A 288,358-nucleotide genomic window follows, 5' to 3' on the forward strand; every position below is an offset into this window, starting at 1 on the left:
CAAATTTCTTTTCTTTTTTTTTTTCTTTCAAACTTTTATTTAATGAATATACATTTCCAAAGTACAGCTTATGGATTACAATGGCTCCCCCCCCATAACGTCCCTTCCACCCGCAACCCTCCCCTTTCCCACTCCCTCTCCCCTTCCATTCACATCGATTCATTTTCGTTTCTCTTTATATACAGAAGATCAGTTTAGCATACATTAAGTAAAGATTTCAAGTTTGCTCCCATACAGAAACATAAAGTGAAAAATACTGTTTGAGTACTAGTTATAGCATTAAATCTCAATGTCCAGCACACTAAGGACAAATTTCTTATTTTAATCCTTCAGTTTCCTCATCTGCAAAATGAGGAGTGACAAGGTAAGTTAATATCTTTAGAGAACTTAGAATGGTACTGATTACATAAAACTATGCCTAGTTAATACTACATAGTAAGTGATAAATAGAATAGTATAAGGGGATCCATCCAAATTGATTTTTTGAGGGCAGAATTTCCAAATGCACTGTAAGAAAATAGCATATTAATATCTGATGAGTACAAATATAAAAATCCTCAAAATTCTAGAAACTTAAATTTATCAGAACATATAAAAGTTTTGTTCTATGACCATGTGGAATTCATCCTTAGGATGCAAGTTTGGTACAAATCAATGTCATATACTATTATGGTAATATCAATAGATACAGAAAATAACATTTATTAAGAAAAATTTGAATTTTGCCAAAACTCTCAAATAAGAATAGAAGAAAATTTATGTACACAATAAAGGCCATTTATGAAAAAAGCTCATGGTTGACACTATAATCAGTGGGGAAAAATCTGAAAGCTTTTCCTCTAAGGTCCAGTACAAAGCAAGGATACCCACTATTGCTATTTCTATTTAATACAGTATTAAAAGTGCTAAGAAGATACAGATAAGATAAATAAAAGATTTCCAAATCAGAAAAATGAATTAAGGTCCAGGTATTGAGGCACAGTGGGTTAAGATGTCACTTGGGATGGCTGGTTTCAGTCTTGGCTGCTCTGCTTCTGATCTAGCTTCCTACTAACAGGCATCCTAAGATGCAATGTGTGATAGCTCAAGTACATGAGTGCCTACCAATCATGTGACAGACTCAAAATAAGTTCTCTGCTCCCAGCTTCAGACTGGGCCAGCCGTGATTAGGGAGTAAACCAATGGGTGAAAGATTTTCTGTCTCCATCTCTTTCTTCAATAAAAACAAAACATTTTAAAAGGAAAAATTACAATTTCCCTGTTTGAAAATGACTCAATTGTATATGCTGAAAACCTTAAAGACTTCATCAAAAATCTATTAGAAATACCAAACCAGGAGCTGGTGTTGTGTTATAGCAGGTAAAGCTGACACCTGCAGCACCAGTGTCATATGGGCACTGGATTCTGTCCTGGCTGCTCTGCTTAAGCTCCCTGCTAATGGTCTAGGAAAAGCAGTGGAAAATGGCCCAAGTACTTGGGCCCCAAACTCCCATGTGGAAGACCCAGATGAAGCTCCTGACTCCTGGCTTTGATCTGGCACAACCCTTACCATTATTAGTGGCCATTTTGGGAGCAAACCAGAAGATGGAAGCTCGCTTGCTCACTCTCTCTGCATCTCCCTTTCTTTCTTTAATCTTGACTTTCAAATAAATAAATCTTAAAAAATACCAAAGCAGTTGTGTTTCTCAATCCCCCCTGCCCTTGAAAATCCCGCCATTTATTGCCTTATATTTTGTACAAAAAAAAGTTTAAAAAGTGTAGTACTGTATACATTTATGGGATACAATGTGATATTTTGATAAACATATGTTGTTGGATGACTCAATTAGGCTATATAATATACCCCTCCCAAAAGGAAATCAATCCCATTTATAATAGCATTGATAGAATAAAATATTTAAGACTAAATTTAACCAAGAGGTGAGAAATACATATACTAAAAACTACAAAACATTGAAAGAAATTGAAGACATAAATAAATGGAAAGATATCCTGTGTTCCTGAACTGGTAGAATTAATATTATTAAATATCCATATAACCCAAAGTAATATATAGATTCAACACAATCTATGACAATTCCCATTGCATTTTTTCAAAGAAATGGCAAAAGACAGTGCTAAAATGCATAGGAAATCATAAAAGACTACAAGAAATCAAAGCTATCCTGAGAAAGAGACAAAGTGGAAGGCATTATACTTCCCGATTTCAATTATGTGGGCTTTACAATGCTGTAGAACTCAAACCAGCATGTTTCTGGAATATAAACAGATATGTAGACCAACGGAATAGAATTGAGAGCCCAGAAATAAGCTAATGAATGTAGACTCAACTAATTTTTGGCCAGAGCACTGGAATATATAATGAGGAAAAGACAATCTGTTTCATAAATGTTGTTAGGAAAACTGGATAGCCACATACAAAAGTGATTTTTAGATACTCATCTTACACCAGACACAAAATGATCAACTTAACATGGAATGAAGACTGCAATGGAAAACAAACCATAGAATTAGAAGAGAGCTTAGGGGAAAGCTTCTGGACCCCTGTCTGGATGATTATTTTTCAGGCTCTACACCCAAAGCCCAGACAACTAAAGCGATAATAAATACGTAGAATTACGTCAAACTAAAGAGCTTCTGTGCAGAAAAGGAAACAAAGAACAAAACAAAAGGTGACCAGGCCTGGTAGAAGTATTGGCAAAGCATCTGTAATGCACATTATCTTTTCATTCCATTTTCCATTGATGCTTTGAAGCCCCTTCCTGTGGGATACAGTGTTAATATATGAATACATAAAGAAGCTATACAGCTCAATAGCAAAAAAAAGGACTCTCCATAGCTAAGACTCACAGAAACGCAAAGCTTAATCCATGTCAGTCAATCAGCAAAAAGACAAGAAATAAGTGTTGGTGAGTGTGGAGAAAACAATCCCTTATATACTATTGCTAAAATTTGAATATGGAAAATGAAAATTTTTTATACAGGAAACAGTATGGGGCTTTCTCAAATTTTTTTAGAATTAAAATTAAGATGATCACATAATCTAGTACCTGGTTATATATCAAGAAAAAATTAAATCCGTACCTCACAGATGTATCTGCATTTTCCTACTCATTGTGGCATTATTCACTGAAGTCACTATAAGGAAACAAACCGAGTGTAGACAGGTACTTGGATAAAGAAATTGTGATCTACACACAAAAAGGGAATAGTATTCAGCCTTTAAAAATTCTTTGGTGCTTCTTTAATGATAAAACTTGTTTTCAAAGAAAAAATTAAAACTTATTATTGCCAAAAGAAAAATAAGAAGGAAATAGGAGGAAGAGGGAGGGAAGGAATATATGGAGGGGAGAGTTATTATGTTCTTAAAACTGTATGTATGAGACACATGAAATTTGTTCCATTTATATAAATAAAAAATTTAGAAAAAATGAGAAAACCTGGGGTCAACACTGTGGCGCAGAACATTAAGTCTCCACCTGCAGTGCTGACGTTCCATATGGGTCCAGTTCTAGTCCCAGTTACTCCACTTCCTATCCAGCTCCCTGGTATTGCACCTGGGAAAGCAGTGGAAGATGGCCCAATTGCTTGGGGCCCTGCACCCATGTGGGAGGCCCAGAAGTAGTGCCTGGTGCTGTCTTTGGCCTGGCTCAGCCTTGGGCCATTGCTGCCATTTGGGGAATGAACCAGTGGATGGATGATCTCTCTCAATTTCTACCTTTCAAGTTATTAAATCTTTTTAAAAAATAAAGAAATTTGCCATTTGCAACATTACACATGAACCTGAAAGATATCAAGCTAATAGCCAAAATTAGAAAAAAAACTAAGTCACTAATCTCACTTATATGTGAAATCTAAAAAGTTGAATGCAAGAGGCAGAGAGTAGAATGGTTTTTACCAGGGCAAAAGAAACAAAGATATTGATCAAAAAAGGGTGCAAAATTACAGTTACATAGGATGAATAAGTAGAGAAATTGAATGCATAACCTGATTATATTTTAAAAAAAAAAAAAAAAAGCGTGGGCCAGCGTCACGGCTCAATAGGCTAATCCTCCGCCTGTGGCGCCAGCACACTGGGTTCTAGTCCTGGTTGGGGAGCCGGATTCTGTCCCGGTTGCCCCTCTTCCAGTCCAGCGCTCTGCTGTGGCCTGGGAAAGGCAGTGGAGGATGGCCCAAGTGCTTGGGCCCTGCACCTGCATGGCAGACCAGGAGAAGCACCTGGCTCCTGGCTTCGGATCAGCGCGGTGCGCCGGCCGCAGTGCGCCAGCCACAGCGGCCATTGGGGAGCTAACCAATGGTAAAAGGAAGACCTTTCTCTCTGTCTCTCTCTCACTGTCCACTTGTCAAAAAAAAAAAAAAAAAAAAACAGTGTGAAATTAATCTTAAATAATTATTTAATATTTATTTGAAAGGTAGAGTTACAGAGAGGCAGAGGCAGAAAGAGCAATCTTCCATCCTCTGGTTCACTCCACAGATGGCCACAATGGCCACAGCTGCACCAATCTGAAGCCAAGAACCGGAAGCCTCTTCCAGGTCTCCCACATGAGTGGAGGGGCCCAAGGACCTGGGCCATCTTCTACTGCTTTCCTACGCCATAGTAGGGAGCTGGATTAGAAGTGGAGCATCCAGGACTCTATTGGGCACCCATATGGGATGATGGCACTGTAGGCAGTGCTTTCCCCTCTATGCCACACCATCGACCCCAACCTGGTTTACTTAATACTTTGTAATGCACTGAAAATTTGTTATGATTTTAGGTGTTCTCATAGCAACAGAAAGGTAAACACAGGAAAGAATGGATGTGTTAACTTGCTTAATTGAAATGCTGATTTTGTTATGCGTATGTGTAACAAAACATTATATTCTATGCTTTTTATGAATAAAGATTTTAAAACTTAAAAATCTGTTAAAGTATTTATTCTATCAGGCTAAAAAACAAATATGGTCTTTATGATTTTCCTTTCTAATTATAGATAGTTAAATAATGTATTACCACGAGCAATATTTCGAATATGAAGTAGAACATACCAGTTGCAGGGTTCCTAATGTGTATTTTTGAAGTACATTTCTGAATAAATGCGACAGAAAAAGAGGATCGGTCCCAAGTGGTGAAGTTCAGTGTTGGGGACTCTGAGAGGCTCCTCACCTGCTGTGTCACCAAATAAAGACTGTGCTGCTTGTTAAAAACAACAACAACAAAAAAAATCTGTTAAAGTGAAACACTTCAGAATGCCCACTGGCTTAAGTCACACCCAGGTTGCACTTTACTGAGGATAAACTCCTTTAGGGCAGAGTTTTTTCCACATCAGTATCTTCTGTGTTGTCTGCCCTGTTTGTCCACATAAAGTGATTTCTCAATAAGGCTTTCTTGATTTTAATTTGCTCCATAAGAACCAAAGGCTGCATAACATTGGAAAATTGGAACCAGGGAGTTTTCTAACTGCAAGCCAAAAGAAGGTGTTGCAAGAATCCAACTTTAATAACAGCACCATATGCAAACAGTGGTCATTGCTAATCCTGGCTATGCCTTTCATGCTAATAGCAAGCATTTGCAAACACTGAAGTGTGATAAATGCTGCTGTCATGGGTTATAAATGTATATTTATTATGACCAAGCCATTCTGGTTTACAATTGAATTCTCCCTGTGATCTCACTGTCTACATCTTGTGTGCATAATTCAACTCAGCTTGGACCTTCAGAGCCCCCAGGGACACACCACACATGCCTCCTTGTCAGGCACACCCACCTGAATCCTTTCTCCCTGACTCACGCAACCCTGCTAATGTCTTCATTATCTTCTTGAGCCGTTACTCCCCAGTGGAGTTGCATCTGGCTTAAGGATTTGGAGAATTGGGCAGCAGGAATGGAATTCCTGAATATCTCTTATTGCCAATTGGGATTAACATTTGGTTGAACTAGACATGCATTCAGCTTCTACGAACTGCAGAGCAGAGTGACCTGGAATATGGGTCCAGCAGGACTGCTGACCAAGCCTTGAGTCCCCAAGGTGCCTCCTGCTCACAGCCAGGATTTAGAATTCATACTGTTATCCTTCATTGTGTCGCAAGAACGGACTTTCATTTTGTTCTTTATTCTATCCGTTGCTCAGTGAGGATACTACTATTAAACGGAACTCACAAACTTTATCTTATCAGAGGATTAAAAAGTGAGGTAAAAGACTTTTAAAGCAATAAAGAAGCTTTCTAACTTGGCAAGGTCTATTTTTCTCTGGACGTGGTTGAATTTTAAATTGTCAAAAGCAATGTTCCCCAACACGCGATCTTGGAATGCTGTTTCTAAAGAATGTTAATGGTATTTATTCTAAGGAGAAAAATGGAAGAGGGTTGCAGTCTCCAAGAATGACTGGGCAAAGCAGCATGGAATCCACACAATTAAGCAGGTTGCTGCTCTGCTGAAAGTCCCAGACCTGGACAAACAACAGTGCCGTGTGCTTACCGCAGGTGGCAGGGGTTCAGAGTGCTGCCATTTCTGATGGGAGCTCCATGGTGTTCATGGGTAAGAATATCCCTCTAAGGCCATCGCCACTGATAGGCTCAAATACATCACGCATATGCATGAGCTATCAAGTTGCTGATCATTTTGATTCGCCTTAGTGCCAAGATGGGGGAGGACTATTACCTGCATTCTTCTGTGATGCTCTTGTGGCCTTGGTACAATAGAGTAACCAAGGAACTGAGTGACTGGATTAGGGCATGGGTCAATCAGCTCAACATGCTCACATCAATTTCACCTGGCAACTTTTCTGTGTCATAATCAAAAATCAAGCAAAGCTAACAATCTCCTTGGCCCTATCTATAGCTAATCAGCATTACACTTAGGAGTGAACAAAAAAAGGAAATTTGACAAAGAAAGGCGTAAGCAGATGTAATTTTCTTTTAGAAATAAAATTGAAAAGCTGCTATTGTTCACCTAGGAACCAGATTTTCTCTGTATTTCCAGAATCAACTGGTATTTCAAAAAAAGTTGAAAGCACAAATTGATATCATGGTGATTTCTCATTCCAGTGACAGTAGAAAATGATTTATCTTTGGGAGCCATAAAAGGAGAAAACATTCTACTGTCATGCTTGTGGTAAGGAAGGGGGTGAGGGCAGGGGCAAGAAGCCAAGACAGAAAAATACTCATCTTGTCTCCCAGTGCTGGGTGTGTCCTGAAACAGTATCAGGTTCTCTCATTCATATGTGAGAAGGTTTTTAATTCATACAAATAAGAATATCACATTAGCCTTCAGGGTCTCACAACAGTCCTAAAAGATGGTAAAAGTGGTTACTCATCTTGTGTTTGAGGGATAGTGCTGTCTCAGCACCTATGGGCATTACTATATCGGGATCTGTTTTCCTGGTACTAAGGAGTTGGCACAAACAAAGCAGTTTCTATTTAATAGAATGTGCCTTGAAATGGCAACTAGGGTTATGGATTGGCAAGGGCCCTAGTAATACCTTCAAGGACAGCAACCAAGGAGTCAAAATCTCATCCAAGTTCAGGGCTCACACTATCAGAGACAGGAACTGAAAGCTCACAGACTGAGAGATTACTGATGGTGGTTTCCTCCTCCAGACAACTGTTGGGAACAGGAACAGGAGTGCTACCACACTGAATGCTCACCTACTGACCAAAATCTCATATATCATATGCTCATACTTATCACAAACCATGTAGAAGTCTAACAGACTACACAGAAGGCATAGGATACAAAATAAAATATGGTGGCCAGCGCTGTGGCATAGTGGGTAAAACTGCCGCCTGCAATGCTGGTATCCCATATGGGCACTGGTTCGAGTTCTGGCTGCTCCAATTCCAATCCAACTCTCTGCTATGGCCTGGGAAAGCAGTAGAAGATGGCCCAAGCCTTTGGCCCCTGTGCCTGTATGGGAGACCCAGAGGAAGTTCCTGGCTTTGGATTGGCGCAGCTTCGGCCTTTGCGACCAATTGGGGAGTGAACCAGCAGATGAAAGACCTCTCTCTCTCTCTGCCTCTCCTCTCTCTGTGTAACTCAAATAAATAAATATTTCAAAAAAAGAAAATGATTAGGTAGACTAAGTTTTAAGCATGCTTTATAATGCAAATGTGCATAAAATGAAGTTAACTAATGCAATGTAATACATGAACCTTTAATAAATTACTAATAATGAAAGTAAAATATTATTTGATTATTGTAAAGAAGTTCAGTCTCTGGGGCCAGTACTGTGGTTTAGTAGGTTAAGCATCAACTTGCAGCACTGGAGTCCCATAAGGGCATTGGTTCGAGCCTCTGCGGCTGCTTCACTTCCAATCCAGCTCCCTGCTGATGGCCTGGGAAAGCAGTGGAAGAAGACCAAAGTGCTTGGGCCGCTGCATCCATGTGGGAGACCCAGAAGAAGCTCCTGGATTCGGATTGATGCAGCTCCTGCCGTTGCAGCTATTTGGGGAGTGAACCAGCAAATGAAGTCCTCTCTGTCTGTAACCATGCCTTTCAAGTAAATATATCTTTAGAAAAAAAAAAGTTCAGTCTATCTCCGCATTTGTATGCATACATTTCTTTATAACTAAAAGGTAGAAACTAGTCAAATTTCTGTGAACTGATAAATGGATAAACTAAAGGTGATATGTCCATCTATTATTGAGAAGTAAAAGAGGAATGAAATATTCTTACACGCTACAACACGTATGAACACTGGAAACACCACACCAAGTGTTAGGAATTGATAAGTGACCTCATAGTGTATGATTCCACTTCTCTAACATGTCTTGGATGACAAAACCCATAAGGGCAGACCATAAATTAGTGGCTCCTGATGCTATGTATTAGCTCATTTTTCATTTCTATGACAAAATTTCTAAAGCTGGGCCTTGTGAAGCCATGAGGTATATTTAGCTCATAGTTCTAGAGGTGGAAAGTCAAAGATGAGATGGCTCCATTAGCTCAGGCTCTAGTGATTGCCAAATGGCCGATAGCATCATAACAGGAGCACATGTGTAAGCATAGAGGGACTGAGGTTCTCAAGGCCCCCCGGGGGTGCCCCTTCAGTGACCTAAAGATGTCCTAGCAGGCCCCACCTGCAAGAGTCTCCTCATCACCTCTCAAAATCCCCACACCACAAGCCAAGTCTCCAACACACAAGCCCTTATGGGATGCACCCAAACCACATCTAAACCACAGCATGTTGGAAGAGGCGGGAGACGATGAGGGATGACTGTTACTGGGCACAGCGTTTCTTTTGGGGATGGTAAGATGCATGAGATGTGGTAACAATTGCACAACTCTGAATGTGCAAAAGCTATTGAAGTGTACAATTCAGTGGGTGAATCGGGCAGAATTTAAAATATACCTCAATAAAGCCATATATGCTCTCCCTACAGCATGCTCTTCAGTGATCATATTCCTCTATGCTGGTTAAAGTTCTCTATGTGTGTTTCTCTACTTCTTTAATCTTCAAATAATTCCCACTCTCCTGTGATAAATTGGGTTAAGCCATGCTATTATTTTTGAACAAGAGCTGCAATTTTTTATTGGCAGGGGCTATATTTTGTTTCAAAGTACACCTTCCAGTTTGTCATCCTCTTTTCTGGTCCAGGAACAGTCTGATGCAGCACTGACTACAATGGTTTCTGTTTGTGTTGAAATCTTGCTGACTTGGGGAGTCTAAAGTCTAAATTAGAAGATTAGTTTTTTTCATTTCCTTGTATTGCAAATAAGTCAATATGACAGCAGACTATGAACCATGCAAGCACAGAGCTGCCTGTGACTGCATGCTATCAGTGGCTTGGGGTCAGGGAAGGAAAAATGGCATACAGAGACCCATGGCTGTTGAATTCAAGGCCTCTGTGATTTGAGGTTCGAAATTACTTGCTATCACAATAAAATTATCTGTAGTTCAGAAATAGGAAATTGTTTAAAAAATAATTCAAAGTAACTTCAAAAGGACAATTTGAGTTATGGCAATCAACAGTCCTGCTGTGACTACAGTGGTATCTGGGTGCTATTCAGGTGAGGGTCACTATGGATGACATTGCCCAAGTGTGGGTTAATCTGCCCATATCAGAGGGCTGGTGTGACTCCCAGTTACTGTTCCTTCTGATTCAGGTCTCTGTTACTGCAACTGGGAAGGCAGCTGAAAGCGGTCAAGTTCTTGGAACCCTCGTACCCAGGTAGGAGCCCCAGATGGAGTTCCTGGCTCCTGGTTTTAGTCTTGTCCAGACCTGACCATTGCAACCATTTAGGAAGCAAAGCAGTATATGGAGGATCTGTGTGTGTGTGTGTGTGTGTGTGTGTGTCCTTCTCTGTCACTCTGCCTTTCAAATAAATACAATTCAGAAATCCTTAAAAAAATCAGCAGCCTCTGTTGACGACATGCCTAGTGCAGTCCAGGTCTTTGAGATCCATGGTCATCTCCTGTCAGGTGTCAGCCTTCCCCTCCAAGGCCAAGGGCTCCATGGTGAGGAGACATCCCTACTTATATATCCTCAGACTGCACATTACCTCGTTTCCCTCTACTGCTCCCTTATGACCCCCTCAAAGATTTCAGGCACTAGGAAATTTAAATCCTGGAGCCAACTTCTCCAAGGCAATTCATTTTTTAATCCAGCTAAGCACATATCTTCATGAGCAAGAGAACACCTTGACCTGGAATACAGTAAGAGCAAAATGATCTCTAATTTATTCTGTCATAGCTGGACTCACTCTCTAACAGTACACTCCCAATACTTCTGTAGTTGTGTAACACAAACTGTGTCATCCAATTTGCCATGGACTGACCTTTCACATTCCCGTGACACACATTAGTCAGCACTGATGATTGCTCAACACTGCTCACTCTGCTCCCTTGCTGCATCTCAGTCATTCCATTAGCATGACCCGCTGTACCTCGTGCCAGTGTACTGTGTGCCCCTTTCCCTCCGGCCTCTGCATTATGCTGTCATCTCCAGCCTCGTCTGTACCAGAAGGGCTTCTCTGGTCAAGCTTTCACTCCAGGTCACGGATGTCCCCATGTGTGAATTCCTCTGTGCATTTCCTCCTTTTTTTTGTAGCTTTTGCTCTCCTAGGTTATTCTTATTTCCTTATTTTCCAGACTTCATAATTCTTTTTTATCCAACAGGTAGAGTTATAGACAGTGAGAGAGAACAGAGAGAAAGGTCTTCCTTCTGTTGGTTCACTCCCCAAATGGCCACCACGGCCGGTGCTGCGCTGATCCTAAGCCAGGAGCCAGGTGCTTCCTCCTGGTCTCCCACGCGGGTGCAGGGCCCAAGTACCTGGGCCATCCTCCACTGCACTCCCGGGCCACAGCAGAGAGCTGGACTGGAAGAGGAGTAACTGGGACTAGAACCAGCTCCCATATGGGATGCCAGCGCCACAAGGCAGAGGATTAACCAAGTGAGCCATGGCGCCAGCCCCCATAATTCTTAATAATTAGGATTATAGTACAGTCTTGTAACTCTAACATGGAATTTCTACTATTCATCTTTTGTGGCTGCCACACAAATTCTGGACATATCAGACTGAAGCTTGGATTAATAAATGCTTACGATTTCAACTGACCTTCCCCACCACCCAGTGGATTTTTTACTCATTTTTATATTCCAGTAGTTAAGTGTGTTTGTGTGTTTGTCTATACTCTGTGTGTGTGTGCACACGTGTGTTGGAAGCAAAGACTAAATAAAAGATCTGAGTCACCTTCTTATACCGGAAGGGGAATTAAATCCCTAGAACTGTCAAGTGGATACCTCAAAATGTTAAAAAGTCTAAAATAAATAATACTTGCATTGGGACTGCCATTGTGGTGCAGTGGGCTATGCCACCACTTGTGATGCTGGCATCCCATATCAGACTGCTGATTTGAGATCTGGCTACCCCATTTCTTATTGAGCTCCCTGCTAATGCGCCCAGAAAAGCAGCACAAAGTGGCTCAAATACCACCTATGTGACAGACTCAGATGGAATTCTAGTCTCCTGGATGAATCTAGACCCACCCCTACTGCTGTGGCCATTTGGTGAGTGAACAAGCACATGGACAGTCACTACTGGTCCCTCCCTCTGTCTCGTTCTTTTAAATAAATATTTTTAAAAAAATAAATACAGTAACTCATCTTGCAGGCAACTGGGCATTCTAATCCCTGCTCTATTCAGATTGTATAGGTAAGTCTATTTTAGGGATTTTTGTTCTTTCTCCTCCTAAGCTAGTTGTAAGCAACCATTTTATCAGCTAGACACACATTTTCAACCAAAGCTACTGACTTAAAAGTTGCAGGCAGAAAATGAACATGTTCATCAGATAACCTAGCCTCACACTAGGTAATATCAAAGATTGAAAATAGCCTGGGGCCGGCGCTGTGGCTCACTTGGTTAATCCTCTGCCTGCAGCGCTGGCATCCCATATGGGCACCGGGTTCTAGTCTTTTTTGCTCCTCTTCCAGTCCAGCACTCTGCTGTGGCCTGGGAGGGCAGTAGAGGATTGCCCAGGTCCCTGGTCCCCTGCATCCAAATGGGAGACCAGGAGGAAGCACCTGGCTCCTGGCTTCGGATCTGTACAGCACCGGCCGTGGTGGCCATTTGGGGAGTGACCCAATGGAAGAAAGACCTTTCTCTCTGTCTCCCTCTCACTGTCTGTCTAACTCTACCAGTCAAAAAAAAAAAAAAAAAAAAAAGTAAAGAAAAAAGAAAAAAAATAGCTTGATATCTTTGACTCTGCATAAATACATGACAATCAAATTAAGTATATCACAATAAACCCAGAATATCACAAGGTCATACATTTTTCAGATGGATGCTATCGACAATTGAAACTTAAATTGAAACTTACGAGAAGCCAGAAAAATTGAAGTTAGTCAGTTGATGAACTCTTAGGGCTAGAATCATGAGACGTTTTTATGGACAGGTGGTAACACAGTGGAAGAGTGGGAGAGAACATAGGGAAAAGGTAGGGAAAGAAGCAGATGTGAGAGAGTGCAAAGTGCATAAATGGGATGGAGGAGGGGGGAGAAGAGAGAAAGGAAGGGAGGTAGAGAGGGAGAGACATCAGTAAGGGCCATGTAACACCTGTACTGCACACCCTCTGGAATGGAGTGGCCCTGGAGGCTTCAATGGAAATCAAATTCCTGAGAATACCTCACTTCATTTCCCTTGAGCCCATTCTTCTTTTCTGTAAAGGAAGGGAAAGTTTGACCCCAAGGTCACCAAAGTTCCTTTATAACAGAAAATTTGAAAATTCTAGGAAAGGTCACACTATAAGCCAAATGACACCTGGGCACCAACAGCATGTATTTACATTCCAAACACATTCCAGGACCCCCTCCCCCCAGGGCATTTGAAAAGGCCTTTGATTGTGTCAAAAAAAAAAAAAAAAAAAAGACTTAAATATGAGCTTCTCTTTGGACTTGGTTAAAGTGTTCTTTTCTTCCTTGGTAAAGGGCCTCTCTCTGAAAAAGCCATCTGGGAAATGTTCACCTGGAGTTTCCATGCAGGGTAGAAATGCACACTAACTGCCTCGAAAGAGTACAAATCTACCCCTGGTCACTGGCTGCCATCTAAACCCTAAATCACTGTCAGCTGCAAGGAGACATATGTGTTGGGATGGGTCCCATTCAATTAGTGTTTCTCAGTTGAACTCCAGAGCGAATGAGTGCCTAAGCCAACTCTTAATAAACACACCAGATTTTAGCATCTGGAAGGAAGGTGATCCAAAACAAATGATATGATCCACATCGCATGTGCTCTGGTGTAGTTATCCGATTCCTGAGCAGTGACCAAGCTCTCAATGTGGAGGACGAACTTTTAACCTAACAAATGACAACTCAGCAAGCAACAGCTGCATCATCCTATCGCCAATGGAACTACAAAAACTCTAATAAAATGAATTGTGTTTACAGTGGTATTAGCACTTCAAAAATGGCCATTTCATTTAGCAGGCAGAAAACAAGAAGGCCTGCTGCAATCCCAGGGCTCAGCTCCTCTTTGGGAGATAAACCCTGCGTTGGCAAGGCAGTTAAGCCTAATGTCATCCCTTCTGCTCAGCTGGCTACTTGCTTCTGTCTTTAGCTTTATTTTGAATCTTTGCTAAGGAAGGAAGACTTGGTCTGAGAGGGTTAATGGTGTGGCACATGCCCTGTTTTCAACTCATTCAAATGGAACTGACATTGCTTGATGGTGTCACAAGTTTACATGCTCCCCTGTGGACATCCCCAATCCTGCAGTGCTAGGCACTTTCAGGTAGTTATTGACTGACTCTGCAGATTCAGTTATGCCAATGATATTATGTGGTCCATCTCTTGATTACTTAATGCAGTCTCCGGGGTCATGACAATATGTACATTAAAATAGGTGGTATAAATGCAGCTGGAGGTAATTTTTGTAAAAGCTGCTGTACCCAAATGGGAGGTGTCTCAAATTCAGTTAAACAAAGTGTTCCAGTGAAAATGATGCATTATCCTAAAAGCTATTTGGATGATGATTTCTGTTATGGACAAAATGACCAAATGAAAACAGTAAATTGATAACTAATCCATTAATGTCTATATGCAGGGGTCTGAATGGACATATTTTCTTTACAGAAAGTCTCCTTTTCAAGCTAGAATAGGGAAAATCTTGATATCTAATCAGTAAGCAGAATTCAAAAAGAATTTTTCTCTTAAATATCAAAGGCATAGCTAAATGCTTGATATGGACAATGACTGGAGTAACCCACATGGTGGGAGATGAATTTAACTACATCCTCTGTCAGTTTCTTTCTAGTTTTTATTAGTTCATTATTCTCTGAAATCAATCCACTTTTTATTTAAAAAATTTTTCATTTTATTTGAAAGGTAGAGACAGACCAACTTCCAACCATTGGTTCACTACTGAAATGCTCACAATAGCTAGGGCTGAACACCCAGAACTCATTCTGAGCCTCCCATGTGGGTGACAAGGACCCAGTTATGTAAGCCATCATCTGTCCTATAGGGTATATGTTAGCAGGGTGCAGGATCAGAATCAGTATAGCTGGGACTCAAACTGGGCTCTGATATGAGATGTAGGCATTCCAAGTGGCGATTTAACCACTATGCTGAGCACCTGCCCCATGGCTTGTTATTTTTTATTCACTTTTTTGTTTTTTTTGGAACCAGTCAAATGAATTTTTACTCCTCATCACCAACCTTTTCTTCTTAAAAAATTTAACCCTCCTATTTGGCCTAAAAACATTGACCAAAAAGCCAATGAAGATTTGGGAGAAACTTCAAAGCTCAGATAGTGGGAAGAGAGGTCTCTGGTTCTGAGAGATTCTAGGGACTAAGATTGTTAAATATTCCTGGAGCAATTTAAGGCTGTACATCTTTTCTTATGGATTCACCCTTTGTTACATACACTAACACTAGGACTTGCACACATTTCCATTAGGTCTTTGGGCAGTTAATGTGTCCTGTATTTCTTAAAGTGCTGAGACTCACAGCCCAGAATCAGAACACTTCTAGGTGCCATTCAGTGTCTCGTCCCTATATGTTATTTTTTTAAGTTATTAATTTGAAAGGCACAGTGATGGAGAAGGACAGGGAGAAAGAGAAGTCCTCCATTTGCTCGATAACTTCCCAAATTCCTGAAGCCAGGAGCTCCATTTAGATCTCCTACATGGGTATAAGGGACTCAGGTACTTGAGCCATCATTTGCTGTCTCCCAGGCACATTAGCAGGAAGCTGGATCTAAAGTAGAAGAGCCAGGACTTGATCCAAGATGCTACAATAAGGGACATGGGCATATCAAGCTGTGGCTTAGCCAACTGAGCCATGATGCCTGCCCCATTTCTTTAATTAATGTATAAAAAGTATCTGAAACTGCAAAAACAGATCCAGATTTTTTAAATTAAAGGATAATTATTCCCAGACTACATTATAGTTGCTTTCATGGTCTTGCTAACCTAACTCTTAGAGAGCAAAGTATATTCTGGTATCATAGTCGTATATCCTATTGATTCTGTAGTAAATGAGAGGCATAAAAGAAGGGGTGTATCAACCAGAAGAGTAAGGTAATTACCTCTCCAGGAAACTAACCCAATTAGTCAGAATGGAAAAAAATACCAAAGGAACTGGTTTTTGATTAGGAATTGATCCAGGACAAATATCCAGCCAGCATGATTTCACAGGCCAAGGTTTTTGAGTCAAAGACTGGTTGTGAAACATCTAGGCTGTTGTTAAACCCCAAAAGCTCCACGCTCTTTTCCATCTATTCACCAGTCTCATGAACTCAGATCATGGGACTCTAACATTTCTTTAAAAATAAAAGAACTTGAGCAATTCTCCTGTGGTCTATGCAAACCACAACTCTTGTGCCAGTTGAATGTTACTGTTGAGTGGTTTCATCTTCAATAGCAGTGATGGACAAGTTCCTCTTTGCTGACCCCACTGCCATCTGTCATTCCAGATTCCACCTACAGTGCATTGTCTGAGCCACACTGAACAGGTTTCACCCCGGTCAAGGTCAGTGCCCAACCAACCAGAATTGACGGGGTCATTGCAAATATCCAAATTACTTCCAAATGGAGGTGCTGACAGACACAGTTAATGAGCACTGTTTTGTCAGACTTGTTGATGACCTTTGACAGCATCTTTCTTCCAGACTGCCAAGATTAGTCTAATTTTTCTCCCTCTGACATTAGGTGGTATCTGATACTTAAATGCACATTTGAAGGTAATCTGAATAGTGTCTGAAGATGCATTTACAGAAGTTGTGAAATGGATGGTGTCGTTACCCATCCATTAGTTAAGAAAATATTTCATTTGTTTATCTTAAGAAGGATCTAAGCCTGTACCTCTGTTAAGTGTTAATGGAGACACAATGTGAGATACATGAACCTGAATGCGTGTAAGTACAGACCAATGAGGAAAGCAAATACTCTTACTTCTAAGTATTATCATGCACCTTCCTTTTCTACCTGGGCCCCGCCTATGCTGGCCAGTAAGTTGCAGTATATAAAAGAATAGATCATTCAAAGCTTTAATTTATTATTCTAAAACAACACCCCACTTATCTGGTGCTTGGATATTGTGACAGAACTATCAGGCATATCACCAAATAGATGCTTTAGATCACAACATTATCCTTTCACAATTCCAATTACCCTCTGCGATCAATCAGCGAGAGCTAAACAATCTTAGGAAGATATGGAGAATGATCGGTAATTAGAGGATGAGGGATAATTGGCAAGTCCACAGTTCAACACAAAATAGAAAAGTTTCAGATATATTCTAGTTAACTTAAAATTATTCTACCCAGAAGCTTTCTATTTATCTCCCTTATCTGTGCACAATTGCCTGAGTGTTACCACAAACCACTAAGTTGTTCAAAATTTCTCCTATAAAAACAATTGACTTGTTTTAATTGTCCACAAAATTAAATTGCATCAAGAGAAATCAACACAACTATCTCCTTAGCCTCCAAAGGAAGTTCTGTGCTCTCCCCTTACTCTGCTTCCTTGCCTCAGTTTTAACCTCTGTTCATTAACAGATTCTTACTAGTAGATGCCTCTCAGATTCTATTGTTCATCTTTCTTCTCTCCTGAATCTCAAAGTCTACTTTACAAGTACTTTAGATGAGATCAACTTAGAGGAATTTGCTTAGAATATCACTTATGACAGATTGCATTTTCTTACAAAAAAGATGGCCTTCATAGATATTTACTCAATTCGTCCTCTTATTTTTAAATAAACTCACTGTTGTACTGTCTTCTCCCTCAAAAGGCAGTCTAACTGAAGTCAGATTTATGCTCCTCTTTCAACTCATTACCTATTTTTACTTCTATGAGATTTTTGACTTGAGAGGTAGAGTTATAGAGAGAAAGTTCTTTCATCCACTGGTTCACTCCCCAAATGGCTGAAACTGCTGGGCTGATCTGAAGCCAGAAGCTTCTTCCAGGTCTCCCAAGCAGGTACAGGGGCCCAAGCACTTGGGCCATGTTCCACCGCTTTCCAAAGCCATAGCAGAGAGCTGGATTGGAAGAAGAGTAGCTGGGACTTGAACCAGCACCCATATGGGATTCCAGTGCCTCAAGCAAAGGCTTAGCCCACTATGCCACAGTGCTGTCCCCTCAATACCCATTTTTAAAAATCACTGCAAGGCCGGCGCCACGGCTCAATAGGCTAATCCTCCACCTAGCGGCGCCAGCACACCAGGTTCTAGTCCCGGTCAGGGCACTTTTGGATTCTGTCCCGGTTGCCCCTCTTCCAGGCCAGCTCTCTGCTGTGGCCCGGGAAGGCAGTGGAGGATGGCCCAAGTGCTTGGGCCCTGCACCCCATGGAAGACCAGGATAAGCACCTGGCTCCTGCCTTCGGATCAGCGTGGTGCGCCGGCCGCAGCGCACCAGCCGTGGTGGCCATTGGAGGGTGAACCAACGGCAAAAGGAAGACCTTTCTCTCTGTCTCTCTCTCTCACTATCCACTCTGCCTGTCAAAAAAAAAAAAAAAATCACTACAAAGCTAAGTTCAGACTTTGAGAACAGAATTATCTAATATGTAGGGAACAAATTCAAAGTTAACCGAGACAATGAGCAATGAAATAGAAGCCTTAGTATAGAGGTAAAGTTTTGGACGATGACAGAATCCTTCAAATTCTTCTTTGTAATATCCTTGTGTTACCATTCTTCCTTGTAGCATGAACTGTCTCTGTGGAGAATATCTGCTACTCCTGTACTCTGAAGGCCAATTGTGTCAATCTTTTCTTGGCCTGGCATTCAGTGACATCCTGTTAGGTAGCCTGAACTTGGCTATGGAAATAGGCAGGTGCTGCATATCCAGGCTTTGTTTCTCCTTCCTTCTTCTGGGAAGACAATTGTGACAGGATTAAGAGTTCATCATTGGCCTTAACTTTGTCCTCATCCCGTTCATGTTAAGTCTTGGGGAAAATAATTTTGCCTTATTTTTGTCTTTAAGATGGCCATATGGGGTGAGCATTTGGCCTAGCAGTTGGACTGCCAGCGTCCTATATCAGAAAACATGGGTTTACTACTTAGCACTGGCTCCTTACTCCAGCTTCCTGCTAATGCAGACCCTAAGAGGTAGCAGTGATGGCTCAAGTAATTAGATTCCTGCCACTCATGTGAGAGACCTGGATTAAATCTTCTAAATGTTTCTTAAATAAAAAATCTAGCAATTTCATCATGGTGCTCGGTTCATAATGTGAGCTCAATAAACATTCATTTAAAAAAAGAAAAAGAAAAAGAAAAATCATATTAGTTTAGTGAAACTTATGAGCAATAAACAGATCTTGGGTTTTTGGAGAAATTTTCTCTATTACCAGAAAATAAAAGACATTGTACACTAAGATAAATTGCATATTCTTCATCTATTTCACCTGTCCAAATTGAAGATAATTTTTTAAAAATTGTACTTACTTCTTATTTGTGAAGCAGAGGGAGCATCTGTCTATCAGTTCACTCTCCACATGCCTGCAATGCCCCCTAGCTGGGGCCAAACCTGGGTGTCAGGAACTCAATCCAGATCTCCTGAGTGGTAGGAGATCTCTCACTTGAGCTACTACCATGGTGCTCAGTGTGTACGTTAGCAGGAAGCTGGAACCAGGAGCTGAACTGAGAAGTGAATCTGGCTACTCCAATATGAGATGTGGATGTCTTAACTACTAGAGCAAACTCCTGCCCCTCTAGATACTTGCTTGCAGATGAAACAGTTTGACTGTGAAAGAAGGGTAGGAAAAAAAGTTAATTCTCTTTCCCCTTCCTCCAAAATCTACCTTCATCTTCTGCATCATGATGTAAAAAGTAGGGCACCTGCCAGGAGCTTGTTAGAAATTTAGAACCTTCCAGATGAACCCAGACCCATGGCATGAGAAGCTACTTTTTAACAAGGCTCAGAGGGGATTCATACACACACTCAAACACTCGAATCGAGCAGACAGACACAAGGGACAGATGGAGGGATGGCAGGATTGGGGGTGGGGTGGTAATATGGTGCTGCGTTACGTCGGAGGCACAGTATTTCAGTTATCAGGCCCCACTATGCTAGCTCCTCTGCAAAGAGTAGTCACAGAAGATGGACTTGAGCTTTTGAAATGTCTTTTTTATCCTCTATACCTGTGGCTACTTGTCTTACTCCTGGCACCTGTTTTAATAGAATGTGATGCTAACGAGGTAGTAATTCTCAACTACTGCTGAGACATTCGGAGATGATAGTTGTTGTCACCCTAAAGATAAAACTCCTCTTTTTTTCACCATGTAAAATAATGAAGATTGGGGAAAACTATGTTCTTTCATTTTGGCTCAGTTTCTCATTGGGGCCACATGTAGCTGAGCAAAGCCAAATGAGACTGACCCCAAAAACATGGTCTAGCTAGACAACAACAGAATAACAGTCAGGCTGGGACCAGAATTCCAGAAATTCTAGCTCGGACTTATGTGATGCTGACAGCTAAAAAGTCAATTTTTTTTTGGTCTTGTGGCACATTTCCGCACTACATAACCAGATTTCTGGGTCACTTTCATACATGGAAAAAACACTGCATTGTGACGTGGGCAATCCAGCTTTGTTCCAAAATGTGTGCCCCTTTCATGCTTCAGTTTCAACGTCTTACAAAGAGCCATGTGTGACAGCTTTCGAGACCACCCTGGTCCTTCTACCTGCTCTCCTGCTTCCCCCCCCAGAGTGTTCAGATATGTAACAGTGAGCTAAGCAAAAACAAAGTGTTCTGTGACTGCAGCTGTTCCAGTATGTGGGTCCTCACAGTGCATTCCTCTTGCCCTAGATTTGGTGGATTCTTAAGCCTTACATTTAATAACTTTCTGATAAAAGATTTTTGTTGTTGTTCAACTAAAACAAGGACATTGTGAATACTTCTCTAAATGAACAATCTATTTTATCTCAATTATGGATTTCTGCTGTGATAAAAGTCAGGTTCTGGGGCCGGTGTTGCGGCTTAGCTGGTTAAGCCACCGCCTGCAGCACCAGCATCCCATATGAGCTCTGGTTCCATTCCCTGCTACTCTACTTCCAATCCAGCTCCCTGCTGATACACCTGGGAAAAACAGCAGGGGATGGCCCAAGTGCTTGGGTTCCCCCACTCACATGAGAAACCCAGAAGAAGCTCCTGGCTTCAGATTGGCCCAGTTCCAGCCATGTGGCCATTTGAGGAGTGAACCAGTGGATGGAAGACCTTTCTGTCTCTCCCTCTGTCTGTAACTCTACCTTTCAAATAAAATAGCTTTTAAAAATGTCATATTCTGAGAGAATTCAGTCATTGTGTCAATTTGGTGGTAAATAGATATTGAGATCATGCAATGAAATCATCTGCATAGGTAACCATCTACATGTAGGAAGACTAGCTGAAGTCTTGACTATTTCACAAAACATACACATACACACACACGATACAGATAACATATTCCTCTAATATCTTCCATCACATATTATCTCTGATATTAAGGATGACTTGAGACTCAATGAAGTCACAAATGACTCCTTTTAACATAATAGCTAACAATGTTCTCCTTACTCCTAGTAATAGCAAGTTTCTTTATAAATTGGGTCTCAGTTGCCTTGTCTGAGACACAACAGCTTAATATACACGTATTTCCTATATTTGAACATGTGAATTAAACAAGGTAGTACACATAAAACACAATACCTGGCAATTGGAAAGTATGCTATTAATATTACCTTTGCTATCATTATTATCTTTAACTTCTCAGACTGTAATGCTGGTGATATTCAAGTGCCTTCAACAATTAATGAATGATTAAATGTATAAACATTTATATATCAAGCTCTACTTATGAAGGGGCTACTAGCATTTTGACACATACATAAAAATAGCCACAACTCAGTGCTTCCACTCAATTTCTGAGAACACAAAGAACTCATGGCTGTAACGAGTTCCTTTGTCGTTGTTTCTTTCTGATTCAGTCTTGAGGTCTTTCTCTGCAGAGTAACCACAAACCAAAAAGACAGTCATGCTTTAGGAGAGCCCTCACTGGGGAAAGCTACATTTGAATTCAATTAAGAAATGATGAGAAAGTAAAACCAAATGCACGACTCACAGGACTCGGAGAGGTTAGCGTTGCCAACTGCTGCCTGCAGGAAGTCTGGAGGCCATGAGGAACTCAACTACAGGTGGGGAGTGAGAGGAAGCAGACCCTCACATCTAGCCTTTCTTAAAGACCATGGCTGGGGCAGGCATTTTGCTCAGCTGTTAACAGTTACACTTGGAATGCCCGTATCCCAAACCAGAGGGCCTGGCTTGAGTCTCAGCTGTTCCTCCTTATCCAGCCTCCTGCTAAAGTGCACCCTGGGAGGCAGCAGTGCTGGTCCAAGTCCTTGGGTTCCTGCTTCCCATGTGGGAGACTCAGTTGGGGTTCTGGGTTCCTGACTTCAGCCTGGCCCAGCCCTGGCTCTTGCAGACATTTCGGAAGTGAACCAGTGGATGAGAGCTCACTTTTCAACTGTCTCTCTCCCCTGGAAGTGAAAGGAAGATAAATAGATAGTTATTTAGACAGAGAAGGCCCATGGGCATTATGCTTTAGGGAAACTACAGGGACTGTGAATTTTCTGACTTAAAACAGGCATGAAGAGAGTCTTATTTATATGACTCTGGTGTTGACCACTAACTTCCACCACCATCAGCAACTGTGGGCACACTGACTTCTCAGGAGTGAGATGAGCAACAAGTAAGCTATCTCTCAAAGGAGGACAAGAATTGACTGGATGAAAGGTGATAGGAAACAACTGGGATATAAAAATATTAAACAATACTTTAAAATGCATTTGAAGGCAGGAACTATACTGAACTAATTTATGACAATTATCCTTGTAGTATGTTAACCTGATTGACTCCTAATTTAATTCTCATCTCGGTGTCTTGGCAATTAGCCAAGGCCCCAACCAATCAATCACAGTAAATTTTTTTTTTTCATTTTCTCTTAAATATATCTAAATCCTCAAGGTTTCCATATTGGTCAGACCCCTGAAAAACCAACAGCAGAGGCCCAGCAGCTTGAGCAGCAGGAAGGGCAGCAGCAGCAGCCAGACAACCCAGCATCCCAAAGGCTCTCCTTGCGCTTCAGCCCACAGGTGCCCTCCCAGCTGCACAAGATGCCCAGGAGGAAGATCAACTTGGCTGAAGGGGAAGGGGTGGAAGAATTCAATGAGAAATTAGCAAGACTGTTGGGTAAACCTGCTCCCATTTAATTAGAAATGAAACCAAATAGGCAGCATGGAAGATATCCCATAAGGGTGTTGGTTCATGTCCTGGCTGCTCCACTTCTGATTGTAGTCATGCTAATGGGTTGAGGAAAAGCAGCAGAAGAGGGCCCAAGTGCTTGGGGCTCCACCACTCTCAGGGGAGATCTGGAGGAAGCTCCTGGCTCCTGGTTTGGCCTGGCATAGCCATCTGGGGAGTGAATCACTAGATGGAAGATCTCTTTCTCTCCTTCCCTCTCTGTAACTCAGACTTTCAAATAAATGAATCTTAAAGATAATCACAATACATGGTTTTTCAGATTTTCAGCATCTGCACTGGAAATGATCTACTGTGGGGAGCAACTGAGACTAGACTAAGTTACTGGAATTAAGACTTATTCTATGCATCTGCTCTCCCACAATACGGCGCTGGGGAGGAGTAAACTTCTACGCAGCTGCCTCTCGCCAATTTGACTGATAAGCTGCAGGAGCTGATCCTGCTCCTGATTGGAGGAGAGCAGCATGCTCGGCGTGTGGGCAGCAGAGTTGGGATTGGTGGAAGAGGACTATAAAGGAGGAGAGAGAGACAACATGCACCAGGAACATCTGAAGGAACACCTGAGTAGCTCCCGAGAGAGCCGGCCGGCGGTGTGCCGCTCCTCTGCGGAAGCAGGGAAAGTGGCAGGGGGAGCCGCCCCTCCACGGAGGTGGAGGGGTCGGCAGCCAACCCGGGAAGGACCAGCAGTAAACCCGGGAAGGACTGAGCAGACAAAAGAACAGCGCAGGGTCCTGTGTCATTTCTCCGCGAATGGGGGAGCGACAATCTACCAATTGAAACACCTGGGCACTGATTCTCAACACCAGTGAAATCTCAATTTTTAAAAAAAGCAGATTGCATTCATTTATTATTTACTCCACTCACACGCACAAGTATCCAACTTGATTTCTGCTGTTCTGACTTCACCTCTCAGAATCCACTAGTGGGTCCTTTTTTGCATATTCCTACTCAAGCGTTTCCCACCCCTAATCCTATAGAAATAGAAAAGTCCTTCTTCCTTCACATTAGCATATCTGAATTCAAAACCACTGCAGTGCACTTCAAGCTCCTCTTGCAGCATGAGGACTACAGTGAAGTCTGCATTCATTCAGATCTTACTACCTGTAAGGGTAAAAACTTAACTTTTGTTTTGCCAAACAAAAACCATGTGGCTTGGCAATCTTTATCCAGTGGCTTGCTGCCTGTCAAAACTCTGAACCTATTTACCCATTCATGAAATTCATTTAATAAGGTCTACCCAAATAAGTGTCACTGTGGGAAGTAAATGAGATAATGAATAAATAGGACTTAAATAGCACTTTTGTAAAATAAATATTTTCATGTTTTGTTGCCCTTGTGATATAAATTATTGTTTAAACATTTTGCTTTATTAAAAATTTTATATAGGTCTTAGCTTCCTCTTGAGCATCAGAGATGATATCATTCATTTCTTATATTGGGGTACATGGCAGAATTTTAATCGTTTGCTTGAAGAATCTAAGTGCTCTATTTACCATAAATAAAAGTATAGGTTTTTTTTCCAAACCAATGATTCGTCTTCTGAAATCTACATTATAATGTATTAATGAAGCCCTGCTCATCTGATACTAGTTTCTCTAAGGATTCAATGTCTACTGTCAAGAAAAGAAGACCTCCAAATCAATTGCACATGTGTTTATAAAGCAATTAGGTACCCATTACATAGCTGTCACTGTCCTAGATACTAGGAATAAACAGTGATTGAGATGTGAAGCTTATGCTCCAGCCGGTAAGAAATAAACATCATCTATATGGAAGAAAAGATTTTGAGGTAGCCTGAAAAAGGTTTTATTGGCTAATCCCGACCAATCAAAAAGAACAAGTGCTGAAGATGGCAGAATGTGTTGCACACGCCCCCTGCTGTTCACTGGCTGGGGAGACTTTTTGCTTGCTCCAAGTGTATGATATTCATGGAGGCAGCAGTATGAACAGTGGAGGGTAAAGCTATTCTAAGAGAAGTAAAGATGTGGTTCAGACTTTTCTACCCTTTTTCTTTGCCCAGATTCAGCTTCTATCCACAAACACCCATAACCATGCCATTGGTAAGGAGAGAAGTGGATTCCAAAGCTGAGTGCCTGCTTCTGACGGGAGCCACTTGGCTGGGAACAGAGGAGAGCAGGGATCAGGAGGGGAGGAGGGGCCTCTTGTGAGGAGTGGGAACAGTCCTGGAGCCAGTTTCAGTGCTGACCCCGCAGTCCCAACTGAAGATCGTGCTCAAACTCACACTAAAGTGTGGCTTTCTCTCCTCTGAAACAAGGAAGTGTCACCAGGAACTCCACTCTCAGTCTCCTCTCTCATGTAGACAATTTGTAAATGGAGTGAAGTGTGCCATTCCTAGTAAACAAATCAGGATACAGTCACAGGGCCAATAAGGCTGCTGGCCTCGGCAAACAGTGGGTCTCCTGGTCGTGTCCCCTTGCATCCTTGGTAAGGCTCTTCATCGGGGCCTCTCGTCCATATACAGGGTCTGCAACCTCCATGGCTCAGGCCGCTCTCCATGTGCCCTCAGCCTGTGTTCAAGCAGCCGTGCAGCAGTGTCTGTAACCTTCCTTGGGTTTTCATCCATGACTGTTTGGATTCCTGATATGGAAATCCAAGCCATTTCTTCTTCTGGATGTTGCTGGGTCACACATGTGATGGTTTCTGCCTATTGTAGCTCCAGGACCACCTCCTGGGCTCTCCTCAAGCCCCCTTTTGATCTGTTTTGGTGCCTCCTTTCCCTCTATGGGAACCCCACCGCACCAATCCATCCTCCACCTCCAGAGATGAGCATTAATTCACTCCCCTCTTGCTTGTCTGCCACAAGTACACTCCAGGTGAGTCTACTAAAAGTTGCTTATATCTCCATGCAAGTGAAAATACTTAAATCAACAAGACCCATGTTCTCTTTTAAAAATATACTGTGGATTCCTAGATGGTCTTGCTCCTAGTTTGTTTCCTTTGTGTCCATTCTTTCTGTCAAAGGCTTCTAAAATACAATCAAACATATGCTGTGTTGAATGTAAACCACTCCTGTCACATCGTTCCTGTAGAATCAAAGCCCAACTTCTCACCATGGTCACCAGGACCAAGTGTCTTGGTTTCTCTGCATTAGGATTTGTCTCCTCAGGGTCTTCTGCTCTCTCACTTAGATCCAGCCACACAGCTTTGTTTTGCCTCTCCTCTAATCTGCCACAATCATTTTCATGTGGGCTTTTGCCTTTGCCTAGAATGCCAGTCTCCTGAGTTTTGCTTGATTCCACAACCTTCCTTTAACTTTTCCTATAGCTCTTATCTCAACTTCACCCGTTCCATGATTATTTACCTTTTTTTAATTTTCTTCCCATCTAGAAAGTTGGCTTCATACACAGAGAGACCTTCCTTTGACCCCTCCTGTGACTTCAGTGCCTAAAATACTACTAGGCATACAATAAATGCTCAATATATATTTGGGGATATAATTAATCAATGGTAACTCCTGGGTGAGAAACATAGCAATAAATAGTAGTATTCATTGGTCTGATATGCATGTTACACCAGGTACATCCTATGAATTTTACATGCATTATCAGTTAATCTCACCAGTAGCTCCATGAGATTGGTCTTATGAGAGTTTCCCATCTGTGAAGAGAAACACTGGGTATTCTGACCTCACGGCCTAAACTAGATGATACATAGATTACATTGTACAGGCCATTATATATAAAATCTGTCCAAATTGTCTTGTTCCTTGATGGATGTTTCTGATATGCTACATATTGAAGTTTGGAAGGTGCTTACTGTTTGGAGCCAGATCTTTGTTTTCCACACGTTTTGGCCATTAGGATGCTATTTAACTCTGGGCAAGTCTCTAAATGCATTTGCCCTTTGGTTTTTCCATTGACAAAAAGATGAGCAGTTTGGGCTCCAGAAATTGCTGTGAAGGGGGTAGGAGGTAATTACGCATAGTGTGTAGCTTCAGGTAGCAATGTTCACAGAAGGTGCTTCATAAATGGTGGTTGGTGTGTGGAGGGGGATGTTGGAAGTGCCGACAGTGCTGTAACTGCTGCTGATGCAAGGTGCTTAGCACAGGGTGTAGCTTCTCTACCTGCATGAGTTCAGACATAAATGGCAAGGCTTGGTGAGCTGCCAGGACAGGGCAGACAGGAGGCTATAGAATAGGGCATAGAGGAGTCTTATGAAAAGTCAAACACCTAACACAGGATGACAGCTACCACTGAGGATGAATGAATCCCAACTCCCAAGGAACCAACCTCCTCTGGTAGCTCTTAGGTGGCCAGGTGAATGGAGCGAGATTTCAGTTTGGGGAAAGAATGAGTCAAGAGCCTGCTCTTGTTTTGGAGAAAGAAAACAGAAAATGAAGACTCACAAGGTGCATGACATGATAATGGTGATCAGATTTGTCTGCTGGCCAGAATGGGATGTTGAGGATAGAGGAAAAGGAATGCAAGTAATAATAATAAATAAATAAAATAGACTTGCCACTGGAGTTGCAGAAAGAAGCTGAGGAATCGTGCAATAAGAGTACTAAGTAAGTTAATGATGGTGCCCTAATCATGTGGCAGGAACATTAAATGTACTTATCCATAGACAAGATTGTGCTTGCAACAACCCTACAAAGTGACTCATTTATAAAAGTATCCCCACAGTTCAGATGGGAAGCCCACAAACACAAAATCCATGAGTAATGCAAGGTCATTCCATTTGCAAGTAGTCACCATGAGACTCCATTAAGTATGGAAATCTAAGATTATCCTGAAAAAATCATGGAGAAGACGCTGTGGAGCAGGGAGCCCATCAAAGGCCCAACAGGAAGCATTGGCGAGGTGTCATGAAGGATGGGGACGTCTAAATCTTTTGTTTTAAATAAAATTTTAAGAGAAACCAATCACATTGACAGCTCATTCATTAAAATAAAATTTGATGGTGATGCTATTCTTCAAAGCATATTTACATATTTGAGCAGCAGCAGTATCATGAAACGCCACTATCTGAGCACAGGCGCTCGCTGTATTCACAACCACAGATGTTAGAGCACTTTGCTTGAACTTTGTCTTATTCTCTCCAATAAGTCTCATCCATGGGGTCGGTGCTGTGGCCAGCAGGTAAAGCTGCTGCCTGCAGTGCCAGCATCCCATATGGGCACCGGTTCGAATCCCAGCTGCTCCGTTTCTGATCCAGCTCTCTGCTATGGCCTGGGAAACAGAAGATGGCCCAAGTGCTTGGGCTCCTGCATCTGCGTGGGAGACCTGGAGAAGCTCCTGGCACCTGGCGTTGGATTGGGCCAGCTCCAGCCATTGAGGCCAACTGGGAAGTGAGCCAGTGAATGGAAGACCTCTCTCTCTGCCTCTCCTTCTCTCTCTAACTCTGACTTTCAAATAATTACATAAATTATTTTTTAAAAAAAAGGCTCATCCTTTTTTTTTTAAATTTTTTTTGTTATTTTTTGACAGGCAGAGTGGACAGTGAGAGAGAAAGAGAGAAAGGTCTTCCTTTTTGCCATTGGTTCACCCTCCAATGGCTGCTGCGGCCGGCACACTGCGGCTGGCGCACCGCACTGATCGGAAGCCAGGAGCCAGGTACTTATCCTGGTCTCCCATGGGGTGCAGGGCCCAAGGACTTGGGCCATCCTCCACTGCAATTCCGGGCCATAGCAGAGAGCTGGCCTGGAAGGGGGGCAACCGGGACAGAATCCGGTGCCCGACCGGGACTAGAACCCGGTGTGCCGGCGCCGCTAGGTGGAGGATTAGCCTATTGAGCCGCAGCGAGCAACTTAATGTTATCCCTCTTAATATTTTTTTTGTTTGTTTGTTCTACTTAATACTTTGGTTGAATACTGTAATCAATACACAGTTATTCTTAAGTGCTGAAACTTAACTGAAAAGTGATCGCTGTTACATATAAGAGTGGGAATAAGAGAGGGAAGAGATGTGCAATTCGGGACATGCTCAAGCTGACTTACCTCAAACGGTAGAGTTAGAAACATACCAGGGGATTCCAATTCAATCCCATCAAGGTGGCATGTACCAATGCCATCTCACTAGTCGCAGTGATCAATTTCTGTTCACAATTGATAATAATGATAGGTCTAAGAGTCAAAGGGATCACATAAACAAGAATAGTGTCTGCAAATACTAGCTGATAGAATCAAAAAGGGAGAGAATGATCCAACACGGGAAGTGAGATACACAGCAGACCCATAGAATGGCAGATGTCCTAAACAGCACTCTGGCCTCAGAATCAGCCCTTTAGGCATGTGGATCTGGCTGAAAAGCCCATGAGAGTATTTCAGGCATGGGGAAAAAAAAAAGACCTAAATGAAAGATCTCCGCGGGTGAGATCCCAGTGGAAAGAACAGGTCATCAAAGAAGGAGGTACCTTTCTCTGAAGGGAGGAGAGAACTTCCACTTTGACCATGGCCTTGTCTAAATATGATCAGAGTCGGTGAACTCAGGGGGCTTCCATAGCCTTGGCAGCTCATGACAAGAGCCTAGGGTGATTACTGATGCCATAAACAAGAGTGTCAATTTGCTAAGTCAACAACAGGAGTCACTGTGCACTTACTCCTCATGTAGGATTTCTGTCCTTAGTGTGCTGTACATTGAGATTTAATGCTATAACTAGTACTCAAACAGTATTTTTCACTTTGTGTTTCTGTGTGGGTGCAAACTGTTGAAATCTTTACTTAATGTATGCTAAACTGATCTTCTGCATATAAAGAGAATCAAAAATGAATCTTGATGTGAATGGAAGAGGAGAGGGAGTGGGAAAGGGGAGGGTTACGGGTGGGAGGGATGTTATGGGGGGTAAGCCATTGTAATCTATAAGCTGTACTTTGGAAATTTATATTCATTAAATAAAAGTTTTAAAAAAAAAGGCTCATCCACGGATAATATAACAGAAACTGCATCTATCTCATTATACGTATTTTCATTTAAGATTATTTTATTTTTATGTTCAATGATTTTCAAAATTTGAAATTGTGGCAATATATAATTGTAATTTAATCTGAAAGAAAAAAATGTTAATGCTTAGAGCCTTATGTTCATAGAATATATTAAATAAGAATACATTAAACAAGAATTCATTAAATATATTAAATACAAATATTTTTGTAGAGGTTATGATAGTAATCAGTAAAATATTTTATAATACTAGCTTTTTGGAGCAAGTAGAATAGAAATATGAATGAGAAAAAATAAAATTATGACTGCTAACAAAAAAGAGCTTAAGGGCTGGCATTGTGGCACAGTGGGTTAATGCCAGCATCCCATATTGGAGTTCAAGTTTAAGTCCCAGTTGCACCTTTTGAAAGCAGCATCAGATGGCCCAACTGCTTGGATCACTACCCCAAAGTGGGAGACCTGGATGGAGTTCCTGGTTCCTGGCTTCAGCCTTGACCCCACCCTAGCTATTGAAACCGTCTGAGGAGTGAACTGGTCTCTCAGTCTTTCCGAGTTTTTTTCTGCCTTTCAAATAAATAAATAAATCTTTAAAAATAAAAATAGCAAATACTATAACTACACAAATGATTTAATTCTCACAATTAGTATGAGATAGAATTATAATTTCAATTTTGGAAAAAAGTAACAATTTGTCAAGAGGGATTAATTAATGTTTCCAGGCTGTATCACTTCTAAGTGGAGAAGCTGGGGTGGTTACTTGAAGTAGAGCTTGAGATTCATTCCAGAATAAAAACAAATTGCATGTAGCTGGTTTGCAGACTTGTGAGTGCATAACCCAAGGACACACAGGCATACATTCATGCACATAAAAACATCACTGGGTCCCACTAAATGTGCCAGGGACCACTTGGGCAGCATCTCCTTCTTATTTTTTTTTTTCCTGAGGCGTATTTTTCCTCCCCAGGAGACAAACTATCAATCAATATCAAATCACAGCATTCAACAACTGCTGGTTCACATCAACTCAGAAGGTACTTTAAATATCTATTTTCTCTGACTCACTGTGAGGTAGCAGAGAGGTGGAGGTGAATACAAATTACCCTACCAAAGTCAGGATAAATAAAAATTAAGACCTGTAACTTTTGATTCCTGTGTGGAGTTACAGGAATAACATGAGAAGAAGACCTAAGAAAGTAGCAAATTCCTTTCATCTCCTGGGCCCAGGGTCATATGAAAATTGAAGGACTTTTAGAGAAACAATACGGATGACTTTTATTTTATCAAACTCATACATCTATTTTTGCCTTGTTCCAATCATTCCGATTTCATCAAATTTGGTTCACATTTCTTTTATGAATAATTCAATGGAAAAGAAGCCACTTAAGGAATAGAAACTCACCCTGTTTTTGTACTTGGGGGTTGAGAGGTAACCTATCACAGAATAAACAGTCTCCATGTGTTTGTTGGAATCTCATTCGTTAATAGCACTTCATGTAAGTAACACTCAGGCATGGAACATAATCACCCTGGGAAATACACAACTGAAGCTATGTGGAAAGTAGTATTTTATGAGGTGAATAGACAAGGACATTCAAGTCAATAGAAGGAAGACAGTAGTTTTCTTTAAATCTTGGAGCCAGTGTCTCCAATGCTCCACACCTGTGCACTATTAAGGTACTATCATTATAAACCACGCAAACCAGAGGTCCTCAGGAAAAACAATTCATTGACCATGATGTTCAGCAATGGGCAAGCATGTAGAATTTGTTGTGATTTGATTTTGCAAAGGGGCTGGTATCCTTCTCAAAGTTAGGCAGGGACAATTCCTAAGAACAAAACCATTTTCAATAGTGATCTACAGCTATGTCATCCTGCACAGAATTCAGTGAGTATCAATACACCTCTGGTGAAATAAACATTTGTCTGCTTATCTCCTTGTCTGCACATAAGCTCTCAAACAGGCTCAACTAGGCTGCAAAGGAACGCAGAACGTCTCTGTTGACCTCACCCAGCAGAAAGATGCGGGAAACTCATCCTTTACATAAAAAATTTCACTTAGGTTGGAACTGTGGTGTAGTGGGTTAAACCCCTGCCTCTGGCACCAACATTCCCATATGGGTGACAGTTTGAGTCCCACCTGTTCCACTTTGGTCCAGCTCTTTCCTGAAGTACCGGAAAATGCAGTGGAAGATGGCTCAGGTGCTTGGGTCCCTGCACCGATGCGGGAGACCTGGAGAAAGCTCCTGGCTCCTGGCTTCAGATCAACACAGCTCCGGCCACTGTGGCCATCTGCGGAGTGAACCAGCGGATGGAAGACCTTTCTCTGTCTGTTCTTCTAACTCTGTATCTCACATAAATAAATAAATCTTTAAAAAAAAATTTCACTTATAAGAAACGAAAGCATCAGAAATACATCAAAATTATAAGAAATATACAAAATTATTTTAGAACAAAAGTTAAATTGAAATATAAGCAAAGAGGACACTGAGAAGTAATAAGGTAATTAGGAGTAGAGAATCCTCAGGCTGGGAGAGCTATTGAGATCATTTCTAAGTTTTGTTCTTTCTTTAGTCTCTACTCACAATATTACAGATTGAAAGCCCAGAGGTAGAAAAAAGCTGCAATAGCCCTGTCATCCAAATGTGTTAACATAATTATGAGCTAACCTGTGGCTTCCTTCCCCTCACTTTTACAAAGGTATTACCTTGGTAAGTTATTACCTGTTCTGCTGATGGTAGGTGCCTCACCTGGATCACTGGCATTGAACCTGATGTAGAATACTGCTAAAAGACCCCTTTCAGTTCTAGAGAGATATCACAGTCTAGAAAATGGAGACATGAACTTATGGAACACTCCTCAGAAGATGCATTCTCCCTCAACACTTTACAGGGACTTATATAGAGAACTAAGGCACAGAGCAATTTAAAAATTTTCTCAAAATAGGACAGTGCATGTGGATTTAAATCCAGGAAGTGTGGATTCAAATCTAGAAAGTGTGGCTCCAGAGCTTATACAGCCCTAAACTATAACTTCTCCTCAGTGCAGACACAACATACTCTGCATGGATTGATATGCAATACTAGGAAGAAAACATATGTCTTTGCTTGCATACATAAAAAATATCTTGAAAATATACACAGAAAACTGATGACATTGGCTGTCTCAAAGGTTGAGACTGGATGAATGAGGGCTACTGGTTCTTGAAGGAGAATTTTACGAGAGTGCTTCAAAAAATTCATGGAAAAGAGAATTGAAATATTGGCACTGGGCATTTGGTATAGCTGTTAAGAAATTATATTGAATGTCTGGGTTTTAGTCCCGGCTCCACTTCTGATGCCAACTTCCTGCTAATCTGTACCCTGGGTAGCAGCAGGTGATAGCTTAAGTACTTGGGTCCCTGCTGCCTATGTTGGAAACTCAGATTGAGTTTCTGCATCCTGGCTTCAGTCTGGCTCAGCCCCAACTGTTACGGACATTTGGGAAGTTAATCAGTAGATGAAAAATCTGTCTGTTTCTATCCCATTTCTGTCTCTCTTTCAAGTACAACAAATATGAAAAACATTTTTTGTGCAAATAATTTTGAAATCCATGGGTAGTTTTCTTCACAATATTCAATTTCCAACAATTTTTTGAAAACCACTTATACATGTGAATCCTTCTGGAATTTTAAAATTTTGAAATAACTAGATAGGTACTTTTTACAAAAATAGATAAAGCTTATGATAGTAGAATTCAGCAGATTCTATCATGTAGACAAGGAATTCAACTCTACATTAAAGAGAAAAACCAAAGACATTCTTAGGGGAATTCAACATGTTTTATTTTGTCAGACAAATGATTTCAATGTCCAATTAAATTTTAGTGGGTTAACTACGTTTTGTTTGCTTTCTTACAGAGAATGAACATTCACCGTGATGACAGTTTCATCATGCTAAAGTCTATTCACAAACCTACACTTGGGGGAAAAAAAGTGCATTTCTAGGAAATTTTATCTACAAATACAAATGGAAAAACATATCAAGTTGTGGAATCATCAAATTACATAAAATAAAACCAATCAATCACCAATATTCAATATACATTGATTATTTTGAGAAAGAAAATTTTCTTTATATTTGGCAGAGTTATGTTCAAAAACAACTTCCATAGTTTTGAAAGAAAAGTAATAAAGGTATATACAGTTTAATACCAGTCAAAATAGAGGACATTAAATAGCACAAACAATATTATAAAACAAAATACCTTATTGTCTATCAGTTTGGGTTGACATGAATCAGCAGGGGGAATCGTGACTCTAAAACAATGACTTTTAACTCTGTACACAGTATAGATTGATCAGAAGCACAGAAGATGATTTTGGCTTTACATGGACACACCTTTCTGTCTGTGCATCCTGGGTAAAAGAAGCTTAATTACACCTTGTAAGCAGACAAAACATTTTTATAATAAACTGCTTTAGAGAAAAGTTTAGAATCATACACACTTGGGACAATAGACTTCTAGTTGTTTGCTGTTATTTTGTTCATTTTAATTGCTGTTTTTTCCACCTCAGAATATCATGATTTATCATCATTTAAATTATAAATTATATTCTTAAATTCTGAACAGTGAGCACAGTGACTTTCAAAATCATTTTAGCTCTTGAAGTCTTTCATTGAATTTTTCAAAAAGGTAGTGTATCTACCTTGAAGATCTTTTGCATGATTGTTCCTTTCACATAAAATTTTAATACTAGATTATACATAGGAATTTTTTGAAATTTCTGTTTTCAACTGGAAATATGAAAATGTCTTAAAAACAAAACAAAAGCCCAAAATTTGTGTTTTTGAAGGAAATATAAGAACATGAGGAAATTTCTCACATTTTCCCTATCTAATTTTTAACTTGGAGAAAATGACTTCAGTATTAAATTACTGTAATAAAATTATCCAAACATACTAATTAGAAGATAATTATTTTATTCATCATGAAACTTTCCACACTGACCAGTGAACATATGTGGCAACATTCATTTTAAAAGAATGTTTGAAAAGAAAAAACAATATAAACATAAGAATATTTTAATATATTTTTCTTATATTATTGTTTCCTTTCAGATGAAACGAGCAACTCCCCACCACAAGCAAATGCTTATAAAAAATAAAATGCTGCCTTAAAAATTAATATGATGTGTGAGCTTGGTTTTCTAAAAAGTGAAAATGAATCACTGAACTTGACTACAAATTTGAAAATGAGCCACATTTGTTAGAGATTCCTCATAATAAACTTGAATTTTCTACTTTGATTTTGTTTCTTTTCTCCTTTTTGAAGGTCTCCTCCCTTATAGAGGAGCTTGGTACTTCAAAACTCTTTTTCTTCTTACATTGACCAATTTGCCACACAGACTAGAAAATCAGACACAATATAGTAAGCAATTAAATAGTGTATGATTTTATATAAGTCTAGAATAACTTAAATAACTTCCCCCCAAAAGTGCTTTTGTTTAGAAGATGACAATCTAACAAGATAAGTCCAACTGCTTCACTGATATAAATAACTCCTACCAGTGATCTTTATAGTGTATGTTACCCATTCTATTTTCTTGAAACACGGGAACAAAGATCAATGACAGATATCAGTAACTGACAACTTTTAAATCTTAAAGCAACAACACATATCACTGGGATCATAGCAAGCCATCATTTTTCTCTATGAATCATTCATGTTTTTGTACAACACTCAAATGCCCTGTGCCCTGTCATTTATATTTTCTATCAGCCATGCTGTTGCACCCATTTTTATATGACTTTTACTATGTGAAAACTGTGAATCTGGAATTTGTTCTCATCTATAAAATTACTGAACATTGGAACTCTGGACTTCCAGAGCAGGGAAGAAATACCCCAGGGTGATGCCTCTCCTTCAACCGAGGGATGCAATCATTCTACGTTTGTAACTGCCATAAGGATTTTGAAGGGTGAATAAGGATATAAATAAAATCTGGGTTGAGTTAAATACTTATATGCACCATGAAGACCATGACAAGTCTAGTGCTAGTCAATATCATACAAGAAAACGCATGCTCATTTCAGTTCATGTAAAACTCACTTGAGGAGTGAATCATTACCTAAGTTCAGTGATTTCTCATGGGTAAAGCACAAGATTCTTTGTTCAAAATGTGATCGTTGAAGACAGAGCATTTGTTATTGGATGCTTAACCTCCCCGTAAGAAACGATTAGGACTCTGGCAACTGATTCCTCCTGTTCCTACTTTTCCGGCTGTTGATCAGGGCCTTTAACTTGCCGTAGTCCCCTCTCATCCTCTGTGACTCCTCGCCCTGGTAGTGTTGCTGCCGAGTGTCTTTGCAGTACTGATTTATCATCTGCATTTCCGAGTGGCTGAAAGCCCCCATGATGTCCTTGGGGTGGAAGGGCAGGGCCCTCACAGAGCTGGCCCAGGTCCATGGGGACCATTTGTCCGTCACAACAGCCACCATTTCTGAATCTAAAACTTTGAAGTTGATCTTGGCTATGGTCTGCTTGAAGCTGTTTTCTGTTGCAATGCAGTGATACAGTCCTTGGTCAGAATCTTGAACAGAGCGGATCAGGAGTCCTTGGGAGGTGGCTATGATGCGTTCATTCAGCTTAACCTAAGAGAGAAACACAGTAAAGTCTCCAAACTATATTTTCTAAAATGATATAACACATACAGAATATTGCTGGTATTCACAAACTCAGCAAGATCATTGAGCACAAATTAGTTTCCTTCTCAGTGGATAGAGATGTTTGGCCACTTCCATTGATTCCTTCTAATTAATTAATTAGAAAAGCAGGGCAATGGGGAGGGAGGCATGTGTGTCTATCTCTATCTATCTATCTATTTAGATACAAAGAAAATCTTACATCCACTGATTCACTCCCCAAAATGGCCAAAACAGCCAGGTCTGGTCATGCCATAGCCAAGAGTCAGGACCTCCATCTGGTCTCCCATGTGGGTGTCAGGGGCCAAGTAGTTGGGCCATCATCTGCTGCCTTCCCAGATGCATTAGCAGAGAGCTGGATCAGAAGCAACACAGCAGGGACAATCATGTTCCAATATGGAATGTCAGCACTGCCAAGTGGCAGTTTAACCTGCTGTATCACAATGCTGGCCCCTCCATTATTTTTATTATTTTTTTGTTATATGTTGTTATTTGTTTTTTTGCATGGTCTGAGATTCAGTCACAGGGATAGTGCAAGTGAAGGTATTGCCTTTTAGGCAAAAAAGAGTTTAAAATGCATCCCCTTTGATAAAAGCAGTTTCAATAGAGAGACAAAGAATTTTTGTTACTCTTGGAATCTGAGTCACAGCCAACACATATCGTTGAAATTCACAGGCAATTTAAACTGTCTGTCTCACCCTGGAGTTCTTTTATGTTTTTAGAAAATGACTCACTGACTTGTAAAAAATGTGAAACACTACTAAAGGGTTGAATTTTATCTTTTTTTCAATGAGTGAGTATTCTAAAATTTAAAAAAACACATGCGCTGTGCAGAGTTTTAAACACTGAGAATATTTTCTCATTTTCCCACATGAAAACATAAAGCAAAATGACATTGTCTTATAAGTCTTTTATGTGGTTTCACTTCCCAAGGAAAGGTAATAAAAAGCAATGAGATAATATTTAATTACTGTGCAGGTTTACACTTGTAAAATGACCATTTGCTAGTCATCAGCTAAATGTTTGAAATCCAATTTCCGTATAGTTCAAGCATTTTGTATTGCTAACATAGAGACAAAAACCTAAGTGACAAAAAGCTCTGGGACATGTATACTCTAAAAGACTCCTTTCTTAGAGGAAAAAAGAAATTTTACCAAAATAAAAACGAATAATACATGTGAAATATTTTGGTAAATGATAAAGTTCTGTGCATATAGATATTTCATCATTATTGACTCCAGGTCAAATATTTTAAGAAATTATTTATTGGAGGGACAGAGATGGCAGAGAAAGACAAAGAAAGAAAGAAAGAGAAAGAGAAAGGGAGAGCTTCTATCTACTGGCTCACTTCCCAAGTGCCTGCCATGTGAGGGGCTTGACCAGGCCCAAAGCCAGCAGCAGCAACCCAATCACCCGGGCCACTACCACAACCTTCCAGAGTCTGCATTGACAGGGAGCTTGATCAGGACCTGGACCTGAGAACAGATCCCAGATATTATGAGATACCTGCAGTGGCCAGGGCTGGGCAAGGCTGAAGCTGGGAGCCAGAAACTCAGTCTCATTCTCCTGTGTGGGTAGCAAGGCCCCCAGTCACTGGGGCCATCACCTCCTAGGGTTGCTATGAGCAGGAAGCTGGAATCAGGAGCTGAGGCCAGGTGTTTGGGTAACCCAGTATGAGACACAGGCATCTTTAATGATGTCTTAACCACTAAGCTAAATGCCTACTCCCTCAAAGATTGTTTTTGATTAAAAAAAAAAAAAACTGAGAAGCACAAAAAGCTAAGCTAGTATTGAAAGCCAAATGATAGAACAGAATTAGAAAACAGAAAACTCACTAGGACAAAATGAAGAAACCAAGTTTTGACATTAATCTTTTTACGTTTAAGTGTACCTTAACAATAATTAACAGAATGAGTAAATGCATTCAGAAATTAAAGAAATGAAAGATTTTTCAATCTGTGCAAAATTGGAAAGAGTTTTTTGAGTCCAGTTTAATATCCATAAGGTACGTCCATAATATTTGGTATAGCCATTTCATTTCCAGGAATTTATTTAGAAAATATACTCTTACAAATATGCCGGTTTGTACACATTGGGTATGCTTTGAGATTTGTTTATTTATTTGAAAGGCAGAGTTTCAAAGAGAGAAGGAGAGGATAGAGGGAGAAAGGAAGAGAGGAGGAGAGGGAGAGAGGAGGAGAGAGAGTGAGTTCTTAACACCCACTGGTTCACTCCCCAAATGTCTAGTACAGCCTGGGCTAGGCCAGGCTGAAGCCAGGAGCCTGCAACTGCATCCGAGTCTCCCATATGGGTGAAAGGAACCCAAGCACTCAAGCCACCTTCACTGCTTTCCTAGATGCAAGTGCAGGGAGCTGGATTGGAAGTGCAACAGCTGGGACATATCCACCTCTCATATGAGATGCCAGTGTTGCAGATAGCAGCTTAACCCGCTGTACCAGAACACTAGCTTCTGATAAGAAAAACAAGAAATAACTTAATCAGGAGGGCCTTTAAAAACTACAAGATGCATTCACACAGAGGAATAGCATGCAGCCAATAAAACGGAGGTAGCTGATTTGTACTGGTATTAAAGACTGTGTGTAAGTGTGTGTGTGTGAAACACACATACACAGAGGGGGAGAGAGATAATTTATAAAGCATATTTGGAGGAATATATAATGATAGAATACATAACTCTTAGAAACCTTATAGTCTAAGTGGGAATAAGTACTAAAGGAGAAGAAGGGTTTTAGTTCTCACTTTATGCTACTGGCATTTTATTTCATGAGGTTTTGCCACTTATCTTACTTTTTAAAAAAATGCTCAATTTTTAAACATCAGTAATGTGAACAATGGATATGTTTGCCTGAAACAGTAAGAAAGAATCAAGAAAAAATTAATAAAACAGTAATAGCTTTTTAAAATTAAATTAATTCTACTTAATTTGTGAACAGAATACATTTTCATGACTGTGGTAGAATTAATTGTATCATATTGTTAAATTATTATATCCTTATGTTTTTGAGATGGCAAGAAAAATCAAGATAGTAACAGCTCTGTCTCCACAGTGTTCTGTAATTAAGCACTGCAAACATCACAACAAAGATTAAATGTAAAACATATATTTAAATTTCTTTTACATTTAAAATTTTATTATTAATTTCTATGGTATGTATTCAAGCCTATAATAATTATTTACTTTAATTTTAAATAATGGGAATTACTCACACATTCACTTGTATATTGTTTTATTACATTTTTTACTGACTAAAAGAAAATATTTTATCCATATTAGGTAATTCTTGGTTAACAACCAGTTATTCAACTCATATGCAAGCATATAGATGTTTTATGGAAGGATTAATCATTTATAGTCTCATGTTCATGACCTAGCCACAGTCATCACCAGCACACATTATGACTTGCACCCCATGTTATTTTGCAAAGCACATCCAGTCAATCAATTAAAAATTAATTAAACTGCAGGCATTTTATGGTGTCTTTGATGGCAGATTTTACAGGAAGAAAGTCATCTCTGATAATTATTTAATTTTTTTTCAAAGATTTCTTAACGTATCATAGACTTCTGGTCAAAGATAGGGTTCTGGGAACTACTTCATCTTTCCTACAGATAATTAAATCTCCCCTTATGCACATGGCCCTCAGCCTACATCTTAATCTTCCTTAACACTGGAGACACAGCTTGCTCAATAGCTCACAGGCAACTCGGAGCTGCAAAGTATTTGCTCCTAAAGAACCAACATTTATTTAAATGTGATGTGTGATCTCCTGCGTTCTGTAGCTTGTGAGGCTTTCCGATTCGACTTGGCCTTAATCAACTTAGTAGCTAGTAACTAAATTGCTACAACAGGACACACAAATCCAGAAGGCTGCATTTCTCCTTCAGATTTTATGATGCATGGAGAGTAGGACCTTTTCAAACCATCTACCTGGCTCTTGATTCAATCACCATCACAGAGGTGGGCAGACAGAGAGGACTTCTAAGCAATCCATCCATTCTAAGCACAAAGGGGTTCTAAAGAGGGTGGTCCTTGTCTTCTCAAAACAGAAGAGGATTTCAGAAGCTGGTCCTTTGCCCTTTGCCCTGACCTCACCGAGGGGCAGTGACTGAGGGCGGAGCCCTCACTGATCCCCGCCCTGTGAGTCACTCACCTCTTTCCTCCTGTCCTTGCCCTTCTGTAACAACCACTTGATGGATGCCTGTGGAGACTTGGGGGCACACTCGAGGAACGTGGTGTTATTTTTCACTCCATACTGAACAATTTCAGCCGCATTTCTATATGCTGTAGAGCAAGAAATAAAAGGGAGAGAATAGAAGTTAGAGCACATTCTGTTTCGTGAGTGTTGATTGCTCTGTGACTCTGATCAAATAGTGCAGCTGACAGAAGGTGGTGCTACTACTAAACAAGGCAACCACTTTACATGGTTGCACTGTGCTGTTTAACATAAAGGGATGGGATGGCATTGTGGCATAGCGGGTAAAGACACCATCCATGATGCTGGCATCCCAGGTGGGCTCTGGTTCCTGTCCCCACTACTCTACTTCTCATCCAACTCTCTACTTATGGCCTGGGAAGATGGCTCAAGTGCTTGGGCCCCTGCACCTACTTGTGAGACCTGGCTGGAGCTCAGGGTTCCTGGCTGTGGCCTGGCCGAGCCTTGGCCATTGTGGCCATCTGGGAGTGAACCAGCAGATGGAAGATCTTTCTCCTTCATGTCTGTCTCTTCCTTTCTCTCTCTAACTCTGACATTCAAAATAAATAAATAAATCTTTAAAAAAAAAAAAAACACAACATAAAGGGGTAGAGAGCAAGATGATTAATTTAAGACCTTCTTATTGATGAAGGGATTCATGTTGATTCATGGGATTCTTTTCTTTCTTCTTTTATTTATTTGACAGGTAGAGTTAGTTACAGACAGTGAGAGAGAGAGAGAGAGAGAGAGAGAGAGACAGAGAGAAAGGTTCTCCCTCCATTGGTTCACTTCCCAAATGGCCACCACAGCCGGCACTGCGCCCGTCCGAAGCCTGGAGCCAGGTGCTTCGTCCTGGTCTCCCAAGAGGGTGCAGGGGCCCAAGAACCTGGGACATCCTCCACTGCCCTCCCGGGCCACAGTAGAGAGAGGGACTGGAAGAGGAGCAACCGGGACTAGAACTGGCACCCATATGGGATACCGGCACTGCAGGTGGAGTATTAACCAAGTGAGCCATGGCGCCAGCCCCTCATGGGATTCTGTACCAAAGATTGCACTCCATATTATTTTGGGCACCTAATTATTATAATGTACCTGCAAGGTAGCTTCTCAGCTGAGCTAACTGAAGCTGTGAGTTTTTTCTTTTTTAATGATTGATTTATTTTGAAAGTCAGAGTTACAGAGAGAGAGGGAAAGACAGAGAGAGAAATATTCTACCCATTGGTTCACTCCCCAGATGGCTTCAGTGGCCACAGCTGGACCAGTGCAAAGCCAGGAGCTTCACCCAGGTCTCCCATGTTGAGTGACAGGGGCCCAAGCACTTGGGCCATCTTCTGCTGCTTTCCCAGGCCATTAGCAGGAAGCTCGATATGAAGTGGAGCAGCCAGGACATGAATGTTTGCTCATAAGAGATGCAGGAGAGACACAGAGAGAGAGGCTGTGAGCTTTGAGGAAACAGAACGTTAGGAGTTGGTAGGTGCCAGGCAATACCAAAGGCAGGTTTATCCTCAATTCTATACTCAATGTGGTGCAGAGGAAGTTCAGAAACACAAGAAAAGGACAGAGAACACAGCTTGGCTGCAGGAGGATGTAGTCGCTGGGAACACTCTGTGGAATCAGAGGAATCAGGGATGAAATCACAACTTCACCCCAATTGGCTGTGTAGCCTTAGACCAGTGACTGGATCTACTCATGTCTAAAACAGGAGTTACAATTATTTCACACAAGTTCCTTAATAAAAGCATTAAATTAGGTCAAGCATTGGGTATCATCATGTAGTCACTTAGACATGACGAGAATTCTCATTCATAAAGCAGGTACAATAACAGACTCTAACAGATTCATGAGCACTAAGTGAAACAATCATAAAAAGACACTCAGGTTCTGACAAAAATTTGTATCAGTATCTGCTTGCTGTTATCACTAATCTTACCACTCTGACAATTACTACCTTTCATGGGATTTGACACATTTCTGTAAAATACTCAGTTAATAGAGAAACAGTAACTTTGATTTATTCCTTCAGTGAGACTTAAGGAACAATTCCGCAAAATCTGTTTTAAGTTGTTCCTTGCAGTTAGGGTAGTTTGTAATGAGAATAACATCCTTTACCAAAGGAAATCCCAGACTAAAAGAATTATAAAGAGGAGTCTGCGGGTTAATTTTTGAAACAGCACAGCTCTAGCACCCTGGGGAGTCAGGAGGAAGGTCTGCTTGGAGACACTTCCGGTTGGTGGGAGAAGGATAATAACATGGTGTCTCTGTGTCTGGCTGGCAAGGAAGAGGTCAGATGAACTGCAAAACACAAGGCAGGACTGTCTACAGCAACAAGGCGCTGAGTCCATCCGTGTACATTAGCAGTATTATTCAACACAGTAAAAGGTGCAAGCAACCCATGTATCTGGTGATGGATGAATGGATCAGCAAAATGCAGCACTGTGTGCATGCACCATAGAATCTTTTTCAGCCTCCCCCAGGGAGAAAATACTGATATGGTAGGAATGACTCTTGGACACTTATAGGCTAAGCAAAGAAAGCCAGTCACACAAGACCAAATGTTGCATGAGTTCACTATATAAGAGGAAGCTAGAGAAGTCAAGTTCATAAGAAATTTATCCGACAGTAGAGTGGCAGCTGCCCGGGGCTGAAGGGAAGAAGGCATGCTTAGTTAGAATGTAATAGGCATAGGGATTCATTTTGGGAAGATGAAAAATATCTGGGGCTGGCTGGAGGAATTGCTGTGCTACAGCAGACAGAGTGAACTTTGTGCTGCAGAATGGCCAAAGCCCTAAATTGTATTTAACATATTTTTACAGAAATAAAAAGCACTGTTTGATGTGTTCTTCAGTAGTAAATTTTGAAAAATTTCCTTCAGAAAGAAAATAGTAACTAAGAAGATCTGTAATTTAAAAAAAAAAAGTATGAAAAACCTACCAACGAATATTCTGGAAGTAGATGTGTTTACAGACATTTAGGTATCACAATTCTCAGTAAATAACATTTTAATGGCCATATTTGAATACCAGAAATGTCTTTGGTGACTTGCTTTAAAATGAGAGGCTTGGATTTAACACCACATGTCCCTTTACTGATTGGCAGCCTTGCACTGCTTACCAAGACTGATTGTTGCTCAATTTTCATACCTTTTAGATTAAACCCTCTGCACTGGGTCAGTGGATTTCCATGTCTCACGTCTTGTCTTCGACTCCTTCTATAAGTACAGAAATACATGAAAGGGACTTAGAATTATCATTGCTAATTATACCACTTATGAAACATTGCAATTCTAAACTTTAGAATCTGCTGATTGCCTAAGCTCTCATAAAAATTAAAATAGAAGGTCTGATTACTGATGTAGCAATCTGACATTTCCCATTCAATGGCTCAATGCATCCATGAGAGAGTAGATACCTACCTTAGCTCTCAATCCAAATAAATTCAGTCCCTCCCCTCTGCCATTTGTGATGCAATGTCTATAAATATGGTATTTTACAGACTTCCTAGGTAAATGCTAGATTCTATAACTGAGATTGTAAAATTTTAGGATAGAGACACTCATCCAAAATTTTCCAAAACTATGACCTAAATGATAAATTCAGTAGCATTTTCTTTCATATAAGAGCTTTACTTAAATAAACATATTTTTTCTTGCAAAAGCTAACACTTGTTACATACATTAAAACCGGTTTGAAACAAACCAAACAGATATGGACATTAAACTATGAAGTTAAGTAACATTATCCATATCAAAGAAAAAGTGTTTTCCTTCAGATTTTAGTTTGAAAACATTCAAGGGGCCGGCGCTGTGGTGCAGTAGGTTAATCCTCCACCTGTGGTGCTGGATTTTGATATGGGGGACGGTTCTAGTCCCGGCTGCCCTTCTTCCAGTCCAGCTCTCTGCTATGGCCTGGGAAAGCAGTGGAAGATGGCTCGAGTCCTTGGGCCCCTGTACCCATGTGGGAGACCCAGAAGAAACTCCTGACTTGGGATCAGTGCAGCTCCAGCCATTGCAGGCATCTAGGAAGTGAACCAGCAGATGGAAGACTCTGTCTCTTTCTTTCACTGTCTGTAACTCTACCTCTCAAATAAATAAATAAAATCTTTAAAAAAAGGAGAAAACATTCAAGTTTACAGGAAAATGAATACAGGAGTGCAGAAGACACTGGCATACCTAGATTCATGAATTGTTGTGTTTTGCCACATTAATTTTATTCTCTGTCAAGTACAGGTATATACCACATATATACTGCTGTGTGTGTGTATGTGTGTATATATGTATATATATACATGCTAAAGATAATATTTACTTAATAATATCATCTGTACATTCTATATTAAAATTTCCATAGTTGTCCCCCAAATATCTCTTATTGATTTTCTTTGAAAGACTTAAGTATTTCAAAGGCAGAGTGATAGACAGACATCTTCCATCCCCGGTTCACTCCCCATATGAGTGCACATGACCTGATTCATTCACAAAATGGCTGGGACTGGGCCAGGCTGGAGCCAGGAACCTGGAATCTCCCATGTGGGTGACAGGACCCAAGTACTTGCGCCATCATCTCCTGACTCAGCAGCACAGTAGCAGGGAGCTGGATCAGTAGCAGAGCAGGTGGGACTTCAACTGGTGCTCCCATATAGGATGCCTGCATCACAAGCTTCAGCTTAACCTGCTGTGCCACAATGTCCCCGCCCAATGCCTTATTGGTTTTTAAAGTTTATCTTGGATCAAATTCTATCATTCTCTGCAATTAGTTGTTAGACATTATTAGCTTAAGTGTTTCAAACAGTCAAATTCTTTGTAAAATCCTTGTTGTTTATATGAAAGTTTTATTTGGATTCTAATTTTTTAATTTCTTGAGTCTTCGATTCTCTAAATTTTATTATCAATTTTATTATACAGTGTAAAAAATCAAAATAGAGCAAATAAAATCCTCTGAGAGAGACATCCTGGATATGAACATTGCTCTAAGTGACACAGAAGGGACTCTTTAAATATTGGAACTACAGAGCTAAATTCTTTACTGTCATTACTGAAAAAAATATATAAATAAGCAGCTAAATTAAAATATCCAGCAAGAACAAAAATACTAAATTCACATAATGGTTATTAAATGTATACAGCAAAACAATCCCAAATAAAAAACTTAATTTTTAAGTTATAGCCAACAGTTATTACTTTATGTACATAGCTCTTTATATGCATTTATTTACAAAAATACAGGTATAAGATTTTGTTCCATTTAAGTGTTCCTTTTCCAAAAATGCTTCAAGGTCCTTATTCATTTGCATGTTTTTATACAATCCTACACCCAAAACAGTGGAAATTAGTCACTCTTACATAAAATTTTAGTCACTCTTACATAAAAAAATAAAGTAAATACTATATTCTAGAATAGATTCCATGTCAGGCTTTTACTGCATTCCATTTGCTGCATTTGAAGTCATGGCATTATTTACTACTAGCCAAGTTGGGATGATGTTATATGAGCACTCCACCAGAGTTCTTAAGTTGACCTGCTCATTGTCAACCATCTAGATGAGCAATATCATGCACAATGGTTAAATTTATTGTCCTGTGATCAGCGCTATGTAATGGTTTACTCATGTATATAAACTCTCAAGTTGGACAAGCTGAATTTATTGTATCAGCTTCCAGGCATTCAAAAACAGAAACACATTACTAAGGCTTGGCCTAAGAGAGCAAAGCAGCCATCTGAGATTCTGGATGTGTAGATTCCCTCTGTCTGCATCACCAAGGCATGCTGGTAGGCAGAGCCATATCATATTGCATGTAGGGTTGGGGATTTGGTCCAGCTTGTCAATGCTTCATCCATTACAGTCCACTCCCTTGGATAAACAATGAAATCATTTTATTCTTGTATAGAACAGCATTTTACTTGAAAATTGAACTGATTATCTTGTCTTAAAATAAAATTTCTAACCACATGTCTGAATCCAGAATAAATAACATTAGAGACTAAACTGCAATATTTGATACCAGTGCACAAATATTTAAGGTACTTAAGAGTGGAGAGGGAAAAAAATGCTTCCATGGTTTACTATGAGCCATGTTAGAGAGAAAGAATGAGAGAGAGAGAAGAAGGGAGGGAGGGAAGGAGGGAAGGAGGAAGGGAGAGAAAGAGAGAAAGAGGGAAGGGGGGAGGGAGAAGAAAAGAAAAAGAAAATTTCCTGAACCAATGATATTTTTTTTTGACAGGCAGAGTTAGACAGTGAGAGAGAGAGAGACAGAGATAAAGGTCTTCCTTCCGTTGGTTCACCCCCTAAATGGCTGCTACGGCTGGCGCACTGTGGCAATCCGAAGCCAGGGGCCAGGTGCTTCCTCCTGGTCTCCCATGCAGGTGCAGGGCCCGAGCATTTGGGCCATCCTCCACTGCCCTCCCAGGCCACAGCAGAGAACTGGACTGGAAGAGGTGCAACTGGGACAGAATCCGGCGCCTCAACTGGGACTAGAACCCGGGGTGCCAGCACCGCAAGCGGAGGATTAGCCTAGTGAGCCGTGGTGCCGGCCAAACCAATGATATTTAACAACTGTATTCTGTGGAAGAATGGATTCTATTGATTTCTAGGGACAGCATAACTGGACTTCTCTGTTGCTGCAGTTCAAAAAACTTACTTTTGATCTTCAGTCTTATGAGTTTCTCTAATGATGTCTGTGTTTCAGTTAGACAGACAGCGTAATCCGAGGAAAACCAGGTAACTTGTCACCATTAGAGAAAATTAATGTGGAAAATATTCCAAATGATCATTTTCATCTTACTACTGAATTTGAGGATGGGAATTTAGCCAACAGTTAACTCATTCAGAAAATCTATTTTGTTTCCCTATGAGTATATGCTTTACAGTGTTTGGAAATAACTTGGAAAATCTAAGAGCGTAGACACTTTCAGTGTGATATTTTTATGACATTTTCAGGTTCTTCAAGATAGAATTAAGACAAGTTTAGAAATAATCAACATAGCTCTTTAAATGGATACTACTTTCTCAAGCTATCATACATGATTTAAAAGAGACATGTTATTATATCAGTAAAGAAATGCAAAATTATTTCAATTCCTTATTAAAAAAGCATGATTAAAAACATGATTTGTAGTCATGGGTGGGGGCAATGTGGAATCTTAGAAAGGATGACTGGGGCTGTAATAGATTGGTGAATATGTAATCCAAAGAGCCAGCTCATGTTTTTACAGAAACTTAGGAAATGTAAAAAAAAAAAAAAAAAAAAAAAAAAAAGTCAAATATGCCTTTTCAACGAGGCCCCGAAATTCAATTCAGGAATCAAAATAACACAGGGACTTCACTACTAACTCCTAAAATGACTTGAAGAAACAGAAACTCTGAACCCTGATATGAAGGGGTCCTGGATTAAAGAGTAGGAGTACTCTTCTGCACATTCCATGCTTTTAAGGATAGAAGATGCAAATGATCCAGCCTAGGCCACGCCTCTCTACTCCAGAGGCACATCTCCAACCACCAACCCAACGCCTTCACTCGAGTATCTCACAGATATCACCAGCTTTCATCTTTCTCCCCGCAACCTGGCTCCTTTGATACTTTTCCCACATCAGGAAATGACATCAACACATATCTTCACACTCTATTTGGAGAACTTGGATTTTCTTTTATTTGAGAGGTAGAAACACATAGAAACACACACACACACATGCACAAACTGAAAGAGAGAGAGACAGAGAGAGAGAGGGAGAGAGAGCACTCCAATCTACTGCTTCACTCCCCAAATGTCCATACTGGTTGAGTCTGGACCAGGCTAATGCTGGGAGACAGAAACTCAAACCACATCTCCCACATGAGTAATTGGGACCTAACTATTTGAGCCTCATGAGCTGTCCCCTAGGGTCTACATTAACAGGAAACTATATTTAGGAGTCCAAGCTACCAGGAATTGAATCCAGGGACTCCAGTGTGAGATACAGTATCTTAACAAGCATCTTACCTGCTTGGATAAAAGCCCATTCCCTTGGACTGTGTTTGATATCTCTATTTCTCTCACCTCCCACAACCAATACATCAGTAGCATAGCGCTCTCCAGGTTAGATCACTTTTTGCCAGCCCTACTTCCATCAACCCTGAGCAATCATTACATCTCACCTGCATATACAGGGGCCTCCCAACTTGCAGTTTCTATCACTCCCCCTCACCCAAACTCTTCATACCCTAGGACTTCAAAGCAAGCTTTAATTTTACATTTTATCCTCCTTCAAATAGTATGCCTGCTGTAAAGTCTCCCAACCACCCACTTAACACTGTGAATCGCTGCTTCCCAAGTGTTTCTCCCACCTTCTGTGTTGTTTTTAAATTCATAAACCTTATCATTACTTGTTATATGAGTACTAGTGGTTTTCTTTATTTACTTATTGCGTATCTTTCTCCATTAGAATTTATTATCCCCAGAGGCAGAGATTCTGTCCTTTGCTGTGGTTTCCCATGATATATGCTGAGTTTCTAGAACAGTGCCTGGGAAATATTTGTCCCATGATAAGTATTTGTTGGACTAATGGATAAAAGAAGCAAGAGAGCAAGGGTTACTGTAATCTGTCAGGGATCTTAAAGAAATGTATCTGCTACAGAGAATAAAAGCTACAAACCATTACCACCCCAGTGCCTGCTTGGTAGGTCATTGGTGCTCATGGCTGATACTATTTGTTCCTCTGTTGACCCTGATTTTTATCAATTTTGGCCTTGTTATCCATAATGATCCATATCACCGTAATACTGAGAAGAGCAATGATCTTGGCTAATTCTGAATTCTGTGTACTTTTGTTCCACAATCAGTTTGTCTACTGGTGGCCCCTTCCCACTTGGTCCAAGTTGCTTCAGAATTGCCTGCATAAGTCTTTGCTTGGAGAAAAGGCACCTGCCTCAGGATGCTTTTCTCTCTCCACCTAACCAGCAAACAGTCACCTCTTTCAGGGCGGTCAAGGTTTTGAAAGCAGATCAGAGTACCCACGTTCGAACAATGTTCCTGTAGCTTGAAGGACTCAGGTGACTGCATTCTAGATAATATCTTTGCTCTGTTATAAGGAAGACAAGCACTTCATTATAAAAGTACTAAGCAATGCAGGGTAACCCTGCAAAGATGAGATTTAACAATATATAACCATGTATATTCAACATTAGGGAGAGTGAAAAAAATTCTGAATGCTGCCCAAAATATTTGGTGAGCTGTGGAGAGATGGGTGCTGCAATGGAGATTTCAAGGGGACAAAGAAATCTTTTCAAAGCCCTGATTTCTATCAGCATCACCTTATCTGTGCAACTCCCAAGTTTTAAAAGCCTGGCCATTTACTTCATTAGTGTTAAATATAGCTACTACTTTAATATCCCTCCGACTTTTTTTTTTTTTTAAGAAGATAGCAACAGTACCAAGCTTCCTGATGTGGAGCACTTTGATACGTCTGGCAGCTGCATGTTTAGTACTCACCGCTTTCCAGTTGGGTAGAACCTGGAGCAGGAATGGCCATCCCAGGCACAGTACGGATCCCTGGCCAGGCAGCAGTCAGCACAGGCTGTGCCATAGATGTGGCAGCGGTGCAGAGACACTTGGGAAATCCCTTCATTGGAGCTCACGTATAACTGTTGCTATGAGAAGCACGATGATGATTTATATCAGATGTGGAAGTTAGAAGAAGACTTTCAGCAGGAACGCATTATAATATAGGCCCACAAACCCTCGCATTCATTTGGAGACAGACTAAAAACGAGCAGCACAGCACAGAAGGGTTTCAAGCCAAAATAAATAGAATTTTCTTATGTTAATACACCTATAACATTACCACTTTCCTGTTACCAAAAAAAAAAAAAAAAATCCCTCGGGGTACCATGTAGAATGGGGATGTATTTTAAACACTGAGAATCATTGTTCTCTCATATTTGAACTAGTACACTACAGATTTAAATTATGATGTTTTCTGTTCTCTTTGAATACTGTCTCTTAGCAAAGCACAGGAAGCTTTCTTATTTTTCAAGTCTGGCAACACATGACTTTATAGATGTCAGGTTTAAAATAAAGAGCATTTTTCAGTTTAGAAGAAAACATGGTAGACTGTAAGTATTAGATGAAATGAACAAACATTTTGGTCATGTGCCTTTGAAAGTGATCTACTACTTATATCATCTTATATCATCTGTTTTAAAATTATTTCAAAGAATGTCAGTATCTATATTGAAATATATCTTGAAATTTCTGCAAAGTCCAGCAGTCTTCATCATCCTCAGTTATCAATAAAGATTTGGGATTGGGATGCAAACATATGATAATCCCACTCCGAATCCTACCCAAAAAGTTCTTGAGGTACTATTCCAATTTCTTTAGCTGTAGGCAAAATAGTTCTCAGGAACTGAAGGTATGAGTCTTTAATTGACACTCCTTATTTCCCAAAGGACTGATATTAAATAATTAAGTTAGCCTAGAATCTCTAAGTTGAGTAGAGTGGATGTGAGGAATGTGCATGGACACTTCTCTTCTTCCCATCTATACCTAAGCATTCAATAATCAAATCTGTGGGGGCACTCCAGCTCTGCAGCTCTGGAGACAGGATTCCTGGGTTCAAATCTCAGCTCAGCCACATATCTGCTGGGTAACTGCTGAATCTCAGCTTTCTTGCTGGCAACCTGGGATAATTCAGCACTTACCCCAAAGTGTTTTGTAAGAAATCAGTTGGAATGGCTACCTCACATAAAACACTTACAAGTGCTTCATAAGTGTTCAATTAATGTTAGTTAATGATAATAATATAGTAAAATCTACATGTTCTCAAATTTAGTCATTCAGATCATATATTATTCTATTAGATTAACATAATTATTTTAACCAAGTCAGGTTTTAGAAACTGTGCAGAATTTGATTCCCAGTTAGACAAAAACAACTGTGTGTTTTGACAATAACCACTGCCCTAGGAACATTTGAAATATGTGTTTATTGAGTAATTAATGAGTAAATGGTGAATATATCAGCTTCATTAAAATATTTTAGGGAAACTAGTTGAGGAAAAGACACAGGTGTTTCATTCTAGATAAGATCTTTAATTTAGCCAACTATTTTCTGTTATATGGAATGCAAGAATAAATAAAAAACAAAATCATAAAATGAACAATAAAATATATAAGCACTAAGAAAAGGACTAACTCCGTGGTACTTAAAGATGTACAACACGTCCTTAGCAAACTGTAGCCCTCTCACACTGAAAAAACAATTCAATATGCAGTTGTGCAAATGAATTCCAAAAAGTCAAATAAATACTTTGCTAATTTTTAAGGAAACATTTTAAAATATATACCATATGAGATGTTGAAAACAGATATATGAACTATAAGCAAGCTGAAACTCGTAATTTTATAGAAGACTTCTATGCCACGCCCATGGCTTTGTAACATCTAAGGAAAAGTAATTATTTCAATCAAATGGATCCATTTGGAATTTCAATCTGCTACTTTCTCTTTCCACTAAGCTACCTTAAACAAAGGGCTTCCCTGCTGACTTCAAACACAGCTCTGTCTTGGGATCAGCTCACTGGAACATTAGGCAAAATGACGAATGGCTTCTTTTTACTTGGGAAAAAGTTTGATATGCACCATCCAAACATTTTTACAGATGAGATCTTTAGCTTATTGTACCTTATTTATCTTTCCTCATAAAATTTGGTCAAGTGGAAAGAGCACAAGTCTGACTATGGAATACCACTTCATCTGTAACAACCCAAATATGGTGAAGAGCACTATGTAATCAGTTGTGCTAACACATGAAACCTTTATTCCACAGTCCAAGAAAAATATGTCTCAGGCTCTTACAGATAGCATTTGTCAAGGATCCACTTTATGTTAGGCAATTCATATAAATCAGGTCTTTTGGGAAAAAAGGCATTACTTTGCAGATGTTAGAACTTAGGTCAATAATGTTCAATGATTTGTTCATAATTTATGATCAGGTTGGGATGCAAACACATGATAATCCCACTCTGAACCCTACCCTATTTTGCCCATATTACTTCACCTTTTAGAAATTTTGTTTTAAGATAACACCTTAGGGGGCTGGAGAGATGCATGTCTTGCACATGTAGATATTGGCATTGGGTTTTTGCTTTCCATGTGCATGTACAAATGAGAAGATTCATTAGATTTCTCATCATCAAAGTCAAGCACCTTTTCTTAAAAAAAATTTTTTTAATGACATGTACACACACTAGAAAATAGCATTTCCTTACATATAAACGTGAAAGAATGCTTTGCACACTTCAGATATTTGACCTCAGTAGGAACTTAGAGAGGATCCATTATTCACAATGGGCCTCTGAGAATTTTGTGATGTTATAGTCACCCAAACACTGTCCTAAATTCTTCCTTCAGAAAGATTACTTTTATTTTGGTTGGCTTCACACACTATAATATTGGAGAATACAGAGTATACAAATATTGGAATATCTTGCTATATATATGTTCTGGTCTGGCAAACTTTAATACAAAAATAAACCAACTCAATATTTCACTATTAACTAGTAGGTTCTTTGTCAAAATTTAAGAAAATGTTGTGGCAGTAATACTTTTAATAGTGTTAATTACTTTGCTAATGGTAAAACTAGTTTTTAAAAAGTTATATATATATTTCATGGTAGCAAAAATTTTCATATACAAAGAACAGAAAAATGGCTTAGTATTTACCTTTTTGGATGAAATTTTCATTGTTGTTATGGGGACACGATTCTAAAAAAATTAGAAAACAACATATTAATTGCTCAAATGATTCATATTTTAAAAATGTTCTTTTCTATTAAAACTCAAGAAATCATCTTTTTTTTTTCCTGTATGAGAGAAAATAAAAAAGAGTGTGTATATACTTTTAAAGTATGTGTTCATATAATTATCTGTAAAATATATTTTCTTTTTGGGGACTAAGGATATGTTTTATTAAATTTAGTAAAATTTAATAAAAAGTTGATTATAACACATCTATCAATACAGGCAGTTGGAAAAATTAAAATTTGAGAAATATGAGATAAATGATGAACCATCTTAGAAAGCTGAATTTAGGATTTGATGTAGTGCTCAGGCTTGGGGAGTTTGTGGGGGGATCCCCATCAGACTCTTCACTCACGAGCATTTTGCATAAGACTCCATTGTGCACCTGTCAAGTGTTGTTTTGGAAAGACGCATTAGGCTGAACCACACTAATTAATTCTCATTGTCACAGACAAAGAAATACTGTTAGAAAAGTTCCTCTTTTGATAAATGTGAATGTGTGAAAGAGCCAGGGAACTTCCTGAAACAGTAATCCTTTGAAAGTCACTCTATTCATTACTTCTTAAACATTCTTGGTTTTTTCTAATGATTAAAATAGACTTCTGATAACTGAATGTAGATCCCTGAAATATTATGTGAAAATCTCAAGTGGAAGCAAGCTCTGAAAATCAAATGCACCCCACATCATTTTGCTTTCTAAAGTTGCCAGCACTTACAAACACTTAGAAAGAAAAAATAATGATAATCTCTTTAACTTTCAATCACAAGAAGGTTTTGATCATTCCTTATACACACAGACATACACACATGCACGTGTCAGAATTTATAATAACCTAGGCAATAGTCATAGCTCCAATTCAAGCTTAAGCAAATAGGCTTATTTTCAGGAAATATGATGAGAAGACTCAAAGAGACCTGGTTCTCCACTGAATGACAACAGAGTCTTGATCTCAAGTGACTTTGGGTTTTCTGTAGTGTAACAGGGTGACACTCAGCTAAGGACTTCTGAAGACTTAAATGCATTATTTCCTCCTGTGCCCATCACAACATCTCATACACACTCCATTATTTTTACCTCACTTCAGAAAATGTGACACAAACACCACGCTCAAGACAGTTACTGTCTTGATCTGGCCACATCCATCACTGGCACACACATCAGTAAGAGAGCTCCAACATTTTTCAGACTTGCTTGGACTGATGTCCTCCATAGGAATCTTGACTGACTTATTTCCCCAGTGAGAGTTTATTCCTCATGATGATAACGCCAGTAAAACTCTCAGAGCAGACCATATGTAGTTGGCACATAATCGGAATAACGTACAGCTCTTTAAGACCTCTCCATAACAAGTATGTTTGGGTTTGTGTCAGACTCACCTAATTAACGTATACTGATAATCCAAAAAAAAAAAAAGATATTTCAATACTAAAAATGAAGTGTTGCAATATGACACTTTTGCTGTAGTCAAGAAAATGCCAGAATAAGGCAATTCACATAATTTTGGCCAGCCGAGTGTCCTGACTAAATTGAATTGAGAAAAAAAAATATTTTACATATAATGCAATTTTGGTTAATCTAGTGAAACAATTCTTTACCAAATAAGACATGGAAAGAACACTTGAATGGACATAGTTGACATTATTTTTAAGAGCATAAATTTCATGTCCTAATCACAAAGAAATTTATGGCTGGCATTAAAACCTGAAAACTTAATAACTTGTTGGGAAATCTGCCAGAGTTCCTCAGATTTTTTCTATTTGAGTTCATTTTTTAAATATTTCTTTTTACGTAGATTTGTGAGCAAAATCAAACAGCCTTATATCACAACTTCTATGCTTATGAAGTCAAACTTTTCTGGTGATCACGGGAATACATTAATGAGCCAATACATTGTGAGTCCACCCAACTGAGCAAAGCCAAGTGCTGGGTGTGCTCTAGAGCTTTCTGAAGTGCCGCTTTTAAGCAGTCCCAGGCTAACACTGGACTTTAATTGTCTCTGGGACACACAGCAGTCTGCAGCAGGACTGCTTCTACGCTAGGGTTTCTTCTACATCTATAGTTCCTCTGGCTGTGGCTTACCCACCTTTCAAAATGCAGATGAAACAGAGAAGTCTTATCTCTAGGGATGGGCTGTGCAGGGGAGCGGGTCATGGCAGGACCCCGCAAATGGTCTCTGTTGGCTATCAGCTTCACAAAAAGTAGGCACTCTGCCCAGACCACGTGGCATCTGACAGGACTGAACTTCCCTGTGTGTCTAATTTTTTTGCTCTGCTTTGTTTTTTCATTATTTTTTTAAATCTCAAATTCAAGGAAGAGGAGAATAATACAATGAAATCTCATGTTCTATCAGTAGTAGTACAAAGATGTTTGTTGTATTTAAGCAGAGTGACATTTGAATTAAAAGCAATAAAACAAGAGAAAACAAAGCAATTTTGCTTGAAATTACTGCCTACAAAAATATAAGAAATCTTATCTTGCACAATAAATACTGTGAAGCCATCTGGGTTTCAGTGGCTGGTGAAGGAAATGATAAAAAATCCTTTCATGCCCAAATCTTCCAGACTTTGACCACAAGAGCTCATTTTTAAAAAATAATGATGGCCCAAATTCTTCATGTTATGATGATAGCTGAAAATAAAACAAAGCTAATCCTTTTATGTGGAGATAATTTGAAGTGTAAGAAAACACTTCACAGAAATATTTGTTCTATATTTCTTATTTTATCTGGTGGTTTCCTACCCTCAAACATTTATAACATTCATTTATTTGATCTTTTATCCAAAAATTTTCCTCTTGAGTAGCTGTCAGATTAAAGAATTGCATTCATCACGCAAGTTCTGAGATTAATGGAAAAGATCTTCAAACCTTAAAGACTTCCAGCTCCTCCAGAATGAGCTCTCCGTTGGCGGAACTGTTGGTGGGAAGGACCACCACCTTCTGCACAGTCCCTCGGTCTAAATTAAAGAAAGAAACAATGAGATATTAACATAGCTTCCTAAAGAAAATGCATTTAGAGGTGAGACTTCAGTGGTTTAAAACTTGGATTCCTATTTATATGCATATTTATTCATGAAAAAGATATTATATATACATATAAAACTGTATATACAGAGATTATTACCATTTGTAAGACAGTGAATTTATTCCAAACCTGATACATTTACAGAGATTTCATGTAATTCAAAGGGAACTAATATGAACGTGTTGTATACAAGCATAATTATGAGAGAAGGAAAGAATGAACAGATGTCCTAAATCTAAAGTTCTGAACCAACTGTGTATTCTGGAAACATAATCCATAACCGAGTTTAGCCTTAGTCCTCCAAACCAACATTGTAAAATGACATCCCTATCATTTTGGTAACATGGATGAACCAAGATTTCCTTATCTGAAGAAAAAACTAGTGTGAAGGGATTTTTATAATAATGAAAATTCACTAGTTCTGGAAAATGGACATTTGCTATGAAGCTAGCAAAGAGTTGAGAAAGATTAAAATGGCGCACTTGCATTTCAAAATAGTTTTCAAAAGAGAAACATAACTGTGGTTTTATTTCAGGCGTGGACACCTGGCCATAGAAAAATTCTGTTGTTTTCTTTTGTTTGTTTTTTTGTTTGTTTGTTTTTTGGTTTTTTGACAGGCAGAGTGGACAGTGAGAGAGAGAGACAGAGAGAAGTCTTCCTTTGCTGTTGATTCACCCTCCAATGGCCGCCGCGGCCGGAGCGCTGCGGCCGGCGCGCCGCGCTGATCCGATGGCAGGAGCCAGGTGCTTCTCCTGGTCTCCCATGGGGTGCAGGGCCCAAGCACTTGGGCCATCCTCCACTGCACTCCCTGGCCACAGCAGAGAGCTGGCCTGGAAGAGGGGCAACTGGGACAGAATCCAGCGCCCCAACCAGGACTAGAACCTGGTGTGCCGGTGTTGCAAGGCGGAGGATTCGCCTAGTGAGCCACGGCGCCGGCTCTGTTGTTTTCACAATTGCATTTCTCATGTGGAAATATATTTCTCGCGATATTCCTAAACTTTAGGAAAAATTCTAAAAGTAGATGGGCCAAATAAACTAAAACAACTAAAATGTATGCATATTTTCTAATTTGAGATTTATCAAAAAGATTCATCCAAGTAAGTGTAAAATCAAGTAAAAACTTATATAACTGCAAAATATATTTCCATTGAATTGATGATCTGTATCATAAATATCAAGCTATTTGATGTTGCTCTTGTAAGTTGTCACTGAATGTAAAAATATGCATGTCATCAACAGTTAAAGCAGCATTCTACTGCTCTGTTGAGAAATGCCCAGAACAGTTAACTTGAACTGAATTGCACAGGACTCTGTAATTTAGAATCACTTAGTGATTAATTCCACAAATCTGAAATCACATCTCAAGTTGTCTTGTATTCCACAGGCAAGAGCTAGTCTGTTATAAAGAACCCATTTTATATTTACAATTTTTATTTTATGAACTCAATTCTGAATAGAATTCTTTATTAAAAAAGCTATTTTTTTTATTAAAGAGATAATGGCAGAAAGAAAGTGAACAAGTGCTCCCATCCACTGGGTGCCTTACCAATTACCTTACCATTACAATTACCTTACCATTACCTAGCAATGGCCTGAGCAGGCCAGGGGCTTGAAGCTGGGAGCCATGGAATTCATGTCCCCCACACAGGTGACAGGAACTCAATTCCTTGAGTCATCACTGCTGTCCCCAGTGTTTGTATTAGCAGGAAACTAGAATCAGCATGGGGAGCTGGGAATTGAATCCAGGTGCTCTGATGGGCATCTTAATCACTGTCTTAACCATCAGACCAAACACTCATCTTTAATATAATTCTTCATTTAAAAGGGAGGGCAGGCATTTTGCAAAATGGTTAAGATGCTGTTTGGGATGCCTGCATCTCAAAATCAGAGTGCCTAAGTTCAAGTCCTGCCTCTGCTCCCAAGTCCAGCTTCCTGCCAATGTACACCCTGAAAAACAGCAGTTGATGGTTCAAGTGGTTGTGTTTCTGCCACCCATGTGGGAGACACAAACCAAGAGCCAACTGTTGTCTTCTGTCTGGTCCAGACCCAGCCTTTCTGGGCACATAGGGGTGAAACAGCACATGGGAGGTCCCTCTCTGTCTCCTTGTCCCTCAGATAAATAAATGAATACAAATTTCTAAAAACAACAAACTCAACTTTAAAATGTTATGAATTGAAATATAAAAACCTGCCAAATTTAAAAAACAAGGCTTACAACAGAAACACAAAGTGTGGAGAGTTTGCCAGAACCATGCCTGAAATTTATGATGATTCAAAGTTTGAGCACAGGATCCTGGAGGTTTCAAAGTAGGCTCTGATTTTAAATTCCCTTAAATCATACCCCAAACATGAACAAACTCAAACACACACACACACACACACGTTTTACTTATCAGTTAAAACTGCATAAAGAGAAGTGAACATTTAGTCTAGCTGTTAAGACACTGGTTAGGACACCAGTATTCCATATCTGAGTGCCAGGGTTCCATGCCTAACTCTGGCTCCTTACTCCTGCTGCTTGCTAATACAGACTGTAGGAGGCAGGGGTGATGGCTCAAGTAATTGAGTTGCTGCCACCCAGGTGTGAGATCTGGATTCAGTTCCTAGCTCCCAGCCCAATCCTGGCTGTTGCAGGTATTTGGGAGAAACACAACCGTAGATGAATGCTGTTATGTCCCTCAAATGAATAAATATTTTTTAAAAAAGAATGAAAAAGTATGGAAAAAATTAAGTACCCTCAAATGAAACAAGTGGCTCATTTTTTAGCATACCTTACCATTTGATCAAAATTGTACAGAATTCATCATTTTCTTCTGAAAAGGCATGCAATATATTTCATTCATGCTACTTATAAAATATTACAGAATAGAGCCGGCGCCGTGGCTCAATAGGCTAATCCTCCACCTTGCGGCGCCGGCACACCGGGTTCTAGTCCCGGTTGGGGCGCCGGATTCTGTCCCGGTTGCCCCTCTTCCAGGCCAGCTCTCTGCTATGGCCAGGGAGTGCAGTGGAGGATGGCCCAGGTGCTTGGGCCCTGCACCCCATGGGAGACCAGGAAAAGCACCTGGCTCCTGGCTCCTGCCATCGGATCAGCGCGGTGCGCCGGCTGCAGCGGCGGCCATTGGAGGGTGATCCAACGGCAAAGGAAGACCTTTCTCTCTCTGTCTCTCTCACTGTCCACTCTGCCTGTCAAAAAAAAAAAAAAATATTACAGAATAAAGAGCTATAAAATGAATTAACATAAAGATAATATAAACTGGCTCTTGGCTTATTTGCAATGAAAAGCTAAAACACTACTTTTATTGTTACCTTCTTTCTTATTTTGGTCATTTTCTATTTTGTGGGTAACATATTCCCTACACGAAATGCTTGGAAAAAAACCGTTGAGCTCCTTCATTGACTCCTAAGAGAATAAGCTGACTTGAGTTGTCTTCTATTCGTTTTGACTCAGTGATTCAACAAGAAATTATCGCGTGCCTTCCTTGAGTTAGTGCGGAGATAAACGAGCATGGGACTCACAAGTTCACAGTCTAGGATTTATGGTTTTTTGGGTAGTAAGTGTGTTCCCATTAAAATGCTTGTCGTTGAGAGATATGCATTCCACAACAGCCATAAAACTCCCAATTACTTACATCGACATAAAGCCATCTCTATGCCCTTTTGTTTGAAGATGATAATATACCCATCAAACGTCTTCCTTTTGAGGGTGGTGAGAATGGTATTTCTTGAGTGTACTCACAACTATAAACCCTTTTTATTGTTCTGAGAATTGGGATATTGCCTTTATATCCTTGGCCTAAGCTGCAGTTACAGGGATGTCTTTTTTTTTTTTTTTAAATCTAACTTTGTGTATGTGAAATGTAAATAATAACCACTTCTTCTATAACTGACATCTATGATGCAAGCCTGGAATCACTTCCCCTTGTTTGGGTAATATCAGGCTGAGACACCTTTCAGGAACCATCCCTGTCTCATTTGCAGTCTTCATGGTTGAGGGAAGAAAGGCTGCAGCTCCAGAGAGCTGCACACGACTGAGGCCTGCCCAGCAAGAAAGAGCTTTGCCTCCGAGATTCTTGTTGGAGGAAGTCCCGGAAACATGTCAGGCTCAGTCCTGGCTGGAAGTTAGGTGAGGAGGAGTCTTTCTGAGGCCAGGGATGGCAAAATCTCATAAACATGGAGTGCTGGACCCATCCTTGCTACCACCTGCAGTGACTCAGAAAATAAACAACGTAGAGGAAAGTAGACCTGAGAGATGGTGAGATAAGCTCCTGGAATCATTTGAACACCAACTGAGCTATGTATCAGGCTGCCCTCTGGATTTCCCAATCAAAAAAGGGAGGGAAAAAGGTTCGTTGCTATTTGAATAAGAAGAGTGGCCACTTTCAGGTGAAAGGGTTCTAATAAAAACTAAAGGAAGAATGCACGCAACTGCTTAGCGTGACAGTCAGCACATGCTATGCCTTCATGAAGTAGAGGCACTTTTTAGTTCTAGCTCTACCACTTCCTAAACTCTTGACATCATTGCAGCAACTTTCCTCACGAAACCTAAATTTCTTCATCTATAAGCTACAGATAACAGAATCATCCAAATGCTGTTGTATGAATAAGCAAGGCAAATCTTAGATGGGAGCTGCATAAATGCAATCCTATACATACAGATTATACAGACTTATCAACACACATTAATGATGCCAGTTTTATTTTAATGCATTAAACCTTTAATAAAAATTCCCAGAACATGCCTTCTTCCAGCCTTATTTACTTGGTACTATCTACTTTTTGTTTTGCAATACAGGCAAAAATAAGCAATTTTATCCTTAAAATTTCCTCTGTGTCAAGAAATCAGCTTGCACTTACAGAATTAATGATTGTTAGCTGTCTTAAACCATGATCAGATACATCTCATTACTCAGCAGGTTATTTGAATACTAATTTGCATATCTCTCTACTGGGGCTCATTTAAATCACAGTCCTTGGAGGCTTTTTCTGGAAACCTGAGGTAGGGGGGGCAACCTGTCTGCTTGGCTCTAGGTTTCTGGGGATCTAGGGATTGTGGAGAAGCCCTGCTTCCTTAATCAGATCTAATGTGTCCCCTCCTCCTAGTTGCTGATCTGCAAATATATTCTAGTTAGGGCTAGTTTCATGGGTCACACGAGTTACTGGGCTCAGAAAGCCTGCCGATTTGACTACTGCTCTGTTGCCACCTCCTTGACATTCTTAGTAATTCTTTTAACAAGCAGCCCCGAATTTTCATTTTGCACTGTACCCAGCAAATGATGTAGCAAGTTAAGATTTGAGGTGTGGGAAGTGACAGCAGTCTGCACAAGCTCAGAAACAGCCTTACTCAAATTACTAAAGACAAATGTACAAATCCCAAAGTTCTACAACTCAGCCCTCTCCAGCTTTTTCTCTGTCTTAGCCACATTGCCTGGAGAGGCCATCGCAGGCAGCCCCAGGCTTCACAGTAGGGATAAATAATGATTTTACGGTTACAGTCTTTATGCATTAAAATTAGCATCAGAAAAGACAAGGTCATATTTGTTAAATGGCACTTCTTCCTTTAATCTTCCGAACCAGTTTATTAAACTAAAGAGACAAACTTAAAGCCAAAGAGAACTGCAAAATCTGTTTGGCAAATGAAAACGTTACAGACATGGGGTACGTATGACTATGATGTGGAATAGGCAAGTGGCTGGATACCTGCAAGCCACCCCCCACCTACCCGTGTCCTCTTGTCAACCAAAATGTCCCCTTGCCTGGGATGCATTTGCTTCATCCATGATCTAAGGAGGGAACACTATGAAAATATAGATATTGAGTTGCACATGGAACCTGTGGAGGTGCCATATAATTCCCTGGTCGCTTCATGTTTGAGGAGTCACCACCCCTTATGCCATAAAACGGGCCAACAATAGGGGAGGTGCTCACTCTCCTGTAGACCATAGCTGGAGGGGCTGCCAGGTGCTCTCACTCTATCTCCTCTCCCCAGCCTGTCTTCATTTTGGGCAATCTTCTGGCCCACTGCCCACTCGTGATGGGTATTTCTCTTTGCCGGGCCACCCACGCTCACGCTGTGTGTACACGTGCTTATTTTCTCAGCTTTTAAATAAATGGCATCATTTTGTGTACCTTGTTTGTGTCAGTACTCCTAATGTATGTTTTGTGCATGACCAGACCGTGGACTGAAATTAATAAACCCCTTCCCCACCTCAACTAGAGTTGTTACATTGTTCATGTCTATTATTAGATTTTACCAACTGGCTGCTTTATTTCTCGCTGCTCCCAACATCCATTCCTCATTTCCTGTTAGGTTACCAAACTGCTGCTACCTTCTTTTATTAGTCATTTTAAAATGGGAGAATAAAACTGAGTCATGTGTCAATGAAATCTTTATTTACTGAACCTACTTTAAGAGGTGGTGATTCTACTCATGCATAACCCATTACCAAAAAAAAAAAAATACAATGTCTCTAAAGTAGGGTGTTTAGCACAATTTCTCACATTGAGCAGTTTCTCACACAGTGAGCCTGAAATAGACAATTCAAGTGCCCTGCTGTTGACATCTTCTGCTTCAGCCTTGGGGCAGTTGGAGCCCAGTGATTCAGCAGTGGCAAGGCAAGGTGTTCCTGGGAGGGCGGGTCCTTGGATCTACAAGTGATCCAATAATCTTCCCAAGTGTGCAGATTCTAAGGAATTTTAGAGGGTTGTATGCACTGGAAAGCCCTTGGTTACCCAGTTAAACAGGTTTCTTTGCTGTGGTCCTTTTCAGAAAGATTAAAATATTTTTCTGCATTGTTTAGGGGGAAATACAGAACTCAAAATCTTTCAAGTTTATTAGACAATACTATTTCCTGGACTACTTAGCACCTGGAGTCACATACAATTACAGGAGTAGTTTCTCTCAAAGTGGCTTTCAGATGACCTCCTTAAAGGCATTTGGGGAGTTTACAAAAAATGTGAGTATAGATGCTCTCTCCCACGTCAAAGGGGGAGATTCACAAGCTTTGCAAGTGCTTTGTGTTAACATTTAAGAATTACGAGAGACAAATAGTGTAATTCCTTTTAGCTTATTTCATGTCTTGGTATTTGTATTTGTCAAAGAGGAAGATACAAAATTATTTTTTTAAATATAAATCAGCTAAATTTTTATTTTCTTTAGGTCTAAATTTAGCTAAAATATTTTTTACTAATATATAAAATTAAGGACTTATTTGCAATGTACTAAAATATACTTGGAAAGTTTCCAAGCAAAATTATAATAAAGATGTTTCAGATATTTTGAAAATCAGAGGGTGTGGGGTTGGTGCTGTGGTAGAGAGGGTTAAGCTGCCTTTGCAACACTGACAACCCATATTAGAGAGCAGGTTTGAGTCCTGACTATTCTATTTCTAATCCAGCTTCCTGCTAATGCACCTGAGGAGACAGTGGAAGATGGCCTGGGGCCGTCGTTGTGGTGTAGCGGGTAAAGCTGCCGCCTGCAGTGCCGGCATCCCATATGGGCGCTGGTTCTAGACCCGGCTGCTCCACTTCCAATCCAGCTCTCTGCTGTGGCCTGGGAAAGCAGTAGAAGATGGCCCAAGTCCTTGGGGCCCTGTACCCATGTGGGAGACCCAGAAGAAGCTCTTGGCTCCTGGCTTCGGTTTGGTGCTATCTGGGGATTGAACCCATGGATGGAAAACCTCTGTCTCTCTGCCTCTCCTTCTATCTCTGTGTAATTCTGACTTCCAAGTAAATAAATAAATCTTAAAAAAAAAAAAAAAGATGTACCAAGTGCTTGGGCCCCTACCCTGTCTTGGGAGACCAGGATGGGCTTCCTGGCTCCTGGCTTTAGTTAGGCAGAACTAGATGTCACAGCCATTTGGGGAGTGAACCTGCAGATGGAAGATTGCTTTCTTTCTCTCTGTCACTCTGCCTTTCAAATAAATAATAAATATAAAAAAAAAACAGAGAATGCATGATATGATTATAAAATGACACAATAGAACTCACTGAAGTTTAAAACACTAAAAGGAATGATAAAACCAGAAGTGGATATAAGAAAACAGGGCCTTTCAAAGCCTTTCTGGATCCAATATGGCTGTTGACCATGATGAGATGATTGATTTACAGGATTTCTCTGCAGTAAGCAACTCTAAAACTGGAAAGATTGCATGAGGAGATTGCTTTTAGGTAATGAACAACAGGGAGTAGACAACTGCAAAAAGGGATCCTCGTAAGCTAATTTTCATGAGCACCCCACTTTCTGCCTTGTAATCGTTTCCTGGCCGAGGTTCAGACAGCTATAGTCCAAGTACAGTGCAGTGCTCCCATGGAGATAAGAAGGCAGGCACGGAAATTGGGGACAACAAATTTTCTGGTACGGGGGATCAGTTCAGAAAGGGAATTTCAGAAATCCATGTGGAAAAACCTTGTGAGCCTGGGCTGAGTCCTGGCTAGGAGGAGGCTTGCAGGAGGAGTCTATCACCGTGGCTCAAAAAGTTGAAGCTTCCATGGAAAGCATGAGACGGATACATTTTAGACTCAACAATTCAGATGGAAGAGCAATGCAGGGCGGAGCTGGAAGTCTCACTAACACCTTCTTGAAACTTCTGGCATCCAGTTGACAGTAGAAGGGCTGAGCCTTTATAAATACATGCCACATTCTAGAGTAAGACCTACTGTAGGCTTGCTATAACAGAACCAATAACCAAGATCTGATAAGGCATGGAAAGGAGAGAGTTTGAAGCTTAAAAGTCCCATAAAATTGGTGACTACTCTGGAACATATGCATTCTACCAAAGCAAACAACAAGGCCAAACATGCCCAAGACGATTAGGTAATAATGAAGTGCTTGCTACAATAGGAGTTAACATTATTCAAAGCAAGGTACCAGAATGCAAAGCCAGGCTATTATCCACAATGTCCAATATTCAAAACAAACCTCACTACATAATAAAGAGAAAATATGATCAAGCATCAAGAAGAATAAAGAAGTCACGACAGCCCAGATGTTAGATTTAGCAAATAATAACTAAAGATGTTATTATAGCTATTATGTAAATGTTCCAAGAACTAAAGGGAAATTTGTTCAAAATCTAAAGGAAGACATGATCTTAATGGGTGAGCAGAAAGAAAAACTCTGCAGAGATAAAAACTATTGTAAATAAGGGACATTTTAGAACTAAAATTGTACTAACAGAAACAAAATATTAATTCTATGAATTTAATAGAATAGAAGGTTGAGGTTGAAAGAAGAGGCAACATATTTGAAGATGGAAAAATAGAACGTATCCAATTGCAGCAACCTAGAGGAAAGGGACTGAAGAGGTGAACAGACTTTCAGACTTGTGGCATATTATCAAACGGCCAAATAATACATCTAATTGGAGCTTCAAGAAAATAGAGGGAGATTAGGACAGAAAAGATTGTGGAATAAATAATGGTTCAAACCTCCCGAATTTGATGAAAAATATTGCATTCCAGATAAGGAATTCATCAAGAACCAAGTTTGACAAACATAAATACAACCAAACCTTACCATCATATGTAAAATTTTGAAAAAAATGATGATACAGAGAAGAATCTTTGAAAGCAGCAGAGGAGAAGGAAGACCATGTCATGGAAACACAGAATATAAGCATGAGAGACTTTTTATGAGATTATGGAAGCCCGAAGCTAATGGAGTAACACTTTCTAAACACTAAAAAGAAAAAAAAAAGTGAACCCATAATTTTATAGCCATGGAAACTTGTCTGTTAAAATGAAGGTGAAGGGGTGGGCATTTAGCCTGGTGGCTGAGACATGCTGAAGTGCCTGGATTTGAAACTTGGCTCTGGCTGTCTGCTAACCCAGACACTGCTGTGTGGTGGTGATGGTTCAAAGAATTAGGCCCTCCTGTGGAAGACGTGGATTGAGTTCCTGGCTCCTGGCTTTGGCCTGGCTCAGTTGGGGCTATTGCAAGCATTTGGAGAGTGAACCAGACTTCTTGAATATCTATCTCTGTCACTCTTTTTCTCTCTCCCTCTGTTTCTCTTGCTCTGCCCACTTCCCTGTTTCTCAAGTCATAACTTTTTAAAGATTTTTTTAAATTAAAGTGAAAAAAAATCACTTCTAAAAAATTACAGGCTGGTAAATATTCTGCCTGCAGATCTTCTGCATTTGAAGAAATGCTCTGGTATCTTTCAGTCAGAGGGAAATAGGACAAAAGGGAAAGTCAGCTCTTTAGGGAGGAGTAATAAGAACCAGATCTGACCTTCTTTCTGTTGGGGGTGACTGGTCGGCAGATTCAAGTTTTGGAACTTCTGCAGACATTTGGAAACAGGATAAAAGCTGTCACGAGGACAACGCTGACCCCTGCTCCTCCTAAGGAAGACAGAGCCAAAAATTCCCAAGACAGAAGCTGCAGCTCTAACTAAATCACATTTAAACTCACCCTCCCAGTGTTTTTCAGATTAGTGAACCAATACTATTTAATATAAAAGTAAATAAACAAATTGAGACACTTTTGAAAAGCTTAAGTGAGAGTACAATAAAGCTATTCCCCTGAAAAAAGCCAAACAGTTATTTTAGATGGCTTATATAGAGCAAAAAAAATAAAATCAATATTTATAGTATGATACCTGTATATTTGTAGGAGGCTACACTTTTTAATTCAGTCCACTATTGTTTATTATCATTTTTTTAATAATTTTATGAGAGAACATATTTTTAATTTATATTATAGTCAAGGGTTTAATGTTCTACTAACTAGAGTTCAACAAGTAAAAAATGAAAGCAGGAATACAGGCAGAGGCTATAAAAATAATGACATTTTACTGTAGGTGAGTGAAATAGACACCTTTCATTTGATTATCTGAGATTCTAAAACTCAAAGGTTTTTTTAATTTTATTTTATTTAATTCCTTTGGTGGCAAGATCTGTCCTGACTTGAACTAATTTGGTCATAAAAAGTGACCTGCACTGACTGCAGGCTATTTGCAGTCTTTATTTATTACACTGGGTTTGAAGATTTCTCTGTTTCACTACAGACACAGTACACGGCATTGCTACAGGGTGTGGTCCAAGGTCAACACACTCTGGTGTGCACACATGGCCTAGTCTGACTCACAGACTTTTGAGTGGTAAATGCATTTGATTTTAAAGACAGATATATTCACTATAATTCCTTTTCGCCCCTTTTTCTTTGAACATTTTCTACACTTTTTTTTTACAATAAGCAAACATAATTTGAGCCACAAGAATAATAACTTTAGATAAAGTAAAGTTATTGACTAAATCAGGTTCCTGTTTTCACTACAGTGACAGCGTGTAAATCTTTAAAAGCACACACAGTGAACAAACGGAACTGATTAGGGAAGATATCATTGTGTGTGCCAAACAGCAATTATGTTAGAAGGAATAGTGCTAAATACAGGGTTTTCCCCATATGCTGAACACTGTGTATGTGAGTGACTGTGCTGTGTGGTGGTTCTCTTTCTGCAGTTAGCTCTCAGGAGTAGAAAACCTCTGCTCACTAACAGCCTCATTCATGGTTGTTCCTCTACTACTGCTTAGTCTGTTGGTCTGGTCTGTCTGTCTCTATCTCCACTTCTATTGAACCTGCAGCAGTGTCCTTTTATTCATTCTGGTTTTGCACTTGCAAATGGTATAAACTTGATCAAAACATGCCTCTATACTCCTTTCTCTTTCTTTATAAAATGTGGATGTCATATTTGCCCTGACAAAGCCACTCAAGATCAAAGCAGAGAGCCTATGGGAATCTTCCTTGTAAACTCTACAGAGATTACAAACTCTCCGTGGTATGAAATTGTCCTGCTTTGCCACTCCCCTCACTTGTCACAAAAATCATTTATTTACTCTTCCTATATAGCAGTTTATACTTTCCAAACAAAAAATGCTCTATGATATCATCATCATACAGGATTCAACTATGCATAATCTGCCATTATGGTGGTTTTCTCTTTCTTCTTTCTTGTTTCTTACTTATTAATTGTTGTTGCTACCACTTTTTCCTCGTAGATTCTAAGCAGTGCACTCAGAGTTTTGCATATATAATCTCATTTAATCTTTAAGGGAAGCCTCTCACGCAGGTGCAGTTAAGAAGATGAGCTCCTCTTTTCTCTGATGTCTCCAAGGCAGTGAAGCTGAATATCTCCTTCCCAGCCACTGGCTGCCAAAAACTCATTGAAGTGGACAATGAACATGAACTTCATACTTTTTCTGAGAAGCATATGGCCACAGAAGTTGCTGCCGACGCTCTGGGTGAAGAATGGAAGGGTTATGTGGTCCGAATCAGTGGTGGGAATGACAAGTGAGGTTTTCTCATGAAGCAAGATGTCTTGACCCATGGCTGGGTCTGCTTCCCATGCTGAGTAAGGGGCATTCCTGTTACAGACCAAGAACTGGAGAAAGAAACTGTAAATCAGTTTGGGGCTGCACCATCGATGCCAATTTGAGTGTTCTCAACTTGGCTATTCCTAGATACCATGGTGCCTTGTCGCCTGGGTACTAAAAGAGCCAGCAGAATTCGCAAACTTCTCAATCTCTCTAAAGAAGATGATGTATGCCAGTGTGTTGTAAGAAAGCCCTTAAACAAAGAAAGTCAGAAACCTAGGACCAAAGCACCCAAGAGGCAGTGGCTAGTTTCTCCACGTGTCCTCCACACAAATGCTGGCATATTGCTCTGAAGAAACAGCGTACTAAGAAGAACAAGGAAGAGGTGTAGAATATGCTTAACTTTTGGCCAAGAGAATGGAGGAGGCAAAAGAGAAACACTATAAATGGATTGCCAAGAGACATAGGCTGTCTTCTCTGAGAATGTCTACTTCTAAATCTGAGTCCAGTCAAAAATAAGGTTTAATAACAACAAATAAATAAAATTGTGCTTAAAAAAAAAGCAGAAGCTGAGGCTTAAAGATGCTGAATCATTTGTTCAAGGTCACCCAGAGCTGATAAGTGATAGAGGGCAAGATTTTAACCTGGAGCCTTTGAATGCCAAAGCATGCTCCCTAATTTTGACCTTAGGATTCATCTAGAAATAACAAGTAGTTCCAACAAGTTATTCTGTATTTAACATGGTTTTCGAGAAATCCCCACCAAAATTAGAATTGGCAATTGTGGGGAGACTCTCTGGAAATCTTAATTACACACCACTGTGCCATAAGTTGATCTAGAATTTTATAGGTAAACACACAAGTACTTGGATCCATTACTGCTGTGGAAAAATTCAAGGCTATCCTTCTAAATAGGTAGGATCATTGAAAAAACAGACTTCTAGGACAAAGACAAAAGAGAAATCTTAAAGACAACTATTTTGCTAAACTGGAGAATATATAGTAATGAGTGGCTACATTATGTTTTGATTTAATTGAGGCATAGCAAAAAAGCCAGACACAGCCAATAGACCCTTTTCAAAATTTGAGCTAATGTATTTTTTAAGAAAGAGTTCAAGAGAGAGAAGGAAAGACAGGAAGAGAGAGTGATCTTCCAATCACTGGTTCACTCCCCAGATGGCAGCAACAGCCAGGGCTGGGCCAAGACAAAACCAGGAACCAGAAGCTTTCTCCAGGTCTCCCACGTGAATAGCAGGGCCCCAAGCACTTGGGTCATCCTCCACTGTTTTTCCTACGCCATCAGCAGGGAGCTGGGTCAGAAGCGGAACAGCTGGGACATGAACTGGCACCCATATAGGATGCTGGCACTGCAAGCGGCAGCCTTACCTGCTATGCTACAGTGCCAGCACCTTGAGCTAATATTGTACTTAATCATCCAAGTTGTCTGTCCTCAAGAAAATATCTGTTATATCTAATATGCTAAAAATTGTTTAATAAGTTTACAACTGGGGCCAGCACTGTGGCGCAGTGGGATAACTCCCTGGCCTGAAGTGTCGGCATCCCATATGGGTGCTGGTTCAAGACCAGGCTGCTCCACTTCCAATCCAGCTCTCTGCTATGGACTGAGAAAGCAGTGGAATATGGCCCAAGTCCTTGGGCCCCTGCATCCATGTAGGAGACACAGAGGAGGCTCCTGGCTCCTGGCTTCAGATCGGCACAGTTCCAGCTGTTGTGGCCAACTGGGGAGTGAACCATTGGATGGAAGACCTCTCTCTCTCTCTCTCGCTCTCTCTCCCTCCCTCTCTCTCTCTCTCTGCCTCTCCTCTCTCTGTGTAACTATGACTTTCAAATAAAATAAATAAAAAAAAATAAGTTTGCAATTAATGTTGGCATATTGTGTTTCTAGAAGCTAATTCCCTCTATGAGCATTAATCAGTGCAAGACATAATCCACAGAGGCTGGCATTATGGTCCAACACCAGCATCCCACATGCACACTGGTTCCAGGCTACTCCATTTTCAAATTAGCGCCCTGCTTATGTGCCTTGGAAAACAGGAGAAGATGGTCCAAGTGTTTGGGACCCTGCAAGCACGTGGGAGACCTGGATGGAGTTCCTGGCTCCTGGCTTCAGCCTGTTTCAGGGCTGGCCATTTGGGGAGTGAACTAGTGGATGGAAGATCTCTCTCCCTTTCTCCCTCCTCTTCCCCTCCCTCTCCCTCCTCTTCCTCCTCTGCCTCTCTGTCCTCTCCCTCTCCCTCCTATTATTAGAGATAATATACTATTAAACATATTGTTTTAGTTACTTCCTGGTGATGCAGCCAAAGGACACTGAGGTTTGGCCTCAGCAATCACTAAAATTCATGCTTTAGGATTTTATAAATTAATAAAAATTACATTTTACTTACTTTAGCATTTCTTGTTGTATTACATCAAGAATTGCTTTTACTTTATTTCAATGTCAAATGGTCTTACCATGAGCAATGCAGTTAGACTGTATAAGGTTTTTACCGATCCTGTACTGGATGTACCAAATTTCCAAAGATGCAAACTTATGGCTAATCCTTTCAATTAATCTTTTATAGACTGCAAGTTAATACACTGTATGGTCACTAACTAACCTATTTTCCAGCACCATTTTTACTTTAAGATAGGCCATGGTGCACTAGCTTCCAGAGATACATCATACATACTAGCTGGCCTGGAGCATCCACTCATACCTCCAGGTGTCCAGATACAAAGAGGCTCTTCTTCCTCTGCATCTGGTCATCTCCTAAGCCCATGGGAAGCCTGGCCTAATTCCTTCTGTTCAAACTCCCCCGCTGGCGCTGCAGCTCAATAGGCTAATCTTCCGCCTTGCGGCGCCGGCACACCGGGGGTGTGGGGAGCAACTGGGAGCAACTCGGACTAGACTAAGTTACTGGAATTAAGACTTATTCTATGCATCTGCTCTCCCACAATATGGCGCTGAGAAGGGAGAAACAGCTTCTACACAGCTGCCTCCAGTTCAACCAATAAACAGCAGGACCTGCTCCTGATTGGAGGAGAGCAGCATACTCGGCGTGTGGGTAGCAGAGTTGGGATTGGTGGAAGAGGACTATAAAGGAGGAGAGAGACAACATGCACCAGGAACATCTAAGGGGAACATCTAAGAGAAACACCTGTGCAGCCCCCGAGAGAGCCGGCCGGCAGTGTGCCGCTCCCCCGCGGAAGTGGGGAATGTGGCAGGGGGAACCGCCCTTCCACGGAGGTGGAAGGGACTGCAGCCAACCCGGGAAGAACCAGCAGCAAACCCGGGGAGGGCCGAGCAGATGAAAGAACAGCGCAGGGTCCTGTGTCGTTCCTCCACGAAGACGGGGAGCGACACGGGGGTTCTAGTCCCGGTGGGGCGCTGGGTTCTGTCCCGGTTGCCCCCTTCCAGGCCAGCTCTCTGCTGTGGCCCGGGAGTACAGTGGAGGATGGCCCAAGTCCCTGGGCCCTGCACCCCATGGGAGTCCAGGAGAAGCACCTGGCTCCTGGCTTCGGATCAGCGCGGTGCGCCAGCCGCAGTGGCCTTTGGAGGCTGAACCAACGGCAAAGGAAGACCTTTCTCTCTGTCTTTCTCTCTCACTGTCCACTCTGCCTGTCAAAAAAAAAATCCCCCTTTGCATCTGGAATGCTTAGTCTTCTCTCAAGTGCAACAATATGTAAGAAAATTGGATAACAGGGTAAGCAGCATATTACAACGGCCCTCAGATATAAGGGTGGCACATCCAATGATCTCAAAGACCACTTCTCCCTGCCTGCTATGTCTTTTCTCAGGTCACCACACTATTGCTTCTTTTATTCTCCTGTTAGTTTCCTGACCATTCCTTCTCCTTATTTTTGGTAAACATTCTTATTTTCCCACTCCTTAGATGAGCTGCAAGAGTGACGTCCTTATCTGCCTAGTCCCCTACAATGACCTCCAACATTGTCAGGGATTCAGTCAACACCTACATTGCTAGTGACTCCCATATCTCCATCTCTAGAACACCCTCTCTGCTGAAGTGTATCTGTAATAACACCCTCTTTGACTTATCCAAATCTTCAACTCAATGTGGGACAGACATGGCTTCATTTTAATTACTGTTCCTAACAGCTTCACAATACTCAATAAGCCATTGTCTTTCAAAACCTCCATTTACACAACAACGTGGGGATAATAATTGTGTCTCATTAGGTTTCTGTGAAGTTTTAATGAGATAAAGTATTTGCGGTGATGAGTTCAATCCCCAATAACTAAGAGATCAAATGAAAGAATAGGTGTGCCATTCAAGAAAAGAATTCAATACTCTCCAAACCTGCTTCACTGATTCTCCGTAACCTTGATCAGCCAATGGTCATGCTTTCTTGCCTATCTGACAAGCTTTTAATCTATAAATTCAAGCCACAAATGAATTTGTAATCATTAGCTCCTTTCTTCCTCCTAAATAACTCTTGAAACCGATACTCAATCTTACACTTCTAACCCCTGTTTTAATTTAGACTGTTATCGTTTCTTGCCTAAAACATGCGAAAGGTCTTCTTATTTCCATTTGAATATAGCCTACTTATCACTGAGAAAGAGATCTATCTAAAATGAATATTGGTGGTACTGCCACATATTCCAGTGTGATACACGTATCACACACCTGTATACCTCTTCCTCCTGAATACAGAGGAACAAGAGACTCATCTCTAACCAAAAGAAAAATGTAAAAGGGATGGTGTGCAATACCATGATCATGCTACAATATATGAAACCCAACCTTGACAGACTGAAGGGGAAGATTCTACCAGCCTCCAAGAAGCAGACAGCCATGTTTTGGACAGCCAATGAAGAGACTCATGTGTTTGGCCACTGTGGGTGACCTTAAGGAACTAGATGTTGCCAACAACCCTAAACTCCAAAGCCAGATACAGCCTGCTCTATACTGACTGCAATCTTGTGAGACCTTGTATAGCCACTGTTGGGGAAAACTGTAAGATAATAAATGTGTGTGGCTTTAAGCCACTAACATTGTGGTTCTTTGCTTTGAAGCAACAGAAAACTATCTAAAATGTGTATCACTCATGCCGAGTAAATTTTTATTGAATTGGATTAAACTGTCTTCTCCAGTGGGCCATGAGATCCCAAAGTAAAGGTGATGTTACTAATCTTAATACATCCTAAGCCCTAGCATACAACAGGCTCAATAAATTCTAAAGAATGAATAAATGACATCTCTGTTATATATTACTAAATGATTCCATAAAGATTAAGAAACAACAATGGAACAGAACACATTAACTTTTTTGCATTTAGAAAGTTTTTTTCCCACATTTTTAAAACATTAGCATTAATTAATATTTGTAAAAGAATCAATTAAACTGGAATTCAAAAGCTAGTTGAGAGGCTGGCATTGTGACATAGACAATTAAGTTGCCACCTGCAATGCCAATTCAAGTCTTGGATGCTCCTTTTCTGATCCAGCTGGCTGCTAAATGCATCTGGGAAAGCTGCAGAGGATGGCCAAGGGCTTGGACCCCTGCACCCACACAGGAGCCCTGGATGAAGCTCCTGGTTCCTGGTTCCTGGCTCCAGCCTGGCCCAATCCTGGCCCTTGTGGGCATGTGGAGAGTGAACCAGTAGGTGGAAGAGCTTTCTCTTTCTCTCTGTTCCTGTAGATGAGTCTTACAAATAAATAAATAAATAAACTCTTTAAAATAAACCCAAGCTACTTGAATTAATTTTATGCCATTGTCATAAGCAAATAACTAAATTATTACTAATTTAATGTCTTAAAACAATGCAAATTTATCATCTAAGAGTTCTGTAGACTAAAGTGCAGCACAGGTCTTATTGTGCCAAACTTAAAGTTTTGGGAGGATTGTATGCCCCTCTACATGTTTATAGGAGAACACTCTTTGTATTTTTCACCTTCTAGACATCAGTGCTATCCTTTGCTATGTGGGTCCCTTCCCTCACTTTTCCGGCCAGCAAAGACCTATTACTTCGACACTTCCTGCACTGTCACACCTAACTGCAGCCAGGAAAGGCCATCTGCTTTTAAGGAGTCATGCAGGAGACTGGGCACACTCAGACCGTTCAGGAAAATCTCCCCAGCTCAAGGTCCCTAACATTAAAGCTATCTGCAAATCTCTTACACCAGTTAAAGTAACACGCGCGCAGGTTCTGGGTGCTGCAAGCTGGGGAGATTTGGAGGCTACTACTCTGCCTTCCCCATGGGGGAACAGAAAAATCATCACACAGCTAAGTGGAACAGACAATCCTCATACTATAGACTCACCTCAGAAACTCTGAGTTCAAAACTCTGGGTTCCAGTTTCACTACCTTTCACGTCCTAAAATGAAATATTTCCTTCCATGTACTAGAATCTGAACTTTCCCCAGTTCAATAAAAATTTTTGTAAAATGCCAGCTTACCACAGAAACCACCACCACAACGGACCAATCTTGGCCTCCTACAGGTGGACACATGGAGCCTGGCTAAGGGGAAGCTGTGAGCTCTGCTGCGTGGGGCGGTGGCTGCCAAGTCTGCCTCAGGGAACTGACAGTACATCAAGAACAAAAACGCTACACGGCTCTTTATTCTTCACGCAGCAACAACAGACTTAATGAACTCATGTCTGGGAACATTTTCATGTTAGTCTAAGAGTGCAGGGTTGGATAAGGCAGCACACAGGGCTGAGGGGGAATTGTGGGTGTTCACAGGTCATCCATAGGAATTTCGGTGGTTGGAGGTAAAGGAGCCCTTGTTACGTGGGCCAGGCAGTGCCATCTCTCCTGCTGACTGGAACTATGTTCTTGCAAGTTACTCAGAAATGCTCCAAATACATCAATCAACTATACAGGAGCCACGTGAATTAAGTAAACCTAAGAATGCCAGAGTTTTATGTGTGTTTTGGAGTGTGTAAGATAAAAACCTCATTGTAAAACAACTTTTGGACATGCAAAAATTTCATGAGACATCTAAAGTTAAGGTGAAATCTCATTCTATTTTTGCATTTTCTCCTTTTTTTGCAAATTTTTATCTTCATTTCTAAATATAAGATGACTGATATAAAACAAATTAAACTCTCAGGTTACATTCTAGCACAGCTAGGTTAACTCTCAGACAGATAGCAGTCTGTCCCAAAGCCAAGTGTGCCCAAGTCTTCTGTGTCACCTTGTAAGATGCATCTAGTTCACATGTAAGACTTGGTGACAACATGTCAATGAGTTCAGGGAGGACTATCACTCAAACAGAGCCATATCCATGCAAACACCCCATGTCAACACATCAACATTATCATTTTGACATACAGGGGTCCTTCAAAATGTTCATGGAAAAATGGAAGTAAAAGATACATTTATTTTGAAGTCCCCATAGTTTTCAGTGAATCTTTTGAAGACCTCTCTTGTATATTAGTAGAACTTTCAATTCATAGTAAGATGAGAAAATGTAAATATAATTAACTTCATGAAAGAAAAGATATAAAGTGATACTGGCAAATCAGGGATGAGAAGAGGATAAACATTGAGATGTGAAATCATGCAGTGTGGGTTCAGATTCTAGGTGTGTCCTACACTAAATATCTATGTGCTTAAACTTATCTGTGATCTGGTTTAAACACAAGGAAGGAGAATGAGTACAAATCATTCATTCATTCAAATAATAACTGAGTGGCTAGTCTGAGTGATGCACTGGATCTAGCAATGAATGAATCAGACTGAGACCTTTCCTTCCTGGAGTGTACGTTTTAGACTTCCTCCATGGCCGGCGCCACAGCTCACTAGGCTAATCCTCCGCCTTGCAGCGCAGGCACACCAGGTTCTAGTCCCCATTGGGGCGCCGGATTCTGTCCCGGTTGCTCCTCTTCCAGTCCAGCTCTCTACTGTGGCCTGGGAGTGCAGTGGAGGATGGCCCAAGTACTTGGGCCCTGCACCCGCATGGGAGATCAGGAGAAGCACCTGGCTCCTGACTTCAGATCAGCGCGATGCGCCCGCCGTAGCACGCCGGCTGTGGAGGCCATTGGAGGGTTAACCAACGGCAAAAAGGAAGACCTTTCTCTCTGTCTCTCTTTCTCTCACTGTCCACTCTGCCTGTCAAAAAAAAAAAAAAAAAAAAAGACTTCCTCCTGGGGACTCTGAGGATGGGTGAGATATTTCATATAAACACCTGGCAAGAGGTGAGCACGGAAATTGCATTTAATTAGTGTCATTATAATAATAACAAAGTATGTCAGAGGCCTAACAAAGTATACTTCTTGCATAACAAGTAGAATAGTGAATAAATCCATCAGTTAGCCACTTAGTTTATATAGTCATTACATGAGATTTTAAATTGTTTTTCAATAATTTATTTTATTTATTTGAAAGGCAAGAGTAAGAAAAAGAGATAAAAAGACCCAGGATCCGGTAACTCGATCCCTGACTCCTACTTGGATGGGAGACAGGTAGTTGAGCCAACATTCCTTGCCTTCCCAGGTGCATTAGCAGGGAGCTGGGTTGGAAGCAAAGCAGACAGGCCGTGAACCATTGCTCAGATTTGAGATGCTGGCATTGGAAATGGTGGATTAACTCACTGTATTACCACACCAGCCCAGATACTATTCTTAAAAGAACAGATCTCTAAAGAGCAGTTTAAAGAGGGGAAAAAAAATCTGCTTTCTAAAATATTTTTCCATCAATTAGCTATATATTTTTTAATAAATTGTCATGGTAAAATTTAATTGCAACATTTGCCATTGGATGAGCAATAGTTATATAAATTATTTTCCATTTTTTTTTCCTTTTTCATATATCCCTCTTTTCTATAGGATCATACACATGACACCATAACTCATCATTTTTCTACCATCAATTCACCCTTTCTTCCACTCTGTTCTAATAGTACTTCCTGCTGTGAAAATCCCTGTAGAATCCATGACAAATTCCTAGGAGTGTCCAGACTCTGTTTTAGATTACTGATGCCATAAACAGGAGTGTCAATTGGTAAAGTCAACAACAGGAGTCACTGTGCACTTACTCCTCATGTAGGATCTCGGTCCTTAACGTGCTGTACACTGAGGCTTAATGCTATAACGAGTACTCAAACAGTATATTTCACTTTGTGTTTCTATGGGGGTGCAAACGACTGAAATCTTTACTTAATGTACACTAAACTGATCTTCTGTAAAAAAAAAAAAAAAAAAAAAAAAAAGAAATTTTCAATTCCCAACTTGACTCTCACTGGGATTAAACATGACAATAGGTCTGATCTGATTTCATCATCATTTTAAAAAAAATCATCTATTATTTTTCACTTTATGTTTCTGTGTGGGAGCAAACTGTTGAAATACTTACTTAAGGTATACTAAGCTGATCTTCTGTATATTAAGATAATCGAAAATCAATCTTGATGTGAATGGAAGGGGAGAGGGAGTGGGAAAGGGGAGGGTTGTTGGTGGGAGGGACGGTATGGGGGGGGAAGCCATTGTAACCCATGAGTCGTACTTTGGAAATTTATATTCATTAAATAAAAGATAAAAAAAAAAAAAAAAAAAAAAAAAAAAAAAAAAAAAAAAAAAAAAAAAAAAAAGAAAAACAATGACCCACAGTTTTAATACAAAGCAGTAGCTTACAAAAAGATTTGTTCCTTACTCATAAGCAAAGGAGAAATCTGAACTCCATCATTAGAGTGACATTCTGGTGCAGCCTCCAAGTGTCTTTCCTGAACTCAAATGCACTACTCCTGCTATCCAATTTTACTTGGAGTATTTTAAGAAGTCCTGTATAAACCCAAAATTCCTGGCCCTGCAGTTCCTTAGGGGAACCATTCCAAGAGATGCAACTGCCAGCACTGGTGAGATACTCTGAAGCTGGCTAGCCTCTAATGCCTCAAGGCAAGAATCTGCAGGCTTCTGTCACATGTATGGCACACACATGAAAACTCCCCTGTTTCAAAAGACTCAATGGAGCCAGCATTCCAACTTAGTACACACCACATAACACAGAAGCTAGCAAGAAGAGTGAAATAGTATAGGCCCCATGAGGATTTCGGCAGAATACCACACAAACTGACCCTATGTGAAAGACTCATAATAGCATTAAATCACTCTAAACCTCTAATACCCATTCACAAGAACACTGTCATTTTTTTCATTTAAAAACACATGTCATTCTGATTCATCTACGGTGCTAACATAAAAAAATGACCGACTGTGTTCAAACCTGACCCAGACACTCACATATTTTTGTAACTCCAGAAGCACAAGCAGGCAAAAATCTTTTGACTGTGTAACACAGCCAGCTTTGAACACAGGGCCTGCACGCATGCAAATAGTAGGTGGTAAAGTTAAAATAGAAACGTTAATCCTATGAGAGCCCTTGCCTGCTGTTTTACAGCCCCTGCTAAAGAATAAAAAAAGGAAGGGAGAAACATAAAAATATGCACCGCCCTAATGCCAAAACACAAAGGAAAAAAATTAACAAGTATTATAGAATATAACAAAGTGTTTATTTCTTAAAATATATCATTTCAACCTGCAATTTTGCTTTTTTAAGAGAAGAGAGTAGCAGGAATGAGTGGAAAAATCATTAAGGTTAGTTTCCAGTTGTTTTAATTAAATATCAAGATGTTTTACTCCAGAGAAAAGAAGAATCATTTATATTGAGCCACATTATGAATTCCTGTATTATACGTGTGCATTAGAAAATAGTTTCTTTAGGAAATCCTTTTCTCTAAAATTCTGCATTTATCATTCAAAATGGGTCAGCAAAGCTTTTTTTCTTTTTTACTCAACACACAAAATTATACATATTTATGGGGTACCATGTGATATTTTAATGCATGTATATACATTGTATAATTTTAAAATTAGGTAAGCATATACATACCCATGAACATTTATTATTTTGATGTGGTGAAAAATATTCAAAATTGGTTCTTTTCTCTTGAAATGTGCAGTACATTATCATTATCTATAGTCACCCTACTGTGCAATAGAATGCCAGAACTGCCCAATCTATAACTTAGTCCCTGTTTATTAACCTTTCCCCATCCTCTCACCCCTATACTCTCCCCAGATCTTGTTAATCACCATTCTACTCTGAACTTCTGTGGTATTTATTTTTAGATTCCATGCATGAGTCAGATCACACAGTATTTGCCTTTCTGTGTCTGACTTGCTACACTTAATGTGATATCCTGTAATTCTATCTGTTACTGCATATGACAGGGTTTCTCCTTTCTTAAGACTGAATAGTACTCCATTGTGCATATGTATCATATTTTCTTTATTCATCCATCAGTTGATGGACACTTAGGTTATTTCCATTTCTTGGCAATTGTGAATACACTGCAAAAACCATGGAAATGTCAATGTGTCTTTGACATATCGATTTCATTTCCTTTGGATATATGCCACATAGTGACACGGCTGGATCCCATGGTAGCTCTATTTTCAGTTTTGTATGGATCCTCCATAGTTCTTTTCATAATGACTATACTAATGTACATTCTCACCACCAGTGTGAAGGGTTCCTTTTTCTCCACAAGCTCACCAGCACAACAAAGAAAAACTCAAAACCAAATAGACTTAACAGACATCTACAGAACATTCCATCCAGAAGCTGCAGAATACACATTATTTTCATCAGCACATGGACCATTCTCCAGGTGAGATCAAATAGTATATCACAACTTTTTCTGTAATAGGTCAAAAATGTATTTATTTTAAGCTTCATGGGATGATGGTTCTTCATGGTAGACAAAATGGAAATAATGGGTCTGGTCACAGTCCAATAAGGGCTCATTTATAGACTCTGAAATCCAAACATTTTATGATTTTCACCAATTGGGAAATATTCTATTTTTTCAACAATTTAAATATGTAAAACATTCTTAGCTTTGGTACTACATAGAATATGCAGTGTGCTAGACTTACCTCACAAGTTATGTTTTGCTAATCCCTCCCTTCCTTTCTTCCATTCTTCCCTTTTCCTTTTTTCTTTTTTTCATTTATTTATTTATTGGCTTGTTTTGCTTGGTATGTGGCAGTATGCAACATATTAACAGGAGGCAGTCTTATGTCAGTGGAAAAACAGATGACTCGCATCTCAAACTCACCCAGAGTTGTATATAGTAACAATAATGGACTAAGTGAAACAGAAGCCAGGAGTTAAGCTCATTCAACTACTTTAGAGACACCTGGAAGCTTGGTTAAAACACAGATAACTGAGTCTCATCCATAAAATCTTGAGGTAGTGCCTGAATTTCTGTTTCTAACAAGTTCTCATTGACCCTGATTTTGCCTTCCTGAGAATCATATGTTGAGACAGACTTGCAGAGAACCTACAAAGAGGGTCATTCTGTCATTCTAAATCAGGTAGGCATATAAACAAGAGTTATGTTTACTCAAAAGCACTTAGACAATTCAAAGGGAATTGCACTACATGATATCCTACTTGCATTGCAATGAACAGTCACAGAAATTTTCCCATTGCATCTTCTCGGACAACAAAGGTTTTCACTGAGTTGCTCTGGATTTTCCATCATGGCACAGAAGGGAAGCCACTGGAAAAACTTTCCTCAAGGGGACAGTAATGAGCATATCATTATTTATTCACAGTAGCAAAAGGACTCTCTGTCACTGGGGGATTTGGCAACACCAAGGATGAATCCAGACATCATGATAACAGGAGCTGAGAAATCCTGAAGACAGTGGCTTGTGTTTCTCACAGGAGCCATTTCAGCAAAAAAAGAGCGATTTTGTTCATTTTTGACAATAATCAAGCAATCCAAAAGCCAAGTGGAAAGAAACATTCTATAATACTTTGGTTGTTAGAGTTTCAGGTACATTGAAGTCACTGCTTTCATACTGTTGTGCATCTGATACAAAAAAAATCATGCACTCAGAAAGATGCTGTTGCAGAGGCACTGTCACAGGGCATCAGGATGGAAGCCTCAAGGGACTCCTGTGGCTTTCTAAGTAAGCATTAGTGAAGCTTCCCACTACAATTAAAAACATATGCCTAAATATTATTTTTGCAAATGACACAAGCATTTCAATACCAACACACAAAGTCTCTGTAAAGACGCCAGAAACTTATGTGGCAAGACAAGTTGAGGTATTTATGCAAAAGCATGTTTTTTATGGTCTTCTACTGAATAAGCATTGCTGCACAGTTTTTAAAGGCTTGAAAATTCCATCCATGAAATCTACATAGTTTATGTAGATTCTCATGAAAAACTAACCCGATCATGACATCAAAGTCCACCTTCAAGACAGGCTTCAAAGGAAAAAAGGAAAACAGTCATCATTTTTGAGTAATCCGATATACTAGGGAGAGGTGTGACTCTAAATTACAACTTAGCTTCAGGAAAAACATTTTTTCCAACTGTAAACTTCACATTGAGTGATCTGAGCTGAGGCTAAAAGTAAGATTTAGAGTCATTTACATGAAGTCTAATTTTTAATACCACAGCTTATACGTAAATAAAGATTAACATTTGTAGGCATTTATGAATTCATTCCATTACATGTGTCAGAATGGACATTGTCATGATTTTCAATTCATTTCAGCAAATATTTATTGAGGCTACCAGGCCCCGGGATATGCCTTGAGAGAAATTATGTGTCAAAGAAGTATAGAACCTTAGGCAAAATGTGTAGTCATGAATACAATTGTGCAGGACTGGATTAATGCTGGTTAGAGGACTTAGACAAGGATAAATTGAGTTTGAAACATGGTGTTTGAAATATTAATGGGTCCTACAATGTATGTTATCTAACAATGAATTGTAATTGTGAATGGTGAGCTTAGGAAGTGGCAAGGGCTAATGACCCACATTTTGGATTTGTTTGCACAGAATTAGACAACTGAAGTCAAAGGAATGAATGAGATGGTCAAAGAATATACAAACTGAGGAGTACCATGGACAGAAGCATGGGGACCATCCATGTTCCTGAGCAGGAGGAAGCCAGCTAAGGAAGAGGCAATGGCTAGGGAAAGAGAGGACCGAGGTGACACATGCCTGATGCAAAGAGGGGACAGGGCATTTCAGTGGGCAGAAGAATGGATATTATCATGAGACCATGCAAGACTCTGGCAAAATGAGCTATGCAGCAGAGGAAACAGCAGGGGATGATGGACATCTACTTCCATGTCCTAGCATAAGAGACTTCAAACAAACAAAGATTAGTGTAGGGTGAAACGGAAGCATAAAGTGAATAAGAATACAATTGATTAAAAAAAAAAAAGGTTCTGGAGATGACAAGCTAGATCAAAATTCGAGAGCAAAGGGAGGAACGTTAGTCTGGGAAGGAAAGATTTTAACTCAGATGTCAGGAGCAAAGAGAAGAAAACCCAGGGTAAACTCAGAAACTTGCATTTGGGGAGGAGGATGCCAAGTGGAACACTTCAGAAGATTTTCAACCTGTGATGAGTTGAAGCTGAAGTTCTATGACCATAAAAGTCTCAGCTATGATGTTTTCAGCTTAAGAATATGGAAGAATAAGAAGTTTATAATAAAAGCAGACTTTGGAAATTTTATTTTGCCAGGAAAAATTCACACTTTAAATGGTTGGATTCTGAGTGCAATTTGTGCCTTAATTCAGAATACATATTCTACTACTGCTGAATTCTATAATGACTTTTACAAACTTACTTTATATCTATTTCCTAAAGTAGTGGAAAAAACAGCCTAAAAACTTCCTGGGGTTGTTCTGCTGTTACAATAAGACAAAGGGAGGGACTGCATCACACCTCTGAGGCATCGGTGATGTCAACAATGCATCTCAAAGCTTCCTACTCCTAGTGTGCTCCTTCACACTCCCATATACAGCAGAATCCTCAAAGGGCTGGTGACCACGCCAGCACCTGGGCCTCACTCCTATGGTTATGGCGACAGGGACTGAGAATGTGTATTCCCAACAAGGTCTCAGTGATTCAGATCTTGTTGTCTGAGGACCACACTTCGGGATCTGCTGCTGTAGAGCGTACAAGACTAGTACCTTCCATAGCATGGAGGTCTCTACCCAAGAGTACTTTCATTCAGCTGCTGATAAAGTAAACTGATAGAATGGAACTTGTGGATATATTAAAAGATTAATATTTAGGGGCTGGTGCTGTGGCGCAGTGGGTTAAATCTCTGGCCTGAAGCGTCTGCATCCCATATGGGTGCCGGTTCCAGTCCTGGCAGCTCTCCTTCCAATCCAGCTCTCTGCTATGGCCTGGGAAAGCAGTAGAAGATGGCCCAAATCCTTGGGCCCCTGCACCCATGTGGAAGACCTAGAAGAAGCTTCTGGCTACTGGCTTCGGATCGGCATAGCTCTGGCTGTTGCAGCTATCTGGGGAGTGAAGCAGCAGATGGAAGACCTCTCTCTCTGTCTCTAACTCTCTCTGTAACTCTTTAAAATAAATAAAATAAATTTAAAAAAAGATTAATATTCAATACTTTCAAGAAGCCTATCTGTACTCGAATTAAAACCATTTCCAAATGTTGTATTTAACATGGCATTTGTCATTATCATTGCCCCTAGACAGTGGCCTCATGTATTGATTACAAAGTCATGGAATTGGCTTCCCTTGAGAGAGAAACTTAGCACACTTGGAATGTCTTGCCATGCCTAAGTCAGCTCACTATTCTTATATTCCATTATACTGCTTGCCAGAAACCATGCTAGATGCCTTTCTGTATCTCAGCTCTTTTGTCCCTCACAACCCCTTCCTGTGTTCTTTATTAACTCCACTTTACAGATTTGCACGTGAGGCATAGAGAGAAATATTTAGCTAAGGGCCAGACAGGAGTAAATACTGAAGACTGGCATTGTGGTGCAGTAGGTTAAGTCACTCTGTGGAACACCTGCATACTATATTGGAGTGCTAGGTTCAGTCCTGGCTACTTGCTTCCAATCCCAGTTCCCTGTGAAAGCAGCCCAAGCTGGCTCAAGTACTTGAATTCCTACCACCCTCATGGGAGACCTGCATGGAGTTCCTGGCTCCTGGCTTCATCCTGGCCCAGCCCCAGCAGTTGTGGCCATTCTGTGAGTAGATGGAAGGTGAATCTCTATCTCTCTCTCCCTCCCCTCTCCCTTTCTCACTGCCTTTCAACTAGCTAAAGAAGTAATCATTCAGTTCTTCACAGTTCTTGCCATTCTCTCTGTTATTGTTACAGTGCAGCCCTTGACCCGACACTCAAAGGGTGGCCTCAGCTCAAACACTTACCTGTTCCGAGGAACAGCACATGGTATCTGCCATCTGCAGCATTGACTCGATCCACAGCGATCTTTGTGTACTTGTAGTCTGTGCCTATACGGACGATCAGAGGCCGTCGGTGGATGGGGTAGATGGAATTGTACATGAGCGGATGGTTTCGGATGAATGTGACCACGTCATCTGGAAACTCCTTGGTGGTTCGCAAATTTGGGGTAAATGCTCCTCCGGGGCACTAAAAATAGTTTTTAAAAGTAATAACATTAGTAAAATAATTACATTCTTTCAGTAATAATTAAAAATCCTTTATTTTTAAAACATGTAGAATCTCCAGTTGTTTTGATACCCACTGAGGAGAAAATAATCTGACTACACCCAGTACACTCTTAGAAAATTAACATATAATTGTGCAATTTGACCATCTAAATGAAACCAAGTCCACTTTTCCTGCCCTATTTGTGTTTAGAGAGGATCATTGCCATTGGGCATACGACGAAACTTCCACCCTTCACATGCACTGCTTTTCTACTTCTTATTTACTGCTGAACACTATAACATTAGAAAAAAATTTCTGGATACAACCTAGGACTGCTATTGGTTAACATCAATTACGTTATAATTATCAGAATTGTAATGTACAAGTGGTTTGTTCTAGCTCATCTCCCCTCCCAAATGAGGGATCCCAGAAGTTGGTGCTCCAGTTGGATGTGGAAGTTTGATCTGATGATTTCACTATTGAAAGGACTCAGTTGGCCGGCACTGTGGCTCACTAGGCTAATCCTCTGCCTTGCGGCGCTGGCACACCAGGTTCTAATCCTGGTCGGGGCGCCAGATTCTGTCCCGGTTGCCCCTCTTCCAAGCCAGCTCTCTGCTGTGGCCAGGGAGTGCACTGGAGGATGGCCCAAGTCTTGGGCCCTGCACCCCATGGGAGACCAGGAGAAGCACCTGGCTCCTGCCATTGGATCAGCACGGTGCGCCAGCTGCGGCGGCCATTGGAGGGTGAACTAATGGCAAAGGAAGACCTTTCTCTCTGTCTCTCTCTCTCACTGTCCACTCTGCCTGCCAAAAAATAAATAAATAAAAAAAAATAGAAAGTACTCACTGATATCTGTTACCAGTAGGATCCAGTCCCAACACCTTTGAATGGCCTATAAGCCTCTGTGTGACCCAACCTGAGCTCCCATGGTAATTCTGGTTGATCCTGAGCCTCAAGCATGCTCCCCTCTGGGATACTGGCACCTGCTGTTTCCCATCCAAGTGCTCTTTCAGGACCCCTACCCCATGGCTTTCTCTGATGTTTCCTTCAGTCCTGGATTCCCATGTGACCTTCTGAAAGGAGATGCTATGTATAACAATAGCTCCCACTCCCTGTCTCCATCCCATCTCCCTAACTGGCTAGTGTTCTTCACTGCCCTGATTTACCAAATAGCAATGCATATTTTAGTTGCTGGTATTTTTATCCTCTGCTTCTCCCCCTAGAATGTAAGCTTAGTGCTGGTGGCAGCTGAGTCTGTCTGGCTCACTTGAGGGCTATAACAAAGTTGGTCATGGTAGATAACTGTTAAGAGGTAGCTGAATGAATAAATTCCACTATGCATTATATCTGGCCTGTGATTTTAGTGCAGAATTTCAATTCTAGCCAGGAGAGGAAAGGTTCAGAGTCTCAGGTCCCAAGGGAAAGACAGAAAGCAGTAATGAGATCTGAAAAGAGGACAGCTGGACAGCACCAATAGCTCTGAAAGGGATCCAGGCAAGGGCATCTGAGAAGGCTCCCATAATGGGGCACCTGAGGCCACACTGAAGGTAGCCTGGGAACTACTGAGTCTTGCAATGCCAACACAGCCACTAATTAGACCTCAGTATTGAGTTATATGAGCAAAGCTCATGAGTGTAACATTTTAGCACATGCAAACATTGAATGCTATGAAATACCTGTCAGTATCTCTTCTTTCAGAAACAAAGAACACTCTTGTTTTAGTTTTCATATATTCTTTACTTAATTACCAGCAGGCCAGCATTGTGGTGCAGTGGGTTAAGCCACTACCTGCAATGCTGGTATTCCGTATGAGCACTGGTTCAAGTCCCAGGTGCTCTGCTTCTGTTCCAGTCCCCTGCTAATGTACCTGGGAAAGCAGTAGATGATGGACCAAGTGATTGGGCACTTCTCACCCAATGGAAGACCCAGACAGAGTTCTAGGCTCCTGGGTTTGGCCTGGCATAGCCCTGGACGTTGAAGTCATGTGGGGAATGAATTAGTGAATGGAAGATCTATCTTACTCTATCTCATTCTCTGTTACTGTGCCAAATAAAAAAATAGATAAATAAATAAATAAATAAATCTTTTTAAAAAATGAAGGGCCAAGCATTGTGGCTCAATGAGTTAAATTACCACCTGCAATACCAGCATTCCATATGGGCACCAGTTTGTGTCTGGCTACTCTACTTCTGATCTAGTTTCCTGCTAATGGCCTGGGAAAAGCAACAGAGGATGGCCCAAGTGTTAGCGCCCCTGCCACCCATGTAAGAGACCTGGATGAAACTCCTGGCTTCCTGGCCATTGCAGCCATCTGGAGAGTGAACCAGCCAATGAAAATCTCTCTCTCTCCTTCTAACTCTTTCAAATAAATAAATATATAACCTTAAGAAATAAAAGTTAGCAGATAAAAGGAAAGTGACAAAGTAAGCTTTTTGATCCACAGCAAAGGACAGACAGACACAGCATTATTAGATGGAAACATATGTTGAGGTCGGTGACTAATTGGGAAGTCATTCCTCTTCCAAAGGGGACAACTTGAGGTCCCTATGCTGAAATATAAGCCTAGTGCTGCCAGGTTTCAACAAAAGATACAAATGTTAAATTAAGTGAAATCTGCTGAAGTTTTAATGTCCATTTAGTGAAAAAAATTGAGGGACCAAACTAACCATGGCAATCCCCAGGGTCAAATCCTTGCTGCAGCTTTCCAACAAACATGGTGTCTTGGGGCCAGTGTTACCACAGCCACGTGTGCAAAATGGCCTCAGCAGGCAGATTAACATGACCTCACTCATTTAGATCACATCACCGTGAGGACGACTTTCAGGCTAACTTTAACCAATTAGCATTACTTTTTACAGGACAAGTAAATATAGTTCTTTCATTGCACAAAGGGCAGTTCAATGAGTTAACAAAGAAAGGTAATGAGACTAATTCTGCTAAGCCTCCTTATTCGTTATTCTATAATGAGATTTCATCTGAAGTTCATGCATTTTAAGAAAAAAAGCATTAAAGTTAAATATATGTTTGTTAACTGCCCACAATGAAGACCCAAATGAGCACAAAGAATTTAATCTGAGGTTGTTCTAAGCTGATGGATGTGTTCCACACTTCTGTGCAGTATAGAATTATGGGTGTTTTCTACCCTCAGTCTTCACACAAAGTGGAAACAGGGAAATACATTGCTCACTGAATGAAAACATGGAAAGAACAATGCATGGGCAACTTAAATAGTTCCAGGCCTTCATAAAACACCACTAATTATAGCTTGTGATGCTGAGATGTCTCTTTAAATATTTGCAAGCACTCTCATTTGCAAGTTCTGGAAAGACCCAAAGTTAGCATATATTACTAGGCGACTTTTATAATTCCAGTTAGTACAGTTTGGTGGGATAAGCTTATTAAGTTATCAGTGCCTGGTGTGTGGATTTCATTGCCAGGTAACTGAAATTCAGATAAAAATTATGCTAAAGTTGCTCAAAACAATGGTTATTAAATAAGTAACTCAAATCAAATAAAAATCAGTGATTTTATGTTTATTGAATTATTCCTCAATGGAGATTTCTGTTTTATATTCACAATGAATTTCTTGCTCAGAAACAAGTGTCTCCTTGTATGACTCTGCTTTCCAATTTATAAGAGAATGTTTTTTAGTGTTAACTAATTCTTCCATTGATTTATGGCATAGACTTTGCAGGTAAGACAGAATGAGTGACGATAATGGTGAAAAGAATAAAGATTGATTCCCCTTTGTAAACTGCTTGCACTGGTAAGTTTGCTCAGTGTAAACTCCCAAGTATAAATAAGATGGAATTAACTTTCCCCTCATCTTGTGATAGAGTGAAGAGCGTGTATTGAACCCTCAACATAAGCAAACATTCACAGCTGTCATAAAAGAAAAGCCTTTGTCCGTTAATCGGGCTGGTTAATTTTACTCTACAAATAGTCATTAAATAATTCTGGTTAACCATCTCCTTTAACTGCTTGTTTTTCTGCTGCTCTTTCACTGTTTTGTTTAGCAAGCAGAGATAAGTACTCTTTCTTGAGTAAAGAAATTTTAAGTGTTGTGATTACCAAGGTGTTAGGTGAAACACCAGGAAGAATAATAGCACCATGTTAAGACAGGGTTATCATTTGGATTCTAGTTTGTGTACTGCCCAAAAGCCCATGGATAGGAGGCTTGGTTCCCAAAGTCTTATGTTAATGGTTAATGGGTTAATGTTAATGGCTGATGAATTAAGGGTGAAGACTTGAACCAATTATGGGCCTTTGGGAAGTGATTGGGTTGCATTAGGCTGCTAGGGAGTAGACCATGAGCCAGTCACAATAGCTTTATGAAGAGAGACAGAGGGACATGGAGAAAGAACATACACTCTCTTGCGCTGTGCTTCTTAGCTCACTATGTAATGCTTCTTTTGCCATTCTCTGGCCTCACCAGATGCCCAAACTGATGGGCCACTGGATCTTAGACTGTGCACCTACAGAACAGTAACCCCTAATAAACCTGCTTCCCTCCCAAGTAGCTCCTCTCATTTAAGGCAATGACAAAATGAGTAATACAGGAAGTATTAGCAATGGCTGCCCTTCCCTAACTTCTTCCTTACACTCAGCCACTCATGAGCATGTACTGTTTCTGATTCTCTGGAATGTTTTTCTAATCCTCACACCCATACAAGTCTTTGAAATAAACATATTTATATATCAATGCATATGCCCATTCTTGGGACATGGTTTATTCAGAAAGCTAATAGGGGTCACAAGAACAAGAAGCTCCTCTTTTTTTCTAGACATAAGTACTCTAATAAGGAAGATGGGCACACTCAAAGCAAAATCACAATGAAGATGCGCAGTGATGGTTTGAGATAATTTCAAACAAATAGCAGAACTTGGATCAGGATCGATGGCCATACAGATTCAAGAGCCAATGTTTGAAACAAATTGAGAACAGTGGAGAAGTGTAGGCTGCCAAGATGAGTAAAGAAGCTCAGAGATGAGAAAATAAAAGTCAGAGTAATTCCTGCGGCATTGTAGGTCATAGAGCCCAGAGTGAAGGAGAGAGTGAGAGGGTGACACTGAAGAGAGAGATCAGGAAATGAATATAAAACCTGTCAGAGAAAGTGTGACTGGCAGGTCAAGGGGATCTTGACCTAACACTGGGAAGATGAGTGGTGCATGGATAAACAAAGAAACTTAGTGGCATTCCAGAATCTGAGCTAGTTTTTTGAACTGGTTTATGGGTCTATGAAATTTGTGGCTGAGAGGAACTGATGTTATGTTGAAACCCTTGATGGTCTAGGCCCTTTGTTTGAAGGCCAATTACACAGTTGGAGGCACATACTTCTGCATCCCCTGGACCTCATCATCCATGTATTTTTTTTCCCTTTCACTACCTGCAAAAACCCTCTGCTCCAGTCTGACCAGCCAGACAGAGCTTCCAGGACTCACTTATTAATTTCTTTGCCTTGTTGTGTAAGTTGGACCCTTTGTAACACCCTTCCTTCTGTCTTTCCTTATCTAATCTATGCAAATCCCATCACCCTTAAAGGCAGGTTCAATCTCATAATTGTTATGTGTCCTCCCACACAAGGCACAAAGGAGGTTTCCTTACTACAATCTCTTTTTCCTCTAATCTGAAATCAGTTTTTTTTTTTTTTTTTTAGATTTTATTCACAGGTTTCAACATTGACAGAAGACGTTTTCTGCTTCGATACTTTCTGTGTTGTATTTTATCAGGAACCTCCCTAACTAACTGCATTCAAACATCTAAGAGAAACAGAAATGCTTCTATTGGAGAAACAATCGAAGGCATAGAATCAACAAAGTGCCAGCAATGAAACTGCCTTTTTCTGGCCACAGACTACGTGTTCAAGAATTTTCTGTGCTTCTTTACAGATCCCTGAGCTGTTTGAAGCACACGACTGAAGCAGTTATAAGCAGGTGTTAAAGTTGAAGTTTTTTTTTTTTTTTTTTTTTTTTAAATCAGGTCTGGCTTGAACATGCTCTACAACACACACAAACACAGTCTCCTGCAGAAACCATATACACGTCGCAACAGAATGCACCACATTAGCTGAGCCACAGAGAGAGTCTGCAATCTTTGGCTGTCCTTTGTAGCATACCAAAGGTGTCTTGTTTCTTCCACAAACTTGAATCACTTACGGAAAAACATTAGGACACAATTGGCACTCTCCTTCCTACCGATTTCAGCTTGCTGGTTGGGCCGTTTGCTAACACAGCTATCAAGCCGGCTTTAAAAGAAGCACCTACAGGGAGCACTAGAATGAGGGTACAGGATTTCTGCCAATGTCAGTCCTTTAAGAACACAGTGCAGTATTTATGGGGTTGACCCAGCAACCGGACTACTGTATGGGGAAATAAAGCCCAGCGGTCACAGTTGATCCTTTCCTGGGAGGACTTCAAGAGGCAACATTCTTCACCCTGGAGAAGAGGGAATATGCCTTGGGTCACTTGGCTGCAGGTCCCCTGGCTACATGAGCAGGATATTAAACCCTGGAAGCCCAGCACGAGGCAGAGCCTGGCCACTCTGAGTCAGAGAGCTGACTTCATGGGGTTTTGCTCAGTGAAGGGCGGAGGGACCAACTCTTCAGGGAGGTATGCTTTTCCAGGAGGAGTTCCAGAAGTCAATCCTCCACCCTGCCCCTTCTATTCCCCAAGGGTCACTCATCCGACAGTTTTTTTGATTTAAAGAAGCTGTTCTGGTCTCAACACCAGATGTAAGAAACCACATTATAGAAATATGTCTCAAGTACTGACTACTCCCTTTTTTCACGGAGTCATTTCCAGATGTGTGTCACTAAGCCCCTGGCTGATTCTACAGTTTTAGAACAGGAAAAAAATGCTTACTCTTGAGAGCTAAAAAAAAGTGAGAAATGAGTTTTTTAGGACAAGTTTTAAAATTTTTTACTTATTTGAAAGGCAGAGAGACAGAGAGAAAGATCTTCCATCTACTAGTTCAGTCCCCAAATGCCCCAATAGCTAGGGTTGGCCAGACCAAAGCCAGCAGCCTGGATCTCAATCTGGGTCTCCCATGTGGTTGGCAGGGACCAGGGACTTGATTCACTACTGCTGGCTCCCAGAGTGAACATTAGCAGTAAGCTGGCATGGACAGTAGAACTGAGACCTGAAGCCAGGCACTCCAATATGAGATGTGGAAGTCCCAAGCAGCAGCTCAAACACTGCCAAATTTCTATGCTGAAATTTCCTGTTTTTTAGACAGTCTCTTGATTAACATGTAACACTTGCATGTGTTTATGGGGTACAGTGAAATACTTCCACACCATGTACACGCTAGGCTGAGCAAATCAGACAATTAGCATTTCCAGTCCCTTCTCTACTCTTGGAAGCTTGGGACTCACAGGCTGGAACCTTACCAATTAGCAATGGCTGATTTTGTTTCCCCTTAAAGCGCATATCTAGTCCCACATTTTAAGTAGAGTAATTGCACCTCCACATGAGGGTTTTCTGCCTGTGATTCTAGTCCTCTACCTCTGGTAAGGTGCCTCTTACATTGTCAAGTAAGTGAAGAGCACAGTGAGGGATAGGGACAGAAGTTGCATTTGTTCAGGAATTGCTAGCATCTGCTGATCTCCACAATGTAAATATTCCCACCATGGCCAGTGTAATTTAAGACAATGAGAAAATAAAGGAATAAAGAAGCAACCAAATACACTAAGGATAAATTCCAATGAGACAAAATGAAAGTGAATCAACAAATAGTAAAAAAATCCACAGGATAAATATGTGAAAGAATATTGGCAAAAGGAATTTGAAACTCAAGGAAAAAGGAACATTGTAAGTAAATATTACGTTAACATCTATGTTTCGATTTTTATGAGATAATTCCTTTCTATTTATATCCACGCCCAAGTTATAATGATAACCCCGTTCTATGAAATGAGAGATGTTAAGAGGATAAGATCTCTGTTGATGCTCTATTGTATAACACCTCCTCTGAATCACTGCCGCGTACTACTTTTCACAGAGAGAAACTAATTAATATTCTAGAAAGTGGCACAACCACAGGCCAGATGAAACACACACAGTGTGGCTGTTATCACAGAAGTCCTATCCTAGGAAAAGTCCAGTTTCTTCTTGCTGGGCACTGTCTGTAGTCTCAGCTGGAAGATCAGTTTCCAATGTGCCCTGTAATACACCTGACATCACAGGACATGGCTACTGTACCATGCCTCACAGTAGTTCAGGGAATTTCCAATTAGAAAGCTGGATGTAATTAAACACATGATTCTAACTCATTCATCACTTAATAATTTAAGATAATTTAATTATTCAATTTAATTTACTTATTGAATTAAAATAATTTAGTAATTTAAAATAATTAAAAAATAAACACTTTATTTGAATTATGATGCCACTTCCACTGTAATTTTTTGCATACACATTCCTTTTTCTTTCTGTGAAAAGAACATAACATACAACTGTTAACTAAATAGATCCCTCATAATTGAAGTGTCTGCATATGAGACATCTCTGAATTAATCCTGACATGGTTATTCCATCATTAAAACAGGCAAGATTCCTTAACAGAGGGTAGGGCTGTGAAAAGCTACTAAGCAAATTCTCAGGCTGCTGCCTGGAAGTTAACCCTTTCAAAACTATGGTTTCTAATGCCGGCAAAATGACAATACCTCCACCCTGCCTAACTTACAGGATTGTTTCAGAATCTAAATGAGATATTTGTTAGCACTCTCACTTGGTAAAAACTGTAACAGGTGTGATGTTTTAGTAAAATCCCAAATCTCAGAACTTGTGTATTGAAAAAATATAAAGGACAACTCTGTCGTGCATTCTGGTGTTTGTTAAAAGCCCTGATGATATGCATTTCTTGTTAAGTGATATTTTTCATAAAGCGGGTTAGCAAAGAATCTTCCCTGGGTACTTACAGTTCCAGGGCGGGGATAAGGAATTCTGCCCTGATAGGAAATCAGCTGATGATTCGGCCCTTCTTTGTGGGCAAATGGCCCATTGAACACAGTCTGTATATCAGACAAGTGATACACACACACCGCGGAGCCTTTAAAAACCGAGCTAAAAAAAAAAAAGCAAGAAAGAGAAAAGAGTCCATTTTAGATTTTTAAATTTAAATCTAATTTTAAAGAAATGGATGGTAAAGATTATGATGACACGTTGTTAGTGGTAATGTACTGTATGCTTTTCTGAAAAAAAAAAAAAACTCGAATGATTTAGAATGAATTTACCATAAAGAAATGATAAATGTTGGAGGAGAGAGAACTGTTTACCCTTTTGGGAAATTGCATAACATACACAAGTATTGAAAATACTGCATGACCCCCCAAAATATGTACAAATGTATATGTCAGCTAACATTTTTGAACTTGATACAATTCATCATGGGGATGTTAACTGCTATGCTATGTTACATACATATAAAGTTGAACATGTCTGCTGTTTTGAAACAAAGCATTAGCACAAAATATTTAATTCCACCATGGAAGTAATAGACAAGAATTAATAACTTATAGAAAATTCTTCCCCACGTTTTGCAAAAGTAGGACGTCAAGGAAGTTTCTATCTAACTAGTTAACTTTAGCAACAACAAAAATTCATGTGTCATTTAAAATATCAATAAAATATGAATCTGAATTCCAGATCACTATCAATAGAGGCTATCATAATTTTACTCAAATTATGATACATACATAAGAGATCATAACTATTTTTTGATTCTTTTGATGTGAGAACTTTCTCACATGCTATCCTAAATGTTAGTTGGAAAAGTCTAAGCTATGATGGTTTATGTACTTTCCCTGTTAGTCATGGGGAAAAAGAGGTACAATAAAGATTCACTGAATTATCTGAATCAATAAGGTCTCATAAGTTTGCTTGAATCCTTTCTAAAAATTTTCTCAGTCACCACAGCAGATTGGCTGCAACATTTTCCTAATGGGAAAAGGTATTGCGTTCTCATGAAAGAAAACAAGGTATATTATCAATTTTAGTATTAAGAGTCAGAAATGGTAATTTTGGATTTTACACTAAAGCTATATCAACATTGAGAAAAATAGAGGCTAGAGAATATTTTTAACTGAAACCCACATTTTCTTCAGAATTTGGTTGTTTTTTTTTTCTCTCTCTCTTCAGTCCTTGGTGAATTAAATGAGGACTATTTTTTTTTTTTTCCATTAGAATAGGAGTTACATATATCCTCATGGGCCTCATTTTAGACATCTTGTGGATCCAGTGTTATATGGCTGGAAGTCAACATCCCTGTCATTTCTATCACTTGGAAGAATTTATTGCGGTTTACAATTATACTGTGCTTTGCCCATTTAGACAAGAATGCTAAAACCTTCAGATTTTCATTATATAGTTGATCCTCTAAGAAAAGGATTGATCAAGTCACAGATGGAGAATTAGGCTGACTTCTAATAAGATTAATAAACAGAAATATGCACAGGAAAGAGTGCGAATTTGGTGACTTGTTTTGAAATATACAATAATAGGGATTGGAAATCCCAGAATAATTAGAAAACATTAAACCTATTTTCAAATATGTCACACTGTCAGAAGAGGAAAGACTGTTCAGGGTCTTGTTAGTTTCTAAAGTTATAATTTAAGATTGTTCCGCAAGTAAAAATTATATTTCAGCTTTACTGAAATATAATTATGTGCATAAATTGCATATAATTAATGTATATAATTTGATGAATTTGGACCTATGAGGATATTTCGAAAGTTAATGGAAAAATGATATTTAAAGACAAGTTTACTGTTGTGCAAATCTTCTGAAATCCACATATAGTTTTCCTATAAAATTCATTTTCTATGAACTTTTTAAGGACCCTGTGTGTGGATCACATTAGCATCTCTCACCACAATCCAGGTAGTAAACATTTCCATTACCTCTAACAATAACAAAAATGTCAAATGTTTTACTTAATAATGTTAATATGTTAAGGTTATTTTCTTGTAATGAATTATCTATTTTATTCTTGCATTGCAATTTATATTTTAATTTCTTTAAGAAAAATAGCACAGAATCATTACAAACACTCTGTACAAAACTTTTTTGAAAGTACTAGTTCAACTCAAATACAGTTCATTAATTTGGCCAAAGAAAATGGAAAATCTACATCCCAAACACTACTTAAGATTAAAAGTTGAGACAAAGAATTATTTCATAATGATTACTCTTACTCAATAAATTTTGTTACATAAGTTCATAAAATATAAATGTGTAAAAATTACCTTGATGTTGTAAAAATGCCATACACTAGTGTTGTCCTTGGATTCTCAGTTTCCAGGAGAAACACATCCTCTATAAAAGGGAAAAAACTCATTATTTCTAGTGTCCAAACATAAGCCTGTGCCCAAAGGACAAATACTCTATGTTTTCCCTGATATGTGGTAACTAATCGTGCACCTAAAAGGTAATCTATAGAAGTGAAATTGACATTTAGAAATGTGAAGACATTGAATAGACCTTGTCTCAAATGCTGAAGAACAGGTTTTTTTTTTTCCATACTATTTGTTGAACTCTTTACTTAGTACAGAGTTAGTCTTAAGTGTATAAAGTTAATTGAAAATAGATCTTAGTAAAAAATAAGCATGGGAATAGGAGAGGGAGGAGGAAGGGGGGGTGGGAGTGTGGGTGGGAAGAATCACACTGTTCCTAAAGTTGTATTTATAAAATGCATGAAGTTTCTATACCTTAAATAAAAGCTTTCTGGGAAAACAAATGAAAATCTTAAGAAAATACAATTTCAACTATGAAAAGTACTGTCCATAAAGCCATGATTGGAGCTTGACTGTGACTTTGCAACAGCTGAATGATAGGCATCTGCTAATTAAATAAAATGTTATACTGAGGGCTGGCCTTGTGGCACAGCAGATTGAGTTGCCACTTGCAAAACCAGCCTCGCATATCAGAGGGTCAATCCAAGTCCTAGCTGCTCTGCTTCCCATTCAGCTCCCTACTATTGGGCCTGGGAAGGCAGCAAAAGAAGGCCCAACTGCTTGGGCACCTGCAACCCATGTGGCAGACCCCAGTGGAGTTCCTGGTTCCTGCCTTCCATCTGCCCCATCGTTGGCTGCTGCAGTCACCCTGTTTATCCTTCAAATAAATAAATCAAGAAAGGAAGAATCTTTCTTAAAAAGAAAAAATATTATGTATATACCAATGGCTTTTATGAAGACCTTGTGTCTCTATGGAGGCCACACTGATGAAAAACTCATAAGTGGGAAAAAAAGCAGGATTATTTATAACACAGACTACAACAATGCAAGCCTTAAAATTATACACTGGGATACAAGAAAAAGATAAACTAGCTTGTTCCCAGGTAACAAAGCTGCAAAAACTTTCCTGCTTTGCCTTTGTCTGTATTTTCTAAATATACTTTAATGATAATATATTATCCATTTTTATTTAAAAATATAAAAAATATCCATTCCTTAGAAAGAAAGGGAGAGAGAGAGGGTATGAGTGAACCAGGGTGGGAGGAAGAGAATATCATTATTTCTTAGAACTGTATCCATGAACTATATTGAGTCTGTTCTCACTGCAATCATATCACATTAACATAAAAATTAAAAATGAATATATACATATATGCAAATATAAGCATATATATTTATGTATAAATTTCTTTTCTAGGGTTAGAATTTGAAATATGGAAAAGTTTTCTTTTAATATTTATTTTATTTATTCTAAAGGCAGAGTGACAGGGAGAGGAAAACAGAAAGAAAGGCATCTTCCATCCACCAGTTCATTCTTCAAATGGCCACAGTGGTTGGGCCTGGGCCTGAGCCTGGCCAAGGCCAGGAGCCAGGAAGTCCATCCAGGTCTCCCAAGTGGTGGCAGGGGCCCAAGTGCTTGGGCCATATTCTCTACTTTCCCAGACAGATTAACAGGAAGCTGGATGGGAAGCAGAGCAGCCAAGACTTGAACTGGCAGTGTGATATGGGATGCCGGCATTACAAGCGGTGGCTTAACCCCCTGCCCAACAACACTGGCCCTTAGAAAACTTTTTTTATAGTGATTTTTAACATAAAAAGACTGTATTCTAATGATTAAAATTATTAGAGATAATTTTTACTTAAGAAGTACTTCTTCCAGGAACAAAATGTTTAAGCATATTAAGGCAAAGAGAAAAAGTAGCACAGAAAAGTGTAATACACAGAATAATATGAAAGCAGATTCATAATATAAAATCCTAATTATACATTCTGGTTATCAACCCTTTATCTGTTGCGTAGTTTGCAAATATTTTTTCCCATTCTGTCGGTTGCTTCACTCTCCTGTTTCTTTTGCAGTACAGAAATTTCTCAATTTGATGCAATCCCAATAGTTAATTTTGGCTTTGGCTGCCTGCACCTCCAGGGTCTTTTCTAGGAAGGCTTTGCCGGTACCTATATCTTGTAGGGTTTCTCCAATGCTCTCTAATAATTTGATGGTGTCAGGTCGTAGATTTAAGTCTTTAATCCATGTTGAGTGAATTTTTGTGTAAGGTGAAAGGTAGGGGTCTTGCTTCATGCTTCTGCACGTGGAAATCCAATTTTCCCAGCACCATTTATTGAATAGACTGTCCTTACTCCAGGGATTGGTTTTAGATCCTTGATCAAATATAAGTTGGCTGTAGATGTTTGGATTGATTACTGGTGTTTCTATTCTGTTCCACTGGTCTATCCATCTGTTTCTGTACCAGTACCATGCTGTTTTGATTACAACTGCCCTGTAGTATGTCCTGCAACCTGTGATGCCTCCGGCTTTGTTTTTGTTGTACAAGATTGCTTTAGCTATTCGAGGTCTCCTGTGTTTCCATATGAATTTCAGCAACATTTTTCTAGATCTGAGAAGAATGTCTTCAGTATTTTGATTGGTATTGCATTGAATCTGTAAATTGTTTTTAGGAGAATGGATATTTTGATGATATTGATTCTTCCAATCCACGAGCATGGAAGATTTTTCCATTTCTTGGTATCCTCTTCTATTTCTTTCTTTAAGGTTTTGTAATTTTCATCGTAGAGATCTTTAACGTCCTTGGTTAAGTTTATTCCAAGGTATTTGATTGTTTTTGTAGCTATTGTGAATGGGATTGATCTTAGAAGTTCTTCCTCAGCCATGGCATTGCCTGTGTATACAAAGGCTGTTGATTTTTGTGCATTGATTTTATATCCTGCTACTTTGCCAAACTCTTCTATGAGTTCCAATAGTCTCTTAGTAGAGTTCTTTGGGTCCCCTAAATAAAGAATCATATCATCTGCAAAGAGGGATAGTTTGAGTTCTTCCTTCCCAATTTGTATCCCTTTAATTTCTTTTTCTTGCCTAATAGCTCTGGCTAGAACCTCCAGAACTATATTGAATAGCAGTGGTGAGAGTGGGCATCCCTGTCTGGTACCAGATCTCAGTGGAAATGCTTCCAACTTTTCCCCATTCAATAGGATGTTGGCTGTGGGTTTTTCATAGATTGCTTTGATTGTATTGAGGAATGTTCCTTCCATACGCAGCTTGCTTAGAGTTTTCATCATGAAAGCGTGTTGTATTTTATCAAATGCTTTCTCTGCGTCTACTGAGATAATCATATGGTTTTCTTCTGCAGTCTGTTAATGTGGTGAGTCACATTGATTGATTTGCAAACATTGAACCATCCTTGCATGCCAGGGATAAATCCCACTTGGTCTGGGTGGATGATCTTTCTGATGTGTTGTTGAATTCTATTGGCCAGAATTTTATTGAAGATTTTTGCGTCTATGCTCATCAGGGATATTGGTCTGTAATTCTCTTTCAATGCTGCATCTTTTTCCAGCTTAGGAATTAAGGTGATGCTGGCTTCATAGAAAGAATTTGGGAGGATTCCCTCTTTTTTATTGTTCTGAATAGTTTGAGAAGAATTGGAGTTAGTTCTTCTTTAAATGTCTGGTAGAATTCAGCAGTGAATCCATCTGGTCCTGCTTTTCTTTGTTGTGAGGGCCTTTATTACTGTTTCAATTTCTGTCTCAGTTATGGGTCTGTTTAGGTTTTCGATGTCTTCCTGGTTCAATTTAGGTAGGTTGCATGTGTCCAGGAATCTATCCATTTCTGATAGATTTCCCTGTTTGCTGGCATACAGGTCCTTGTAGTAATTTCTGATGATTCTTTTTATTTCTGTAGTGTCTGTTGTTACGTTTCCTTTTTCATCTCTGATTTTATTGATTTGGGTCTTTCCTATTTCTAGTTAGTTGGGCCAATGTGGTGTCAATTTTGTTTATTTTTTCAAAAAAACAGCTCCTCATTTGGCTGATTTTTTGTAATTTTTTTTTTTGATTCAATCCTGTTGATTTCTTCTCTGATTCAAACAACACACTTAAGAGATGGGCCAAGGACCTCAATAGACATTCTTCAAAAAAGGAAATCCAAATGGCCAACAGACACATGAAAAAATGTTCAAGATCACTAGCAATCAGGGAAATGCAAATCAAAACCACAATGAGGTTTCACCTCACCCTGGTTAGAAAGGCTCACATACAGAAATCTACCAACAATAGATGCTGTAGAGGATGTGGGGAAAAAGGGACACTAACCCACTGTTGGTTGGAATGCAAACTGGTAAAGCCACTATGGAAGTCAGTTTGGAGATTCCTCAGAAACCTGAATATAACCCTACCATACAACCCAGCCACACCACTCCTTGGAATTTACCCAAAGGAAATTAAATTGGGAAACAAAAAAGCAGTCTGCACATTAATGTTTATTGCAGCTCAATTCACAATAGCTAAGACCTGGAACCAACCCAAATGCCCATTAACAGTAGACTGGGTAAAGAAATTATGGGACATGTACTCTATAGAAAACTATACAGCAGTAAAAAACAGTGAAATCCGGTCATTTGCAACAAGATGGAGGAATCTGGAAAACATTATGCTGAGTGAATTAAGCCAGTCCCAAAGGGACAAATATTATATGTTCTTCCTGATCAGCGACAACTAACTGAGCACCAAAGGGGAAACCTGTTGAAGTGAAATGGACACTATGAGAAACAGTGACTTGATCAGCTCTTGTCCTGACTGTTGATATACAATGTAATACTTTATCCATTTTAGTATTTTTTGTTGTTTTATTCTAGTACTATTGGTTGAACTCTGTAATTAACACACAATTATTGTTAGGTGTTTAAATTTTAACTGAAAAGTGATCCCTGTTAAATATAAGAGTGGGAATAAGAGAGGGAGGAGATGTACAATTTGGGACATGCTCAATTAGACTTGCCCCAAATGGTGGAGTTAGAAATGTGCCAGGGGATTCCAATACAATCCCATCAAGGTGGCATGTACCAATGCCATCTCACTAGTCCAAATGATCAATTTCTGTTCACAATTGATCACACTGATAGGTCTAAGAGTCAAAGGGATCACACAAACAAGACTAGTGTCTGCTAATACTAGCTGATAGAATTAAAAAGGAGAGAATGATCCATCATGGGAAGCGGGATACACAGCAGACTCATAGAAGGGCAGATGTCCTAAATAGCACTCTGGCCTCAGAATCAGCCCTTAAGGCATTCAGATATGGCTGAAGAGCCCATGAGAGTATTTCAGGCATGGAAAGCCAAGACACTCTGGGGAAAAAAAAAAGACCTAAATGGAAGATCTCTGCGAGTGAGATCCCAGTGCAAAGAACAGGGCCATCAAAAAAGGAGGCACCTTTCTTTGAAGGGAGGAGAGAACTTCCACTTTGACCATGACCCTGTCGGAATAAGATCGAAGTCGGTGAACTCAAAAGGCTTCCATAGCCTTGGCAACTCATGACTAGAGCCTACGGAGATTACTGATGCCATAAACAAGAGTGTCATATTGTTAAGTCAACCACAGTAGTCACTGTGTACTTACTCCTCATGTGGGATCTGTCCTTAGTGTGTTGTCCAATGTAAAGTAATGCTGTAACTAGTACTGAAACAGTAATTTATACTTTGTATTTCTGTGTGGGTGCAAACTGATGAAATCTTTACTTAATATATATAAATGGATCTTCTGTATATAAAGAGAATTGAAAATGAATCTTGGTGTGAATGGAAGGGGAGAGGGAGTGGGAGATGGGAGGGGTGCGAGTGGGAGGGAAATTATGGGCGGGGGAAGCCATTGTAATCCATAAACTGTACTTTGGAAATTTATATTTACTAAATAAAAAAATAAAAAAATCCTAATTAACAATCAATGGTCATTAATAACTGACTAATTAGCAATCTCAAAGGCACAGATCTAGTAATGATTTTACAAGTACACTTTTTGTCTAGGAGAACAAAGGCAGATGTATTTTTTTTAGGGTAGTGATGAATTTAGCCATAAATGAGTAACTGCTAGTCTTTTCCATATGTGCATAAAGGCTGACCAGGTATAGTTTTCCTAAAGAGTAAGAAAGATTGAAACATAAACACGCTTGCAAACAATCTGGGGGAACAAGTGAATGATCTGTCTATGTCACTTAGAAATGACACTTAGTTTTTCTCTAGAAAGGCTGATTCAGAAAATTTTTTTTACAAGATCAACCTACTGGCTTCTGAGACCTACTGCTTTAGGTTTATAACTGGCAGATACACCAAACCTCATACTGTCATGCAGTTTTACTGCTTACTGCATTGTCTGTCTCAAAATTTAAGAATAATCAGCATTTTACATGTTAATATATTACAACAAAAGCAAATCCTTTCTAAATAGATTAAAGCAAAAGGACAACCATTTCATAGTTAGCAACTGACACTCTGATACGTACCAAATGATTCTGATTAAATAGGATGCTCCTTGACAGAAAGGAATCTGCTTAGTGTTTATTTCACTTCAAACGAATAATCCTTATGACGTCACACTGTTAATACTTACTCCTAAATTCAACAAGCAGAACTAAAACAAGCCTTCTCATTTCTATTTTGATTCTTTTCCACCTGACCTCTATTTTTCCCTTAGTAGCAATAGTAAAAATAGCTGTTTTCTCATGCAAAGTGATTTCAAATCAGAATATTAGACAATCTAGTAGACATAAAATATGCACTTCATTTAAAAAGCACAAAAATATGGTCCCTTACATATAAATTATGTAATTACGTCTCCATCTTGGTCTCTCTCACACACACAAACATGCAATACACACCACACACTCTCTTCTCATTCATAGATCATGGTGAATTCAATTAACTAAATGTCTCAGCGGTATAATCAGGGGCAAAACAGGTTAAAAAATACCTGAGGAAATTTATGAACAGAATCTAGATCATTAATACAAATTGGTACATTATGTATGCTGAAAATTCCCATGGAAGGAGCCTTCTCCCCTGAGAGCTTATTAACATCCATAAACCTTCCACACTGTCCTTCGGAAACGTGTCTCAATGACACTTCTGCGTACCTAGTTCATCGAAGTGAGTTTCCGGGCCATCTTCGTCCGTCACTGAGCACACCAGCCTCGCTTTCAAGAAGGTGGTCCACTTATTCACCAGGCTGCGCAGCCCACCCGTGTCGTTCTGAAATCATTTGGCAAACATACTTTCAATTACTTAAACACAGACTGGGGTGCATTAAAAGTTCAACCTGGTCTTCTTTCACCTGGGGATTTTCTATACTCTAAAGACAGGAAACGTTAACCACATCTTCACTCCAATAGTTACAGAAGAATTGTTCAGATTTGTAGTATTTTATAAAGTGGCTATAGTTATCCAAGTTTTCTCTTCTGGTATGGTATCAGCTGGGAATCAATCAGTTTAATGCGTTCATGCCCTAAGTTCAACCATTCACAGTGCCAATGTTCATGAAATGCTGTGGAGGATAAAGAATTTAACTTGCCTTTTCTTGATAACTACTATCTTAAACATGACCAAAGCCCCCAGCAGTTCTATTCCCCCCTTTTACTTCTCTGCATTATCCTTTAAATTCCAATATCTCTGTTAACTATTGAACATATTCCTCTGGCCATGGAAGTAGGCATGACATTTAGTTCATTCACAGATTTTTTTTTTTTTGACAGGCAGAGTTAGACAGTGAGAGAGACAGACAGAGAGAAAGGTCTTTCTTCTTTGGTTCACCCCTAAATGGCCGCTACGGATGGTGCACTGATCTGAAGCCAGGAGCAGGGTGCTTCCTCCTGGTCTCCAATGTGGGTGCAGGGCCCAAGCACTTGGGCCATCCTCCACTGCACTCCCGGATCACAGCAGAGAGCTGGACTGGAAGAGGAGCAACTGGGACAGAATCCAGTGCCCCAACCAGGACTAGAACCCGGGGTGCTGGTGCAGCAGGCAGAGGATTAGCCTATTGAGCCGCGGCGCCAGCGATCACAGATATTCTTTATTGATGACAACTTTTCCTTATGCATCCAGAGACATCTATCCTTTTTGTTGATTTTGATATCTTTTTCAAATGATGGAAAAAAAGATTAGCTCTGTGGTGAATGAGGTATTCTATTTAAAGAAAAACTATTCTCAGCACAGAACACTTTTACAAACTGTTTTCCACAAAGGATGCAAATACTAACGTCATCTTAAGTCCGTAAGACTCCCATATGGGAGAACATCAGGAATTTCTGTAGTTGCTATGTATACTGACTGCTTATACATTTACATGGCTCAACCTTTTGGTTACTCTTTATAATTGGGACAGTATTACTAAAACACTTAATTTTCACAAGAAAGTCCCTCGATGACTATCTTTTATCCAGATGTAGTTGTATTTTATTCAGAAGACCTTTTTTGTTTCTTTGAGTAATGTATAAATCACCTATCTGTCAATATCAAGGAATTAAATGGATATGCAAAACTAGCCAAACTCCTTATCAGCTTAAAATTACAACTAAAATGCTTCTTCAGGATTTTTACTAAAACTGGATGTGTTTATCTCACATGAGTGAGGAGAATGCATTTTGTGTTAACCATCTTTCTACCGTATTCAATTTATTTGTGATATTCAATAATAAAAGAAGATAAACTGTTATAAAAATATAGATTCCTATAGTTTAATTTGTTAGTCTGCTTTCAAAGTAGAACAGCACTCATACTTACAGGACAGATTCTTGCAATCATGGAATGAATCTGTTTTGTACTCCTGTTGTTGTCGGTTAGTTTCTCTTTGAAGAAGAAGTACACCTTAGCATCATTTGGATCGGTGCCATCAGGGATGACATGTGCGTCCACAAACATGGGTTCTAGAACAAAAGAGCAAGACTATCCTCATGATGAAGATCCATCCTCTGTTTCTCCAAGTAGACCCCAGGTACATCCATTCAAAACTTTGTAAAGAGGAGTAATTCAGCGCTCACAGGTAAAGTTTCTAAAAGCAAGATTTATAATCATCAACCCTGCCACATTTGGAATGTCAAGTACCACAAAGTAGAGCTATAAGATGAAAGTTTAAACTACGTTTTTCCATCTGCAGTACACTCTTGGAAGTGCAGGAAGTTAAAAAATTCTGTGTGCACTAATGAATTCTGGAAAAAAATGAAAAGCTTTCTACCAGTTATTTCCCATGGAATCTGATGGTTGCTTTATTGAAAAAAAAAAATGTTTGTTTTTCTAAGTGTGGTTTTTAATCTAGTGCGCATAAACTCAAATTCACTGAAGCAGAATGTGGAATTGGGAATCCAAGATCTGAAAAACACATTTTTCTTAAAATACAGCAAATGAAATGAAGGGGAAACTTTTCAAGGAAAAAATGCAGTCATTTGAAGACATACAGAGTTTCCTTATTTGAAGAACAAAACAACTTTTAGAATCCTCTATTTCCAGACGTACTGGAAGAATCATTTGAAGAAGTAAATGGACAATCAGTGCTTTCTTGTGCCTGCCTATCAGTGAGGCAAGATATTTAACTGTGGTGAGTCATGCTGAACTGTGCAATGTGAAGTGAACTGCCGAGCTGAGGGTCAGCAGGGAATGTTCTCCAGGGTGAAATGACAAGGATCTTAGTCTGTTTCTTCAACAGCAACTGATGGGAATCAGAAGGCAAAATCAAGTGAACTCTGCTGTTGTTAAGCCCACATGAACACAGGAATTGAAAAATTTAATACCAATAATCATAAAGTTATCCTACCCATGATTTCTATTAAATATTAGTCAGATTATGAAAAATATACAACAGCTTTATCGTTTTAGAATCTATATGTAAAATAAATAGGAAGAATCCATGGATATAATCTATTCATTATTTCTTTTTTTTAGGATTTATTTTTTAAGATTTATTTATTTTTTTGAGTTACACAGAGAGAGGAGAGGCAGTGAGAGAGAGAAGTCTTCCATCTGCTGTTCACTCCCCAGTTGGCTGCAATGGCTGGAGCTGCGCCAATATGAAGCCAGGAGCCAGGAGCCTCTTCTGGTTGTTCTATGTGGGTGCAGGGGCCCAAGGACTTGGACCATCTTCCACTGCTCTCCCAGGACACAGCAGAGAGCTGGATTGGAAGTGGAGTTGAACCGGAGCTTATATGGCGCTACAGGCCAGAGCATTGACCCACTGCGCCACCACAGCATGGGCCCCAAGATGATGCTTATTTATAAATGATATAAATTTAGGAAAATTTCTAGATTTTTCCATTGCTTAAAAATGCAAGCACATTCAAAGATGTAAAATTAAATCTAGTTTTAACTTGTTGCAATTGGCAAAAATGCTTGGGTACTGTAATGCATAAATAATATAATTGTTACTTTTATTTATTCTATTCCTAGGAAGGTTGTGTGACAGTTAATCAAATAAAGAACTTGAATATTGGGTGGATATTTAGCCTAGAGGTTAATATGCCAATTAGATGCCTGGGTCCTGGGCCGGCCCCACCTGCAGTGCTGGCATCCAACATGGGTGGCCCATTCGAGTCCCAGCAGCTCCACTTCCAATCCAGCTCTCTGCTATGGCCTGGGAAATCAGTAAAAGATGGCTCAAGTGCTTGGGCTCCTGCACCCACATAGGAAGACCCAGAGGAAGCTCTTGGCTCCTGGCTTCGGATTGGCACAGTTCCAGCCGTTGTGGCCAATTGGAGAGTGAACCAGTGGATGGAAGACCTCTCTCTCTGCCTCTCCTTCCCTGTGTAACTATTTCAAATAAATAAATAAACCTCTTAAAAAAAAAAAGATGACTGAGTCGCACATGGGAATATCTGTATTCCATATATGACTCCAGCTTCCTCCTAATAAAGACCCTGAGTAGCAGTGGTCATGGCCCAAGTACTGAGTTCTTGCCATCCACATGGGAGATTTGGACTGAGTTTTTGGCTTCCAGCTTCAGTCCTGGCCACTGTGGGCAGTTGGGGAGTGAATCAGGAGATGGGAGCTCTCTCTAATAAATAGTTTTAAAAATTGGAATATGAAATATGAGGCATTTCATTTATTTATATTAAATATTTTAAATTATAGAGCACAGAGTTATCATTACTCATGTCATGGCCAGATATTAAGTTTTTACTGTGCTTTCCTTCTGTCATTCTGGAATTAAACATTAAAGTAGGATACTACAAAGAATGTATAAAATGTTTTCTTACCACTTAGCCACTTGGAATTGTGCTGATCAGTTCTGACAGCATTTCTCTTGGTTAAACTTCGAAAAATGGCAGCATCCGTACCCATGAAATCTATGTACATCCCAGAGAAAAGCTCCTCGTCTATGACAAAGAAAATATCAACAGAAATTTTAAGATTTTTAAAGGTATTTTAATATTCAGGGAGAATGTATTTATTATTAGATCATGACACATAGTACAGAGTGTTTGGAATTGTTAATTAGTTTGTAATTACTTTGCATTGCCCACCAACCAACTACTGGATAACTTTTTTCTGGTCTCATTATCTCTGATTACACACACACACACACAAAGGTACTTCCAAAAGCTTGTGGGAAATGGAATTAAGTGATGCTTGTTTTGATGCAAAAAAAAGTCTGAAATCCATGCATAAGAGGAAGTCTTTAAAAAGTTCATGAAAATACACATTATGAATTTAGAAATGGATTAAGAAATATTTTTGCAAATTGTAAGCTTACCTTTCTATTTCATTTTTCTATAAGAATTCTGAAGTACTCTTATGCAGGAGTATAACTTTAAATGTTTCAGTAAGCTTTTTAAAAAAGATTCTTTTTTTTTTTTTTTTTTTTTTTTTGACAGGCAAGAGTTAGACAATGAGAGAGACAGAGAGAAAGGTCTTCCTTCCATTGGTTCACCCCCCAAATGGCCGCTGCGGCCAGCGCACTGCGCCGATCCTAAGCCAGGAGCCAGGTGCTTCCTCCTGGTCTCCCATGCAGGTGCAGGGCCCAAGGACTTGGGCCATCCTCCACTGCACTCCCGGGCCACAGCAGAGAGCTGGACTGGAAGAAGAGCAACCAGGACAGAATCCGGCGCCCCGACCGGGACTAGAACTCGGTGTGCCGGCACCGCAGACGGAGGATTAGCCTAGTGAGCCACAGCGCTGGCTAAAAAGATTCATTTTTAACTATCTTTATATACAGAAGATCAACTTAGTATATATTAAGTAAAGATTTCAACAGTTTGCACCTACATAGATACACAAAGTATAAAATACTGTTTGAATACTAGTTTTACAAATGAATCTTAATGAGGGGTGGGATGGGAGAGGAAGTGGGAGATTGGATAGTTGCTGGTGGGAGGGAGGTTATGGGGGGGGAACCACTATAATCCAAAAGTTGTAATTTTGAAATTTATATTTATTAAATAAAAGTTTAAAAAAAATGTATCCTTAAAAATGGCGGAGAGTTTCAAGTGTTACAGCACATAAAAATATAATAAATATGTGAGTTAATGCATAAAAAAGATTTATTTATTTATTTGAATGAGAATGACAGAGAGGGAGAGGCAGAGACAGAGAAAGATCTTCAACCTGCTGGTTCACTCTCCAAATGACTGCAATGGCTGGGCTTAGGCTGGGCTGAAGCCGGAAGCCTGAAACTTCATCCCATTTTCACATATGGGTTGGAGTGGCACATGCAGTTGGCCATCTTCAGCTGCTTTCCTAGAAGCATTGGGAGAGCTCTAGACTTGAACTGGCACTCACATGGAATGCCAGGGTCATAGGCTGAGGCTTAACCTGTGTTGCCACAGTGCCAGCCCCAATGATTGATAGTATTTTGTCAATTTTAATGTGGCCTACATTCATGAAATAACAATAAAAAAAACTGTGAGGCTGCTGTGGTGACGAAGTGGGTGAAGCTGCCTCCTGCAGCGCTGGCATCCTATATGGGCACCCGTTTGAGTCCTGGCTGCTCCACTTCCAATCCAGCTCTCTACTAATGGCTTGGGAAAACAGTGGAAGATAGTCCAAGTGCTTGAGTCCCTGTGCCCATGTGGGAGAATCAGAATAAACTGCTGGCTCCTGGCTTCAGATTGGCCCAACTCAGGCTGTTATGGGCATTTGGGGAGTAAACAAGAAGATGGAAGACCTCTCTTTGTCTCTGACTGCCTGTCTCTCTCTCTCCTCCCTCCCTCCCTCCCTCCCTCTCTCTCTCTCTCTCTCTCTCTCTCTCTCTGTAACTCTCCCTTTCAAAGAAATAAGTAAACCTTTAAAAAAAAACCTGCTATGTTCAATCAGTTCGGTAACATCACAGAATTTTTAAGATGTGATTAGAACTTTGTGATCACAGTTTAATTCTCATATTTGACATATGAGAAGACTAAGAATCAGGTTGTTAAAGGACTTAGCCTTGATTCCCAGCTTTTTAGTGACTTTTAAAATTTGAAACCAATTTTCTGTTTCTTATAGTGTTTATGAAAAGAAAATTATTAAGCTCTTTTATTATCTTGTACGTACTGCTATTTCTGATACACATTATATAAAATGCATTTATCATAATTAAGTACTGATAAAAGAATTTTAGTTGCACACAGAGTGCAGTTCACTGGGTGTTTGATTTGTATGTGAGAAGAAAATATATTAAAAATTAAAATGAGTTATCATTATTAGCAGCTGAATCAGATATTTCAACTTGCATACCAGAGTCTTCAAAAGTTTATCATATTATGAAAAAGTACACATGGATTTCAAATTTTTTTACCCAAATAAACTTATTTTTTTCTTTTCATTTGCCATGAATTGTTAAATAACCCATGTATATATAACATTAGACAGTGAGTTTTGAAGATCCCTATGACTTTCCAACCTAGTTAAAGAGCAGTAAGTGTTGAACTGGTAAAAGGCAACACGATGTGTCCCTTGAGCATAAAACAGTGGCTAGATATCTACTTAGAAAGAAGAAAATTTATTAGCTCTAGCCTACTGAAGTGCCATGCAGCTGTGTTCTTTGACTGATGTTCCCGGATTACTCTCCTGGCTCCCTTCAGACTGTGGTCACTTGGCAGGGCGGGGACATTCTGAAGCATGCTAAGCTCTCTGTGTAGTAATAAGGAATACAAGTTGGCCCAGGATAGAATGAAGAATGGCATGCTTCTAATATGTGCTCACCAGGTTATGAACTGGACCCCCCACGAGTTAGAGAGCTGGAGAGGCAGCCTTGTGTCGCCCAGCTCCCCTGCCTAGTCGGGGTCCGGAGCCCATGAAAATAGATGACGGGGAGAGAACAAAAATGTGCAGGAAGGCATCTTTGAGAGGCCTGGCTTCTCTAGAATTCTGTCAACATTTTTGAATTACATAGACACGGAGATTTTGCTGCTGCACTGTGATAACTTTGCAATTATTTATTTCACGTTTGTTATACTGAAGAACCATAAAACTATATACATTATACATTCCTATTGTACAACAGATTGATTAGCATAGCTATCAATGATCACATCTGTTTCCAAGACAGAAGAGAAAAAAGATACTGAGAGCTTGGTGAGTGGCAGACAGGGATAACTCTCTGCCTACCACATATGTATGCTGTACACATTACACAATTGAATGTCACCTTCTGAGGTATGTGGCGAGAATTACACAAGCCTTCATGGGTGTCTTTTACTCTGTTAACTACTGAGTTTAAGTGAAAGAAGTTCTACTTTATTTTCCATCAGTGGAAAATAATTAATGTCACTTGGAAGAAGAATTTTATTTGAGAAGATGGATATTTTTGTCAGGGTTTTATGGAAAGACAAACTTGCCCCTTTCAACTTTAATTCAAACATATTGCCTTTGCCAATTTTACTTCCCATGACCAGAAAAGCTTCATGAGGTTTATGATAGGTTCTTTAAAAGATGACATATGACTTTGGTGTCTTACAATAATAGCTAATTTTAGAAAAGAATGCAGAATTGCACATTGGACAGCACAAGTACATTATGAAATTTAGAATTCTTTTAATTCCTAATGTTCTTGGCATTAAATAGCTGTAAATATTTTAACCAATCTGTGTTATTTAATATATTCCAATGGAAGTGATAAAGCACTATGATATGACAAAGTGAGTTGATCAGAGGAATTTTTGAAGATAGCAAAATAATAGATGGTAAAGATAGTAAAATAGCAAACACAAGCTTATAATAAATATAATCATAGACTCTAATTTTTTGCAGCTTTTAAATCGAGCAAATTACTTTAGGACTTTGTTTGACATACAAATTGTAAATGTTAATCCAAATAACAAAACACAGTATAGGAATATGAGCAAAGGAATTCAAGTCTCCAGTCTTTGAAAAAATCAAGAAAGTCAATTTCTAATTCCCATTTTGTAAACAAATCTAATTCTCTAAGGCCACACAAATTAAACAAATTATGACAGTTTAGTTAGAAAACATTTTATGACTTGTTCTAACCCTTTTTATTTCAGACAATATCCAGTAAGATAAAACCCCAGTACAGCTATGTTAAGAGATATCTGAAGTTTATTTCTATAGCATTTAACTGCAATAAATGAAGACTATATAAATGTAATGACTTTCCAAAACACTGCTTCTATTCAATAATAGTCAAAAATATTCAAAAATAATGATATTCAAAAATCAGACAAAATTGGATGGCTTGCGTTTCCCAGGCTTTCTCTACTTTGTATCCTAACGGTATTCTTTTGAAGTAATGACTGGATCACCTCCAAACTCATATTTACTTAGTACTAGGTGAACCTGTCTTAACTTACTTTCCAGACATGAGAAAGATGAGTTGCCTATTTAAATGAACTGAGCAAGTATTCTATGCACAGTAATTATTTCTCCTCTTTTCTGTTTTCTACGGATGAAATTTAACTATTGGCCACACATAGAGAATGGAAAAAGCATCTAGTACACGTTTGACATGATGAAATCCAAGGTTTGTCTCCAGAGGAAACCACAGTAACAGAATTTTTTCAAAAGTACCTTAATTAATCAAAAGAGAGCATCTTCCAAGTGAGGCACAGAAAGGCAACCAATGATAGAGGTTCAAAAATAATTCTTTTACTGAATGTATTAGCAAGCAGTTGGACCTGTTGCTTAACTAGTATTGTATGGAAAGTGTGAAAAATGCAAAAGGAGCTTTATTATTGCCTCCTTGTAGTATAGTAACTTGTAGACACTCCACAGAGAAAGCACTTAGCAAACACATGCACTTTGAATTGTATAAATGATTACTAAAACATGAAGAATAGTGAGTGTACTTAGAAGACAAACAGCTACTTATAGCACTGAAAATCACTTTATATATTTAGTGATACATACATTTTTTGGAAATAGTTGATACGCTCTGGGAATGGCAGAATGGACATGTTAGCTGAAAATATATCCGCATATAACTTAATCAGGAATTCTTGAAAGTGAGAAATTAAGTTCCCTATTTCTTAGCTCCTCAAATTCTTCCAATTATTGTATCCATGTAGTACCAGCCATGCAATCCCTTAAATGGCCACATCACATTGTATTCATTTTCTTTGCTATTTTCCATTCCCTCCTCCTTTTATGTGCTACTTACTGATCATAACAGAGACCGTGTTCACATTGGGGTTGAAAGAGCAGCGGCCTTTTCCAGATTCACACTTGGAGTCAATCATGAAAACTTGGTCCTTTATTGTAGACACAATTAAAAATATGGTTAACGATGACACACGTAAACAACCATTCTTTAGTGAAATAAAGCATCCTCAAAAATAGTATGCATTTGGCTGCTTACAAATTCCCAATTTGCTATATTAAGACATGTGTCCCATAAAAAGAATCACTTGTAAATTATAAGCGAACCTCACTAGTCCCAGCTCTCATCCTATTATATTCCCCATACAGGTGACCCAAGAATGAGTTCTCTCCAAATCAACATCAACAAAAATCACTCAAAATAAAGTACAATTATAAATCTGAACTAGATGTGTTGAACATTGGCCAAAAGAATAAAAGTGTTTACAGAAGAACAATGTCTATAAGGACTATATTCACAGAATAATCAAGACAGTTTATAAAAATTTTTGTAACTGCTTAATTCTGTTATATAATGCATTATACAAGATTCAACAAAGCAATCCATAATTTGGATTAAAATGTGTCATTTACTCATTTAACAAAAATTTATTGAGCATCTATCATATGTCAAATTATGACTTGACAGTAAAGAAAATACACATTTTTATCCTCAAATAATTTATAATCTAATGAGGAAGGGAGAAAATATATAGAGTAAGTTGAGTATAGAGTATAATACATGATGTTTGGTCCTTACAGAGACTTTAAACAAAAAAAGGGGGAGAGAGAAGGCCAAAGATTAAGGGAACTGAGTTTAATGTGAAATATGGGAATCAGCATATTCTAACCAAGAGGGGATATCCTCTGGGTGTAAGTATTTATCTTTTTCTTACAGAAAATTACTAAAAGATGCTTCTAAAATTCAAAGGAAGTAAAGACTTTTCTTCAGGTTGCATTAAATAATAGAAGGTCTAAATTGTCAAGGGAAGGTTTTAGAATTATCTGGAAAGAGATGTGGACACATTAATATTTTTCAGTGTAAAACAAAGGAATCATAAGTCTAAGGAAGTTTCATCTCATCTTGAGAGTTGGTGTATTGGGAATGGAATGTTTCAAAACACACACTGAGTCCTGGAGAACAGGTGAGTTTTCTATTGCCATAGTCCAGGAGTCAGGTAATAACAACTTGGCCTGCCAGCATCTCGGTGGTCATGGTGAGAACAATAGATATGTGAGAGATTTGGTTGTGAAAATCAACAGAGCCTGTCACGTGACTAGAAATTGGTTGCAGTTCAGGAAGATGAAGGTAACAAAGGTGATTCTGAAGTTCTGACTGCTTGGAGAAACTGAAACTAAAACTAGCTCAACGTTTGTTATACAAGTACTGAGTCTGAGGTACTGCAGGCCATTTCTGAGACACTAGGGAATTATAGGCTTAAAAATAATGCCAGTCCTCTAGCCAGAGAAAGTTCTACAGCACACGATCCTCCTCAGCAAATTCTCTGTATAGACAAGGAAACTAAGGCTTGGCCAGGACCATGTAGCTGAAGGGTGGCAAAAACACAATTCAAATTCTATCCCCTAATCCCTACCCATGGGTGCTTTCCAAAAGGTCTTCATTTGTGAGGTGACTATACTAACTAAATAATTACAAACATGAGGAAAAACAATAAAAAGATCAGTAAGCCCAGTAGTGATGTAAAAGCCAGTTAGGGATTTGACTATACGTGACTGCATGATGAGATGGTTATGTACCATCTGTTCTCTTTCTCCAGTGCACAGAACCCTCATATTTCCCAGTGACTGACCTCCAGCATAGCTGTGATCCACCTTAACAATCACTCATTCAAGTATCCTGAAATAATTCTTTACACTCCTCTCCTAAGAACCCTTCTATACTCTTCTACAGTTCATCAGCCTCTTCTGTTCTTGACTTTATTAACAATTTGAGATCACAAGTTTTAATTTCAGTAATTTTTGCCAAAAATTAACCCTTAACTCATGTTTTCAATTCTGCAAATACTTTCACATAATATTTATTCCAATGTTGCCACAAGTGGCATATTTATTGCTTAAGTCTTTATAGGTATCTCATAAATGAGCCTTGAATCTGTGAATTTTTACTGCATCCACACTCTGGAAGGACATATCTACCTATGTTCTCTAAGCTGGCCTCCAAAATACTAAGCATTTTTTCAGCAAGTAACCCTAAAAGGTCAATTCAAGATACTATAAAGTTGTGCTCACCAACTGAAAATAGACCCTCTATGCTTCTCAGAACCATCTCAAATATGTTTTTTGTCAACTAGTTCTGCTGTCAACTATTTTAAGCCATGGCATGGGTCTTTGGCTAGGCAATTAAGACACCACTTGGAATGCCTACATTCCATATCAGAGTGCCTAGGTTTGAATCCTGGTTGTGTTGTTGTTTCCAGCTTCCTATCAATGTTTCCCCTGTAAGATAGCAAGTGATGCTCAGGTATAGGGTTCCTGCCATCTGAGTGGGTGGCCTGCATTGGATACACGGCTTCCAGCTTCAGTGTGGCCCTGCCCTGCCAATGTGGGCATTTGAGGAGTGGTCAGATAGATAAGATATTGCTCTCTCTTTGTGTGTGCATTGCAAATAAGTGGTTAAATAAATGTCTAAATATTTTAAACAATTTTTAAGGCTTTGTCACTACAGTCAAATCTCATTTTGTCTTATCTCCTAACATTCTCTCACCTCATTTTATTGCCAATTACATTATAGAAAAACAAAGCCCTCTGCTGACACATCTTCAACTTCTCCCCATCAAATATATAAATAACATACATAGGGAAATACATACAATAATACATATAGTCATACATAAGAAGAAATATTTCCATTACTTTGAGGCCAATTATTCAACCAATAGTTTGGGTTTCATCCTGTCCAGACTCCTTCAGCACCATACACTCTTCTTTTGTTATCTCTTTGCCTTCTCTGTTCTTTTGACTTACACTTTCATCTTATTCACAGGATCATTTACACCATTAAATTGCCCCTTCTGCTTCCACAAACCACTACCCTTGGGAACCATATTTCTCAAAGTATTATATAAATACTCATCACTAATTTATGACTCTTCATTCTATCGCCAACCCACTTTTACTGGGCATTCAACCTCAATTGTTCTACTGAAACACTTTTTAATTAGACCTTTAATGAAAATCAAAGTGCACAATTCAGTGTTTATTTTTTAGACTTCATCTTACTTGGATTCTCACTGACATTCAGAAGTTGGTAACCACTTCCATATTTCTAAAAGGACTGATTTTATTGCAAGAAACAGCACTTCTTATTTACTTTCATCCCTATTTATTTCTCTGACTCTTTTCTGTCTTATTTGCAAGTCTCTTTTCTTCCATCTGGTCCATACAGTTAGGAGATCCTCAAATCTTTGTCTTAGTCTCTCTATTCTCTGCGCGATTAAACTCATGCTTTTAGGGGGCTCCTGTTACTCTTATTAAACAGTAAATCATAATACCAGGCTTATATTCAACTGCATACTTGATTTGAAATGGATTCTACAATGGTGTCTCAGACTCAGTAGACCAAATGCAGGCTTGATCCCAAACATGTACTTTTCATCTCACTTTAGGACAATTATATAAGTGAAGAAGCTAAAATTAACAAACTGTCAATAGTGTGGGAAATTAGAAAAGAAAACATAACAAAGTGTTCAGTGGTCAAAGATGTCAATAGTGGTATTGAAAAACAGAGAGCATGACCAATAGAGTTTAATGGTAGAGATGGACCTAAGACAAAGCATACTGATTGAGGTATTCAAGTTGTTTAGTAAGGAAATTTGACCATTACATTGACACTCTTAGTTATATGTGGGAGTGAAAGATTAGGAAGATTTAATAAAGACATGGAGAACAGTAGCACAAAAGCTGGAAACACAGAGCTACTAGTAAGGGTAGCTTCATAATGAAGAAAGAGTTGAAAAAGAGTCATAAAACCAAGACAGTGATTTTTAAAGAAATGAAATAATTCTGTTTATAAACTAGGAAAATTAAAAGCCAAAAGCTGGGGGGAAAGACATGAAGTTAAAAAACAGAGTGAGGAAAGTCGTTGTCAAAGAACTTTATTGATGAGAAAAATGGCCCATTCTTAAACAGTAGGGAAGCTTAGAAAGATGCTGAAATAGATGAGTTCATTGTCTGAAAGAAAGAAAGAAAGAATGAACGAACGAACGAACAAACGAACAAGGGATAATGTGGATGCCTGTGATACTCTTAGTCACCTGTGGTATTGTTGGCCAGGCAAAGGTAAAGATGTCTACCTGATGAATGGCAGTGGCAGGGGCTTACGTATTATTCCCCAGTTGAAAAAGATGTTACAGAGAAAGCTTATGAAATCAACCAGCGAACAGATATTATAATATTCCAAAAACTGCAGTAAAATTGACCAATCCTCTCTCTTTTTTTTATTTTTTTCATAAGTTTGAGGTCATGATTTAGGTGTGTCACCTTATCATTTAAAAAAATACTGAATTACTTGAAAGAGAGGGAGACAAACAGAGTTCCCATCTGCTGGCTCAGTCTGAAAATGCCATGGTAGCTGGTGGGTTCAAGCCAGGACAGTGGAAGGGATCCAAATATTTGAAAGATCATTGCTTCTTTTTAGAGTCTGCGTTGGCAGGAAGCTGAAGTAAGGAGCTGGAGCCTGATTTGAATCTGAGTAGTTCAGACAAGGGTCTGTTTACTGGCACCTCAACCACTAGGCTAAAGTCCTCCCAGGGATGCTTTATTGTTTTCTAGGAACAAAAGATAGGGAGGCAAGATGGCTAGAGAAGGATCACAATTAGGTCTTGATGTAGAAAGGATTCTAGATCTTTCAGATGAACACTATCAAAATGTCCTAGGGAACCTCTGAATCAATCTTACAACATGATGGAAGAGAAACAGTGTTTAATGAAAGTGTGTGATGCTCCAACAGTGAAGTAGGCTCATAAAATATTCTCCTAGAACCATTGAATGTCTATGAGTATAGGCAAAGGCAAGATGGCAAGTAAGGTTTCAGAAATTCAATGGGATAATTAATGACTGCACCAACCTAACCTGTTTCACTTCCAGATTGTTTTTTCAATATTTGACATATGTCATATCTTAATATTAACACAGGGATTTAATGAGAATACTATCTCTTATCATTACCAAAAACAATATTAGAGATGATGAAGAAGAGCAATTTGCTCAATATCAAACTTTCTTCATTATGCAGCCATTTTACTAACGTGGGTCTTTGACCCCATGAACACATTAGATGTTGGATAAAATATTCAGTTCTGTATTACATTATGGCTTGCATATTATACACATAAGGATGATGTCACGGTAAAACTCTTGAATTGGAGTTGACTATCAAGGGAAACACATGAAGCTTAAAAATCATAACCCTTTTCATATCTAAATTGGCTCTTAAGATGGTCACATATTATGTAAGAGATGAAATTAATTAATGAAAATGCTTCCCCCTTTGAAAAATCTCTTTTGAAGTGAGACCAACATAGTTCATATTTAGCTAGGTGATTAAAATTTATTCCATGCTGGTTTTCCAAAGGAGATTATTTTTTTGGACAGACTTTCCAATTAAGGCTTCAAGTGCATGGTGGGCAATTTGTACATGGGAAAATGATTTTATTGGAAATCTGTGTTCTGAAAACTGCTATGCTATTGTTGGCATGTACGGTGACTGCACAGACTTCAGGGGAGTGTCTGACAGATTGCAGACGTCTGAGGCAGTAGTTTATTTAATCAATTGATCACAGGCATGTGGTTCTAATGACAAGCTCAATGTGGCCATCTGTATTCTTCCAAGAAGCATAACTTTGCTTTTTCCTTCAAGCATTTTAATATATCATAGCTCATGGGGTCAAATCATAATTGCTTGGTTATTTTTAAATGGCTTTTTATTCATCAGAAGGTATATATATGTAATTTACATGTCTGAAATGATAGAAATTTAATAATGAAGGAATAGAGAAGGAATCAGTGTTCAATTATATTAGTACCAAAGTATATTAATTTTTGTTAAAGGAAAATAAACTTTCTAAGGCTTATGACTAGCAATATTCTATCTTTTTCACAATTCTAATCTCTGAAATTGAATTAGGTCTTTAAGAACTGGACTTTCTAGATTTAAGTTGCATAATGAAACCAAACAGTGATAGCTTGAAATGATTCAGTTTTAAAAATAATCATATCAAGTAAAACAACACATTTGACCAAAAGAATGAGAAAAAATTTTGGGCTAATGCATGGTTTCCTTACTCAACAATGGTGGATGGGGATAATAAACACAATGTTAAATACCACAGTTGAAATTCAACCAATCTTATATTTGACTTTGCATTAGCTGTGTATTTGTTTAGTCTTTAGCAAACATTGTATCACAATATCCCTTATCATTTTAAGTCATGTACAAGTGAGGCTAAAATAGCCTCATGTAGGGTGATGTTAGTCTACATGAAAGGATGATTTATTAGTTATATAAGTATATAATTTATCAATTATATAAAGCTGTTTTCAGCAAAGATATATGGCATCCTGCTTTGTACATATTTTATAGCTACATGTCTCACAAAGGCTTACCAAATTTGAAAAATGAATATGAAATTTCTTAAAGCAGATTTTAGAAGGTAAGTTTATACTATAAATTTCTATCATTTGGAGCAAATTATTAGTGGAAGATAAAAGGATATAATTAGGAACCTGGCACACAGGATCAAAACCTTAATTTTAAGAGGCATGCAAATATTTTGTGAATTTTGATGATATTTACAAGGTTTTCTCTCAAATAAAATTTTAAAAATCTTTGATACTCACACCAAAACTAACTAAGAGTGTGAGGTTGTTATACTTACCTCCGACCTCCTCCCTCTGTTCAAGTAAGTACAGACTGGGCTGAAGGCACCGCTCCCGCAGACGTACAAATGGGTGCGATTGAAAGTCTGAATGACACGGACAAAGTTCCCACAGCCATGCTGAAAGAATTGGCAAAGAGGTAGTCAGTAACTCCATATGTTTTATTGTAATTTATGCTGATCTATATTAATATGAGATTTTATATGAAAGGTAAGAATGATGTGGCATAAGGTCTGGATAGTTCTATATCTTTGAGAAACTACATGTGTGTCTCACAAAGGTAACATGAAAACAAGCACCTAACCTATAGAGGCACTAAATCAGATATTCAGATTTGGTGCCACTGAAGAAAAACTGCCACTCAACAGACATTTACTAAGCACCTGTCATATGCTAGGTTCTAGTCTCACCTTTCAGGCATCCTCGCTGACTGAAACATACAAAAATCAGTCTTTGCAGAGTTCAGTTGGACAAAGTGGCCAATTGTGCTCCAGTTCTGCTATTTCTGCCTACATTTTTCTAATTAACACATTTATCAATTGTATACATGCCAATGCAAAGTGAGGATTATTTAATGATACTTTGCTATATGCTTTTCTTTCTGACCTTTCTTATTGTTATATTGTTATTGTTAGGAGATATTAGGGTAGTACTAGAAGAACAATATGGTCATTTATTGATTTATTCCAGGAGGAAGGTAGTCTACCTCCGATAGCAAATAAAATGACCTGTCATAGTGTATTTCAATGTTTTACACACTGTGTAAGGCAAGGCTGTCATTTATTTGCTCAAGGAAATACAAAACAATTAGCATAATTTTTTTTTAATTTTTTTTTTTGACCGTCACCTGGCAGGAATACATAACATCTCTGTGACCCAATGAATCATTGAATGTTCTGTCTTTGCTGGGTTTGCAATCCTTTGCTGATTATAAATGAATCCAGCCCAAGATTAAATTTTGTTCTCTTCACAGAGTCGTTTTTCTCTCAAGGAATATTTTTTTAAAATAATTTCATAAATTAGAGACAAAACATATTTTTATAAAAGATTATAAAGAAATATATTAAAAATCAACAGTAACTTTTCCCCTGGGTGGTCAAACAACAGATGTGACCAGGTAGCATGTCCCCCATTTTTCATAATGCACATCTATTATTTATAGTATTGGAAAAGCAAAACTAAACAAACTTGGCTAGAAGTTAACTTTCAATGAAAGTCCATATTATTTCAGTATTTTTCAACTGTTTCTCCATTTATATTCATTATTACTTGTCAGGAAATATTAGCTTCATTTCATACAAAGTAATTTATACAGATGTTTCTACTGTAGATTTTTATTATCAAATAATAAATCATTAACTCTGCTGTCAAAGAAATTAATCCTTACTGACCAGACTATACATTTCATTTTTCTGTTAAGACATTAAGGATTTGTGTTAATATACTGTGTTGCTGTTCCTTGACACCTGTTTACATAGGTACTTGAGAACTGATTCCAAAGCTGCAGATGATTACATGTTCTCTGAAGAAGAGCATGGGAGAAGGACGGTGTGCATGTAGTGTGTGTGTTAAAGGAATCCGTGAGCTCTAAGGCCTGCGCCTATTGTTTTTTCCAGTTAAGTCTAGTTCTTCTGGGAATCTGTATCAAATATGTTTTCATAAGGCTCAGACTCAATCCAATCCTATTAATAACAGGTTAGGTCAGTCTCATCTTGGGTTTGTAGACCGTTTACTGTAATGAATTACTGGCATTTGTAAAAAGAAAGAAATCAGTAACATCTCGTCTTTATTCCCAAAACACTTCAGAATGGTTTCATGTATCTATTTCTATTTATCTACTTATTGTGGATAATATTTATTGGGTGCATTAAGTACTGGATATCTAAATAATCAAAATACATATTCCCAGGAGGTATGAGTTTCTCCTTAGAGTGGACATTTATTGAATACTTACTATATGCTACTTAGGTACTTCACACGCATTCATTCAATTTTTCACAACTCAGCCCCCCTTTAAGTAAAATAAAGCTTATATCCAAGGCCTCATAGGTAAAAACTGAAAGCAGATTTTCCAACATGTGTATGTCTAACATTAAATCCTGTACATTTAGCAACTTTATAATTTGTCATTTGGTGAGGAATCCATACTTTTTATTACAGAAGTTATTCATATCTACATAACTTTGTGTAGTCTTACAGTAGTTACTAACATTTACAGAGTTCATCAATCCTTTGATGTGGGTTTCTTTAATTCTCACAGAAATGCTCAAGTTTACTAGTGTCCTGTCTGAGTGATTAAAACTAGTGTCCTGTTTTAGTGATTAAAATATGGATGGGTGGCAGAAGCTGTAGATTTAATAAGTAACTGAACTGGGACTTGAACATGGCCATGCCATCTTTGTGGGAGAATTTGATTAGAAATGAATAGATTCCCATGCTGTCTGATCCTTAGTGCTCCCCTCCTCCACCCCTGCCCACATGCAAGAACACAAATGGGAAAAATTAATCTGGTTCAGTTAATTATTAGAACTCAATACCTTGGTCCTTCCCATTCTCCTTGTGCTGAGTTTCTGTCCACACTATTTCTGACCTACACCATTATAATCCTGTCATTTCTATCCAGCAAATATTTACTCAACTCACTCTATGCAGGGCACTGTACAGGGTACTAGCAACACTGGATGGAATGGACTCAATTCCTGCTTTCAGAGAAAGGCAAGCATAATGTAGCACACAGTGATAGAGGTTCCACAGGGTTATAACTTTTTTATTGTACTGTAGAAGGAAAGAGAAGACAACAAGTAATGCTGACCAGGGAATAAAGGTTTGAGTGAAGGTCATTTGAGCTGAGTCTTGCAGAATAAGCTGGAAATTCTGGCATTCAAAAGTGTAAGACAGCAGACATAGAATGGCAAAAGCCCTGAATAGCACTCTGGCCTCAGAATCAGCCCTTAAGTCATTCGGATCCAGCTAAAAAACCCATGAGAGTTTCACAGACATGGAAAGCCATGACACTGTGGCCAAAAAAAAAAAAATGACCTAAATGAAAGATCTCTGTGAGTGGATCCTAGTGGAAAGAACGGGCCATCAAAGAAGGCGGTACCTTTCTCTGAAGGGAGGAGAGAACTTCCACTTTGAATATGGCCTTGTCTAAATAAAATTGGAGTTGGTGAACTCAGGAGGCTTCCATAGCCTTGGCAGCTCATGACAAGAGCCTCAGGTGATTACTGACATCATAAATAAGAGTTTCAATTGTTAAATCAACAGCGGGAATCACTGTGCACCTGCTCCCCATGTAGGACCTCTGCCCTTAGTGTGTTGTACTATGAGAATTAATGGTGAAAGTACTACTCAAGCAGTGCTCTATACTTTGTGTGTCTTTGTGGGTGCAGTCTGTTGAAATCTTTACTTAGTATATACTAAGTTGATCTGTATATAAAGATAATTGAAAATGAGTCAAGATGAAGAATGGGATGGGAGAGGGAGTGGGAGATGGGATGTTGCGGGTGGGAGGAAGGTTATGGGGGGAAAAGCTGCTATAATTCTAAAGTTGTACTTTGGAAATTTACATTTATTAAATAAAAGTTGAAAATAAAAAAAGTGTAAGAAAAGACCATTTCAATAGAAAACAGAGCATGTACAATGCACAACAGCCTGCAAATGCGGATTCATGGGGAACCATTCCCAAAGGGGTTAGAAGACTACTGTGTGATGAGATGACAGAAGCAATTAGAGTTGGTTTGTCATCATATTGATGTCTTCAGACAGGCAGCAGAGAGTAGAGTGGAGTGTAGAGGGTAGGTTTAAGTATGCAGAGCTCAGAGCAGGATAACCAGGTTCAAATCCTGGCTTCTTCTTTTACTAGCTGTTAGAATCACGGACAGCCACTTAGCCTTTCTGTACTCCAACCATTTTTTCTGTAAAATAGCAATGATGAAATTTGTTGTGTGCAATATATTCGTACCTGGGATTGATAAAGTAAATAAAGTAGTACCTAGCGCCTAACAAGCATCCAGAATTGTCCCTTATGACATTTTTATTCGCATTTTTGACTCATATTACTCATAGAAATCCTGTAAAGCAAACTGGGAGTTTGTCCGCACAGAGCTTAGCACAGATCCTGACCATGGCAGAAATCCAGGAAAGGTTTGGGGAAGGGAGAGAGATTCAGAGACTTCAGTGGAAACAAACACTTTGGATGCTTTCTCTTCATGGTGAAATCTCCTTCAATATCTTTCCTGGCACAATGCTAACAAAAACAAAGCTGCTCACATGATGCAAAGGGTAAGAGCATTTTATTTTATGTATATATGGAGGGCTTTTTAATAAGATCCTAGAATAATAGACCCTAAATTGTTAAGATTATGTCTCGGTAGCACACTGACTTTAACAGCAATAAGCCTCCACAGCTATGGACTGTTCCAAGCTCTACTACAGATAGTAATGTGTTAATCCTCTTAACCATGCACTAAGGAAGCACCTGTGAATGAGCACACTTCACGGGTAAGGCAACCGGGACACAAGACAGGCTCAGTCTCCAAGGGAAAAAAGCTAAGAAGATATTTTCTGTTATTTCCTAGGTACTTAGTCTAAGACTTCAAGTACTTCTGCATTGAACTTGTATTTATTTAGCCATACAAAAATATTGTGATGGCCATTGAAGTGCAATGAGTTAAGCTGCTGCTTGGGACACCCACACATAAAGAAGTACCTGGTTCTAGTCCCAGATGCTCTGAGCTTCTGATACAGATTCCTTACGATATGCCTACAAGGGAGGGGATGATGGTCCAGGTGCATGGACTCCTGCCACCCACATGGAAGACCAGGCCTCTACATTCTGTCTTTGGCCTAGCTTCACCATGGCTGTTGTGGACATCTGGGGAATGAACTAGCAATAGAAGACCTCTCTCTCTCTTTCTCTCTGGCTCTCCCTGTTACTCTGCCTTTCAAATCAGTAAATCTTTTAAAATATATATGTAAATATATATGTAATTTGCTTTATATTTTTTGCATATAATAACATATATGTAAATATGTCACAGAGCAAAGGTAAACAGGTTTTAAAAAATACTAATTCTTCATAGTCCATACTATGCAATAAGAAAAATTACTTCTTTTTTTTCCCCCCATGGTCTATACTTCTTTGATCTGTGAAACAAATCAAGGTATGTTTATGAAGTTATTCCTAAAAAAAACTATATTTTCAAGTAGTTTCAGATTTCATGGTCATAGAAAGAAAAAAAAGATATTCTGCAACTAATAAATCAGGGTTGACATTGTGTGCATGCAATCCATTTGTCTAAACAGTTACAATCCTGCTTAATGTTTCAACGATCTCTTGCACTATTTACTTAATACATTCATTAAACTGTATCTCATTGAGTATTTTTGACAGTATGTGCTATTGTTTAAATCCAATTCATTTCAAACATTAATAAAATAGTAACTTTTGGAAATAAATGAGCATGTAGGAATATGAGTTCATAAGGCAGAGAAATGGGAAGTAGGTTAGACTCTATTTAGCTGAGACAGAAAATTAGATATTCTCATCATAATTTTAGTTTATTATAGAATTATGATGTATTATTACCTGGGATACAATTTTAAATTATGCTCAATCTTCCTCTCAAAATTAAGTGTTATCATAACCTCAATTAAAATCTGACACAACTAAAAATTCAGAAGGCTTAAAGGATGTTTCTTTTATTTTTTCTTTCAATTGCTACAAAGTTTGGAGTTTTAAAAATTGTTATTATTTCAGGTTTTGCTTAGTAGATGCTTAATATATATCTAAAAGCAGAAAGTCTCAACAATAATGTAGAATACGTGTATAGGGGAAAGCATTGTGATGCAGCCGGGTAAGCCACTCTTAGGATGCTGCATCCACATTGGAGTGCCAGTTTGAGTCCTCCACTTCCCTTCCAACTCCCTGGTAACCCGCTTGGGACGGCAACATCTCTTGCCTCTGCTGTAGAGTAAGCTCCCTTGACATTTGTGCCATGAAACAGAGGCCATTATTAAGACCTCAGATCTGAATGCGTGTATAGGTGGCTACATTTACCAGCTTTTCTACCCAGCTTCCATATTTCCAGCTCAGTCCTTAATTATTATGCACTTCCATGCTCATTTGATTAAGGTCGACTTTTCCAACAAGATAATCAAGTTGATTAGAGCCAGAACTGTGTCTATTTTTGTACAGAGTAGTCTGCAGCAGCTAGCCCTACACCAGATACATAAGAAGTACTCAATCAGCATTTACTGATAATTGAATTACATGAGTGATTGAATTACTGAATAATTAATTGAAAGAATGAATGAGTAAAGGAATTTCTTGACCAAAGTATTTGTTTAAAAGTGGATGATTTTGATCCTTGTTTCAATTACATCATTTCTAGTGATTTCAGGCTTGAAATACATTATAAGATAAAATGACATACATACTTCATTATAATCACATGATTTTTGTACAATAAAGATTTACTCCATGTATTTCTTTTGCTAATTTCAAAAATAATTTAATGTGTCAATATGAACCAGTCATTTACAGAAAGTAATATAGATTTCTTCCTTGATTCGTTAAAATGAATGCAACCTAAAGGAATATAATTTGAACAAGTGTTACACACTGAATATTTATTGATACTTTTATCTGCCTTGATTGTTGTTTTTGAGGTTGTTTTTAATTAATAGAGGTACCATGCATCACTGGCGATTTACTTCTTTGGAATGTTCTGGCCAACATATAGCCTTTGCACAGGAACTTTCTTTGAAAAAGCCACAGGGCCTCTGGGAGCTGCTCCAGAAACTTGCATTATCATTATTTCTGCAGCCTGCTGGGAATTCTGCAGGTTGGATCCACTTGGAACAGTGCTTATTACTGAAACCCATCATGAAGAGTGTTTGCATGAAATAATGAAAGCAAGATGGGAAATGTTCACCCAGTCAGGAATTCCAAAGTTACAGATGGTGTGAGAGTTTCACTGTCTTCACATTTACATTTTTATCATCTGTCCAGCCGAGGATTTAAAACACCAACACCCTTTGTCTCACTCTTGGCTGCACTCAAAGTACATGGATTCAAAGACCAAATATTTAAGGTTGTGTGTATGTGTTTTTATAAGCACTCACTGTGGGATCTTTGCCAGCCATTTTGCATTCTTCGACTTTGATTGTAGATGCTGGCCAGAAAACCTGCCCAGAGAGGAAAATAAAGGTTGTATAATCTCACTGTGCTATATGACAGCTCAATGCTCTTCATTTTTACCAACAGATTTCATTAAGGTACTTCTATAGTCACATTTCAAAATTCTTTCATTTTATGAACTCAATATTATTTACTTACAACTATGTCTTATTTCTTCATCTGCTTTCCTTTTTAACAAAAGTATTTCAGTAACCCATGACTAATGGCTAATTTTATATTAAAATAAGGTTATGAGCATGCATGAGAATTTAGCCAGTTGTCAAACTGCTGGTTAGATGCTCACTTTCCACATCAGAGTGCCTGGGTTCCAGTCCCAGCTCCATCTCCTCACTCCAGCTTCCTGCTAATGTGGACCCTAGGAGGTGGTGGGGATAGCTCCATGTAGAAGGCCTGATTTGAGTTGTAGCTTCCAGCTTCAACCCAGCCCAGCCCTGGCAGATGTAGGCATTGGGAGTAAACAGTAGATCAGAGGTCTCTGTCCGTCTCTCTTGATCTCTCAAACAAATTAATTAAAATAGATAAAGTCATTATTAATATAAGTGTGTGAAATATAATGTGTATTTTACTCCTTTTGAATTAGAGTTCACTTTTCCCAGCTGCTTCTTTCACAGTGAATTTACATTTACTTGGCTGTCTCAGTTTAATATTATTTCTGGTAAAACACACAGTTGGGTTTGTAGATTAATTAAAATGGGCCCCTAGGCACTTCAACAGCTAAAACAACTTGAAGGAAATCCAAGAGATTCCCTCTCTGAAACACACTGCTCACATTCTAAGTCATTACAGCCTTCGATCAGGTCTGGCATTGATGACTACTTTTTTTTTTTGCCTTTTTTTTAACTGTCAATAGGTTGGCCATATTAACATAGTAAATGCACCAGTCTATTCAATGCAATAATTTTATAGTTAATCTACTTTTATTTCTTAACCCCAATGAAACTCAGTTTCACTTTCTGATGTGCAAAAAAGAGACAGCCTGATAGGCCACACGTGTTCAAATAACCATGCATTTAATAACCGTGTGGCTTCCAAGACTTCATGTATTACACACCAGTGACCAGATAGATCTTCTCTAATCTGGCTATTTTTCTTCATGCTATGCTCCATGCCCTTCTCATTCCCTTTCTATAAATATATACACAGGAAGAATTTTCATATTTTTCTCTGGGTTTTGGGTTGCTGAAAACTATGAGACAGAAGGAACTGAACTTAAAACATTTTCAGTCCATGAAGTTAAGTATTTACTTCCTACTTTACATTAATATGTAGTCAATATTCTTCACTGTTCCAATGAAATACTTAGTTTTTCATTTTCTTTACATTTTTAAAGAAAGAGGCTCATGTTGTGGCAAAGCAAGTTAACGCCTCTGCCTCCAATGCCAACATCCTATATGGGCATCAGTTCGAGTCCTAACTGCTCCATTTCTATTCTAGCGCCCTGATAATGGGCTGAAAAAAGCAGTGGGAGATGCCCAAGTACTTGGGTCCCTGCTACCTACCTGGGAGATTGGAAAGAAGCTCCTGGCTGCTGGCTTAAGCCTGGCTCAGTCCTGGCCATGGCAGCCATCTGGGGCATAAACCAGAGGATGGAAGATCCCTGTCTCTCCTCTCTGTAACTCTGACTTTCAAACAAATAAATCTTAAAACAAAACAAAAATCTTTCAAACAATTAAATCTTAAAAAAAAACCTTTTTAAAGGAAAAGGCACCCAGCAGGTAACATTGCCCTCATGAGAAAGATGAACTTGGGGCTGGCACTGTGGCACAGCAGGTGAAAGCCCTGGCCTGATGCGCCAGCATCCCATATGGGCACCAGTTCTAGTTTTGGCTGTTCCTCTTCCAATCCAACTCTCTGCTATGGCCTGGGAAAGCAGTAGAAGATGGCCCAAGTTCTTGGGCTCCTGAATCCACATGGGAAACCTGGAAGAAGTTCCTGGCTCCTGGCTTCGGATCAGCGCAGCTCCGGCCGTTGCAGCCATCTGGGGAGTGAACCAGCAGATGGAAGACCTCTCTCTCTGTCTCTACCTCTCTCTGTAACTCTTTCAAATAAATAAAATAAATCTTAAAAAAAAAAAAAAGGATGAACTTACACTCAAAGGTTCTTGACTTATGTTGTTAATATTCAAGGAAAGAATGTGATCTTTGCTGCCCACATATATCCGGTCTTGATCTTCATCCATTAATAATATCCTATAGTCTAGTGGGTGGTGGGATAGGCTGAAGTATTCAGAAGTCTTGGTTTCTCGAAGCTCTGAAATAATGAACAGCACACATGAACATAGAGTATTGTGGTTCTATAATTCTGTTATTTTAATGAGAAGTCTCATAGGAATATTTATTTAAAAAGTCAATTTTTAACCTATAATAATAAATTAATTTTAAAATGGAGTTATTTTTATGGTTATTTTTGTTTATTGTCTTTACACTGAAGTAAAACACCAATAAACCAACAAGTGCAATGCTAAAGCTTATGGTAACATGATATAATAACAAAATTGTTCAAATTCACAATGAACTCAACTCAGTTTTATTACTGGATATCATTAGCTCGAAAGTAGTTGACATAGATAAACCAAATATATATGTAATATACATATGTATGATACACCCACACAATGAGCAGACTGAACAAAAACAAAACAAATGATGCTGTTAAATATTAAATTCTTTACCTCAATGCAGTCATTTGTTTGGGATGATTTCCTACTTTATTATTTTTTTTTCATTGCCTTACTTCCTCAACATTTTCTTTCTAGTCTAATATAGTTATCTATATTTGAAACTTGAAAATAAATTTATTTTTATCCATTGTATTTCACTCAGGAGGCAATATCATTTATATTTAACATTTTTGTATTCACTTGAATGATGAAGTGACAAAGAGAAAGATATCTTTCATCCACTAGATCACTCACCAAATGGCTGCAACAGTCAGGGCTAGACCATGCTTAAGCTAGAAACCTGGAATTCTATGGGTCTCATCACATGAGGTAGGGGTCCAAATATTTGGGCCATCATCTGATGCTTTCTTAGATGCATTAGCAGGGAGCTGGATACGAAGTAGGGCAGCCAGGACTCCAATCTTGTGCTCTAATTTAGGATGCCTGCATCAGAGGCAGTGGCTTAACTAGCTACACCACAAAGCAGGCCAAGCAATATCATTTAAATGACAAGGTTCCTATGGAAATATCAAAATGGAGAGTAGGCATGGGGATTTGGCCTGGAGGTTAAGATACTAACTGAGATGTCTGCATCCCTATCAGAGTGCCTGGGTCTGAGGCCTGGCTCCCCTCCTGATTCCAGCTACCCACTAATGTGACCCTCAGAGGCAGCAGGTATGGATCAAGTGGTTGAGTCCCTCCTACCCACGTGGGAGATCTGGATTCGTTCTTGGCTCCTGGTATTTGGAAAGTGAATCAGCAGATGGGAGCAGTCCTTTCTCTCTGTGTCTCTTTTTCCCTCTCTGTTTCATAGCTAGCTAGCTAGATGATAGATAGATAGATAGATAGATAGATAGATAGATAGATAATAGATAGACCATTGACAACAGGAGAAGACTAGGTGGCAGTTTGGAAACAGGGCTTGGGGTGCTGATCTTCAGTTACTGAGCCTCACTGGGATAGAGAGGTGACACACTGAGGAGGTAGTGCTGCTGGCCCAGAGTCCAGGCCAGCTTCTTTTATGATGAGAGCAGAAAATGGGAAAGGGAAAAAGGCAGCCCACCTAGACCACATGTTACGGCTAACCCAGGAAACCAATCCAAGGGTGAGAACACAGGATCAAAGCAAGTGTCACTGAAGGCTGAAGAAGACACAGAAATCCTTGAGTATTTCTATTACTCAGGAGTTGCATAAAGCTTGCTTTTCATCCAAAGGATGTAATTTACGGTTGTGCAAATTTTCTATGAAACATCAGGAATAGGGTATCGCTGGGGTTGCAGAATAGATGTTCAACAAGTACCTCTGAATAATTAAGTCTTCTATGAAATAGAGTGAAGCAGCCAAATGTGACTGAGCTCCAGGCTCAGGGGTCCAATTGCTGTGGTCTGAATACTGGTTCTACCATTTCAATCCTATATATACTTGGCAAGTGCCTTTATCTCTCTGCACTCTGGTGTGCTAATGGGTAAAGACAGATAATAATAGTACCTATATCACTGGATTGTTGGGAGGTTTAAATCAGTAACACATATATAAAGTTCTTTAAGAATGCCAGATCTATAGTGACACGGGTTACATATTATTAACACTTGGAGCAAATTTATCTAGCAAAGTAAGAACAGTTCCTTACAAAAGGGAGGAAAAAAATGGAGGAATATATTACATCATTTATATTTAATCATAACATAGTTCATTTTAGAGCAGATTCTGTTCAAATTATTTGAGGAGAGTACAATAAAAAGATGAAGCTTTTTAAAGGAAAGTAATTGTCTGAATATGCAAGATCATTTTGGAGTGTGTGACCTAAGAGATATTGTTGTGGTTATCAAGACATAATACTGACAAACACCTACCATACTCCAAAAGAAAAGGAAGATTTGGTGAGAGAAACACTTAAAACAAAGGCCATGGAATAATTTTATATGGGGTTGGCCTTGGAGCAAAGGGAGTATGCATTTCTCTTGCAAGGTGCAAGCTAAGAAAAGGTGAAGTGAATATTCCTTTACTACTCTGGGGGCATGCATAAGGGACACGTCTCAGTTAGATTACTTAGCTATTGATAGGTGAAACCCGAGTTAACAAGAAATGTCACAAGCATGCAGATTCCTAATCTGCCTTTAGAAATATCAGATTTTCAGGGGGAGGTTTCCCATTCTTGTCATGGATGATTTTGTCAAGATCTGAGAGCAGATGCTGCCTCAGAAGAAGAGTATATGGAAAACGAAAAGCCAAGAATAGAGATTGTTCGTTCATTGGTGGATGCAGAGGGGAGCCTGGGATCAAACCCAAGGCAGTGCAGGATGTACAGGAAACAGGCTATGTGGAAAGAGGCCAGGTGTGGAGTCAGATGCGCCCAGGTAAAACTCAGCTCCACCCCTTATTAAGTACGACAAGCATAGTCCAAAAGGTTTCTGGAAAATTGAATTAAAAGATGTTTGTTTAAATGTCAAAAAAAATAGGAAAACCATGAATCCATGCACTTTCTAAAGCCATTATATTATTTTGGGAAAGCTGCTTCCTTTCTCCCCATTGCAATTTCCTCATTGGTACATTGGTAATAATGATTCACAGCATAAAAGATGTCCCTCCGGCATGCAGGAGATGGTCAGTGTCAGTGCCTTTCAGGAACAGACACGGCTGCTGGTCTACCTCATAGAGCTTCCCTTTCCTTCATTTGCGCAGAGCCCCTTGGTGTCAGAGTGAGCCCATTCCCCTAGCCAGTGAGTCGCTTCAGTGTGGCCATGTGATCCGTTCTGGCTCGTGGAATTTTACATAAAGATTTATTTATTTATTGAAAAGGTAGCGTGTGTGGAGGGAGGGACAGATAGAGATTTGTCATCTGCTGCTTTACTCACCCTAAAACCCCCAACAGTCAGTGCTGGGCCAGGCTGAAGCCAGCAGCTACCAGTTCCATCTGGGTCTTCCATGTGAGTGGCAGGGACTTTGCTGCTGCCTTCCCAGCATTATAAGCAGTTCACTGGATGGAAGCAGAGTAGCTGAGACTGAGACAGGCTCTCCTACGTGGAGAGCCCAAGCAGTGCCCCAGTCCCAGGCAGTGGTGGTTTAACCCACTGCACGAGTAGGCAAGCCCCTGACCTATGAAATTTGAAAAAATTTAAAGTAGTAGGGCTACTGAAAGAAGTTTTCTGGGTCTTAAAAACTGGTACACAAAGGAGATTCTTTTTTTTTCTGCCTGTGGACATTAAGAGCTTGTTATACTTGTAGCAACACTAGCTACTAAGATGGCTACTGGCTAAAAGTGGTAAGGAAAAATATAGGGAAAAAAAAACTAGGTCCTTTAAGAAATCACTGTCACTAACCACAAAACTGCACTATCACTGGATTACTTCTCTTATATGAGATTTAAAAAAATTCTTGTAGTTTTTAGGCACCTTAAATTGCAGTTTGCTTTTCCTGTTGCAGAAGAGCATACTAACTGACACATTTTTTTGGGTGTTCACAGCCCCACCTCCCACTGCGTCACCCTTTCTACCATGGTTTAAGTGTTATGTCCAGAATATTCCTTTTCTTTTTCTTTTCCTAATCTATGTTGAAATAAAACCAAGCGTATGACCTCAGCTGGCAAAAGAGCATCAACTGAAATTTGTTTGCAAGTAACAACAATGACAGTTCTCTTCTTTAGAAAATAATCAATTTCTTGCATTAATCAAAATACCAGCGGGAGCAATAACCACATTAACTTAAAACCTTTCTGGTCCAAGGATCTTTATCTATTTTTCCAAGCCATAAAGCATCTTCAAATTTAATTACCTGAAGCTCATTGACAGATGACAGCTGTTAACCAAGGAAGATTTACTTTAGAAGTGTTCTTGTTATGATAGAAGGGTAGGCTTTCCCTAAAAGGCTATTTAAATTGCTGTTAGTAGCCCTAATTGAACTTTGGAGCTTGGGAAAGAGAACTATTTATTTATTGTGTGTGTGTGTGTGTGTGTGTATGTAAGAAGAGTTCAAAGCAAAGAGAATCTTATCTATAAAAAGAATGACCCAAGAACCCATCATTTTGGTTTAAAGGAGACTCAACTTAAGGAAATGAATGATTCAATGATTTGGCCAGAGTTATAGAAATTGATTGATTTAATGATATGGCTACAGTGAGAAGATCACAATTAGTAGTCCTCCATCAACACAAGTCAACGAATGGTGCTATCCTACATTCCTGTAGATCTTAATAATGATGTCATCCTTTTTACAGCATCAGAGTACAGAACGTTGTGCTGTCTCTAATGACATGCTCAACTGATACAGAAGAGAATTTGCTGAGAGCATGTAGCATTAAATGCGCTGGCCCCAAAAAGGGCAGCATAGGTCTCCAAGTCTCTGGGAAAATCTTCTGGGAAACAGCATAAAAAATATTACATGCTTCTATCCTGAAATCTGCATCATTGTAGCACCCCCAAAGTGGAAAATTACTGTGATGTTTGCTATACTAATGTTCCCAGAGGCTAAATTTCCAGTGCAAAATGCTTACCTAAACTACAGTATTCACATGTACATTTTTTTCAGTAAGGGAAGCTTCTGTGCACTTTGAGAATTTGACCAAAACTGGAAGATCAGATTCTTCAAAATATAAGCCCCTTGAGGCAGGAGATGTGGCCTAGCAGGTTAGGCTCAACTTTAGGTTCCTATATCCCATATCAGAGTCAGTGGTTTGAGTCTTGGCTACTCTGTGTGTGAGATTCAGCTTCTTGCTAAGGCATTCTGGGATGTAGTAAATGATGGTCCAAATATTTAGCTCCCTGTCACCCACATAGGATTCACAGATGAAGTTCCTTGCTCTTGGCCTAGTTGTGGCTCTTGTGGCCATTTGGGGAGTGAAATAGTGGTTGGAAGATTCTCTCTCTCTCTCTCCCTCTCCCTTTCTCCCTCTCTCCCTTTCTCCCTCTCTTCCTCTCTCCCTCTTCCTCCCCATCTGTCTCTCTCTGTTGTTCTGCCTTATAAGTAGATGAAATTAAATAACTAAATAGCTAAAAAAGCCCTAGAAATATAAAAGTGTCTGCATCTACATGTCAATATTTTGCTCTAAAAATTACTACACAGTTCCATATATATTGATATGTCTGTTGATAATACTCTATCCTTACCTAAATAAGAACTAATGTTTGGTTTCTGTTAAGCCAGTGAGGTGACTAGGTCATTAACAATTGCATTCCCATGCTCAGAAATATAATCTTGGTGAAGAAGGCTGAGAGGGTAGAGATCCCTTTTATAAATAATAGACACCTGCCAAACTACACATACCCAGTATACCACATTCCAATTAACCTTATGTAAAATTCAGAAACAGGTAAAGGGTTCCTTGAATGCAAATCAGGAATCTGTTGATCAGGAGCTTACGCAGTAGTTACTCATTAGTTGTATTTACAGTTCATGATGCACTATTAATGTATTTATTCAACACATATTTTGTGAGCCCTTATCATAGGTGTCTAGACACTGCTCAAATAAAAGGACAAAAATAAAAAATCAATAATGTGCCATAATGACAATTTCAACTCTAACCTTATGCTGGCTGATTCTGTTTAGCTAGCCCTCATCATAAATTTAGCTGAGCCCTGGGCAGAATGCACACCACAGATTTCAAAGTCAGTCCTCAGGCTACCCTTTACAGATGGTGCTACTGACAGGAGAATTTCCTCCCCAGTGTCGTCTTATCTCAGAAAAATTTTAAGCAGATTGGGCTCAAGTGACCCAGCCTCTCCCTGAGACCCACTGTTATTGAAACTAAAGTGAATTTCACCTGTCGCCTTTAGGAAAAACAAACAGATAAAGACAAGTGCAGTGAAACTTCAGTGGAGTGAAACCCAGGTCTCTGATTCCTAATGTAGACAGGGTCCAGCAGGCACATTGTTGAAACAACATTTGTTAAAAAATAATAGCCCGAATAGTAACCCTATGTGAGCTTCCTAGTTGGAGGAGTGTCCTAAGTGTTTTATATTCTTATTTCATTACATTTTACTCAAAGCCTCTGGGTTAGGTTCTAATACTATGTAGTCTGGTATACTGAGAAACTAAATAGCAGGGAATTAGAGCAATCCAACCAAGGTCCCCCATTAATGATTAGAAGAGACAAGATCCAGGATTCAAAGCAAAGTCAGTTCTTAATATGGGAATTCAACTTGATACCTTCTCGTTTTCCTAAGGGGACTCACAACCTCACCGCTTCCTTATTGTTGCTCTTTTATCATGGTCTTGCCTTGCTCAATAGTCTAGGACATGTCAAAATACTCCGAGAAATGCCTCGGCCTCTCACATTTCCTCTGCCAGTTGGGGAGGTGTAGGGACCCCACTACAAACAACTTAAACACAGCTAAGTTCTTAGTTATGTTGTTCTCACTAAACTTTCACAGCAGGGCTGAGCGGCTACAGGAAAGTGGCATTGGGCATAGCTTCATGCAGGAGAGAAAAGGTTCTGCTCCTCTATGGTTCCTCTATGATTGTCTACGTGGAAGCAAAATGCCACCTGCATGCCAGCAGGTATGAGAAGACAGTTCCACTGAGGGAGCCTGGTCCGAGAGAGGCAACAATGGAGACGGCCTGTATGTGTCTGGCACTGTGTCTGAGGGGAGATTACCAAACTTACAGGGGGCTTCAAAAGAACTCATCAGAGTTTGCCCCAGGCAGCCCCAATTTGCACCTATTTTCCCAGCTTAATTATCAAATGTCCCTTTTCACTCTCCAAGGAATTGTGATTTGCATGTCAAACTATGTGGTCATTCTGTTTGTGTTTCCTCTTTTTTTTTTTTTTTTTTTTTTTTTGATAGGCAGAGTGGACAGTGAGAGAGAGAGACAGGGAGAAAAGTCTTCCTTTTTGCCGTTGATTCACCCTCCAATGGCCACTGCAGCCAGCGCACCGCGTTGATCTGAAGCCAGGAGCCAGATGCTTCTCCTGGTCTCCCATGCGGGTGCAGGGCCCAAGTACTTGGGCCATCCTCCACTGCACTCCCTGGCCACAGCAGAGAGCTGGCCTGGAAGAGGGGCAACCGGGACAGAATCCGGCACCCCGACTGGGACTAGAACCAGGTGTGCCGGCGCCGCAGGCAGAGGATTAGCCTATTGAGCTGTGGCTCTGGCCTTGAATGGCTTTTCATTCCATTTAGGATGAAATCCAAAATCTTAACGTGGCCTCCGCAGCCTGGCATGACCTGGTTTAAGATGACCTCACCAGAAGTCTCAGTCATCACCACTGGTCTGGTTCCCTTGTGCTCTTGATCTTCTGACCTTCTCACATCTTCAAACCTTCCTTCTCCCCTTCCTGCCTCAGGGCATTTGTACATGCTATTCCTCTTGCTAACAAGGCTCTTCCTGCCTTTTTCTATGACTCCAGCAGCAGTTTCAATGGAATTTAAACAGAGCTGCTTCAGAAAAGTTTCCTTGATCCTGTAGATAAGATCAAGTCTCAGGTCTGCCAATACTTGCTTATTTCCGTTTGTGGCTTTCTCTTCTCTGAAGGCTGCCAGGAAGATCAAATGAAATGATCTATAAGTCATGAGGTGGTGCTTGGATGAGTACATGGGATGGCTTGCTTCAGACCTACCTTGGCTTCTTCTGAGTAGTTTTAGTGTTATAACTGTGAATTTGAGACAAAGTTATGTGTTCATCCACCTTCTACTTGTTTGGGTGTGCATTGTATCAAGCTGCAAGATTTTTTAAAATCTCAGGTGAATTGAGAGTTTGGGGCCAGTGTTCAGCCTAGAGGTTATAACACTAATGTTCAACAACGGAGTATTGGGGTTCTATCTGTGATTCTTGTTGCAGACTCCAGCTTCAGGCTGATACAGAGCCCAGGAAGCAGCAGGTAGTTGAGTTCAAGTAGCTGGGTTCCTGTTACCCATGTGGGAGACCTAGATAGAGTTCTTAGCTCCCGGTTTTGGTCTGGTCCATCCCTAGCTGTTAAGGGGATTTGGGGAATGAAGTCAGCAGATGAGACTCTTTCTGTGTCTGTCTCTGCCTCTCAAATAAATACAAAAAAATATAAAAAGTATGGGGTGTGTAACTGTAGTGGTGGAAGCTTCACTTTGGAATTAACTGAATGGAGTTTTGTCCCAGCCTCATCTTCTGCAGCTACAGATGCCCCTCAACCTCTCCTCTCACTAAGGACTCTGAAGTCCTCCCTCTTTATGGTCTCTCTGTCTCCTACAGCAAGTACTCTCTATTGTTGGAGACTATCTGCAAAACTAATCCCTCCTCTTACTCTAAGTCTAGTAGGGAACAAAAAAAGGTCTGTTTAAAAGTCTCTCTTAGAATTACAGCCACAGAAATGCAATTGTGTATTTTACAGAAAAAGAAACCCAAACCAAAGAACAAGACTTCTTACTCACCTAGCACAAAACATATTCCATTTGTGTTATGTGGCTGGAGCACAGCAAGACTTCTAAATTCTGATTTCCTATTCTTTAAGCTCACTTGGGAGACACAAAAGTGAACTTGAAAGGCTTTAGGTGCCAAGCTTGATTTCTATGTAAGAGAAGCATTGGCCAGACTGTATATTCTGCCTACCACAAGATACAAAGAGGGACTATCTCAGATGGCTTGGGAGATTGTGAACTTCTGGAAACTAAATTCAATTCTGAACCTATAACTAAGCAGCCAAAACAGGTGAAGTATCCATATCAATGGTGTCCATTCTGGCAAGAAGATGTCAGTGTCTGAGCATCCAGCTGAGACATAAACAGGGAGATAAACTTGTGGAAGAGGAAGCACTTCATCTGACACCTGCTTTCTAGAGCTCTTGGTGCTCCTGGAGAAGCTGCTCTGGGGAAGGTGTTTAAGAACTGTGGTTTCCAGATGGTAACAAAAACAAAAGCAGAATCATAGTTACGGAAAGGTAGGGATGAAGGTAAGAAATACAATATCCGCTAGAGATTCCTGAAAATCAATACACCTCCATTAAATACATATTGCACTGCAAGTACAACTATATTCAGAGACTTTAGAATACTGAAAATAGTTTCTTAGGTTTTTAAGTTTTCAAAGCAGTCTATACTCACTATGAAAAACAGTCATTGAAAGTCATTCACAGAGAACATGAGCAGGAAAGAAATATTTTGAAACATGAATACGAAAATTGTTGGTTGGTGGAAGAAGACAGGGAGAGAAAGCCTCAGACCAAGCGTGTGCAGTGCGCAGGGGTGGTGGGTCCATGTGGTGAGTCATGCCAGCAAAACCCCAGGGCAGGGAGAACACAATAGGTCCCATTCCCCACACTGAACACACTGGAACTAAACCCGGGAAGATTCTGACAGCCACATTTATCACCTATCACCTGTTATTTATCAGTCTTCCATGATTTCAATAAAATTCCCTTGGATCCTCTGTCACCTTCCCTGTGAATGTCTTGTCAACAAAATTAATTATAGCAAGAAGAATTGGAAGGCCCTGTGTGCTGAATGGAATCTCTTGTCCTACATCATCCTTCAGAAAGTTATCTGTTCCTTCATGCCACAGTTCCCTACAACATAAAACTTGAGTTTATATTTGCCACAGTAGGATCCGTAGGAAATAAAATCATCCTTGAGAGACATACATGTATTCAGTAAATGACATATAAGTTAGGTAAAATGATGGAAATTTTTCAGTCTCTTTGCAAAGAGGGGCTTCCAGAGTGGGGATACACAAAGCTCCACTCCTGCACAAGAGGATGGATTGAGACGTTAGGGAAGCACTGCAGATGCAAGATCAAGTCTTCTTGTAAATCCAAAAGCTCAGGCAGACCTCATGTCTTCCTTCAGCAAATATCAATGCAGCTACATTCAATATTAAAGTAATCATCACAGTAACAAATGCGCCAAGTATAGAAGATAGGATAAGCACAGGGCAGCCACTTTCTATCAGAGGTCAGACAAAGCTGCTGTGGGGAGTGTGACGTAATCCTGGCCTGAAGGATGAAGATGAGCTGACAGACAGAAAAGTGTGCTTCAGGGGATGGAAAGAGCTAGTGAAGAAGTCCTGACACAGGAGATTTAAGGAATGAGCAGAAGTTGTTGGAGTTAATAAAGAAGGCGAGTTGGGAGGATTTCCCTAAGCAGAAGCAAGGAGCCAACCAACCTGCAAAGTTACAGACTTCTTGAATGTCACATAGGCAACATGCAAAGATGAGAACTCTTTGAATGTCAAACTGAAATTGTCAGATTTTCCCCAAGTTATTTGAGATGCCAACAAAAAACTCTGAGAAAATGCGTGACATGATCCCATACACATTTGATAGAAACCACTCTGCTAATAAAGAGCTCTCTCGAGAGATTATTATATGGCACAATATTAAGGGACTAAAGCAAAATTTAAAAAAAACATTTTGTATAATCAAACTATTATATATCTGCATAGAAATAAATAACCTTAGGAAAAATCCAACTAACTCACTGACATGAAGATACTAGATTCAGTTAGAAAAAAGACTGACGACAGTGAGGACTCATTGCTGCATTGTTCCAGTTTGAGGAACTTTAATTACTCTTGATCAAGAATGAAATGATGTAAACTTTCTCTATAGGCCACTGCGGTTTACAAAGCTTCTCAGAGGAGTTTAGCTGAAGTTCTCCTAGCAAAATGTTCAACTAAACAAGGAAAGAAATGCCAATTACTAACTGGAAAACAACTACATATTGCCAAAAATTCCCCCTCTCTCTCAATCTCTCTCTCTCTCTGTCTCTCTTTGGATTCCTTCAGAATGATGGAAGACCACCCACAGCTTTCAGGAAAACAGACTATTTGTAATTTAACAATTCAGATATCCCCACCAACCAAATTGCTTGGTGCATTCTTGAATCCAATTTTCCTTTAGGCACAGGAAAAAATACAATAAACTATATACCATAAAATCCCAGATTTAAAGAACGAGTCCTTGCATACAAAGAGACACAGAGACATTTTCCTAAAAAGACAGCTACTCTAGCTAAATATCACTTATTTCAACATGACTCATTGTTTACCCAAGTTACTACATTTGGCTTCAAAACAAGAAGCAAGTTCAAGAACTGTAGGGGACAGTGGAGACTTGTTCATTTCACTTTAAACACATTCGTCAGTCATTCCATGCAGAAGTCTCTTTCGACTTTTTCTAGTCTCTCCCTTAACAAGAGTTGAAAATTAAGGCCAGTGACTTGGCAGGAGTCAGCTGCTAGAGAGGAGACTTAAACCGTACTTGGGCATGTGGGTCTACATAGCAAGACAGTGACCCGTGATTCTTTTCAAGAGAAGTGCAAAGGATCCAGCCATGTTTCCTGCAGCTTTCAAAGCCTACGCCTCATCATATGGACAATGGTTTGTCAATGTATATGCAAGACAATTCCATTCTTTTTCATGTTATACCAGAAAACCATTTGCTTCCAAGTGGTATTCTCTGAGATGGCATCACTCAATTATTCAAAAGAGAAGATCAGTGTTGCAAGTTTCTGTTTTGCTCTGGAAACATAATATTTATGATTCTTGCATGCACTTCAAGGAGGACTGCAGCAAATGGGTCTCAAAGTTTATTTATTTTACCAGATGCTGTTGCTTGTAGGAGGTAAACATCAGCTGTGACTTGCTTCTTTGATTTTCAGTGTGCAAGCAAAATCTTTTGGTGGAATTTAAGCACTCTTAGAAGAAATGATAAGGTACACAAATCAAACAACTTGACCTGAGAATTAATGCTCACATCACTTTATTAACATGGAAGGAAGTTTGATTCTAATGATTTATAGCCATTTCTATCTGTGAATCTAAAAAAGCAAAACACATTTTATTAGGCAAAATGACAGATATAGATAGGTAGTTGGGAGGGTGTGATTTGAGTGACTTCACATTAAACAAGTTAAGTGACTCAGAAGGATCAAGTCAAACAAGCCATATTATGACTTACAACCAAAGAGTGGATTAGCAGGTTTCTAGTTAGGCACTTGCCTTTGGTTTGTTTTCATCAAAGAGAACACAAGTTTTAAATCTTTGCAAGCTTTGTAACTTCATTAATAATGAACATAAAAATCACAAAGATGATATTTTGCATCCAAGAGGAAAAATTAAATCTGTCCCTATAAGTCAAGTGTAACAACCAAGTTCACCTAAAACATACAAGTAATTCAAATGGAATGGCCCCTGCCTCTTTTTTTCCCTTGCTAATGCATTTTCTTGGAACAAAGTAATTTTTTAAAGACAGATCTATCTGCTCTCAAGTCTTGGCTCTGCATCTGACTAGCTCTGTAGCTTTAAGCAAGTTACTGCCTAAGAGTCCCCATCTGAGTGAGGGAAATAATAACACCCACCTATCTCCTGGGACTTTTGTGTTAATTGAATGAGAAAATAAGCGTGAATCACTTGGAGCATAGAAGCTGTCACTCATAACCAGTAGCCTCTGTGCTAAGACGAAAGTTTCAATTTTAAATAGAAGATTTGTGCAGTAGGATAGCTTTAGGGCATAACTCTATCATTGCTTTCTGAGTTAATCGCACTACAGAAAATCTATTCAATGAACATATAAAGTAAGTTATATTAGTGTAGTGATGAAAAACAGTTATGGATATCTCACAATCCTAGCCAAAATAATTATTGAATTCCAACACAAATGTAAATGAGAAAAAATAAACTTTCATTTTTATCCAGTCTATTTTTATTACTTTTAAATATTCACTCATTTATTTGAAAGGCAGAGTAACAGAGGGAGAAAAGACCTTCCATCCCCTGAATCACTCCCCAAATGTTCACAATAGTCAGGGTTGGGCCAGGCCAAAGTAAGGAGCCAGGAACTGCACCAGGTCTCTCACATGGGTGACAGGGATCCACATACTTGGACCATGATCCATTGCTTTCCCAGGCACATTAGCAGGGAGCTGGATCAGAAGCTGAGCATCAAGAACTCTCATCAGCGCTTAGACATGGGATGCTGGTACTCAAGCTGTTGCTTAACCCAACGTACTGAACCCCAACTCCGGGCCCAACAGGTCTGCTTATTTTAAGTCACCACTCACACTACCTGATTCCTACCAGGACTATGCAAGGTACTTAAACATTTTCTAAGAATTGTCCAAGCACTGTCTCATTTAATCTCGAAAACAAGCCCATTAACTGGGTGGGTCTTATTATTTGCACCACTACGCATATGAAGAAACTGCAGATAATTCTTGGGTGATTTTCGCAAATTGTGAATCACAGGGCATGTGCCGATGCTGACCAGTCCTTCATAGAGGATGAGAATTCCCTGAGCAGAGGTTCTGGAATTTTTTTTTCTATATAGATGTAGCAAATTGTTTATTAAAAAAAATTTCCAGAAACAATTATTTAGAGTCTTTGTAACTCTGCCCAGGAACACAGTAAACTTGTTATAATTCCAAGGTCATTGCCAAGACACATCCATATCATTCCAAGGTCACCTGCATGAGACTGAGATCTCAATTATAGTCTATTCCTTGTCCACCTGACCTAAAGGAGTCACTCAACATTATTATTCTGTATTTCATGGTCCTCTTTAGGTTCTAACATTATTTCCAGGCTGAAGGCTCACATTTATTTTAAATATTAGGCTATCTGGGGTCGAATCAATATTAAAATGTGACTATGATAGTTTTTGTAGGGTATGCGTCTACAAATTAATTTTTTACAACTTTTAAAATTTAAAAACATGTGCTAAAGAAAAGAACTCAAGGGGCCGGCACTGTGGTTCAGTGGGTTTACACCCTGCCTGAAGCACAGGCATCCCACATGGGCACCGGTTTGCATACCGGCTGATCCACTTCCAATCCAGCTCTCTGCTATGGCCTGGGAAAGCAGTAGAAGATAGCCCAAGTCCTTGGGCCCTGGCACCCACGTAGGAGACTCGGAGGAAGCTCCTGGCTCCTGGCTTCAGATCAGCACAGCTCCAGCCATTGTAGCCAATTGGGGAGTGAACCAGCGGATGGAAGACCCCTCTTTCTCTCTCTCTCTCTCTCTTTGCCTCTCCTCTCTCTGTTAACTCTTTCAAATAAATAAATAAATCCATAAAAAAAAAACCTCAAGAATCTTCAAATGATTGCCTTTTCTCACAGAGCTTTGTGAAGATCAGTGATAATTTACGTTTTTCCCCATTTTTTTCTTTGCACAGCGAAGTTGGGAAGAGTCTCAAAAATGGATCTGACAGAACCAAGGGAGGGAGACCAAAGCCCTGTACACTGTTCTACCACTGAAGAAAGACTTCCTTCCCAGTTCTTCCCAGAAGGGTCTCTGATTTGTATACAAATATGTTTCAAAGGTTCCTGAGCTGGTCAATTCTTTGAGCTTCAGAACCACTTTTCCCTTTAAAAACACAATGTCCTAAGTCATGTTGAGATTCTGTTTTCCCTGCAGAAGCCAATCTGACCAATTATATGAATATTACCACCAATGACATTGAACCCAATATTTGTCTAAAAATCCTATAGAGCTCTGAGTGTGAGGCCCGGGGCCAGAGTACCAGGGTAAATGACCCTCTGTGGCACCATCCATCAAAGTCACTTCATTCATTGGCACCTCAGTTTGCTCCTCAAGGGTTTGTGATAAGGATAGCATAAGGCAACACATGAAAACACAGTCGTTGCAATCACCTATATTGCTCAGAAATTTCAGCTGCCGTCATTATTGCCATTCCCAAGGAATGATGGAAATCTCCCTCAGAAGGGCCAGGTATCTTTCTCAGGGTCAGACCTCCCTCTCAAGGTCCACCAATGAGACTGGCCAGTGGGAGAGATTCAGCTATGTCTGGCTTGCAGCACCATCGCCCTTTTCAACACACCTCACTAGCTTTCCATGCTGTCAGTGCACAGCCTTTGACCTGGACTAGCTCAGCAGTGAACCAGGTCTTTGAGGGCATGCATGAAACGTGCTAACTGAGCACACTGCCAAAGGGGTTTGGGAGCTGTACTTATAGAGCATGGCCACCATGACAGCATCTCCCTGAATCTCTGCAGCTGTCCTGTGAAACCTTTCTCAGAGTCATTCCTCGCCTGCTTGAGAAGATTCCCTGAAATGAAACCAGAGACCCAGACTACGAAACAGCATCTCCTGCCTCCCCAACCCCATGTATCCAGCCCCTTGTCCTCCACTGTTCACAAGTGCACCCAGGTGGCTCTGTTTCTAAGACAGAGCTGTTTCTAAGTGTGACTGGATCCCCACTGTCCCTTCCCATATACTGGAAACTGCTGTGGGGTAAAGGCTATTGGGAAGTTTAGATAGGAGACCCACAGAAAACATTCCTGTACATCTAGGAATCTGACCACACTCTGTGCTGTCTTTAACATTTTTGAAACCGGTATTTTCTGAGTGCTTGTTAGCTGGATGCCACTGAATCAATTGGTATTAAGAATACAAGAAAAAATTTATAAAATTAAAAAAAAGTCTTTAGTGGGAGATACAATGTGTTCCCAGTAATGTGATAAATGCTATTAAAGAGAGGCGTGAAGTGGCATCCTTACTCAGCCTATAAATAAGGAAACCATGTTCAACAGGCCTTCCAAGTCAATCAGTCAGGTGCTGGGCATTGCTAATTTTACTCCTTAAATGTTTCCCATATCTATCATGTATTCTCCTGCTCCATTATCATCCATTATCACCCTGAATTCTAGACATTCCTCATGTCACCTCTGATGAATTACGGCATCAGCCTTCTACCTGCTCTGGTCTGTCCTCTTATCTTCGATTCAAATATTTATTGAAGGTCAGGAAAACTGGGGCACCATGGGCAGTCTGTGTGCTGGGAGCTGGTGACACAAAGAAAGCCCCCACCCTGTGAGTCAAGGGGAATCTACACACCAGCTTTATGCTTCTACCTGAATTAATTACCAGCCCAACAGGAAACATAGCTATGACTTTTACACATACTTCGCCTTTCCCACTTAAAATCTATTCAATAACTTCTTATTTTCTAAATCACCATGTCTGGGCTTGGTAGAAACTATACAGCTTTTTAAGAAATGCTATAGCTTTTTTCCCCCCTCTTTTTCTCAAAAATTTCATATAGTAGGATCATCATCACAAAATCTTTCATTTATGAAATACATTTGAGTATCTCACAATTTCCCATAAGGGAGGGGATCCATGCACCACGGTGAGAAATGTCTCACCTAAAGGAAGTTTCATGCCTAGAAATCAGAGAGGGCTTTAAAAAGTTCATGGAAATGTGTCTTATTAAAAAAAGTATGCATTTACTTTAAAACAATTTTTGTACCAAAATAAACATTTCATTTTTCCATGAACTCTTTGAAACACCATCCCATGTTAAGCAAGGCCCTTCATGACCCGACGTTTTCTCTCCAGCTCCAACACCTGCATTTCCTCCATGAGCCTTCTGCTCTTGCAGTGGAGCCGGCCATAGTGCCTGCAAAACATGATGTCACCACACATGTGTCAGCAGTGTCCTACCAGTCTTCTTTGCCTTCCAACTCTTCCACATTTCTAAGATTTAACCAATATGACCATTTCTACAAAGTCATTCCTCATTCTCATTGTCTCCTGTGAGAAAGGAGAAAAAGTGCTTACCTGCACTTGAAATAATATACTATTTTACTGGCACTATGACACGTGTTTTTATTACTACATTTACTTTTTTGTAACAACACTCAGATGTGCAAATATTGTACTTCATGTCCGGTGTACAAGGAAACTGCACTTGGAAGAGTTAAATATGTGTTGAGTAGAAGAGTTAGGATTAGAATCTAGGAAAACTTCACTCTAAAATCCTATCCACAGCCTTTCTTACACATAATAGATACAAGCAGACTCATTTATCCCATAAGTTCAGACTCTCCTTAAAACTTCTGTTATTTATTTTGGAAAACTCCAGAATACTTTACAGAGACTGGAAGACTACTGGTTCAATGAAAATTGTTTAAACTGAACTGAATAAGGGCTTCAATTTTCTAACCAATTTGGGGTAAGAGGAGGGAAAGGCAGAGAAGAGAAAGGATCATATGTCCCCAGAGTCAATGCTGTCTGATTTCAAGTATTTGTCATTTACCATGGAGGAAATTTGAGGAAAGAATGGTATAGACCACTTCAGATGTCCAGTGGTGAAGAACACATCTTTGTTTTTATTTCATTTTATGGCATACAATGAAAAATATCTAGGTAAATGAAAAGTAACAATTCAGTCAGTAAAGTACTTTGTCTAATTGCCAGATATATGAAGGGTACCTTTTATATTCTACATATAGTATTCTGGGGTAAAGTAACCACCACCAGCACCTGCTAGCAGCTCTGAAAAAACTCACTCGAGGAACACTGCTGAGCTTTTGGCTTTTCCCCAAGCAATAAAGGCAAACTCATTTGGCATCTCATTTTGCTTTTAACGCCTTTAGGATAGGCAAGGAGTCAACAAGATTTCCAGTGAGTACTGAAAAATCTAAACAGGTCTAACTGAGATGGCAGGTGTGCAGATCACTGGGCTAGAAGCTAGCAAGGTGCACTGTAGGAAGCACATACTAAATAGAGTCCATGGCAGGGATTCAAGAACCTCTTACGACCAGCTTTGTACTCATGCATGTACATTCCACTTAGCTTCAACTACACCATCTGTCAATAAAGAGCTTGAACTACGTAATCAATAAAACCCTTCCTAGTACTGCTCATTTTTCCAACTTTCAATATTTGAAAAGCTATCTTTTACCGCTACTGACGCCAACCTTGACTCTGAATTCTTTTAGATTTTTATCTGTAATGTGGTCTTTCTTCTTTACTGACATTATTTTCTTTCCTACACACACATCTAATCCTATCATCTAAGAAGTTGTTATGTCTTCTGAATAATAGTTAAGCACATAAGCTGAACTAAACTTGAATTTTTGTGTTTCTAGTTTGGTGTGATTTAGTGATTTAGATTCAGAATGAAAACGAACACCAATGACTCAAGTTCAAGACAATAAAACAGAAAAGGATGCCAATCCTGTCTCCTTTTGGATTATGAGCAGAGCTATACTCCACCTGCTTAGTCTCACAATTGAACTTGAAGCTTGAAGTTTTGGCCTTGGGAAAATCACATACTTTCTTGATTAAAATCTTCTATCTACTAAAAGAATGAAATGGAAAATAACCCCCCTCCTTAACTAGTACACAATAGTGCAAAAAAAAAAATCCAGAAATTTAAAATGTCTGTGTATTACATGAAGTTACAACACCTTCCTGTCTCGATGCCCTATGTTTTGAGGAACACTCAAGGTCAGGCCATGTATCACTATGCCAAATAATTCTTCTCTTAATACGTTCAAAGGCGGGAAAGCCAGTCATCTTTAAGTAGGTTTCTTTAAGTAGCTATCATTAAGCATGCTCTTAGTCCAATTCTACTTTTAGCTTTAGATGTTTTTATTCTTTAAAGGATTTCAACTATACTCCTCAATTAAGTATATCTAGAAAACACAGGCAAAATATTCCAATGAAATCCAAAATTTTCTTTAGAGATTTTTCTCCCTACATTTTCGTTCATTTGTACTGTTTCTTATTACATGTAATAGATGCAGCCTACATATTTTGTAGGAGGTAGTCATTCTCATTCCATGTTTTCATTCTATATTTCCATCTATGATGGACCTTTGCATGGTGATTGTGTTGTAGAATATAGAGCATGGAATTCTATCTTTCTCTAACTCTGGAAGCCTTCTCTTGAATCTGAACAGAGTCCTCTGCATGGGGAGATGATAAAATCACTCATGAACCTACTTCAACACCCTTCCTCTCATCATGTTTCACACCAACACGTTTTGTATTGCAAGAGGTTTTACCTCCTTTTAATCCAGTTTTTGAAAATGTCAAACAAACTTCACTTTGCAGCTAAGTTTCTAAATTTAGTCTTAAATATGTCTGCCTAATTCTACCATGAGTGGATAATTGCTTAATCTTTCACAGAACTCTCCTTTCATGTTCTGCATGAAAAATAATACTACAAGATTTATGTAGCCTTCATTTTATATCATTTATCATCAGCTTTTTAACCTAGACTTTCAAACCAGGGGTATCACAACATGTAAGTTTTAGTAGTGGTGGAAATGAATGAACTTTTAATGTTTTTGCCAAAGAGATACATACAACGAAATTACCATTGTGGACAGAATATTTTTCACTGAATTTGAAGCTTCAATTTTTGCTCTTAAATCAATAAGTTACTTTTATCACAGTCTATACTACATATATAATAAAAAGCCATATACATAAATGCATGGTCATTTTCAAAATGTTTCACTGAAGCAACATTTGGTTGTTCAAAATATTGAACAATAACATTTAAAATGTTATTACTGAAACACCCACAAGTCACAAGCTCAATTAGCACGTCCAGCTGTCCAAGCAGAGGTGACATCTTCAGTTTGACATGGTTAAGAAGGCAGTGACCTTGATACAGCATAAATATGTATGCTGGGGCCAGAGCTATGAGGTAGTGGGTGGAGCTGCCACCTGCAGTGCTGGTACCCCATATGTGCACTGATTCAAGTCCTGGTTGCTCCACTTCTAATCTAGCTCCCTGCTAACGTGCCTGAGAAAACAATGGAAGATGGCTCAAGTCCTTGGGTCCCAGCAACCATGTAGGAGACCTGGAAGAAGCTCTTGGCTCCTGGCTTGGAATGGCCCAGCTTGGCTATTGCAGCCATCTGGGGATTGAACCCATGGATGGAAGACCCCTCTCTCTCTCTCTCTCTGCCTCTGGCTCTCTGTAACTCTTTCAAATAAATAAACGAATCTTTAAAAGAAGGCATATGCCATCTCAAATGCAATTCTTTATAATACCAATGTCTCCTTTGGGAGTCATACCTTATTTTATTACTAGTTTTCATCTGAATCCATTAGGGAATGGGGTGTTTTTGTTTTTGGGTTTTTTTGGCCAGGAATCTAATGAAGAGATAGGAAGGAAAAGTCAGGTATACTCACCATGATGATAGAAAAAGGAAGACACTACAAAATACACGAGATGATAGTACCAGATGCTCATAGGGAAAGAAAAGAAAAGGAATGCTACACCTGAGGGAACAGAGGAAGAGTCCCCTCAGCTGGCACACTGTTTCTGGAAGGCAAGTCCGCTAAAGACTGAAGTATGTACTCAAACAGTACTTTACACTTCGTGTTTCTGTGTGGGTGCAAACTGTTGAAATCTTTACTTAGTATATACTAAATCGATCTTCTGTATATAAAGATAATTGAAAATGAATCTTGATGTGAATGGGATGGGAAGAGGGAGCAGGAGATAGGATGGTTGCGGGTGGGAGGGAGGTTATGGAGGGGGGAGCCAGTGTAATCCAAAAGCTGTACTTTGGAAATTTATATTTATTAAATGAAAGTTAAAAAAAACTGAAGTATGAAAAATTCTCCAATTAATCTCCTAAGGATCACTTAACATAGGGGCTATCTTCATGGTTGTGTGATAGGTCAAGATTTCTTAAATAGAGGAAAATAAGGAAAAACCACAAGTAAAAGAACAATGAACTGGAATACATTAAAATGTGGAATTCTCATGCATATAACACCATTAAGTACCTGAAAAACCCAGTCACATATAATGGGGAAAAAGATTTATAAACATATAATATACCTTTTAAAGGGCTCATATCCAGAATGTAAAATGAACTCCCAGAAATCAGTCAGACAAAAGACAAAATGAAATGGAATGAATAATAGGAAAAAGCATTCAAATTCATTAATAATCTAAAGGATTCCAATTAAAACTACAGTGAGATACCAGTGCATAAGCTAGCAAATTGGCTTAAAACTTTTGTTTTTAAATCACAACCAAACGAGGCCAGCATTGTGTCACCGTGGGTTAAGCCACTCTTTGCAAGGCTGGTATCACACATTAGAGGGCCAGGTGGAGTCACAGCTCCTCTGCTTTGATCTAGTTCCCCACTAATGTGCTTGGGAAGACAGCCTAAGATGGCCCTAGTGATTGAGCCCCTGCAACCCACATGGGAGACCAGGAAAGAGTTCTTGGCTCCTGGTTTTGGCCTGGTCTTGCCCTGGCTGTTGTGGCCATTTGGAGAGTGAACTAGTGGATAGAAAATCCTCTCTCTCACTGTCTGTCTGTCTCTCTCTCTCTCTCTCTTTGTGCATGTGGTTCTCTCAACAGAACAACAGGAGTCTAGATATATTTATTTTTAAACCCATGTGGTAGTTACACAAATATGGTCACTTCATGCTAACTCATGGATTAGCTCCTATATAATGAAGATTCTTGCACTTTTTCTGTAACTATACTTGATTTGTTGATAATTATATATTTTCCCTCTTCTTTTTAAAAGATGCATTTATTTATTTGAAAATCAGAGTTACAGAAAGAAAGAGAGAGAAACACACACACACACACACACACAGAGAGAGAGAGAGAGAGAGAGAGAGAGAATCTTCCATCCCCTGGTTTACTCCCCCAGAAGCTGCAATGGGCAGGGCTGGGCCAAGCCAAGGCCAGGAGTCAGACACCAGGAGCTTCATCTGGGTCAGTTACATGGGTGACAGAGGCCCAACCACTTGGGTCATCTTCTGCTGCTTTTCCCAAGTACATTATGGAGGAGTGGGACTGGAAGTGGAGCAGCTGGGACTTGAACCAGCATCCATATGGGATGCTAGCATTGCAGGCAGTGATGTTAAGTGCTACACTACAACACCAGTCATTAATTATATTTTTCAAAAGAAGATATTTAAGTCTATGCATTCATGGTCTCTGAATCAATGTGTTAGTTTTCTGTGGTCTTTGTAACCAATGTAGGTGATGCTAACCAACAGAAATTTATTCTCTAGCCTTCTAGAGAGTTGAAGGACAAAACCAGGGTTATCAGAGCTGAGTTAAGGTGTGAAGAGGAAGTCAGAGGAGGTGATCTCGTTCTTATCCCTTCCAGCTTCTGATTTCCTTGCTTGAAACCACTCCACTCTAACTCCTCCCCATCGGCTCATGTTGCCTTCTCCTCTGCTTCTGGATCACCCACTTTTTTTTTTTTTTTTTGACAGGCAGAGTGGATAGTGTGAGAGAGAGACAGAAAGGTCTTCCTTTTGCCGTTGGTTCACCCTCCAATGGCCGCCATGGCTGGCGCGCTGCAGCCGGCGTACCGCGCTGATCTGAAGGCAGGAGCCAGGTGCTTCTCCTGGTCTCCCATGGGGTGCAGGGCCCAGGGACTTGGGCCATCCTCCACTGCCTTCCCTGGCCACAGCAGAGAGCTGGCCTGGAAGAGGGGCAACCGGGACAGAATCCAGCGCCCCGACTGGGACTAGAACCCAGTGTGCCAGCACCGCAAGGCAGAGGATTAGCCTAGTGAGCCGCGGCGCCGGCCTCATCCACTCTTTTAGAGGACCTCTGCTCTGAGGCTGAAGGCTCACCTGGAAAGTCCAGCACAATTTCTCCATCTCAAAACTTTGACTTAATCCCTGTCTCCACAGTCATTCTCACCAGATGCAGCAACATCCACAGGTTCCAGGGGTTTCATGGGGCCACCCCTCAGCCTACCCTCGAGTGCCCTCAACGATAATCACTCTGAGTGTAGAGGTGAGAGAGACAATCGGGTTCCAGGCCCAGTTGAGAAGGTCTCGTGGAGTAGGATGGAAAAACTGCAGTTACACAGACAGTGGTTTCTATCCAAACATGTAGGCAAGAACAGGCAGTCACAGCACAAGTGGCCGTGAATCAGTGCCAAGTGGCAAAGAAAAAGTAGTTAAGTATCCACTATGCATAAAAACAGATTGAAACACATAGGCTGAAAATGTGCTATCTTTTCATGGGAAAAAAAAAAAGACCATGGTAATATACATCAGAAATAGTAGCAGTGAAAATCTTCATCTGACCGTGATGAAAGAAGACAGGGAGTGAAAATCATCAGCAAGCTTTGTTTGTCTGTCTTGCCACCCTTCTGGAAGAAGGAGACCCTGTGTCTCCTCCCAGTGTCTCTGCCTGCCATTGTCCTGCCATGGCAGCTGGGACAGTCACGGAGCACAGTGGACAGAGTGTCGCCAGCGATGACACAGCACCGCAGGACTCGCAGGCACTCTGCAGGAGGCAGACGAATGCCGGCATCTGAGATAGATGCCCGCAGAGTCACGACGCTCTGCTACAACTGCCCTTCACATTATTGCTACGAGTCACGGTCTAATCCCTGACCTCATTCCCGTTTCTGGCTCACACGCATGTCTGTTCCCTTGATGAGGTAGCTGGTGTCACTCGCTATTCATAAATCTCTTTAAAGAAAGGGAGATTTGTTTCTGACATCCTCTCAGGGAAAATGAAATAACTTTATTGTGAGAGTCGCCAAAAACATGGGTCAAATTTGGATTTATGAAATATCTTTCTAATATATAATAAGATCATCAGTGAGACAGCAAAATGAGCCTGAAAAATAGTTACATTTTAAATAGGATCATTGATGAAAAACTCTTATAATTCTGTAAGATATTATGTACCCCAACAAAATGCTCTCAAAGAAATTGACAAAAAGGCTTTTCAACAATCTCCATCTGTCCCTCTTTGCCTGAGATGACCTTCAGAGCAGATGCCACATAAACTTGCACAGAAAGGGCAGTTTATGAATATACATGCAAAGGGGAGACTTCCTGCTCGTTTATCTGACCACGCTTAGAAACCAGCGGTTTCCCCCATGTCTTCCACTCAAGGGCGCTATTCAAGGAAGAGCAAACTTTCCTCCCACTAGCAAGGTTGCAGCCTTAAGTTGGACTAGAGGCCAGAATTGCAGCAGGGCCAAGAATTGATCTCTTGCTTTTTGGATCCTGGATCAGACCAAGGTTCTTGGGCAGGACTGAAGGGATCAATATGGGACAGGCTCACCTGGGGTGTTCCAGGATCTTAATATCAGTCCAGTATACTGATGCTCATCAATTGAATATCAGGCCTGCACGCACTGTATTAATGGGTAGACATTTGTGTTCTTTTATTTCTTTATGGACAGAGTATTTATCCAGCCATGGATCCCACTTAGATTATGACAAATACATAATCTATTATTTACCTAAAATATCTGCATGAAAGGGCAAGATTAATGTCCATGCATGTTTTCTATGACAACATTAGTTTTGCATCGGATTAATGTATTCGTTTGAACATCATTGCTTCAGTACTGAGATACAAGTGGAGACATGGCTACATCTTTTGCCCATAGACATTTGGAGTCCATCTCAGATGGCCACGTTTTTCCATTTCCATTACAAGCATCATGTGAGGCCTGCAAAGCTCTTTTGGATTCCCTGTGTGGATTCTGTTTCTTCATATTGGAATTGGAATGATAATAGACAAGAAACATTATCATCTCATTTGCAAGTAATATTTCTTCAAGCCTTTTCCATGATTATGTTACCATATCATTTAATCTTCAACACAACTGCGGAAGTAAAGAGATTTTAATTTGCCATCCCAAATAGGACATTTTTTTGCGAGCAAAGGGGAAGACTGGTAATGATCTTTTGGGGACAACTGGAATTAATAGGTCTATCCTTGGCAAGTCAATGATATGGGCAGTCACTGTACACAGAATGATTTTTCTCCAATACACAGTGGAGGAAATGACAGCACAGCTATTTCAATAACATGCCCCATTCACAGCTGAGCCAGGCCAGGCTCCTGGGCAGTCTGGCTTCCGCCCTGCTGTTAGTCATGAGGCTGGTTGAATCCCTTGGAATCAACAGGATGCAAATCCAAGGGCACCGGTAGTGATAAAAGGCAATTTGAGTTTTAATAATTTCCCTCTTTTGAAATAATCAGTTGTAACACAAGTGTGAGCTAGGGAGACAACATTTTTGCTTGGATTTAGATTTCATTTCAACATGGAGTTCTTTAAAAACACACAAACCTTCCTCAGTCACTCATGTTATGTTTTAACCAGACTTGGCATAGAGGTGGCAGTCTCATTACCATGTATTTATGTAAAAGATTTTACGAGGTTAGTTCTTGCTTCTTAAAAACAAGTCACAGAGGAGAATATCTGGATTAAATATATTCAGATAACAGTTTTTAATAGCCTTTCGTAATTAGCAAAGGGATTTTTTCTACTAAATATAGTTATCAATTTTTTTAAATCCTTAAAGGATTATTTTATTTTAAAGCTAGAGTGACAGAGAGGGAGAGATCTTCCATCCACTTCCTTTTAAAAAAAAAAATATTTATTTCGAAAGTCAGAGTTAGAGAGAGAGAGAAAGATCTTCCATCCACTGGTTCACTCCATAAATGCCTGCAACAGCCAGGTCTGGGCAAGGCAGGGGCTGGAACTCCATCCGGGTTTCCTACATGATAACAGGAACCCAAGTACAAGGGTTATCTTCCACTGCCTCTGAGCCACATTAACAGGAGCTGAATTGGAAGCCCACAGTTAGAATAGCTGGGAATGGAACCACTTCTATATGGGCTGCAGGCATGACAAGTGGTGGCTTAAGTTGCTGCACCACAGCACTCACCCCTAGAATTATTCTTAGGAATTATTTTCATTATTGCTTGAAGACCTTATCACGATTATGCAGGCAAAAATTTGCCATTCTTCTGATTTAATAAAGTTATCAGGATAACAAGAGATTTGATAGATATCTTAATTTTTAAAACAGTTTGAGGCTGCCTTTTAGGATATTTGCTGTTTCCTGTCCATGCTTTGCTATGCACAGCAGATAAACAGTGTCCACTTCTGAGATACATAATACACCCACCCTGGGACAACAAGTCACATTCATATGCATGAATCGTGAACTAACAAAAATGATGAAGTGGAAGGGGAGAAGATAAGTGAAAGCAGAGGGAGGTTGGCACTGCCTTGTGGCACAGCATTCAGCCCTGCCAGAGATTTCTAACAAACATACAATCCTTCAGTGGCTGGGAAAATAGACCAGCAGAAGAATTTATACAAAAAAGAAAAAAATCTTTGTACCTTAGACCTACAGTTGAAAGGATTAATAAACAAAGGAGCACTGTGAATATAAATTCTTTTCTGGAAAAAAAAAATTGCTATCTCTATCACCCTGCTATCTTACTGACACTTTTCTTCCTAGATAAGCCTCTTTCACTCCATGTCTCCATGGGCTGAAGGAGGGAGACTGAAAAGGAACTGGACCCAGACCTTTATCAGAGCTTCAGTCCTCAGTGGTGAGAACAAAGGGAGATCATGCTACCCAATCACCAATATGGCCCAAGTTCAAGGTGTTATCATCTTAAATGGCCTTTCTGTTTGCCTCCCATGTGCTTTGGAATGAAAATCACAGCCCTCAAGATTGAGCTTGAAGCAAAAATCAACACTATCCCTTCCTCCCTTCCTCCTCCCTTTTATTTCATCTTAACAACCACATGCCAGGGATAACAGGAAGAGCACTCACTGAGGTCCCAACCTCACAAATCTCATCATCAGTATGCATTAAGGAAAATGGAAAGTCTCCCTTCACCTCTACCTTCGCCTTTCATTATATTAAGTCCTGAATTTAATGCACGTTTATTTCATTTTGCCTTGTTGTATGCATGCATGAGTTCCTTAAATGTGACTAAAATTCCTGATCTGAACAGCACTTTTGAGATGGGGACATAGATGTTTCTTCAAATGAAACAGCTTTTGGAATCAGTGACATGGGGTCCTTTAAGAGAATTTGAATTTCAAGACATACTCTTGTTTCCTACATCCTTAAACATCCCCAGATAATTTCACAAACATTTAGGAAAAAGAAAGGAAAAAAAGCAAGAAATGACAAACCCAAAAGAAAAAAATAAAAACCCAGTGTTAAATTACATGATTCAAGGCATCTCAGAATACCTTATCATTAAATGAAATATTGATTTCTAGGATTCATTTTTTAAATAATTAATTTGAAATGCAGGAGAACAGAGAGAGAGAGACAGACAAACAGACAGGCAAATTTCCCATTTACTGGTTCACACTCCAAATACAACAGTCAGCACTGGGTCAGGCTGAGGGCAGGAGCCCAAAAGTTCAACCAGGTCTCCCATGTGGGTTTCAGGGAGCCATCACTGCTGCTTCCGAAGGTGTAAGCAGCAGGAAGCTGGAATCAGGAGTGGGACCAGAACTTGAACCCTGGCATTCTGATGTGGGATACAGGTGCCCAGAGAAGCATCCTAACTGCTAGACCAAATGCATACCCTAGAACTAATTTTTAAAAACCAGAAGCCATAGCCTCATATGAAGAATTTTCTTGCCATCCAAGATTATTTCTCAAAAATTGATATCATGGGGCCGGCGATGTGGTGCACTGGGTTAACACCCTGGCTTGAAGCGCTGGCATCTTATATGGGCACCGGTTCTAGTCCTGGCGGCTCCTCTTCTGATCTAGCTCTCTGCTATGGCCTGGGACAGCAGTGGAAGATGGTCCAAATCCTTGGCTCCCTGAACCCACATGGGAGACCCGGAAGAAGCTCCTGGCTCCTGGCTTTGGATCGTCATAGCTCTGGACATTGCGGCCAATTGGGGAGTGAACCATCGGATGGACGACCTCTCTCTCTCTCTCTCTCTGCCTCTCCTAACTCTGACTTTCAAATAAATAAATAAACCTTTAATATCACATATGTATGAGCATTTAAATCTACCAAATATGATTTTCTAGGTGGTATAGCTTGCTATTCTCTTTCTATAGAAATCTGTTCACTTACCAATAATATTGAGGGAACTATTTCAATCAGATCAACTACAAGTTAGAGCGAGCCTGAAGAACATGTAAAGGAGCTAAAATTTCTTTGCTATCTAAACAAACCAAGAAGTTTTACTAGTTCAAAATTTTGCTTGAAAGACTTGCAATGTGTTAGTAGCTTGTTTTTTAATGTCTGTTATTAAATGTGATATTTCTAAATATGAACAAGTATATTCCATATTCACGAAGTAGAAACCTAGCAGATAATTTTTTCTCCCCAAAAACTTCCATGATTTTCAGAAATTGACCATAATGCACAAAGCTTTATTGAATTATCTGAGCTACTTGCTTTAAATTCACATACCTTTTTATGCATCTAATGGTCCCCACTACACATATACCATTAACATATTCAAAATAAACATGAAGATGGCACCAAGGCTTTGGTTGAATGCTTAAGATGCATGTTGGGACACCCACATCCCATTTCAGAGTGCCTCAGTTCAAGTGTTGACTCTGCTCACGATTCCAGCTTCTGCTAATGTGCAGCCTGGAAGACGTCAGGTGACCACTCTAGTCCTTGGGTCCCTGCCATCCACATGGGAGAGCTGGATTGAATTCACACCTCCAGTCTTCAGCCTGGCCAGTCCTGGCTATTCCAAGTATTTGGGGAGTGAATCAGAAGATGGACAATCTGTTTCTCTTTTCTTTCAAATAAATAAAATACAATAATAAGAAGGCACTTATTACTCACAATTGCATTTACTTTCCTAGGAGGAAAGCTTCCAGGCCAGTCCTACTGGATAGGCTTCCAGACGCCTCTGTAAACTACTGGATCACAATTTCTTTAGGTGGAGCCCAAGAATGTACCCTATCAATCTTCCAGATGATACTCAGCTCAGGCAGGTTTGAGAGCCATTGATCTTTGGAACATGACACAACAGAGAATCTTGCCTGAAGTTCTTCCATTTAGTTGAATTGAAGACCAGACCCTGGGCTCCACAAAAACATTTTTTGTTATGTAGATGCCCACATACATAGCAAACTGAAAAATCTCCGTAAGTAATGTACAGCCACTAAAGTGTGCCCCTCCAGAGTTCTAGTTTGAGATGAGAACTTTTGTTTGTCAATTCATGAAACCACAGACTTTTCCAGGAGGTATTCTAGTTTTGCCGACAAGGAAATCATTCATGTCAAGTGGAGGCATCATCACTATATACAATTCGCAAGGGCTCAAATGCCAGTGCATACAAAGAAAGAGAAGTTTCAAAAACGCCTAGGACAAACAGACACAAGAGCTTGAGTTATGTCAGGGTGAGCCACTCAAGGTCACAGTGCTGTTAGGCACATATTAGAGACACCGCTTTCCCACTCTCTTCCACGACACTAGTGTGGTTAGTCACATCCAGTGCATTTCCACCCAGAATGGTTCTAGCTCTGCACAGGTAACCCTTCATTTCCCATTTCCATTTATTTCATGAAGTTTAGTTTTGAAAGGAAATGAATCTTTCCACTGTAACTGAACTTCGAATGTAACTGAACCCTAGACCTGTAGAACAGAATGGTAAAATTCAGGCTCCTCATTTAGAATTGCAATGTTTGTCCCCTTCATTGGAGCATTAAACTTTATAGGGGCTTTTAATATTTTAGGCAAATTTTTCTCCTTAACCTTTTTCTATCATTTGAAATTTTCTTGTAAAACATATTCATCCTACTGCTGTTCTTAGACCATAAATCCAAGAGAAATGAATAGTGGAATAGACTCAAGTAAAAAATATTTTTTCTATATATATGAGAAGAGGGGTATTTTTTTAAGATTTTATTTATTTATTTATTTATTTCACAGAGTTACAGACAGTGAGAGAGAGAGACAGAGAGAAAGGTCTCCCATACGATGGTTCACCCCCCAAATGGCCGCCACGGCAGGAGTTATGCTGATCTGAAGCCAGGAGCCAGGTGCCTCTTCCTGGTCTCCCATGCAGGTGCAAGGGCCCAAGCACCTGGGCCATCCTCCACTGCCTTCTCAGGTCACAGCAGAGAGCTGGACTAGAAGAGGAGCAACTGGGACTAGAACCCCACGCCCATATGGGATGCCGGTACCGCAGGCGGAGGATTAACCTAGTGCGTCACAGTGCCGGCCAAGAGAGGCATTTTTAGAACTACATAGAAAGTATTAAAATATTTTATCTAAGTCAAATGTTTAGACAGACACATTTAGATAATCTTTCTTAAGATCTTAATGTTTCCTTTGATGCTTAGAACAAGTACATTACTAAGCTTTGGTATGCTCCTTATTCAGATTTTAGGGTTGCTTTCAGAAACTCAACCTACTCTTCCCTGTCATTTCCAAGCTCATCCTAATGATCTACGTCAAGCCTCAGGGGGACCAAGTAAGTCTACAACGTGGTGGGAAGGACCTGAGTCAGGGCAGCAACCCATCTTACCAGCAAGGACTGAACTCCAGGTGTTGAAAACAAGGAATCAAAGGGAGACTGTAAATCAAACACAAGCTTACCTGACTTTTGGTTAACAATTGTTGAGGGCACACACTTTCAAACTTAGCACCCTGCTGCTGTCGTATTGTGTTGACAGCCTCCTTGGAGCTGCCTCTTGGGTGCACTGTATGGCAAGCTCCTCTCCAAGACAAAGCACAAGGCCTTATTTGGTGATGATAGCTCAGCCTCCAGCTCAGTGGCTGGCACAGAAAATGTTTCTGAACTGAACTGAAATTTAGAAATCCCTGACACCTTTCACATGTGTTTTGGTTTAGGCGTCTCTTTGTAAAGCTGCCAGACACAAGTTATTTTTTAACTAATCAGGTTTCAAGAATGTCTCCTCCATCGGGCTACAAATGCATAAACTTGGCAAACAATCTTTTAATTAATAAGTATGAAAATTTTGTGCTGCTTATATAACACTCACTTAGCTTTTATTCAATTGAGTCTTGGTGCCTCTGAACAACCCTGTCACATGTATGCCCAGCAAATGCATAGCGACTGTGGTGCTTTTATCTCACCACTCAGTTTCCTAGGAGGAATCAACAACTGCTCAATTTTTACTCAATAAATAACGATGTTCTAACTTTTGAAATATTTTTATTACAAAACTGATCATGCATCTCTCCCTGAAGGTAAGCTATTTTCTGACCTTTCCATTAAGATTTTGAAACTGTTCAAAATCCTGTCATTACTTCTCCAAGATACATCACCATGTCTACAATAGCTATTTTGTCAGAGTGGAGTACCCTCATATTTCTACTAATCCAATGCTCTCGACATACAACAGGCCCAGCTGTGTCCCTCAAAACACTGCTATAACACACTAGAGCAAATCAATTGAGCAGGTAAAACCTACAGCATGAGCTCTGCCCAATCACATGGATGTTACAGGGGCATTGTCCTGTTTCCGTTTGAGAGTATCAAAGTGATCTCAACCAGAATGTGGGATCTAAGTTCAATTGGCAGAAACCCAGAGTGAAGATCTGAGATTCAAGCCTGCAGAGGTCAAGGGTCCACAGCCATTATTCTTACTGCAATGGCAGAAAGCGAACAGGCAAGTGCATTCAATCAAAGGCGATGGACAGTGCAGACGAGGCCACCCACACAACTTAGTTTGCTTACTTGGTTCTTTTCATAGGATACCATGAATCCAGGTGCTGTGGGGTTTAAGCACTGTGTTTGTGAAGACCTCGTGTAGTACAGGCACCTCCAAAATACACTCACAACATTTGTTCTTTGGCTGAGGCTTGTGTATTCAGCGTCAATAAAGTCAACCAAGTCATTGTGTGACTTTAAATCAAAGGCACACTGCATGAAGTAGCATGGATTTAACTTAATTAACAAAGGTCTTTATCTAGTGAACCAAATATGAGAAAATGAGAAAATACCAACATGAGCATTCTTTTCACTATTTTTTTCTGACTACAGCACTACAAGACAGATCCAGATTTTGAGTTTGAGTATAGAGCATGTAAACAAAGTTTTCAAGTCAGCAAAACTTTGGTTCTCTAAATCCATTAGTCAATCCACTATTCCTAATCTTCAGAAAAATGTTTATATAAACTTTTATATATATATATGTGTATATATATATATATATATTTTAAAGAACAATGGCTACCAGATCAATTAGTCTGGAAAACTCACTATATATACATTAGACTATAACTTGTTCATTTGTAATATTGAAAGCTCAGTTAAACTTATCATGTAATATATGATGTCATATATTTACTTGTAACTATTTTCAGTATTCTGGCCCTTGCACTGAATATCCAATAAAATATTTAAATTTTAGAAGTTACTTCTTTTGATGTTTATATCACATTTTACAAGAAGTATCTGTGGCAATATATCAAGTCAAACATACAACTAGCCAACTTTAACATAAAACCTAGCTCTGTTCACCAAAATTAAACAGCTATAATTTAAATAGTTAAAGCCTTTAGGAGGCTGATGTCAAAAGTCATAAAGTGAAACTGCTATTGAAATACTAAGAATCACTGTTTCAGAGAGTATTCTTGACTATGTCCTATTTGCCAATCACTGTAGTAGGCTCTGAGAAGCAAACAATGTGCGTTCCTCACTGAGCTTTTAATCCAGTATTCAATTTAATGATGCAAAAACTGTTAGGTTGTTACTGAAGTAATCTTTAATTATCTGGTTATCTCAGAAAACTTACCAGGAAAAATAGGACATAAAGCAGAAGGGTGAAAATGAAGAAAAACAAACAACAGCTTGTAAAAAGCCTCCAAAATATTACAATCAGAAAATCTTTTATATTCCATGCATCAATGCTGTTAGTTCCCAAGTTTATCATTTTAGATTCTACTTCTCCCTTAGGCTTAAAATTTTCTCATTTTCCCAAATACCCAAGTATTTCTTCCTGATTATTCAAAGCATAATTGCAACTCAGCTGATGTTGACCACAACTCTGTATCTTAGCTCCAACCCAGCCTTGTCTCATCTTCCTTCTCCTGCTAAAGGTACACTCACCCAGATACCTTGGGTCAACACATTTCCTCTTACTGGTTCCTCATTCCTGCCTTCACCCTTGCTGTTGCTTGGTTGGTACCCTCCATCATACAACATGACCCTTTCATCACTTGAAGATTAGAATGTTTGAAATGTTTCTATTAGCCTAGCTTAATCATGTGTGGCATTTACATATTCTCTGGGGACAATAATAACCTTCCTTTCTTTAAATTCCCTTGTTATTAATCTGCTTTGTGGCCTTCAACAAGTCACCCAAGATCTGTGAGAAATAAATGTGTGAAATTAAATGGTATCATCTAAAATCCCCTCCTTTAAAACTCAATGATTCTGTATCAGAGAAACAAACAAAAACAATCCATATTTTTTAAATTCTCAACTTTACATATATTAAATATACATTTAGAGTAACACTTAACTAAGCGCTCTGGCCACATCATCCATGATACCTCTGAACCCATCTACCGTGGCAGCCTACTGAATAACTTCCTATGGCACAGAGCATTCCAATCTGCCTGATTCTCTTGACCCTTGCGTCCACAATCTTCCTTCTCAACATTTATCTTTCAGTATTTAAGGATGCATATGAACAACCAGTATGTGAATGGATACAATTCTGATTTCCCTTTAATTTTTATTTATTGGAAATGAAGAGGGACAAAGAGACAGATGGGAAGATAGAGTTCCTATCCATGAGTTCACTCTCCAAATGTCTGTAATGGTTAGAGTGCTGGGCCAATCTGAAGCCAGGAGCTGGGAACTGGATCCTGGTCTTCTACCTGGGCACAGGAACCCAGTTACCTGAGCCATCACCTGCTGCTTCCCAGGGTGTGCATTACCAGGAAACTGGAATTAAGTGTGGAACTTGAACTCGAACTTAGTCACTCTGATGTGGGACAAGGACACACGATAAGCAGCATCTTAACCTCTAGGCTAATGTTGACCCCAATATCTTTCTTTTCAATGAAAACAATACTTATTTTGTATTTCTTTTATTATAGTTGATCCATAAGGAGATAATTCCTGACATTATAGTCATCAAGTATAAATATATTAAGAGGATGAGGCCGGCGCTGTGGCGCAGTGGATTAAAGCCCTGACCTGAAGCACCAGCATCCAATATGGGCACCAGTTCTAGTCCCAGCTGCTCCACTTCCAATCGAGCTTTCTACTATGGCCTGGGAAAGCAGTAGAAGATGACCCTGCACCTGCGTGAGAGACCCAGAAGCAGCTCCTTGCTCCTGGCTTCGGATCAGCACAGCTCCGGCCATTGTGGCCATCTGGGGAGTGAACCAGCAGATGGAAGACCTCTCTCTTTTTTTTTTTTTTTTTTTTTTTTTTTTTTTTTTTTTTGACAGGCAGAGTGGACAGTGAGAGAGAGAGACAGAGAGAGAAAGGTCTTCCTTTGCCGTTGGTTCACCCTCCAATGGCCGCCGCTGCAGCCGGCGCACCGCGCTGATCCTGGCAGGAGCCAGGAGCCAGGTGCTTTTTCCTGGTCTCCCATGGGGTGCAGGGCCCAAGCACCTGGGCCATCCTCCACTGCACTCCCTGGCCATAGCAGAGAGCTGGCCTGGAAGAGGGGCAACCGGGACAGAATCCGGCGCCCCAACCGGGACTAGAACCCGGTGTGCCGGCGCCGCAAGGTGGAGGATTAGCCTATTGAGCCACGGCGCCGGCTGGAAGACCTCTCTCTATCTCTGTCTACCTTTCTCTGTAACTTTGTCTTTCAAATAAATAAAATAAATCTTTAAAAATATAAAAATAAATAAATATATTAAGAGGAGGTCCTGAACTTCACTTCTCTTTTGTATCTTATGCCTAATTCACTGTTTTCCATAGAGTATGTATTGAATAATATCTTTTTAGTCATGATTAAGTAATTGGAATGAAATCACCTCATTAATTAGCAGGTTAAAGATCTCAAAATGGTTCCAAATGTTTCCTTGATTAATTTGCATAAAACTCTATCACATAGATCACAGATTTAATTTGCAGGTAAGGACACTGATTCCCATGACAGTTAAGTAATTTGTCAAGATTATGTAAGTTGATGGTAAGAACGACTGTTGTCTCAGGAGACTAATGTCCTCTCCATGATATTACACTCAAAATTCAAATTAAAAAGAAATGTATTTGCACAATGAAGTTTCCTGGTTTAATGAAAGATCTGGAATCAACTATCTTCATGCAATTACTTCTATCTCTTCTTATTTTTCACACTTGCATTTCCTTAAGTGGTTGTGTCACCTGGGCAAAGGACAGCTTATCAGGGAATTCCATGACGACGGACGCTCAACATCAGGGCACTCAGCACTCTGGGGCGATGCCAGGGCAGCCTCCTAGGTGTTTGTTTTGACTGAGAACTGTCTGGCATTCTGCAGAAGCAAGCATTCACTCAGTGCTGAGGGAGCCATTCCTAGAGCTTCTGGAAACCCAGCAGTCATTTTAAAGAATCCCCAATAGATAAGCATTATTTGCATTTACAAACCTGGTTCTTTGGCTACAAAATTTTTCTGGTGGAAAAAGTAAATACAAACTTTCCAAAAAAGAAGTGTGTTGTGGCCTCTCCAGCTTAGAAGCTGACACAGTGGCTGACCACATGTGCTCAGAGAAAAGACAGATAGCAACGTGAGGTTGGAACTGTGAAGCCTGTGGCCCAAGAAAGCTGAGTAGCAATTGTAAAAGCAGGGAGAAGTGAGAGGATTTCAAGGAAAGGGTCAGGTCGGAATAAATGCCTACTGGGGAAATCCCTATGTAGAAAGCACTCATTTTCTAATATACAAAATCCGCAAAAAATTGTCAATTCAACATGCAATTATGGGAATTCATAATAATGTTTTCTGATTCATGGTTTCAGGAAAAATAGTTTAAAATAACCAAATACATCTAGTTTAGAGCACACATAAGACAAACACACTGCCAACATTTCAAAATGTTACAGTATAGAAATCACTATTAAATATTATTATTATGAGGTTAACCCTGCCTTCACATTTTTCTACAATGTTGAGGGATTTTCTTTTTTAAAAGATTTATTTGAAAGGCAGAGTTACACAGAGAGAGGCAAAGATGAGGGGGGAGGGAGGGAGGGAGAAGGAAGGGGGAAGGGGAGAGGGAGAGAGAGAAAGAGGGATCTTCCATACACTAGTTCACTTCCCAAGTGACTGCAATGGCCAGGGCTTAGCCAGGAGCCAGGAACCTCAATCAGAAATCCCAAATGGGTGTCAGGGATGCAAGTACTTGGGCCATCTTTTGCAGCTTTCCCAGGTGAATTAGCAGGGAGCTGGATCAGAAGTGGGCATGTGGAACTTGTACCAGCCCACATATGAGATGCAGGCATTGCAGGAGGCTGCTCAACCTGCTGTGCCACATCGTCAGTCCTAGTGTTCAGTTTTTTGACCTCTCCATGTGTCCTTGCCTATTGCCCAAGGTGGTCCATGAGTTTGTGAATTGCCCATAGAGGCAGAAGCCATGCCATGCCACTCAAAAAGCAGGAAGGAAAATAAGGATGCAGAAGACCTCATATGATAATGCTGGGAGCAAATGTCTCATTTCTATCTATATCCACATGTATAATCACACACCCACAGAGACACACACACATGGACAAGTGTGCACATTAACATCCCTGTGGAAGAAGTCAGAGAAGGGAAGCACCTATTAACTTTAAAGACCAAATACACAATGTAAATGAGTCAAGAACACCAGAGGTACCACAACTAAGGATAAACAGGTACTGAGTCTTGCTCTTAAGGACAGGATAGGATAGGGCACAGTGAGGAATCGAGAAATTGCGAAGTGTTATGCCTGGTTTCCAGAGGGTAGCTGTTTCTTAGCTCTGATAGAATCTGTACTGCCATATTTTCTAACATTTTAGGAGAAATAATTCATTTTTATTAAAATCTTGCAACCAGAAGATGCTGACAACTAATTCATTGTATTCAAACATGGCGTAGGTCAAGACACATGTGAGGCAATCTGACCTGCAGGCAGCAATCTGTGCCTTCTGAAATAGAGGATGGTTTCCTTTTGTCTCTCAGTGAAAAACAAAATAAATGGCAGACGTGAGGCAGCACCAAGAACAGAAACGCTTTCTTTCCTCTCTAGATCTTTCTCTCAAATTTTAGAATAGAACCTTGATTATCAGTATGTGCATCAATCTTAAGTTTGTGATCAGTTGATGACTATACTCTTTCCCTGAAAGCAAAGACTATTCGTGAAATTTACATTAGCACTTTGTTGTTTCAGGGAGGGGATCACTTTAATCATAATCTGGAGAAATTCCCCCAACGAACAGATTGCAGGAATCCTTTAGCTGGGGGCTGTAGGGTTCTATAACCGACTAATGTGGCCATGCCAGGCGTCCTGGAAGGAACTGAGGCAAACAACCAATGCCATACCTGTGAGTCAGGAATCACCCATATTGAATGTAAAGGAAGCTTTCCTTATCAGAGCAAAAACTGGATTATGACACTATCAGGAATCTTTAAAATTAAGTATATCAAGAAAAAATACTGACTATTCCTAAAGCCTAAGTTACATTACATTTAAGATTAAACTATACTTTGCATATGTTAAATGGATAAATCAAGAATGACTATACAATGACTATACAATGAGTATGGTGGAGATTTTTCCAACATGCATTTTTTTCAATAAATCCTGACTTGGTATAATTTTTTTTAGTAAATCTGACTTTGTATAATTATTAGTCACTTGGGTGAATGAACTGGAACATCTCCTCCCCCTCTTACACACACACACACACACACACATACACACACACACAAATTTGGCAAAGCACTAAGAAGTCACATATGAATTTAATGTTTGTCATTAACTGCAATTAGCTGTCAAACTGTTAATGAAAATGTGTTTATTAGCAGCAAAGGAAATCAGCATCTCATTACAAGCCAAGAAAGAATGGCTAGATGGATACACCTACTTGTTCACAGATTAAATTATTACACAGTAAAAGTGCAAGTCTTCTGTGTTCCTTCTCACATCACCAATCCATCAAACATCCCATAGAGGCAGGAAAAACGTGCAGCCGCAATGCTTTTCCATAGGAGCCTGATTTCTACTTCCTACATTCTTCTTTGCCGCCCTTCAAGGAGAACGGAAAAGGATTTCCATTCCCGGGTGTTTCCCCTGCCAGGCACTGTGGTAGGAACAAAGGGAATCATAAGGGTATGAGTGCCTGACATGGGGATCGGCTAACATGTTTTCCTCCTGCCTATATTCAGAATCACAGGATGTTGTAGCTGGATGTTTTTTCCCAAACAGTGCCCCCTTTTCCTGGAAGCACTATGTGCCAGTAGCACCTGTCCAGTTCTGAAATTCAGACCTCAGGACCAATGTCAATCTATCGTCTCCATCTCCCTCATTTCTCAAACCAAACAAGGGTCTGGTCTCCTAAGAGCTCTAACTCTAAAATTGTCCTGTCTCAAACATCCAATACTTCCCCTTTCTGGCCATTTTCTCAGGTATTCTTTTCTCTTCTCATCAATTCTTTGCTTTGCCTTGTCACCAGAGTTCATTTTCTTACAGAACAGAAGATCAAAAATTCTCATGCTCCAAAAATTTCCAAGCAAGGTCTGTTTCTCTTTCTCACTGAGTCAAAGCCCAACCCCAGAGGTGGATGTTGTCAGAGCTCTCTCTGAACTCATTCTCCTAGCTCGTGTTTCCACTGTGCCACATCGTACTCTGTATGACGCTGGTTACTGCGCACACAGACCCAATCAGTGCCTTCTGACCTCTAGCTGTGACTACCTTGCCCCACCCAAGTAGCCTGACAATGTCTCTAATGTGTCCAAAGTCCATCTGAAAAGCTCCTTTCCTGCCTAGTCTTATGCCACCAATCAGTTCTCTGTGACACCACAACACCTTGTAGATGCCTCCATTACAGCAATGTGCTGAGTGTGTGTTGGATTAGCTCTTTCCCTTTCTGAGACCTAGGACTAGATTATATACATTTTGAAGTCAGTATTTATTCATTTCACTCAGTATATCTATTTGCTAAATAGATGTTTTCTTCCTTGTAATCAAATCCTCCTTCTCCAATTTTTGATAAGAAAATAAAAGCTTCCAGGTACCAGATGACTGAATTGCATTCGCATGGCCATTTAGACACAAAGCTAGACCTCCTTGTCACCCACACTACTACCCACACTACCTACCATGCCATGATGATAAACACTATCAGGAAATACCATGTTCCAGGGAGTGTTCTAAACACTTGCACGTGTGTTATCTAATGCTCACAACTCTACAGGAATCTGTTTTACCAAGGCACAAGCTGGAGCACAGAGATATTTCCTTGATTGTCCAAGATGATGTAGCCAATCGAAGGAACACGGGGCCAAAATTAAGCATAGGAGTTTGGCACCACAGCCCACATTTTTAATCCCCTCCTAAGGGACTTGTACCTTAAAGGATCACAGCAGAAAGAGACACATTAAGGAATGTCTCTCCACAATGGCATTCGGATACTTCTGACCCTGGGTAGGCAGGAGAAACTTTTAGAAGCCTCCCAACTCACACCATAAAGACCGTGCCTCCTCGCTGGATGGCGGGGGCTTGCCTTGGAGGAATACACGTCTTTTTGCCTGGCTGAGTTCAGACCTTTAACACTGGCTCTCTGAATAAGACTTGGCCACCTTTCATTGCTGTTCCTCTATAAAAGTCAACATGAGTTTCTGGCTGTAAATTTGGCATGCCTTACTAATGAGCTCAGTTGTGCTTTCTGTCTGTGGTCCATTTACATTGATGTGACCTCATTCATTAGCACATACGTATTTATAGTTGTAAGAAATACACGAAGGTTTCCAGAACCTCTGCCCACTCACAATTCAACAGGGGAGTAGTTGGAGAGATGATAACAGTATACAGGAAAAAGAAGAAAAAATAACTATTTTAGCTAATTTCTACTATAAAATTACCTGTCCAGTGTAGTACCTTATTCCTGTTACTTCCATGTTTGGAGACCTTTAATTTTTCTACACTGATAGCATGATCAGTTTCACATCCACCACCTTGCATGCGAAGCTTCCTACGGAGCTAGCACAATTCTGTTCTTCTAGAGAACTGGTTAGTCTATGGTTAAGATGCTTGCATTCCCATTTTGGCACACCTGGGTTTGATGCCTGGCTCTAACTCCTGATTCCAACTTCCTGCTAACACAGGTTTTGGGAGGCAGCGGTGATGGTGCAATGAGTTGGGTTTTTGACACTCATGTAGGACATTTGGATTGAATTCCTGGCTCCTGCCTTCAATCTGGCCTAGCTCTTGCTATATAAGTATTTTAGGGGGTGAACCAGAGAATCAGAGCTCTCCTTCTCCCCTCCCATCTCTCCACCCCCATCAGATGGCGTGGTTAGGACCCAGGATCTACTGTTTGTTTGGGGTTATAACTAATCACTCTGTGCCTCATTCACCACAAATGTCAATTGGAGGTAATAATAATACCTAACATATAGGATTGTTTTAAAGGCTAAATATGTTTTATTGACAATTTACAATTTGTCTTCCACAACAAAAGAGCACATTGATAAATTATCTATCAAATGATTAAAATATAAATGATATTGCCTTCAAATGATTAAAAAGTTTTTCAAAGTTATTTTGATCCTAGAATAGCTTCTTCTGCAATATAAAGACCTTTGATAATATTTAAATCAGGTCACACCGAAAGTCATACAAATTTTTTAATTTCTTTGTCTTTTTGATTTGTCTCATGTAAAATACTTATTCTTAAGCAGTGTGAAAACACTTGTCAGTAAAATGAAAATGCTAGTGGTCTCAAAAAGCTATCCTTTTTAACTCTTCCCACAATTGCACTGTTTTCAGAGTCACACCGAACTGGGCCCAAGAGATCACAATAATTACATCCCAGTGGTGTTGACACTCAGCTTTGTCCCACAAGCTGTTGAGGACAGGCAGGGCGCCATCTGTCATGCTAGATGGCCACTGGTTAGCTTTAAGTGGTGGTGATTACTCTTCTGACATGCTAGAGTTTGCTTTTGAGTTGCATGCAAGGAGGGTTATCTTAGAAAAAGATTATAGCAAGATTATGAGGGCAAACTGATAATATATAGTCACAAAATTTAAAACACAAAATCACAGGAAACGTGCATCAGTCAGTCATAATTATACTTCCAACTAAATATTTTTAACAACTCTCCTAATTCATTATGTATTCCAAGATAGGACATTTGCAAGTTACTCTTACCAAATTCTTCAAATTTGGAATGTTTAGCCTCATTCCCCTCCCATTTCCACGCTCTTTGTAACCTGCAAATCTCTGGCAGGACCATCATCCTTGGTACAAAAAAACTTCTAGAAAATAGCTGTGAGGAATAATTTAAAGTGTGATTTTAATTATCACATACTCCCTCCTCTAAACTTAATGTTTTCATGCTGTTTCATGATATTGGCCATTGGCATTTCAAACAATATTCTACCTACTTTTCTTTTTAAATATACCTGTTGATAGATGGAACAAACGAAAATACAATCACTCTAGTCTTAAAATTAAAGTCCATTTTAAAGCAGTTTTTAGTGATTATATAATTAAATATTTCTTCATCTAGTCTTTTGGTCTCCACTGATTAGAAAATGATCATAAAACATTTTGTATTTTAAAAATTTTTTAGAGATTATTTATTTGAAAGGCAGAGGTATGAGACAGAAAGAGGGAGAGGCAGAGAGAGACAAAGAGAGACCTTCCATCCACTGGTACACTTCCCAAAAGGTTACAACAGCCAGGGTTGGCTCAGCCTGAAGTCAGGAGCCAGGAACTCCAACCTGTTCTCCTAAACGAGTGGCAGGGACACAAGCACTTTGGCCATCTTCCACCACTTTCCCCGTGCATTAGCAGGGAACTCAATCAGAAGCAGAACAGGCAGGACTGAATCGAGGTTGCAATGTGTGATGCTGCTGTTAAAGCAGTGGCTGAGCCTGCTGCACTACAACTCTGGCCCCTCTGTACTTTTTTTATGTATTTCCAAAATTCCCTTTTGGAATGTAAGGGATAATTTACAATGTATGAGGCTGGATGCACTACACTTGAAGCAATATGCCATAGATACCATGCCATGCTCCTCACTCAAAATGAAATCATTTCCTTCACCCAAAGTCACACATTCAGGGAGCTATCATGAAAAGTTAAAAGTGTACCTTTTTTGTTTAAATTTAATTACTTTTGTGATTTGTGCTTCTTCCATTAATTTTATTTTCGTAATACAACTTATTGTATTGTCATAAGTTTAACAGAGTAAAAATGATTTTCACAAAAATTGACATTGGAACACCAAAGTAATCCATGGACTTTTGTTTCTCACATAAAAGCCACAAAAGTGGGGGCAGTGCTGTGGCATAGTAGGTTATGCCTCTGCTTGCAGTGCCAGCACCCCATATGGGTGCTAATTCACATCCCAGCTGCTCCTCTTCCCATCCAGCTCTCTGCTAATGGCCTGAGAAAGCAATGGAAGATGGCTCAATTGCTTGGGCTCCTGCACCCAAGTTGGAGACCTAAAAGAAGCTCCTGACTCCTGCCATGCAGCCATTTGGGGAGTGAACCAATGAATGGAAGACCTTTCTCTGTTTCTCCTTCTCTGTAACTCTGCCTCTCTAACAAATAAATAAAATATTAAAAGGCATAAAGAATAAAGGAATTGACTTCAATGTGGCAGGTGGGGAGGGGCAGGGTGTTAAAGAAATCAAGAACAGTGTCCATGTTCTTGGCTTGGACATACTGGTTTTTGGGGCTGCCACTTACTGCTATGGAACAAGGAAGAGAGAGGTGCCTGGAGCAAGGAGCAATACCTAGTGCTCACAGTGAGATGTTGAAGGTAGATCTGGGCTGTGGAGTTTCACTGACATGTCCAAGACAGTTGTCTATCAATCAATGGCTTCAGGAGAGACTTGAACTGGAGCAAGCTTGGGAGCACAAAGATGGTGGTGGAAGCCTTGGCAGGAAGTGAGAATGTCCAGAACACAAGGTGTGTGATCCTAGGGGCACTGATATTTAAGATGACCCAATAGGCTGGCGCTGCGGCTCAATAGGCTAATCCTCCACCTAGCGGCACCGGCACACTGGGTTCTAGTCCTGGTCGGGGTGCCGGATTCTGTCCCGGTTGCCCCTCTTCCAGGCCAGCTCTCTGCTGTGGCCAGGGAAGGCAGTGGAGGATGGCCCAAATGCTTGGGTCCTGCATCCCATGGGAGACCAGGAGAAGCACCTGGCTCCTGCCTTCGGATCAGCGTGGTGTGCCAGCCGCAGCGCACCAGCCGTAGCGGCCATTGGAGGGTGAACCAACGGCAAAAGGAAGACCTTTCTGTCTCTCTCTCTCTCACTATCCACTCTGCCTGTCAAAAAAAAAAAAAAAAAAAAAAAAAAAAAAAAAAAAAGACCCAAAAAAGAGAAACTGCAGAGGAAGGAAAGGATGTGAATCATATTGCCATGACAACTGAAACAAAAGGCTAGTCTCGAGGAGAAAGTTGTCCCTCATGTCATAAAGATCTTATATCAGATAAGGGCTGAAATGTATCCTAACCTAGCAGTGAAGCAGGAGATGCAACTTCATTAGAGAAATGGGGGGAGAGGAGGAGCAAACCAACTGCCAGGTCCTAAAATCTAATGAGTAGGAGAAGACACACAAACAGCAACTTCAGAAATGCACCCAAAGAACTTGGCAGTGTACAGGGGAAGACAGAGAGGCAAGGCTGGAGGACTAGACCTTGCAAGAGGTTTTTTTAATAAAAGGAGACACCTGAGCATGTATTAATCAAAATGATCATTTGAGCAGGATTTCTTGAGGGGACAGACAGGAAGTGATGGACTAAGGTCCTTTTAAACCATGAGGATTCCAGAACACAATCACTGGAGCAGCCTCAGGGAGAAAAGCACTTGACCCTTTTGAGTCAGGAGGGCAATAGGCAAAGAGAAATATGGGTGCAGCGTCATTGCAGATACCAGACTGCTGTTCCTGATGTCACAGAAGGAGCAGCAGTACGGAACACAGACTCAAAGCACCCAGGACATGGGCCCAGTGCTGTGGTGCTGTAGGTTAAGCCTCCTCCAGTGGAACAGGCATCCCATATGGTCACCAGTTGGTGTCCTGGATGCTCCCCCTTCTGACCCAGCTTTCTGCTTATGGCCTGGGAAAGTAGTCTAAGATGGCCCAAGGACTTGGGACACTGCACCCATGTGGGAGGAAGCTCCTGGCTCCAGGCTTCGACCTGGCACAGACCTAGACATTGAAGCCATTTGGGGAGTAAACCAGAGGATGGAAGACCTCGCTCTACCTCTGTGTGAATGTATCTCTGTCTATAATTCTGCTTCAAATAAATGAATAAAAATTTTAACAAAAAAAAAACACATAGGACATACATGTCATGAAACCCTCCCCTCTCCCTAGCATGTTTGGAATTATTCATGATATTTAGTTACTCCTTTCCATATCTGTGTGTGTGTATAAAGTCATATAAAACACCAACAGAGAGTTAGACTAACAGGAGGCAAACCACAAAGAGGTTAGCTGGTATTTAAAATTGGTTTGGACCCAAAGCCAAACCTAAGTCAGGGTAACGTTGAGCCAAAAAACGTATATGCTTCCTCTATGATGTTTGCAGAATTGTGGGGGTCTGGGTGAGTCCCAACTCAGTGAGAGCTAAGCCAACCCCCTTCAACCTGATACTTCTTGATGATTGCTCTTACTACACTCTTCTAACTCGCTCTTCAGTCCTTCTTCCTAGAATGTGCCAGGAATTCACCCTCACAGCTTTGACCATGGCAGTTGGCATTTTTCTCTGTTTGGAAGGCTCTCTGGATGGATTCCACTCCAGTCAAGTTCCTCATCTTGTTTAAGTCTTTACTCAAGCATCACCCCAAGGAGATCTTTCCTGACCATCCCTTTAATCCTGCAGCCTGCCCAACACCACCCATATGAATACAGTAATTCTACTTCATGCTTTCTTTTCTACAGTATTTATCATTAACATCTTGAATAACATACTTACATTTAAATTAATTTCTTTATTTGAGGGGCAGAGAGAGAAAGAGAGAATCTCCCATCCTCTGCATCACTCCCCAAATGACTAAACCGATACCTGGGACTGGACCAGGTCAATTCTGGGAGCTGGGTACTCAATCCATATGGATGGCAGAGTTCCAACTCCTTGAGTCTCCTACTGCCTCCCAAATGTGCATTACTCCCTTGCTTATAAATGCTTAGCAGTCATCATTCTTATGAAATTATAACTTTGATAGTAATCAACTAGTTAGCTTGATTGCTTGTTTCTGATGAAGAATGGTCTTCTACCAAAAATCTTTCTGCCTGAGAGTTTTTGTTACCTGAGGAAGGAAACACACACACATATACATACAAACATGGTGTCAAGTTTTTCAATCATTTTACTCAAGAAGTCAACAAGACTAACATAATGATTCTTCTAAATAAACCTCAAATTTGCTCTAGTTAGTTTTAAAGCTATTGTCATATCACTTTAAGGCATTCAAAAACAACCTGTAAGATAGAAATTTTGAAATAAGCTTTATGAAGTGATTTTTCTGACCATTAACATAGCAGCACCGGTTTCCAAGAAAACAGAACTGATACTTCCTCTGAGTGCATTTGGAGCTTTACACCATTCTTGCAAGAAATAATGGACAATTTTTGGCATTGTTGGAGGAATTTTGCATGTGTAATTGATTAGGGAACTTAATTCTACAATTGCTACATTCTCCCACAGCTTATCTTTTGTAGTAAGGGGGAAAAATCAAATGTCTCTTACAGATGATTTTTTTCTTCGTAATCATGGGAACAATTAACTGCATTTACAATTGGCTTCGTGGCGGCAGCAGCAATGAGTTGAAATAAGGTTAGAGAATTATATTCATACTGTTTCCCATGGAGATAACCAATTACAAGGACCAAATCCTCTAATCAGCCAGTGCATTGAAATGAAGACATTGTGAAGAGGAAAGTGTCAAGCCACATGAGAGAAAACTTTCTGATTATCATAAAAGGTTGAGAAGGTGAACCTCTATATGAACAGAAATGTTCATGTGTTAGATGTGTTAGAATAACCATGACAAATGATTCACAAAATTGTGTTAATGTAATCTCATAATAAATGTTTTGGACTTCTTCATATGTAAATAAAACATAAATATCCCAGTGAGGGGAAAAAGTAGAATACAGAAACATTCAGGCTAATAAGTAGTTGTGTTCTTTTAATTCTTCTGCACGTAATACAAAAGTTCCTGTAACCATATACAAAAGTTCCTCAAAAAGTTCATGGGAAAATGAAATTAAAAAAAATGAGTTTATTTTTGGTGCAAAAACATTCTGAAATCTGTGCATCTTTTTCATAATATGAACTTTCTATGCACTTTTTTGGAAATACCTTCAGATAAAAACTACACAAGCACAGTTGCCTCTGGTCATTATAACTGACAGTGCAAATTGCCACACATAGCTTCCAAAATGCAAAAATTGGTTCAATACTGTATGGGTCAGACCAGTAAAATGCCTGCACACAATCTACAATCATCTCAATGAATGAAACAACATACATTCATTGTTTCTACCCACACAGCCCTCCATTTCTGGGAAGTACTTCATTGGCCTGAGATACAGTTGAGCCCCTGACATTTTTATCTTCCTCAGAGCTGGAAAGTAGCAAGAACTTAGAATCACTGCACAGTTGTCTCCCCTTAGCTGCAGTTTGGCTTTCTGTGGTTTTGGTAACTCAAGATCAACCACAATTCAAAAGAATTCAAAAGAACGTTCTAGAAATAATTCATGATTTTAACTTACTTGCCATTCCAAATAGCATGATACAATCTTGCTCTCCTGTTCCATGCCAACAGTGCTCCCATGCCACCAGTGACATGAATCTTCACTTTGTCCAGGGTGTCCACCCTATCTATGCTACCCACCATCTATCTCAGTTAATGTCTCAGTTATCAGATCAACTAACTGGGTATTGAGATGTTTGTGTTCAAGTAACTCTTGTTTTCCTTATTAATGGCCCCAAAAAGCAAAAGTAGTTGATGCACAGGAGGCACCAAGCCATAAAACCTGGAAGGATGAGTTAATTCTGGTGCAGGTGGCAAGGCTGTAGAACACGCAGGATAAAACACATGATTAGATAAAGAATCCTATATATTTGCAGTTTCAGGCATACACTGGGGGATCTTGGAAGTATCCCTTAGAACAAACAGGGATAGCATAGACTGAAACTTCAAAATGCATTCTGGAATTTTTATGGAATCCATAGTCTTTTCTGTTTTTAATACTGTCAGCCATGCTTTGTATACTTTACATAAGTGCTAAAATATAATTACGTGGAGGAAAAGTCATTCACTAGAGCTCCCTACTCATAGTAGGTGTTCACTGAACATTTGATGATCTGTTAAGCACTAATGTCAATGAAACGGCTCAGCTCAACAGGCACGGTAGAGGCCAGGTTTGTATTGGCTTCCCACCCCCGGGGACGTACCATTACCTCATGTCTTTCCTCAAACAATTTATTTTTCTTCCATGCATGGCTGGGTTCAAGAGTTCTTTCCTTGTTTTAATTGGATATATTCTTTCTTCTTGCTTTCTCCCCCGCCTCCCCACACTCCTTTCTAACTGCTATAATACAGTATAGACAGTGAACAGAACTTTGAGAGATACATGGAAAATATCTACATATAACAGCTTACCATGGACAAAAGTGGATATATACATATGAAAAAAATTTTCAAAGACCAAGAAAAGGTCATGAGGAGGAGGGCCCTATCAGAAAGTGGCATTCACCCAAACTCATTTAGGGGAGCAATAAGTAAATGCAGCTGAAAGAAAAGAATGAGGAGTCCATGACGTCCAATAGACTGTCTGAAGACACATGAGCTCTGTCTGCCACTAGGTGAATTGGTTGAATGCCTTCTTTCATATTTTCCTATTATAATATATGTATTTCTCTCAAGCATTCAGTAAGATGCACAAGCTGTCCCATACAAGGCTACTTCAAAATGCATGTGGAAAACTGAAATTAAAAGATGCTTACTGCAGGCTGAAAAAATTTGAAATTCATATATAGATTTTTTTCACAGTACAGATTTTCCAGAAACTTTTTGAAGGAACTTCATATGTAATTCTTGTTATAGTTATTAATGAATTCCAAATTCCCACTTCAAAGAAAGAGTGCTGCAAAACCGGATTCTGACTCAGCACGTGTCAGATGGAATCTGAATTCTGTTCCAAATCTCAATGGAGAGGAGCACAAACCTTAGTAGGACCACTTCTTCCAAATCACTGGGATGAGAACCAGGCCCAAGAAGGACTCTGCCTGGTCAGCAATAGTTTCAAACTGAATCAGAGGTCATTTCCATTAATTATCAAATAAAAGTAACTGTATTACTCATTGGCATCACCTCCTAAGAGGAAAAATAAAACTGTTTTGCTCTTATTACAAGAACTTTTGAGAGCAGGCCCCATAATTCCCCAATTCTGTCTTTGCATACTCAGACATATGGTCACCACCCTCTTTGGAATGACATTCTGTGATTTTGTCCTATGATTCACCCGGATTCTTGCTCTTCCTCCCGTCCTGCCTAGACACAACTACAGGCTCCCAATTTGCCCTGTGGCAGCCTGCAATGATTCACTGCACTGTGGACTGTCACAGTATCAAAGCACATCTTTAATCGTGAAGACAAGATCCACAGAATTCACTCATAGCATCCAATTAACCCCTAACTTGCAGGAAATGCCACTCATCTTTCCCTTCCTCTTAGCAGTCATTTCCTACAAGAAATGTTTCTAGAGTCCACATTTAATGTGAGAGGCCTTGGGGTAGACCCAAAGGCTCGTACCCTAACCTCTGGGGTTTAAGTCCGTACTATGGCTAATGTAAGCAGAAATATCATTTGGACAAAAACATTAGTTATTTTAAGATAGTAGCCTGCATGTGAATTGTTTTGATTTTTTTAAATTGTTTATCTAAGAGGCAGAAAGATGGACACAGAGAGCTTTCATCTACTTATTCACTCCCCAAATGCCCACAACAGCAGGGGCTGGTCCAAGGTCAAAGCTGAGGGCCAGGAACTCAGTTGAGGTCTCCCACCTGATTGGCAGAAACCAAACTTCTTCAGCCAGCACTGGTGTGTCCCAGGGTCTGCCTTAGGAAGGAAGGAGCCAAGAATCGCACACCAGAACTCTGATGTGGGACATGGGCATCTTAACCAATAGGCTAAATACACTGTTTGGAATTTTACTGCTACTCTATTAAAAAAAAACTTTTAACTTTATATTCATAAAAATTATAAGCATAAAAAATTTAACCTTGATTTTATATATAGGCAGGTGTAAGTGAAATTTCATTCAACTAGTTTCTCTTAAGAGACAGGAAATATTTTAGACAAAACTTCTCACTAGAGTTTCCATATTTCACAGGTAAGATGACTGAGATCAGTTCAAAATAAGGCTTTTTGGGAAAGAATCAAGATGAGACTTTTTGACTGCACCATAGAGGAGTTTTCATTCCATAAATATTATTCTCTTTCCAATGGTTATTTGAGGCAATATGAACTAACTAAAAGATATGATACTCTATAAGAATATCTGAGATAAAAAAATAAAAAAACCACCAGACTATTAGTTTCCAACATGGTGAATGAATGAATGGAAGCTGTGTTTTCCAGACATCTGTATGGACGATGCATTCTACAAAGAAGATCGGCAGCAAATAGTTTCCATCATTCTGAGCAGGAAGGTCAGAGGGAGCGAAACTGCAGCCTTGGAGAAAGTGTTGAAGCCAGAACACAAGCAGCCCAATGCCAGACAGACTGTGGCATTGTTTTTCATGTGAGCCAGGGCAAGGCGATGGTGATGTCAACTCTAACCACATGTTCGGCAGAAATACCCAAGTCACTATGTTTCTTTGCAGAAGAATTTCTCCCTGTGTTTATTACGCCTTTGATGTACCCCATAAATTTCTGCTTAAAGGTCACAGGATTGTGATGACACACAAAAAAACCCAGGTTGTAATAATATGTTGACTGTATAGGAAAACCGTAAAAATCGGGAGAATAATAAACAGTAGGACCAGCACATGTATCAAAAAAATACAGATGGTGAGATGCCTTTAAAAAAAAAACCTTTTAAGGAAATCTTTGGTTCTCACAGAGTAGAAGCTAAATATTTTAGCACTGAGTTGAAGTCATTTTTTGGTGTAATCATTTCGGCTGAAAGTTTTCACAGGATAATAGTTTCATGATAACATTTCTCTTTAGAATGAGACAATTCTTATGACTAGATGTGCTAACTAGTTTAATAGTTTTGCCACTCAGGATTTGTTGCTACATATTGTTTGTGATGTGAAATAGCACCTGATGTCTGAAATGCAGCATCATTTTAAGTTTTAAAACATTTGGAAGGTAACTCTTCTCCCCTCTTTGATCCCTAGGAAAATCACATAGAGAATAATATTTGCCTTCTGAAAACTTTTTACACTGGTAAATTCAAATAAAAATACAATTGTTCAATCTTAAAAACATTCACAGCTCCTGCATCATGCGAATTCTAACTAGGAGTCAGTTCAAACCTACTGCTACACTCATGTAAATTTGTTAAGTTTAAAATGTGTTTCCAATATTAAGTCCCAGTATGGGCACCTGTGAAGTTTGTCTTGCACAAAATGCTGCATTTGTCCACTTGCATCTTGTGCAGCCCCTGGCTCGAGAGTCTGCCTGTGTAGCCCTTTAATCCAACTGTCTTGTCATAGCACACTGCACCATACATTTATACAAACCTGCTGAGCTCAGCATTTCTTACAACAAACCTGCTGGTGACATATTGATTTTTTAAGTTCCAGCTGTCCCCCTGGAGACTTTAGAACAGCTGTGTTTTTTGTAAGATTCCACTGAGTCTACAGCACACTCACATTACCCATTCCAACTAATTTAAATAGACAGATTGCTAATCACTAGGAAATGTATCTGCTGTGGAAGAGACTATTTTTTACTAATATTAAAAAGCAATCAGTAGATTAACCATATTCTTCCACACAGCAAGTATAACTGCTTTTGACCTTTGTCTATTTTTTTATTTCTGACAACTGACAATGTACTTAGCACATGGTATATGTACAATAAATTTATATCATACATGCAACATGTAATCATAGGTCCATATATTTATGGGAAAAGAAGGCTCAGATGAGTGTGGTACCATTGCAAATCAAACTCCTTGAACATGACACACATTCCCAATCTGTCTCACGACACATGATATCAGAAGTTGCTTGCTGTGCAGGGATTCAAATATCTGGGAGTTAGTTAAATCCAACGTCAATAAATTTATTAAACCAACCTTGCGCTGAATAAGTCAGCAACATACATTCTAGTTCTCAAGGATGAACATGATTAAATTTATCTATATGTTTAATGATCTAAGTTAATACTTTCTTATAACATGACTAGAAGACAGGAATTATGGGGGCTGGCATTGTAGAACAGTGAGCTAAGCTGTTACCTGTGATATCAGCATCCCAGGTTCAAGTTTTGGCTGCTGTACTTCTGATCTAACTCCCTGCTATTGTGTCTGGTAGAGTGCATGATGGTCCAAGTACCTGGGCAACTGCCACGGCTATGGGAGACCTGGATGGAGTTCCAGATTCCTGACTCATGCCTTAACCAGCTCCAACCATTGACACTATTTAGAGAGTGACCCAGTGGATGGAAAATCTCTTTCTGTCACTCTGCCTTTCAAATAAATAAATAAGTAAGCCTTTAAAAAATAGAATAAAGAAATTAGGGTATCGCTAGGTTAAAAATACTGATGAAGCTGTTTCTCTCATTCCAAAATTGACCACTAAGGTCTTCAAATGTGCACCTGTATGTGTGAAAAAATTCATAAGCTAAATGACTTAAATATAATATGTATTTCCATTCCACAACATACAGTTACCAGGGAATTAAATGAAAATATTCCATAAGAAGATTTCTACTTTAACATAGCAATGTCATTTTATAGAGTAGATACAAAATATGACATGATATATCAAATAAAGTTAGATTTTCTAACATGAAATATAGCATTTTAAATATAGTTATTTGATATCCAAACAGGCTAACCTTACTATTTTTTATGTTGCATTCAAAAAAAATGATCCCAATTTGCTAAAACAGAAATAGATAGTATAAGCAAACATATTACTAAATAGAAAACATTGACTCAAAGTAATATCATTAGTGAGTTTTTAAATAGCTCTCACTATGATTCTACCTTCTGTAAATATACCAAATTTTGAACAAAGCAGAAAGATTAAATCAATGATTCAATCCTTAAACCAAGATTAAACTAATGATTAATCAAATCCCCAAGTCAAAGAAATGTAGTATATCTAAAAGTTACAGAATTTGGCCAAATAGTAGCCTCCAGGCAAAGGTTAAGGACTATTACTTTCAAACCAGTTGTTGGTGTGATTGTTACAGGTTTTACATTTCTTAGCATTAATTTTAACACAGATTTGTGAAAATGAATTGGAAGCCGACTTTCCCTGAGTATAAAATAGAGACAGAGTACAACCAGCAATTGCATGCCGTGGCAAAAAATCTTAAAAGACTCCAAAGAGATTCAACCCCTCAAAGCAATGTCATGGTGCTTAACACAATGCAATACAGAAGCTTTTAAAATATCAGTCTTTTCTATTTATCTTTAAAAGCTCTATGATTATAGTTTTGATTTTAGTTTATCAGTAGATGATCTACACAAGTCCAAGTATAAAGCATGCAATTGGAGGGACAGACATACAGACCAATGCTACTTCTCTGTTTCCTACAATGTGTTTTAGAGACTTACGTGATGTTACATAATAAAGTAAAATTGCTTTGAGAGTTGGCTCTGGTATTTTTCTCCTCTCCACTTAAAACCAGACATGATTCCTGAGATGACCTATGAGAAACTTTCTAATTTTGTGATTTAAATGAGGTTGTTGGCATGACATGACCACACTGATAATATTATTGCAGCAAAAAGACAGCTGGGGGACCTGCATTGTGGCACAGTGACTTAAGGCACTGCCTGTGACACTGGCATCCCATTCAGGCTCCACTTCCAGTTCAGTTTGCTGCTAATGTGCCTGAGAAAGCAGCAGAGGATGGCCTTCGTGCTTGGGCCACTGCACTCGTGTGGGAGACCCAGAAGAGTTCCAGTCTCCTTCCTGGCTTCAGTCTGGCCCAATCCTGGCCTTCGCAGCCATTTAAGGAGTAAACCAGAGGAGCAAGCTCGCTCTCTCTCTCTCTCTCTATCCCTCTAACTCCACCTTCCAAATAAGAAAATAAATCTTCAAAAAAAGGAACAAACAATATCATACATTGTAAAAAGAAAAAAATTGAGTTATTCATAGTTAGAACCCTCCCAAATAATATCAACAATATATTTTTCATCTACAATAACGTTTACTTATGGAATCACAAATAACCCACTTCAATCAACCAGATGTAGCCGGAGGCAGGCAAACAGCCACGCAAGTGACACCTTTGATGCCCTTTAACATGCATGGTTGAATTATACAGGCCTTGGGTGTTTGCTTCTCTTATATAGAGAGTCTACTGTTTTCATAATTGGAAAAACTAATGAAAATATTTAGAAATGAATCAGACTTTTGTGCATTAAAAAGAAATTCCTTGTTTTTAGAAATCCAACATATTAAAGGGACAGACACTGTGGCTAAAATGTATGTTTGGCCTTGATAATCTGGGCACTTGTCCAATTTAATCTATCATAATTTCAGTACATAAATTTTTAGCATTTATTGTTATCACTTTAAACCTTTATTTATTTGAGAGGCAGAGACACAGAGGAAGAGAGACAGATATACAGACATCTCCCATCAGCTGGTTCACTGCCCAAATACCCAACAAAAGCCAGAGCTGGGCCAGGACAAAGCCAGGATCTCAGAACTCCATCTGGGTTCCCATGTGTGTCGCAGGGATCCAAGTAATTGAGCCAACCCATGCTGCCTCTGAGAGGTGCATTAGCAGGAAGCTAGAGTCAGAAGCCAGAACCGTTTATCAAATCCAGGTATTTTGATATTGCATGTGGGTATCTTTATCACCAAACTAAACATCTACCCCTGCTGTTTCTTAGAAAATATATATTTTATTTGTTCATTTAAGAGGCAGTGAGAAAGACAAACAGATCTCCCATCTGCTTATTCTCCCCCAAAATGCCTGCAACAGTCAGGGCTGACCCAAGCCAAAGCCAGGATCCAGGAGCTCAATCTGGGTCTCACTTGTGGGTGTCAAGGACCTAAGTGCTTCAGCCATCACCTGCTGCATGCCAGGGTGTGCATTAACACAAAGCTAGAACCAGGAACAGAGCCAGGACTGGAATCCAGGCACCCTAGTATGGATTGCCTGTGACCCAAGCAGCAACCTAATTCTAGGCCAAATTCCCAACCCCCAACCTGGCCACTTTTTGATAAAGTATCGCAGTGGGTCAATCAAGGACAAGAACAAATAAAAGCTTATTTTTATGTTCTGTATCTTCTGTGGCTCCTCTAGGAAAGTGTTTCCTGAAGGAAGATGAAGGTCTTCCAAGGCTCCAAGAGCTCTCCCAGACTGCTCCCTTGGGTGGCAGCACCCTTTTCAACACAAGTCTTTAGAGCTCAGTAGAATATTAAGGTCAAGGTTCAAACTGCATAACGACAAATGAAAATACAGGCAACTGAAAATCATGAAGGCATACTTGCTAAAAATAAGTTTTAAAAGCCACTTCCAAACAACCACATCTAATGACCAAAAAGCAAAGGTTGCTTTTGACTTGAGGTTTGGCTCAGTTCTTCTATTTTATAGGCTTTCTGCTTTTCGCGTGCATTGGTCCGAAAGCTGAAATACACATGTGTGGTTGTGACTGAACTGTCCCCAACTAGTTTGGCAAAGGCTGAACTACAAAGTTCATGGGGTTCCAGAAAATACCAGAGGAGGACCAAGAGCTCAGGGTCAGAGCCATAGCTCTACAGAGAAAGCTGAGAGTCTAGCAAGATTAAAAAAATAAATCAATACTGTCTTAGGCCACAGGATATTAGGGCAGATTATCACTTTCTGCAATCTTCCTCCTTGCCGCCCCCAGTAAAACAGCCAAATGTCCTGCACATCAAATGGAAGCATCAGGTAGGGGCAGTCCATTATTTTATGATCTCTGCAGTGTTGTATCTTAGCCTGTTTCTTTGGGAAGTCCATGTGCATGCAGTCTGTCACTTGAGGCCGTCTAGTACTAACAAGATTGAATGAGTGCTGGTTCAGATCCCAATTCCAGCGCCTAGCACAAGGAAAGGCCTCCCAAGCACTGCCCAGCGATTCCTTTGTGCTTTTTGTCAGCTTCACCTTGTGGTGCACAGCAGTCCTCTTGCTTCTGGCCCTTGAGATATGGTACTGTCTACTGGTTCCAGGCGTATTTCAGACACACTCAGAGTTCTGTGATGCTTGGCCAACATCCTTAGGGTCTGTGAGTGAAACAGGATGGAACCCTCCTGCCATCTTCCCTCTGCACCATTCTTGAGCCCAGAATCCTGGTATATGTTCCTCCTCCTGTGCAAAATCTATTGTAGCATGGGTCCAACCCCACTCTCTCCTCCGCCCACCCCTGTGTGACTTCCACCTCCTCCCTTGTTATAACCTAGAGGGTCAGCTGACCTCCTCCACCCCTTCACCTTAAATTCTGATGAATGAACCATATCTACTGCAGATATTTTCAAATTATTGGGAATACATGCAGAGAGAGGGAGGAAGAAGGGGAAAAGAATGGGGGGGGGGGAGCAAGGAAAAGCAAAAAGACATACATGTCCTTCCTTGGTATACTTCCTTTGTGTTCTTAGTTTAAATGATAAAATACACAGGAGAGATCAAAAGCTACTTTCAAAGGGGGAACTATCAACTTTCTTTAAAGCAAAACAAAATATGCAATTTTTTTATTCTTGAGGGAAATGTTCTACCTTTTCTTCTGAAACAAATGGTTAAAATCCAACTAAAAGCTGTCAAATTCTGAGGATTCCATAACTAAAATACATTGTTCACATTATATAGAATTTTCATGGTTTTCTTACATGAAAGTTATTTGTCCATGCTAACCAGAAAATGATATCATTATAGCATTCACTTGGGAATGTAAAAATAAACCAAAAATACTTGAGTAATTTAAATAATAACCAAGTAGAAAACTTTATTTTGCTCTCTGATTAAGATGCCTGCTATATACTTAGGATAGTAAACTCCCCAAAAATCTGAAGTAGTAAATGCTTTACAAAACCATATAATCTTCCATTCATTTTCCTATTAGTTATAGGTTAGAAACACAACTTTATAATCATTTTTTGTGTAATGATACAACTCTTTAAAAAAAGATTTATTTATTTGAAAAGCAGAGGCACAGAGAGGCAGAGGCAGAGGCAGAGAAAGAGAGACAGACAGATCTTCTGTCCACTAGTTCACTTCCCAAATGGCCACAGCCAGGAGCCAGGAGGTTCTTCCAGGTCTCCCACACAGGTGCAGAGGCCCAAGGACTTGTGCCATCCTCCACCACTTTCCCAGGCCGAAGCAAAGAGCTGAATCAGAAGTGGAGCAGCCAGGGCTCAAACCAGTGCCCACATGGGATGCTGGCAAAACTGGTGGCAGCTTCATCAGCTATGTCATAGCATCCAGCCCCAATAGTACAATTCTTTAAAGGAGACAAATTGATAAAGATCATTGTGACAATTAACTTGATGTTCTACATAATCTTTCATGGTAAGAAGTTGAATGCATATTTATGGAAGACAGCATAGATTACTGAAATGTATTTACATATAGATTATTTTCTAACAGTTAATGTGATTTTGTTTATTGTTTTTTATTCTACTAGCAAGGTCATCAATAGTCTTCTGATTTATATGGACTCTTTTATTGGAAGTATGATATATACTATTTCAAAGATGGCCATGACAAATTCCTAGACAGGAAAACAAGAGAATAAAAAGCTTTGAAATTCGGAAAAAAAAAAAAAAAAAAGGTAGAGTACCTCAATACTGATAGATACCACAGATTGCAAATATTTTTGGAGTTGAATAATTTAAATTACTAAATCATTTTTCACAAAAAATATTCTTCAACGATGTGTTTTCTAACATGAATTTTCAAAAACATTTCTAATGATTCAGGCATAAGTATCTCACCCTCCATCTCAAGTTCCTAATTAAACTCCCACCATGAATAACTGACTCCTCTTTTTAAGGATGGTTTAGATGATAATGAGTTTTCCTTCATTTTTCATTGTTCTCACAAGATAAGATTACATTTCACAGAGATTTTATTCTAAAGGGGATCTAAGGTGTTGATTATATGCAGAGTATTTTCCTACTCATTGGAAAATACAGAGGCTAGGAAATGGGTTACATGGGACAGCCTCAAGGTGTGCTTCAACCTTATGAGCCCTATTGTGTCCAAGCTTCTTCATTAACAGGTGACTAAGGGGAAGCGGCAGAACACGAAGCCCAGGGTGCCTACTTAATTTTAAAGTCATAGACATCCCCTGAAACCAGATTATTTATATTGGTTTCCTTGTTTAGCCTTGCTTTTCTCCTAATGTACTTTAAACTCCACCCAATTGCCTTGGTGTGGCAACTTGCCTCGTCATTGGGACAACAAATTAGCTGGGATTTCCTCCTAATCTCTATAAACATGGCTCAAATGTATCACATGATGTCGTAGACACTTGACAGAACAAATTGAAAGTAAGGGTTATACCAATGCTCTATCAGACACACATGCTGTATTCATTCTTTTAAATTAATTATATGTGAAGGGAAGGAAACAGAGAGAGCAAGACAGACAGACAGACAGACAGGAACCCCACCATCTACTGGTTCATTTCTTAAATGCCTGACACCTGCAAAGACTAGGCCAGACAGAAGCAGCTCAGAACTCAGTGTGGGTCTTACACGCTGGAGTGGAGGAGCCCAGTTTCTTAAACTATGACTTGCTGCCTCCTGGGATCAGCACTAGGAGGAAGCTGGCATCAGGAGCTGGACTTGGGCCTGGAGTCCAGGCACTCTAATATGAGATGTGTGCATCCCAAGCAGTATCCTAACTACTATGCCAAATACCCACCCACTGGCCACATACTCTTCAACTCTATTTATTCTTTAGGCACATCTTGTATTTTAAATCAGTAATTACTACTGTGTCCTCTGCGACATATTTATTATTCTTTTCTTTTGCTTATAGGATGTTAAGTTTCTGAAAAGCAAGAAATCATTTACTGATGTTCCATTCAATGTCTTACACACAATAATAGCTCACTCAGAAACTTTAAATTTATCTTATTTAAGAGAAATAACCTAAAGACTGAGGATCACCTTTGTATATACTAATATGTATTTTTGTGTTTGACATCACCCTAATTTTGTGTAGACTCTGGGGTTACCCAATTCAAAGGCTATATTAAAAATATTTCCAAGGAATAGAAATAAATCCTGGAAAACAAAGACGGCCTTTCCAAATAAAAATTAACTTAAATTGCATGTGAGCCATCAAGAAATAGATAAGCACTGCAAATGTAAACAAACCCTAAAAAGTTACAAGGATTTTAATGTTGTTTAATGATTTGAAGATAACAGAAAATATCTCTCTAGTTTAAATAGGATTGCTAGAACTCACTTCAGTTTGATCCCTCATCACATAAGAATGCTGAGGAAACTAGCCATCTCTCCCAAAGATAAACAATTTCTTTTTGCCATTGTTATGCAATAAACATTCTTCTCCCTGTAGACAATACAAACTTTTGGAGATTAGTTCCTGATTCCTATGAAACAATTCTAACTGCAGCAGGTGTATAAGACAGTAGAGTATACTAGTTTTTGTTATTTAAATATACCTAGTTGTTCAGCCACTGCTCAGGACACCTGCAACCCACACCCAAGTACTTGACTTGGAGTCTTGGCTCCCCATCAATTCCATCTTCCTGCTGATGCACATCCTAGGAGACAGCAGGTGATGGCTTGAATAGTTGGATCCCTGTCTACACTGGAGACCCAGACTGAGTCCCCTGCTTCGGCCCTTGCCCAGCCCTGGCCATTACAGGCATTTGGAGAGTCAACCCGTGACTGGGAGCTCTCTCCCTCTTTCTCTCTCTGCCTCGCAAATAAATACTACAAAAACATGTAAATAAAATAAAATGAGAATTAAATTTGTAGATGTGACAATTACTGCATATCTCCTGAATAACGTGGACTATACATTGTTTTACATCTTGTTCCTCAGTGGTTTCACATTGTCATTGCAGAATATTCATGAGTCTTAAACACTATATAATTCAATTTTCCCAGATAATGTTTCACAATTATTATGAGGATTTCTCAGAAATGTGGAAAGCAAGGATGCAAGTGTCTATGCACAGAGTTTTGCTGTTGTTGTTTAAAAGAAATTCCTATATTGCTCCAAAGACGATGCTTCCCAGTTAGAGGGATTTGGTTCCTGACACTGGCTAATTAGCACAGGGGTTTGGGAAGCAGAAGACTTCTTACTTTTAGTTAGTTTCTTACTTTAGTTAACTGCAAACAGTGAGTTTGTTGTTGTTGTTGTTAAATAAATCAATTTTTTGCTTGTTTTCAGTTCCTAAACTCGCCTAAGTCACATATCTGTAACCTTTCTTGGCAGTGTCTTTTGAAAGCCTGACTAGCTCTGCCTTAGCCTCTCTTATCCTCCCTCTCACTCTATTTCCCCCAATTCCTCCATTTATTCTTCTGCAGGTAGGCAGAGAGGCATGGTAATGGGGAATTTCAAGGATGGACAAGTCATAAGTCCATCCAACACCAAACCATCCTGTCCAGTGGCCCAGATTCTGACATCTTGTGGGACCTCCCTTAGCTGTGATATAAAAGGGTCACATTAGGCCACATTTAGCTTTTCTTTCAGCTATAAAATGCAGATTAAGTACAGGAAAGTAATGCATGTTCTTTTTGGACACAGCTCCACATTTCACCACATTCAGACTATTAGAAATAAGACTGCTTCCTCGAATATGTCCCAATCACTAACAGCATCCAACTACCACTGCCTGATTTCTTTTTTAATTGATCCCAACACACACACATACACACACAAACACCACACACAAGCATGCACACACAACACAATCCATAAATCCACTTTCTTTTTGAAAGTGCCAGTGACTGTAGTCCAAACTGTTCTTCGTCTTGACTGGTGGTACTTAATCTCCATGTGGTTTAAAGCAACAAACCAAGGAGTCTGTGTGTGTGGTGAGCCTGTGGTCATGAATAAGAGGAAATCTGAATTTAAAGGGCAAATGGAAAATGGAAGCCAGCCGACTGCCTCTGTTTTTCCAGCTGTTTCACGGGTAAAAAATTCTAATAAAACAGATAGTGTTTCTTTACAGTCTCATTAGTTCCCCGAGTGTAAACTGACAATGCAGGGCAGTGTGTTCGTGGCATCCAGTGTTCAGATACCACGATCATTTAAATTTTAAAATACACTTCTTAAAGCCCACCTTAACAAAGGAGCAAACATCCATGGAGGTTTTAAAAATCTGTAGACATCCTTATCTATGCTATACGAAACAAATTCAAGCTCCTCATATGCACTTCAAACCACACAGTGGTGCAGAGTGATTAGAAAATTGCAGAGATTATTTGTTTTAAAAATAAAGGGGTCTCAGTAATATATGCAATCAATTAATTACTTAGGCAGAAACAACACTAGGCTATTAAATAACCCACAGAGGAGAATGCCTTTAAAAATCTCTTGTTAAACATCCAAACAGTTACCTCATTTTCTCAAATATCTCTGTGGTCTGGAAAAATCAAGGTGATGATTCAATTTAGCACTGCCTAAGGCAATGTTTAATCTACACCAAATTAATTACCTTAATTGCACCCCTTTAAAAAGTTTTCTGCTACAGTCCACTCTTAACATTTGACTGATCTTTGGGCCTATGAATAGAAATTTTTTTGACACTTTAATTAATGAGCCTTACAATGATTTCTACAATGTTATGAAGTAAAAGGAGAAAACAGCATACAGTAATGCAAGACAGGGTGTAAGATTTGAGTGTAGTTTTTCTGCAGCCTGCATTCAGTAATACCCCTCACAGTACACTTAGCATAATTTCAGTATCATAACGTATAACATTATTTTTAAATTGCTTTCACTCACAAGTCCCCTGAAATAATGTATCATTGTCTTTAGAATGGCCCCACAACTATAAACATGGGGCTCATTTGTTCATTTACAGCTATTCAAGGCAATTGTGGAGAACTTCAAAAACACTTCCAACTTCAGTAAAGTGGGGATCATAAAGTGATTACCAGGTATCTGTTGGTGTAACCATTTACAGCAACTCAAGGTAACGGTTAAACTCTTGCCTGCCTTTTAGTTACTCTGCTTACAGGAGTCCTCTCTCATTTCACTATTCCCACACTGTCATGGAAGTAGGCCTCAGTTAAAAATCCATGGCTAAGTAGGGGTATATCTCAAATTATCTCTAGCAAAAGAGTCAACAGTAAATATATGTTAAGTGTGTGGACACACAGGCAAACACACATTTGATAAAGAAAGAGAAACAGGAAAGTTGTCCTGGTAGCCTCTTAAGCCAGCCTAAAGCTGAACAGCAGCCTCAGAGGGCACAGGCCTGCAGCCCTGAAGAGGATCCCAGGAAGCTCCCAGCCCTGGTTGTTCCTGCCCCGGTGTCTGCCACAGAACTTCCTCCCAAGGCCTGCTCTGGGCCTCACCCTCCAGGGCACCAGCCGGCCCACCCTGTAGCTCCTCTTCCTTCTGCGCCAATCTGTCTTCTGCTGCATCTCCTTAGCACCTGCGTCACCCACTTTTCAAGCATCTGCTTTCTGCCTGTGACCTCCACTTATTCATCATCTTCTGATGCCCATAGAGCACACCAACCTTCTGAGAAAGCAAACCTGGTGAGGAGTCTATGGCAGCAGGGGCAGGGTCTGTGGGAACTGGCAGGCCCCTGGGGCAGCAGGGACTGGGGTAATAGTCAGCAGCTCACATAGCCCAACAAAGCCCATCCACACCTTCTGGGTATTAGTGACTCCATTCCATTCTTCTTGCTTTTCCCTTGTACTGATTATTAGAAAAAAAACAAAGATAGAAAATGTACTAGGAGCTATACAAAATTTTGTGTTTTCTGGGTTGTGAATAGTATATGAAGATAGGAAATTTGGGAGTTTTCATCAAAAATATAAAACTGTGAGGGCTTAGCCTAGTGGTTAAGACTCATAGAACCTGTGCATTCAGTCCCCGGCTCCGGCTCCGGCTCCCGCTCCTGATCCCACCTTCCTGCTAATGCAAACTCTGGGAGGAAGTGGTGGTGGCCCAAGCACTTGGGTCAGTGCCACACAGGGGATACACCTGGTGTGGGTTTCTGGCTCTTGGCTTTTCCTAGGCCCAGCTCTGGCCACTCTGGGTAATTAGGGAGTGAACCAGCAGATAGGAGCTCCCTCTATGTGTCTCTCTACCTCTCAAATAATAATGAAAAAAATGAAAATTTATATATATAAAACATATATATAACATAAAACAACCACGAAAAAAGCCATAAAGCACCAACATGCTTTTTCCATTGTTCTCTGTGGAACAAGTGGATCTCCCGAGAGAAGAAATGTGTCCTTTTGGGGTTTGGGGGCCATCAGGAAAGTTTAGCAAGATTGCAGCAATAGTCTCCATTCTCATCTATGTGTCAGGGCCAATAATGGCTTCTCTTCATGAATTCCAGAAAGGAAAATTTAAAGAGCAATAAAAATGAGAGGATAAAAGTGCATGACGGCAAACAGAGATAGAAAGGAACACCCAGGGATGAAGAAGAAGGCTAGCAGGAATGAGAAGTAAAATGACCAGAACAAAAATAAGTAGCTTAGGGAAAATGCTTTTAAAAACCCCTGAAGTCTGACTAAGACTTGAGGTTAGGAGAAGGCTGCATAAACTGAACTGAAAATGTGCTTCACTTTGTTACGCAGTCAGCAGCAGCTAGCACAGTGGGACAGCACAGAACAACTGCTTCCCAAATACACTGGAAGAATCCAGAATGAAACTACCTTTCTCAACTCTACATGAAGTCAAAATTTGGTTTTTTTTCCCATTTTGTAATTGTAGCTCAACATGTCTTTCTAGTCTTTCTATACTCATGCCACCTGTCATAAACGAGAATAAGGGGAAATTGAGGGCCAGTTTATGCTGACCAGTTCCATAAGATATTTATCTAAATAATTCCCTAGATCAAAAAACATAAAAACAGTAAATAAAACCAAGTGCCAAATGTGAATCAATCCTCATCATCAACAAGTAACACTGATTCCCATGTACAACAGAAACAAGATGAAGATGTGCCGTAAAAATTATAACAACAAAATAAGAACTATAGGCATCAGGGTGTTCATGACAATGTTTGAGTCTTAGTAAAATAGGGACAGAATTAAATCACAGAAGAATTGCAGCTCACAGGACATGGGAATCATCACATCTGCAATCACACTGTGGAGTGTACACTTACGTAGGTTACCCTCTCCTTGAATATAGCTTAACGGGCCAGGACTGCATGACCACAAGGGCCAGTACTGAGCCAGGCTGAAGCCAGGATCCTGGGGCTTCTTCCAGGTCTCCCAAGTGGGTGCAGGGGCACAAACACTTGGGCCATCCTCTGCTGCTTTCCCAGGCCCTTAGCAGGGAGCTGGATGGAAAGTGGAGCAGGTGGGACTAGAACCTGCACCCATATGGGATGCTGGCATGGCAAGCAGTGGCTTAACTGCTGCACCACAGTGCCGGCCCCAGAGACAGCACTTTCACTACACCCATGGCTTACATAGACTCTGTCTCCTCTGTCACTGTGCCCACTCCAGACCACAGAACCCTGTGTTGGTGGGTTTCTGGCCAGAAACCAGGCTAGACAGGGATAGCCCTACTCAGCCCCCAGTAGCCCTCAGCCCCCAGCGGATCCTTGGACTTTTCAAGAACAAAAGGAATCGCAATCAATAGAAGTTTCCTGAGTCTTAAACATTAGCAGATAATTCATCTGAAAGTACTGTGAGAGCCAAGAACATCCTTTTCTACGCTAGTGATCCACAAGTTTTATGCGTCCAGGTTAATGCTGCCTAATATATGCAGATAAATTCTCAAGGGCATGACATATATCCCAGTCATCTTTTATCTCCCTCACTTTATACAAAATAATAACACCTAACATTTGGTATATTTTACTGTGGGTCATGTCTCACTAAGTGCTTCTCATACATCACCTCATTTAACATTCACAATGATATCATCAGGTAACAACTAACACTATTCTTATTTTATAGCCTTGCAGACAAAGCTTACTGAAGTCGAGGCAATCGCCATGAATCTCAGTGCATGCAAGTGGTGCAGCAAGATTTCCAAGCAGGACAGTGTGCTGTGAGCCTGGCCCAGGCTTCCAGCTTTGCCTTAGCTAGTAGAGGGTGTGCAAACGGAATCAGTCATCTCCATCTTGCTTTAGACATGGCAAAGATGGCAGTTGGAAGGCTCTGTTCAACACTGTCCTACAAATCCTCTGCTCAGCACAAGTCAGCCAAGTCACTCTGCATATCAAAGGAATAAGTGAGATGCAGTCTTTGCGTGATTATTTTACCGGACAGCCCTATAAATACACCCATCGCCTTTTTCTTCTTTGTCACGGAGATAGCACAGAGAGAAGGAGAAAGTGTAGACAATGTGCCATGTGTGCTTCGGTGTGTGTTCCCTGATTGATGCTGGATATCTTTCCTGAGTGGTTTAAAAATAAGTTGGGAAATATTGCACCCTAACACCTCACGTTGTACACTGCACTAAACTGTTCTGATGTAATCGGGTGGGGGAAATGAGTCACAGTTTTGCCTGCTGTCAAGGGTGGTCCAAGGAGTTACACCTAATCTGGGCGGATGAACTGCAGAAATGAATTAGGAACATGAATGTTATATCACCATCAAGCTCTTTTTTTCCCATTGGCAAGTTAGAATTAATGGATAAAGGCCACTGCTGATTGTGACACTCACATCTCATTGGATTCCTACCTGTTCTGCTTCCAATCCAGTTCCCTACTACTGTGCCTGGGAAAGCAGCAGAAGATGGCCCAATTACTAGGATCCTTGCATCCTACGTGGGAGGCCTGGATGGAGTTGGTGGCTCCTGGCTTCAGTTTAGCCTAGTCGCAGCGATTTGGAGAATGAAACAGCAGATGGAAGCTCTCTCTTGTCTGTCTCTCTCTCTCTCTCCTGACCCTGTCATTCTGCCTTTCAAATAATTAAATAAATCTTTAAAATAAATAATTAATGGATAATTTAGGTTTTGTCATCAATGCTACCCCCCACCCCGAAATAAAAAGTGCACTATTCTTCTGGACTACATGATCCTAACATTTTCTTAATGGCTGAGTAATGTACCTGAGTACTGTCTATTCAGGGAAGCCATTTTTCTTTGTACCACTCAGGGAAGTACAAGCATTGTGAAGTTGACATTTATCGCACAGGGAGTTGTAGTTTGCAGTCCATTAGGCCAGATACTGAGGCTCCACCCCCAGAAATATCTTAAGCACTCCACCTCACTTTCGCTGTGTACTCCACAAAACTTGCCACTAGGTGCTAAGTCACAGGAACCCACTGAACTGGCTCAGGCCTTTCAGGTGTCAAGTGCACTTCTTTCCATTCCAGATCCAGCAACCAAGTGACAGGTGAAAGCTGGGAAAACAACATCTTAGTCTTCTGCAACTGCAATGGGAAAAACGCACAACGCCCTAGGCACGCACTGCGCCCTGGACGATCACTGCTGTTTCTTGCAATAAAAAGGCCGTCTGGATTTCTCCTCCCACCCAAACTGTGTTAAACGAGCAAAATATGTTTTTCCTGACTTTGCTCATCTTAAGTATACTGTGCATTATAGGTGTTAAATTTACACCATCCACAGAAAGAACGTTGTTTTTTCTTTCTCCTACAAGGAAGACACTATATTGGTATACTGAAGCAAAGAATTTTCTAAGTTTTTGAAAAAGGACACACAAATAATTTCATTAATTTTGTGCTAATAAGAACAAGTAAAGATGACATACCCTTTGTAGAAAACAGTGACATTTCATAGACCCAAAGTATTCAACTTGTGTTGTTTTTTACTAACTTGCCAAGACTATTTAGGTTATTTCTACTTCAAACTCTCCTACATATTTTTTCCACAAACTGTTTCTTCTTCTAAATTTGTAGCTGTGTTTTATGAGCTAATGAAAGCATTAAATGTGCACGTATTAAAATAAAGTTAATCTTCCATCAAACACCAGGAAAATTACTTATTTTCCTAAAAAGGTACAAATAGCAAATAGGCCACATAAACAACTATTAATTTCTGTGGTCCAGATCATTTTTTCCACTATCTCATACTCAAATTTAACACTGTTGATTCACCGAAAACCAAATATTTATATGTCATATATATATAATTGTAACATCATGAAAATGTATCAAAATAACACAGTGATTTAAAACACATAATAGAAAGGGAAGTCTTACTCCCACTTCTAGTCCCCAGTGAGGTGCCTCATATTCCTAAGTGCAGTTCCAGGTCTACCTTTAGAGCTCCATGAATATTTACTCTTGATTCTCCACAGTCCAGAGTCTACTGTTTGACCGCAGGACTCTGGGACATTAGCCCTTGGCTTTCCTGTCTACCAGACAATAAAGAGTCATAGTAGAGACCTTAGGCAGTGGGACCACCAGCAGAGACCTAAGCCAAGGTCAAAGTCTAAGGCAGAGGTATGACTATGCTAAGAAAGGCCTCTGAATTATTGGCCCTTTGTAATTCTGTAACCAAATGCTAGGATATGCTTGACCTTCTACTTTCCACCTTTCCAACTGTCTTAGCTTGTTTTGAGATACTCTAACAGAATACCTACAACTGGGTCATTTATTTATTTATTTTTTGACAGGCAGAGTGGACGGTGAGAGAGAGACAGAGAGAAAGGTCTTCCTTTGCCATTGATTCACCCTCCAATGGCCGCCACGGCCGGCGCGCTGTGGCTGGCGCACCGCGCTGATCCGATGGCAGGAGCCAGGTGCTTCTGGTCTCTCATGGGGTGCAGGGCCCAAGCACTTGGGCCATTCTCCACTGTACTCCCTAGCCACAGCAGAGAGCTGGCCTGGAAGAGGGGCAACCAGGACAGAATCCGGCGCCCCGACTGGGACTAGAACCCAGTGTGCCGGCGCCGCAAGGCGGAGGATTTGCCTAGTGAGCCGCGACGCCGGCCTACAACTGGGTCATTTATAAGGAAGAGAGGGAGCAGGTATTTTGCCTAGCACATTGGAGTACCTGGGTGTGGCACCCAGCCCAGGTCCCTAGCTCCAGCTTCCTGCTAATGCAGACCCTGGTGAGCAGCATGATGGCTCAAGTACTTTGTTCCTGCCACCCATGTGGGATACCTGAGTGGTCTTCCCGGCTCCTGCCTCTAGTCCTGGCTCAGTTCTGGGCATTGTGAACATTTGGAAAGGGAATCAGCAAATGGGAATTTTTTTCTCTAATGAATTAAAAATTAGAAGAAAAAAAAAAACACACAAGGAACAGAAATTTATTTCCACACAGATGTGGAGTCTGGGAAGCCCAACAGCAAGGAACCAGCCTCTGGTGAGGGCCTTCTTGCTGATGATCCCATGGTGGAAGACAGAATGGAGGCCAGAGAGGAAGAAAGAAATGGAACTCACAGCCCCAAACTCTTTCATTGTTGCCATTCATGCTTTTGCCCCACCTTCATGGCACAACAACCTCCCTACACAGTTGCACTGGGAATTTAGTTTTCAATGCATGCTTATGGGGGGACATATTTAAGTCATATCACTGAGTTACCTCCACCCCTCTCCAGTACTCTAAAATTGCTAATGTGGATACATGTAATTCATTCACTCTCACTTTCTATTGTTTATTAAGCATCTAATATGTATCAAACATCATTAAAGAGGCCATAAAAATAATGCTATACAAACAAGAACCTGCATCTGTTCTATTGCCATTGGCGATGTATTTTTCTGAGTAAACCAAGACTTCTCCTGTCTTCTCTCACTCCCTTGTGTGACTGCCATGGCTATAGCCTCTTCATCTCCTACAGAATCTGTTGGACCTAAAATGCACCCACTGCACAAACCTCTACTGAATTCCACCCATGCTAGGCCTGATGATAGAACCTAAATCAAAACCCAGCTTAGCTTGTCAAGAATCTCACTGAGAGGCCACTACATTTTAAAATATAAAGGAAATAGAAAACAAAACATTTTTAGGTCATGGCTTTGAAATGGATTCTCACATTTCACATGGAAATGAAGGGCACTTGCTCACTCTTAATGGGTTGTCAACACTTAAATTACATTACCCCTGGAGTAACAATGATTTCTCTGGCAATTATAAAATCAAGCGTTGAGTAAAGCAGCTAAATTCTAATTTCCTGCCAGCCATGATTGCAACCTGGAAAGGACTGGAACACTAGATTGAAAGGTGTTCTCTTTCACTGTTTAAAGGAGTTCCTTGGCAATTTCATGTTTTCTAAGAGAAAGTGCATGTTAGGGATTTGGGGGCAGTCATTTTGAAATAGGACCGCAGATTAGAATCAGCTAAGGTGATTTCAGAATGTAAGGACCATCCCTGGAGAAGCTGACTCCATTGGCCTGGGATGTGGCCTTGGCATTGACATTTCTAGAAACTTCCAGATGATGCAAATGTGATGCTAAAGTTGAGGCTCACTCTCCTAGGATCTCAGGCTTCAACCTTACCAGCCATTCCCCATACTCAGAATTACAGAATTCTTTCTCCTGGATTTGTATCTACTTTCCTTTTAACTTCTTAGCCTTGTGAAAAGTGCTAAGTGGATGACAATCCAGAGGACAAACCTCTGAACTCTGGGTCTGGAATCTGTCCAGGGGCATGAAAGTCATTTCTCTAGATCCAATTGTTTTGACTTCTGACATTTACCATAGATCCACAGATTCCCTGTGCCTTTGCTCCAACCCTCAGAATTGGAGAGAGAGAGAGAGAGAGAGAACAAAACAGACTCAGAATTCAAAAATGGAGAGAACTCTTATAAAAAACAGTCCTTGCCACCATTATAGACACTTTATGATTTTCAGTGTCCTGCACATTTGATGAAAATTTGCCAGCTGGAGGTTGATTTGTTTGTCCATTGATCAGTCAAGCAGCTACAGTAACAGGTCCAATTAAAGGAACTGTCGGGAATTTGGAGGTTAAAAAACAAAAACAAAAACAGTGAAAATGATCTGGTCGAGAAGCTTGGAGACCTTTATAAGCATTAACCTCCACATTCCAACTGAACTCCCCTCTCAATCAGTGTGGTGCAGCCATTGTGCAACTGTAATCACTGCTAACAAAATGATTCATGGCACACTGATTTTAAAGCCAATGGATTCAAGATCATTTAAAAAAGCATCCCTCTTGGCGAGGTGTCTGACTCTCCAATGGCACACAACAGGGTTTGTCTGGAGCCACAGGTATTTATGTAGCTGACTGATCCGACTTAGAGGAGAAGAGGCCCACCAGGTGCCAGAGGGCAGGAACAAGCCACACAGCTTTGTGTATAGATGCAGACACAACACTGAACAAGTTGTCTCCAAAATATCTGTGCAAGTGAGTGCAGCTCTTTGAGTCTTTTTATAAAAAAGAAGAATGGATTGTGTGGGTAAAGAGGTAGGGTACACAGGGAGGAAGAGAACAGGAGACAGATGGACAAAGCATTCTTCAACAAAGAGTTGAAAAGCTTCTCTTCTCACTGCTCCATAATTCTCCAGCAATCAATTCTAATCAGATCTTCCAGCTTCCACTTTCAGGTAAGCAAAATGTGTACTGTTGGAAGCTAACACAGACCTGCTTCTTGAAAAACATACACTATTAAATGGACTGCAACAAATGTATCTGTAGTTATTAAAAATCTAATAATTTTTTTACCCAGAAGCAGTTATAAAAATGGCATTCTGCCTTAGTATCAAATATTGTAAAATTCGAAAACCAAATACAGTTATTTCAAAGGCAATTTCTTCCAAGCACTTAGGACACTGGATTTCATTTGCAAAGCACATGTAAGTGACACATCTTAACTCTCAGTCCTTGAGCTACATCCACTACGCATTCCATCTACCTGAGCTCTGAGGCTTTTACCAACTCATGAATAATTCCTGGCTGAGCATGATAACGTTTTTCTTTAAGTCAATAAAAAAAAAACTCAACAAGAAAAGAGAAAACACCTGCAAAGACATTGCTGGATAAGTATATTTTACAGTTCAAACTTCCAGCATAGTATCTGAAATGTCTGTAGACGATTCTATGTATAGAACAGTGTCAAATAACATCAGAAAAGTAAATGGTAGATGAGATGAATAAATGGAGCTCAGTGTAGACAAACTTTTCACAATAAACACATTATCAAAGAAACGTGAATATTACCAATATAAGTAAGGAGGAAAGCAGTCATTTCCTTTTGCCTAAAATCAGAAAATTGTATCAGCCCATGGCAAAGCTGTATGTACTTTTTCTTCAACAAGATAAAATTACTGAATGTCCTCTTTCTTCTATAACCGAAAATTGCTTACAGCACCTTTGCCAATGTCATTTAATAAATAACCAAAGGGTATAATACTAGCATAAAAATCTCTTTGCTTACCCCAAACTTTTAAACTCCAAAATAAAAAAATATGCTGTTCCATAGAACATACGCATTATCATGTTCCCTTGAAAAAAAATGTTGCATAATTAGATTTCCAAAGGTTTTAAAACCCCAGTCATATCAGCAGGTTTTGAGCACTAATGGGAAATGGAATTGATGCAATTATGTTGAACAGTGGCAGGAAGCACGGCTTTTAAGAGAATCGGCTTAAAGAAAAAAAAAAAAAATCCCAGTTGCATGTGCATTAAAGCTGTCAAAACTCCGAGCTAAAGATCTGCTCTCTGTGCCAGCTAACCCCCTGCCCGGCTCTGGAAAGTAACTTTCTGAAGCCATGCCAAGCCCTCTGCTGGAAAATAACATCTTAATTGGTTTCTTCTAATAAAATTCAAAATGCTCTTTTGGTGATGATAATACCCTCATTGTTTTATTCCAGCTTCATGTTCTGGTCTCTTGGAATGCTCAGAGTATTACTGTTCAGGGAAAAGGAAAACACCAAAAAAACACAACAAAAAAAAGTCCATGGGCCTGAAATGAGAGAGCAGTAGACAGGACCAAGCTGGCAGCTTTTGAGGCCAGAACGACTTGAATCCATGAAGAATCATCCTATTTAAATTCAGATTCCTATATAACTGCAAAGACACTCCAGTGTCTCCCCACTGCCTTCATTATTAGCACATAATAACTCTGAGATGTGAATACAGAACCAGGTCATTTACAAAAGGCTTGGGGTTCCAACTGGCAACTGACACAAATTAAATTCCTCAATAGTTCTTTTCAATCAAGGGATAATTTCAGTCATGAGGTTCTGCTTTGGGTTGAATTGCAACAACTAGGATGGAACTAAGAAGTTGGAAAAGAATTCTAAACTACTCACCTATCAGACCAAGACTTCTACATGTCTTGTTATCATCTTAAGTCTCTTTATTAAAGCTTTTCCAAGAGCTGGTGTTATTGTACAACAGGTTAAGCTACCCCTTGCGATGTCCGCATCCCATATTAGGATGTGGAAGTATGGAGTCCCAGCTGCTCTGCTTCTGATCCAGCTCCCTACTAATGTTCCCTGGGGGGCAATGGAATATGCCCCAACTGCTTGGGTCCCTGCCACCCACATGGGACATGAAGATGGAAATCCTGGCTCCTGTTTCAGCTTGGTCCAGCAGATGGAAGCTCTCTCTCTCTCTGTGTCTCTTCTCCCTCTGAAAGTCTGCCTTTTAAATAAATAAATATTCATTTTTTTAAATTTTTTTTTCAATTTAGTCAATTGAATGGTTTATACACCTATAAATTGAAGTTCATTCCACAATGAAATTCAGGAAGAGATTATATATTTTATACAAGCCAATTTTGTAATCACTTTGCTACTATTCACTTCTTCCATTAAACAAAAGTCATCTGTGCTGAGAACTACAGTTCTGCTGGGATGGTATTTTTACATGGAACAGTCTCTACCATTTAAAAGAAACTGGCCACACTTACCACTTCGACCCACCCCACACCAGCAAGTTCAGGAATACAAGCACCAGGTTCAATTTCCCACACGCTCAGTTTCTAATTTTGTTCGTGCTGCCTTAACATCTTCATGATCATGTTTCACTCATGAAGTGCCAAGGCTGTGCACTTCACAGTCTGTACCAAGTCACATCGACTGACAAAAGAGAACAGGTCTTTTCTCCTCAAAGGCTTGTGAAATGAAGATTTTGGAAAACAGAGGTACATTTTTATCTACCCTAAGTGGATCCGCTCACCCTTTGGCAGTTGACAATACCTGTGGTAACACCAGTGTCCTGCATTGCAAGCACTCACTGCTGTGCCAGAGCAAGTGCAGGGAACAGACATTTATCTCACCAGAGTCTTTTCTTCTTCTGCACCCCAATCACTCCCTGTACCTCTGTGAAAGCTCAGGGTGGACACCCTTCTTCCTTCAAGCTTCCCTCAGCAGGCCATTTTCTTCTCACTGCACTACATATTGGTAAAGGGAGACAGGACTCAGATACACAAGTTCTGGTCCTCAGCTCACACGTACAAACCTGTTACTACATAATGAAGTGTTACAATACATTATAAGGACTCAAGGGCTCGCCAAACGCATCTATGATTGTATAACTGCAAGTATGTGATTAAACATAAAAGCAAGAAAACATATAAATAGCACATTAAAAGATTTGAGAAATACAGCTTTTCTGAATTATTGGTTTTGTCATTTATGAAACAATATATACTTAAGAAAGACTAAAACGGTATTAAAATATAATGGATTTTTACCCAGAGACTACGCATATGTGTTTCTGTCAGTATGTGTGTGTTTATATAGTACATTCATTTTTACTCAGATCTATTTTCCCTCCCTACAATTCATTCTGTATTCAGAAAGTAAAAATCTGTGCTAAGGAAATAAGTTTGTCATGAAAGAATTTAGCAGTTGCTTCTTTAGCACTACCAATCCCACAGAGCCAAGGTTTTCTTTTTGCTACATCAGCAGCCTGAGCCTCTTCTTAGAGGAATAGAAATTGTCTTCTATAAAATTATATTGCTTTAACTTCTTTGGTCTATCAATTCCATGTAGAATGGAGACTAACATTAGCCATTGCTATATGTATAAGATTGGATGTAGGAGCAATCTTATATTCAAAGTCTAGAACCTGGTCATTTTTATAAGAAAATAGTTTTAGTGAGATAGTAATGGCAGAATTAATTAGGTAGAATGTTTCACACTTGTAGTATTAAGAACCTTAAATACTAGTAAATATTACAGTCAAGTGAGCAAAAATATTTAGCACTTCACTAAGTAAGAGTATTTTCATGGTTATTTTCTTTCAAAGTCAATCCACAAATGAGCATAATGGGATATTCCAGTGATTTGACTAAGAAGAAAATAGAATCCTGATACACACTGAACATCAAACTAACTCCTATGAGAGCAATAACTTAGCAAGACAAGTATGTCAACTAATTCACACAGCCTAGATGTAAATATGTGATTTCCTTTTTTGTACTTATATACTGCCTCGATCTTTAAGAAGAGAATCAACAAAACTTTACAATGTGATATTAAATATATTGAAGCTCTGATAGGTAACTATCCTCCAATTAGTGCTGAAAATCAGTAATTACTTACAAACTTAAGGTGTGTTAAAGCAACAATTTTGGGAAGGAAACAGAAAGAGGTAAGTTTAGTTTTCATAGTATTGGCCTGGTGTGTCTATAGACTTTATAATATGCATTTGCAAGGTATCTCTAATTCCATGCAAGCATTACTCATGGTAATTTTGTTCTTCCTATTCTATCTATGTCTTTTCACTACTACCTTCAATGTTTGGGGTCTTAGCTTTAAGCTCTCTGGGCCCGCATGCTCACCTATTTCGTATGTATTCCATCATCAGTGAGATAGCATGCGGCGTTGAAACCAAAACTGTGCGGCAGTAACATGTCACTGCTCAGGGCTCCAAGGCAGCAAACTCCTGGTGGATCAGGAGGGAGTCTGAAATGATTGTTTCTGAAAAGCACGCACCTTGGAAACGTCGATGTTCTTGCCATCTTTACAGCTCAGCACATTGTTCCCTGGCCAGGGCTGCCCTAAAATAGCGCATGGCTCAGCCCTCAGCTCTGCCTTTTATGTGCCTCTCTGGCCAACTTGCACTCTCTGCTAGAAACCGGCTCACCTTTCTGTCCCCTGCATTTTCACACGTTTCCTTGGACCACAGAGGCCCTCAATGACACATGCATGAAAATGCAGAAGGCCCAGGAGGGCTGGGATTTGCCCAAAATCTGCAATTCTCCTTCCCAATACTTAGGAGCTAAACTCAAAATGATAGATTTTTATACCTTGTTCTATAAAAGATGTTTAGGAAATGGAAAAACCAAGTGTGTTTCAGTGCTATATTTAGTAATGCCACAATGCTTTCCATGAAACTTAAATTGCTTTCTTTTTCTTGGAAGAAAAAGTATGGGATATACTGAACTAAAGGAGATGCACCCTCATCCAGCTGCAGAGAGAGAGGAAGAGAGGCAATAATGAAATTTTCTATGCGTACCCTTCACCCAAGCCAGATTGCTATTAAGTCACCAAAGGAAATCTCCCCACAGCCACAAAGAAATGGTACACCAGAGGGGTGACTCCCCTCCTCTTCATCTTGATGGATCACAAATTGAAGAGAGAATGTGGGGTGGTGGGTTGTTTTTATAGGTAGGCTTAATGTTCTAGAGGCACTGATGGAGATGGGCGCGGCTCTGGAATTGGACTGCTTTTTTTTTTTTTTTTTTTTTTTTTTTTTGATATTGGCTCCTTTCATCCTTGGGACCTCAGGCAAGTTACCCAGCTTTTTCTCTGCCTTCAATTTTATGAGGATATAGACTGTGCCTAACTCCCAGTGCTGCTGGGGAATGAAATAAAAGAAGTATTTAGCAAAGGGCCTGCCAAAAAGCCAATACCCATGTCAGTGATTACCATCATGAATATGAATAAACGGCCAACAATGTTTCAGAAATTCCAAAGACAGACAAAACAGTAGCAACCCTCGATTGAAGGTGAGACAATGAATGACTTTGGGTGTACATATATTCTTCTAAAACAAACCCCTCAATAATGATTCTATTACATAATAGGTCAGTTTGTCTACACCTGTGGGCATATCAACACATATGGTACACTTGTCAGCATATTTATAATCAGCTATCTAGCTTTGCTAGAGCAATCTTCATTCGATAAGGAGGTCAATAAAACCAAACATAAATGTCCAGACCTATCTGTGGCTAGTGCATGAAATATGAGGCAATTATTCCCTAGAGCTGCTTTGGCTGGATGACGGAATAAACCTAACATGCATACTCCCGCCCTGGGATGTCAGACCACCAGCACATTCCTTCTTTGATCCTTACTGCAAATATTTTGCTCCTTTGGGGTGGCTGAGCACTGTGGCATCATCTTTGGGCAACAGACTCGAATCTTATTAAAATATGAGAAAATTCATCTAGAACAAGTTTCCATTTTAATAACAGGAAAAGTTAGGCTTCCAAATTTTTCCAAAAAATTTAGAAGATGAGCCAGAGTGTATTGATATGACACATTCCTAACCTATTATTTCCCAGGAGCCATTCTTTGCATTACTTGAAGTAAAGTCAAGCCTATGGAAGTCAAGCCTATGGAAGAGATTTTGCTTTACTTCAACTCCCTATAGCAATGCATGCTATAAGGGAAAACAGACAGAGGAGGCAATGTGCATTGGCAAGTCTCATCTCCTCCACCAAGTGTAATTTCTAACAGTTTTTAACTGTAGCTTCCTGTCATAAATGTGATGCTACTCTATTCTAGACTTGATGTGTTAGGTCACCTCTGACTCATACGCGCACTCTGCAGTGCCTTCCCAAGTTCAATCACTCTACCCAAGGAGAGCACAGAGAGCTCTTTACTCACACAGTACCCGTTTTTTTTATTAAAACAGGAAGGCGTCCTTCCAGACACTTAAGTGACATTTAACTGTGACCATTGTGAGGGGACTTTAAAGGAACTTGCAATACCACAAGGATTCCTGAGAAGTAAATATTTCAGAAGATTCAATATAACCCAAGGGAGCATTCTACAAGACTAATGGAGAAATGCGGAACAACTGGCTTCATTTTTATCTCTTGGGCAACCACAAGATAAACTGTTTTCAACAAATGTGCCTTGTAATGGTAATGCTACCAGTGCTCATAAAGAGACAATTTATTATTTCGAGTTCTCCAGCTTTGGGGTTTAGCTCACTAGTTTTCAGGAGTCCTTTTATCTGTTGCTTAGTTAACTCAGCTTCTTGTCAAATGAGATCAATATTAAAAGATAAAAGATGCTTTATGTTCTTTCATTGGAAGTGAAATCGTCTTTCATTTATATACCGCCGATGACCTGAAGACCCTGGCAGTGTTATCAGTGAAAACGCAGCACTGGAAGAAGGCAAAAAAAGATTCACCAAGTAAACGAATGAAAGAACTGATGATCCTACGCAAGACTACTCACAAGTCACCTGTTTCCCAATTCAAAACTCACACTCCGTCACTGCGATACTGTGGTTTTGAAAATCCTGTGTTGCACATGCACATGTCAAAGTAAAATGTAACCTTGGACTGAAGATTGGCCAATAGTAGCTAAGGGGAAAAAAAGGTATTGACCTGGCAAACATCCCCATGGAGTTTTAATCTTTTAATTGTCATTTTCGCTTTGAGTGAGTTTTCAGCCACCTAGCCACAGGCTGACATGGAGTAGACAGCAAGCTAACAGTAGGATGTCTAGGGAATGCAGGCAAGGAATTCTGTATTTAACTACCCGTGCACTTGCTTTAGAGTTATAGCTTCATAGTGCTTTATGATATTTCAGTGGGCACCCTGATAGCTAAGAATGTTAAGCTAAAAGAAAACCTGAGGACGGAGCCCAACTTCCGCATGTTCAGTGTAGTGAGGATCAGACTTTGAGTGCACCTATGTATTCTCCTACTTATCCCATGATGTTAGTTTTCTAGACACAAAAGCACACAAATTGAGATTCCATAATCCAGGATGACCTTTTAGAGAAAACATATCATTTAATCATTCAGATGTTAACTAATGTAGAGACAAAACATCTACCTGGCTTGTTTCTTTTGTAAAGGAGACAGGACTACTATGTAATCAACAAAGTAACTTCTGGGGCTGTCTTTGTGGCATAGCAGGTAAAATCACTAACTGTGATGCTAGCGTCCCATATGGGTGCCGAGTCAAGTCCCGGCTGCTCCACTTCCAATCCAGCTCCCTGCTAATGGCCTGCGAAAGCAGAAGATGGCACAAGTGTTTGGGCCCCTGCCACCCACGTAGGAGGCCCATATGAGGCTCCTGGCTCCTGGCTTCGTCCTGGCCTAGCGTTGGCCATTGTGGCCATCTGGGGAGTGAACCAGAACATGGAAGATTACTGTTTCTCTCTCTCCCTCTCTTTGTAACTCTTTCAAATAAATAAATCTTTAAAAATAAACTTCTGGTTGCAGATGTGACCCCCTAAAACACAAATAAACAATAAATTTTGTTATTTTTGCAACTTTACCTGAGCATATTAGTTCACTTAAAATTAAAATCTAGTAATTAAGTCTCCATTAATATTTTGAATTTAAAGTGTATTCATTTCTTCACCCATGAACTATGCCAAAAAGCAAATATTCCTGAATGGACTTCAATTTATTCATTTTGGGTTTGGGGAAAATATAAAATATTAACTTAAAAACATTTCTTTGCATGTTTGTATATAATAAGTGTTTATATGGATATGTTCATATTTTATTTATTTATAGATATCTTTACATGGATATAATTTATCATCATAATTAAGTTTGAGATTACCCGAAGAAGTTGCCAAGAATGACAAGCTGCTCTCTACATTTTCAACTCATGCACTAGGCAATGATAATCACAATGAGCAAACCAAGAAGTTTGGGTTCTTAAGTTCAAGTTCATCATGAAAACTCATATTTTACAAATCATAATCTCAAAAAAAATGCATTTGGAGTGATAAATATTTTGAAAGATATATATGCATATATATGCACACATACATAGAGAGAGAGAGAGAGACATGCTTATATATATAGATTCCTGGCAAGCCACTAATCCAGCTCCTAGACAAGCCATGGAAAACTAGGCTTCACATCAAAACACAAAATAAGCTGGATTTCCACATGGAGAACCATGAAGCAAGACCCCTACCTTACACCTTACACAAAAATCCACTCAACATGCATTAAAGCTCTAAATCTACAACCCAGCACCATCAAATTATTAAAGAACATCAAAGAAACCCTGCAAGACACAGGCACAGACAAAGACTTCTTGGAAAAGACCCTGGAGGCATAGGCAAAGCCAAAATTAACATTTGGGATTACATCAAATTGAGAAGTTTCTGTACTGCAAAAGAAACAGTCAGGAAAGTGAAGAGACAACCAACAGAATGGGAAAAATATTTCCAAATTATGCAACATATAAAGGATTAATAACCAGAATCTACAAAGAGATCAATAAACTCCACAACAACAAAACAAACAACCCACTTAAGAGAAGGGCCAAGGACTTCAATAGACATTTTTCAAAAGAGTAAATCCAAAGGGCCAACAGACACATGAAAAAAGGTTCAAGATTACTAGCAATCAGGGAAATGCAAATCAAAACCACAATGAGGTTTCACCTCACCCCGGTTAGAATGGCTCACATACAGAAATCTACCAACAACAGATGCTGGCAAGGATGTGGGGAAAAAGGGACACTAACCCACTGTTGGTGGGAATGCAAACTGGTCAAGCCACTATGGAAGTCAGTCTGGAGATTCCTCAGAAACGTGAATAGAACCCTGCCATACAACCAAGCCATCCCACTCCTTGGAATTTACCCAAAGGAAATTAAATTGGCAAATAAAAGAGCTGTCTGTACCTTAATATTTATTGCAGCTCAATTCAAAATAGCTAAGAACTGGACTCAACCTAAATGCCCATCAACAGTAGACTGGATAAAGAAATTATGGGATATGTACTCTATAGAATACTATACAGCAGTAAAAAAAAAAATGAAGTCCGGTCATTTGCAACAAAATGGAGGAATCTGGAAAACATCATGCTGAGTGAATTAAGCCAGTCCCAAAGGGACAAATATCATATGTTCTCCCTGATCAGTGACAACTAACCGAGCACCAAAAAGGAAACCTGTTGAACTGAAATGGACACTATGAGAAACAATGACTTGGTAAGTCCTTGTCCTGACTGTTGAGCAACAACTTAATACTTTATCCCTTTTAGTATTTTTTTTGTTCTTCTTAAAACTATTGGTTGAACTCTTAAATTTAAACACCTAAGAATAATTGTGTGTTAATTAAACTGAAAAGTGATCCCTGTTAAACATAAGAGTGGGAATAAGAGAGGGAGATGTACAATTTGGGACAAACTCAATCAGACTTCCCCAAATGGTAGAGTTAGAAATGTACCAGGGTATTCCAATTCAATCCCATCAAGGTGGCATGTAGCAATGCCATCTCATTCATCAAAGTGATCAGCTTCAGTTCATAATTGATCATAATGATAGGATTAAGAGTCAAAGGGATCACATTAACAAGACTAGTGTCTGCTAATACTAACTGATAGAATTAAAAAAGTAAGAACGATCCAACATGAGAAGTGAGATACACAGCAGACCCATAGATTGGCAGATGTCCTAAACAGCACTCTGGCCTCAGAATCAGCCCTTAAGGCATGTGGATCTGGCTGAAAAGCCCATGAGAGTATTTTAGGCATGGGAAGCCAAGACACTGTGGAAAAAAAAAATTACCTAAATGAAAGATCTCTGTGAGTGAGATCCCAGTGGAAAGAAGGGGCCATCAAAGAAGGAGGTACCTTTCTCTGAAGGGAGGAGAGAACTTCCACTTTGACTATGACGTTGTCTAAATAAGATCAGAGCTGGTGAACTCAAAAGGCTTCCATAGCCTAGGCAACTCATGACAAGAGCCTAGGGTGATTACTGATGCCATAAACAAGATTGTCAATTGTTAAGTTAACAACAGGAGTCACTGTGCACTTACTCCCCATGTAGGATCTCTGTCCTTAATGTGTTGTACTATATGAATTAACAGTATAACTAGTACTTAAATAGTACTTTACACTTTGTGTTTCTGTGTGGGTGCAAACTGCTGAAATCTTTACTTAGTATATACTAAATTGATCTTCTGTATATAAAGATAATTGAAAATGAATCTTGATGTGAATGGAAGGGGAGAGGGAGTGGGAGATGGGATGGTTGCGGGTGGGAGGGTTGTTATGGGAGGAAAAAGCCACTGTAATCCAAAAGTTTACTTTGGAAATTTATATTTATTAAATAAAAGTTTAAAAAAACACAAAATACTCTGGCAGAAAATATTTAAATTTCACAGGGGCTAAACGCCCATCAAGAAGGAAACAGACTAATAAGAAGGAGATTTTGGAAGCAACTAGGAAAGTTTAACAGTTGAATTCCTAGATAACATGGCACATTCAGTATATAATACAGGGGAGATTTGGAAGAAAATTTAAAATAAAAACTTATCACCAGGGAGGAATCTATAGATGTCTCAAGTACAAAGTATCAAAGATTCCTCTCTCCCATTGTTTCTTCTCTAGTCGTATGACAGGGCAATGAGAACATATTGCCCTCTATCTGATGTCTATCCTTGCTTTAAAATAAACAAAATTCTCTCAGAGGGGATTGTAGGAGAGAGGTATACTGGTTGCTGTTGTACGGTGGTTAGATACATCAAAATTCATGTTGGACCAACACTGAGGTGCAGCAGGTAAAGCCAAACCCTGCAACATCAGCATCTCATATCCAAGCACAGTTTCCAGTAACTGGCTGCTCTACTTCTCATCCAGCTTCCTGTTAATGTGCCTGGGATGTCAGTGGAAGACAACCCAAGTGCTTTGGCTCCTGCCACCCATATAAGGAGACCTGGATGAAATTCCTGAGTCCTGGCTTCAGCCTTATAGCTCTAGACTTTGTGAACCAGCAGATGGAAGACTGATATCTCTCTCTCTCTCTCTCTCTCTCTCTCTCTCTCTCTCTCCCCCCACCCATATCTCCTTATCCCTTTGCCTTTGTCCTCCTCTGACACTGTGCCATTACAATAAATATAGATCTTTTTTTTAAAAGTTATGCTAAGTCAGCATGGAATGAGTAAAAACAAAGGCCATTCTCTAAGCTAAGTGAAGAGGAGGTAATTACAGTATGGATGTGCCAGGTTTTTAAAATGTATTAATGTTTCACTTTAGCATTTATGAACACAAACTTTAATACAAGCCTTCATATATTATAATCAGATGTACACTATGTACCACACTTTACCAACTGAATTCATCTCATTTTTTTTTTTTTTTTTTTTTTTTTTTTTTTTTGACAGGCAGAGTGGACAGTGAGAGAGAGAGACAGAGAGAGAAAGGTCTTCCTTTTTGCCGTTGGTTCACCCTCCAATGGCCGCCGCTGCAGCCGGCGCACCGCGCTGATCCTGGCAGGAGCCAGGAGCCAGGTGCTTTTCCTGGTCTCCCATGGGGTGCAGGGCCCAAGCACCTGGGCCATCCTCCACTGCACTCCCTGGCCATAGCAGAGAGCTGGCCTGGAAGAGGGGCAACCGGGACAGAATCCGGCGCCCCGACCGGGACTAGAACCCGGTGTGCCGGCGCCGCAAGGTGGAGGATTAGCCTATTGAGCCACGGCGCCGGCTCTCATCTCATTTTCAAAATAAGACTGTGAAGTATTTGCTCCTCCCATTTTACAGATGATAGAATTCTGGATTAAGAGATTAAGTAACTTCCCCACAGTAGCATATTCAGAAAGTGACAGAATTTAATTATTTAAAACCAGTATGTCTGACTCCAGAATCAGTGATTTTTTTAAAAATATTTCTTTTTGTTCTTTCTACCCTCAAGGCCCCTCAACAAGCTATTCCTAAAAGCATTGAAGGAAATTATTGCAGACTATTTCCTCAAAGGGGGAAATATGAAACTAAACAAAGCTTAAGTATCATGTGACGTCAGGGAAATAAGAGGGTCTTAGAGATAATGGAGTTCAACTTTCTTAAGTGATCAGAATTAAGTGAAATTCCAGCAAAGTTTCACAGGTTGTTAATGAGTGAAGAACCAAGGATTGAAAACCCTGCTGTTTTCATGTCCAAATCCATGCAAATTTCACTATCCCACAATGCCACCCTAGTGGTTCAGACATTTATGAATATTAAAATTATGTCTACTTAAATATATTTCCTAATATTAAACTAAATATTAAAAATGTTTTGAGACCATTACAATTCCTGACAAACATTTCCCCACAAAGTTGTCACATTTTTGCTGGTATTCTCAAGTCCATTAAAAAAAAAAAGGCAAAAGTGCTACGTACACACAAAATGCATTTCAGAGTAAGGGCTGTTACCCTGAAAAATCAGGGCTATTTCATAATAGGAAAGTAGACAGGAAACATGGTACTTCTGAATGGCTCAGTGCCCAACAGAACAAATTCAAAAGCATGAAGAAGAAACTAATCAAACTGGGAGGAGCACTAAACACATCTGTGGTTACAGTTGGAGAGTTCAACCACTTCTACCAACAGCTGAAGGAAATAAACATAAAACCGGTGAGGCTATAGAGAGGTTCAATTTGATTGGCATTGACAAAACACTAAACTACAAGCTGAATACAGCCATGCATGATTTTGACAGAGTATATTCTATATCACGAAACACATAAAAATCCCAATACTTATACTTTACACATTTCTAAATAACTCATGAGTAAAAAAATAAAACAGCAGCCCAATTAGAAAAAACTTGAACACACGTGACATTAAGACATTCTTGACCACAATCTATGTGAAACAGCTAATGTGGTGCTTTGAGGAAAATTTATATCATAAACCATAATACAAGAAGAAACTTTTGAAATCAATGACTAAGCTTCTGCCCTAAGAAGTGCCAAAAATAAGAGCAAGCTTAGCATGAAGCAAAAGGAAATAAGAAACTATTGGATGGGGTTGGGGCTGTGGCATAGTGGGTAAAGCCACTGCCTGCAGCGCCAGCATCCCATATGGGCACCAGTTCAAGTCCTGGCTGCTCCACTTACAATCCAGCTCTCTGCTAAGGCCTGGGAAAGCAGTGGAAGATGGCCCAAGTGCTTGAGCCCCTGCACCCACATGGGACACCCAGAAGAAGCTCCTGGCTTTTGGCTTCAGATCGGTGCAGCTCCAGTCATTGCAGCCAGTTGGGGAGTGAACCAGCAGATGGAAGACCCTCTCTTTCTCTCTGCCTCTCTGTAAAACTCTGAATTTCAAATAAATAAATAAATAGTTAAAAAAGCAACTATTGATAATATGGTTATGAATTTTAGAGCCTAAATCAATTAAATAAAAAAGAAAATAGCAGGAGAAAAGCAATGAAATCAATAACTGATTAAAGACATCAATAAATTAATGTCTCCAATCAGACTAATCATGACATAAAAGGCACAGAAACCAATTATCAGCATCAGAAATGAAATAAAGAATAATATTACAAATCCTATAGGCATGCTAAGTATAATAAGAAAATATTAACTATTCTATTTAAATAAATTAAATATTTTATTTATAAATTTAATTACTAGCTGAGAAACATTTTTATAAGAATTTACCATTTAACAAAAGAAATAATATTTAATGCAGTCAACACAGTAATCACATTTTCTATCTATTCAAATTATAGACAGAATACTCATTTGAGTTTAGAAACTCTTAAAGATTACATGCAGCTGATATAGCTTATCAAATTATAGAGTATTTATTACTAATTTCACAAAATAACTTATGCTAAAATCTCTCCAGAAAAAAGGCTAGACCTTGTCAACAATGCTTTCCCTTCTATATTAGCAAGCAAAACATGGTTGGTCTACTGTATATATAAAATCTTTCCTTTTCTAATGACCTTTCTGGATTCTGAAGTTTTTTTTTCTGGAAAAAAGATATACAAAGCCAAGATTGATGTCAAAGATGAATTTGTCAATCTATTAGATTTTTATTCAATACAAATCAGCCTCAAAAGCATTTGCATGAACTTATTATATTCATTAGAAAAGCTATTTTACAGAACAGGCCATCAAAGAAGGAGGTACCTTTCTCTGAAGAGAGGAGAGAACTTGCACTTTGACTATGATCTTGTCTAAATAAGATCAGAGTTGGTGAACTCAAAAGGCTTCCATAGCCTTGGCAACTCATGACAAGAGCCAGAGTGTCAATTGTTAAGTCAACAACAGGAGTCACTGTGCGCTTACTCCCCATGTAGGATCTCTGTCCTTAATGTGTTGTACTATGTGAATTAATGCTATAACTAGTACTCAAACAAACAGTACTTTACACTTTGTGTTTCTGTGTGGGTGCAAACTGCTGAAATCTTTACTTAGTATATACTAAATTGATCTTCTGTATATAAAGATAATTGAAAATGAATCTTGATGTGAATGGGATGGGAGAGGAAGTTGGAAATGGGATGGTTGCAGGTGGGAGGGTGGTTATAGGGGAAAAAAAGCCATTGTAATCCAAAAGCTGGATTTTGGAAATTTATATTTATTAAATAAAAGTTAAAAAAAAAGAAAAACTATTTTATATAAAGTAAGAATTATGAAAGTCATAAAATACAAAATCTATTAGAAGTGGCAGTTCTCTTAACATGGAGATTTACCTAGCACAAATGCAACTAATTAGTAACATCTGAAGTACATTCTCCCCTAGGACTAAAGGCCATCTGGTTGACCTTGCACCAGCTCAATGGGGAAGGCAGATCTGTAAATCACTTTTTCCAAATGTTAGCACTCCAACCAGCCACAAAAAGAAGGATGGACCATGGATGAGGTTGGGGGGAACCTCTTGTTTCACTTATCTTTAAATTGATTTTGATGCTTCCTTGGCCTGCAAATAAAACACTAACTAGATTTTTTTAATGTTCCACCCAGAAAAGGACAAGCATAGGACCAAGTTACAGTGACAGGGTAAGGTTTCAAGGCAAAAGAGCCAGTAGGCAAGGTATTATTAGAGCATAAAGATTCATGAAGTTTTTTTCAAAAAAATGCAAATGAGCTCTGTCTGATGCTGTTGTTAGTTATTGAATTTCCTGAAAACATCTTCCAATTCCTGGTTTCTGATTGAAACACAGTGATAGATGTTTTGATATTTGGAAATACAAGGTTAATTAATTGAAATATATATCCATATGTATTTAAATATAACTGTGCATGCAAACATGTCACACGTGCATGCTTGTGTATGTATAGCCAACACTATAGGAAGTCCTATTATTTTGATGTCTAGAATAAACCATTCTGGGGGGCCAGCATTATAGCACAGCAGGTAGTACTACCATTTACAAAGCCAGCATCCCATATCAGAGTCCCAGGGGGTCCTGGCTGCTCTACTTCCAAGCTGGCTGCCTGCTACTGTGCTTGGGAAACCAGCAGAAGATGGCCAACTACCTGGGCCCCTGCCACCAATATAAAGACCTGGTTGGCGTTTCAGGCTCATGGCTTCAACCTGGTCCAGCCTTGGCTGTTGTGGCCATTTTGGAGGTGAATCTATAGATGGAAGGTCATTTTCTCTGTTTTCCTCTCTGTCGCTTGGCCTTTCAAATAAATAGATTAAATCTTAAAAATAAAACCACTGTGGAAGAAACTCAGTAACCTCCTCAATGTGACACCCACATAAGTTATCATTTGATTATTTGAGAAACTTGAAACAGGCAAGTTGAGAAAAGCATACTGTGAAATCTCTTTTATTTATTTATTTATTTATTTATTTATTTATTTTGACAGGCAGAGTGGACAGTGAGAGAGAGAGACAGAGAGAAAGGTCTTCCTTTGCCGTTGGTTCACCCTCCAATGGCCGCCGCGGCCGACGCGCTGCGGCCGGCGCACCGCGCTGATCCGATGGCAGGAGCCAGGAGCCAGGTGCTTTTCCTGGTCTCCCATGGGGTGCAGGGCCCAAGCACCTGGGCCATCCTCCACTGCACTCCCGGGCCACAGCAGAGAGCTGGCCTGGAAGAGGGGCAACCGGGACAGAATCCGGCGCCCCAACCGGGACTAGAACCCGGTGTGCCGGCGCCGCAAGGCGGAGGATAGCCTAGTGAGCCGTGGCGCCGGCTAAATCTCTTAAGAAAATGATATTGATTTAAAGGTTGAAATTTGTGTATTTTATCAACTCTTTATGGCCATGCTACTTTTCCTATACACCTTGCCCAATGTAGCCTAATTCATTTAAGAAATTCCTTAAACCACTGATTTCAAAGTTATGGATTTTTATTACATATTTTCTTCCTTTTGATGTGTCTCTCTGAAACAATATTCTAATTAAGTGATGTTCTGCCTCTGGGTATTTACTAGCCATATTCTGGGGAAGGACAACATTGTAGAACTTACAGATCCTTAATTTATCCTTTCAGATTCCACGTAGGTTATAAACTAAGGTATGTCTTATTCTGCAAGAATCTATTTCGTATTTGAGAGCATTTAAAATATTACGCAGAGGGGCTGGTGCTGTGGCCCAGCAGGTTAACGCCCTGGCCTGAAGTGCCAGTATCCCATATGGGCTCTGGTTCAAGTCCCAGCTGCTCCTCTTTCGATCCAGCTCTCTGCTATGGCCTGGGAAAGCAGTAGAAGAGGGCCCAAATCCTTGGGTCCCTGCACCCCCGTGGGAGACCTGGAAGAAGCTCCTAGCTCCTGGCTCCTGGCTTTGGATCGGCACAGTTCCGGCCATTGTGGCCATCTGGGGAGTGAACCAGTGGATGGAAGACCTCTCTGTCTCTGTTTCTATGTCTCTCTGTAACTGTCTTTCAAATAAATAAATCTTTAAAAAATATTATATGGAGTATTTTTAAAAGCCTATCATAACTTCTAGTCACTAAGTAGCACAGCAATCATTGCCCTCTACAGTTTCATATGTATTTCTAGGGTATACTATTATTTAATTTTCTTCTGCAAAATATGTCTTAATTTCTTTATGCTCAAAGATTTGATAAATGATACCTGGTGACAAACTTGGTAATACTTACATTAAAAGTTTGGGAGATTTCTAAGAAAGTTCAAGAGAGATAAAGCAGGTTCAAACATATAATCTGTTAGATTACTCCGTGTCCAAATACCAAGAGAAACAGAAAACAGAGGGAAAAACTGTACCAACTCCTCAATGCCTTTTCTTTTATATGTCATAGCTCTCAGCTTGGAAGACCAAAGCATGCGCAGACTACAAGATGCTTTAGTGAGTAATTAAGAAACATAAAAGGACACTTCAAGGGGTCTGTTTTCCCATTCTCAAATGCATAGCTATGGTTTGAAGGCTCCTAGGCTAAGGAAGCAATTAGCAGCTCACACAGTCGGGAGTTCTAAATATGGCTCCTTCAGTGCTTATGATGACCTTGGGGAAAGCACTAGGTGACTTACAAAGAAAGGAGAAAAAAACAGTCATTTGACTGATAAGTGTCAGTCATGCTGCTGTTTGAAATTTGAGATAACAGAGCATTTCAGAGGCACCCTGCTTTCAAGTCAGAGTACATTGTTAAGGACGGGAAAAACAAGTGTCATGACAATGAGGCTTTATGTCCTCAGAGCTGAAAGAAATAATGAAACTGACTCTGATTAGCAAGCTGGTATTCCTTCACCATTTCTTAGCCCCTCTGTCCAATTAGGATGGGTTCCTGGACTCAGCAAAACCACCCATCTGTAAGCTCTGTGAACCATATACATTAAAGCTCCTGTACCCATTTGGCAATCACCTCCTCAGAGGACCTTACACTTCTCATTTGTGTGAAACTCTGAAACCACATCCATTTCCCTTAGCATTCTGTAGATAGCATTTGTACCCAATAACCAAAAGCACATTGCCAACGATTCTCTCGGGTCCTTTTCAGTTACTGAGGGTAGTCTGAAACCTCAGGAGATCCTTGAGGAAATAGAAGTACTATTAGAACAACACATGGAGTAACCAGTTCTCAGATCAGTGCCCAAAATGTATTGCAAGCATTGTTTATATTGAACCTGCACAGCTCTTTCTGCTGGTGAGGACCAGCACCAGCTGGGTGCTTCGCTACATGGCCAGGTGAACAGTAAGATCAAAGAAGTTACACTTTTGGCTCCTCCCCATCTCCCCAGGCACACACATGCCAACACAAAAGAAATGTAAAACTTAAAAAGACAGCATACACGTCAAGCATTTTCCTAAACACTGCCTACTAACCAATAATCTAAAATTACAATATCAGCCAAAAAAGCAGCCAGTAATTAATTTTTTAATTGGTCAATACTGGGTAATATTTTGCTATCTTTAATTAATCAATTTTTAAATCTGGATAAGAAAGGAAAAAAGACTGAGTCCCATTTCCCCCAGAGTGTATATCAACTCTCTTACCATCAAATGTCAAATAAACTCTTGCTTGGGGCTGGGAAGATCCTTTTACAGAGACAGAGCAAATAAATATTCCAAACAAGACGCAAATCGCCCGGAATCCCATCTCTTCAGATTTGCCAAGTTAATATCCAAGGGAAAATACCTTCAAAAGAGAGATGACAAGCATGTTATATTTCATTTCACATTTTAGGAGTACAAATACACAGTCCTCCAGACAGAGCCTCCTATTCTTGCAAGATACATCTGAACTTCTACAGTCATGCAAACAGTAGGAGGTGCTGCGACTTTGCCTCTCACATGTGAAAATTTGGATTTAGTTCATTTGTGTCTGGAAATCTTTGCAACAAGAGAAACTGTTTCATCTTTCAGCTAGCAGAACAAAGTAGCAAGGAAACACACTGATTCCCAAAGGAACACTAGGTTTTTCAAATGGTCTCTAAAAATCCACGACATTAAAATGACTTGAGAATGTTACCAATAAAGTATTCCTTGATGAAATCTCTTTCTCCCTACATTGATAGGAGAGAAATCCCCCATGAATATTCATACGAGCCCACTCACTTCCACAGTCATTAGCTGTTTTGGAGTAATTGTCTCTGAAAGGGTGTCTCTAAGCACAAATCTAAGTGTGCTCAATCCTTGAGGGCTGAAATTACTCAAATCAGTTATCTGCCAATTTATCCAGATGACCAGGCAGCTGTTAAATGATGTACATGAGGTAACCATGGCCTCTTGCCAAATCCAAACCAATGACCGAGTGGTGAGTAATCCAAGGAGCCCGGTAGCTACCAATGCATATTTTAAATAAATCAAACAGAAAGTGGGCTGTCAAAATCCCAAAAGATAACTCAAAGAGACAAGAATTTCTGTTTGACATGGAGCTGTAAAACTGATACATGCTATCAACTAAAGTCTGAATACCAAGGAAACTCAGGTAAGGTGTCCATAGGAGCTCTAGCCACCATACTATGCTAAATAAACTCAGGACCATAAAATAAAAATCCCATGATTTTACATGTACAATTCTATGATAAAATGGCATGTCTGTTTAATTTAGAAATTTATTATTTTTTTTTCAAGTTACAACAAGGCTGACCTTTTACATCTGAAGGCTTTTTAAAGTTGAAATCCCATCACTAATTGCAGGCAATAAAGAAGTACCACTAACAATCCCGCCTGAATGACTGCTTCAACACAGAAGGGCAAGAACAACTGAACTCAACATGCAATCTAAAGCAAAAACTCTCAGCTGCTCTCCTAGGTGGTGCATGTGCCATGAGTTAGAGATGAACCCCCCCCCCGCCCTTTTTTTTTTTTTTTTTCCCCCTAACACAGCTGGGGAATCCCTCGAGATGTTTGGGTTGGTAATTCTCAAAAGAAACGTTGTCTTACTGCTTCCACAACCCCTTCATCCTGTCATACGTAAATGAAGGTGGAAGAAAATTGATTAGAGGGATGATTTTTCCCTTAGTCATCTACCTCTGGGTTTTGCTGATTTGATAGTTAAATTTATAAAAGCTATTAAGATGCATAGCCTTTGTTGATGAAGCAGGCTGATAACACGCCACACACTCCCCCCCCCCCTTTTTGCTATTGCCAGTATCTTCTCTGATACCTATAACGCCCCCACCACCACCATCACCGCCCAGCAAAGGGACAGAAGCCACCAACTGCAAATAATACTGAGCATTGAGGGGGTAATGCCGCCGGGGTAGGGAGCCCTACTGATTTAAACCCGGCCTCTGATGACAGGGGGAAGCCAAGAGTCTTAAATGTGCTCCCCACGCCCCCCAGGACTTGCTACTGCTTCCTCTTCACCCTGCTCAGGGGGTCTTCCCAACTCCTGGTCACAAACTAGTACCCGGCCAGGAAAGGACTATGCGAGGGGTCCCGGAGCCGCTCTGCCTCGCCCGGCACAGGCGCACGCAACTCCGAACTCCCCGCAGGTGTCTGAGCTGGGCTTAACAACTCTAGCCAGGCTTCCAGCTAGGGGCAGCGCGAACCCGACAAGCCGCGGGTGGGCCAAGTCCACACGCGCGGGATCGCAGTGGGGTCTTTTTGCCAAATGCGTCAAGCCAAGCAAAGACCCAGCGCAGCTTACCCACGGTACACGAAACCAGCGTAGAAAAGTCACCAAGGTGCCACCGGGCGGGGTGACGCCTGTGTCTCCAGTCCTGTCCCCCACCCCGGCCGGCCTTTAAAGGTCTATCCCGGGTCCTCGGAGTTTCTTTGTAAAGGAATCCTCCCGTGCCGAGCCCGCAGCCCGTGTCCGCCTCGCTCAATCAGGCCGCGCGCAGTGAATGGAAAGTGTCCGGGCGCGCCGCGGGGCGAGCGCGCGGGTGTCCGGTTACAGCGCCGCGCGGCGCAAGGCTCGGGCCGCCCCGGCGCACCGCCCAGCCGGCTCGCCTCCACGGGCAGGGCAGACTCGGACGCATCCCCGGCGGCCGCGAGGCCCCACCCAGAGCGGCGGCCGCCCGAGGGTGGCCGGGAGCCGCGAGGGCGGGGCGGGCTGCCTGGGCGAAATGGGCCGGGGCGGGAGCGCCGGCCACGGCCACCCTGCCCCTGGAGCCACGTGCGCTCCGAGCCTCTGGGTACCGCCGGCTCTTGGCCGGCGCGTAGGCTTTGCTTGCCCGGTAAAATCCCCAAGTTCGGAGCAGAAGGAGTAGTGCCTCCTTTTAAGGCAAAGTGGTGCGTTTGGAACAAGGCGAGAGTCTTACCCTTACCCCCTAAAAGTAGTCGAGATGAGTCTGGTTGCCGAAGTTGATCCCCGCGATGGGTCTCACTTCCTGGCGCGTTTCCTAAGGTTCTTTAGGCAGGGTCTTTTTGACCTCTCAGCGCTGACTCACACCACCCCCAGGAAGCCCCCCCACAACATGCGTTCAGGCAGAAACCCTGTCACAACTGCGTGCAGGCAGCACTTACGCTGGGAGAGGCAGGTTTCCAAATCCGAGATCTGGAGATCCGCTTCCCGCCTTACTTTCAGGCACACGAGTGGAACTCTGAAACTGACTTGGTTGTGGAAGTGAGAACTGCTGCTCTGAGCCACAGCAGAGCTGGGAGGTTTGAACACCGGGAGGCACGCGCCTTGATTCCGTAAATGAGCAGACACTTGCCGAAAACCACTGTGGGCCGTAGCCCAGTAGATGTCAGTGTACGGAGGCAATGCACAGTGGCATTTCTCCACCTTGTAAAACGAAGCAGAATGCGCCACATCCCTACATAGGGCCTCATACAAAATATGGTGACAGCGGATGCGGGCTCTGGCAGGAGGAAGGGCAGACCGGTCCCTGGACACTTGGACACCGCCTGCAGGGCCCAGAGGACATAAATTTATCTGACCCTTGCTGCCTTTGACAAGTGAAGGGATCACGTCAAATGAGAAGGCAGACGAAAGGGTTCAAAAATGATATTCCAGGGACCGTGTTACTTTCAAACTTACCCATTTTTTTTTTTAAAGTTTTATTGATTGATCGATTTGAAAGGCAGAGACACAGGGAGATGGAGGGAGAGGGATTGAGATCTTCTATTTGCTGGTTCACTTCCCCAAATGCCTGGTCAAAGACAGGAGCCAGGACCTCCATCCAAGTCTCTCACATCAGTGACAGGGACCCTAGTGCTTGGGCGGTCTTCCGCTGCTTTCCCAGGTGCAATAGCAGGGAGATAGATGGGAAGCAGAGCAGCCGGGACTCCAACCAGCACCCATATTGGATGCCAGTGTCACAGGCAGTGGCTGCACCACCTCTGTTTGGGAAACAAGTTCCAACTGAGTGGACCGGTGATTTCAAAGCATCTGATAGAGTAATAAACTATTTGGGAGAACTGCGAGTGCAGTCAGTAACAATGTGTGCAGCTCCCTGACATACGTTTGTTATAACTGAGTTAACCCACGAGACATCTGACAGCATTGAAAACCAGATGTGACTGTGAGTGAGCACCCTGCTTACTCCTCTGGACACTTCTGAAACTGATTAAGAGGCTGGTTACTCCGGCCACGATTAGCTTGCTGCTGATCTCTGAGTCAGCACTTAAAAATTAAGGGTGGAGAAGAACAAATCATTAGAAAGAAGATAGAGGTGAGCACTAAAATTATATATTCACTTGGAAGTGTGGAACCTTTAGAAATTGATTAATCTACAAATCTTGTAAGGTAGAATTGGCTTACACCATTTTATTTCCAAGACTCAGGTAACCAGGATAAAGAAATGCAAGGTGAAAACTATGTCAAGTGCTGTGTTTACCAGTGAGCTGAATTCCAAACTCCAATCTTCTTAGAAGTGTACCTGTGAAATACATGAAATCTGTTTTCATTATGTGAACAAAATTTTTTAAAAAGTGCAAAAACTCCGGGCAGGCGCTGTGGCATAGTAGGTTAAGCCTCTGCCTGCAGCGCCAGCATCCCATGTTAGTGCTTGTTCAAGTCCCAAGTGCTCCTCTTCCGATCCAGCTCTCTACTAATGGCCTGGGAAAACAGTGGAAGATGACCCAAGTGCTTGGGCCTCTGCACCTGTATGGGAGACCTGGAAGAAGCTCCTGGCTTCAGACTGCTCCAGCTCTGGCTGTTGCAACAATTTGCAGAGTGAACCAGTGGACAGAAGACCTCTCTGTCAGTCTCTCCCTCTCTCTGTAACTCTGCCTTTCAAATAAATAAACAAATCCTTTTTAAAAAAATTATAAAAACTCAGAATCAGTTCAAGTTCTCACACATAGTCACAAGGCTTTGGACACTAGAAGAAATTAACTGATTTAATTACAGTCTAGGAAACTTGTGTTGCTATTTCCTCTATCTTTCCTAAATAAACTTCTTTTCTATGTGTTCCAGGGGACTTATGAAATTTGCTTATAGCTCTGCCATCCACAGTTAGCCATGGCTCACAATGAATCACTAGTTTGATGGTAGGCATTTGCCAATAAATATTCAATCCCAAGGACACAGTTGGTGCTCAGGCCTTTCTGAAATTTTCACAGTGACAAGAGCTCCTTGGAAGATGCATCTATGTTTCCTTGGCCAAACTGCTTAAGGGTCTAAAAAACCCTAGCAAATTAGGATGTATATAAGTAATACTGGCAGCCAATGCCACTCATTGAGAATGGGGTCTCTGTACAGTTGGGGAATGACATGAACTAATGAGGAAGCTTGTCTGTCCAAAGAGGGGGTAGCCCTGAACTGATCTAATGGAACAATTTAATTTAGAAGGTGTAAATGGCAAGCTCTACCTCCATCCAATGTCTTGGAAAAACATCAAAGTTAAAGCACTTACGGGGCTGGCATTTTGTACTCAGGTATAGCTGCCATGTGAAAGAACCACATCCCATATTGGGAGCAGTCTCTGATACTCTGTTTCAGATCCATCTTCCTGCTAATGTTCTGGGGAGGCAGTGGATGATGGCTCAAGTGCTTGGGTCCCCAATACCCATGTGGGAGACTCAGATGGATTTCCTGGCTCCTGGCTTCAGCCTGTCTCAGCCCCAATCATTGACGCCATTTACCATTTGAGGAGTGAACCAGCAGATGGAAGAACTCTCCTCTCCCTCAATACCACTCTGCCTTTCAAATACATGTCTTTTTAAAAAAATAACTTAGACCTACTTTCATTAAGATATAGAAATAGTACAGTATCCTATACACACAAAATTTTCTCTTCCTCAGTTATCTGAGTGGCCATACATATATCTCTTTTCTGACAGGCAGAGTTATAGACAGTGAGAGAGACAGAGAGAAAGGTCTTCCTTCTGTTGGTTCACTCCCCAAATGGCTGCCATGGCCGGCGCTGCGCCGATCCGAAGCCAGGAGCCAGGTGCTTCTTTCTGGTCTCCCATGTGGGTGCAGGGACCCAAGCACCTGGGTCATCCTCCACTGCCCTCCCAGGACACAGCAGAGAGCTGGACTGGAAGAGGAGCAACCGGGACTAGAACCCAGTGCCCATATGGGATGCTGGCGCCGCAGGTGGAAGATTAACCAAGTGAGCCACGGCACAAGCCCAGTCATACATATTTTTAATATTTCCTGAGTTAGATGCTACCGAAGAAGCTATTTAACTTAAACTCTTGTACCGATTATGAGTGCTGTGCTTTTCTGTCCATTTGTGCTGCTATAAATTTGCTTATTTCAGATGTAAAGAAAATTTCCGATTGTTCCCAGTCATACAGGTGAGCTATATGAATACATTATCTGTCATAATTTGATCATCTCAATCTGTCAGAGATTAGAAAATGTCTTCTCATTAGTCATCATTAACATTTGCAAGGAGAGAAGATAGACTGTGAATTCCCAAAGCACACAGCATCCTTTAACTAAGCAACTCCTTTAGGTGAAAGAACCTTGAGGATGTGCCCAAGGTCAAACGGATAGTGAAGGTTGAAATAGAACATAATGGACTCCATGTCTCAAATGTATCTGTATGAGCCTGAGCCATGGCTGTGCTAGTTTCCTTTCCTCTCTTCTACTCAATTTTCTTCTCCTTTCTCCCCTCCCCTCCCTCTTTATTCCACCCCCTTTCAATTTCCTGAACTTTATCTTTACAAAGTCTGCCCTTCCTGTAGCTATTGACTTTATTTACATTTGCAGTCTTTTCTGTTGGGTTACATTTGCTTCTGGGAGATCCAGCCGGTCCAACAGGTCTGGTTTGGAAACCTGCAATGGATTTTCTATGTGTACAGTGACAGATTTTGATAGTTCCTCTCTCAGAACCATTCCTTTCTTTTCAATAGGACGTGTATCCATTTTCATTCATCTATTGCCAATATGTATCCCCGAGCTTTGACTGCTTTCTCTGGAAATGTCCAAGGCTCCACTTCTCTAATCATGGGGAATCTGGCACCAAAGTAAGCTGGTGACGGTTTGCTCTGGAGAAGGACCTTGGCCAGGAGGACAATTTTCGTTGTTTGCCTTCCGATTCATTGTCACATTAAAGCAGGTAGATGTAAAAGCTATTACAAAATTCTTTGGATATACTTCAGCATTTCTTTGGCTCTTTAAACATCTCAAGTACAGTGAAGTGCGATCTTTTCCAACTCAGCCAAAATAATAAACTCCTGCCTCTGATGTACGCACATTACAGTATCTTGTTTGTGGGATTTCAATAAAAGAAGCTGTCAGTGCTTTTATATCCTCAGCACAAACATGTCACGTGTACATGACAGAAGTCATAAGGTAGTGCTGTGACTGACACTTTGATCACAGGGGTAAAATGTCAGTGCAGTACTTCTTTGGTCCTTATGGAAGCATTGTGCACGAAGCCTAGGTGAGCAGAGTATGTACCTGGGATTAACTTCATTCAACTGCAGGTGCAAAGTACCCCGTAGGGATTTCACAAGCGACATTTCTTCCTTGAATCCATGCAGACCCACCCACCGTCATGGGTCTTTTGAGACAAGCCAACTGTTTTTATGAATCTTCTGTGCCCAGGCTCTCTTTCTCCTCACCTGGGAGCACAAAACTCATTCCCATATCCATGTTCACAGGAGAGCCATGAGAGGCCTAGGTAAGTGCCTCTCCTTGTCAGCTGCATGTAATGAAGTTCAAAAACACTATGAACCCCAGCAGGGAAAGCAGGACTGTTAGTTCCAGCTCATCGACTCCTATCGACAGCCCATCAGTCGCTGGTCAAAGGCCTTTTCTATGTTGTCTTCAGAGTTTTGCTACTTTTCTACTGTTCTTGTGCTTTTAATGGCTGACTACAAAGTAGAATGTTTAATTGTGTAAACAGCAACTTTTTATATCCTACCAGACCAAGCACTTTCTCTTAATGAAATTCACACACATCTCAAACCCACTTATCTTCTCTACCAGTCATTCCAGAAGGTACAGGGACACTAAATGATTTTCATTTAGTCATGATATTTTGAAATTTTGAGATGTATTATTCATTTTAAAGAGAAAGCAGGGGTTTTTTTTAAATAAATATGTTGCATCTTAAGACATATGGGGGCTAGCATTGTGGCATAGCGGGTAAAGCTGCCACCTGCGGTGTCAGCATCCCGTATAGGCCTTGGTTTGAGTGTCGGCTACTCCATCCACTTCCAATTCAGCTCTCTGCTATGGCCTGAGAAAGCAGTCGAAGATGGCCCAAGTCCTTGAGCCCCTGCACCTTTGTGAGAGATCTGGAAGAAGCTCCTGGCTCCTGGCCTTGAATCAGTACAGCTCTGGCTGTCATGGCCATTTGGGGAGTGAACCATTGGATAGAAGACCTCTCTCTCTCTCTCTCTCTCTCTCTCTCTCTCTGCCTCTGCTTCTCTATAACTCTGCCTTTCAAATAAATAAATTTTATTTATTTTTTTAAAAGATATATATAGGGGGGCTGGTGCTGTGGTGCAGTGGGTTAACGCCCTGGCCTGGGGCGCTGGCATCCCATATGGGCGCCTGTTCAAGTCCTGGCTGCTACACTTCTGATCCAGCTCTCTGCTATGGCCTGGGATAGCAGTAGAGGATGGCCCAAGTGCTTGGGCCACTGCATCTGTGTGGGAGACCCAGAAGAAGTTCCTGGATCCTGGCTTTGGATCAGTGCAGCTCTGGCCATTGTGGCCATCTGGGGAGTGAACCAGCAGATGGAAGACCTGTCTCTCTGCGTCTCCCTCTCTCTATCTGTAACTCTACTTCCTAAGTAAATAATCTTAAAAAAAGATGTGTGTGTGTGTGTGTGTGTGTGTCTTGGGAACACTCCAATTAAATCTTTTACCTTGATGGGCTGTGTCAGTTGCAAGGAGTTCATTATTTTAGATCAGAAATGTGCCAGAAAGTGCAGTGTAAAGGGTATTTTTAAAGATTTGTTTATTTTATCTGCAAGAATAACAGAGAGAGAGGGTGGGAGAGAGAGAGAGATTGAGATTTTCCATCTGCTGGTTCACTCTAAATGGCTGCAATAGTCAAAACTGGGGCAATCCAAAGCTAGGAACCAGGAACTCTATCCAGGTCTCTCTTGTGGGTGACAGCGGCCACACATTTGAGCCATCATCCTCTGCCTCCCAGGCTCTTTAGCAGGAACCTGAATCAGAAGTGCAGAGTGGCCTGGATTTGGAATGGCACTCTGACATGGGATGCAAGTGTCTCAAACTATGGTTTAACCTGCTTCAGCACAATGCCAGCCCCAGGGCATTCATTTTTTTTCCTTTTTTTCTTTTTTGACAGGGAGAGTTAGACAGTGAGAGAGAGAGAGAGAGACAGAGAAAGGTCTTCCTTCCATTGGTTCACCACCCACCCCCCCAAATGGCCACTACGGCCGGCGCACTGCACCGATCCGAAGCCAGGAGCCAGGTGCTTCCTCCTGGTCTCCCATGCGGGTGCAGGGGCCCAAGCACTTGGGCTATCCTCCACTGCACTCCTGGGCCATAGCAGAGAGCTGGACTGGAAGAGGAGCGACCAGGACTAGAACCCAGCGCCCATATGGGATGCCAGTGCCACAAGGCGGAGGATTAACCAAGTGAGCCATGGTGCCAGCCCCGGAACATTCACTATTAATAGATATTTTTACAGACAATATTTCTTTTACTCTGTAATAGCTCTGAAATGAAGATATAAGTATGTGCATAATTCAAACAAGAAAAACAGCTCAGAAATTTTAATAACTCTCCGAGACTTGAGCCACTAGGGAGTGAATTCAATTGTGCCAGCTCCAAAGTCTGTATCTTTTCCGCTTTCTGCTATTGCTTGGTAATTCAATCTAGTAATAAGATCAGTGAATTAAAAAGTCCATTGGTGGGACCAGCACTGTGGTTTAGCAGGTAAACCGCAGCCTGCAGTGCTGGCATCCCATATGGGCACCGGTTCAAGTCCCAGTTGTTCCACTTTGGATCCAGTTCTCTGCCATGGCCTGGTAAAGCAGAAGATGACCCAAGTGCTTGGGCCCCTGCACCTATGTGGGAGAACTGGAAGAAGCTCCTGGCTTCAGATAGACCATTTGGGGAGCAAACCAGTAGATGGAAGACATCTCTCTCTTTCTAACTCTACCTTTCAAATAAATAATTTTTTTAAAAGTCCATTGCCGTCCTTTACTTTCATCCTGTGTCACTTAGGTGCTGAAGAAGGTTCTGTTTTTGTTGGATGCTTATTGCATTATTTGTTAAATGTAAGTGATCCATGTGGACACTGTCTTCATATGAGGTTATGGACAGCTCAAGGGCAGAGTTGGTGCCGAATTTTCCTTTGTGTCTTTTTAGAGTACCTAGAACTTAGATAATTAGCAGTCTTGCTCTTTTACATGGAAAAGGAGTTCACCGAATACAGGTGGATGGAAGAGTGAATCAGTAATAAAAAGGTCACATCATCATACAACAAAAATCAGACAAATTCTGTCATCATCCGTCCAAATGCACATCCAGTTCTATGAAGTGGTTTTTTTCCCCTGCAGATGTCTAGTTTGTTATTTATATAAATATAGTAAATGCCAACCCAGAGACAAGTTTGCACAGTGGATTCAAGTGTAGTGACAGGAAACTCATCCACATCAGGGGGAGCCGAGTCTCGTTTTAACAAATCACAGGTTACCTGCCCCGCAAACCAGGGCTACAGACAAGCCTGTCCCTTTGCTGAAGGGTGAAGTTCCAGCTGATCCCCATGGAGCATGCAGTCCCTTTCACCACCTGGTCTGGGTTAATTCCTCAGCCCTCTCACTCATTCTCTCCCCAGCACCTTCAACTTCCTAAATGCCCAATGCCTTTGCTCTCCAGTCTTTGATCACATAGTACCTGCCCACATTTTTGTGGCTTTGCACATGCTCTGTTCCTGCCTTTACCCGCATCTCATTTCATCTGCTCCATCAAGACTCCCCTCCGATACCTCCCCTTTATAGATCATTTCCTTCCTACAGCACTAAGCAGAATCTGTCAAATCCTGAGTGTTTACATAGAGAGAGGTGAACTATATCAATTTGGAAGTCAAATAGATTTTAATTTAAATCTGATTCCTGACTTACTATCTATTGATTTTGGATATTCCTTGACTTCCACCTTTAGTTTTGTTATCTGTGAGATGAGAATTAATACAACTACCTTTGGGTTAATTGCTTAATTAAATATTATGGTGTATGTTGATACCAACTTTCTTCTTCTTTTCCATGAGTCTGCTTTTTCCTGTGCTGTATCTTAATGTTACAGTTAGGTGAAAAATTTTCACTTTAGACTCTCAACTGCTCCATAGTAGAACACAGAAATCATAGACATTCTAGAGCAAGACCAAGCCTTGGCACACAATGAACCCAGGATAACTTCTTGCACAGTTAATTAAACAAAACCTTCCTCTTAGTAATCTTTTGTGAACCTTAAAACCTAAATAAAATATTTTATTGTCACTGATCATGTGCCATTTCAATACATGCAATTTCTTAGGGTTTCTTACATAACCACTTTCCAGGGTTCATAAATTTACTCCCAAAGGTGATTAGGTTTATATGATTCCCTTTAGACCATACTTGAGTTTTATTTTGAGTTTGTAAGAACTCAGAGAACATTTGAACTATATTGGCTCTTAATAATCAACTGCTGTAAGATAAAAAATAATTTAAAATTCATACCACTTAAGCTTTAAAATGAGAATTCATAAGTATGTTTCAGTTCTCAGTTTCCAATTTAAAACAAGATTCTCTGAAAATATCACAGTAAAAATTTTTTTTAAAAAAGGTAAAAAACCGTCGGCGCCACGGCTCAATAGGCTAATCCTCCACCTTGCGGCGCCGGCACACCGGGTTCTAGTCCCGGTCGGGGAGCTGGATTCCGTCCCGGTTGCCCCTCTTCCAGGCCAGCTCTCTGCTGTGGCTAGGGAGTGCAGTGGAGGATGGCCCAAGTGCTTGGGCCCTGCACCCCATGGGAGACCAGGAGAAGCACCTGGCTCCTGCTTTCGGATCAGCGCGGTGCGTCGGCAGCAGCACGCCGGCCGTGGCGGCCATTGGAGGGTGAACCAATGGCAAAGGAAGACCTTTCTCTCCATCTCTCCCTCTCACTATCCACTCTGCCTGTCAAAAAAAAAAAAAAAAAAAAAAAAAAAGTAGTAATTTTTGATACAGAAATGAAAAATGTTATCTATTTGAGAAATTAAACGTAATTTTTCTCTGCTCATGTTTTACCCTAGGTTTGTACTATTTCAGCTTTTTTCTACTAAATTCTTGATTTAAGAAATCTTTTAAGAATTAAATTATCAGTGTCTATTATTGTGGCACAATGAGTTAAGCTGCCTACTGCAATGCCACATCCAACATGAGGACTAATTCAAGTCCTGGCTGCTGTGCTTCCAAACCAGCAACCTGCTAATGCACCTGGGAAAGCAGCAGAAGATCCCCCTGGCTCTTGGGCCCCTGCACCAACATGGGAGACCCAGCTGAAATTCCTGGCTCAAGGCTTCAGCCTGGCCTAACCCTGGCCATTGCAATCATTTAAGGAATGAACCAGTAGCTGGAAGATCTGTCTCTCCCTTTCTCTCTTGTAACTCTTTCAAAAAAATTTTTTAAAGAAAGTATAAATTATCTAAGAAATATAATAATCTTACGGATTTTCAGGTTAATATTTTTGTTTTTAAAGGCACATTTAGTACAGCTACAGCATTAACAATAGCATAATTTTTAAACCTTGCTTTGCCAAAGGTTCTTTAGTTTATCCTTTAATAAACAGCTTCCAGTCATTCAATTTAAAAAATATACATCAATTTTAGGAAAATATCTATGATTGAAATGAATAAGGGGTTTCAAAGACCATCAGTAGTATTCATTATTCAGTTTTAAATGATGTGGGTAGACAACTTCAAAACTTTATATGCTCATTAGCATATTAGTTCAAGAATATACTTATATGTTACATGTATTTATCTACAGAGAATCTGTACCCACTTGGGTAAAAAGGCATTTGTATATGATGACTGTAGAATATATAAACCTTTGAGAGGTATTGCTTTGTGGCCATGGAGTTAAGTTTTATTGATGGGTATTTTTCTCACTGGTCCCTTAGAAAGTATAAATGTGCACCTGGTGACTCCCGAGAAGTCTTTATAATCACAACATGGATAAAATGTCGTACAGAGAACTCCTCTTTTCAGAATAAATTGTTACTGTTTCTGGATATAAAAAGTCCACCCCCACATCCCTATGCACAGACTCCTATTTTTGAAGAAATATCCTCTTAAAACTTTTAAATGAATCTGTTACTTTGGGGCTCTAACTTTTAAGAAACAACATTAAAATGTATTATGATTATATTATAACATAGGCATACTTGAGGCATGACATCCATTTTTACTGTACACATTAGAGTTGTGTATCCACTTATGGGTTGTTGACATTTGTGTCTCTGTGTGCATATGTCGACCACACTGGAAAGGTTTCTAAAGCACAACAAAGTGCCCTCAGGACAAACTTGGAACGATTTCATTACTTCCATGTATGTGAAGTCTCTCGAGTATGCATAGCTCTTTGGTCACAACATATTTTTTTCCCTTGGGATTTAAGTCCTTTGTATACTTTACCTTTTAACACCACACACACACACATACACACACACACACATACATGCCCTCTTTTTAGAAGTTAAAATTTCACGCATACTGGAAAAAATAATCTCTTCCCTGTGGTTTCACCCTTTTTAAATTAAAATCTCACGTCACAGATGCCATGAACTTAAATGTCACTGACCAAGTCATACTGATAATCCGTATTTTACCAAACTTGCCAATGTATACAACAGTTAGCCCAAATAAGTCCCTTCCTGATGGTGATAACATTTCTCAGTGTTTAACACATGCTCTTGCAAATCAACACAGTCAGCTACCCTGGCAAATATGGCCCCTCCTTCTAATTCCATTCCCTGCTTTCACCTGTGAGCAAACCAGCCCCAGTGTGCTGTTGAAATGTGGAAAACTGTAAATGACTGAGGTTTTCCTCTAAATGGTAGCAGAGAGGGTTGGAGCAAGAAGGAAAATATTTTTTCCTCTGTGTTACTTTGTAGTAAACAGCTGTATTAGTTCAATTTGTATCCTTATATCTTAAGGAATTTTGCAAGAAACAGCTCTCTCAGCATTTACAGTTTGTGTTTTCAGCAGATCTTGCCTCCTACTCCTCCACTAAGATGGCAAAGAAAAGCTAGGCTAGAAAAGTAAGTCTGAAACAGAGGAAAGACAGAATGCCGTTCTCAGACTCTCTACTTGCCCCCATGCCTTTCACAGCTATGTGTCTGAATCTGGCTTCTGGGCACAAGTCACAGGTCCACACCAGCCAGCTGGGCATCCTCTCTCTGCAGGCCTTGGGCACCCTGACAGCAGCTTCAACAGCTTCTGGAATGACATCGGCCCCACTCCAGAATAATTGTGATTTGCCTTGTGGCCCACCACCCTGAAAGATATGCTGAAGTCCCAACCCCCTTGTGCCTCTGAATGTCGTCTTATTTGGAAACAGTATTTGCAGACACCAACCCTTTAAAACGGGAACACTGGATTCAATGCAAGTGATGTCTTTCAAAGACAAAGATGATTGGAATTAGTTTACCCCAAGTCAAGGAGCACCTGGGGCCACCAGAATACAGAAGAGACAAGAAAGGGCCCTTCAGAGGCTTTGAAGAGAGCACGGTCCTGCCAGCACCCTCGTGTCGGATTTCTGACCCTCAGACCTATGAGGGAATGAATTTGTGGCTTTAAACCATACTTCAAACTGTTACGGCCGCCCTTGCTCCCTGCACCATGATACCTCCTTTTCTCTGCTTGTACTGTTACAAATTAGGTTTTTTTGTTATCTGACACAAGCAGCAGGCCCTTTGCTGCTGGCCACTGCACAGCCAATTCACTGGAGACCAGAGTTGGTAAGATGACAATGTTTAGTTGAAGAATCTGGCAATCTTGGGGAAAGCATTATCTCTGTGTCCAAAACGCACTCCTTCCCTCCCAGCAAGCAAGCAACAAGGGATTTTACTGGAAGCAGTAGCTGCAGGTGGAGGTTAGACAACCGGTGAGGGCAATCTATTGATAATTAGCAGATTTCCAGGCTTTGTTCTGGTGATGGTCGGGGTGGAAGCTCAGCTGACCGCAGTTGTTGGTTATAATCCCTCTCCTCAGCTGGGTGTGAGGTCTGCTTTTCCAAGCCATCTCCTTTCAGTGGGCTCCGAAATTCCTCTGCAAACATTATTGTTCACTGGGCACAGGTAATTTGCAACACTAGCAGCTGTCCCTTGTCAGGCAAAAAATGAAAAGGGAAGGCAACGTCTGGTTACACTGTGAGAACTTAGGTTCCACGTTCTCCCTGATGGCATCCGTGGTGTTTCCCACTCAGATCTGTAGCCGAAGCCCAGCAAAGCACAGGAACTCACCGACATGTACTAGGCTGCCATGGTTATTTCATTCTCTGATCATTTCAACTAATCTTTTCAATTAAACATAATCTTAAAATTCTCAATTATATATTTTAATGTAAGCCTTTTAAGCTGTGTCATCTCCTTTTTTTGACAGGCAGAGTGGACCATGAGAGAGAGAGACAGAAAGAAAGGTCTTCCTTTGCCATTGGTTCACCCTCCAATGGCTGCAGCAGCCAGCGTGCTGCGGCCTGCGCACCGCGCTGATCCGAAGGCAGGAGCCAGGTGCTTTTCCTGGTCTCCCGTGGGGTGCAGGGCCCAAGCACTTGGGCCATCCTCCACTGCACTCCCTGGCCACAGCAGAGAGCAGGCCTGGAAGAGGGGCAACCGGGACAGAATCCAGCGCCCCGACAGGGACTAGAACCTGGTGTGCCGGCGCCGCAGGCAGAGGATTAGCCTATTGAGCCGCGGCGCTGGCCGCTGTGTAATCTCTTAAAATATAATTGAAAATGAAGCTACACATATCTAATTAGGTATCACTATGAGCTTATGTGTATCTTAACAGTTAGCTATCTTGATAGATACAGAAATAGAAATGATGTTAATTTAGTGTGTCAACTTTGCTTGGCCATGAGTGTTCGAATATTTGATTATGCCTTCTTCTAGATGTTACTGTGAGTGTTTTCGGGTGAAATTAAAATCAGTGTATTTTGAGTTCAGCAGATTGCTCTGCATAATATGGGTTGGTCTCCTCCAATTTGTTGAAGGCCTGCACAGAACAAAAGGGGAATTTCTGCAGCAGACCTGAATTGCAATGCCGGCTCTACTCTGCTCTCAGGCCCACCAGCCCACCCTGCAGATTTTGGATTTGTCAAACCTCTGTAACTGCCTGAGCCAATTCTTTAAAATAAAATAAGTCACTTTCTATAGGTGGACACCTCCCGTTGATTCTGTTTCTGTGGAGAACTGTGATTCAGTAGGCGTGCATGATGTAGTGTACGTGCTACCCAACTTTCCCCAGTAAGGATCGCTAGAAGCCATGCTACCAGAGCATCAACAAGCGAACCCAACACACAGATGTGGGGAGCAACTCGGACTAGACTAAGTTACTGGAATTAAGACTTATTCTATGCATCTGCTCTCCCACAATATGGCGCTGGGAGAGGAGAAAACAGCTTCTACGCAGCTGCCTCTTGCCAACTTGAGTGATGACCTCCAGGAGCTGATCCTGCTCCTGATTGGAGGAGAGCAGCGTACTCGGCGTGTGGGCAGCCGAGTTGGGATTGGCGGAGGAGGACTATAAAGGAGGAGAGAGACGGCATGCACGAGGAACATCTAAGGGGAACATCTATCTGAAGGAACACCTGTGCAGCCCCCGAGAGAGCCGGCCGGCGGTGTGCCGCTCCCCCGCGGAAGTGGGGAATGTGGCAGGGGGAACCGCCCTTCCACGGAGGTGGAAGGGACGGTAGCCAACCCGGGAAGAACCAGCAGCAAACCCGGGAAGGGCCGAGCAGACAAAAGAACAACGCAGGGTCTTGTGTCGTTCCTCCATGAAGAGGGGGAGCGACATAATGGTGCCGTGACTCGGATATGAAGCCTAGGCAGGGTTTAGTTGTGGGGAGCAATCCGGACTGGACTGAGTTACTGGAATTAAGACTTATTCTATGCATCTGCTCTCCCACAATATGGCGCTGGGAGAGGAGGCAACAGCTTCTACCCAGCTGCCTCCAGTTCAACCAATAAACTGTAGGACTTGCTACTGATTGGAGGAGAGCAGCGTACTCGGCGTGTGGGCAGCCGAGTTAGGATTGGCGGAGGAGGACTATAAAGGAGGAGAGAGACGGCATGCACCAGGAACATCTACGAGGAACATCTAAGGGGAACACCTGTGCAGCCCCCGAGAGAGCCGGCCGGCGGTGTGCCGCTCCCCTGCAGAAGTGGGGAATGTGGCCAGGGGGAACTGCCCTTCCACGGAGGTGGAAGGGACAGTAGCCAACCCAGGAAGAACCAGCAGCAAACCCGGGGAGGGCCGAGCAGACGAAAGAATAGCGCAGGGTCCTGTGTCGTTCCTCCACGAAGACGGGGAGCGACATAATGGTGCCGTGACTCGGATATGAAGCCTAGGCAGGGTTTAGTGTCGTTGCTCCACGAAGAGGGGGAGCGACATAATGGTGCCGTGACTCGGATAGGAAACCTAGCTCGGATAGAAAACCTAGGTCGGATAGGAAACCTAGGACGGATAGCAAACTTAGGAGGGAAGAAACGGGAAGAAGCAGGAAAATACCAGAGAGAGAGACTAGCAAACAGCCTAGGGAAAAGCCGGACGAAAGAGGTGCCGGAGGAAGCTGTTGAAAGCCTAGGCATAGATTCAGATACGGACTACGGGGGGAAGCTGGGAGAAATCTCTAAGGTCGAAAGCGAAAGTGAAAGCTAGAACAAACAGACTCGGACGCGGACTGTGGGGAGAGGCCAGGAGAAATGAGGGAGGAATATTGTTGGAGGAAAGCTGGGGGAAATATACCGGGTAGAGAAAAATGTTAGGGAAAATGAAGCCGCGAGTGCAGGCCGAGGCGGACACGAAAGCCACTTTGGGATTCTCAAGTTAGCCCGGGAATAGGGGGCGAAAAGTTGAAACCAGAAGCTGAAACGTAAGCCAGATTGGGATCCGTCTGATTAGCCCGGGGAGCAAAGGACGGGAAGCCAAACCGTGGGGCGGAGACGTAAGCTGGGTTGAATTCGCCAGGCTAGCCCGGAGAACTTAGATTGAATGCTAGTGGCGGACACGTAAGCTACGCTGTGTGACTTGCGGAGGCTGCCGCGCGCAGACAGAGCGTGCGGGGCTCAAGTACATAGGGAACGCGGGGCTAGCGCGGAGACCGCGGAGTGTGCGCGCAAAGCCGAGCCGCGCAGAGCCGCGAAGCCGCGCGGAGCCGTGAAGCTGCCGGCAGGGCGAGGCGCCGGAAAGCTGCGGAGAAGCAGCCTCGGGGCGGGCGCAGCCGGGAAGCTGCGGGGATAAGAGAAACAGAAGTTTAGAAATGGAATGAGAGCGGGAAGCTGCGGGGATAAGAGAAATAGAAGTTTAGAAGCAAAGTGAGAGAAATAGGAATGCTGGAAGATAGAAGTAAAATGGGAGAAATAGGAATGCCCGGAGATAGAGAAATAGAGAAATAGAAAGGCCTCCCTACAACACTGCAATGTGAGAGCTTGGATTCGGTCTGCCTGATTAAGTGAGGCGATGAGCACGATGAGCACCTGCGGCGGCTAGCAGCTTATGCGCCGCAGGTCACCGAAGACAGGCACGAATTAACATCAGTAAGGCCTCCCCACAAAAAGGCAATGAGAAGGCTTGGATTCGGTTTGCCTGATAGGGCTTGTAAGCCCCTGCAGGCTCGACCAGAGCATGCGCTGCAGGGCACCGAACACAGGCACGCATCAGCGCCTAAAAACCTCCTCACAACATGGCGAAGAGAGGACCCGGATTCGGTTTGCCTGATTGATAGGACTTGTAAGAGCCTGTGGCAACTCTAGCAAGTAGAGCAGAGTGTGTGCCGCGGGACACCGAAGACAGGCGCGTATCAACGCCAAAAAATAAAAAGAAAGGGGGATCTGTGGGGAGCAATCCGGACTGGACTGAGTTACTAGAATTAAGACTTATTCTATGCATCTGCTCTCCCACAATATGGCGCTGGGAGAGGAGGCAACAGCTTCTACCCAGCTGCCTCCAGTTCAACCAATAAACTGTAGGACTTGCTACTGATTGGAGGAGAGCAGCGTACTCGGCGTGTGGGCAGCCGAGTTAGGATTGGCGGAGGAGGACTATAAAGGAGGAGAGAGACAGCATGCACCAGGAACATCTACGAGGAACATCTAAGGGGAACACCTGTGCAGCCCCCGAGAGAGCCGGCCGGCGGTGTGCCGCTCCCCTGCGGAAGTGGGGAATGTGGCCAGGGGGAACTGCCCTTCCACGGAGGTGGAAGGGACAGTAGCCAACCCGGGAAGAACCAGCAGCAAACCCGGGGAGGGCCGAGCAGACGAAAGAACAGCGCAGGGTCCTGTGTCGTTCCTCCACGAAGACGGGGAGCGACATTAGTGTCATTCCTCCACGAAGAGGGGGAGCGACACACAGACTTTGATTTCCTATACCATTCTCCAGTGAAAACAAACCAGGGCTACTTTGGGCAACTGGCTGATTCTAGGACCATGGCTGGACATGATGAGCCTGGGGCATCTGGAAACTCCAGAGAGTACGGAAATGCTCAAAAACAAAAGGATGAGGGCCCTTTGAAGGGCCACAGTAACCTAAAGTACTGCCCCAATCACCACAGCTGGTATAATTTGAGCAAGAAAATAAGTAACAAGAGCACAGGGCTATAAGCCAAGGAACATGCAAGGACCTATACTGATATAAGCTAACTGAATGAACAAATAAATATTTCTTTTTCTTTATTTGACAGATAGAGTTAGACAGTGAGAGAGAGAGACAAAGAGAAAGGTCTTCCTTCCATTGGTTCACTTCCCAAATGGCCGCCACGGCCGGAGCTACACCAATCCAAAGCCAGGAGCCAGGTGCTTCTTCCTGGTCTCCCATGCTGGTGCAGGGGCCCAAGTACTTGGGCCATCTTCCACTGCCCTCCTGGGCCACAGCAGAGTGCTGGACTGGAAGAGGAGCAACCGGGACTAGAACCTGGCTCCTATATGGGATGCCGGCGCCACAGGCAGAGGAGTAACCAAGTGAGCCACAAAGTCGGCCCCAATAAATATTTCTTCCAGAGGAATTCCAGATAATGTGTGGAGTTACTCCCTATTACAGGAGGCAAAGAATGATTTCTATCTGGGTCCCTGATGGAGGGTGTCTGAGACTTACTAACTCGATTCCGCAGAACAGAATAGGGGAAAGAATAGCAGTAACCACACAATAGAGAAACCTGGAAAGCATTACCTTGCCCAAGGAATCAAAGCTAATGTCCTGAGTGCTATAACCTGGATATGGTGCCCCTCTGACCTGTTATGAAGAGAAGGGCATTGCACCTCTGTTGCAATCTGTCTGAAACCTGGAACCACAGCCCGATTGTGAGAAATGCAGCAGACGAACCCTGGTTAGAAGACATTGTGCAGGTGTCTGCCCAGTACTCTTCAAGATTATCAAGATCATGCAAAGCCAGGAAGGACAGAGAAAGAGCAACAGACCGAAGAGAACCTCTGGGAGACATGACAAGTAAATGCAACCTGGTGGCCTGGGTTGGATCTGAAACATAAAGAGGACTTAAATGGAACAAACAAAGAAAAACTAATGAAATCCAACTGATACCTGGAGTCCAGTTAGTAGCAGCAATGTACTGATGTCAGGGCTTTAGTTCTAATAAGTTCAACGTGGTCGTGTCAACTATTAACGGTGGAGGAAACTGAACAAGGATTATGAACTGTAATATCTTCGTCAATTTCTGTAAGCCAAAAATTATTATAAAAGAAAAAGTTTCTTTTCCTAAAATGCAGCATAAATCTTAAAAAGTAAATAGTACAGAAGAACTTCAAGTTAAAAACAAGAGTTCTATGGCCAATACTTCTTTTCTTACAGTTCTCTGCTTTGAAACATGTATAATGATCTATAGTAATATTTTAAATAAATTTTAGAGATTATCTTTTGTGTTCATGGAACAAACGGAAGTACAGACTTCCCACAACATTTAATTTGCTCGCAATCCACTCTTTTTTTAGAGAGATTGCTATTGTTTTTTGTTCATTTAGTTTACTTTGTTATAAATTATATTCTTAGACTTTTATTCTTATTTCATCAAAACCCAGTAGTCCTCCAATACCCATTTTGTATATTATCACCACTTGCAATCTTTTGCAACTCTTCTCAAAATGTAGCCTTTGGTTGTTTATACATTTTCTTAAATGCTGTTAAGGTTAGTTTCATTTTATTGTATCCAGTAACCTAAATTAATCTTTCTGGTCTTCATAGCTTTCTTTAGGCAATGGAAAAGCACTAAGAGGTATTTATTATTTAAATGCATCTAAATAATATTTTCATTGAAATCCAGGGAGATATGCTATGACAACATTTTCTCTTCATGTTTTTTCTGGAATTTCAAGGTGACTTTTTTCTTTGTTGTCATCAAATTTTATGTTCTGCAGAATCTATCACATCTTTTCTTTTTTCCTCCTGAAATAATTCACTTTTCTTTGTAAAAAGATTTTACTCATTTTTAAAAAGATTTATTTATTTATTTGAAAGTCAGAGTTACACAGAGAGAGGAGAGGCAGAGAGAGAGAAAGGTCTTCCATTTGCTGGTTCACTCCTCAAATGGCCGCAATGGCTGGAGCTGCGCCGATCTGAAGCCAGGAGCCAGGAACTTCTTCTGGGTCTCCCATGTGGATGCAGGGGCCCAAGGACTTTGGCCATCTTCTACTGCTTTCCTGGGCCATAGCAGAGAGCTGGACAGGAAATGGAGCAGCTGGGTCTCAAACTGGCGCCCATATGAGATGCCGACCCTTCAGGCCAGGACGTTAACCCACTGTGCCAAGCGCTGGCCCCAAAAGATTTTACTCATTTATGTGAAAGGCAGAGCAACAGAGAAAGAGGGAGTGAAGAAGAGAGAGAGAGAGAGAGAAATGTCTTCCACCTGCTGGCTCTCTCCCCAAATGGCCGCAACAAGTCAGCTCTGGGCCAGGCTAAGCAAGCAGCCAAGAACTCCATGTGGGTCTTCCACCTGGGTGGCAGGGGCCCAATTACCTGAGGCATCACCCTCTGCCTTCCTAGGCAGAGTATCAGGAAGCTGGATGGGAAGCAGAGCAGCCAGGACTGGACAGGCACTCTGATATGCACCACAAGCTGCAGCTTAATCCACTGCACCACAACCAGGCCCCAATAATTCCCGTCTCTAACCAGCTCATCTCCCGCTTCGGACTGGGCTGCTTACTCTGTAAGCTGTATGGTGCATTTCTACATGGTTCTCGAGGCTTGGACGCTCTACTTTCTGCATTCCATGTGAGTGTCTTTTTTTTTTTTTTCCTGGAACTCACGATTAAGGAACTTTCTAAGAAAAATGATGTGGAAAGTAATATTGATTGTGTGTCAGCAACCGTTCTGTTCAGCATTCTCTCCACAGGGTCCAGAAGGAAGATGAGTCAAGTCTGAAAACACTGTAGCATTTCTTTTCTTCATGATGGCTGATGGCAGTTTATTATTCCTTTGTGGCTGAACCCTTTGTTCTCCCTTAGGGATTCCTCCCTGTTCTTGCAGGACTGATATTGTGCAACACTGTCGAAATGTGTATCTTTTTACATACTGTGTTGAATATTTGAAAATTTCCTTAGTTGGTCTTATCTGTAGTCTGGTGTCTACATCTTTCAGAAGTAACTGTCTACTAGTTAATTTTTACTCATTTTTCCTATATTATCTCTCTTCCTGCTTTTCAGAACTCTTCAGTAGTATGATGTTTAGTTCCCCAAATCAACCAGCCTTCTATGTCTTTTATTTTCTTTTTGAAAAATTCCCTTAAAGTTTATCTTCTAAACTCCTTAATGGATTATTTGGGGGGACAACAATTTATTAATTTCTAATGGAAAAGTTTCGTTTTCTGGTTACTATTTTGTCGTAGAATGTTTTTCTTATATTGTGGATACAGCATATTCTTTTACAAAACCTAATGGCTTCTGTTAGGTTTGAGGATGTTGTGAATTATCTGTTTTCTCAGGGTAATTTGTCTACTTTGATGTTTTCCTGTTTCAGGCTTCTCCAACTGTACTGTACTCTCTCCTTATGCACTTATGCATTTTTTTAAAAAAATATTTTATTTATTTGAAAGGCAGAGTTACAGAGAGAGAGAAAGAGAGGGAAAGAGAGAGAGAGAGAGAGAGAGAGAGAGAGAGAAAATCGTCCACCTGCTGGTTCACTCCCCAAATGGCCACAGTGGCTGCTGGGCTGGACCAGGCCAAAGCCAGGAGCCAGGAACTTCATGCAGGTCTCCTGCATATGTGTAGGAGCCCAAGCACTTGAGCCATCTTTCGCTGCTCTTTCCCAGGCACTTCCACAGGGAGCTGGATTGGAAGGGGGACAGCCGGGACTTGAACCGCATTGCAGGTGGTAGCTTAACCCATTATGGCACAGTGTTGGCACCCTGTTTATGCACTTTTGTGGGTTCATGACTTGACCTTTTCTAATCTGGGAGGTACTGATCGCCAGATTTTGATTCAGGGTGAAGTCAGAGAGCTGGAGTGTTGACATTTGGCTCCCTATGTATCAGAAGTTAAGTGTTCTTGGCTATTTCCACACATTTCACACTTAAAAGGTGAAAATATTTATTATATTTATTTTATTCAAAAGGCAGAGCAATAGAGATATGGGAAGAGAGAGAGAGAGAGAGAGAGAGAGAGAGAGAGAGAGAGAGAAGATCTTCTATCTTCTGGTTTAGTCCCCAAATGATGGCAATGGCTGGGGCTGGGCCAGGCAGAAGCCAGGAGCGAGGAGCTCCATACTGTGTGGCAGGGACCCAAACACTTGAGCCAACACCTGCTGCTTTCCAGAGTGTGCATACCAGGGAGCTGAATCGGAAGTAGTGCAGGTAGGACTTGAACCGGCACTCAGATATGGGGTGCTGGTATCACAGGCAGCGACTTACTTTGCCTGCTGGGCTACAATGATTGTGCCTGAAAGATTAGTTTTTGATTACAGAGTTTAAAGCTATCACCCAAGAGTTCTGTATCCAGTTGCAATGAACAGTGGTCGTCCATTTATTAGCATTATGTATTTTTATCATATATTAATTAAAGTATCATATCTTATGCTAAATTGATCAATAAAATAAGTGACAGAAATATTTGAAAATGAAAAAAAGATGAAGAAATGAAGGATGTCACTTATCCCATCCTCTTTGGTAGATGGATATTGATTATTAATAATCAATAATGAAAAATAAGGACATATATTTTTTCATAGGAGGTGTTTTATGTAAGTGACTCTGGCACCTCTGAAGGTAACTGGGCTTCTGGTTCCAAACCTCTCTGTGGTTTCGAGCACACACTGACTCCTCACCAGCGCTGCCTTTCCCTTGTGTTGGCCAGAGCACACATCTTTCTATGCTATTCCACTGTGTCACTTAACCATCTGCTTTCTGTCTTGTAGAAAATGTTCCAAGCTTATGAGGGAGCTCCCACTCTGCTCACCTTGCTGTGGCAAAGGTGTCCTCTTTGCAAATCCTTTACTCCCACTTTTGTGTCAACCTAAATGGGGAAGGATGTGAATGCAAACACTCCATCTACTGTTTTGAACAATGAATGCATTCCTCCCTGTGCCCACACTTTCTGCTTTTGGTTTGGCCTTTCTCTACCTGTTCTTCCCTTCACCATCGGTCAGCATTTCGTTTCGTGCTGGGAAGATGGACTCTCTAAGACACGCACGATGCTCTGATAGTAGCTGCCAACAGAGCTAGGTTATTAGGTGTTCTAAGTTTACTTAGGTGTTCTCAGACTTCACTATATGCAAGAAACTAGACAATCCTGAAACTGAAACTGGTTATGTGTGGCATAGAAAGGACGGATGAGCTTCCTTCATTTTACTCCTGACCCTATGTCCTCATCTACAGGATGAAGGAAAAGAATTGGACCCCCTTTCTATATTGAGTATTTTACAACCTTATACATAAAACTTGTTAGAGCTTAATTGACATCATTTTGAATAGCATCTCAGTAGTATGATCATGCAATGATATTTTTAGCATTTTCAAAGTATTCTATAAAATATTTGCAGAAATGGTTTTGACATATGAATGGAAAAAATGGTTTGGAGTATGTCTACATAATTTTTGCTATTTCATACTTCTTATGAGCTTTATTGTACACTATAGCTTCTCATTTAATAATCAGTAATGAAAAATAAGGATATATATTTTTTAATAGGAGGTGTTTTATGTATTCCCTAGTCTTGAGGACTAAGTGAGTGACCACATTCTCTTGTAAAGATATTTGTCTTTATCTCCAGACAGTGTATTTACCTTCTCATGTGGAGTGGACCGGTAACTTCAGTGACGTTTTAATGGATTTTAAGTGGATCCTGACCCTGACCTTATCTTATTTGTATGTGATTTTCCATAAACCATTTGGCCTATGTCCTTTCAGCTGGGCGAAACAAAACCGGTACAGTCCTCACTTACCTTTCTATCCGTTCCTCACGTCATGCAACAGTACTCATAAAGCACTTAAATGCATCTTATGAATTAGTGACAAGACTGGGCAGTTATTTTTAAATCCTGACACAGAAAAGAATGTTGGTAAGCCAATTGTGGATCAGGGCATTCGAGCTAAACATTCTGTCTGATGCCGTTTCCAGTGTCAGGAGCAGCCTCTCTCTTATGTCTGGTCATCTCAATGAGTGCTTGGCCATCTTGTCTTTCTCCACTGGAGTATTAATAAGGTTTTCTTATGGGGCTAACTGGTCACTCTGAACTTCCTAGTGTGAAAACCTTGCAAGCTTTATTTCTGTGCATAAAGTAAAATTAAATTAAAAGTAGAGCTTCTAATTATTATATTTTGATTTTGAAAAGTAACATAACTATAGAGATTATAAATGAACAACTTTATTTAATACAGAACACTTCTTTAATTTTTCTTCCAGCAAGAGACCAGTATTATTTTCTAAAAATACACACACACATATATGAGGATACTTGAAAAAGCTTATGGAACAATAACAATTAAAAAGTTCATTTTGGTGCAAAAAAATTTGAAACTCATGCACAAGAGTGTCTTCAAAAAGTCCACCAAAAATGTGAATTATTGAAAAACTGCACAGATGTCAGCAAAATCAACCTATCTAATTCAGTTGAAATACCTTTCTGCTATGTAGCTTTTACATCTTGATTTGTTTATTGAATTAAAACTTTTTGAGTATTTATTATGTAAAAGACCTAATACTTATACCCTTATGTATATTATGTATTTCATTTCCACACTAATCTTGAGAACTTGTCTTCTGTCTAATCTATCAGCTAGAAATGATGTAGAGAAGAAAGCCTAAGAGAGCGAACATCTCACTTCATCTCATAACGTCACGTCTGTCCCCAGTTTATGTTGCCCACCATGCTTTTCTTTGACTCTTCACGCTTCTGTTCTTCAGCACTGCCAAGCCTGACCTCACGTCAGCATCTTTAACCCATCAGTCCATCTGTCTGAAAATGCTCTCCTCATCAAATGGTTCACAGTTTCTACTGATTGAAATCTCATCAGAACTGTCAGTTCTTCAGATGGTTGTTTCCTGTTCATTTGTGTGTTCTTTTATTGTCATCTATCCGTCTGTAACATCTCTCTACTTACCTGCCTATTTTCTCTTGTCCTTTCTTTCCACTAGAAATGCATTAGATAAGAGCAATAAGTTTGTCTCCTTCATCACTATGATATCTCTAGTCTGGTATGGAGTAGCTCTTAAAAAATATGATTTGAAAGAGTGAATGTATTTCCACAGTCCACAGGCTCTCAGCAATTCTAAGCCTTATTAATTTCACCAGAGTGCCAAAACGTATGTTTAACAAAATCATTTCTTTTCAGTACTAGCATATTATTTCCCTTAAAGGGTATGTTATAACTTAATCATTCTCTATTTTTAAATTTTTAAAATATTTAATTCTCTTTCAACTTTCTATTGCTGTATATTAAAGTTGATGAGATGATGTCCTGTGTGTTACATTATGTATGAGGATAGCATCATTCTTAGCTGGTAACTTCACCACCTCTGAGTTGTACAAAAATCTTCCCTTGGGGAATTGAACCTCTAATTGGGAACCACAACTCGAAATCATGTTGCAATAAAAGCCTATAGGTATAAAGCTTCTTTTTTTAAAATTTTTTAAATAAATTTATTTTATTTGAAAGGCAGAGTTACAGAGAGAGAGAGAGAGAGAGAGAGAGAAAGAGATTGATAGAGGAAGATCTTCCACCTACTGGTCTCAATGACCAGGGCTGGCCCACACCAAAGCAAGGAGCCAGGAGTTTCTTCTAGGCATCCCACATGGGTGCAGAGGCCCAAGCACTTGGGCCATCTTTTTCTGATTCCCAGGACCATTAGCAGTGAGCTGGGTCAAAAGAAGATCGGCCAGGACTTGAAACAGCACTCACATTTCTAAGGCTTAGCATCTCAGGTTCATTTTTAATGATGGGAAAGTAGAGAATTGTAGAGTAAAATCATTTGTTCTAGATGACACAATGATGAAAGGACAATGTCAGAATTTTAGCCCTAAGAAGTGGGAGTCCAGGGCTTTGTGCTGAAGCACTGCATTGCAGGACCTCCAAAGATAGGCCCCACATTCTGTGGTCCCAGACTACAGTGTCCTGCTTTGATCTCGCCATCCCTGTTTCTACTCCTTTCTTCTCTCATTACCCTGGTCTCTTCTATCCCAGCTTGCAGTAATCTGTTCTCTTATCTCGCACTCAGAGATTCCGATTCTCCCTTTCTTTCCCCTTTCACTCACCTCCCTGGTTTTCCGGGCGAGGTTCAGCAGAAGTTGACTCTCAGCCAAGGCTGGAGGTGTCAGTGTATTTATTAAGGAAGTGCCTGCAGGGCACACACACTGGCTAGAGGTTTGAAGGAAGTAGGAGAGGGAAGGGAAGGCAGCCAAGTGGGGGTGCAGGTGCAGTCTTGGGTACATGTTGTGCCTTAGAATCATCCCAGCCACAGGCAGGCGAGTGTGCCACAGCTGCTCTCAACCTTCTGTCCTTGTTAGGGGTAAGGGATAGAACATAAACAAAACTCTTTGCACTCCTTCCCCTAGCACACATGGAAAAGGATCAAAGGGATCTGTGAAGATCTTCCTTTTTTAAAAAAAAATTATTTATTTATTTGAGAGGCTGAATTACGCAGAAAGAGAGGGAGAGACAGAGTGGGAGGTTTTCCATCCGCTGGTTCACTCCCCAAATGGCCACAATGGCAGGAGCTTCTTCTGGGTCTCCCATGTGGGTGCATGGGCCCAAGCACTTGAATGATTTTCTATTGCTTTTTTGGGCCATAACCAGAGAGCTGGATTGAAAGTGGAGTAGCCAGGGCACAAACTGGTGCCTACTAGGGATGCCAGCACCACAGGCAGAGGCTTAGACTATTACCACCACAGCACTGGCCCCAACAGCTCCCATGTTGTCCTCTGCATATATCTCAGGCATTGAGTCATCTCCACCCTGACACTGGCAATTTATCTGCTGTTTTCTGTTGCTGTAACCACTCTTCTAGGTCCTGGCTGATACACCAGAGACACTGAAATGGGATGTGAACACGGTAAAGGTGGCCACCATTCTGAGATAGCCTTCTGGTGGACATCTTTGAACTTCATTATAAAAGGAAAGAAGTTGAGCCAGCTCATGTGTGTGGAAATTCACTGACACTTTGACAAGGGATCTCAAGATCTTACGTGGTCTCTTAGGGGACATCCATTTCAAGGCCCTGTCTTATGTTAAGCTGGAAAATTTGGGCCTGAGAAAAATGGCAGTCATCTCACTTAGGGACAGCTGGTAGCTTCACAGAGGTTTAGATTTAACTTTGCAGATAGAAAGTAGTCATTTTTACAGTCATAAATATGAATTCATTATACTAAAGAAGATACCAAGAACAGACAGGAGGGACACAGCCAAGACAATTGCAGTCTTATTTGAGTGCCATAAAGAAATTGTCACATGAATCTTGACACATAAATTCCCACAACTGAGTATCATCCAACTATTGCCCAATCAACAGTGATTGCACTTGGCCTTAATTGCTGTTTCTATTGTAAAAAGGAAAAACAAAAGGCACTGAATAACACAGTGATGCATAAAGAAGAGAGACTTTCTAGAATTTCTTCATATTGGATATGGTAAACACAAACCAAAGCTAAAAATCAAATGATCAGAAGTCCAGTGCTGCATGCCTGTCTATGTGTGTGTAATATCACTTGTAAGGAAGATGTGCGTAAGTGATCTCAGTGCTACTCCTTAGACAGCCTTCCATCTCTCACTCTGCCTGCTCTACTCCTTGCCACTCTCCTTCTCTCTCTCCTCTTTCTCATGCCCTTTCTTTCATCTTCAATTCAAATGCTGAAGAAACAAGTTTGCATATCTCAAAGCCAAGGGAGACTTCTTCCTTTTCTACTGCAACAATCAAGGTATTTTTCCAAAGGAGCCCATTCATAGAGGAGCTCCAAGGTCCTCTGATTAAGTTATAATTGTTCTCATTGCGCTTTCAGTGCCTTTGTAACATGTGAGAACAGTTTGAAAACTGATATGGACTTCTCCTAGTAGCGTCTTGCTGACAAAAACTCAAGTCAGGGAGAGGTAGAATCAGATTGCTCTTTAAGGGTCCCGATTCTGAACAGCAGGCTCGGTTTTCCCTTCTTATCCAGCAGACTGGCTGATCCGCAGTTCCTGCCAGTACTCTCATAGCTGCCCCAGACAGCTGGTTGCAGAACCCGGCTGAGTCATGTCTCTGCCTGGCTACTCAGTGATGAGCCATCTCTAGGGACATTCCTGAGACGAGCCGGAGATGTGTTTCTGATCTCCACCTATATCTTTGTCATGCCCCAGGCCGTGCCCACATTAGTGGAATTTCCAGTGCATTGCCCCTGCTCAGTAGGACAAAGGAAATGTTGCCAGAATGGCTGCTTAATATTACTCAATAAATCAGTAACAGAAACAATGAATAGAATGGAATGCAAAATTCTTGGCTCTTAGCCTTAGATAGAACCACTTCCTTCTTGTGAGCGGTTAACAGATCTGCTTGTGGGATACGGGGGCACAGAGTGTGTAAATATTACCGTGAAGCAAACGTTACTGTGAAAATGTATGGAAAAGATCTCTTGTGAAAGGAGGGAATATGGCACTTTATTTCTGCCCCTTCTTGAGAACTGAGTATACAGTTAACTAATATATAGTCAGAGAGCAAATATTTGCTAATTTTAATAGTCAAACAAAAGAATTCTGAAGAGTTACTGAACAAACATTTGCTGATTCAATAAATGATTCATCTATGAAGGTATCAGTTAGGTTCTACAAATACTTTCTTTGATTTTAACCAATATTCTGTTTCAGTCCCAGGAAAGCATCTGAACAAAACTGCTGCAGCCAGTTTAAAAAAGCAGCCATCTTGGGGCTAGCATTGTGGCATAGAGTGTAAAGCTGCAGCCTGCAGTGCCAGCATCCCATAAGGGTGCCAGTTCGTGTCCCGGCTGCTCCACTTCTGATCTGGCTCTCTGCTAAGGCCTGGGAAAGTAGTGGAAGATGGCCCAAGTGCTTGGGCCCCTGCCCCGACATGGGAGACCTGGAAAAAGCTCCTGTCTCCTGGCTTCAGATTGGCCCAGATTCAGCTGTTGCAGCCCTTTGGGGAGTGAACCAGCAAATGGAAGGCCTCTCTCTCTCTCTCTCTTTCTCTCTCCCTGCTTCTGCCTCTCTGTCACTCTCCCCTTCAATTAAATAAATACATTTTTTTTAAAAAAGGCAGCCATCTTGGAAGGAAGGAAGGAGAAAGGGAAAGGATGGAAGGGAGGAGAGAAGGGAAAAGAAGTTAACAAACTATGACAGAAAGATCATCCAGAGAGTGAAATGCAGAGGAGGCAGAAGTAGGTCCTCCTAGCCCCTGTTTTATTACTAGTTCCTTTGCACTGAGACCAAAACAGAAGCAGAAAAACTTTCTTTCTGATGGGGAAAACATCTTCATATCACTGTTGCTTATTACCTTTTCCAAGCTGTGATACTGCAGCAATTTCTGGAATGTTTCCTCAATTGTCCCCTGTCACCAACACATCGATGTCATCAGAACTGCTCTGTAGCAACCTCTTCCCCTCCACCCAGTCTGTTGCTGATCAGGCCTCTGTCCTTGCCTCCAGCAGACATCACTGCTGGGTCAACAAACACTTTCTGCAGATTGTATCCTGGTGTCCCTGGCTAGCAGGAACTGATGCAGAAGATATGTTGATTTCCTTACTAACTGTTGTCAGCCAACCTGTAAGGCCATGCTTCAAAATATCAGTAATTTTCTTCTACAGAAAATAAATCTGAGTGTTCCACTTTCTATCTGAAGCCTGCATGATTCTCTATTCTGAGAGGAAAAATGATAAACTACTTGGCTTAGTAAGGGTGTATTTTTTTTAAAAAAATTTATTTATTTATTTGAGGGGCAGAGTTAAAGACAGAAAGAGGTAGAGCCAGAGAGAGAGAGAGAGAGAAAGAGGGAGACAGAGAGGTCTTTCATCCATTGGTTCACTCCCTCAAATGGCTGCAATGGCCAGAGCTAGGTTGAGCCGAAGTCAGGAACCAGGACCCAAGAGCTTCTTTCGGGTCTCCTATACAGGTGCAGGGGCCTAAGCACAGCATCCTCCACTGCTTTCCCAGGCCATAGCAGAGAGCTGGGTTGGAAGAGGAGTAGCCAGGACATGAACCAGACACTATGGGATGCCGGTGCCACAGGGCCAGCTGGTACGGGTGCTTTTCTCAAGGTCACCTTAACCAGCCTCCTCCTCTGCCTGACTCTTTATGGGATTTAGGCTCAGTATGCTCAAAGCCATGTGTGTTCTCAGCACCTGTATGGATCCTTCCCATTCCTTGGCATTTACCCTTTCCTTGAGCAGGAGTCACTCTCTCCCTCACTGTGCCACTTCTCTCTTCAATTGGGCTATAAATATATTTCAAAAAATATTTAAATAAGTATATTTCAATGATAGCCTCTACTTTCACTTTATACTTTACTGATTTTGTTTGCTCTTCACTGAATTCTGAACTCCATGAAGACAAAAGGCATAATTTATTTATCTGTACACTCTGAATAAAGAGTGTAGGCAGAATTCTTGGAGGGCAAAAGTGAATTGTGGTCAAGAGAAGGCAAAATAAACAGGCAGAGAAGAGCACTGTAGGACCCTCCTACCGTCAGCTGAGAATCCATCAGTCTTTCAAAGATGAAGAATTTTTCCGGCCGGCGCCGCGGCTCAATAGGCTAATCCTCCTCCTAGCGGCGCTGGCACACCAGGTTCTTGTCCCCGTCGGGGTGCCGGATTCTGTCCCGGTTGCCCCTCTTCCAGGCCAGCTCTTTGCTGTGGCCCAGGAAGGCAGTGGAGGATGGCCCAAGTGCTTGGGCCCTGCACCCCATGGGAGACCAGGAGAAGCACCTGGCTCTTGCCTTCGGATCAGTGCGGTGCGCCAGCCGCAGCACGCCAGCCGCGGCGGCCATTAGAGGGTGAACCAATGGCAAAGGAAGACCCTTCTCTCCATCTCTCTCTCTCACTATCCACTCTGACTGTCAAAAAAAAAAAAAAAAAGAATTTTTCCAAGTAGGCATCACTCTTTAAGTTTATTGAGATGAAATGGCAGCTGCAGACCTGCCTGGGGAGGTTCTGGCTATTAATTATCTTTTTAGTAGGGTTAAAATAGGACTGAGAAACACCAAGTGATTAAGACAAGGGGACTGTGGATATGACTTCAGAGGAAAGTAAGCCATTAGAAGCATTCCCTAAATGAAGCAAACGCTCCAAGAATGGCTAACACATGTAGCAGCATCTTAGTATCTATTTTTTAAAATGACCTCTTTGGCAAATATTTATTGTTGATCTCTATGTGAAATATTGTACTGATAGAGGTGATATAACATACAGAGATGATCTCTCAGGGAACTTACAAATCCAAGAGCAAAAGAAAACAATAAACTCCTATGAATTGACACCAACTACAAATAATCAGTTAGTTACTCAATTATAATCTGAGGCTTGAGATAAAGCAAGCATAAAAGAATATATTGTGAAGATTGGGCTCAGGAGAATGTTCTATTTGACATTTAAGCCATGACATGAGGTGAGGGAGTGTTGCTAGAAATTGTAGACTCAGGGGTAGCTGTTTAAATGCCCTGTGGTCTGTGTGGTAGGGTACATTCAAGGATATGAAGAAGGTAGGATGGATTGGAAAGCAGAGACCTAGAACAAAATGTTTCAAGGTGCATCAAGAGACTTAGGGAGTGATTGTGGGTCATTTTCAGGATTTTATGTTTTACTGTAAAAGCAGGGGAGAAGTGTTTGTTCTTTCTTCTATATGAGTTCTGGGGGAGGTCATTGATTTGTTCGATTTTCTGGCAGAAGAATCATGGCTGAGAGATGCAGAATGTGGATTTGAGGAGTTCAATTTGCACAGGATAGATCCAAGCATTTGAAAGACATTGTCAGAGTACTCATAGGACAGAAAGCTTAAGGGGAAAGAATGGCAAAGGTGACCGCCTGCATACCACCTTCAGGAGCCAGTGGTGTTGCCGTGGCCCTCTGCCCATGGACTGCAGCGGAGGGCCTGGGGGAAATGCTCTTCTCGGTTCTGAATGCCCCTTCCTGCGTGGCAGGGGTTGTGGTGTGTGCAGGTGGAGCTGTCCAGCAGGAGGATGGGCATGCAGGTGACCATTGCAAAATTGAGAATTCTATTCTAGAGTCTTCTATGTAGGACAGGGAAATGAAGGCACTGGAAAAGACAATGAAACCCCAGGCAAAGCATATGGAGTGGAAACAGAAGAAAGCCTGGGAAAACACATGAGGAACTTCAGCAGCAAGAAGTCTCATGCAAGAGGCAGCGACGGCTGCTCAAGTTGGGAGTGCGCAAAGCAGTTTTCCAGCTGCCACAGTGGAGAGCTGGTGAATCAGGACTGTCCAGGGGAGCTGGGCAAAAGGCTTGGATAATTTCCTGGTGAAGCAAATCTTTGCCAAGGTTCAACAAGAAGTCGTTTTATCCCATTCAAGTAATTTTTTTTAAATCTTTTTTTTTTTTTTTTAACAGGCAGAGTGGACAGTGAGAGAGAGAGAGACAGAGAGAAAGGTCTTCCTTTGCCGTTGGTTCACCCTCCAATGGCCGCCGCAGCTGGCGCACTGTTGCCGGCGCACCGCGCTGATCCGATGGCAGGAGCCAGGTACATATCCTGGTCTCCCATGGGGTGCAGGGCCCAAGGACTTGGGCCATCCTCCACTGCACTCCCTGGCCACAGCAGAGAGCTGGCCTGGAAGAGGGGTGAACTTCGGGTCAATTTGTTAGTAGATATCTAATAATTACAAAAATAATATGGTTTCAAATATGATACAATTTAATATAGAAGGATGCTATTTCAGGAAGATTGACTTTCCTGAATAGAAGTGAAAATATTTTCTGTGTGACTATCACCTATATGAATAATAGAATTGTGTTATGAGAGAAATAATGGAATCATATGTGTAGAGGCTACTAGAAACATTGAGAAATGTTCAAGAGTGATCCGTGGTAAAACCATAGAAGTTGAGCACAGAGTGGTGGTACCAGAGGCTGGGGAGGGGATGGGAATAAATACTAAATAAATATATACTAAAAAAATAAATTCTAAAAACAGGCACTAAGTTATAGTTAGACAGGATAAAGAGGGCACAGTAGGAGACTATAAGTAATGATAAGGTATGGCATGTTTTTCTTGAAAAAATCTCTAAAAAGAGTTTGAATGTTTTCACCCTAAAGACATGATAAGTGTTTGAGGAGATGCTATGTTTACCCTGATTTGAAACTGAGCAGTGCACCCATGTTTCGACACATCTTAGCTCAGAAATACATGTCATTTCTTCTAGCAAGCCTTGGTAGGAAATAAAGCAGTTAAGCCCAAGACAAATCTCCAGGCTACAAAGGAAGCCCCTGTGCTAAGCATCGGCATGTTGACATTGTCCATTGTCTTTAGGTAATTTCATTAATTTTACTTTGCAAATATGCATTTCATACATCATATCTTTGGCCTAAAAATGGGTCACTTTTTTCTGTTTGCCTGTATGAAGATATGAAGCTTTCTTTTTTTTTTCTTTTTAAAGATTTATTTATTGGAGCCAGAGTTGTGGCTCAATGGATTAATGCCAGCATCCCATAGAAGGAGCAGTTCAAAGCTGCTGTCCACTTCCCAACCAGATCCCTGCATATGTGGCTGGAAATACAGTGGACAATGGCCCAAATACTTGGATTCCCTACCACCCATGTGAGAGACGCAGATGAAGTTCCCAGCTCCTGGCTCTGCCCTGGCCTAACCCTGATTTTTGTGGTCATTTGGGGAATCAATCATCAAGTGGGAGATATCTCTTTCTCTCTCTGTCTCTAATCTGGCTCTGACACTCTGCCTTTCAAATAAATAAATGTTTTCTTAAAAAAAGAGATTTATTTGTTTATTTATTTGAAATGCACAGCAACAGAGAGAGGGGGAGAGATACAGAGAAAGACAAATCTTCCATCCACTGGTTTACTCCCCAAATGATCACAACAATCAGGGCTGGGCCAGGCCGAAGCCAGGAGTGAGGAGTCAGAAGCCAGGAGTGAAGAGTCAGGAGCCAGGAACTCCATCCAGTTCTCCTAGGTGGCAGGGACTTGAGCACTTGGGCCATCTTCTGCTGCTTTCACAGACATTTTTCCAGGGAACTGGATTGGAAGCAGAGCAGCAGAGACTTGAACCAGCACTCCAATAGGAGATGTCAGCATTGCAAGAGGCGGCTTAGCCACTGCACCACAGTGCTGGCCCCAAGATGAAGCTTTCTTCTGAGAACACAGTAATGTGTTGGTCTTGGATTCCCTGCTTGAGCAGTGAACTGATGCTGATAAGCACATATAAGCTGAACTTCAGTTTAGACAAAAATAACATACAATGAAGCACATACCAGGCTACTTTTTAAATATTTTTATGCCAGACTTTAATTATTTATTTTAGAAAGTATTTCTTAATAATAAAATCTAATTTTCAGCTGAATGAATTCTTTTGTAATAAAAGTTGTTCTTTGAGGATTAAATTTTCCTCTGCAGAAACAAGTTTAATGGTCTGGAGGTGTGGTCCTGCCATTATAGACTATTAGTGTTGCAGGAAAAGAGATTTAGACTGAAAAGCAAACTTGGCATTCATAAATCTCTCTGCAGCAAAACCAAATATCCCGGACTTCTGGAAAGCTTTTGCAATAATTCTTGAGACAGAGGGCGATGCTAGAAGAGAGCAGACAAGAGTCCCGAATGAAGAGGGTTTTGGAAACAGTTAAGTGATGGAAAACGGCACTGTTTGCTCTCAGAATCATGAAGATTTTATTGTTAACGCTCTTATATAGGAGTCAATGATTTGAGGAGTGGAGACTTGGACAGTTGCACACATCCATCTCTCTTCTCGAAACATCAGCTTTTGAGGTAAACCAAAGGGAATGTGGACTTCTGTAGAGGGTGATGGGAAGCCTGCGTTGTCTGAGAAAAGATATAGGAAGGGATGTAAGAAAACGGATGAGGACCGAAGAGGGCAGCCCGTGGGAAGGGCGTATCACATCAGACACCTGAAAGGAAGGAGCAAGAAGCAAGAGTGAATCGGCAGCACCCAACACAGCCCTGGTTGGTCTGTCCAGCAGTTCCCCCTCTTATGAGAAAATCCATGTCTTCTTTCAATGAACAGTTTCTCATCTCACTCCAAATATGTGGTTTTGTTTGGCACTGGGCTATGATACATTGCTGGGCTCTCCATCCCATTCTCACCACAAGAATGGACGGCGGCCCTTGCCAGGCTAATAGGAATTTTTAGGAGTTTTCAAGTTGAAACAAAGGGCAGCTCCATCTTGGTTTGCTCGTTGTGTTAGGTAGCATAACGCAGCTTGTTCATTGTGTTAAGTAGCATGATGCCCGCCGTCCCAAAATAGCCACATATCCTTATCCAGGGAGACTGTGAATCTGTCTTCTGCATGGCAGCGGGGTATTAAGGCTACAGGTGGAATTAGAATTGCTACTCTGCTGACTTTATAATAGGGAGATTGTTCTGGACTATCCATTGTAGCCACTTAAGTGTGAAAGAGGGGGGTAGGAGTGCAGATTATAGTAATGATGTGTTAGAGGGGCTCGACCTTTGCTGGCTCAGTAGAGAGGAAGAGGGTCGCTAGTCAAGGAAAACGGGGCTGCTCTAAAAGCTGGAGAAGGCAAGAACACACACTCTTCCCTGGAGCCCCCAGAGGATCATTGGCTGTATTTACCTTGTTCTTAACCTGGAGTGTTAGTCTGCCTGGACTTAGAGTAGACAGCTTTTTCTTCGTTATAACCAAGTGCCTGAAACAAGCTAGTCCAGAAGGAAAGAGGCTTATTTGGATCGTGGTTTTTGGAGATAGAGTCCAAGCTCAGGCAGGCCTCATTGGTTTGGTCATTTGGTGAGGATGGAGGAAGGCAGTGGCACAGACTGAGTGGAGGAAGGAAACAAGAGCAGGCTGGGCCTGACTCTACTTCTATACCCAGCCACCTGGTGAGAACCACTTTCCGGGGGGGGGGGGCACTCCCAGTGACGATCTCTTGGTAGGCCCACATCCTAGACACCCTAACTGGATCAAACCTCCACCATCCTAGCACCACCAACCCAAACATGAAGTCTGGATCCATATTCTGTTAAAACTATAGCAGGCTGCCATAACAAATACCATACACTGTATGGCTTAAATAACATTTCTTTTTTTTCTAGAGACTCAAAGACTGTGATCAAGATCAAGTGTCAATGTCTGGTAAGGCCTCTGTTTCTAGCTTATGGATGGCTGCTTTCTTGCTAAACTCCCATGGCTCTTCTGTGTGTGGGGGGGGGGGGAGAGAGCGCACACAGGCCTCCTTTCTTATTACCACAACACCAATGCTAACAGATTCCTACCCTCATAACCCAATTTAGACATTCATTCACCCTTACAGGCCCTGCCTTCAATGCAATTACAGAGGGGTTTCAACATATAAATTTGGGGAGAGAGGCACAATTTGGTCTAGAACACTCAATGAATACATTTTGGTTTCCTGACCTATAGAATTTTAAGACAACACATTTTTGTTGTTATAAGCCACTAAGGGTGTGGTCATTTGTTATATATATGATGGAAACTCATGTATTTATATTAGCAAAAAGAAACCCCTTTGGCTTCATGTGGGAGGGTTTCTATCCCTTGCAAACAAGAGTATTGGTTTGGAGCCAGGACATGTGTAAAGGATTAGGATCATATCATCAGTAAGGCTTTGGGTAAACAGAAGGATGTGATGTAATTTATACTAAGGACAATTATAGATTCTGAATTGGAGAGGCAAGAACTTGGAGCTTATTGATCAGTTGAACTTACAATCAAACTATTTCAATTGTATAGAACATAGTAAAAATGAAAAGTGTTACTATTGTTGATGGGTTCATTCCCATGTTATCAAATGACTGTTTATGCTCTAGGGATTTTGTTATTTTTCTAGGAACCATCAGTTTTAAGATCAACACAAAGGGTCTATCAGGATATGATTTCATAATAACACAGCATAAATTTATTCCATTTAAAATTAGGGGTGGGAGAGGGAAGGAAGGAGAGGCAGGTAATGGGTAAAGGAGGGAAGAAAAGGAAGGGAAGGGAAGAAACCAAGAAAAGAAAGGAGAAAGAATGAAAAGGTTGATGTTAAGATTTCTACTTAGGACCAAAGATGGTCTTGTTTGTTATTCAGTGCAATCCAACCCAATTCTACAATTAAGTTTTTAAAAATGTTAATTATGAATTAAAATTTAATAATGCTGCTTCTTCTTTTACTTTTTATCATTATCCTACTACTCAAGGTATTTTTATCTTCCAATATAATTGCATTTTCCATTCATTGTATTCACCTTCACAAATCTGCATAATTCATGTCATCAGATGAAAAAATATTATACAAAGCCATTTCTTATTTTTTAAGGTTAAGCTTATTTGTTTTTTTATAGAACTCTTATTTTTTTTAAAGATTTATTTATTTTGTTTGAAAGTCATAGTTACACAGAGAGAGAGGGAGAAGCAGAGAGAGAGAGAGAGAGAGAAAGAGAGAGATCTTCCATCTGCTGGTTCAGTCCCCAAATCACCGCAAAGGCCGGAGCTGCTCTGATCTGGAGCCAGGAGCCAGGAGCCAGGAGCTTCTTCCAGGTCTCCCACATGGGTGCAGGGGCCCAAGCACTTGGGCCATCTTCCACTGCTTTCCCAGGCCACAGCAGAGAGCTGGATCAGAAGTGGAGCAGCCGGGTCTCGATCCGGCGCCCATATGGGATGCTGGCACTGCAGGCGGCAGCTTTACCCGCTATACCACAGCACCGGCCCCGTAAGCTTATTTATTTGAAAGACAGAGTTACAGAGAGAGGTAGAGAAAGAGTGAAGGGGGTTTTCCATCCGCTCGCTCACTCTTCAAATGGCCAGAGCTGCTGGAGCTGAGCCCATCCAATGCCAGGAGCTTCTTCCTGATCTCCCATGTGAGTGCAAGGGCCCAAGGACTTGGGCCATCCTCTGCTGCTTTCCCAGGTGCATTATCAGGGAGATGGATTGAAAGTGGAGCAGCCAGGACTAGAACTGTCACCCATATGAGATGTCAGCTACTGCAGGCCGGGCTTTAACCTACACTGTGTCACAGCACTGGCCCCTGCCATTTCTTATTTTTAAAAAGACATGAATCATATCTTGCACTATCACTCTCCTGTCACTCACTTTACTTTTCTTCTTTTTATTTACTTATTTATTTATTTATTTTAATTTTTTGACAGGCAGAGTGGACAGTGAGAGAGAGAGACAGAGAGAGAAAGGTCTTCCTTTACTGTTAGTTCACCCTTCAATGGCTGCTACGGCCCGTGCGCTGCAGCCAGCGCACCGCGCGGATCCAAAGCCAGGAGCCAGGTGCTTCTCCTGGTCTCCCATGGGGTGCAGGGCCCAAGGACCTGGGCCATCCTCCACTGCACTCCCGGGCCACAGCAGAGAGCTGGCCTGGAAGAGGGGCAACCGGGACAGAATCCGGCGCCCCGACCGGGACTAGAACCCGGGGTGCCGGCGCCGCAGGTGGAGAATTAGCCTATTGAGCCGCGGTGCCAGCCCCACTCACTTTACTTTTTAAGCTTCTGCCAATCTTGCTCTTATCTGACCTTCTTTTATAGATAAATAGACCAAATCATAAAAGTTATGCACAAGATGAACCTGTGGAAATTCCTTTCCTGTTATCCATCTTTTAGGGCATTATATGTTTGAGAAATTGAAGGATTGGTCGGAATACTTAGGCTTTCCTGGGTGGCTGTGGTGTTATCATGGTGTTTTGTAGCCTCCTTGTTCTACTGATGGTCCTCTGTGTGTGTGGTGTGTGTGTGTGTGTGTGTGTGTGTGTGTAAACACTGAATGGCATAGAGTCAGAGGGGAGTCAGCTTCAAATGCCTTCTCCTTCATACTAATCATTCTTTCTTCTCCTTGCATTTTAGAGAGATGTGTGGACTGTCTGGCCCAATGGCTGACACTGTGCACAAATCTGCATGTGCACTTGCAGAATCTGAAGCAGTTGATGACTTCCGCCAGGATTCCTGGGAATGGCCTCATTTACATGGCTCTATCCCTTCCCCGTCTGTCTGTGGCAGGCACTGAAAATCATAATCGAGAGGACCTACTGTTTATGGAAGATAAATCTCTTCAGTCTACAAAGTCTCACATTCAAGCCATACAACAAAGAAGTGACTCATTGTTTGAGAGCTACCCGTGTTCTCTTTGGCTCTAGGCTTACAAGTCTGAACAAGGAAGCTTCCTTGAGAATTATCTAAAGTCTAGTCTTTCCCCAATGACAAATGGTTCAGTTTCTGTAGATCCTAATCCTCAGTGAAAACATTTCATCACTTAAATGATGTACAAAACCTTCCATCAATGTACTCAGCAGCATGGGGAATCCGTACATTCTTTTAGCAATTCAGCATTTTGGTTTCTGATTATCCTTGACATCTGATACTTCTTGGTTAAATTTTCTCCCTCTCCTTTCCTTGTTAATACAAGCACCAATAGAGCATGCTTCCTTGGTCCTCAGACATAAGCTTTTTTGTTGCTGAATATTTATTAATTTGTGGTGGATAGTGTAATCTATATGACATTTATGTAATACATATTTTTCCTTAAAAGCTGTTATCAGATCTAAGGTGTGTCTACAACGGATAGCATCTTAGAACTGAGGAAATGTGCTAATTAATGTCTATTTGACAAGAGGATTAAATGATTCTGTGCATGTAAAGTGCTTATAAGAACAGTTGGTAGATAGGTTCACTTGTTCACTCAACACCGGTTGTTGTTATCACAAACATTCTCACTATCACTGTAGACCACTTAGTTCAACTATTAGGAGCACAGACACATCTCAGTCCAAATTTTTGCTGTTTATTATCTGTTGGTACTGGCAAGTTAAACAATTTCTCTAAGCTGCAGTTTCCTCTTATTAAAAATGGGGATATAAGACTTACATTTTAAAAAGTGGTGAGCTTAAATGAGAACAGCTATTTTATGAGCGTAGAGTACTTGGATCAGAGAAAAGTGTAATTGAGAAACCCTAATAGCTCCCAAATAGCTACAGCCAACTATGACAGTGTATAGGATTCTGTGTGTGGGTTTATTCACAGGCCTGGCATTTGCCAGCAGGTATTTTCAAGAAATGGAGAAAGAACTGGGAGCAGAAAGTATCTTATGTGCCTGGTCCTGGCTTACAGCCCTGCTTCCTAAATCCAGTATCATTACTTTTGGATTTGAACTTGATGACATCTCTGGGCTGAAACTGACAGATGATCATAGCTGTGTTGCTGCTGTCTTTTACAGAGAGGGAAACTAACCTGTCATGGGACATCTTGATGATAACCTTAGGCACAAGTTTTGGTGGATTCTTGTGGTGGAATTTAGTGTCTCTTTGTGTGGCAGTCTCTAAGTTTGGTGCATCTGTGACTCCAAGTTTTTCCAAAACTGATATACCATTGGCAAGAGGACGAGAGGGTGGTGAGAGCTACCAGCATGCAGAGGAGGCTTATAATGGCTTTGTGGAAATGATTGTTAAATTTTCAGGAGTTTTGAGAGCTTATTGTTGAGCATAGTCATTATTAAAAATTAAATTGAATAAATTGTAATTAAATATTGAAAGCAAAGGTAATAACCATCCCAAATGCATACTCCCTAATTATTTTACTACATGTTACTGTTATCTATGCCTTGCAGGATATTTAAATCTATTGTGTCCGTATAGTAAAAATGCGATTAGTAGTGTTTACATATACATAGGTTTTCAACTCTGCTCACTGACAGCATGTTGACAGCTTTAAATCAGGAGGGGGAGAGTGTATCCTATAAAAAGGACACAGCTGGTTTTGAAGCAGTTACCAACACACTTCTATTGAAATAGGGTAGGATGCAATAGGCTGTAGTGGAAATACTGTTAAGCAATTGTCACAGGAAAGAGTTCTTTACTAGATTTTCCTGAATGCATTTCATATCAAAGTAATGGTAATGTCAAAACTGTGTGTGTGTGTGCACATGTGTTGCCCATCTTTTTCTAAAAAAAACCTAGTGCGGCTGGCATTGTGGCATAGTGGATATAGCCTCTGCCTGCAACTGCAGCATCCAATATGGACGCCAATTCAAAACAGTTGCTCCACTTCCAATATAGCTCCCAGTTAATGCACCTGAGAAAAGCAGCGGAAGATTGCCTAAGTCCTTGGGCCCCTGCCCACCCATGTAGGGAAACCAGGATGAAGCTCCTAGGTCCAGGCAAGCCCTGGCCGTTGCAACCATCTTGGGAATTGGGCAGCAGATGAAAGATGTCTCTCTGTCTCTGTCTCTGTTTCTCTCTGTGTATGTGTATGCGTGTGTTTCAATCTATTCTGTAACTCCGACTTCCAAATAAATAAATAAATCTTTTAAAAAAACCAACAAACTAGTTAGTTGCAGCAAGGACATATCTTCTCAATAGCACACGATTGTTAAATATTCAGGAATTTGGGCAGCCATTTCATAAAACAGGTGAAACTGTGCATGAGGTGAAAATAGTTGCGCTACAAATTACTCTATTTTGTCTGTTCATTTTTAAAGAGCTACCCATGCCTAAAGTCTTCATCATTGCTCAGAGTTTCAACAAAACATTACCTGTTTTGTTGTTGTACTCAGTCATTTAAGAATTGCTCTTATTTAGTCCCTGTGCAATATTTAGTCACAGTCTGTGAAAAATAAAGGAATTGGCCATCTACTGAACTTTCAGAAAATTCAATAAAACTAAAACCACAAGAGAAAGATCTTGTATCAACACAATGCATAAAACTGCACCCAAAAATTTTAATATATTTTTTCTGTTGCTAAAATACTGTTCTCAGAAGTCCTTCGGTATTTACTTCATTTGAATTCTGTCCTTTATCATACATCTGAAAACATACTGGAATCTTTTTGTTTTGGTGATTGTTTGAGTCAATGAGTAACTTTCTTTTATAGGAGTAAAAAGGTACAATAAAATGCTTTGGGTCAGTTTTCTGAATAGAATTACTTGTGCATGTGTATATGTAAATATCCAATGCTAGAAAATAACAATGTAAAAGTTAGTGCTCATCAATTCATTGCTAGCAACTTTTGCTTGGTCATCAGTGTTTGGTTTAGATAATTAGCTAATTTTTTGGAAGTCTACATTCCATTTGCTCATGGGCAAATTTGATATGGAAACTAACTTTTCCTCTGTTAATTATTACCTATTTAAAACACTGAGAATGCTAAGAGAAGTCAGCATAGAAATACTATCAAACTCAAGTAGTTTTACCTACATGATAACGAACTATTTAATAAAAATATCGTTTGCCAAATAATATTTATACAGGGGCATTTTTCGAGCATTTTGTGGAACATTTCTGAGAGCTATAGCTGCAAGATGAGAGAGAAGACCTGTTTGATGATGCCGAGGATTATGATGACATCTTGCAAAGTCTCCAGAGTAGCTGGTATGATTCCACCTTTCCTATTTTCAGTATGAAGTGTTGGCATTGCCAAGAATCTCCAGAGCATGCCTGAGGCTTTTGAAACTTTATCCTCAAATTCCAGAGGTTCTGTCACGAAACCCTCTTTGACTTTGTCCACCAGTTAATCCAATGTCTGCTCAGATGATGGTCCCAGGATAGAACCAGGGGGGCCCAATGTTTGTCATTCAGTTCCAATGAGATAACATAAAGAGTCATAAAAGAGAACAAAGCTATATACAGTCATAAATAAGAGTTTACATAAGCTTTTTCAATAGCAGAATAGATGTGATTTCCACATGGAAGGAATTGCAGATTATTTTAGAATTTTCTCCATTTATGAGATTAAATTCTATTAAATATCTAAATAATTAGATATTGAGCTGATTTTGAGTGGTAAAGCAAAACTATATAAAGTTATGAAAATGATAATTCATTTTATACCTTCTAATTTATGCAATATCTAAATGTGCTGTTTTTTTTTTTTTAAGGTTTATTTACTTATTTGAAGAGCAGAGTAACAGACAGAGGGAGACACAGAGAGAGAGAGAGAAAGAAATCTTCCATCTTTTGATTCACTCCCCAAATGGCCACAACAGCTAGTGCTATGCCAGACTGAAGTCAAGAGTCAGGAACTCCATCTGGGTCTTCCATGTATGTACAGGGGCCCAAATTCTCAGGCCATCTTCTGCTGCTTCCTTGGTGCACTAGCGAGCAGCTGGATTGGGAGTGGAACAACGGGGACTGGACCCAGCACTCATATGAGATAACCAGTGGCTTAGCATGCTGAACCACAATGCTGGCTCCATGCTGGGTATTGAATAGCATGGGCAGCAGTGATTAAAGACAAAGGCATATTTCTTGCTTTTATGGAACTATGGAGTATTGTGGGAAAAGTTGGTAATAAGGGTAGGTGTCAGGTGCAATCGTAAATATTACAAGAGGCACAAGGTAAAGTGGGACTCACAAACACAGGGTTTAGCACGATTTGGGGAAGTGAAGGGATGCCTACTGGAGGAAGTGATGTTTCTGTTCAAGTAGAAAAGACTCAAAGGGTTACTTAACCCAAGAAATGGACCATTCTAATTGCATGTCGTTCTCCTCTTACCATATCTTGAATTATTCTGGAGAACATGGTTGCAGACGGGGAATGAAGAAGAAAACACCTGCACTGCATCTTGCTGATGTGCATTCCCCCATAACCTTCACTTTAATGATCCAAACTTAAGATTCAATTTCATTCTGGGACCCAGTGGGACTATCTGCAAGAAAATGGACTCCTGGAAGATGCCTTGAGAGCAGAGATACGTGACTTTTTACTCCTTTCTATCATCTTCTCATTAATCTTCTCCTCTTTATGAATCATGAGTAATTATGGCAGAGATTTCTGTATAGTCACCCACATTCCCCTTCTTCCCACTGAGGGAGGCTCCACAGCTATTCAATTAATTGTCAAATGAATCTGAGCCTACAGTAGTTGGAGTCATCAAATGGATATTAGTTAATTATTTCTTTATATTTTCTTCTTATTTTCTGGCTTAAGTTTGAATTTGATTATTTAGAACATATATAATTTTATTTGATTACACTTATCAGAATATGTGGTAAGCACTTATTTTTTTTCCTCTACCAAGTATTGGAAATAAATGCCCTCAAATGAACTTTTGAGGTGTCTTTTATCATGCAATGTTGTATTACAAGGTGTATTTTAGGGCCATTCATATTAACCTGTTAACTTGTGTTCTGCTTTTGGAATTTTAATTATTGCTGTTTTATGGTGGATCTAAGGAGATGGAGAAATTCTCCCCTCTTCCCATTTTGAACCATTTTGTCAAGTGATCAAAACAGTCCATTGAGGTAGCCACCTGGAAAACATTCAATCAATAAATTTACCAAGAAAACTACCTGCCTTACAGAATCAATCCTTCATCCCAGGACCTAGTATTATCTCCTCTTTTTGATACATGTGTACTTTATATATTCATGTCATTCTTGTTACAGTTACTCCCAAACATCATACAGTTTTAGATATTACAAATGGAGTCTTTCCTGATTATCATTCCAACAGTGTAGTGCTAACCAACCTATTTATTTATTATATTTTAAAATTCATTCCTGGGGCCTGTGCTTTGGTGCCAGCATCCCATACGAGTGCCAGTTCGAGTCCCAGCTGCTCCTCTTCCCATTCAGCTCTCTGCCATGACCTGAGAAAGCAGTGGAAGACGGCCCAAGTGCTTGGGCCCCTGCACCTATGTGCGAGATCCGGAAGAAGCTCCTGGCTCCTGGCTTCAGATCAGCACAGATCCAGCCGTTGCAGCCTTTTGGGGAGTGAACCAGCAGATGGAAGACCTCTCTCTTTCTCTCACTCTCTGTCTGTAAATCTACCTCTCAAATAAATAAATAAATAAAAATAAGAAAATTCATTCCTCTAAGTCCTGCAGGTAATTTAAGATAATGAAAATGTAAATTCTTCTTTTCTAAAGCTCTCATTTGCTTTTTTTTGTATTAATATTTCTCAGCACTTCTGATGTGTGTAATAATCTTGGCCATGATGGGCATCCTAATCTCTGTGCTGATTTTAAGGAGAACAAATCTAAAAATATTTGAACGGTGATGAATAAAGTTCTATTCCAGATGAAAGGGAGTGTTCCCCTTAGGATCATCTACCCTTCTTTGAGTGTATACTCAGCATTAAAATATTCACCGCAGCATAAAGTCACATCCTGTGCTCTTTAATAATAGTTATCCAGTGTACCGAATGACCCCAAACACAGCTGCATTCATTCTCTTTCAATTTCTGCTTTTTATATGTTTCCAGGAAATGATGCATCTCACCTAAAGCACTTCAAACCATGAGCAGCTTGTTGTTATGCATAGTTTAAATGTGGTGGTTTGATTGTGTGTATGTGTGTTTCTAGCTAATTGCCATGTGCTCTATTGGCAGCCATCCAGAATACAACTCAAATTTCACTTCCTCCATGAAGCTTCTTGAGTTCCTGGACATAAATAATTCTTCCCTCCTAAATTTCTCAAATATCTGTTTGCAACATTCATGTGGCACTAATCACATACAATTAAATAGAGAACATTTTTAGAAATAGCTTTACTTTCATCCTTTTCCAGGAAAGTATACTGATTTCAATCACAGGGTTAGAGGTTGAACTAACTGGTTTCACCTCTCGGCTCTGCTTCTTAGCTGATATGTGACCTTCAGCAGGTTACCAGGCCGATTATTTTGACCCTCTGTAGCACCGTTTCCTCAAACGTAAAGTGAGACTAGACTAACATTTATTATTTATTGAAACCCTAATTTTAGAGTGTTCTTCTAAAAATTAATGAAGTACATTAAAGCTCTTATAATGATCTTTGGCTCAATTATTTATAATGCATAGATAACAAGAGCTGCTATTAAGGTCACTTTTGCGCAAGACATTCTTGTTCATAATTATATTTTATTGCATCTCATTTAATCATCTCAATACATTTACAAGAAAGCTGAAAGTTGTAAGGTTAAATGATTTGCCCAAGTGCACATCTTTAGGAAGTCAGAGAGCTGGACCTCCAGCTTAGCTGGTCTCTTGGCAAATGTTGTGCTGTTACACTGGACACAATTTCTGTTTCCAACCAGCTCCATGAAAATGAGGGGTATATTTTGTACAAGTGTTTAGATCCATATAGAGTACAGTGGGAGATATAGGTAAACTATCCCTCAAATATTGCAACCACAGAAACATATGCCAGTGTCTTCAAATTCTGTATTCCAGAATCACTTGGTTTTGTTTTATTTTACTTTCTTCTTCTTTTTATTTAAATTCTAACACCCAGAGTGTATCCACACCACCTAAATATGGGTCACTGAGGGTGAGGTTCAGGTACCAATATTTTTTAATTCTTTGGGAGATTCGAACCTATAATCAAGATTGAGAACCAGTGGCAAGAACCATGGTTGTAATTAGAGTCAGTTAGAATTTATAAGCAGAGCCCCTAAGCTTTCTGGAGGAGTCAGGGTGGGGGACTTTACAGAAGTCATTCTTGACTTGGATGGTTGGAGGAGAGGAAGTTTGCCAAGGACTCTTGGGAAAAAGAATTAGTAGGAAAGAGGATAAATAGGAAGGAAATGATGGGTGAACTCACAACTGAAGAAAACAGTACATTGTATTCTGAGGCAATTATCAGAATTCTGAAATCCTGGGCCTGCTGAGCCACCCACTAAGCAGTGGTCTTTGTGTGATCTTTGTAATTCTCCTTGATCCTCTTCATCCTTTACTTTAAAAACATGGATTCTTTCTTCTTCCCTTCTCGTCTGCTCTCTGAGAAGCTGTCTGGGATTTTTCTCTGACTCTCTATCCCAGTTCCATTCTGATAACCTTCTGCTTTGGATTCTCAGGTGGAAGTGTTACGTTAAATGTTTGTTATACTCAAATTTAGTTGTCTACTTAAAATGTTGAATCATCTGTTCCATTAGATTGTGCACATTGTAAAACAGAGCTATTCATTTCTTTGTTTCACTAGCATTTCCTGTGATTCCATATTATAGTCGGGAACTAGGACTAAGTCCGGGTCTCCCACATAGGAGGCAGGCATGCAACCACTTGAGCTATCACCTGTTATCTCACAAGATGTGTACTAGCAGGCAGCTGAAAACCAGAGGGGACGCAGGACACGAATCCAGGCACTCAGATATGGGATGTTGGCATTCCAAGTGGCATCTTAACGGCATCATCTGTATCTTCTTTAAAATGTATGATTGCTAAAATAGCATTTTTCTATTATGTAATTTGCTAGCAATAACCCGATCATTTTTACTTTTGAGTATTTATTGTTGCCTCTAATCATATTCTATAAGTAGAATTTTATAAAGAGTATAGTAGATATTTTAATACCTTAAATTATATTGTATATAATAAATATGCATAAAATATATGCATAGGTTAAAGTGCTAAGTTGATGAATTATGTTTAGAAAATGGATTAAAATATGTCTGCGACAAGAAGAAGTTCTATTCAGACAATCTATGTATCTCATGCTACCTTAATAATAAAAAAAATCAGCTTTCTTTCTTACAAATGGTTACAGATGGGATGACAAGTGGGGGATAAGGGAGTGTTTTTTTTTTTTTATACATATTATTTTTTTCTTTTACTATGGGTAAATGACTTCCAGGGAACACTTAGTCAAAATGTGATTTGAGTCATAACTGGAAATTCCAAAGAAGGCAATCATAAAAACAAATTAAAATGCTATGTGAGTCCACACAGAAAAAAGTTGTTTACTGCAAATCCAAAGTAGAAAATATGAGAATAAAGTATTAAGATATTTCTTTTTCAACGGGGAATGGTAGCAATATGCAACATATGGTTTGAAATCACACTGCTGACAGCTTCTGGAATCCACTCAGGGATCTCCATTATGAAATGAAAGAGTAAATACCATACTGCCTTTAACATGCAATAAATCAACATTTGAACTGTTTAATGAAATCCTTTAGTGATAATTACCCCCACGAGGGAAATGTGTTGTATAAGTGGTTTTGATAGATTAGAAAGTGAATTGACCAGTTTGAATTGGTATCTTTATAATCATATGGATGCCAGTGCTATGCCCTCAACAGAAATAGATGTCCATATGACCTTTCAGATAATAGAATAAATTTATATCAAGCATGTTATCTAATATACCTGCATATAATAAACCAAGTGATTAGTGAAAACTAGACCTCATTTGAATGGGAATGAAGGGGAATATAAAATCATCTTTGCTCTTTGAGAATCATGTAATCTTTGAAGTTTTCCAAAAATAATTTTGAGGAGAGTAGGTTTTACATTATTTATTTTTATTTTACAATGAATCAAGTAGTTTATTTATAAAATACCCTTTCATTTATTCTAGATTGTACCTCAGAAAAATGAGATTAAGACAAATAAAGAGGAAAGCATGAAATTCAGGAAATAGCAGGTGATTCCTCATAATGTTGCAGATGAAGCAAAGCAGAGAAAAGATTACCTCAGTTCTTCATCTCACATGGAAGAATTTCCAAGTGGACAAGGAAAAGAGAAAAGCAAGATGTATTTAAGTCAGAGACCTTCAACCAGAGTGGCCTGGAGGGGGACTCCAAGAGATGAAAGAGCCCTAAGGGGTTGGTGGCAGTAGCATTTTTAAGGACAATTTTGGGCCGGCACCGCGGCTCAATAGGCTTATCCTCCACCTAGCAGCGCCAGCACACCGGGTTCTAGTCCCGGTCGGGGCGCCAGATTCTGTCCCGGTTGCCCCTCTTCCAGGCCAGCTCTCTGCTGTGGCCCGGGAAGGCAGTGGAGGATGGCCCAAGTGCTTGGGCCCTGCACTCCATGGGAGACCAGGATAAGTACCTGGCTCCTGCCATCGGATCAGCGCGGTGCGCCGGCCGCAGTGCGCCAGCCGTGGCAGCCATTGGATGGTGAACCAACGGCAAAAAAGGAAGACCTTTCTCTCTGTCTCTCTCTCTCACTGTCCACTCTGCCTGTCAAAAAAAAAAAAAAGGACAATTTTGGGGAAGAAACTGTCAATCAGTACAAGGCAGGGACAAACCCATCAAAGACCTGATTTATATTATATTTTATATTATTTATAAGAAGATTTATATTATAATCTGGCTTGCTCATGATAAAACAAATGAGCCATCAGAAGGGTGAGATAGCTAATTTGCTTTACAGTAAACTGAGAGCTCATCTCCACTTCCTCGCTATGCTCATGGTAAGATGGAAATTCCTAAGGAAGGAAAGTAAGTTTTGGCTAATGATTTTAGAAGAAGAAATATGGTGTCTACCAAAGCATTTCAATAGTTCTACAAACATGAAATCAGAAAATTTAAATTGCACTTTTTTACTATTGATTTTCATTTTTATTTGAAGACAGAGAGAGAGAGAGAGAGAGAGACCTGCAGTCCACAGGTTCACTCACCACATGCCTCCAGTAGACAGGACTGGGCCAAGCCAGAGTTGGGAGCCTAAAAATCAACACCTGTCTCCCCTGTAGAGTGGCAAAGACCCAACTACTTAAGCCTTCACCTGTTGCCTCCCAGGGTCGACATTAAGAGCAAATGCAACTGGGAGTCAGAGCCAGGACTCGAATCCAGGTACTTTGATAGGGGCTGTAGATGCCACAACCACAACTTACAAGGAGGCCAACTGCCCTGACATAGTTCTAACTCTTAAGACCTCTTTCTAAAAGATGGATTTTATGTAAGTCACTGTGTACCTAATAAGCTTCTAAGAGTTCTACAGCTGACAGCTCATTTTAACCTCACATGAAGTTGTACTGCAGATGAGGAAGCTCAGGCACAGAGAGGTTAGCTTGCTGCTCAAGACCACAGAAACCTTAGGTGCTGGACTAGGACTGGAAACCAGGCAGCTGGACTCCACAGTCAGAAATTCTCATGCTCCACTGTATTATACAGGGAACCGACCTCCACCAGAGGCAATCAAAGCATTGCCAGTCCTGGCACTGTCACTCACTGCGTAGAATAGATCATGGACGGAAGCCCCTTCCGCTCTCACCATGCATCTTCTTCACCTCTCCCTAAATGTAGAATTTCATGTCCTTTGTTAAAAATGAAAACATCACCATGCTGCACATTTCCCTTAAAAAAATCCTAGAAAACAGGATTTTGGATGTTTTCATCATAAAGAAATGTTGACTGAAGAGAGAGATTTATTTACACTGATTGGATATTACACATTATATATTATGGAAACATCAGCTCGTACCTCACAATTTTGTATAATTTTTATATATTTGCTTAAAAATGTTTTAAAAAGTACACAGCCTTAAGGATGCCCAAACTCTAATGTGAAATTCTAAAGGCAAACGTTTACTCACACATTGACACGTGTATTAGTGGTTTTCAGTTTATCTTTTTTTTTTTTTTTTGACAGGCAGTGTTAGACAGTGAGAGAGAGACACAGAGAGAAAGGTCTTCCTTCCATTGGTTCACCCCCCAAATGGCTACTACAGCCGGCACGCTGCGCCGATCCGAAGCCAGGAGCCAGGTACTTCCTCCTGGTCTCCCATGCGGGTGCAGGGCCCAAGCACTTGGGCCATCCTCCACTGCACTCCCGGGCCACAGCAGAGAGCTGGACTGGAAGAGGAGCAACCAGGACAGAACCAGCGCGGCAACCGGGACTAGAACCTGGAGTACCGGTGCCCCAGGCGGAGGATTAGCCTACTGAGCCGCGGCACCGGCCTCAGTTTATCTTTCTAAAATTAATCCTAGATGAAATTCAATCTCCTTCTAAATCTTTATGTTAATATAAGTCAGTGAGAAAAATTAAGTTGGCTTGATGAAGATTTTATAGATCGGATCCAAGGTCTGAAAAACTCTGCTGTGATAATATCCATGCGTATTTTGTTTACTATGGTTATGTCACATATGAGACCTCTTCCTTGATACGGATGGTATTTCAAAAATGACTTCTTTCCAATTTATCTTGCCATCTCCTGGTAATCTTTTAAGGCTTGGGGGATGGATGGCGGCAGAACATGTTAAATTGAAATCTTCCTTATATTTCTCATTGTAAATAAAAACCTAGACAAGAACACTCCGCACCCCATGCACACACACCAAACTAATGCTCTGTCACTCATTTTATATTTTGCCATTTGCAGTTATCCTGATATGTACAACTGCTAAGGGAATTCACCTGGGTCTTGCTAATTAAGCTGGATACAGTCACCTACTTTACAGATGCACAATCATGGGTGCACTAGGCCTGGATTTAGTTTAAAAGCTAGAGTAAACAGTGCTGAACGGCACATTCCTAACTCCTGACACATTGGTGATAAGTTCAAATACCTGCATAGGGAAGGCCGATCAGCACAAGGTGGATTAACCGTGAAGAGCAAGGTAACGTGTTAGTGGCTCCACAAACTACGACATGCATTTGCTGTGGAGATTGTCTGCAGCTTCTGAAGAGCTGAAAAATATTCTTAAATATTAAACTCGAATCAGTTGATTGTAAAACTCCCCGAATAACACAATAACTTAAGTTTGCATTTTGAAATTATTCAAACAAACAATATTGTACTTGACTTTAACAACTGCCATATGGTCTTCAAAAATGCCAAAATGATGACTGAGTCTTGAATGTACCCCTTGATTGATTTATTATTGGTAGACATTTTGACAGATGCATTTTGCTTATCTTCCATAGGATTTTTTTCTTTGTAAAGAGAATGTGAAGAAAAAGACACACCTAATCTTTTGCTCTATGTTATTTAATAACATTTACTATTTAAATTAATAAATTAATAATATTTAAGCCTTTTGTTCTATGTCATTTAATATCTAACTTGTAAAATAAGAAGTAATCTGAGCCTACATGAGTAGGCTAAAGAGGTCAAAACTCATTCTGAGTCTGAGTAGCCACAACATTGTAAAAAATGCCCCAATATTTGCATTCCTGTGTGTACATGGGCACTAAGAATATCAGGAGGGCTCTGGACACAGAAAGCATACGAAGGTTGGAAAGTAAGCGCACTGGCCAAGACTAACAGCACCATCCTTTCGTGTGTTTCTGTAAGGAAGTCAGCCTTTCCATTTGCCTCTGACCCTTTTCCTCTCCTTTAACTATGTGCACACCACCAGCTTCTGACCATGATCCCTGAGGACTATCTGTGCACCTGCTCTCCTACACCCACAGAGTCCTGTTTACTCATCTGCATTATGGCAAAATACAGTCTCTGTGCCTCTAATACTTCATTTTATTTAGAAATATTTCTATTTATTTACTTATTTGAAAGGCAGAGTGACAGACAGAAGGTGAGATAGAGAGATCTTCCATCTCAGGGGTTACTTCCCAAATCTCTGTAATTTCCAAGGCTGGACCAGGCTGAACCAGGAACCAGGAATTCCATCTGAGTCTCCCATGTGGGTGGTGAGGGACCAAGGACACAGGACATCTTCCATTGCCTTTCCAGGTACGTTTGCAAGAATGGTAGATCAGAAGAAAAGTAGCTGGATCTCAAACTGGCCCTCTGATACAGGATTGTGGGCATCCCAGGCAGTAGCTTAACCTGTTGTGCCACGACACCTGCCCTGTTCAGTCTTTAATACTTGTATCTGTTTTCTCCAGATTAATCATTATGAAACTGATTTTATACTGCAGACTTCTTATTTTTTATATATTTTAATGTATAAAATATATTTATAAAATATATAAATATATGTGAGGTTTATTTATTTGAAGGTCAGAGTTACAGAGGGAGATGGAGAGACAGAGAAAGATCTTCCACCTGCTGGTTCACTCCCTAGATGGCTGCAAGAGCTGGGCCTGGGCCAGGCCAAAACCAGGAGCCAGGAGCTTCTTCCTGGTCTCCCACGTGGGTAGCTGAGGTCCAAGCACTTGGGTCATGTTCCACTGCCTTTTCCAGGCCATTAGCAGTGGGCTGGATTGGAAGTGGAGCAGCCAGGACTTGAACCAGCATCTATACGTGATGCAGGCATGGCAGGTGGCCACTCTACCTGCTATGCCATAGCACTGGCCCCATACTCTAGGCTCTTTTAATAAAAAGTCATAGAGATCCCACCACATTCCTCTTCTGAAAAACTCTAAACACCTCAGATTGAGATTCATAGAACATGCCCGTGGTGTGCACAAACACAGAGCTTTCCAAACGCATCTACGAATCCTGCTTAGTGTACACCCACCATCACACATATGCCTGTCTTCTCACTGTTTCAACTCTCCTGTCTTTTTAGTAAAAAAGTCTTGAGTTTTACTTAAGATGTAGAAAATCTAGTCTTCCCCATTTCAATACAATTTTGTTATCCTTAGAAGCAACAAACGGCTTGAGTTTCATTGTGAAATGTATTTTCTGCTTCCTGGCTCCAATTTCATTTCTTCCTCTTTTTAAAAAATATTTATTTATTTATTATTTGAAAGTCAGAGTTACAAAGAGAGAGGAGAGGCAGAGAGAGAGAGAGAGAGAGAGACAGGTCTTTCATCCGATGGTTCACTCCCCAATTGGCTGCAACGGCCGGAGCTGCACTGGTCCAAAGCCAGGAGCCAGGAGCTTCTTCCATGTCTCCCATGTGGGTGCAGGGGCCCAAGCACTTGGGCCATCCTCCACAGCACTCCTGGGCCACAGCAGAGAGCTGGACTGCAAGAGGAGCAACCAGGACAGAATCCGGCACCCCGACCAGGACTAGAACCCGGTGTGCCAGTGCTGCAGGCGGAGGATTAGCTTATTGAGACGCGGTACCAGCCTTGGGCCATCTTCTACTGCTTTCCCAGGCCATAGCAGAGAGCTGGATTGGAAGTGGAGCAGCCGGGACTCAAACCGGCACCAATATGGGATGCTGGCGCTTTAGGCCAGGGTGTTAACCTGCTGCACCACGGCATCAGCCCCTCATTTCTTCTTTTGTGAAAGTGGTTATATCATCTGGGAAGTAAATTTTTCTGTGTCTTCTCTGTGAGATGCTTTTTACAAAATTCCTGCACTTTTATTTCACTATATGGAAAAAAACAGTTGTCAATATACAACACAGTGACAAGACAGTAGCCCAATGATATGAAAGGATTTTAAGTTGGTCAGATTGCTTTAAAATATCTAAAATGATGGCTGTGTTAGGATGAATGCAATTTACTCATACCTACTGTATGGTGTCTTTAATGATGTTCTAATATTGATTTCCTTATAATTAATTTGTTCAATTTTTTCAAGAAAAAATAAATATACACAAACACTGTTCCTGGTGTTTTGCTAAGGATTTAACAGTGAAACAAAGGAGATGTGGCCCTGCCAGAGCTTAGATTCTAGTGGGGCAGAAAGACAATCATCCTGAATTACTGAGTGACGATGACAGGAGCTACAGGAGAACTGAAGGGCCCCAGAAGGGCATGGACCTAGCGAGGGGTCTCAGCAAACTCCCCATGAGTAGGACACTGAACTCAGAGCATGAGCAGGCACTAGGCTGTGACAAAAGGGAGGAGGAATGTTCCACAAGAGGCGACAGAATGACTGGAAACCTTTAGAGAGGGGGCGCATGACTGCGACAGGGCCTGAGAGAAGAGCAAGTGTCTGTAAGGGGGAAGGAACGTGCCAGAAGGTAAGGCTGGAGGAGCAGATGGAGGCCGTGGCCAGCCCAGTGCTAATCCCTCGTAAAGTTTCTCATCATCCTCAGGGCACAGGGAAGCCCAGGAACAGCAAAATAAAGGCTTAATACTAATGTGCAATATAGGATTTGCAGGCATCAAGCATTGACAGTTGGATATTGTTCAAAGGTACATTATATTCCATTTAATTTTGTTTCCATAAGGCACCTTAAATCACAACTCTAAGCACACTGTGCTGACATTCGGAAGCTATAGGATGTGCCTGATAAAGTGGCAACTCAAGCTCCTTTTAGAAATAATCTGTAAATGAAAGTCTAGGGGGTGACCAAACGTTTTGAAATCAAAGCACTGGAGCTGAAGAAGTGCCTAGAATGTTTATGTAAGAGTAAGTTGATGTCTCTATGGATCCTTCAGCAATTTTACCCTCTTTGCCCCTGGTTTGCTTCCAGCTTAGGATAGAAATGACCTGAATTGTTACAACCTGACAGCTGCTGACATATTTGAATTTAATGAATTCTCAGCTCAGCTCCCTGAGCAGGTGTCCATGTGGTAAAGCCAACATCCTAATTGCCACCAATTGGTTTCTTCTTCAGCAAAGTCAGTGAGAAAGCCAGAGATCGAGTCGTTTAATCACATCAGTAAGAACTGGAAAAAACCACTTTGGTCCCTTCTCCCCTGCCCTTGAGACCAAGGGAAATCTGCTTCCTAGCCTTTTGCCTGAAGTGTTTAGCCCAGGCTGATTTAAGATCAGTCAAATGACATCAATTCTCTCCTTCCTCTTGTAAAACCTCTAAACACTTTGCAATTTTTCCCACAGTGATTCTGCTCTCTGCTTCCTTCGTCAACATTTTATGGAATTCCCGCCCCAGCTCTGTATTGCCAGGATTCAGATACTAAGCCGGGGATGTTCAGTTCGGTCATGAAAAAGGAATGAGACGGAAAATTGTTTTGCCTGATTATCTCTGTGGGTGGTCCTTGTGGCTAGGACCTGAAATTTATAATGGAGTAGGATCACAGTAACTATGAGCTATCCACAATACAATAACATAAACCTAATGTGCGTTTGAAATTATGATCAAATATTGGCCAAGAAAGAAAGTCACCACAAATGCTAAACAAGTAGGATGCATTAAAGGCTGCATGGGGAAATTGGAATCCATGATCTGACATAGTCCATTTGTTGTATATTTAAGCCTAAATGGAAAGTATATGTCTGTAACAGATACACATTTTTGAGCATCAGAACTTGAAGCCTGATAGCAGGTGGATAGTGTGCATCATCACTTACGTTTGGAAATCACAGCGAGCATATCTATGAATAAGTATCGGTTCTTTTCACCTCATAACAAAATACCTTGTAAGAGTGTTCTTTTTGTATTTTCATACTATGATCTTGGAAGATTTCTTCTTTCACCAGGTAGGAAATTGAAACTGAGTAGCATAGTTACTAAGAGAGAGGCAAATCTAGCATTAGAATTTAGGAATCTTGTTTTTCAAAGCTTACTTAGTTTGCAGGTACCATCTGTGAATTTTTTTCCTTTTATATGTTTTTCATCATGCATGGGACAAAACGCTATGCTCTGAGCTATGACAAAGAAATCTTACAGTTTTGGGGATAGCAGCAGGAAGGGGTGAAGCCTCAGGTTGTTGAACAAAGCACTTAAATGGTTTCACACATGGAGAAACAATCCTGAGGTCATTTGAACACCTGTTTTCCCACATTCTGACATAACTGGCTCACATAAAATCCTTTATTTTCCCTTTTATGTAAAGAATTTGTTGGTAACAATTGCATAAAAACAGACTGTCAATGGCAGAAATAAAGTAGTAATTAACAAAACTCATCAGGTGTGATCTCCGGACTGTATCTTCAGACTTCTTTACAGAATTTTAACATGAGTTCTTAGCAAGTAGTAATCTCCAGAAAAGAAAGGAGAGAGGGGGATATTTAGGAACTGATATCTAAGTTGTGGACATAAACCCAGAAGTGGGTTTGTTTTAATTTCAATGACTTTGTTTTAATTTAAATGAGTTAATTAATTTTATTTTTCCTTGACAAGTCAAACTCATGAAGGCAGAAGTTAGAAGTGTTCTTTTGAGGGTCTGGGGGTGGAGGAAGCGAGGAGAGGGCCATGGGGATAAACTGCACAGAGGCTGGCAGTGTGGGTGGTGAATGAATGCACAGGGCTGCAGAACGATGCAGAGAGGAGCGAGCAGAGTATTTATATATATATATATATATATATATACACACATATATGTATGTATATGTATTTATTTAAATATACTGCAAGGGAGCAGCGGTGAGCAGGCCAACTCTTAGCTGGCGATGGCTGGGCTGTGGATTATAATCTGGGAGATACTTATCTGAGGCAGTTGGCCGCAGGCTAATGACTTTTCCTTCACTAGTGATTTCCTTATTGCTGGGGATTTTTATTATCGCTTCCTTATTGCCAGGGGCCCAGGTGACCTCCACAGAGATGTTGGACAAAGGGGACAGACTTTCAGTTATGAGAGGAATAAATTCTGGAAGCCTAAGGTACAAGGTGGTGGCTAGAGTTAATAATAATGTGACATGTGCTTGAAATTTGCTGAGAAGATAGACCTTACATATTCCTACCACAAAAGCAGTAACCATGGGAGATGATAGATAATGTTTAGCTTGAGAGTGGAAACAAATGTAGCATGCATATCAAAACATCACATTGCACTTTGCATACTCGAATTTGTCAATTATATCTCAATGAAATTGGAAAAAAATGGATAAACATTTCTTAAAAGACAGCATATTTTTTCCTACAAACATTGCTCACAGATGCTCAGCCTCTCCAGTGTACACTTTTTGGAAGAACATTAATTCGAAACAAAATCAAATGACTATCTGTAAGGCCATCACAAAACACACCAAACACCGAAGTTAGAGGAAACTTTCATTGTTGGGTGGGGGAAACCCAACGGGCCCATGAGAAAGGACGGGAGAGTGAGAGAGAGAGATCAGGAGAGAGATCATGTGTGCGAGAAACAAGTCCTGCTATACCTTTGCAGGGGGCAGGGAAATAGGAGCAACAAATCCCATTATGGTAGGAGTGGAGCTGACACCTGTGATTGGGCCATCTGGTCACTTGGCTTCTTGCAATGGCACTGGGGCTAGAGCATAGGATGGTGTCCGGGAGATAGATCACACCACAGATAAGATCTGTGCCATTTTATTAACATTATTACCATCTTATAATAGAGCAAGTCTGTAATATGCCTGTTTTGATGTAGGCATTATCCGCATTACTCTAACAAAAATGATCCTGCACAGGGTGCTTGGTGAGTGACATGACCTCATTATTTGTTTTTAGAATGAACTGTTTGGAGGTCAAATGTTCAGTTAAACTAAGGCATAGCAGGCATGAAAGTCTAAGAGTATTTTAACAGTAAGGGGAAAGATTCCATTTTTCTTTGTGATGAAGATTGTTAGTAAAGGGGTTTGCATGAGTATCTTGTATCTATAATCCTGTCTTGCATTGCTAGGAGCCTCTTGGCTTCAGTTCAGGCAACCAACACTGCTATGTTGCTCATGAGGATTTCGTGTTATTTTCCCCCTGAGTTTGATATTCTACATGCATATACAGATTTTAAAATTTGGCACAGGATCTTTTTTAAGTTGCAATTCTATATAAGTAAATATTGAATTTTCTTTACTCTTGTGGTCATTGGTTAAATGTCCCCTGCCATGAAGCAAATCAATATGCTAAGTATTAGGAAAAGTATTAGGAATATCAATGCTCATGAAGACTCCAATTCCTCCGGAATGTGCCAACAAGGAAAACCTATGTCTCTTTATCATCACGAATATATATATATATATATATCTTTCAATATAATGTAGGCTGGAGCCTAATCAGGAGATAAATCCACACAGTAGTCTGAACAGGAAAATTCAATACAAAGAATTACTAACTCCAATGGGATTAAAGTAACAAAGGGTTGACTAATGAGAATTAGAAAAACTCTAATGAATGCAGGAGTGATAAATATATAAGCACCACTCAGTATCATGGGATGGACCTTGTTAGAGACGAAGAACCTTGACCCAGTGAAAGAGAAGCTATCATGGTACCCTCCCAGGGAAACTTGCAGGGAATCTGTTCTTCATAACTGGCCAGCAATGACCTTCTTGGTAGCTAGGAAAATTGCTCTTGGGAGATGTCCCCAGTGGCAGTCCACCTGCAGTTTCCCATGGGATGTTCTGGGGGAAGCCACTGACCCTCGCAGTGGCATGTCTACCATGTTCTGCAAAAGCCTGTTGCAGGAGAAGCTGTCTGCCCTGAGGCAGCTTCGTGTTGGAGAAGCCCTCTGTTTATAAAATGTAGGTTGTATTGTTATTCAGGGAAGGTGAGGCCACCAGCTCTGGGAACAGTTACCTTTGAGGAAATAGTTTGTCATGCTCACAGATTCCAAGAGAAGGGGACATGTCCGCCACATTGCCCTTGGGGGAAGCATCAGAGTCCAGTAAGAGGCAGAGGGAGGAGCAAATATAGGGGCAAGAATGTTTGTTGTGTTTTCTGCAGGAAGAGACATACAAGGCAGAGTAAGTAGGCTTGTTGTTGGCTGGCTTGAATAACTGCAGTGTCCCCCTGACCCTAGGTGTCTAGTATCAGACCCTGGGGTGATTAGATAGGTGGATATTGTCTCAGAATTCAAGAGCCAGATAAAGGAGAGGGTTGGGCACATGGCCTGCCATATACATCTTATATAGTTGTTTTGTGAGCATCGAGGAGCACTCCACCTTAAGCTTCAGACTGGATCACCTGGAACGATTTCTCTTGCCCTGGAACTCATGATTTTGGCATTTCAACTTTACTGGGAGTGAGTTCCCACTGGATTCTGCTTTCAGCCAACCACCCACCCTAGCAAAGAATTTAAATCACTCGCATTCCTTTGTGCTAGCACACTACATCATATCCTTGTAAAGGGCATTCCAGTCCATCAGTATGCTCCAACCTGAAATTGGGATCTTCTGTATTAATTCTAGAATGCTCAGTATTTATTTCCACCCACATTCACCCAGGACCTGTTGGCATAGTGCAAACTTGCTCCCAGGATATTTGTGGAAGTGTGCAGAAATATATAGCCAATACTAAGTTCAACTCCAGTCCCAGAATCACCATAGTATAGGAGTTCTCAACCAGAGGTGAGATTATTCCAAGCCTCTTCCCCAGACTTTTGGCAATGTCTGGAGACACTGTGATTGTCACAACTAGATAGTGTAACACTAGATTAGATACTGGTGATCGTCTATTTTGTAGAAGTCAAAGATGCTGCTAAACATCTAACATCACCATTAACCTCCATGCAGACATAGAAACAGTGAATTATCTGGCTCACAAGGTCACCAGTGCTGAGATGGTGAAAACTGCTAGACTCAGAGGAGTGGTCATATTGGAGTAGAGAAAGCCCACGGAGGAGGAGGAGAGGGCCAGAGGGGACCCTTTTACCAAAACTGTAGGTTCAGTGATAAGAAGCCATTGCAGAACCAGATCCCTTGTTGGCAATGGGATTGGGAGGGCCCACATGGAAGTTCTTTCCCAGGTCCTTGAAGATATGATCAGAATAAGATGGAAATATCTGGTAGTTGACACAATTCCCACGTTGGTTCCTTTGTCTGTCGGGCAGACCTTTCATTGTGCTTTACTCTGATAACCATCTCTCTCTTCACAGATCATTTTGTTTCCCTTCAAAGTCTGCATGATGAGTGGAGGCTATTCCTGAAAAAGAGACAGCTCAATATTTAGCAACAACTGGAATATAATAACTGAAATGTCCTACGAAAATTTTCAAAAGGAACCCCTGTAATTAACAGAAATCATTGGCAGTTAATCAGCATCTGCATTTTAGCTTGTTTCTCATTAGTTGCTTTTATTATTTAGATGGATCTTGAAAAAAAATAAGTTTATTTTGTGCTAGGTACATTTTTGTCAAATAACAAAAAAGAACAATAGTAACAGAAACAAAAATGACTTGGGATTCTGCTTATCTATTTCCATCCCAGATTTGTAATGTTATTCCTTTGCTTTCTGCTATTAGGTTCAAGCAAGATCTCCATATCAACTCACTTTGCGGCCACCTGGAGAAGCAAATGTTCAGAATTTTATTTCTGAAGGTGACCTTAAAGTTTTCTGTTATAGACATTGAGTCTCAGAAGACTCAAACTACTTCCTTAAGGTCAAAGGGTAGTTAAGTGACTACAACCTAGATTTCTGCATCATCTTTTAAAGCTATTTCCACTAAATAACCAGTAATAATAATGTCAGGATGGTCAGAATAATTTGAGTTGATTTAAAAGTATGTTATCAATTTCTATTTTTAATAAACTATATTCATTTGGGCCTAAATATATTTACTGATTTGCACAATTAGGGAATGGTTTTATAGGAGACAATAATTAAGACATTTATTTATATTAGAAAGGAAGGAGAGAAGTATCATTATATTCTTAGGATTGAGTCTGTGAACAAGACTGAATTTGTTCTCTTTGTATTAATCACATTAATGTGAGAAATGAGAGAAAAAACAAGCGTGGATATTAAAATAAATTTTTACATCAAAATAAACTTATATTTTCATTCTAAAAAACCTGCCTACAACAAAAAAAATCCACATTCATATTGAATATATACTGCATGCTTTGCTAGTCCAAACCATTTATTGACACTCCAATAGCACTGTTTTTGTTCTAATGTACTTCTCAACCTTCCACGGAAGACCATGAGAATCCTAAGATTGAAAAAGAGCATTTCCTGCATCATAGATAACTGCCTGCTCTTGACAAATCACTTTGCTCTGCGTGCTTCTGTTTCCACACTAATACTCTGTCTTTGTTCTCCTCATCACAGTGGGGTGCAGGTGGATAAATGCACAAGAGGGTTGCTGCTGGGAGGAAAAGTGGCAAAGAAGGTTTTAAATAGAGTTTTCCCAGTGTATAATTTAGGATTAACAAGCAGTACAGAGCTAAATAGTGACTGAGTGTATCTGAGCAAGAGACTCGGTAGAGAAATAGAGAATAATAGAGTGTGTAAGTGAATGTTTCTTCCCGAAAGGCTTAGTGTTATGCTTCTTTTTTGTACTTATAAGGTAAGGAGAATTACTTTGTTGGTGTAGCCATTTGCTGTAAGGTCTTTCCGCAATTTTTCTCTAATTCAAGAAAGACCATGAGTCATTCTCTGGGTTTTATGAGAAAAGAAAAACAAGAGATGAATGTTTGAAAATATAATTCTACAGATATTTTCCAAAAAGAATCTGCATCATAAAAATTTGAATCCTAAAAACAAATAAAATAAGTATTGTTTTCAGCATAAACCTATTTCTAATAGCAACCCCAAAATGCTTGAACCTGTCTTTAAATAGTATGATGAGATGGACCAAAGTTTACTTCTTGCATTTCAAAACCAACTTCTATTCTATTGCCCCGCTCTCTTTTGCTTTACAGCTTGTGCTGGGTAAGTTCTAAGTTCCTTCCAAGTGTGGATCGCTGCATTTTCTTTTGATAAGTGTTTATCAGGTTCCCAGCTAAAGATACAGGCATTCATTCAACACGTGTTTGTTGAACATCTTCAAGGCAAAAAACTCACTGAGAGGAATCAGAAGGGCGTTGTTCCTGCCTTTGAGAATGTCAGTGTGAAGTAGTAAAACTAAATGTACGATTCAGTCACTACCTCAGTGCACTTAGTCCAAAATGAAAATTCACACTATCGTGTTTTGAACTTCCAAATAGCAATTATCTAAAGAAAGTACTGCACTCCAATTATTAAAAGACTGAGTGACAAAGGATCAGAGAAAAAAGTCCTATAACTTACATTTCCTCATTTAAGACAAATCCTAAATTTTCCTACAGATTTTATAAGTATTCATCTCATCCCCCGAATAAATGAAATTCAAAACTTTTCTTTCAAATTGGTATTGGCAGATTCATCAGTTTAGAAATCACTTGCATTTGTACTTATCCTATTATGATTCACATGGCAGAAAAAATATCTCTAAGAGATTTAAATCTTTGCAAATGTATTGAAACATGCTATGGCTTAACATGTTGTTTATTTTAGGGAACATCCCATGTGCACCTTAAAGACTGTTCATTCTGCAATTTAAGGGTATAGAGTCTTAAAAATATCAATTAGGTCAAGGAGATTGATAATACTGTTAAAAGCCTCTATATCTGTATTTATTCATTCTTTCTAGTCAAGCAATCATTCACTCAGAGAGGCATGTTAAAATCTCCAAAACAATTTTAAATTTATCAATTTCTACCTTCAGTTCTGTCAGATTTTTTTCTTTGTAAAGAAGAAAGCTTTCTTAATTATTGCAAAGTGACTCTTAATCTTGGTAACACTGGGGCCAGTGCTATGGCGTGGCAGGTAAAGCCACAGCCTGCAGTGCCTGCAGCCCATATGGGTGCCAGGTTGAGCCCCAGCTGCTCCACTTCCAATCCAGCTCTCTGCTATGGACTGGGAAAGCAGTAGAAGATGGCCCAAGTCCTTGGGCCTCTGTACCCGCGTGGGAGACCTGGAAGAAACTCCTGGCTCCTGCCTTTGGAACAGCACAGTTCAGGCCATTGTGGCCAACTGGGGAGTGAACCATCCAATGGAAGACCTCTCTCTCTCTCTCTCCCTCTCTCTCTCTCTCCTTCTCTCTCTGTGTAACTCTGACTTTCAAGTAAATAAATAAATCTTTAAAAAATTGGTAACACTTCTTGTCTTGAGTCTTGATGTCTAGATTTTTTTGACATTTTTATTACCACACCAGGAATTCCTTCGTTTAGAGTTTTCAGTATATATTTTTCCTATCCTTTTACTTCCAGTCCCCCTTCTTTTAATTTTTTTAAAAATTTTTAAAAGATTATTTATTTGAAAGAGTTACACAGAAAGAGAAGAAAGAGAGAGAGAGGTCTTCCATCCATTGGTTCACTCCCCAACCGGCCGCAGCGGCTGGAGCTGCGCCCATCCGAAGCCAGGAGCCAGGAGCTTCTTCCGGGTCTCCCACGTGGGTGCAGGGGCCCAAGGACTTGGGCCATCTTCCACTGCTGTCCCAGGCCATAGCAGAAAGCTGGATTGGAAGTGGAGCAGCCAGGACTCAAATCAGCGCCCATATGGGATGCCTGCACTTCAGGCCAGGGAGTTAACCCACTGCACCACAGCACCGGCACCCCCTTGATTTTTTAAAAGTACTTTTTTTTGTACACAACATGAAGCTTAGTCTTTTTTTTTTTTTTTTTTAATCTTGTGACTTTTAAATTCAGTCTACAAATCTATTGCTATTAATGAGTCTATGCGGTTTCATTCCGTGTCCATTTCATTTCGTTTAATTCTTCATTATATTCTGGTTTAGATCCAAGCCCACATTATGTCACATGTCTTCTTCCCCTTCCTCTTCCTTTGCAGATTTTTTGGACTATCTGTTGCTTGCCATGATGGTTATCTCATGCCACTGGAGTTTGGCTGATACATTCACTTTTCAATGCCTTCAAAAAGTACCACCTGGGAAATCAAGCCAGCTCTAAAGAAGCATCAAGTCAAGGGAAACAAGTAAAAACCCTTGGGCTGATTGCTGGGAGACTATGAGGCAGCTCAGGACACAGCCACACTCTTCCAAAGTCAGATCTGCAACACTTCCTCTCGTAGCAGCAATCTGTGTAGGAGCTAGGGAGCTAGGGATGCTAACAGGTAAGCCACAAAGATGCACGTCTCTCTTAATAAAATCACACAGTTTTGTTTCTCTTTGTTGACTGCATCCTTTATTGATGTGGACTGTTAGATTCCAGGGTCCTGCAAAACTGATTCTTACACTTTTTGCCAGATTATTCAGAGAGAGTCTCGAGTGTTCCTGGTTGGCCATACCCACTGATGCTACTCTTGCCTTCAGTTTTCTTTTCTTTTAAGATTTATTTATTTACTTGAAAATCAGAGTTACACAGAGAGGTCTGCATCTGCTGGTTCACTCCCCAGTTGGCTGCAATGGCTGGAGCTGCGCCGATCCGAAGACAGGAGCCAGGATCCTCTTCCAGGACTCCCACGTGAGTATAGGGGCCCAAGGACTTGGGCCATCTTCTATTGCTATCCCAGGCCATAGCAGAGAGCCAGATCAGAAGAGGAGCAGCCGGGACTAGAACCGGCACCCATATGGGATGCCGGCACTTCAAGCGTTAACCCGCTGTGCCACAGCGCCAGCCCCTGCCTTAAGTTTTAAAAGACTGTGTTACTAGTTAGAAGCCAGACTTGACTTTCTCTCTCCCCTCTCCTTCCCTCCTCTCTCAGCACATTTTCATAATGTGCTTCCTTTGTTATCCAGACTCATTTATTTCTAATGAGAAATCAGTCCTAGTTCTGATCACTGTTCCTCTGTATAAAATATCCCTTTCTGGGGCTGGCGTTGTGGCATAGTGGGTAAAGCCACCACCTGCAGTGCTGGCATCTCATATGGGCTCCAGATCAGGCCCCAGCTGCTCCACTTCCGATCCAGCTCTCTGTTATTGCCTGGGAAAGCAGTAGAAGATGGCCCAACTCCTTGGGCCCTTGCACCTTTGTGGGAGACCCATTATAGCCATTTGGGGACTGAACCAGTGAAGGCATGGAAGACTCTCTCTCTCTTTCTCTCTCTCTCTCTCTTCCCCTCTGCCTCTCTGTAACTCTGCCTTTCAAATAAATAAATAAATAAAATCTTAAAAAAAAAAAAAAACCTTCCCACATCTCCGGTTGCTTGAAAATTTTTTTTCTCTCTTTGATTTCTGGAAATGTGGTTGTAATGACCTAAATGAGCTTTTCTGTATCTGTATCCATGTTCGGTTTTGAAAAGCTTCTTGAATTAATGTTTTCCATCAATTTTGGAAAACATTCCTTATTTTTTCAAATATTTGTCTTTTCCAGTTTCTCTATTCTCTCGTTTTTGGACATGGTTCAGATATCAGAGTTGGCATGTTCATTTACTTTTCAAACATTTTTTTGTCCCTTTCTCTTATTGTTAATGTTATGATGTTAGTTTTCCTCATGTTTACCAATATTTGTGCTGTTTCTAATATAATATGAGTAATAGGAATGGGCAGTTTTTACTTCAGATATTGGAAATATAGTTCTAGAATTTCTATTTTGATTTCTTTTAAAGTAATTTCCACTTATTCTCTGACTCACTTATTATAAAAACCATTCCATTTAAGCTAGTCATTGAGCATATTTATTAGTAGTTTTAGTGTCCAAGTCTGCTAATTCCACTATCTGGGTGATCTCATGTTGTGTATCTATTGAAGGCCTTTCAATTATGGATCAATCATCCTGTTTCCTTTGCCATCTGTATTTTTGTTATATATTGAACACTTCAGATGATGCATTGTGTAGACAGTGGCTTCTGTTATATTCCTCTGAAAGATAGAAGTTTACTTTCTGGTGTGTACTTAAATTACTCATTGACACCTTGAACTTGTGAAAGTTTGGGTCCACATACCTTTCTTTGGAGCATCTATTCGTGTTTTTCCTTCTAAGATACATGCTTAGTGTGGATGTTGGCCCTCTCTGGTTTCAATAGGAACCCTTCTAAACTAGCAGGATTTACATGCCAGTTTCTAACTCCCTCAAGGTAATCAATTCAAGTCCCCCCAGTGGCTTTTGCCTACATTTCTTGCTCATACACAGTTAAAGAGTCACTCAAGGATAGGAGAAACTTTATGTGCAAACCTACAGGGTCTGCTTTAGTGGCCTCCTCTCTTCCTGAAATAATTTCCTAAGTGCCCAGCCACTTGACAGCCCCCAACCCTTTCCTCTAACAGTAAACTTTTATCCACTAATATTGTAGCCTATTATTTAATTTCTAGATTTTTCCCAGGACCCTGTGGACTGGGTAATCCTTGGGAGGAAAGCCATACAAATGTACCAGTATATCACTCAGTAGATTTCCTTTTTCAAGGATCACTTGTCTCAACTTTGTACTTTATTTGTGTGGTTCTCTAAGGTTTTCCATAGAGCGATTACATTTTTTTGTGTGTTACAATGCATTTTGGCCAAACTTCTTCAGGTTATTTGCAATGGCATGGATTTGATACAAATAACTATGACATAACTAAAACTGACAAGTGGCTTTTGGAACTGGATTCCTTGGAGAACTAATGGGCCCTAGACAAAGGTGACAGCCAGCCTCAAAGAGCAATGGAGAAGTTAGGTTGATAGGAAGTCTCATTTTCCTTCCTACTGCCACTTTAGAAAGAAATTATCTCTTTGCAAAAAATTTGTTTCCTTGATGTTGTTTATTGTAAGATTTTATTTAGGAAATAAAATCTGCTGAGAATAATTTGGAAAATCACTGCAACATCCTATTTATTCAACAGATTTTGAATAATATTATGACATGTACTGCAACCAGATTTTAGATTTTAATTTCAGTTACGGTGACAGCTTTAATAACTTAACTCTATTTCTATAGGCAGAGGCTTTTATTCACATCTATGATGCTGAAATGAAAAGCATTCCCAGCTAGAAAAAAATAACACATTTATTTCAACATTTTATTAAAATGTATAACCTTTTTATAGGCTACTGATCACCATTGGTGTAAAAATTTGGGCTGAATTTGTCGGGGTCCTTCTGTTCAGATTTCAAGTAATAGGAATAATTGAAGTAGTTTGAAACTGCTGCTGTTGAAAATACAACAAAAGGAACAATTAGGATTAAGTCATTATGGAATAAGGTCAATAAATATTTTACTATGTAACAACTTAAACCTAGTTATATAAGATGGCAGTAAGCATATAGGGAAAGTTCACTATTTAAATTTAAAGAGTGACACGTATGACTATACTTAATTAAGTATATATACATATATATATACTTAATTAAGTATATAAGTATATATACTTATATATATACTTAATTAAGTACTTAATTACTACTTCTTTCCGAAATTTTATCATCCAGCATAATGTTCTTATTTGCTTTTGAAACAGAACATTCCAATACTTTTTTCAGAATAGAGTTCTTACCAATTAACATTATTTCCAAATAAATTAAACTTAAATTTTTCAGTTACAAAAGAGAATGCTGAGTTTTTAATTTGAATGCCAATTTTTGGGCAGAAAGAATTGTGTTTTCTTCTTAAGTGTTGCATTTCACTTGAAGAAAAAAAAAGTGATCAAAATATGCTATCTTAACCACAAATGTGTCTTGTTAGGGAATGCTTAGAAACATTCTCCCCATTCTGTTTTGATAAAGTTGCTCCAAAAATCTCTATTACTGGATCAATTCTTCATGTTTTTTTAAAAGATTTATTTTATTTATTTGAAAGAGTTACAGAGAGAGGTAGAACCAGAGAGAGAGAGAGAATGAGAGAGAGAGAGAGGTATTTCATCCGCTGGTTCACTCCCCAAATGACCGCAAAGGCCAGAGCTGAGCTGATCCGAAGCTAGGAGCTTCTTCCGGGTCTCCCGCATGGGTACAGGGGCCCAAGGACTTGGGCTATTTTCTACTGCTATCCCAGACTATATCAGAGAGCTGGATCAGAAGCAGAGCAGCCAGGACTAGAACTGTCGCCCATATGGAATGCCGGCACTGCAGGCTGTGGCTTTAACCCACTGCGCCACAGAGCTGGCTCCGGTCTTAAGTTTTAAAAACATTGAAAACAGCCTGGAAAGGGTAATATTTATTTACTTACACATGGATAGAGTAGTTTATCCTTTCCTTTGGCTGGTGTGACTAGAAGATGAGTAAGGAAAGAAAAAAAGCCTGGGGATGAAATCTCAGAAGGAAATCTTAGAAAATTAAGGTTTTAGCTAGGAAGTTGGAAGAGGGTATTGTGTGCTTAGATGGTGAACAAAGTCAAAAATAAGTAGAACAGAGAGAAGGAAAAATAGGGGGTGGATTGGGAGAAAAGCAGAAGGCAGTGTAATTCTGAGCTTTAATATAAGTCCCTTTGTTAACTCAATTTCCAGATTATTTAATTGGAGACCAGACAGCTTATATGGATCTTCCCAAGTAGGAATGGCTAGATCAGGACAAGGATGGAGAAACCAGACCCCAGCTGTACCCATTTCAGTTCACTTCACTCTATCAAAAAC

At 40.3% G+C, this 288,358-nt stretch overlaps 1 protein-coding gene and 1 long non-coding RNA gene across 4 annotated transcripts; both read right to left on the minus strand.

The window, feature by feature from the left end:
- Positions 1-33,903: 33,903 nt before the first annotated feature.
- On the minus strand, positions 33,904-221,338 carry SEMA3C (semaphorin 3C). Of its 3 annotated transcripts, none has more exons than XM_017342732.3 (18): positions 221,140-221,338; positions 218,218-218,359; positions 129,519-129,679; positions 127,354-127,416; positions 120,225-120,344; positions 113,351-113,441; positions 108,012-108,131; positions 105,550-105,692; positions 103,908-104,022; positions 96,782-96,851; positions 94,456-94,600; positions 85,294-85,516; positions 56,638-56,726; positions 53,694-53,735; positions 50,461-50,618; positions 44,141-44,208; positions 40,959-41,089; positions 33,904-36,734 (listed from the first exon to the last, which is right to left on the minus strand). In XM_017342732.3, exons 2-18 carry the CDS (start codon positions 218,318-218,320, stop codon positions 36,321-36,323), a joined length of 2,256 nt encoding a protein of 751 aa, XP_017198221.1. In that variant the 5' UTR covers positions 218,321-218,359; positions 221,140-221,338; the 3' UTR covers positions 33,904-36,320. The 3 variants fall into 3 exon arrangements, with proteins under 3 accessions (XP_017198221.1, XP_008256517.1, XP_069927347.1); XM_008258295.4 differs by lacking the exon at positions 221,140-221,338 and adding an exon at positions 220,319-220,629; XM_070071246.1 differs by lacking the exon at positions 221,140-221,338 and adding an exon at positions 218,779-218,859.
- On the minus strand, positions 159,414-173,001 carry LOC138849046 (uncharacterized). The gene is made up of 2 exons (XR_011387412.1): positions 164,284-173,001; positions 159,414-163,906 (listed from the first exon to the last, which is right to left on the minus strand). It is a non-coding gene; the product is annotated as an uncharacterized lncRNA (long non-coding RNA).
- Positions 221,339-288,358: the final 67,020 nt, after the last annotated feature.

This window comes from Oryctolagus cuniculus, chromosome 3 (genome assembly GCF_964237555.1).
Source record: "Oryctolagus cuniculus chromosome 3, mOryCun1.1, whole genome shotgun sequence".
Taxonomy (NCBI): Eukaryota; Metazoa; Chordata; class Mammalia; order Lagomorpha; family Leporidae; genus Oryctolagus; species Oryctolagus cuniculus.

What these genes read in the sequence shown, in the direction of transcription:
- SEMA3C (XM_017342732.3), bottom strand. Translation starts at nt 218,320, where the DNA reads ATGGGATTCCGGGCGATTTGCGTCTTGTTTGGAATATTTATTTGCTCT. An exon ending in AGTTTATTTGACATTTGATG is followed by an intron (nt 129,680 to 218,217) that starts GTAAGAGAGTTG and finishes TCATTATTTCAG; the next exon opens with AGCTTCGAGAAACCAAGACT. An exon ending in CTTATCCCCGCCCTGGAACT is followed by an intron (nt 85,517 to 94,455) that starts GTAAGTACCCAG and finishes AACTATTTTTAG; the next exon opens with TGCCCCGGAGGAGCATTTAC.